A 245,125-nucleotide genomic window follows, 5' to 3' on the forward strand; every position below is an offset into this window, starting at 1 on the left:
TCAAAATTGATTACTGTATTTTTTCTAAACTATAGTAGAAATTAGTGTAATTTACCTTTCTATTTTGTATTCAATATATAAGAATCTACCTTCACAAATGAAGGCTCCAACACATCCTAACCTTATGCAAAAAAGAGGATAGAATTTGAAACATAGAGTGCCTTGTTTGGCATGTAATTTTAGTCAATATGTATGGACATGGCAATCAAGAGAAACAAGCAGAGCAGTTGAGGTTGATACTTTAAATCTAGTTTAGGAACCCAGTATATGGATGCACTGTATTTGTCTTGGGACCTTACAATTAAACATAAAGAAATTGTAGTTCTTGTAAACAAGGTTACATACATGCACATGGTCAAATGCTCTACACAAATGCATGCAATTTCACATGATTGGGCATCAACCGCTAGCTTAATGTTTCATGTTCACAAAACCTATCAAGTTTGTTACATTTTGATTAAATTTTATAATCAAGTGGGCTAGAATAACGAACCAATCTTTCTAAAGTTTACTCCAAATCCAAACAAAGTACTAGACTTTATTATTAGAAATTTAATCTTGATGGGGATTTGTTAATGTGAAAGTTGTTTTCATTATTAGTTTCTTGATTCCATGCATGTGGTCCTGTGATTAGGGAAGAAGAAAAATTATGTGCATTTTTATACAGAATTCAAAACAAGAATGATGTGATAGTGACATTTTTATAATTTTACAGTGACAAAATTAAAATTTATCATATCATTTGTATTAATTTTTTAAAATATTTAAGTTATACAATGACAAAATTACAATTTATCATATCATTTTGTATTAATTTTTTAAAATATTTAATTTTAACTAAAAAAATTTAAAAAGAGATTAAAAAAAAGTAGACAACTAAGAGACAAATGAATGATTAATGAAATTATTACCTTATTACCAAGAAATAGACAAGTAAATAATAGAAGTATTGGACAAAAATAAATTAAAACATGGTAAATTACACTCACACCTCTTAGATTTCTCTAAAATAATATTCTCACCTATCTTATTCAAAAGTAAGAGATGATAGTGATATTTTAAAGGATAAAGAGGTACCCGTATTATTTCAACAGAATAGAGGGGGCGTCGATGTAATGTACCCAAAAAGTTTTTGTATATGAAAGTGTAGGATATGTATTGGGAAATTCTATTTCCACACACCAAATTATCTCTGTATACATTTTTTCTCAATTTACACATTTAGTAATTTGATTTTTACTTTTTTATCTCAGTCCACACACTTTACATTCCAAATATATCTTCACATTCTCTGTGTATAGCCTCTCATTCCATCATTTTTCACTCCAAAAACCTTAACCCTAACTACACCAGCTACCAGCGACGGCGGCAGCAACGACATCAACCATCGGCCCTTCCCAGCCTCTCAGCTATTTTCACACAGCCCCTCACACTGTCGTCCCCTCTATCGCGATCATCGCTGGTCGCCGTCACCTCCATCACGATCATCACCGGTCGACGTCACCTCTACGATCCACTTCCCCACCCTTTCCCCAGTCTTCTTGGCCCCCTTCCCAGTCCTCTCTGCCCCTTCTATCGCGACGTAACCTCTCTCCTGCACCATGATCGATCAATTAACAAAGAAAGAAAAAGAGATAGAGAGAGATTCGATAGTTGATGCCCAAGAAAACCCTATAGATTTGATAGTTGATATCCGTACATACTTAATTAGTTCGGCGATTGATATCCGAACGACGACGATTTGTTCGACATTGGTTGTCCGAACAGTCGCGATTTCTCTGGTGATCTACAGAGAAAGAAAAAAGACAAAATGGGAAAGTTAGGGACTGAAAGAAGTGGGGAAAGTGAAATGAAATGTTGTGTATGGTTGAGGTTTGGGCATGTGAGGCGATGGCCAGCGGTGAAATGGTTGGTGAGATGGTGGTAGGTGAGATGTGTATGGAGAAATTGTGAGATGTGTGGGTGAAATGGTGGTGGGTGAGATGGTAATTTTGTTAAAGGATAAATTGTGATTCTGAAAAAATTCATTAATATTGTGTTTGGTTGGGGGATTTGAGGAGAAATTTAGAATGGGAAATGGAAAAGATAGGTGAAATATGAATAAAATATACCTACATTTCATCTAGTTTCACAGACCTTTTCTCTTTTCCTTTTCAAATTTCTCCCCAAATCCCCTAATCAAAAATAGCGTAAGTGTGTGGAGTAAGAAAACTTGGTGTGTGGAAATAGAATTTCTCATATGTATTGGCTATATTTAGAGCTTCTACAATAGACATCTTATCTACGCTTCACAACTAAATTAGAGAGTCATTCACCAAAAATTCAATTTCAACAGACTCCGTGTGTGGCTACCTATATTAAGGTGTTGTTACAGTTGGTCCCCTGTATGTAAGAAATAATCATCCTTAAATTTATAAAATTCTATTATACTTCAAGAATAAAGAAAAAATATATAAATGCCTACCCAAAACAATGAAAAAAGAATATTTAATTGGAGTTGTGAAATAAAAAAGAGTATTGTTAGTGTACGAGCAAAAAATAAAGTTCTCGTATATCCTGTTGATCAAGTCTGCGCTCCTCCGTATGTCGTCGCTTTACTCCCTGAAAACACAAGCGTGAGCTAGCCGGCGGGTGTGTCCCGGGTACCTCTCTGATGCCTAAGTTAGCAAAATAGACAAACAGACAAAAAGCTCTGTGTATTCGGGAATCAAAGTTGTGTTATCTCTTCCACAGGTTATGTTATGAGCTTTTATAGGTTCCGCGTGGCACAATCCTAGTAGGACTTTTACTCCTCCATGTAGAGTTCTCCTAGGAATCACAGTCCTGAAAGATAATGTTTATCCTTCAACACCCCCCTCACTGCTTAAACCAAGTGAGATGGTTTCACCTCGGTAGTATGAAAAAACGACCGAGCTAACATAGCCATACTAAACTGGCAGAATGACCGAGCTCTAATTAGCTCGGCTCTTCCCTTTACTGTTTATACCTCAGTTTCACCTGTTGAGACCGCGCTAACCATAGCGTGCTTGGACCAAGCTACTCAATAGCAAGGTCCTGAGTAAAGCCCAAAAATACCTCGGCTCAAAAGGATGTGACCGAGCTAATTGTTACCACTCTGACCGTGGTGACCGAGCTAACCACAGGGCTTTTCTTGGACCGGGCTAGATGTTGCTGCTCTAACTGTGGTGACCGAGCTAGCTGCAAGGCTCTTTGGGACCGAGCTAACTCCAAAGCCCTTTTACTCAGCCCTTTCTTACTGTGGCCCACAGAACGGCCCATTACACAGCTCGGCCCAATTTACACATAAATTACCCTCTCAATTGCCCCTTAATTCCATCTGCGCAACATGATAGGGATTACCCGTTACAAGCCGAGCTCAAAACTTTAGCCTTTAAACCGAGCTAAATTTACACCGGGCTACTAATCTGTCCGGTCAAAACATCTCTTCAGTCTCTGTAACTGATTCACTTTCTATTCCATAGACACATGGCAGACTCTTATTGGCCCAGCATAGCTGTCGCGCTGTCTTCGTACTCCGGAAAATTTGAATAGTCCCGCCCTTTTCACACGTCTTTATACAAAAAACCCTACATTTCGAATCAACCTCTCTTACTATTCATCTTCTCTCTCTCCATTCTACTGAGCTTTTACCTTTGCAAATACAGTGCCTGCAAATCTCTTTCTTGTGATCTCGAACTTCATCCTTACCTCTTCAAAATGTAAGTAACTCAATCTCATTTCCTTTTTGTTTCTCTAGTTTCTGTTGTATGTAGCATACTATCCACATGTTTCTCAAAACGCACACACTAGTTTTGCTTCCATTTTTCTGGGAAAAACCATGTAATAGAACCACTGTATTCACGAATAATCTGAAGAACGATGTGTTTGATCCAAAATCACACTTCAGCCGAACTAGGAAGTTGTTTGTATTAAGTGCGACCCCAGCCAATCTAAACAACCGAACTAAAACTTCACGCCATACTTGTAGTCTCAATAGGTCTAAGTACCTTCTGTTTCACTTAGCCGAGCTAACGAGCCGTATTAGATTTGCGCAATACTGTGCTAGAAAGCCTCCAAAACCAACTCCCTGCCTTAGTAGAAACCGAACTAAGAATTTTGTACCATAGGCTTCAACCGGGCTACGAACTTCTCGTTCCCCTTAAAAGAGCTAAAGTCTTCTGCTCCAACTGGGCTAAGAACGGATAGTATCCTACGTAGCCGAGCTAGGACTCCATTTATTTTGCCCTTGTTTCTTTTAGCACGGTCCAACAATCTGTGCTTAACACCCTTTTTTTCACTTTGCAGACTTAGGTTGGCTAGGCACTCCCCTGAACGCACAATCGAGCTACTCTGCGTAATCTCTCGACCGAGCTAAATTATACCTAATTTAAGGCCACATGGGGAAGTATCGATTTTTAGTGAACTCTCTAGAGGCCATAGCTGAATTCCGAAAGGATTATCAAATTCTAGACGATGTCCACCTTTTCCTAGCCGAACTAGATACCATTCCCTGGGGAAAACAAGGCTTCGTCCCCTTCAACGTTATTTCCATCGTAAAAGTCGGTCTGCGATTCCCTGTACAGCCCCTTTTTTGTGAATTTCTCAAACAAACCAACCTCTGCCCTACCCAGCTTTCCACAAATTCATACCGAATAATAAATGGCATCGCCGAGCTAAACCGCCGGCTTGGCCTTAACCTCGGTTTAGCCGAGCTATTTCATCAATACTCTTTAGGTTCAAACGAAGATGGCTGGGTATATTATTTAAGAATAAGACGCCGCCGAGAGAAAATAATAAAAAATACCCCGGATAAAGATGTAAACGATGACGATTTTTTTTGGGTCTCGGGCAACTTTGAAGACTAAGAAGCCTAAATACCAAGAGACCGAATCAATTGGAACAAAGGATTAGTCGGTATAATTACCTCGGCTTAGTTCGTGCTTTCATTTACCTCGGTTTTCTTATCTTCAACCGTACTTACTGTTGTCTTTTTCCTTTATGCAGATTTAAATTTTCTAAAGTCACAGTACAGTTACCCCAACCTTGGTGCACTCCGCGCCGCACTAAGACATCCTGATCGAAGTTGGGCCGAGCTACTCAACTTTGAGCCAACGTATAGATACAACAGTAGGCGAAAAACCAGGGTGATCGACTTCCTGCTGGAGCCTTCGCCAGAACCAGATCCAACCTTGCCTCAAATCAACCTGATTCCTTTAACTGCAGAACAAGAAATGGCAAAGAAGAGAGCGGTAAGGGCCCTCATCACCGAGACAAACCAGCCCAAGGTACCACAAGCCGGTCAAACACAGGAGACCGTGGTAGCCCTACCATCCCATCAGCCTTCATCAACGCGCCCAAGTAAGCGTGCTCGGACTTCCACAACCGAGCCACGCCTCGTTGATGAAGATGAAACCATCATTTCCCAAACTACACCACCGAGCCCACAACTGGAGCGCTTTGACCGAGGTAGCTCCTCCAAGTGGGTGCCTAAGGTTACCTATAAGAACTACGCTATCACTGACTCCGACTCAGTGGTCGCGGAAAAAGACCATTTGCTGGCCTTTAATCTGGCCAAGAGCGTCTGCCTTCCAGCCGATATGGATCACCACGATCATCTTACCGAGCTGAAGGCCATTCGCTCGGCTACAAAATCAATGGTGTTGGTAAATTCTCCCTTTCCTTCACCAAATTTCAACATCTTTTCGCTCGGTTCATATGAAAATTGTTCCTCTGTTTGCAGGTCCTGCAGAAGAACCACGTTGCTCACAAGCGCGTGTTGGAGCTTTGAAAAACCACAAGGGAGGCCATGGCTGAGGCTAGTGCTAAAACGGCCGAGTTAAAAGAATCCCAGCAGAAGATGGCCGAGCTACAGTCCGAAGTAGTCCGGCTAACCGGCATAGTCAATTCAGCCGAAGTAGATAAGCAGAAGGCTGCGGCTGTGGTGAAAGACAAATATCTGCGCGAGCTAGCCAAGCTCGAGAAAAAGAAGAATGATGAAATCGCCCGGTTGTAGAAGAGCGTGGAAGATGCTGAAAACCGGGGTTACAAGGAGGGGGAGGACACCTACATCCAGCAATGCGAGGCCGCCAAAGATATATTCTTCAAATGTGGATGGAAAGCGGTAGTAAGGCAGCTTGGTCTTAGCCAAGAGATCGAAGTCTTCCTCAACCCTCCTCCACATTTTATACCGAGCTACATGGCGGAGTATGCCTATGCCATTCAGCTAAAATTTCTTCAGGATGATGATGAAGAAGAGACCCCAGAGCCCGACGCCAATGATCCCGTCGTTCAGTCAATGATCCTAGTCGTCGCCAATGATCCCGTCGTTCAGTCAGCTCGGGTGGAGCCACTGGTGGAAGACGTGGTTGAAAGTGCGACCGAGCTACCAGCTGAAACCGGGCTTCGAGTTGAACTGGACGCGGATCTTGACGACCTCTTTGCTTGATCTTTGTATTTTTTTTTTCTTTTTTTACTTTTGGAAAGAAACTGTAATCGGGTTGAAGTCCCACACATTTGTAACTCTTTTAGCATTTTGAATGAAATCATCTTTTATTTCAACTATTACTTCGGTTTACTTCCATGCTTGTACTTAATGTAGTATAACATTCTCCGGCCGAGGTACCTATCTTGGTCCTGACCTTGAAATCTATCTGGTCATACCTGTCAACCTCTTCAGCCTAGGTTTTTACCTCGGTAGAAGATCACTAAAAGTTGTTATTCCAATCAACCACTCTTCAGCCGGGATCCTTATCTCGGCTGAAGAGCACTAAGTGTTGGTTTTTCCAGCCAGCCACTCTTCAGCCTAGATTCTTATCTCGGCTGAAGAGCAATACGTGTTGGTTTTTCTAGCCAACCACTCTTCAGCCTAGATCCTTATCTTGGCTGAAGAGTACTAAGTGTTGGTTTTTCCAGCCAAACACTCTTCAACCTGGATCTTTATCTCGGCTAAAGAGTACTAAGTGTTGGTTTTTCCAGCCAACCACTCTTCAGCCTGGATCCTTATCTCGACTGAAGAGTACTAAGTGTTGGTTTTTCTAGCCAACCACTCTTCAACCTGGATCCTTATTTCGGCTAAAGAGCAATAAGTGTTGGTTTTCCCAGCCAACCACTTCAGCCTAGATCCTTATCTTGGCTGAAGAGAACTCAAAGTTGGTTATTCCTGCCAATTTAGAGTGAAGTGTTTGGTTTTTCCAGCCAAACGTCCTGCAGCCTGGATCCTTATCCTCAGCTTAGGAGAAGTGTTGGTTTTTCCAGCCAACCTCTTCAGCTCAGATCCTTATCTTGGCTAAAGAAAACTCAAAACTGGTTATTCCTGCCAACTTAGAGCGAAGTGTTTGGTTTTTCCAGCCAAACGTCCTGCAGCCTAGATCCTTATCCTCGGCTTAGGAGAAGTATGTGTTGGTTTTTCCAGCCAACCTCTTCGACCTAGATCCTAATCTTAGCTGAAGAGAGTGCAAAGTTGGTTATTTCGGCCAACTCTACTTACAATGCCCCTAGTTCACTAAAACAATTTTTACAGCAGAAAACAATTATGCTGAAAAGAAACTACTTGCTTTATTGAAAAAAAAAAAAGAAAAAATTACAAGTACTTTTAAGAAAAAGCTAAAAATAAAATAGTTTGAGATTGGCAGTGTTCCATGGCCTGAGAATGGCCTTACTGTCCCCATCTTCCAAGTGGTATGCCCCTTTCCCTGCTAATCCAACCACTTTGTATGGTCCTTCCCAATTAGGCCCTAACTTGCCATCTCCGGGTACCAAGGTGTTTCCCATCACTTTGCGCAGTACCCAGTCTCCAATCTTGAATTGCCTTGAATGTACTGACTTGTTATACTTTCTGGATAACTCTTGCTGGTATGAGGCAATGTGAACCAGTGCTCTTTCTCTTCTTTCTTCTGCAAGGTCGAGCTCCAATGCTATGGCTTCTCTATTTAAGTCTGGATCAAAATTTTCACTTCTAATTATGGGGAAGTCAACTTCCAGTGGGATTACTGCTTCCATGCCATAGGCCAAGGAAAAAGGTGTTTCTCTAGTAGAGCGCCGAGGTGTGGTACAGTAAGTCCATAAAACATGAGGGATCTCCTCTGCCCACTTGCCTTTTGCCTTCTCTAACCTTTTCTTCAATCCATCCAAGATGACTTTATTTGATGCTTCCGTTTGGCCGTTTCCTTGGGCTTATGCTGGTGTAGAATTGTAGAATTCTATCTTGTACTCTTCATAAAAGCCTCTAAAAATTTTGCCATCGAACTGAGTGCCGTTGTCAGATATTAGAGCTTTTGGTATGCTGAACCGAGTGATGATATTCTTCCAGACGAACTTCTTCACATCTTTCTCCTTTATTGATGCTAGTGCTTTCGCCTCCACCCACTTTGTGAAGTAGTCTGTTGCTGCAAGAAAGAACTTTCTGTTGCCGGGTGCCGTTGGAAGTGGTCTTACTATGTCCAAGCCCCACATTGCGAAGGGCCATGGGCTAGTTAATGGTAGTAGTTCCCTAGCTGGCTGATGTATTTGGTGTGCGAACTTCTGACATTTCTTGCACTTCTTGACATACTTCTCTGAATCTGCTTGCATGTAAGGCCACCAATATCCTTGTGAAATTGCTCTGTAGGCTAAAGATCTTCTTCCTTGGTGGCTGCCGCATACGCCTTCGTGAATCTTGAACAGGAATGCTTCGACCTTGCTGGGATGGACACACTTCAGGTAAGGTCCTGTGAAGGATTTCTTGTACAAGGCCATTGATGGGGAGAACCAAAATCGCTGTGATTTTGCTCTTATTTTGTTGGCCTTCTTCTTCTCTTCGGGTAAAATGTCATCTTTTAGGAACACTATGATGGAATCCATCCATGAAGGGCCTAGTTCGGCGCAACATACCTCTTCTACTTCGGGTTCTTCAATGCTTGGCCTTGGTAGGAAGTTGATCAGTAATGGATGTGGGATGGATGTATCTGCCATCAAAGCAAAGCCTGCTAGTTCGTCTGCTCTGCTGTTTTCTTCTCGCCCAATCTGCTCTATCCGCACTACTTCAAACTTCATGATCTCCTTTCTGACTATTTCTTGGTACTTAGCCATTCTATCATCCTTTGCCTCGTAGTCGCCTGGAATTTGGTTTACAACTAGTTGGGAGTCACTGTAAACCATTAGCTCGGTTGCCTTCATGTAGAGTGTTGATTTTAGGCCTGCCAGAAGCGCTTCATACTCCGCTTCGTTGTTTGATGCCGGGAAGCCAAGGTTGACTACTTGTTCCGCTACTAGGCCATCTGGTGAGATAAGGACTATGCCGAGTCCTGCTCCGTGCTTATTGGATGCTCCATCCACGAAGAGCTTCTACATCTCACCAACGAAAAGCTTCCAGCAAGTGGAGGGATCGGATGATATCTTGGGGTCGTGGGTGTTGCTGATGTCTTCTTCAAATTCCACACTTACTGTTTGCCCCTCATTATCTGATTGTACCAAGTCTTTATTCGTTGATGCGTCTTTGCTTGGTGCAGCATGGTTTGCTTCTTCCTCCATTTGTTCACTCTGGTCTGTCCTGGGATGTGGCTGGGTATCCTGTATTAGGGGTTGCGCTATTCCGGCGCTACTTTTCATCCCTATTTTGGTTGTACCAGTTAAGTCAACTGGGCAGATGTGATGACTTCCTGGTGGAAACTCTGCCACAAAGTCTGCCAAAGCTTAGGCTTTTATTGTAGTTCTAGGCTAAAACTTGATGTCAAACTGTCCCAACTCCACTGCCCACTTCAAGATTCGCCCAGAAAATTTCGCCCTCTCAAACAAAGCTTTTAATGGAAAAACTGTGAGGATGATTATAGTGTGGGCGTGGAAGTAATGCGACAACTTCCTTGATGCTATCATTAAGGCTAAGGCCAGTTTTTCCAATGGTAAGTACCTGGTTTCTGCGCCCAGTAATGTCTTGCTGACATAAAAGATGGGCAGGTGTTGGATTTCTTCTGCTCTGACCAACACCGCGCTGGCTGCGTGCTGTGAAACTGTTAAGTACAAAAAGAGCTCCTCTCCAGGTATTGGGGTCACTAGCAATGGTGGAGAAGACATGTATTCTTTCAAGCTTCCGAGAGCGCGGTCACATTCTTCATCCCACTCAAACTTGGCCTTTAACGCTTGAAAAAATGGTCGACATCTGTCTGACGACCGACTTATGAACCGGTTGAGCACAGCTGCCATACCAGTGAGATGCTGCACTTCTTTTACTGAGTTGGGCCTCTCTAGATCCTGAATTTCTTTGATCTGAGAGGGGTCTACCTTTATACCTCGGTTGGTCACCAGGAAGCCCAGGATTTTGCCAGATCCTACGCCGAACGCACACTTTGATGCATTAAGGCGTAATTTGTTCTTCTTAAGGATCTGAGACATCTCACCTAGGTCCCTGAGATGGTCATTCTTATCCTTGCTTTTGACCACCATATCATCTATGTATGCCTCCATTGTTCTTCTTAACAATGGTTCAAACATCTTGGTGACTATCTGCTGGAATGTTGCCCCTGCGTTTTTTAGGCCAAAGGGCATGCCCTTGTAGCAATACAGTCCTCTTGGCGTTGTAAAGGATGTGACCTCCTGGTTTGGTTCATACATTGCGATCTGATGGTAACCTCTATACGCATCAAGAAAGCTAAGTCGATTGTGTCCTGCCGTTAGGTCTACCAGTTGGTCTATCTTGGGCAAGGGAAAACTATCTTTTTGGCATGCCTTGTTGACTGTTTTGTAGTCCACGCAAACATGCCATTTTTCATTCTTCTTGGGCACCACTACTGTATTGGATATCCACTTGGGATAGTGCACTTCTCTGATAGCCCCTGCCTCTAGAAGGTTTCCTACTTCTTCCGCCACTATCTCGGCGTGGTGGAGCGCTGACCTGCGAGTGCGCTGTATAATTGGTCTGGCAGTTGGATGGACGTTTAGTTGATGACAGATGAAGTTCGGGTCAATGCCAGGCATGTTATACGGCGTCTAGGCAAACACTTCGATGTTAGAGGTCAAGAATTTCATGACCTCTATTCTCTTGGTGCTGGACATAGATGAGTCGAGCAAAAAGAACTTTTCTGGGTTCATTTCATCTATTCTTACCTGTACCAAGTCTTCCACTGTCTTCTGTTCAGTGGCTTTGCCAACATCCGCAAACAATTCATTGCTCTCAGGTTCTTCCACCATTTATTCAAACCCTTTGGCAGCTCGGCTGCCATTTATTGTGACGAAGCACTGTTTGGACATAATTTGGTCTCCCAAGACCTCTTCGACTACTCTTGCTTCGTTGGGGAACCGTAGTACTTGATAGTAGGTTGATGCTACAAATCGCATGGCGTGCAACCATGTCCTCCCTAATATTATATTGTAGGTGGAAGGGACTTTCAATACCCAAAACTCCACTTGTTTTGTCATGCTTCCTGCTTTGGCTGGGAGGATTATCTTGCCCACTGGCCACTTTGGCATTGAGTTGAATCCGATTAGGAGAGATGTTGCAGGTGCCAAGCCTTTGTCCTCTAGCTTCAGTTGTTTGAAGGTTTCGTAATACATTATCTCACATGAGGTCCCTTGGTCAATCAAAATCCGTTTGACGTCGTAATCCTTGACGCGGAGAGTGACGACCAGTGCATCATTGTGAGGGCAATATATCCTTGCCAAGTCTCTGTCTGAAAAAGATATGACGTTCGTGGCCTTTGTTTTCTCCTTTTTGATGGCAGGTTGTGCACTTAGTACCTTCCTTAAGTGCTCTGCCTTCTTGATCATTCCCCTGAGCTCACATACCCGCTCAGGTTCGAACACTCCATGTATTACGTTAATAACGCCTTGGGGTGGGGCGTCGATCGACATTCCATTTGGGTTGTCATGGTTCTGGGGGGCTAGCTATGTCCCTCATTCTATATACTGGTCCAAGTGCCCAGCTGCCACTAACTCCTCCAGATGTTGCCTCAACGGCGTGCAATTTTCAGTGCGGTGCCCATTTTCCTTATGGAAGGTGCACCTGGATCTTTCATCATAGTCCTTTTGTGCTTCTCCCAACTTAGCTGGCCATTGGACGAAAGGTCCATCACGTATCTCACTGAGAATCCGGTAGATCGGTTTTTTGAATACTGTGGTAATGGCAGTGCGGACTCTGAGCCACCTTTTATCTTGGTCTTCTCCATTGTCCCGCCTGCCTCGACCGTTCCTGCTTGGGCGTTCTACCGCATTGACTTTTGCCGTAGTATTTTTATCTGGCATTGCTGTTATGCCAGACTTTGCTTTAGCCCGGGCACCATCCTCTTCCATGCGAATATGTTGGTGAACTCTCTCTATGAAGGCCTCCATTGTGAGGGGTGGCGTCATAGTAATTGAGTCCCTCAACCTATTTCCGACTGGAAGACCTCTTTTGTATTGCGCGATAGCGAGATTTGTAGGGCAATCTCCTATCTGGTTGAAGGTTTCCCAATAACGACCGTTGTAGGATCTCAACGTCTCTTTGTCGCCCATGTCAATGGAGAGTAGCTGATCGATCTCTACTGGTGTTTTGGTGTTCGTTCTAAACCTTGTCACAAACGCCTCTGCCAATTGCGCCCAGGAGGCGATGCTGCCTTCTGGTAGCCTTTCGAACCAGGTTAAACCTAGGTCGCCAGGGCTGGATGGGAATAAGATGCACATTAAAGCTTCGTTCCGCCGGTATACTGCCATAACCTGGTGAAAGTGGCTTAGGTGCATGTAGGGGTCCGTCTTTCCCTCATACGTGGTGAATTTGGGTTGAAGGAAGCTTGAGAATAAGGGCGCATTCTCAATTGCTGGAACGAACGGCGAGGTCTGCAGCCTAGCTAATGCCTTGTCTGTTGGTTCGTAAACAAGCCGCAGTATTGGCATTCCTACCTCGACGCTTCCATGCGTTCGAGGAGCCAACCGCTGAAGGGCTGAAACTCTGCGCGGGTTGCGTGCCCTGGTATCCTCCTTTCATCGTGCCCTTTCTTCAAGCACACTTCGTAAATCGGACGACCTGGGCAACTCCGTCTGCCTAGATGACGTCTAGTGCGTGCGCGAGGGCCGATAGGGGCTTCCCTCCGTATATGACCTCTCTGTTCTCGTTCTCTCAGACCTGGAGTAACGAGTCCTAGAAGTCCTTGATTGAATGTCGCCTGTTCTTAGGCTCCTACTCTCTGCTTGCGATGGTGTGGTATGCCTACCACGATCTTCCGAGTGGCGAAGGGGCGTGTTGCCTTTGCGCTCCTCCCCTGTCGCCACTCCTTTTCCTTTCATCTGGCACGTCATTGACTCCATGTCCGCCGCCATCCTTCATATCAATTCGTCTTGTTCCTTCACGCGATCCTCCTGAACTTGAGGGTCGATCCTCCGCCTTTGTCTTTCAGGACTTTGAGAGCGTGAGCGACGGGGGCTGTTAGCCCGCCTCCCCCTTGCATCCTTCCTGGGGTTCTGTCGCTAGGGCTCTAAATCCGCCATGGGAGGGATAGGAGGCAAACCTTCGCGCCTCCCACCCTCCTTTGGGGTTTGTCCGTCGATAGCGGACTGCGGCAAATCTTCGTTGTGCGCCATTACTCCTAATTAGAGAGGAAAAACTTGATCAAGAGGTTTTGTTCTTTCTGTTATTCCCACAGACGGCGCCAATTGTACGAGCACGAAATAAAGTTCTCGTATATCCTGTTGATCAAGTCTGCGCTCCTCCGTACGTTGTCGCTTTACTTCCTGAAAACACAAACGTGAGCTAGCCGGCGGGTGTGTGCCGGATACCTCTCCGATGCCTAAGTCAGTAAAATAGACAAATAGACAAAAAGCTCTGTGTATTCGGGAATCAAAGTTGTGTTACCTCTTCCATAGGTTATGTTATGAGTTTTTATAGGTTCCACGTGGCACAATCCTAGTAGGACTTTTACTCCTCCATGTAGAGTTCTCCTAGGAAGTACACTCCTGAAAGATAACGCTTATCCTTCAACATCGCTCTCACTGCTTAAACCAAGTGAGATGATTTCATCTCGGTAGTATGACAAAACGACCGAGCTAACATAGCCATACTAAACTGGCAGAATGATCGAGCTCTAACTAGCTCGACTCTTCCCTTTACTATTTATACCTTGGTTTCACCTGTTGAGACTGCGCTAACCATAGCGTGCTTGGACCGAGCTACTCAATAGCAAGGTCCTGAGTAAAGCCCAAAAATACCTCGGCTCAGAAGGATGTGACCGAGCTAATTGTTACCACTTTGACCGTGGTGACCAAGCTAACCACAGGGCTCTTCTTGGACCGGGCTATATGTTGCTGCTCTAACTGTGGTGACCGAGCTAGCTGCAAGGCTCTTTGAGACCGAGCTAACTCCAAAGCCCTTTTACTCAGCCCTTTCTTACTGCGGTCCACAGAACGGCCCATTACACAGCTCGGCCCAATTTACACATAAATTACCTTCTCAATTAGTATAATGTAATTAAAAAAAGTGACGCTTTTTAAATTAGGAATTGAACTTTTTTTAACTAATGAGTAATGTTATACAAACAAACAAACAAATTTTGTTAAAAAAATTTACACAAACAAACAAATTTTATAAAACAATTTTGCCCACAATAGTTGTTCTAAAAGTAATGTTACACTTAAAGTATCAATTTTGCCCACGTTATATGTTATTTTTTTTTAATTTTTTTTTTTGTTTTTTTGGGTTATCACATTTAGCTTTTAATGGGATGTATCATAAATTCACAGTAGTGATAACATGGATAAGTGATGCGACCTATTAAATTAATATAATGATTATATATAATATGATAAATCAAATGTGATAAGTGTATCATTACATATTGTGCCTGTTTGGCAGAAATTATAATCAGCTTATTTCAGCTTTCAGCTTAATTTAAGCTATTTTGATGTGTTTAGTTTAGCTTATAGCTTATAACTTATAGCTTTTTGGAAGTTAGAAATCAGCTTATTCTTTGAGTGGGGCAGGAGATGCTTTAAGAATAAGTCAGAAATCAGCTTATGTTCATAGTTATAAGCTATAAGCTGTTTAAGTATAAGCTATAAGCACTTTCCCACAGCTCTACCAAACAGGGCTATTGTTCCAATTATATTATTTTGATACGTCTTTGTTTTGAATTTTAAAATTTTATTAGGTCATGTTACCTATGTAAATAAAAGATCATAAATTTGTTAGTTTGTATAGTATTTTGCTTAAAAGCAAAAAGAAGGAAATAAAGTAATATTATTAAAAAGTTTTTAGAAATTGCTATACCCAAATTAAAGCAAAAGTAAGACCTTGGGTAAAAAAGAGCTGTGATTGAGGCCTCGAAAATGAGGCTCGAAATTGCCTCGAATGCATTTTTTTTTTTTTTTTTTCTGGGCTAATACATTGCAGAAAAAAATAAATAAAAATAATAATAATAATAACAAGCAAAGCATCAACCCAGCAAAAAAAAAAAAAAAATCAAATTTGAGCCAAAAAATTTGAGGCCTCAATCATTAATCGGTAAAAAATGATGACAAAATTTCTCGATCAGATTGTATTTGATCAAACTTGATTCTAATAAAAAAAAGTTTCGGAGAACATTGGTAAGGTATGGTCAAGTATAAAGGTAGATAACTCAAAATTGTTAAGGTTAGGATAAAATATAAAATTGTATTACTAAAATAGTTGAGTTTAAAATTAAGAATTCGCATGTAAAATTTGAAAATTCCCGACCCGTTGTAATTTCCCAAATAATTATGGAAAAGGGCTTAGGTGTAATTTTGTTTAGGAAGGGAAAATGTAGATGCATAAAAAAATTGAGTTAATTTTAGTACATTACTAATTAAACTTAATTTATTATATAAATGTTGCAAAAGAAATATTTCATGATAAAATTAAGTAAATCTAACAAATAGTTTTTTAATTTTTAAAAGTTTTGAACTAGCATACAATCGGTTAAACCAATATTTTAAGCTATTTTATTAAATGATATAATCTAATAAATAAGAAGTAAAAAATACTCAAGACCCTTAAAACATAACCCTTAGATTTATACCCAATGACGATAAATGTTGCATCTAAAGTTGATTTGCTTAGAAATCAAACAATTAAAACTCAACCCTTGCTATGTCACTGTAAATAAATTTAGATATGAAGTTTTATATTCTTTAGTATTACTCATACAAAAATATACGTACCATTATATTTTTAATATTTTTTTTTAAAAGTGACATGCACGTCGTGTATTAATAAAATCAATTCAATAAAATTGATACTATTATTTAAAATATAAAATAATTAGGGATCATTTTCATTATACATTGTAAAATATTAAAGAAATTAAAAGTTGGTAAAATAATTTTATTAAATTTTAAAAGTCATCTTATTATATATTTTATAAATATTTGTAAATATAAAATTAATAATAAATTGTAAAAAATTAGAGAGGGCTGGGCGGGGACCCTACACAATTCCACCCCTCCTTAGAGCAACTTCAACCACACTCTCTACTTTTCACTAGCCAAAGTATAAAAAAAGTACACTATTTATTTTACCTAATTACTTTAACTATTGTGTTCTCCAACCATGCTCTTTAGTTTAGCTAATCATTTAAACTAACTTATTTTTAAAATAAAAAAATACTAATTGTTGATATTTTAATAATATAAATTTGCAATAATAATAAATTTGCCCATACAAACATACAAAACCTGTAGAATGAGGAGAAAAAAATACAAAATAAGTTATTTCGTAATTCATCAAACAAAATTAAAAGAAAATATAAAATTTCTACATACACACACACACACACACATATATATATATATATATATAATATAAAATCCCAAATCCAAGACATAAATATACAAAAATCTAAAATATATACATATGTAATTGTTTGGAGAGTCTCTGGGGCTCTTCAATTGCAACCACCAAAAAAATAGGATGGTAAAATAGCTAGCCCAATAGTTAGCTTATTGGAACTCAAAATTAGATTTACATTAGCTAAAATACCTAACCAGCCTTGTTTAACTTTCCCCTTGGAGATGCTCTTAGGTGCTAGGGTAAGTGAGCTTTTAAGTTTGATTCTATTAAGAATTATTTAACTTATTTGGTTTTGGTTTTGGTTTTTAGAAAATAATTTTCAGAAATTTTATTTTTTTATTTTTCGTATTTTAATATTTTCAGTGTATTTTTTTAATATTTTAAACAATTATTTTTAATTTTTAGACACACCTAACATAAATAAACTTAAAAAATATAATATTTGTGAAAAAAATATTTACAAAATACACTAAATACAAAAAAGTACGAAATTCAAAACATTTTTCATATTTTTGTGTATTTATTAATTTTTTAAAATATTTTTTCATAAATATTTTACTATTTAGATACATCTAAGTAAGGTACATCTAAAAAAGTAAAAAAATTACTTAAAATTTAAAAAATATTCACTAAAACCAAAAAAATACGAAAAATAAAAAACTCAATTTTTAAAAAATTAAATTCCTAAAACTGAAATCAAACGCACTGATTAGTTTGCGTTATAATCTAACAATTAATATACCAATTGCAATTTTCTATCCAAGACAAAAAACTAAAAAATAAAAAATTAAGTGACAAAACTACCCCTCATAATCAAACAATGATATTGCACGCACTGGACTGTAATTACTTGATCAACGTGCGTGCAGAAGCTTCTGATTTTTCAGAAGAATAATACTACAAATTTAGATTTAATTACCCAAAGATTATTTAAAATCATTATTTTTTAATTTAGATTTATTTTATATATGAATTCTATGTTACACATTTAGTTGTTTGAGATTTACTTGTACATTTTAACATTTTATAAAAAGATATATGATGATACAGTTTGTGATGGTAGAACGGGTCGGACTGATCCACGCTCCTCAAGCCTATATTCGAATGACCAAGCCCACCTGAAGACCTGCACAAGAGTTCAACGGGGAACGGGGAGTCCCCCAGCGAACCCTCCGACGAGCAAGTTAGAAAGAGGAGTGGAGTATAGAATGAGATTAGAGATAGAAAGCTTAACATTCTTTTTGTCTTCAACGTATGCTTATATCCTCTGGTAATCATTTTGTTATCCCTTCCGACCTGTCACCTTGGCCGAAAGTCTATATTGTACCTTACCTTGTTCAGGGTGGTAGCGTGCTGTCCCGACGGAGAGGGGTTATCGCAATAAATGCTGTAAGCGGCCTCATTAATGGCTGTGGTGTAGCAATAACTTTGCAGATCTTTGTCTGCTGATGTGGCTTGCCCTTCTCTTGTCATGTGTCTTGATGCCATTGGTTCTTATTGCCATGTGGGGTTTTAGTGGTGCTGGGCTTCATTAATTGGATTATGTATTGGGCCCTAAGTGGTGGGTTTGGGTTGTTCATAGTGGGCTATAGCCTTTATGGCTCTTACCATGTCAATATATAAAAAAATAAAAAGATAATATGACTCGCACAAGTGCACTATTCCCAAACAACTCTTAATCTCTACAACACAACTATTTGCTTAGAAAAATTTGGGTGGATAAGTCTGGTTCTCATCACTTGTTAGCTTGGGTTTGGGCCAGTATCTTGTTGTGGCGGAGACCTGGAGTAAGGTTGTCGTTATACCTTCATCACTACCTATAAATTTTGATGAGATGAGAAATACTGAGATCTTACAATTAGTATCAAAATAAGGTGTCAAGTTCGATTTTTCTGAAAAGTATGCACTTGCAAGGAAGTGCTGAGGGATTGTTGCCTTAGGTTTGGGCCAACATTTTTTTCCGAAAGAGAGAGAGACGTGTTCATGTGTAAGAAGGGGTGTAAATTTGGCCCGGCCCGGTCCGGCTTATGTCGGGCCTTGGAGGCTTCTACCAAAATTCAGGTCGGGCCGGGACAGCCCACGGGCCAGAAAATTGGGTCCAGGTCCAATGGGTATTCTGGCACTGGGTAGACCGGTGGGCCTGAGCCTGGGCTTGTGCTGGTGCCGGACTTGAACAATTTTTTTTTGTTTTTTTAATTTTTCCAACCAAAATTTTATTATTTTTTCCTAAAAAAGATACCACGCCTAGAGTAAGCCTTAAGTGGGCTGATGGGCCAGGCCACAGGCCAGATCGGGTTTCAAAATGACGGCCCAGACTTAGGTCCAGGGTCTCCGACTGGACTCAGACTCGGGCCCAAACAGACCTAAATAGACCAGATCCATCCTAGACTTTGGACGGATTTTGAACCGCCCACGGACTACAAGCTATTTTTGCACCTCTATGTGTAAGCTAGAGCAGTACAGTGGACATACAAATTAGAAAGCGACACCTAGCCTGACATTTTGTAACGTGTATGCTGGTAGTTTTAGGTACGTAGCTTTTACCATGTTTCACTTTTAATCTACAGTTATAACAAAAAAAAAAAAAAAACCCACACACCTGGGACCCACTTGTTCGCTTTAAGAAAATCGGATCAAAAAAGTTTGTTTTGGTTTGGTATTATTGTCTAAATTCCAGGTAACATGATCGTTTACGTTCAGAGAGCAAAAGTTTTGCGATACGCTTGTTTTATACACAAAAATACGGTGCTTCAAAAAGTGCTTAAAGATATCAAATTTTAATAACTTAACAGCTTTCATAAGAATTCAAATCGAAAGTTTTATGATGAGTTTGGATTTAAATTTTTGATTTTTCTTCACAAATTCCATATTAGTGCAAAACTAATTCTTACTACTAATAATGATACACAAATACTATCAAGCTTTATCATAGAGTGATACATGCAATTTTACAATTGTCAAATTTATTAAATACTACTCAAAAAAAAAAAAAAAAAATGATCTTAAAGTCAAAATAATTAGAATTAACTAGAATACTTGTATGTGGATCATAGTCAAAAAGTCTAGTTTTCTCTTCCCAAATTATGAAAGCGTTTTGAAAAAAAAAAATAATCTAGAAATAATTCCCTTCACTTTTTCTTGTTCACATTATCTTTATCTAATGGATCCTAAAAAGTTCAGTTTCTATAGTGGAAGTCAAGATATCAATTTCCTCTTGAATATTATTAATAGCCCTCGTCATTTTTCTTTAGAGCCCCACCTATCAAAATAGCTCCTCACCTTTTTTACTTTGTTCCCCATTATAATTTTCAAACTATCTCTCCTACTGCAAAAATGTTAGAATTTTTAAAAATTTTATTAAAATATTTATCAAATGTTTTACGTAAGTGTAAAATTTACATGTGATCCAAATGATGCATGTCCCACACTCATGTAAAATATTTAATAAAAATTTTGATAAATTTTTTAAAATGTTTAACATTACTCCTACTGTGCACCACTAAACCCATCAACCCTTTCTCCAACAAATCACCCACCTTCTTGAGCAAACCCCACCCTTCCAGAAGACCCATTTCCCACCCACCCCACCTTCCCCTGCCACCCCCACATCCAAAATCCATTTCTTGGTCTCCCTTGCCCTTCTAGACACCCCCAGCCCCCTTCTCAGTTGCAACCCAACCCTTGCAATGCGTCCCGCAATCATTGCCCACCCCTTCACAACACGTTGCAGGCTTATTAGAGCACTACCGCCTAACTCACTACATGAAATTAAGATTTTAAAGACAAATTTAGGAATAAAATTTTTTAATTGTTAAAAGTGCCATTGTTGTAATGAATTATTATCTTTTTGAGATCAAATTTCATATATATATATATATATATAAAACTTTGTGGCACAAAATAGTTTTGTCTTTGAAAGTGCATTTTCAAAATTGTCGCTATAGGTTTTTTTTTTTTTTTTTTTTGACTATTTGAGATGTCCTCGTAGTGACGACTCTTGCGACGATATAAATTGGTCTTCTAATATATTTTGTAATAAAATTTTTACTTTTAAGGATGAATAAGTTTGGTTATTAAAACTCTAATATGTTGTTGTGAGGTAGAGCCGTTGGAGATTTTCTAAAAGCTTCAAAATTTTAATTATTTATTTATTTATTATTATATTTGTTTATTTATTTTAATAGTCTTATTTATTTGAATTTTAAATATGTGCTTGGTTTCCAAAGCAATAGGTGTGTCTGTTGCTAACAGACACCATAAAGCCTTTTTATACAGGACTCTAACATTGGGAAAAAATATACAATGTTCTCTCTCTCTCTCTCTCCTCTTTACTGTATTTTTATATTCCATATTTCTAGGCAATCGATACATTCTTGGCAAATTCTTCTGGTGCATTGTATCATATCCTATAAAGTTTTGGGTTGTATCTTGGAGTTATTTGTGATTGTTAAAACCTGCACGGAGGGAACGCATCTAAAGTCATTTTTTCTGTAACATATTTAATCTTTTAATTATTTGTGTTTTATAATTGCATTTGTTGGTCTTGAATAAATCTGTTATACACCAAAAAAAAAATTTGAATTTTTGTTTCTCGTCGATTTGGTAAGATCTGAAATTTTGATTTTCTCCATCAATTCGGTAAACGTGAATCCCTTGTTTGATTGCAATACAATATACAAATCTGTTTGTATTGTAGATGTGAGTCCCTGGTTTGATTACATTGATTGCATGTAGTATTAATTCTATTCAATTATTTTCGGAAATTGTGTAACTTTGTTTGGGAACATTGACTTATATATATATATATATTAATTCAGGGAAGTTGTAGAATTTGTTGTTTTTGTGTAGTTTTTTTTTTGTTTATTAATTATTCTTAGGAAAGTTGTTGAGTAAAATCAAAATTTTCACATGATAAATTAGTTTGTTCAGATTCATGATATTTCATTAGCTTTGTTCATATTATAAATTATTGTGTTCAGATTTGATTTGTATAAAAAAAAAAATTGTAAAATTTTATCTATCTCTAAATTGTTGGCAATTAATTTTCAATTACAAATTTAATAACATTTGTGATTGTTTGATTGTTGTCTCTGACAGATTTTATAATTGTTTACTCTCTTGTACCTTAACTAATTTATTTTTATGGCTAATTTAGAAAAATCTGTTAGTATGAAACCTGAAAAATTTAATAGTAACAATTTTGAAAGATGGCAAAAACAAACAAAATATTGGTTGACCGTGTTGGGCCTTATGTCTACCATAGAAGATCAGGATTTTATTGGATCTTGGCTGTCACCTGAACAAATCGAATTTCATTGCTATAATAGAATCCTTAGTGTATTGTTTAACCATTTATATGATGTGTATCAGTCAACCACCTCGACTGCAAAAGAACTATGGAAAACCTTAGAGGCCGAATATGGAACTGTAGATGCTGGTATTGATAGGTTCATTGTCTCTAATTTTAATGGGAATAAAAATAGTTCCAACAATAGGAATAACTTTCGACCTAAAGGTAAAATTTTCAAGAACAACCTTAAGTTTAAATCTAGAAGTCAAAATGGCAAACACCATAATAACAACTACCAAGCCAATGCTAATAATTTTAAGGGACAAGGGAGTGGAAAAAGGTTGTGCTATGTGTATGGAAGAACCAATCATTATGCTAAGGATTGTTTTTTTAAGAAGACTAATGAGTGTAAGCCAAAGTTCAACAATAAGCAAAGAAATCAAGGTCATAATGCTCAAGTGAATATGATTTTGGAGAAAAAAGAAATTGCTGGACCATCTTTTAGGTATAATCTTGAAATTAATTTTACTTTTGAATATCAAGATTGGTAATTAAATTCTGGGGCTAATATACATGCGTGTTTTGATTGTGGTTATTTTTAAACTTTTCAGAAATCAAGTTGAGGAAGTGTTACTTTGGGGAATGGATCAATTGCACCAATACTTGGCATTGGAGATATAGATTTAAAGATAACTTCTGAAAAAATCTTAACTTTGAGAGATGTGCGATATGTTCCTGAAGTTAGAAGAAATCTTATTAGTGGATCATGTTTAGTACAGTTAGGTTACAAAATTGTAATGGAATCGAATAAAATTGTAATAAGTAAGAATGATATTTTTATTGGTAAAGGTTTTGTATGTAATGGTTTATTTAAATTGAATGTATCTTTTGAAGTTAATTATATCTCTCATAATATTTTGAATATTAAAGTTTGTGATTTGTGGCATGGAAGACTTGGACATATGAATTTAAAGAAAATTAGGAAAATGATGGATTTAGAATTAGTACCTAAATCACCTATTGATGTCAAACGCAAATGTGAAATATGTGTGCAAGCAAAACAACCTAAGAAACCTTATAATTCTGTTGAAAGAAATTCACAACTCTTAGACCTTATACATAGTGACGTTTGTGATTCTAATAGAACACTAACTAGAGTAGGAAATAAATATTTTGTAACTTTTATAGATGATTGTTCTAAGTTTTGTTACTTACATTTAATTAAAACCAAAGATGAAGTGTTTAGTAATTTAAAATTTATAAAGCTAAAGTAGAAAATCAATTAGAAAGAAAGATTAAGAAACTTAGATTTGATAGAGGAGGCGAATATAATGTAGGCACCCTGAGTACTTTTTGTGAAGAACATGGAATTATTCATGAAGTAACCCCACTTTATTTTCTAGAATCTAATGGGATAGCTGAAAAGAAAAATAGAACTCTAATGGATATGATAAATGCAATGCTTTTTAGTTCTAGTTTACCGGAGAATTTGTAGGGAGAAGCAATACTCACTGCTTGTGTTATATTAAATAGAGCAATTGTGAATGATAATGATAAAACACCTTATGAAATCTGGAAAAAACGAGTACTTAATCTTAAAATATCGAAAGTGTGGAGGTGTTCAGCAAAAGTAGCAATTTCATAACCTAAACGTAAGGAAATAAAACCTAAAACTGTTGATACCGTTTTCTTAGGATATGCTCAAAATAGAAGTGCTAATACATTTCTAGTAATAAATTCTAAAATTAGTGAAATTACTAATAACACAATAATTGAATCTCGTGAAGCTACATTTTTTGAAGATATTTTTCCATATAAAACTAGGATCTCAAATCAGGTTGTAAATAGAACTTCTACTACTAGTGCTAGTGTTATTCCTTTGAGAGATGATTTTGAACATCTAGACATAGAACCTAGAAAGAGTTAGAGAACTAGAATAGAGAAAACCTTTGGAGATGATTTTTATAGTTTTTAAACTGAAGGAGAACCAATACTTTTATAGAAGCTATGTCGTCTTTAGATGCACCATTTTGGAAGGAAGCTATTAATAGTGAGTTTGAATCTATACTTCAAAATAGTACTTGGGAGTTGACTAATCTACCTCTTGGGAGTAAAACTATCGGTTGCAAATGGGTATTTAGAAAGAAATTAAAACCTAATGAAAGTATAGATAAATATAAGGCAAGATTAGTACCCGAGGGATTTACAAAAAAGAAATGAATATATTATTTCGATAACTATTCACTTGCTTCTAGGATTACAACCATTAGAATCTTAATTGCTCTAGCATCCATTTATGATTTAGAAATTCATCAAATGGACGTTAAAAAACTATTTTTTTGAATGGAGATTTGGATGAAGAAATTTATATGGAGCAATCTGAAGGTTTTTGTAGTTAAAGGACAAGAACATGAAGTTTTCAAGTTGGTTAAATCTTTGTATGGACTTAAGCAAGCTTCTAAACAGTGGCATGAAAAGTTTGATAAGATAATTCTAGAATTTGGTTTTAAGATCAATGAACATGATAAATGTGTGTATTATAAAGAAGATAATAGAGAATGTATTATTTTGTGTTTATATGTGTAATAATCCCGATCCGTAATTAGCTACTAATCCGTAATTAATGATGCTAATAAGAGAATTAAAATAAATTATGGTTTATTATGTAATTTGCACGATAGTTGGCTTTCTATCTGTTACTTGTAGAAATATCTGTTTGGAATTCCACTTTAATATGTAAATTGAAAGCCTCATCGGCATCCGAAACCGGAATTGATTACATTAATATGTTATTTGAAATTTTTAGAATGCTATGGCGAATTTTATTACAAATTGATTCAGTTCAGTGGAAATCACATGTGATTAAATTGAACCTTGATGGAACTATTTTGGATTAATTGAATTTCGGTCTAACCTGAATAAATTAAGGTTACTTATGTGTGATTAAATAATGCAAGATTGGTGCCTAATCTAAACCTATTAGTGATCCAAGATGTGATTAAAGAGTAAGGTGTGCTAGGCCTTGGTGGTGTTGAATGTAGAGGATTAAATCCTTGTGGGTGTGTTGGAGTAGTGCATGTGTATGCACGTGTAGTGTATTCAAAGTGTGAGAGTGTGAGGTGTGTTTGTTCAGTTGAGTGTGAGAATGTTTGAAAAAATCAAGAAAATAGTTTGAAAATCTTTCATGCATGACGAGTTCAAATTTGCTAAATCCATGAGTTTTGAGCTAAATGTTTGAGAGTGATCATGTAATTGTGTTTTAGAAAGGCCTTCAAAGTGTTTCGATCAAGCTTTGCATGAGTATAGCCATTAAAATCACGTTTTGAAGCTCAAACCCTATTTTGAAAAACCCATAATTTTACAGTCCGCTCGAGCGAGGAAACCTACGCTCGAGCGGAGAATGCGAGCTCTCAGTATTTTTTTTTCCAGACATGAGCTCTTCGCTCAAGCGACCACTTGGACGCTCGAGCGAACCCTTTGCATGTTGTCGATACGCTCGAGCGTGGCAGTTGTAGCTCGAGCGTGGATTTCGACCAACCAGTACTTTTTCCAAGTTTGCAGGTCGCTCGAGCGTAGGAAGTCATGCTCGAGCGTCTCCTCTTATTTTGCATGTCCGCTCGAGCGAGGAGGTTTATGCTCGAGCGAGGACCTTATTTTCAAAAAAATTTACCAAGTGTTCCAAGCATGTTTTGGCATCCTCATTGCATCTTAGGCATTTCTAAGCCTTAATTAAGCCATATTAAGGAGGTTATGGATTAGAAACACACTAAGGAATGAATGTACTAAGTTAAGGGAAGGCAAGTAGGTGTGTTTTAAGCAAGGAGCTAAGAATTAACAAAGACCACGTAATGTAAGCTAAGCCATGTTTGCCAAGTACTTGTGTAATGATAAGATCTGTTGGTGTTATGTGCCTTTGTGTTTGTAGGTCAACGTCCGGGGATTGATTGACCGTTTGCAAGAACCACTGTGAGTAACGTTATCGTAAAGATACGTTTATATGAAATTATGTTCCAAATGAAATGTGATAAGCTATGATTTCTGAAATGATATCTGTTTACGTGAATGAACATCCCAAGTTTGAAATCTATTATGGCATCCATAGATAGTCCCAAGTCATGGGGGACAGCATGAAAATGCGGGTCCATGACATACAAGTAAATTACGAGATCTCGTTAGCCACTTCATTATGGTGATATGTATTTAATCGGTATTCGGAACCGATTACTCTAGTCGGAAGACGTTCTGTGATGTGTTCTATGGGATGTACCATTAGTATGTTATGATATGAGGATGATGATTATGCTATGATCTGTTTTCTGCTTATGATATGTTCGGATTTCGTTCACTAACCGCTTTACCTTAATGTTATTCACTAGGCTTTAGCTCACTGCTTGTATATATATATATATATATGTATAGGTGAGCATTCTAGAGTTCGAGCCTGAAGGCTTTTGTTTGGATCTGTGTTCCGTTGTCAGCCAACCATTGTGCCTCACGTAGAGGTTCCCGAAGCGTCCCGTATTTAAGTTCTGTGGGTTCTGTTTTTATAAGACTTGATTTGATGTCGTTGGCTGTACTTAAAATACTGTAATGTGTGTGGGTATAATGTATGAATAATTTTTGATTATGTATATCAAGTTTTAAATATTCTGTTCATATAAGTCAGCACAGCTCATTAGACAACTATATTTATGTATTTGCTTTCGCTAGCCCCCTTAATTTTGTTATTCTGTTCAGAGGCCTTCGGTAATCCAAGGATTACTGGCCGGTTACGATACTAAACCTATAGGGACGGGTTTGGGTCGTGACAGAGTGGTATCAAAGCACGAGTTATACCGCACGCACATGTCCATATGTAGTTGCTAAAGGTGTTACTTTTGCCAACGCTATGATATGTGTTTGCTGATAACAGTTTTTCCCAACTCAGTTTTCCAGACGAGTTGCCGATGAAGCTCTATCTGTCAGCAAAACTCTTTGCCGACGATTTTCTCCTTTTGGCAACAAATTTGCCAAAACTCCATTTTGTTGTAGTGAAATATCTAAGAGGAACTCTAGATTATTCACTTTGCTTTGGTGGTTTTTCTAATATGGTAGAAGGTTATGGCGATGCTAATTGGATAACAGATAACTTAGATGTTAAGTCTACTACTAGGTATATATTTATGTTAGGTGGAGCAGTAATATCTTGGGTTCTAAAAAACAAATCGTTATCTCTAGAAGTACAATAGAATCAAAACTTATAGCCTTAGATACTACGTGTACTGAAACTGAGTGGATTAAAAATTTACTCCTTAATATTTCACTTGTGAAAAATCTTATACTTGCTATTTCCATACATTGTGACAATAGAGCTGTAATAAATTTGTGAGACAAGCACATACTAATAAAAAGATGAGTATGCATATGCAAGTGAGGTATAAATCTATAAAAAGTTTGGTGAATAAAAATGTTGTATCTTTAAATTTTGTGAAATCTGAAAAGAATATTGCTGATTAGTTAACAAAAGATTTATCTAAGAGTGTAGTCTTAGATTTATCGAGCGGGATGGGTCTAAGCCCATAGGGAGTCAACTAAGGAAGTAACTCGACTTCTGTGATTGGAGATCCCTTGAAGGAAGTTCAACGGGTAGGAACAATCCTTATAGTGTGACTCGTATTCTAGCACTTTAAATAAGGAGACTTTATTAAATTTATTATTTATATTCTCCCGCTCATCCTTAAGATATTAGTGCTGATGTAAATGTGATGGTTAATGAAGAGTATTTACTCTAAATGAATCCGAGGCGGGCATACTCTCGCAAGATAGACATCCGTCACTTCTATCTTTGGAGGATTCACCTAAGTGAGAGCGTTGTGAAGCTGCGACTGTGGAAATAGGGCTATTTTCTAAAACTTTCATGAGAATTAAGATTGAGCACATGACTGCTAATAGTGCTAACCCGCGCCACAATTATGTATCATACCATATGTGTGACATATTGAATTCTGGTAAAAGGAATTTAGTTCAAGACCTAGTTCACTTAGATTGTTTCATAATGAACCTGTTAACATTAAGTGAGGTTCAAGTTTGAAAAACACCTACACCCATTGTATGGTTTTAAAGTTGTCCATATTATCTTTATTTTTTATTTATTTATTGACGATTTTACAAAGTTTTGAATCTTGTGGGGGATTGTTGGAGATTTCCTAAAAGTTTCAAAACTTTAATTATTTTTTATTTATTATTATATTTATTTATTTGTGTATTTCTTTTAATAGTCTTATTTATTTGAATTTTAAATACGTGTTTGGTTTCAAAAGCAATAGGTGTGTCTGTTCCTAACAAACATCATAGAGCCTTTTTATACATGACTCTTAACACTGGGAAAAAATATACAATGTTCTCTGTTTTCTCTCTCTCTCTCTCTCTCTCTCTCTCTCTCTCTCTCTTCTTTATTGTATTTTTATATTCCATATTTTTGGGCAATCGATACATTCTTAGCAAATTCTTCTGATGCAACTATGTATTGTGTCAGATCCTGTAAAGTTTTGGGTTATATCTTGGAGTCGTTTGTAATCGTTAAAACCTGCACAGAGTGAGCACATAATGGCTTTAGGACAACATCTTTGACGTGCCTCTCACAATCACACATGCTATTTTCTGAATCCTTTTCTTCATCTTCATCTTATTCTGTTATATACATGTATATATAGTTTTATTGAATTGTCAAAACTTATTTTCAGAATCTGCTTTGCTTTCAATTTTATTCTATAAAATTGATTTAAAATAATTATTGTTCAATTCCCCTAACAAAAGCTAGGTTAGGCTTAGAGTTTTGAGAGATCAGGGATGAGGACAAAAATGAAATTTTATCTTGGGATAAAATTTTAAAAACAAAAAACAAAAAACAAAGGATGAGGGATTCAACAAAGAAAGGTGAAGGCTAAAAGTAGTACTCTTTTCTTTTTTTATTTTCAAACATGTAAGTTAAAAATGTATTTTAATCAAGAATTTAAATGGAGATTTATGAAAAGTAAGATAGTGAAGAATAAAATATAAAATATAATTTTTTTTTTCTTTCTCAAAAGCAATCTAAGAGGTTTTTTTTTTTTTTTTTTGATTTTTGATAAGTTTTTATTCTTTATTGACATCTGTTTCAATTGATATTTGTTCCTCTATTTTTCACCTACTTTTAATGTAAATTTTTACTTTATTTATTTGTCATAAGATAAAATTATAAATTATAAAAAAAAGTTCTTGTTAACAAATGTTTTCCTCTATTTTTCATCTACTTTTAATGTAAATTTTTACTTTATTTATTTGTCATAAGATAAAATTATAAATTATAAAAAAAAGTTCTTGTTAACAAATGTTCACAAATCACAAGTAAAAGACAAAAAAGTGAAGATTTATGAAATATTTTTCATTATTTTCAACACTTTTATGAAATTTATAAAACTTTTACATTTTTTACATCTTTTTTTATTTATTTTTTTATTTTTTATATTTATAATTATTTTATATTATTATATTAATACCAATATTAACAAGAGCTCTAGGTCATTTGTTAGCATTTGCCATTAATAAAATTCAATAAAGATTAAAAGGTGTGTATGTGATTTTAATATCACAAAATGTCGTAATTAAATCACTTTCCATCATAATTAACGGGATCACAATGGATACCACTTAACGTATAATCAAATATTTCTTCGATTATAACTAAAATAATAATGAATCATAACCAAACAATACTTATGGTATAATAAAAAATCTCAGCTGTCAAATAACTAAAATAAGAATAACAATAAGTTATAATGAATACGACAATGAATATAATCAAACAACATAAAATCATTATTGAGAGATATGGTTTGATGGGAAGTGGGTTGACTTTTTTGGCTATTTCTGGGGCTAAAAAGTTTGTTTATGTCGGTTTTTTTATTTTATTTTATTTTAATTTTTGGGAGAAAAAATTGAAATGATTATGGTTTAGATGTGACATTTTCTCTTATTAGCTTTTGTACGGGAAAGAAATACGCCTTCTCGTATAATCCTGTTGACCAAGTCCACGCTCCTCCGTACGACGTCGCTTTATCACCTGAAAACACAAACGTGAGCTAGCCGGCAGGTGTGTGCCGGAAACCTCTCCGATGCCTAAGTCAGTAAACTTGACAAATAGACAAAAGCTCTATGTTTTCAGAAAGCAAAATTGTGTTGTGTTCTGTTACCTCCTCCAAGGTGATGTTTGTGAGCTTTTATAGGTTTCGAGTGGCACAATCCTAGTAGGACTCGTACTCCTCCATGCAGAGTCCTCCTAAGATTCATACTCCTGAAAGATAATGCTTATCCTTCAACACCCCCCTCATTGCTTAAACCAAGTGAGATGGTTTGTACCATGGCCGAACTACAATATGACCGAAATAATATTGGCTATGCCGAGCCACAGAAGAGGCCGTACTATCCTCAATTCGATGCTTGCTTTTACTCTTCCTTATCTCGGTTCTTTCCCATTCAACCCATAACACGGTTGGACCGAACTAACAAATTGCGACCGGCATAACTCCAAAACCGAGCTACCAAGTAGCAGTGTTTTGGCCGGTCTAGCCTCAATACGTCTCAACCGGACTATCACTGGGACCGACCTAACTCCAAGTTGCCCGGACCAAAGTAGCTTTATAATTCTTGGGCCGAAGTAACTTCATCTCCTCTTGGACCGGAGTAGCTTTACGTCTCCTTGTACCGAAGTAATTTTATCTTACCTGGGCCGAAGTAACTTTTACATTTCTATTGGGCCTTTCTATCCTGTCCTTCGTACTTTGGGCCATAAAGTCCATCTCATAGCTCGGCCCAATTTTTACCAAAAATTACCCTCTTAGCTTTTTAGCCTATTTTGTCTTTTTGTGACCAATTTAGCCAATAAGTAAATGAGGGCATAATACACTCACATTTTGGTACGTGTTCTAGAATTTTGAGTAAATTTTATTTTATCCTCTTGTGGTTTGGTCTATGTATGGATTACACCGTCTCATTTAGAAATAATCACATAGCCATCGTGTGTTTTGTGAATTGAAGTACACTATTAGGCCTGCTAATGTTATAGTGAAAAAGATTAAAACACCCTTGTATTTAAGTAGCCTAATTGCGTGAACAACGAATATGTTCACACAGATATTATAGTCATTTGTCTAGGAGACAAAATGCACTTTAGGCCCTTTTACTTTATTTCATGTTCGATTTATCTCTTTAAAATTTAAAAATAAGAATATAACATTTTTATGTCTGACATATATTTTATACTTACTATTAAATTAGACGGAATATTTAACGGTACATATTTTAGTTTATGAATCACAAAAGAATTATATGATTGCTTCTAAATGAAAGAAATCTACACATAACCAAAAGTACAAGAGGATAAAGTAAAATTTACCCTAGAATTTTTCAAGATTAAAAGTTAAAAATAAAAAATATACTAATATTTGATATCTTGAATTTAAATTTGTTCGAATCACCTGAATTTATATACGTGGGTTTATCGACCGTAACTATCACTTTATTGCCAGTCGATCACTCGAACAACCGGCCAAATAATCGAGAAGCTAAAACTCGGTACCATTCCACCAAACTCAAATTACATAGCATTGTGGAAAAAATATATATATAGGGGAGAAAAAAGAGTTAAAAAGTGGATACTAACGGTCCTTCCACAATCCGAGAGGAGAGCCGGGTGCTTTGTACCGACCAAAGGCCCAAAGTTCAAAGATGCTTCCGTCACTGTAAGAATCTCAACGGCTTTTGTTGGCTCCACCCACGTGTCATTCCATTACTGGCTGCCCCCACCCCAATTGTTTGACCAATATACACATATACATATACCCCACACATACACAGAGAAACAACAATTCACTCTTTTAAAGCTAAAACAATCTTCCACGTATAAACGATGATTCCGCCACCACCGGACTTCATGGAGTCCTTACCGGAATCTGACATCACCGCCGTTGATTTCAACGACACCGAGCTCACCTTAAGGTTGCCCGGCGGCGACGCTCCCCCTCCTCCAACATTCATCGGTCGGAGCGGTTATGTGAAACGTGGACACTTTGAGACCGTTGATCTAAACCTTGGGAGATCTGGTAGCTTGCCACGTGGAGAAGTTTTTGCCAACGATGATGATGAATCTGAGTCTCAGTCATCCAGCACCGGAAAATCACCTGCCGCTAATAAGTGAGGTTTATGTGTTTTTTTTAACTAAATTAATCATGTCTTCTTATAAGAGTATAAATTGGGTTAATTTCATTTACCACCCTTGTATATTTTTATCAAAATTTTATATCCACCTTCCACTTTTAAATATAGCACTAAATTTCCTACATGCCCTGTAAGATGAGAAAAGAAAAGAAAATTTATAATTCTGTACGGTTATCTTTGGATGATTAAAAAAGTAAAGCAACATATGTGATAATATGGATGCCAGTGAATTTTTTTTCTACCTTCTTATTTTAATGGCAATTTTGGTATTATAAAATAATACAACCAATCAATATTTTCACTAAATCAACCAACTTTTGATAAAAAATGAAATTTATAAAGTATGAGAGTTCTTTTTTTGATTTCTCATAGTTTCTTACCTCACTTATAAATCAAATATAAGAAATATTATCATTCTCATAAGATCACTCAATCCAAATGTAACATTCTTTATTGAGGTTGCAAGATCAAATAAAAAGTCAAATTGCAATATCATTATTACATTCATCTAACATTAATGAAGTTGATGAAAATTGACTTGAGTGTCACATGTGACATTCTTTTTAAAACACAATTAAAAGAAGATGAATCAAAAGTAAAATTTTCTTTTTATAATAAGATTGTAAGGAATTAAAATGGAATTTTAGTGAGACGGTAAAAATAATAATAAGTAAATCGGTTAAGTGTGGCTCATAAGCAATTTTCTGTCAACCTCGTTGACGTACATAAATGAAAATGTGGCATTGTAATTTGATTTTAAAATATAAACATTAATTATCAGAATAAGAAGCGAAAGGCTAAAATGAAATTTTCATAAAAAATGTAAAACGTAGTAAGTGTAATTACCTGATATAAATCTAAGGTACAATTTTTATAATATGTGTGAGAAATGTTATGTATACTTAAAAAACTATACTCAAAATTTATACACTACTCACATGAATATAGGGTCTAAACCCATATAAATAGTGTGCAAAATTTCAAGTAATTTCGTTAGGGTCCCTAGTATTTATACGTATTTTTGAGGGTTTTGTAGGGTACAAGCAATTGGGTGGCCACTGGTGAGGGGGTTTAGAAAGAAGGCTTTGGAGAGTTGTGCTACTACTACGTATGTGAAGGTGGTTGTAGATGGAGCTCCGTATCTACGGAAGGTAGACCTGGACGCATACGGTGGCTATCAAGACTTACTTGTGGAATTAAAGAAAATGTTCACTTGTTTTGCAAACACTGGTAAGTTTTTTGTTTGTTTGTTTGTTTTTTTTTTATACAATACAAACAAAATTTTATATACAATTCAAAATCATATAATTCATTGAGGTTCACTCATTTTCAATGAAAGTGAAATAATTTAAAATGATGCAATAATGATTATTATTTTATGAGATGTTTTAAGTTGAAATAAAATAATTCTACATCATTATTATAAGTTGAAATTTTGTATAAAAAGAACCATTACTTAGTTTCATTATTACTTAATCTCATAATTTACAAACGTCATCATTGCATTATTTCAAATCAGATTTTTGTACACAAATTTTATTATATTTTATAAGATTAATGCTATACGAACATAAAATTATACATAATTTCAAACTAGACTATTGTGATTAAATGTGGACTTATCATTTCCATTTTTATATAAATAACTCTTCAAAGATGACTTTTTATTATATAATTATGACTGTCTCACACGATTTTCTTTTTTGTATAATACATATGGTATTTGAGTTGGTTGGGTATTTGACATTTATACCCTAGGCCGTATTGAGGGTAATTTAGTCTAACAAAAAGTCTAAAGCAAATTGAGATATAATAATCACGAAGACTATCCAGCCTGAGGGTGGTGTTGTGATAATGTTCTTATACTTTGTATTGGTTATTCATTAATAAAGGTTTCTTTTGTTGATTAAAAAAAAAGTTTAAAATAAATCAAATCAAATCAAATCAAGTCTTAAGACTCATCAAATAGGGACGGCTATATGAATAATTTTTTGAGCAATGCTATAGACCATTAATTTACGATCACTAACCCCACCACTAGTGAGGTGGCAATTGAAAAAATAAAAAATAAAAAAAATCAAGGCACAAATACACTGTGGCAGTGGGTGTGACCCACTGCCACATCATTAGAGCCACCACTAATTAGTGGTCTAAGGCATTTTCCTAATTTTTTTTCATTCAATTTTATCTAAGGCCATATCGTTAGTCAAATTAAGGAGATTCATATATCTATTTACTATACTAGCTTACGTCAATTTAGGTTTACCCCTTTGTTTAACACTTCTATTTACCATCACTGTATCACATCTCTTCACTATTATCTCTGTTGGCCTACAATAACAAAAATTAGTGAATCAGACAAAATATAAATAAATTGATAAAATTTTAAAAAAATGAACTTCCCTAATTAACTTTTTAAAATTTTATCTATTATTGCCTATTTTATGTCTAATTTTTATATTTTTAGCATTTTATTTAACCTGTGAACAGATGGTGGTTCAGGTGGCGAGAGAAAGCTTTTGGATATGATGAGGGGAATTGAATATGTGCCGACGTCCGAAGACAAGGATGGTGATTGGATGTTAGTTGGGGATGTTCCTTTTAAGTAAGTTACCTAAATTAATCATCTTCAATAAATTTTAGATTTAAAAAAATAAATAAATAACAACAACAACAACCTTTTTCTCCTTTATTTTTTATAAATAATTTTTAGTACATCTAAAATTGTCGCACACGCACAATGCACGAGACTTCTTTTTACAATAGAGACGGAGAGATTTCTCTAGGCTGAAAAATAGAAAAATGACAACAAAAAAAAAAACTTGACCAACGAACTTTTGCTCATTCACATAATTTGCATAAAAATTGATATGATTTATTATTAACATGAAATGAGTTAGTTGTTTTCTGCAGAAATTGAAGTAATAGGAGCAGAAAATTCTTGCTTAATCCCATACATATCATAAAAATTTGAAAAAAAACCATTCTCAAACTCCAGATTCTTAACAACTACATGAGCACTACAAAAATCCACAACTTCCTTTTGTTTTAGCTTATCAACGTCTTGAGCTTCCTTAATAACTGTCACTTTTGATTGGAATTGATCAGGTAATGACCTCAGAATTTTTCCAACAACACTAGGTTTATAGATTTTTTCACCAAGAATGAAACAGGAATTCACAATGTCACTGAGTTTTGCATAAGACTCATCAAAAGTTTCATGCTCACGCATAAAAAGAATTTCAAAAGCGGAGATGAGACGTTGAGGTTTTGATCTTTTAACCAAAGTAGTACCCTGGTGAATCGTCTCAAGAATGTCCCAATCCACTTTTGCAACTTCACAAGTGCAAATACACTGGAACTCCTCCTTGGTGATGGAGCAAAAAAAGGAGTTGAGCGCTTTACTATTCTAACTCGCGTTTTTATGATCGTTTAATCATACTCTTGGAAATTGGCTAGCCAATTCTTCGATTGAGGGCCTTTGATACTGGGCAGAATGATACGATGTTGGCACTGGATATAGATTTAATTAAGGAACGTCGAGATAGGGCGCTTGTGAAAATGGCACGATACCAGCAACAACTTGCTAAATCATATAATCAACCAGTGCATCTACGCCGATATACTCCTAGGGAGTTTGTCCTAAAAAAGGTGTTGTTTGCTAGTAAAAACCCCGCCGATGGCAAACTTGACCCCAATTGGGCTAGTCTTTATTAGATAGATTCCATCAAAGGGGCAGGGGCATATCGCCTCTTAGATATGAACGGCAGGAAATTACCCTAGCCTTGGAATTTGACTCATCTTCGTAAATTTTATCATTGATGTACATTATTTTCTTACTTCAATGTATATTACTTTATGTATACCAAGTCAATCAATGATGCAAGAAGTTGTATTCATTCATTGGTGGTGTTTGGGAACCTTTTTGGCAGGCTATTTTAGCCTCAAATTGGAAAAAAACCTTTTAGCCTCAAATGATCCCGCCTAACCCATTGATTTATAAATAATAAAAAAAATAAAAATGGAAAAGCAACGGCTGTCAAGCAGCGGCTGTCCAACAGCACAGACACCTACACTGTCACCAACACAGCGTAGGCTTCAGATAGTTAAATGACGATTTTACCCCTATAGATCAATTTTGGAAAAAATAAGGTTAAGGGTAAATTTGTCATTTCAACCTTAAACATCATTTCAAACATATTTTTCAATACAACAATCAACTTAAAAATTTAACCCAACTTCCCAAATACAAAAACTAAAATAGCCTACTAAAATAGCAAAAAAGCCAAAAAACCTAAAAAAAAGCCACTTCCCAAACACCCACATTGTCTATTTAATATTGGTTATTTCCTTTTGATTGACCGTTAAGCATCAACAAAAACCTCCAAATTTGGAGCAATCTCTATGCTTGGCACAGAGCGCCATTAATAAAAGCTTCCGAATTCAGAGCAATCTTCGTGCTCGGCACAGAGCGCTATCAATAAAAGCCTCTGCATTCAGAGCAATCTTTGTGCTCAGCGTGGAGCGCCATCAATAAAAGCCTCCGAATTCAGAGCAATCTCCGTGCTCGGCACAGAGCGCCATCAATAAAAGCCTCCAAAGTCGGAGCAATCTCCGTGCTCAGCACAGAGTGTAATTCATAAAAATTCAAAGGAATGTTCAATTTAAAGGCACCACATTGTCTAGTTTATGAACATAACACGTATAAATATTCATTCAAAATGTAATTTTTGAATTTTACTAAGGAAACATTATGACAAATACAAATTACATTATGTTATTACAAATGCAAATACCTCTACACTAAGCTAGATTGGTGTTCTAATTCCTATAGCTCTACATCTACCAATTAAACCCAAGAATCAAACTAGAGTTATAACTATCGTTCAACTTTTATCAGGGTTTGTGCCTTTGTCCTCATCATCCATTTTCTCGGCATCGTATGCTTCGAATGTGTAACAATCCCGACCTGTGATTAGCCTTTAACCCTTAATTATGAATGCCTAATAAGTAATTAAGCTGAAATTTTGAGTTAATTGCATATGTTTTTGTGTTAATTGTGTCTTTATTTGTCCATGGTAGGAATATCTGTCTGTATTTTTTATTTCGGTATGCGAATTAAAGGCCTTATCGACATCCGATCACGAAATTGTCTAGGTTAATGTGCTATTTGGAATTTTTAGAATTTTATGATAAGTTTAATTGAAATTCGATTCGGAATCAAATAATTAGAATAAATAATCACGATTGATTATTCTTAACTCAACTTAATTAAGTGTAATTGATAAAGCCTATATAAGGCTAAATTGACTCTAGACCATTACATACACCTCCACTTCATCATCTTTTAAGTCCCAAAACGTAAGAGAGGAGTAGAAGGGAAGCTTGAGGATTGAATTCAACAAGAGTGGAAGGGAGAATTTAGAAGGAAAATTGGGAATTGGCCTCCTAGTTCAAAGAATTGGATATCTAGAGTATAATTGAACACTTAAGGTAAGAATTCAAGCCTTTAGTTTTGTAATAGAGACACTTAACACTTGAATTCAAGAGAATTAAGTTGATTAATACAAGAATTAAGTTTACATAGGAGAATTGGAAGTTAATACATGCATGCATGTACATATCTTGGAGTTTTTAAGTTATTTTAAGCAAATCTTCACACGCATGACCTTACCTTGGCTATGTTTTAAGAATTCAACATGTTTTTGTACCAAACATCTCAATTGATCATGTTTTAGACGATTGAAGCTCATATCATTACATGCATGTTATGTTTTCATAATTTCAAGTTTACTTTTGGAATAATTCACTTGCTTCTGGAGCTTGATTTTGCGAAATGACTTTCAAATCTTAGAGTTCTATGATTTTCTACTTGTTTTCTCAAGTTTTGGGCCCAAAGGATGTGTTTTGAAGCTTTGAATTTGAGATTTGGAGCTGGGAGTGCAATCTTAAAATTCCAGAATTTTCACCATTCGCACGAGCGTAGGAAGTTGCGCTCAAGCGAAGAATGCGAGCTCCCAGTACTTTTGCAGAGTTTGGGGGTTGGCTCGTTTGGGGGTTGGCTCAAGCGGCAGAACCTGCGCTTGAGCGACCACCCTTATTTTTTATCCTTCGCTCAAGCATAGGAAGTTGCGCTCGAACGTAAAATGAGAGTTCTCAAAAGTTTTGCAGAGTTTTGCAGATCGCTCGAGCGACCAAAGTTGTGCCCGAGCAAAGACCCTATTTTCAGCAAATTTGACTAAGTATGTCAAATTACATTTTGGCATCCTCATTGCATCTTAGGCATTCCTAAGCCCTAATTAAGACGTAATAATGAGGATAAGGATTAGAAACAAACCAAGATAGAAAAGTAATGAGTTAGGTGTTTTTCGAGCGTATGTTTCAATGTGTATCCACTATGTGTTTGTGTAGGTCAGGTGCCATAGATTATCTGATCCGACTGTTCTGATTATTCCACTACCGGAGCTATCTATGAGTAACAACTCTGTAAAGCTATGTTTGATTATAAGTTTTTCTGTCTGAAATGATAAGATATGTTTTTTGAAATACTATTTTATGAATTATGAATGAATGTCCATTTTTTCGAAATGTATTTGTGGCATCTTTAGTTTACATGGCCCTCGCCGGGGGGAAACAATACTGTAGTCACTATGTATATGGCCCTTGCCCAGAGGAAACAATACCGTGGCTTATGATCATATGGCCCTTGCCTGGGGGAAACAATACCGTGGTCTATGTTCACATGGCCCTTGCCTGGGGGATATAATACCATGGCTACTTGTTCGCAAGATACGGACCTTTATGGTTGTCGGTATCGAATATGCATGTAGGTCTCAAGACTAATTTGATATGATAGCTAATGGATGTACCACATATAACTGCTTATGACTTCTGGTTAAGTATGTGGATCTGAATTTGAGTCTGTTTCTGATATGAACTTTGATTTCTGAAACTGCTTGGACATCATTCATAAACCATTTATCCTGTTATTATTCGCTGGGCTCCACTTCATTTGTATTATTTATGTATGTAGGGGATCAGGTACGTGACCAGGCTCAGTGATGATTGCTTGAAGGATCTGTTTGGTCAGCCAACCACAACGCCTCCCGAGGAGGTTCCCGAGTCTAAGTGTGGTCATGTTTTGCAAACAAGTTTTAGTCTTGTTTCCTTCTGTTTGTATGAACAGTTTTTGTAACTCTGTATTTAGGGCTAAGTCCTTTTTGACTATCTTTATATTGGTAACGTAAGACCATTGGGTACATGATGACACAAATATGTATATAAGCTTTATATTTCCTGTCCATGTAAGTCTGCACAGCTCTATGGACATTATAATTGATATTTGCTTCTGTTAGCCCCTTAATATTGCTTAATTTGTTTAAAGGCCTTCGGTAATCCCAGTATTACTGGCCGGTTACGGTGCTAAAGCTATAGGGATGGGTTTGGTTCATGACAGAACGGCATTGTGTAGCTCTCATATAGCGACGAAGCAGAATCTATAGCTACCGCTTGAAGGGTTTTTGTCGATCCATGCTTGAAGCAACAATTTTCGCATCAACAAACGTCGTCGGCTAGTTTCTCCCTCGTGGATTGCACCTCTATCTTTCTTCTCTCAATGAAGCCCTTATTGTAAGCTAGGCTGTCAATGGCTTTTTTTAGGAAAAGACTGGTAGTATCTCGATCGGTTATTGCATGGTCCACAAGGCATTGTGTTTCGTTATTTTTTGACGTTGCCAAGTCAACTGCTCCTGCCACTTTGAGCTCCGCCGCTCTAGTTTTCTGAGCCTCATTCTTAGCCCTTATCTCGGCATCATTAAGTTAGTGTTCCAAGTTTTGGATTCGCCCATCTTTGTATTCCAATTCCTTCCGGGTGGCACGAAGGCATATACCGATTTCGTATGAACAATAGAGTCCTCTTATTGCTTCGTGAATTCCTTCCTTGATCATCGATTGATTTACTTTTGGGGAAAGATTTGGTGTGTAAACTCTACCGCCACATTTGAATCATTTACCACCGAATTGGCCTCTGTCATTGGTTTGTTTCCTATAAAAACTATAAAACTCAAAGGACGCGGTGGCCTACTTGACTCACTTCCAGTTTGAGCCCTAGGTGTTTTGTTGCCTTCTTTCTCGTGGGCACTATCTCTAGGAGACCTGCTTCATCATTCTCTTCTGCTGGAACTTTGATGCAATTGTTTTGGAGACCGACGTTCATTTTTGGGAGACCTGTTTCGTCGTTCTCTTCTGCTCTGTTCCACTGGTTCCACCATGCTTCTATAACCGAATTCACGGGGTGCTTGTTGATTCATTTCTATGTTCAAATCCGCCAATCTCTTCCCTTCCCTTATGCTGTTGAAAAAAAACTCTTCCCGCTATAGATTATCTTCATTAGTGCATTTTCGAATCTAAGCAAATAAATGATTGATTAGAAGTTTGGGCCTTGTGAAAATGGTTTTTTAGAGTTCAAATCTAGTCTCAACACAATTAATGGCAGATTGAAGAGGCGTGTTTCACTTTAAACAAGCCTCAGGGGCGCCACTTTCGATGACATGTCTGTTGTTTCATCATTTTCCAGACTACATGCCGTCGACTATTATGTGCTCTCAACCTACGCCTCATTGGGGCATTGACAATTTGGCACTAGCTAGTCGGCCATCTATTTCGCCTACGTTTCCCAATTAGGGTAAGGGTAGATAAATGTATCTATTCGGTATATAGTGTACCCCGTTTATGAAACGACGAGTTACATGTAGGTGCCGAGTTAGCATTAGACAAGTCATTGTCATCGTGATTTTGAATATTTATGATTTCCAATTGCTAAGCTATGCCGAGTTATTTTAGTACAATTACATCATACTGAAGCTAGCATATGAACATTTTTTTGTACGACATAATGTTTTCATTAATAAACTAACTTGTTACAAGTTTTGGTCACTTTACATATGAAAATGACCCTAGCACATTCAAAAAAAAATAATAATATAAATATATAAAAAACAAAAAACAACATTGCAAAAACATAAACAAAAGTAAAAGACCAACACTGGCTTTATATTCTCAACCTCTGATTCATTCCGGATCCAACTCCAAGGGCTTAACATCTTCTTGCTCGAATAAAATCGGCACATCAATTGTAACTTATGTAGTAGCAAGAGCTTTGAGCCAGCCATGTTTAAAGCCCTGATTTTCAAACTTGAGGGCTTCATTGGCATATTTATCTGTTGTCGTTTTTTTTTCCCTCCTCAAAGGCCTTTCACGCTGCCGATTACGCTTCTGTCGTTGCTTGTTGAGCCTCCAACAGATTGGCTTTGAGCTTCTCTAGTTCTTCATTTACCGTTTTTAAGGCCACGCTAAAAAGGTTTGGATTTTCTTTAGCAGCACGGCATAGCAAGTCAGAGTGCTTTGCTTTTTCTTATTCGACAATGGCTTTCTGTTGCTTATCGTTGGCCTTTTTTCGTTTGACCTCTACCTTCTGAGACATAATAGTGAGCTCAGTCGTCGCTGGTTTTGTTTTGCTCTGTTCAGTCGCCACTTCTCCCTTTAGCTGATTGATCAACTCTAATGCATCATGGTGGCTGCGACCGATCTCGGCAATTCGCTCTATAGGTTATGAAAGCATCAAAAATTAGGATAGTTATCAAAATTAAACCAATAGTTACACTTCTTGACCGAACTTACCAAAATTGCTGTTTGGGCGGCCATAGCAATTGACACAACATCCTACTCGGTGCAGGACATTGCCTTGTCCAACGGAAGGGTAATGGCGATATCCATAATGAGGCCAACTCTAGGCTCTTTAACAACCGAAGCACCCATCGAAATGAGCACTCCCTTTATTCTTGGCTGGACTGGGAATGGCACTATTAGGTCAAGTGCAAATGAGGCTCATGGTCTTTTTTAACCGGTTGAATAGACTCGTCAAGACGCTTAGAGCCCCTTTGAGCAACTCTAATTTTTTTAACTGTTGCGGCAGAAACTTGTTATTGTGCCATGTTCGCAGGGACAGTGTGCTCGGTAACCTCTTTCGTCTGGGTCACCACCTACATAGGAGGTTCTCGGCTAGCGCTGATAGCTTTTGTTGGCTTCTTTTTTGCCGACACCCTTTATGTATTTCTTTTCTTGGCAAATTGAGCAAGGGAAAGTGTTTGGCCCGCCATTTCTTCAGTTGATTCTGGTAGATCTTCAAGGTCAAGAAAGATGTCGACTTCCTTCTGTGTATCTTGAAAGTCTACTCAGATTAGGAAAGGCATGAATTCTAGATGTCACGACCCAAACCCACTCCCTATAGGTTTAGCGTCATGACCGGCCAGTAATCTCAAATTACCTACGACCTCTACTAACAAGATCAATCTTAGTATAATTTACGGGGCTTAGCGGAAGCAATTTAAGACATAAAGACAATCCATTGAGCTGTGCATACATGAAAAACCTCATGTTATAGCTGTGCAACCATTCTTTTATATGTACATTTGTAGGGCATGATAAATCTTTAGCACTTAATACATAATTTAAACATTCATAGTTTTAAAATCTAAAACAACCCCCAGTAGCAAAACAAAAGTTTAAAACAAAAAATCATGACAAAAGGGGTTTAGACTTTGCATGGCTCCACTGGAGCCTAAGCTTGCTCTTTCTCAGAAGCTCTTTAAAAGGCTGACATGGGGCTGACTTCGAGGCTTTCTCTCTAACCTTGATGCTCAACTGGCTCACCTATATATATATATATATATAAATAGTGAGTTAGGGCCAAGTGAGTAATAACAGAATAAAGAGGTTATATGAATGAAGTTCGGTAACATTTCAAATATCAATTCCAATTCTATTCGAGTCTCAATATCAATAGCCATTTCAATCAATTTACGTGGTACATCCAATAGAGTAACAATGCATCAATGACAATAGGACCACAAAGGGTCAATCAATGGGAATGCATTGGGTCATTCGATATTCCATATTCAATGTGACCACGTGGGTCTAACATCAGAGATCTCTGTGTTTCAATTATCTAATGGGCCACGGTATTGTTTCCCCCAAGCGAGGGCCAATGAGCCATGGTATTATATCCCCTAGGCAAAGGCCTATTAAACAATGGGCCTTGGTATTGTTTCCCTCAAGCAAGGGCCTCACTAAAGAATGCCATGATTACACTTTCAAAGACAACTTCATTCATTATGAGAAAATAACGTTTCAATAAACCATTCAATCAATCAGATATCAATTTCGAGAACAATAACAATTTCGAAAATAAAGATAATTTGAACATATCTTTATAAAGTTACTACTCACAGCGGGTTATGTCGATGCTAGGCCTCGGACGCCCACCTATACAAAATGCATAACAAAACACGTTAAGGTACCATTTCGATTTAGCTTTTAACCTCTATTCAATTCTCTTCTTGTATGTTTCTATATCAATTCCTCATTATTGTGGTCTTAATCAATGTTTATGAATGCTCTAATAAGCATGAAATATTTTTAAAAGTTGTTGAAAACAGAATGTTCGCTCGAGCTATCTATAAAGACTACAAAAGTACTGGATGCTCAATTTTTATGCTTGACGATCACTCAATAGTCACTCGAGCCAAGTACTGAGTAAACGTGGATTCGCTTGAGCGCACACTTGGTCGCTCAAGCCACTGTGCAATTGTTTGCAAAATTGCCAGGAGCTTGAAATTTATGTTGAGCGACACTTCCATCGCTTGAGTGAACTGCTTAAATTCTGAAATTTCCAGAATTGTGTTTGAAGCTTAAAACATGAATTCAAAATTTCAAAGCTTGCATGTTTGGTACAAAAACATGGAAAAACATTGTAGAACATGAAAACATAGTCAATTTGAAACAATTACCCAAAATCATGAACCAAATTCCTAATTTCAACTCAAATAACTATGTTCAACCCATACATGTGATGAATTAAACTCTATTCTTTTCCAAAACATGACAAATTCTATAAAGAACATGAAACTATGAAAAACTCTTCAAGAATAGTGAATTCAACCCCATGCATGTAAAGGATTTCATGGAATTCAAACCTGTAATCAATGTGTAATGCATGCATGTACATAATTTGTTCATTTCTTTCATAATTCATGGAAACTCTAGCTTATCTTTCTCAATTACATATAGATGAGCCTATAACTTGTTGAATTCATGTACTACATGTTTATTTACAAAGATTGAGAGAGAATCTCATACCTAGAGTGTGAATTTAAGGGTTGACTGGCTTAATTCTCTAAGGCTTTACCAATTTCCTTCAATTTCTCTTTTCTCTCTCTAGAGGTGTTGAGTTCTTCCTCTCCCTCTCTCAAAATCTCAGCTACATTATGTTTATGAGCTCATTTGAGCTTATGTGGCTCTTATATATATAGGTAATTAGCATAAGTTAACTAAACTTACTTAGGACTAATTGATTCCACTTAGTTTTGATTAATTCTAATTATTCAATTAAAGTTTCCATAAAATTCTAAATATTCTAATTAGCCTATTGGCCTAGTCAATTTCAGTTCCTAAAGCCGTTTGGGCTTTCAATTTCTGATTCTATGTCGGTTTTCAAATAGATATTCCATACATTTATAGATATACACACTAATAATCACATAATTAAGCAATTAAACTCACACAAAATAATATATAAAAATAAGAGATGGTTTGGGGTTGTCACACTACATCTCTGTCTGAGCTACTAGTGGCTTTGTTTTCTCCAGTGCTTACTTCAATAGTCAGATTAGGTCTTTTGTTCTGGGCGTCTTGCTTAGCTTGCTTAATTTCCTGCTCAGCTTCTTGTTCGGTGTTTGCTTCGCCGTTGTCACTATCTGATGACTTGTCCACTCTTATGTCCCTCAAATTGACGTAACTTTAAAAAACAAGGACTGTAAGCTACCGTTCACCTTTGGGGATCGACATGTGATCAGCATTAGTAAAGGAGGAGTACGTGGGATCGTAATTGAGTAAGATGTGGGTGACACATCCTTGGCTTTGAAGGTTTTTTCGGTAAGTATAATCAATGACGGTCTTTACTTGGGCAAGAACAACTTTGTCCCTTGAAGTAAGAGTTTTCTTGAGATCATTACCTGCAAGAAGAAAATAGTTAGCAAACGGAAAATAAGAGGCCGAATTGTAGTAAAACTAACAACTACTCGGCCGTCTAGTTCACTCCTCTGCCTAGGAATGAGGTATGAGTGGTCCTTTTCTGTGCCGAATTCCCAGTTACCTCAGACGAGGACTATAACATCATCTACCTTTTTTCCCGAACTAGCGAGCATAGTCACTATTGGTGGTCGACATCTTTGGCCTTAAAGAAGAATCGTCCTTGTCGACCGTAGGATTTGGCAAGGGTGTTGAAATGTCGAATGGCAGGGATTCCTAGGTTAACACCTAGTCAGCGGTTGAGTTCTACGATTTCCATGACGATCTGATAAAAATTAACATTTGGTTGGGAAGGAATCAATGCCCAAAAGTGAATAACGGATTTGAGTAAATGATGGAAGGGGAAACGAACTCCACTCTCAATAATCACCAGCAATAGAAAAATGATAGTGTTCACGTCGAGTTCCAGTTGAACATTGTTAGGGATTGCGAAATGGCGACGGAAGGAAGTAACCTTACTCTCAGAAATGAGGGCATTTGGGTAGTTCACCACGGGTGAGTTAAGAGCAGAATGTGGAATAGAGAGGGGATGGAGTCGAAAATATAAACTATGAAATGAAACAGAAACAAAAGCTTAGAAGACTTACAAGTGTGATTGAAGAATGGTCAAGCTACGAAGATTGTGAAACAACTACAAATGAAATTGTAGAAATAAGGAGCTGTAGAGTGGAGTCTTTTCGGAAGTGGAAGGGTAGAGAAGAGATGATTTTTGAAATCGTAATTAATGAGGAGTGTGAAAGGAGTTTGAAAAGGCGGGAAGCTTTACAAATTGTTCTTCAGGTCCTATCCATCGTGTCAGAAGTGGGATGGCGTATCCATCACGCACACAGATTTCAAGGCACATCAAGTATAAGTTTGTCAAATTAGTCGAGTAGTTGGCCTAGTGAGAGCCAAGCACGCAGGCCACTTAGAATTTTGGTTAGCTAGGTGCTCAGGGGGCAATTGTGGGAGCCGAATAAATGAATTTCCAAGTCGGCAAATAGGGCACATCCAATCTCATCTTTGATGGGCCAAATTCAGCCAAGGACCATTGGGCTCAAACAATTCATTGCCAAATGGATCCAAGTGGGTTGAAATATATGCAGAGTATAAGATGCAGAGCCAATATGTTGGGGCCGAATAAAGAAGATAAGTCGGCTTGCTAAATGGGCTCAAGCTGTTCCTTTCTAGAAGTGTAGTAGGGAGATGAGCTCTAACATGGCAATGATGATAAGCTACAGTAGAATATCTGGAGGAAGAACTCAATAAAAGGAAGGTAATGGCAAGTAAGGAAGGTATGATTTAACAACTAAAAACTCTTTAAAAGTTAAAGACCTCTTCTACTCATTCAAGGACTGACTTGAATGTCAGAGTGCTAATTCCAGCATCTCCAACTAGAGTACTTTCCTTTTTTAGGCACTGGAGCGAGGATCTTTTAAGGGCTTGTTTGAAGTACATGAGTATTGTAAAACCACCCCTCACAAAGACGACCTCAAAAAATAAGGGTCTGACTCTCATACATATTTTAAAAAATCTATATTAATAAATAATAACAATTTTCAATTTTTTTTTATTTTTTATTTGTACCTACACAAAATTTGTTGTATATATAAACACTAAAATTATTATTTTTTTACTCAAGGAAAGCACTTAAAAATATTACAATCCCACCAGTTAGCTCGAAATAGTCGAGGTTCGAGTGGCCTGACTTTGACTTTTCAACTCACTCTTTTGTTGTGCTCAATTCCCACACATTTCCTCTCTCTCTCTCTCTCTCTCTCTCCCTTTCCCTCATTCCTCTATTTCTTCTTCTACTTCTTCTTCTTCTATATTTTCTCTTCTTCAGACTCGCTCTACCACCGCAACATCAACTCCCATCTCAAATCCCATGTTCTACAAATACCTCATCAAAACTTTCTCATTCTCTGTATCCCAACCAAACTCAAACTCAAAATCAAAATCAAAATCAAAACCAAACCCATAGAATCAAAATCAAAACAAAAACAAAAACAAAAACAAAAACAAAATCAAAAACAAAATCAAAATCAAAATTAAAATCAAAATCAAAATCAAACCCACAGAATCAAAATCAAAATCAAAACCAAACCCAAAATCAACCCATAGAATCAAACAAAAACCAAACCCAAAATCAAGATCTAGCTTTGGCCTCTGCACCCATGGCGGTGGGTTGGGTTGTGGTGGTTCGAGTGGTTTGCGATCTCTGTCCATGCGATCTCCATCCATGGCGGTGGGTTGGTTTGTGGTGATCTTCGTCCATGACCCCCTCTCTTTGTTTTCATCTCCTCTCTTCCTCACCTCTCTCGTCTCTTTGTTTCTTTTTCTTTCTCTCAAACTAGTTTTAGTGTGAGGGGGAATGAAGAAGAAAAAGAGGGAAAAAAAAAAAAGGTGGCACTCGGGGCATTCGAGCCTCTCCAATTTCGAGTTACCAAGCAATTTTCAAAATATTAAGTGAGAAATCTAATTTCAAATTAGGAAAATTTACCTATAAATTCCATATAGGGAAATGTTGATCCATTTAGTTCTAGGAATTTTCTTATGAACCAATTAGTTCTTTTTTTCTTTTCTTTTTTTTGAAGGTTGTATTTATTTGATTTGGTGTCATTTCAGTTTAAGTGAATGCCTTTTATGATTCACTTTTCCAATTTTATGATTCGTTTTTTGGATGAGAATGGAAATGTGAGGTGTGGAAGATTCTTTTTAGAGGGATTGGTGGCTGAAGTATTGGTTGTCTAGCGTAGAAATCAACATTTCTATTAGTGTGGTTTTCTGGTGTTACATTGGAGTATTACAATAGAGTGCAATGTTTGGAAAAAAAATACATTAAGGGGTTTTTGTGCGTTACATTTTTTGGAGTGTTACGTTTGGAAAAATACACTATACAGTTTTTTCGAAATGTTACGTTGTTACGTTTGAGAAAAATACACTAAGGAGATTTTTAATGTGTTATATTGAAGTGTTATATTTGAAAAAGTACATTGAGGAGTTTGTACACTAAGGAGTTTTTTTTAGAATGTTACGTTGTTATGTTTAGAAAAGTACACTAAGGAATTTTTTAGTATAGTACATTGATTGAAATGTTACGTTTGGCAAAAGTATACTAGAAAGTTTTTTAGTATGCTACATTGGAGTATTACGTTTTTGAAGTTTTATATTGGAGTATTATGTTTGGAAAAGTACATTAAAGAGTTTTTTTTTTTGTTTTTTTTTAAAGAGTTATGTTTAGTAATTTAAACATTATGAGAAAACACATATTTGTCCTTCAACACATAACACACGCGTGTTTATACTTGGCCCTTTATGAAATTCACACTAGAATGAGATTTTTGGGTCCATAAGAAAAAAGGGAGGACCAAATAGTTCAAAATATCATTATTTGAGATTTATTAGAGCTTCACCTTTTAAATTATTATATTAGTAAGTAAATCAATTATAATTTATTTTTCACAATAATTATAATATTATATTTCTTGAGAAATTGCATATGATTTTTGTAATTGACATAAACAATAGTCATTAATGACGTAAATTATAATTATTGAGATTAATTTTGATCATTTTCAATTGTTAACATTATTAATTTATTCACACTTTTTTTTAATGTAGTAGATTAAATTTTAAAATTTGATAAATTTCAACATTAAAAAAATATTTTTCCAGAAGCAATTGTAACTAGTACAGTCAAATAATATTTTGTAAATAATTCATACATTTGGAAAACAACTATCCAATACTTTTAAATAATTCACTAGTTCAATTTTTTTTTTCCCCAATTTTGTAACCTCCATTTTTAAATTACTTATACAATAATGTAGTATTTGGTTCATTGAAATAAAATTGAATAGAATAGTGTAACAGCTGTTTTTGGGTGACCGCTCGAGCGATCATTTGGTCGCTCGAGCGAAGATTTGTCGCTCCTAGTATCTCGCAGGTTTGCAATCGAGACGACTCGAGCAAAGGAAAGTTTGCTCGAGCGGTCTAGTCGGGGTAGCTGAGTTATATTGCAATCCAAACACTTTCCAAATCATTTTCTTTCACTCTGTTTCTCTCTCTAACGGCCTTCTTTCCAAAACCCTAGTTAAAAAACCCTAGATTTCATCTAGAAAGAGCAAGAATCGATATTGGGGCCTTCATTAAAGTTGTTCTACTCGTCAAGAGCTACGTTTTGAACCGAATAGATCATGGTCTTTCGGAATCTCATCGAGTAGACCTTCATCTTTCGTCATACAATCTTGAGGTAGGAATATCTTTACCCTTATATATTCATATTTTGGTCTAAATAGGTGTGAAACTTAATATGTATGGAACTAGCAAGATGAATGATGTGTATATATATAGGCTTGTGTGATACAGTGTTCCTTTTTGTAAAATCAATGGTGGATTATGAAATCGACTATGAAATAGTGAGTAAACATACTTGAATCAAGGAAAATAAATATTGGTATGGAAAAGCCCCAAAATTTTATATGAACCCCAAGGGATTGTTTATGAATTTGATGAAATGGGAAATTGACAAGTAAAATTGGAGAATCCTTGTGATTGTTGGTATTGTGTGAAAAATGTAAATGTTGTGGAATGTGTTTGAGGTGCCCACTTGTCCGATTCTTGTGAGGACGACGAATGTGGGAATGTGTTTGAGGTGCCCACTTGCCCGGTTCGCGTAAGGGTGACGAATGTGGGATGTTGTGAGGTGTCCACTGGCCGGTTTGTGTGGGAATGACAAAAGTGGAAAGGTTTGAGGCGTCCACAAGCCATCCGTGTGAGGACAGAAAACTGTGGAGGTTGAATGTGAAATGTGTGATGTGTAATAAATATATATATATTTTTTAAATGACTATGAAATTTTGGGCATATATAAAGGGCATGCATATTTAAATCAAATGTTTATATACTTGGTTAAAGTTATTCTCTACTGGGCAATTGCTCATTCATATTTACTAACCTTTCAGGAAATGAAGAACCCTAAAACCGTCAATAAAGAAGAAGAAGAAGAAGAAGAAGAAGAAAAAGGCTTTCTATTTTCTATTTTTTTTTCTAATTTATTAAAAAGTCTAATCTTTTGTGAATTTGAAGTTGTAATGAAACCATGGAACTTTTTTTTATTATTATTTTGTTTTGAGTTTTGTAATCTTGTTTTAAAGGTCTCAATGTAATTATTAAACCAGAGGGACAATGTAATTGTTTTGTAATATTCTCTCGTGCACTAAACGGGGATATGTATTTTGTAATTGTTTTGTAAACAAAATCTACCGTTCAATGAGAAAGAGAAATATTCGAATGGAATTGTGTTGTGTGTATATGAAGAATGTACTTTCAACTGTTCTATATAGATGATATTTGGTGGGGTGTTACAAATTGATATCAGAGCAAACTGGGTTGAATACCTGAAGCTCGTGGGAAGTGACCTTGTCACATTGGGATGTCATGCTAGGAGGGGTTAGTGGTTTTATTCGATTATGTGTTTATGTGATTAGGTGTGTATGGGGTCAATCCTCTAGGATATGACTTATGTTCACTACATTCATCGAAGTCCCTTTGGAAAGGCATTTGATCAGTGCTTTTTCCACTAGGAAAACCTTGAATGTCATGAAATGAGTTGATATCCTGGGAGAGGGATCTGTATGTGTTCTATTTGTTTACGTGCTTTTGTTGAGAATGAGATTAAGACTTGAGGAGAAAGTGATGAACTAGTATATGAATTGTGAGTTAATCTTGTCCACATCTACTCTTATATAGGATGTCTAGACGTGGTAGGGGTCATGGCAGACCTCGTCGAGGTGGTGGGGATATTGCGGCTCAACCGGAGATCCTTCTTAAAAAAGAAAAAGGGGGTCAAAATAATGTGGCCTCTCTATCGGCCCAAGACGCTATGGAAGTGCTGGCTCGGGAGATGGCCAGGGCTTTTAGGGAGTCAATGAATATTCTTAGAGCCGAACAAGCAGCTAGAACAATCGAAGGGGAGATTAGAGTTTCGTTCCTGAAAAATGAGTTTTTCCGTTCCAACCCCGCTGAATTTCTTAGGGGTGCTAAATCGTTAAAGGCGAATAAATGGCTTGAGCAAATTACCAAATCTTTTGAGATTTTGGATATTCGGGATGGTGAACTTCGGGTGGCATTTTCTAGTTACCAATTGAAAGGGGATGTCGGCCAATGGTAGAAATATGCCAAGGGTCGAATCGAACATACTTGGAAGGATTTTTCTCATGTCTTTCACGAGAAGTACCTCATTCCCACTGTGAGGGAACGTTTGAGTTTGAGGAACTCAAACAATTCGACTCCATAGTGGCGGAGTTGAGGCTACCTTTACGAGTTTATCTCGTTTTGCACTAGATCTTGTGGCCACAAAAGAACATAGGTGTCTAGAGTTTGAGAAGAGGCTGAGGTTGGGAATCTTGATGAAGGTGATAGGAAATATGATCCGGGATTATGAACGGTTAGTGGAGTCTGCGAAACATGCTGAGATCATGCTTAAAGGTGAGGAAAAAAGGCGGCGGTGGCTCAAGGGACAAGGGTTTACTGAGTCTTGAGGGGGTCCTATGGCATCCAAGAGGTCAAAGAGTTCTACATCTTCTCATCTACCGCCATTTCCAGCCATGTCATCAAATCCAATGGCGGAAAAGAGTACGGATAGTACGGGACAAAGTGGGATCGTTTGTTATCGGTGTGGTGAGGCCGCAAGTCCATTACATGTCCACAGAAAGGTAATCAACCATGATAGCCTTTTATTCATTCTCAGAACCTGGCTTTAGGCGGAGGTCAATCATGCGTTTGTTATCAATGTAGCCAACCGGGTCATATGAAGAAGTTTTGTCCCCAGCTTACCGGAACAGCTAGTTCTTCAGTGTTTCAGGCTGGACAGAACTGGAGGCAGACTCACCAGCTAGTTTAGTCTAGACAGGCATCTTGAACGGTATATGGAGCTACCTCCGGATAGTCTGTGCAACATGTCTATCATCAGAGGGGTGAGCAGAGTGAACAAAGACCCCAAGGAAGAGTTTATGCTGTCACCGCATTTGAACAGTCAACTGGACCTATAGTGATGCGAGGTACATATCTTATATATGATACTTAGGCCAATATGTTGATTGATACGCTGGCATCTCACTCATTTATAGCATCTACATTTGCAACCATGTTGGGATTAAAGGCTGAACCATTAGAATCTTCTCTTGCAGTAGAATCACCAGTTGGGGGTAAGATGGTTTTAACCCATGGGTGTCGTGGGTATGTGATAGGGGTCACTGATGGTTGACTTCTTTTTAGTTTGGTGTTGTTAGAGATGATGGATTTTGATGTCATTCTCGGTATGGACTGGTTGTCTTCTTATCAAGCTGTAATAGATTGTTATCATGGAAGAGTTACTATATGTATTACTAGGGGATAGGTCTGATAGACTTTTACGGCCGTTATATGACTCTCGTAGTGGAGGTAATTTCCCTTCTCTTCTTGCAACCTTGGTGAATGATGGGAACGGTGAAGCGCGGAGGGTATTTCCTAGGGTAGTTTGTGAGTATTTAGATGTTTTTCCTGAGGACCTCACTGAATTACCACCATATCATAAGGTCAAGTTTTCTATAGACCTAGTGCGGGGTACAACACCCATTTCCATGTCGCCCTATTGATTCGCTCCAGCAGAGTTGCTTGTTTTGAAAGAGCAATTGCAAGAATTGTTAGACAAGGGTTTTATACACCTTAGTACCTCGCCATGGGGAGCATTGACTCCCTTTGCCAAGAAGAATGATGGTTCTTTGTGGCTATGTATCGATTATCGTAAGCTGAATAGGGCCACGGTCAAGAATAAGTACTCGTTACCTAGAATAGATGATCTTTTTGACCAACTCAAGGGTTCTCAATGTTTTTTAAAGATAGATCTAAGATCAAGCTATCATCAGTTATATGTGAAAGAATAGGATATTCTAAAAATGACTTTTCGTACTGGTTATGGTCATTATGAATTCCTTGTGATGTCATTTGGCTTAACCAATGCTCCTACCACCTTTATGGACTTGATGAATCGGGTTTTTCGAGAATATCTTAACGAGTTTGTGGTAGTTTTTGTGGATGATATTCTTATATATTCACCCTCCGAGGAAGAACATGAGGTGTACCTTCGCATTGTGTTGCAATTACTTAGGGAGCGCAGATTATATGCTAATATGAGAAATGTGAGTTCTAGCTCCCTGAGGTGAAATTCTTAGGCCACGTTGTTTCTAACGATAGGGTTGCCATAGATTTTTCGAAGATTGAGGCGGTGCAAAATTGAGAGCGACCTAGGAACGCATTTGAGATCCGCAGTTTCTCGGGTCTTGCAGGTTACTATAGACGATTTGTAAAATACTTCTCCACGCTAGCTTCTCCGTTGACTAGGATAACGAGAAAGGGTGTGAAATTTGTTTGGAATGAATCATGTGAGAAATCTTTCTTAGAGCTGAAAGCTAGATTTACTATTGCACTAGTTTTAGTTATTCCAAAAAGAGGTTTGGGGTGTACTGTGACGCCTTTAGAGAAGGTTTGTGATGTGTTTTGATGCAGGAGGGTAAGGTAGTGGCTTATGATTCACGCCAATTGAAAATCCACGAGAGAAATTATCCGACACATGATTTAGAGCTAGTTGTAGTTATTTTTGCCCTAAAATTGTGGAGACATTATTTGTATAGGGGGAAATTTGAGGTGGTCTTAGATTATAAAAGCCTTAAATACTTATTTTCCCAAAAGGATTTGAATTTACGTTAAAGCATGTAGATGGAATTTTTGGAGGATTACGATTTTGAATTACACTACCATCCTAGAAAAGCCAATGTTGTGGTTGATACCTTGTATAGAAAATCAGTGAGTACTATTGCCAATCTTGCAATTAGGGAATGGGTAATGTTGGATGATTTGGGTGAATTTGATTTGCATCTTAGTGAATCTCCCGAGCATGCCACCTTGTTTTCTGTCCTTGTACAACTGAAACTTGTTACTCGAGTTATAGAAGGACAACGGGATGACTCAGAGGCTGAAACAATCAAGGAGAAGATTGCATAAGGGAATGAGTAAAAGGGTTTGAGGGTCGATTCCAAATCAAATGTTTGGTATCAAGACCGTCTTTTTGTACCTGAGTCATGTAGAGAAGAAGTGCTTCAAGAATATCACCACTCCCGTCTTGCAGTACATCTGGGGGCATACAAAAATGTACCATGATATTAGCCAACAATTTTGGTGGAGGGGTATAAAGCAGGATGTGGCATCATTCGTGTCCAGATGTCTAACTTGTTAGCAAGTCAAGGCAGAACACCAACGGCCATCTAGGTTATTGCAACCCTTGCCCATAGCCGAATGGAAGTGGAAACATATTACTATGGATTTTGTTTCGGGCATTCCTAGAACACATAAGGGGTAATGATGTAGTTTGGGTGGTGGTGGATCGATTAACTAAGTGGGCTCATTTTCTCACTACGTGTATGGGGGACTCAGTTGATTATGTAGAGACCCTAATTTTTGTACTTACCGTTAAATCCCTAACCTTGAGTTATTTCAATAAAGCCCTTGAATTTTCGCTTAATTGCGTTTTAAACCCTAGAATCGGGAAGCATCGCAGATTAATTTGAGTAAACCCTAACCAATCCCGTAGATTAATAATCACCTTTAAAACCCTATTATTAATTATTAGACCCTATAATTATAGATTAATCACTTTAAAATCTTAATTCCCGGTAATGTCGTTTTTGCTCGGTTTCCCGCCTTTGTTTGCGCTTTAATTTAACGGAACCCAAATTTATTATTTTAACTATTTCCTAATGTTAGTATATTGTAAACTAAATATCAAGGTTTCATAAATTTAGACTTGGTCCCCATATACTTCTATTTTATTTCATTCCAAACCTTAATTGTAATATTTTCTTAATTAATTTACTTATGCCTATTATTTTATATTTATAAATATGAATATCTTTTATATATATATATATATATATTTCTTGGAGCCCAAGTAGTTGACCATGTGATGGATGAAAAGGCCTTGATAGCAACTTTGACAAATTACACTTATAAAACTTGGCCCCTAAGAAACCTCCCAATCTTTTCTCTATATATATGCACACTTCTCCCCCTTAATTTAGACATTTTCAGCCTTACACTAGAGGAGTGAGAGAGAGTGATCTTGGAAAAAAAAGAGAGAGGGAGAGAGAGAGAGAGAGAGAAGAGAAGAGAAAAAGAAAAAGAATAATTGTGTTGAGTCTTGTACAACAAATGTAAACCTACATCACCTCTTCTCTCAAGTTCTTTCACCACTTGTTTTTCTACTCCTAATACATGCTCTTTGTATATATATGTTGTAGTCTAGGCCTACACTCTTGTATAAATGTGTATTAATCAAGAAATGGTATGCTTCTCTTTCTTTCTTAAATTTCTAGCACCAAATCTTTTCCCTCTCTTGAATTTATTTTCCTATCAAAACTCCATAAACTCAAAATATGTTTTTTTGGTGTAATATTTGGTATGTCTAGAGTATGTGATAATTTTTGTAGGACCTAAGGATGTATTTTTATAACCTAAACAAATTTTCTAAGTTTGTTACTCACAGAACCAGAAAAACAGTCAACTTTCTCTATTTTTATAACATTCTAGAAAAATAATCTTGAGTCCACCTTTATGTCAAAATCTTAATCTTGGTGTTATATTTTAACTAAAATTTGTTTGAACTCAAGAGAGTGAGGGGATCAAGAGAAAAACCGATTCGCGTAACTGTCAACGAATCTGGACAGATCTTGGTAATTCTGAATTATCTTAAAATCTAAACTACCTATCCTACTTTCGTAAATTGAGGTTGAAACTAGACTTGTTTATCTACAAACTCATATGAGGCCAGGTACTTAGGGCCAATGAAAGTATTTTTTTCATAATTATTTTCAAACAAGTTCAGATCTGGAAATCTGGAAATTTGTGTTAATATGCTCTTATTTGGTTTGCGACTCTTATATTCTATGTTTCTTGAATTTTTTAGTCTTGATATGTAATCTGTGATAAATTGTGAATTTGCTTTACCATGAATAAATTACTTATTGTTTAGTTTGGATTCGTAATTATATTTACCATGCTTTGCTATAACTGAAAACATAATGCACTTAATAAAGGAGAAATCAAATGGGATGGTAATGGGTTGTGATCATTGTATTAAATTTTATGAGATAATGAATGATGGATTCAAGAGTATGATATAGTGGAATGTGTTCCATTTTTGTGAAGTCTTGCGCAAGTGTGTTTTCGAATCCTAACATGGCACGAGAGGTATTCTCGCTGCTTAACGGAAATGAGAGGCATAAGGGTGGTAGTGAGGGTCTCACATAGGTAGAGTATCCCTGGAAGCCCATTTCCTTAGGGCAGACCATGATGTCATCACTCGGGTATGTAACCTAGGTGCATGGGCATCATTGGTAATTGTGCGGTAAGCGACGCACTGGTGGTTATGTGGTAAGCGACGCATTGGTATTGTATTAACCAAGGGGGAGTCAGAATTGCCCGTGGCTAGTGTTAGTGGTGGGGGTAAGAACGACATTCCGCGAGGAGTTGCCTAGGACTAACTAAAATTGACTATTATTTATGAGAATTGAAATTTAATTATAAGCTCTACTAAATTATTACTTTCGTTGTATGTTATGATCGTGTCGTTATGCTACTTGTGTATTTGGAATGGGAAAAGGGTCGGGACGTGTGTGTTTACTGGGCATTCCAAGCTCATGGCATTTTATGCCAGGTGAAGGCGAGTTTTACACCGAGAACGGAATCCCTAAAAGCTTTGAGGAACCATGGCTGCCTTAGAGATTAGATTTTATATTTCCTGTATTTTGGATAATCTTTTTCTATCAAAGAACTGATCTGTATTTAAAAACTTGAAGAATTTATCTGTAACTATTATTAATATTTTCTTTTAGTGTAATTATTTGTATTTTGTGCTTAAAAATGATATGTATCCGCTAGTTAAACCCCGTTGTATCGTTGTATTATATTGTCAAAACTTGGGGCGTCCCAGATTATTTGGTAGAACTTTATGTTAAGGAGACTGTCTGGCCATGGGGTTCCAATGAGTATCGTCTCAGATCGAGACCCTCATTTCACTGTACGATTGTGGCAAAGCCTATAAACCATAGTTAACTTTCAGCCCTGCTTACTACCCACAAACCAATGGACAGTCTGAGTGCACTATCCAAATCTTAGACGACATGTTGAGAGCTTGTGTGCTAGATTTTGAGGGTTCTTGGGAGACGCACCTACCTTTAGTGGAATTCACCTACAATAATAGTTACCAAGCTAGTATTGAGATGGCTCATTTTGAAGCTTTGTATGGGCGACCTTGTACGTCACTGGTGTGTTGGACTGAAGTAGGAGATTCACCTATGCTTGGACCGAAATTAGTTCGTGAGACCACAGAGAAAATAGCTCTCATTTGGAAACGGCTAGTTACGGCTCAGAGTCAACAGAAGAGCTACGCAGACTGAAGAAGAAGACCCCTATCTTTTGATGTGGGTGATTATGTATTTTTGAAAATATCACCTAGAAAAGGTTTGATGAGATTTGGGCGAAGCAAAAAATTGTCACCTAGATTCATTGGCCCCTCTGATATCATAGAACAAATGGGAGAGGTGGCTTATCACCTTGCATTGCCACCCCAATTATCTGGTGTGCACGATGTGTTTCATGTTTCTATGCTTCGCGAATATGAACCTGATCCTTCCCATGTTTTGGATTGGACAAATTTAGAGGTGGATGAAAACGCTTCTTATGAAGAAAGATTGATGAAAATGTTGGACACTCGGGAACAAGTTTTGAGAGGCAAGGTTATTCCCTTAGTCAAGGTATTATGGCACCACCATGTGATAGAAAAAACCACTTGGGAGCGAGAAGCGGAAGTTCGTGAGAAATACCTGGATTTATTTAATGACATGTAAACTTGTTATTTGTAAATTTTGGATCCTTGTAAGAGAGATTGTAAAAGGAGATAAATGAAAGAAATCTAAATTTCCATGTTATTGTTTGAATTAGCTTTGATTTTGTGTTGATTTGAGAAGTGGTGAGGGTTGAGATTATTGTTATGGTGATATCCATCTTTCTTGGGAATTGTTGGAGTTGTTTTGGTAGGAATTGTGCAAATTTTGGGAACAAAATTCCTTAAGGGGGGTAGGCTGTAATAGCTATTTTTGGGTGGTCGCTCGAGCGGAGATTTGCAGCTCCCAGTATCTCGCAGGTTTGACTTCTCAAACGATGGAAAGTTCGCTCAAGCGAAGAATCCGAGCTGCCAGTATTTTCACTGTAGCTTTGTAAAATGTCTGAGACCTTGCATTTACCGCTCGAGCGGTGGAAAGTTCGCTCAAGCGGTCCCCTTGTATTTTAGCACTTGGCTCGAGCGGTCTAGTTAGGGCAACTAAGTTATATTGCAATCCAAACACTTTCCAAATAATTTTCTTTCACTCTTTTTCTCTTTCTAACATCCCTCTTTCCAAAACCCTAGTTAGAAAACCCTAGATTTCATCTAGAAAGAGCAAGAATCGATCTTTGGGCCTTCATTAAAGTTGTTCTACTCGTCAAGAGCTACGTTTTGAACCGAATAGATTGTGGTGTTTTGAAAGCTCATCAAGTAGACCTTCATCTTTCATTGTACAATCTTGAGATAGGAATATTTTTACCCTTGTATATTCATATTCTGGTCTAAATAGGTGTGAAACTTAATATGTATGGAACTAGCAAGATGAATGATATGTATATATATAGCTTTATGTGATAAAGTGTTCTTTTTTGTAAATCAATGGTGGATTATGAAATCAACTATGAAATAGTAAGTAAACATACTTGAATCAAGGAAAATAAATATTGGTATGGAAAAACCCCAAAATTTTATGTGAACCCTAAGGGATTGTTTATGAATTTGATGAAATGGAAAATTAATAAGTAAAATTGGAGAATCCTTGTGATTGTTGGTGTTGTGTGAAAAATGTAAATGTTATGGAATGTGTTTGAGATGCCCACTTGCCTGGTTTGTGTGAGGACGACGAATGTGGGAATGTGTTTGAGGTGCCCACTTGCCCAGTTTGCGTGACGGCGATGAATGTGGGATGTTGTGAGGTGTCCACTGGCCGGTTCGTGTGAGGACGACAAAAGTGGAAAGGTTTGAGATGTCCACAAGCCATCCGTGTGATGACGAAAAAATGTGGAGGTTAAATGCGAAATGTGTGATGTGTAATAAATATTTTTTTTAAAATGACTATGGAATTTTGGGCATATATAAAGGTCATGCATATTTAAATCAAATGTTTATATACTTGATTAAAGTTATTTTCTACTAGACAATTGCTCATTCCTACTCACTCACCTTTCAAGAAATGAGTAGCCCCGAAACCGTCAATGAAGAAGAAGAAAAAAAAGGCTTTCTATTTTCTATTTTTTTATTATTAAAAAGTCTAATCTTTTGTGAATTTGAAGTTGTAATGAAACCATGGAATTTTTTTTATTATTTTGTTTTGAGTTTTGTAATATTGTTTTAAAGGTCTCAATGTGATTATTAAACTAGAGGGACAATGTTATTGTTTTGTAATCTTCTCTAGCTCACTGAGCAGGGAAAAGTATTTTGTAATTGTTTTTTAAACAAAATCTGCCATTCAATGAGAAAAAGAAATATTCTAATGGAATTGTGTTGTGTGTATGTGAAGAATGTACTTTTAACTGTTCTATGTAGATGATATTTGACGGGGTGCTACAAATCAAATGGTCATTTCTTATAGAATAACTATTCCCTCACAATAGTGAATAGTGATTTCGTTTGTAATATTTTTTAGTAAATTTAACGTGAGGATAGACATTATGATGGAATGATTATTCTATTTAACTTCATTTCAATAAAACAAATATACCTTAAGGCTGAAATAATTAACCCCACATTACTTAAGATTGAAATTATTTTAGAACCCTTTTTTTAACAAAATTGTGTGCCCTGTTTGGTTTGTATTTGTGAAACAATTTAAAAAAATAATTTGCTAGAAAGAATTTGCAAAATTCCAAAATTTGTTTAGTTGTATGTTCTGAGAATAATTTTAGAATTTTGAAGTTTTGGATGATTTAACATTTTTTTTTATAGTTGAAGAGATGTTTGTGAAAGAAAAAGTGATTAATTGATGTCTTGGAAGTGAGAGAAAGAGAGGGGAGAGAGAAAAATAATTGATTGATGTGTAGTTGAAAGAAAAGTGATTTTAAATTTTTTTTCAAAATTTTTTAATCGAATAAATTTTTGAAATTTTTTCTCAAAAGTTGCATCTCTAGATACAAACCAAACAAGGCCATGGAGCCTGAGACGACGGCCTTTCTTGCCTTACTTTAGGACCGGCCCTATAATGGTGTTAGGCAAATGAGCTCTATAATAGAACCATTGAAAACCGACCAAATGAGTTGGCATTGGTTTATACGTCGGTCTTACTTTTCCATTTATCTTTTCTCTTTTTATCTTTCCATTTTTTTTTTCTACATAATAAACCAAACGATATATAAATGCATGGAATATCTCTAAAAAAGTTAAGTCCATATCCATTACATTCCAACAATCTTGTCTGCTGTAGCTTAAGTTTCATATCTTATGTGTTGTTGGGGCAATAAAAAATCACAAATACAATTAAGTAATATGACAAACCCATCCTTATCAATTCAGAAATTATCCATAAATTAATCTCCACTACACCCTATATAGATCTCACATGAACTCCACACTACACAAATTAATTTCCATCATGCAATCACCCACCCAAAACATTCTAGGTGAGTAAGTTTGGGTTAGCAGACTTTCCCAATACAATTCAGTAAACAAGTCTAGTCCAATCATATTGTCATCTTTACCACAAAATGAAAATACTCATTAGATAACACTATTCTGTAATATTAGTATTATATTTAATATTTTGCTCATTGAAAGCAACCTAAAAGACCATCATTTTCTTAATGAGTCCTTCCTTTTGAAGTTGCTTCCTCAATTATTTACAGCGTGTTAAATGGGTTGTGTACTTCAATTAATACAATTCTATTCTTAAAAATAATTTCCATGAGCTTGACTTTTCTATCCAATTTGGCGTGTTGAATAGGTTGGGTACTTCAATTAATGCAATTCTCTTCTTAAAAATCATTTTCATGAGCTTGACTTTTCTATTCAATTTGGCGTGTTGAATTGGTTGGGTACTTCAATTAATGCAATTCTCTTCTTAAAAATCATTTCCACGAGCTTAACTTTTCTAATCAATTTGGCCTATAGAGTTCGTCTTCAGTTTTGCGTAAGAAATAAGTAGTGGTTAAGAGTTTTAATCCAAACTAATATTCTTTAAAATGTCCAAGTTGGAAGAGAAAATTATAATTTGCCACACCAGTAAATATATGTGATGTCTCTACTTATACTTTACTAGTTAAAATAGTGACATTTATCACTTTTATGGTTTTTCTTTTTAGGAGATAATATGACACTAGTTATGAAATAAGTGGTACAGAGCTAAATTAAATTGGTTCATAAATTAAAAAAAAAAAAAGTACAATGAAAGTCTCATAACCAAAGTCATTTCAATTCAAAACAAAACAAGACAAAGTCTCATAACCAAATTCGCTTCGATTTATTACTAAACACCGCAAAATCTTATAATCAAACAGTAATTCTAACTGCAATTATTAATTTGTGTGTAAATGGGCCAATGCAATAAAAAAAAATGAGATTTAATCGGTAAATAACCAAATGATTATATTTAATTGTCCCTAATAGTTAGACCTAATTATTAGGTCAAGTTTATATAAAAAAAAAAAAATTCTAAATTTCATATTCAATATAAATTTTCTTTAAAATATCTCAAAAAAGCAATCCAAAAATAATTTGTTTGGTTTCATATTCAAAATGTGTTCAATGAAAAACTAAAAAATTATTTTGGTGAAAAAATAATGAAAAATCCAAATTTTCATAGTGATAGTGGTAGCAGTAGCGGTAGTGGTAGTGGCGTGGTGGTGGTGGTGGTGGTAGCTATGATAATGGTAGTAAATGATGGTGGTGTTTATGTCAATAATGACAATGGTGATGAAGGTGACGATAGTATTGGCGGCTGCAGCAGCGGTAATGGTGGCGGTGGCATGGTGGTGACAGTGGTAGTGATGGTGGTGGTAGTAGTGGCGGTGGCATGATGATGGTGGTGGTTGTAGTAGTGGTGGTAGTGATAGCGGTGGAAGTGGCATGGTGATAGCGGTGTTGGTAGCAGTAGTGATGGTGGTGGTAGTGGTGGTGGTAATAGTGGTGGTGGCATGATGGTGGTGGTTATGGTGTCGGTGATTGCAGTAGCAGCGGTGGTGGTGGTGAATTTATAATAGTGTATATTGATACTTATGTTTAGTATTTATAAATCCAGTCAGAATTAAGTAAGTTTTATATGACTTAAATTTTTTTTAAAATTTAAGCATACCTTTTAAGAGGTATTTAAATTTTTAAGTAATATCAATTATGATTATCAAACAGACTTAATTAATTATCATTTAATCAATTCAATTTTAAATGTTGAATGATATTATCAAACACTCCTATTTCTTTCTCACAAATAAAGATTCAAATCTAATGTCATATATCCTTTTATATGTGAATTTTTTTATAGTCAAATAAATATATGTGAATTTTTTAGCAGTTATTTTTATTTTCTTCACTTGTATCATTTTATCTTTTCTCTTTCATTCTTTCATTCTTACTCTCTTTTTTATTTTTTCTTGGCAAGAAATGAAATGATATTTGAATGGGTGAAACATCAATAAATTTTAAAATGTAATCTTATAAACTGTTTAATCCTCAATTTTTTTTTCTTATGAACCCAAAAGTTCCATTAAAGTAGAAATTATACAAAAGGAACAAATCCTACATTACGAACAAGAATGTCGCACTCTAATAACGTAACACTGTAATATAACACATTAAAAAATTCCTTGGTGTACTTTTTTCAAACGTAATAACGTAGCACTTCCAACTTTTTCCAAACATAACACTCCAATGTAGCACACAAAAAAAAAAAGTGTACTTTTCTCAAATGTAACACTCCAATATAACACACTCTAATGTAAAATACAAAAGAAACTCCTTAATGTATTTTTTTTCCAAACGTAATACTCCAATCAATGTAATTCTAAACGTAACACTCCAATGTAACACACTCTAATGTAACACACAAAAATACTAAAAAACTCCTTAGTCTACTTTTCCGAAATGTAGCACTCACAATTTGAAATTATACATTTATCTAAAAACTTCTAAGGAATTTTTGTACTCCTTTTGGAATGATTTGAAGAATCTCACATTCTTTTTTTTAGAGTGTTATGTTTAAGAAAAGTACACTAAGAAATTTTTTTTGTGTGTTACATTGGAATATTAACTAAGGATTTTTTAAATTTTTTTTTTTTAAGTGTTACTTTTAGAAAAAGTATACTAAAGTAGTTTTTTTGGAGTGTTATGCTTAAATTATACATTTGCCCAAAAGTTACTAAGGAGTTTTTGTACTCTTTTTGAAATGTTTGAAGAATCTCATATTTCAAGTCAATTTTATACTACTTTTGAAATGTTTGAAGAATCTCACTTTTCATGCCATTCCAAATAAAAAGATTCTCATATAAAAATTCGTCCCAAATTTGATTATCATAGATTGTGTATCTCACCTTTCTAGCACAAAAGAAAAATTAAAAAAAAAAAATAAGAAGAAAACATAATAGAAATAAAAGTATAATTTTAAATCCCATTTTTAAATAATATATTAAATATTCATTTCCAAAATCAATGTGACTAATTAGTCTATAAAAAATTCTTGAGATTAAACGGATCATCATTTCTCAATATGAAATTTATAGGTAAATTTTTCTATTTAAATATGTATAGAATACCCAAAATAAATAAATAAATAAATAAAAATGCAAAGTCCATATCTATCAGGTCAAAAAATGGTTCTTGGCTTGTGGTGGATTCTGCAGCAACTTATATTTGTTACAACAAAGCTCACGTCAAGATTCATCAAGCAATGGCAAAAGTGAACCAAATTAGAATATTAGTTCAATGGTTAAGGAGGTTAATATCAAGGGCTATTTGGTTAGTTAAATTAAGAAGGTCTATATTTTTATTTATTATATTATCTCATGTTAATTTAGGTCTACTCCTACTACAAGAAAATACACCTTCAGCTACTAAAAACTTAGTCGCCGAATAGCCACCACAAGTCAATGGCGACTAAATATTTTTGTCGCCTAATTAGTCGGGGATAAATTGTCGACCAAAGTATTTGGTGACTAAAACAGAGTTGGTCGCTGATTCACAACTTTTTGCCTACTAAGATTGACTTAGTCGCTAATTGACTACTTTTGGCGACTAAATTGTAGTCATTGAAAGTTCCCAAATAATAATGAATTCAGTTTTCAGTGACTAACATTTTCAGTTGCCAATAAATTTTTTTGCAAATAATACTACATTTAGTGACCAAGTATTTTAGTCTCCATTTTATATCACCTTTAGCCACAAAATATTTTAGTCGCCTTTGTTGTAAATATTTTGGTAAATTTTTTTTAGTAACTAAAGTGTGTACCTTTGGTGACTAAATTTTTTTTTGTAGTCAGCATTTTTAGTTTCCGAATGTGTATTTTTCTATAGTGCCTAGTATTTCCATCTATCGTGTAACGCCCCAAAAATATAAACACGACAAACCCATCTCATTTGTGGAAATATAATTGAAACAACATAATTTCATTCATCAGAGTTAATATACAAACGATAACACATGAAATATACATTTATAAATATCCTATCATGAATCTACAGTATGTGTTACTAGTAATCAAAAGATGAAAGTTGAACAGATAATTAAATGCCCTAACGGCTTACATCTTTCCAAGTCATTCATTGGTTACAACAAAATAAGTCTACCTCAATACAGTTAAAGCCCTTAGCCATACAAATTAAATACAACAAAAATGAGCCCTTGCTCCAAGTCTCTCCAAGCTATTGTCTTGGCAGAGGCATGTCACTAGCACCTGAAAATGAATTTTCCAATAAGGTGAGCCAAAGCCCAGTAGAAACAATCTAACACAATATATGAATCTTAACGAACGTACAAGCATGAAATGTATGTCTAATGCCCATCGTAAAATCAATCATATCTTACAAGATCATAATATGCCAAATTCTTTTATTCCAATCTGTTTTATCTCAATTCCATTCATGTCAATTCATTTCACCTCAATGTATATTGCATGTGTTATCTTTAGTAATACGAACTCTGATAAATGAAAGCATATTATTTCTATTAACATTCTATTTTAAGGATTGGATGTATTGTAATAATTTGGGTGCGTGACATATCTACTCTCATAACCATTTCCATTTCATTCATTTGAAAACCCCTCTTGAGATTTTAAATCGAAACCCTAGGTTTGTCTAAAATCCTCAAAATCTCAATCTTGTTCATGCAACATTAAATAACTAAGTTAAAAATCATATAAAAGTGTAGAAAATCCCTACCTCAAGCTTAGAAGACCAAAGGAAAAGATGGAGAAACTTCAGAGACACCGAAACCAAGCTTTAATCGGATCAAAATAGAGATCTTGAGACGTACTATCTTTTTAACAAAGGCACACGGGTAGAGAACCCACTAGATCTAGGTGAAAATGTAGTGAGAGAAAGATAGAGTTTTAGAGAGAGAGGCTCTAGATCTAGGTTTTTTTTTTTTTTTTGAAATGTTTGGAGAGAGACTAATATGAAAAAGTGATATAAAAAGTAACTTTCACGAACTGATATACGGGTAGTCTGCTCGAACGTGAAAAGTGACACTCGAGTGTCAGAAACAATGTTCCGCTCGAGCGCAAAAAATGTCACTCGAGCATAGAATACACACATCCAGTACTTTTGTAGATGACAGACCAGTGCTTGAGCGCGAGAAATGGCCGCTTGAGCGCAAAAAGGGTCGCTCGAGCGTAGAATACACTCTCCCAGTATTTTGCATGCCTGCAAAAGTACTAAGAGTTTACAAAGCTTACTTGAGCACAAGAAGTGTCGCTCGAGCAGAAGAGCCAAAATTCTGGACAGCAAGAGTTCAGAAATTAAGCAACCAACCTATCCCAAACGCAACCACAACAACTCCAAGTCCAAATTTAAGGAGGTATAAGGGAAGCAAGATGTAGACAACAATATGAAACCATTAAACCTGAGTCCGGGATGCAAAAAGAGTCGGGTCAAAACCGGAATCGCTATATTGTAATTGTATCGCATCTCCTCACTATTATCTCTGTTGGTCTTTGTTGTATATATCCAAACCATCTCAATCTATTCACTCTTAACTTATCTTCTATTAGTGGTACTTCTACACATTCATGAATATATTCATTCATATCTCTATATTTTTTAGTCTTGTGACACATCACCTTAGCATTCTCATATCAACAACACTCATCTTATCTACATGTTGTTTTTTATTTGTTCAACATTTCATCCTATACAATATCGCTAATGTAATAGCCGTTCTATAGAACTTTCATTTTAGTCTATGGGTATTCGTTTATCGCACAATACTACAGACGCACTCCTCCACTTAATCTAACTTGCCTTAATTCTATGGACTACATCTTCTCCAATCTCCCCATCCATTGTGATAAGTGAGCCTAAATAACGAAAATGTCCACTCTTAGATAGTTCTTGATTCACAATCTTCACTTCTTCTTTATTTTCATTTTGTCGTGTATTTCATCTGAAAAAAATTAAGTCGATCTGATAACTGTAACTTATTCAATTTATTACTTTTTCACTAAAAAAAATAGATGACAATTGTAATTTTAAAATAAATCATACATTTTTTTGGGGTAAAAAATGCAATAAATTGAAAAAATTATAGTTATTTGATCAATCTAATATTTTTTTAGATGAAATATACAAAATAAATAATTCAAATTATTAAAACGGACTCATGATGAGCTTCATATGCCCAAACAGTATTTTCCAGTTCAAATTTTAGACTAGAGAGATCTGCCTCATTTAGCAATGTTTGTATCTCTAAAGTTTCTAGAACTGTGCACGAGTTGGCAAACATACTACTATTATTACTCAAATATATTTTATGTTTTCTGTTCCTAAAAAACAAAAAACAAAATAGCCTCGCCATCTGCACTATTTCAATCATTTATATATTTATTTATTGCACTATTATTACTTAAATATATTTTATGGTAAACTTTTTGATTATTATTCTGCTAGCTGTCTATTTATTTCAAATTTCATTTTGATTTTTATGGTTTCAAATTTAATAATTTAATCTTTGTTCTTTAAATCCTGTTCAATTTAATTATTCCATCTAAATTTTCATTAATTTTTTTTTATGTGTACACTATTGGAGATTGACAAATATTTCAAAATAGTTAATTTTAACCTCCAATTTGAATGGAGCAATCAAACTGAAACTAAATTTAAATTATAGGATCAAACTGTTTAATTTAAAATTATAAGAACTAAAGTGAAATTTATAAAGATTAGAATTGTAATTATCCCTTTATTTATTGATGTCGTTGGAATTCGCATTGTGGATTATGATTGATGTTAGACAAATGAGCTCTAAAATAGAACCAATGAAAACTTATTATATGAGTCATAATTAGTTTATATTTTGATCTTACTTTTTTTATTTATCTTTTCTCTTTCCATTTTTTCATTTTTTTTTATTATTATATAAATGTATGTAGTGAAGTCCATAAATACACCTTGCCTGTTTTGGCTCAAGTTTCTCATCATAAGTGTTGTTAGAAAATCACAAATGATATTAAGTAGACAAGTCTAACCTAACTATATTGTAGTCTCTACGGCAAGTGAAATTTCTCGTTAGATAGTAACATCATCATATAATATATCACCGTTATATTCAATATCTATTTATTAAAAGAAACCTCAAAGACCATCATTTTCTTGATGAGTCCTTCCTATAGAATTGCTTCCTCAATTATTTTATTGATTGTTGACTGGGGTTTTTACTCAGTTAATGCTATTCTTGAAAATCTTTTTCCGTGAGCTAGACTTTTCTATGCAGCTCGAGAAGGACAAGTCTTCTTGGTCATCTCCAATTTAACTTATAGTTTGGTCTTCAATTTTTTTTGAGAAATTTGTATTAGTTGAGAGTTTGCCAAACCAATATCCTTTAAAATGTCCAAGTTGAAAGGGGAAATTATAATTTGTTACACGTACAAATATATGTTGTATCTCTATTTAAATTTTATTAGTTAAAATAGTGATACTCGTCACTTTTTTTTGTCTTCTTTAACGACAGAACATGATACTAATTATGAGATGAGTGATGTAGACCAAAATTAAATTGGTTCACTAAAAAAATACAATAAAAATCTCATAGCCAAGTTACTTCAGTTCAAAACAAAACAAGACAAAATCTTATAACCAAATCCACTTTGATTTATAACCAAACACCACAAAATGTTATAAACAAATAATAAGTCCAAGTAAAATTATTAAGTTGTGTGTAAATAACCAAAAGATTACATCTAATTGTTCCGACTAGTTAGATCTAATTATTATGTCAAATTTCAAAAATTTATTTATTTTCCAATTTTATATTCAATGTAAATCTTTTTTGATAGATCTTAAAAAGGGAAATTAAAAAAATAATCTGTTTGATTTTGTCTTTAAAATGTGTTTAATGAAAAATTAAAGTTAATGAAAAATTCTTTTAGTAAACAAATAATAAAAATTTCAAAAACAGTCATTGTTTTCTTCTTCTTCTTCTTCTTCTTCTTCTTCTTCTTCTTCTTCTTCTTCTTCTTTATTTTATTTTTTTTAAAGCAAAAAGAAGATATCAAATGATATATAAATATCTATAGAATACCCAAAACAACAAAAAATAATGAAGTTAATATCCGTAAGATTCAAACAACTTTTGCCTGCATTGTTTCATTCATTTATATTTATTTATGGGATAATTATACTTTTACCTCTTATATCCGTTTGGCAAGTAAGGTTGGGGCTAAAATAGCCACAAAAGACAAAATAGGCTATTTTAGCCACAACAAACAAAACATCACGTCCAATCCATAATCATTACACTCTTCTCTCACAAAAAAAGTCAAAAAAGCCAAAAAGCTAAAAAACCCTTCCCAAACCAAGCTTTTTAACCCAGGCTAAAATAGCCAAAAAAGCCAAAAAGCCAACCCTCTTATATTTTGATTCAAATTTCATTTTGCTTCTTATAATTTCAAACTAAATAATTTAGTTGATGTAATTTAAAATCAATTTTAATGTGGTCGTTCTATCTAAATTTTTATTAATTTTTTTTACATGTACATCCCAAGAGATTCACAAGTGTTCTAAAATTGTTAACCTTAACTTTCAACTTGACTGAAGTACCAAGCCGAAACTAGATTTGAAATGTAGCGATTAAATTGCTCAATTTAAAACTATAAGAATTAAAGTAAAAGTTTCAATCAAACTATAATACTAAAAAGTGTAATTAACCCTTTATTTATTGACAACTCTTGCTCATCATATATAGGCCGTAGCTAATTGGATTATATAAAATTTCAGCCCCAAACACTAAATTTCCATTAATTAAAACTAAATAAAAATTTGTGGCTTTTTAGCTCAACATTATTAGATGATTTATGTCACATTTTGAAACATAATACACTTTTGTTCAAAAATGATGAATTTAGTGATTCAAAATAATTTTAATTTTTTTTCTATTAATTTATTTCCTGGAAGGTGTCCTTAGGAGGGAAATCATCATACATATATATATATATATATATAATGATTTTCATGTAAAAAATGGGTCCTAAAAATGTATTTTTATATGACCAATGTGCAAAAATAGACTATAAATATTTGAGAGTAATTAAGGTCATGTTTAATTAGCAAGATTAATAGTGAGATGATTAATAATTTATGGAATTAGTGTAGAATTTGTTATCTATATGGATTAGTACACTATATAATTCCTTTTATCCAGGTTTGTTTTGCAATGAATATAAAATATATGTAATCTAAATTATACTTTTATTTTGCAGTATTATAGTTGTACAATTAGAAAACTCACCAATTTTGTTGGAAAGAATATGCATTGAAATCTAATCCGAATAAAAAAAATTACAGCCAAACACTAGAACATGACTATTGTAGATTAAGAATTCTATCCCTATTCTATAATTTGCCCAATCAAACAAGTCCTAAATACTAATAATGGCCTCATTTGGGAAGTTAGCTATTTTAGTTGATTTTTTGACTTTTTGGTTATTTTAGTTTGGCTTAAAATGTTGTGTTCGGGAAGATAGTTTTTTTTTTTAATAGTTGATTTGATAATTGTGAGAAAAAAGTGAAATGATTATTGATTGGATATGATATTTTATTTTATTAACTATTTTAATCTATTTTGTCGTTATTGACTATTTTATCCCAAATAACCCAACTCTATCCTTTCCCAACCATAATTTTAAACATGTGATTTACCACAGAAGTTATTGAGAGTCAAATTTATTAAAGTTAAAGACCTCAGCTTCATAAGTGAGGTTGGCATATTATGGAATCAATTTGGATCCATCTTCTAATCTGAACCGTTCATCTCACATGACAAGTTAAAAAAAAATGTGGATATAAAAAATTAGAATAATCAAATATAAGTATTCACACGATAAAGTCACATATATATTATAACAAATGAATAATCAATTCTTAATACCATGTATGCTACATAAATAAATATGATCTGATTGTATAACAATTTATGTTGGTTGAATTTGATATTTTGCATAGATAATTTTTTCAATTAATTATATAAGATGAATAATTTAAATTATCACAATAAATCGAAAATAGTCCCATAATAATTAAACTTTCATAAGGAAATTGACATCTTCAACTATAACATCGGTACTTGTTACTGTTTCATGTCCTCAACGCAACTTGTATTCCCATAATGTGTACTGCTCTCATATTTCCACAGCCACCCTCTTAGATGTGTATTATATGCCCACTTACCATGTTTGTGTAAGTGATATGATTAATTGATAATTAGAGAAGATATGAGAGAAAATATTACTTTTAATATTTTAATTGATTGCCGCATTATTGAACTTGAAAAGTGAATTTAATTTTTTGTCTTCAATAACAATACTCTTAATACTAACAAAATCTCATAACTAAGGCCTCATTTGGGAACGAACTTTTTTTTGTAACTTTTTGACTAAAAGATAAAGTAAAAAAACTAATCACTGTGTTTGGTTTGAGTTTTCTGGATTAAATTTTTTAAAAACTAAGTTTTTTGATTTTCGTGTTTTTTTGTTTTTAGTGAATATTTTTTAAATTTTAAACATTTTTTTTACTTTTTTAGATGCACCTTACTTAGATGTGTCTAAAAAGTAAAAAAATTGTGAAAAAATATTTTAAAAAATTAAGAAATACATAAAAATACAAAAAAATGTACTAAATTCTTGTATTTTTTTTGTATTTTTGGTATTTAGTGAATTTTTTAAAAAAAAATTTACAATTTTTTTACTTTCTAGGTGTATTTATGTTAGGTGTGTCTAAAAAGTAAAAAGTTTGCATAAAATATTAAAAAAATTCAGTAAAAAGAAAAAAAACACGAAAAATAAGACTGTAGAATTTTCTGAAAACTGTTTTTAAAAAATGAGAACTGAGAGGATAATTTATGTGAAAATTGGGTCGAGCTAGGTAATGGGCCGTTATGAGCCGCAGTACAAAGGGCCAAGTGAAATAGCCATGTAAGTTACTCAGGTCGTGTGGATATTTTGAAGTTAGTCCGGTCGTAAGGCCGTGAGGCTAGTCCGGTCCGACAGAAGATCGAAGTTAGATCGGTCTAATAGTACTTTGGAATTAGACCAGTCTTGGAGTTACACCGGTCATGACATGTTAGTTCGGCCTAACCACGCCATGGGTTGTTCAGGAGAAGCCGATGTAAGAGCAGTAAAAGGAAGAGCTAGTTCGGCTTATTCTACGGCTATGCATAGTCATGTTTACTTCGGTCAAATTGGAGTTCGGCCATGATAAAATCGTCTCACTTGGTTTAAGTAGTGAAGGGGGTGTTGAAGGATAAGTATTATCTTTCAGGAGTATGAATCCTAGAAGGACTCTGCATGGAGAAGTAAAAGTCCTACTAGGATTGTGCCACACGAAACCTATAAAAGCTCACAAACATCACCTTTGGAGAGGTAACACACAACTTTGCCTTCTGAATATACGGAGCTTTTGTCTATTTGTCAAGCTTACTGACTTAGGCATCGGAGAGGTTTCCGGCACACACCCGCCGGCTAGCTCACGTTTGTGTTTTCAGGTGATAAAGCAACGACGTACAGAGGAGCGCAGACTTGATCAACAGGATTATACGAGAAAGATTATTTCTTTCCCGTACAATTGGCGCCGTATGTGGGAATTGAGACAAGAACAAAACCTCTTGATTAAGCTTCTCCTCTTTAGAAACAATGGCGCACAATGAAGATTAACCACAGTCCGCCATCGACGGGCAAACACCAGATGGGGGTGCAAGGCGTGACGGACTACCTACTATCCCTCCCATGGCAGATTTGGAGCCCCAACGACATAACACCAGGAGGGATACTAGGGGGAGGCGGACTGACAGCCCCCGTCACTCTCGTTCGCAAAGTCCTGACAGGCAAAAGCGGAGGATTGATCCTCAAGCTCTGGAAGACCGCGTGAAGGAGCAAGATGAATTAATAAGGAAGATGGCGGCGGACATAGAGGCCTTGAAGCGCCAGATGAAGAGAAAAGAAGTGGCGATAGGAGAGGGGCGCAAAAACAAGACGCCCCCTCGCCACTCAGAAAATCATAGTAGGAATACCATACCCTCGCAAGGAGAGAGCAGAAGCCTCAGGACAGGCGATACTCAATCTAGGTCTTCCAGAACTCATCACTCTAGGTCTGAGAGGACGAGATCTGAAAGATCATACACTGAATGAAGCACGTATTGGCCCTCACATACGCACCAAACCAGATCTAGACAGACGGAGTTACCCAGATCATCCAACTTACGAACCGTGCTCGAAGAAAAGGCACGATGCAAGGAGGATGCCAGGGCACGGGATCCACACAGAGTTTCTGCCTTACAACGGTTGGCTCCTCGGACGCATGGAAGCGTAGAGGTTGGAATGCCAATACCGCGCCTTGCCTACGAACCAACGGACAAAGCATTAGAAAGGCTGCAGACTTCACCGTTTGTTCCGGTGATTGAAAGCGCGCCCCTACCATCAGGCTTCCTTCAGCCCAAATTCACTACATATGAAGGGAAGACGGACCCCTACTCACACTTTCGCCACTTTCGCCAGGTAATGGCTGTATACAGGCGAAACGAGGCCTTAATGTGCATACTCTTCCCATCTAGCCTTGGCGACCTAGGCTTGACTTGGTTCGAGAAACTTCCAGAGGGCAGCATAGCCTCTTGGGCACAATTGGCAGAGGCGTTCGTAACAAGGTTCCGAACAAACACCAAAACCCCAGTGGAGATCGACCAGCTACTCTCCATTGACATGGGCGAAAAAGAGACATTAAGGTCCTACAATAGTCGTTACTGGGAGACATTCAACCAAATTGGGGACTGCCCTACCAATCTCGCTATTGCACAGTACAAAAGAGGCCTTCCAGTTGGGAATCGACTAAGGGACATAATCACCATGACACCACCCCTCACCATGGAAGCCTTGATGGAAAGAGTGCATCAGCACATCAGGGTAGAAGAGGATGGCGCACGTGCCAAAGCAAAATCTGGCGCGACCACAGTACCAGAAAAGAAGACCTCAGCAAAGGTCAACACGGTAGATCGAAGTAACAGAAACGGACGTGGCAGACGAGATAACGGAGAAGACCCGGATAAAAGATGGTTGAGAATCCGCACTGCCATAACCACGGTGTTCAAGAAACCGATATATCGGATTCTGAGCGAAATAAGAGATGAGCCTTTCGTCAAGTGGCCAGCTAAGCTGGGAGAAGCACAGAAAGACTACGACGAAAGGTCGCGGTGCACCTTCCATAAAGAAAAGGGGCACCGCACTGAGAATTGCACACCATTGAGACAGCACCTGGAGGAGTTGGTGGCGGTAGGTCACTTGGATAAATACATTGAAGGAGGGATGCAACCAGCCCCCCAGGACCATAATAACCCCAATGGGATGCCGATTGACGCCCCGCCTCAAGGCATTATCAATGTGATACATGGAGTCTTTGAACCTGAGCGTGTATGCGAGCTTAGAGGATCAATCAAAAAGGCTGAACACTTAAGAGAGGTGCTAAGTGCCCAACCTGCCATCAAGAAGGGGAAGACAGAGGCAACAAACGTCATGTCTTTTTCGGATAAAGACTTAGAACGGATATATTGCCCTCACAATGATGCCCTGGTCGTCACCCTCCGAGTCAAGGATTTTGACGTCAAGCGGATTTTGATTGACCAGGGTAGTTCATGTGAAATCATGTACTACGAAACATTTAAACAATTAAAGTTACAAGACAAAGACTTGGCGCCAGCCGTATCTCCCCTAATTGGGTTCAACTCCATGCCAGAATGGCCCATCGGCAAAATAATTCTTCCAGTCAGAGCAGGAAGCGTGACGAAACAAGTGGAGTTCTGGGTATTGAAGGTCCCCTCCACTTACAACATTATCTTGGGCAGAACATGGCTGCATGCCATGCGATCGGTGGCGTCATCCTACCACCAAGTAATGCGGTTCCCAAACAACACCGGTGTAATTGAAGAGGTCTATGGAGATCAGATTATGTCCAAGCAATGCTTTGTCACGGTAAACGGCAGCCACGCTGCCAAAGGATACGTTCATTCGGTGGAAGAACCTGAGAGTAATGAACTGTTCGCAGATGTAGGCAAAGCAGCTAGTCAGAAAGCGGTAGAAGACTTGGTAGAGATGAGAATAGATGAAGAGAACCCGGATAAGTTCTTTTGCTCGGTTCGTCGTTGTCTAGCACTGAGATTAGAGGTCTTGGAATTCTTAACCTCTAACATCGAAGTGTTCGCCTGGACGCCCTACGACATGCCAGGCATTGATCCAAACTTCATCTGTCACCAACTTAATGTCCACCCATCCGCCAGACCAATCATCCAACGCACACGCAGATCGGCACTCCACCACGCCGAGATAGTGGCGGAAGAAGTAGGTAACCTGCTGGAGGCAGGAGCAATTAGAGAAGTGCACTACCCAAAATGGATTTCCAACACAATCGTGGTGCCAAAAAAGAATGGCAAATGGCGTGTCTGCGTCGACTATAAAACAGCCAACAAGGCGTGCCCAAAAGACAGCTTTCCTCTACCACGGATAGATCAACTGGTAGACCTAACGGCGGGGCACAACCGACTTAGTTTCCTGGATGCATACAGAGGCTACCACCAAATCGCCATGCATGAACCAGACCAGGAGGTCACATCCTTTACAACTCCAAGAGGACTATACCGTTACAAGGTCATGCCCTTTGGCCTAAAGAACGCAGGGGCAACATTCCAACGAATGGTCACCAAGATATTTGAACCATTGTTAGGAAGAACGATGGAGGCTTACATCGACGACATGGTGGTCAAAAGCAAGGATGAGAATGACCATCTCAAGGACCTAGGAGAGATGTTTGAGATCCTAAAGAAGCACAAGTTGCGCCTCAATGCGTCCAAGTGTGCATTCGGAGTAGGGTCTGGCAAATTCCTGGGCTTCCTTGTTACCAACCGGGGTATAGAAGCAGACCCCTCTCAGATCAAAGCAATCCAGGATTTGAAGAGACCAAACTCTGTAAAAGAAGTGCAGCATCTCATCGGCATGGCGGCTGCACTCAACCGATTTATTAGCCGGTCGTCAGACAGACTACGACCATTTTTTCAAGCATTAAAAGTCAAGTTCGAGTGGGACGAAGAATGCGACCGAGCTCTGGAAAGCTTGAAGGAATATATGTCTTCCCCACCACTGCTTGTTACCCCAGTACCTGGTGAAGAACTTTTCTTGTACCTGGCAGTCTCTCAGCACGCAATTAGCGCAGTGCTGGTTCGTGCAGAAGAAATCCAACATCTGCCCATCTTTTATGTCAGTAAGACATTGCTAGGAGCCGAAACAAGGTACTTGCCACTAGAAAAACTAGCATTGGCCTTAATGATGGCCTCCAGGAAATTGGCACACTACTTTCACGCCCACACCATAGTTGTCCTCACAGCTTTTCCACTAAAAGCTTTGTTTGAGAGGGCGAACTTTTCTGGGCGAATCTTGAAGTGGACAGTAGAGTTGGGACAGTTCGACGTCAAGTTCCAACCCAGAACCGCAATAAAGGCCCAATCATTGGCAGACTTCGTCGCAGAATTTACTCCTGGAAGTCATCATATCTGCCCAGTCGACCTAACCGACACAACCGAACTAGGGTTAGAAGTTGACTCCGCAATAGCACAACCCCTAGCAGAAGGCACTCGGTCAGACTCCAAGGCAGACCAGACTAAAAACAGCAATGAAGAAGCAAACCAAGACTCACCAACAAATAAAGACTTGGTACAATCAGATAGCAAGGGACAGACAGTAAGCATGAACCTTGAAGAGGACACTAGCAACATGGAAGACCCCAAGGCATTTTCTGATCCCTCCACTTGCTGGAAGTTGTTTGTTGGAGAGATGTGGAAGCTCTTCATGGATGGAGCATCCAACCGGCATGGAGCAGGGCTTGGCATAGTCCTCATCTCTCCAGACGGCCTAGTAGTGGAGCAGGCAATCAACCTTGGCTTCCCAGCATCAAACAACGAAGCAGAGTATGAAGCGCTTCTTGCAGGCCTCAAATCAGCATTCTATATGAAGGCCACCGAACTAATGGTCTACAGCAACTCACAACTGGTGGTAAACCAAATTTCTGGCGACTATGAAGCAAAGGATGACAGGATGGCCAAGTACCAAGAATTGGTCAGAATAGAGATCAAGAAATTCGAAGTAGTAAGGATAGAACAAATTGGCAGGGAGGAAAACAGCAGAGCAGATGAACTAGCAAGCTTCGCCTCAATGGCAGATACCTCCATCCCTCATCCACTACTGATCGACTACCTACCTAGACCAAGCATTGAAGACCCCAAAGCAGAAGAGATATGTTGCGCAGAACTAGGCCCCTCTTGGATGGATCCCATCATCCTGTTCTTAAAAGACGGCATCTTACCAGAAGAGAAAAAAGAAGCCAACAGAATAAGAGCGAAGTCGCAGCAATTTTGGCTCTCCCCATCTTTGGCATTATACAAAAAGTCATTCTCAGGACCTTACCTAAAGTGTGTTCATCCCAGCAAAGTGGAAGCATTCTTGTTCAAAATACACGAAGGGGTGTGCGGAAGCCATCAAGGTGGAAGATCGCTAGCTTACAGGGCCATTTCGCAGGGATACTGGTGGCCATACATGCAGGCAGACTCGGAGAAATATGTGAAGAAGTGCGAGAAATGCCAGAAATTTGCACACCAAATATATCAACCAGCTAGAGAACTCCTACCATTGACTAGCCCATGGCCTTTCGCAATGTGGGGCTTGGACATAGTAGGACCACTTCCAACAGCACCCGGAAACAGGAAGTTCTTTCTCGCAGCAACAGACTACTTCACAAAATGGGTGGAAGCAGAAGCATTGGCATCAATCAAAGAAAAAGATGTGAAGAAGTTCGTTTGGCAGAATATCATCACTTGGTTTGGCATACCAAAAGCCTTAATCTCAGACAACGGCACTCAGTTCGACGGCAGAATCTTCAGAGGCTTTTGTGAAGAGTACAAGATAGAGTTCTACAATTCTACGCCGGCATATCCCCAAGCAAATGGTCAGGCAGAAGCATCAAACAAGGTAGTATTGGATGGACTGAAGAAACGGTTAGAAAAAGCCAAAGGCAAGTGGGCGGAGGAACTCCCTCATGTTTTATAGGCTTACCGTACTACACCACGACGATCAACTGGAGAAACACTATTCTCCTTAGCTTATGGCATGGAAGCAGTGATCCCACTGGAAGTTGGTCTCCCCACAATTCGAAGCGAAAATTTTGATCCTGACTTGAATGGCAAAGCCATAACTTTGGAACTCGACCTTGCGGAGGAAAGAAGAGAAAGAGCACTGGTTCACATCGCCTCGTATCAACAAGAGTTATCCAGGAAATACAATAAAACAGTTCATCCAAGACAATTCAAGGTTGGAGATTGGGTACTGCGCAAAGTGATGGAAAACACCTTGGTGCCCGGATATGGCAAGTTAGGGCCTAATTGGGAAGGACCTTACAAAGTGGTTGGATTAGCAGGCAAAGGGGCATACCACTTAGAAAACGAGGACGGCAAGACAATTCCCAGGCCGTGGAATACTGCCAATCTCAAATTATTTTATTTTTGGTTTTTTTTACGAGTATGTGTAATTTTCCCCTCTCTCAATAAAACAAAGTCAATTCTTTTTCAGCATAGTTATTTTTTGTCTAAGATTGTATTAGTGAGTTAGGGACATCAAAAATACGGTTGGCTAGAAAAACCAATCTATAGGTTGGTTGGATTAAACCAACACCCCTCCTAAGCCCAGGATAAGGATCCAGGCTGCAGGACGTTTGGTCGGAATAACCAAACATTCTATTCTAAGTTGGCTGGAAAAAACTAACTTAGAGGTTGGCTGGATTAAACCAACACCCCTCCTAAGCCCAGAATAAGGATCCAGGCTGCAGGACGTTTGGTCGAAATAACCAAACATTCTATTCTAAGTTGGCTGGAAAAAACTAAATTAGAGGTTGGCTGAATTAAACCAACACCCCTCCTAAGCCCAGGATAAGGATCCAGGCTGCAGGACGTTTGGTCGGAATAACCAAACATTCTATGCTAAGTTGGCTGAAAAAACCAACTTAGAGGTTGGCTGGATTAAACCAACTCTTGTTACTCTTTAGCCAAAGCAAGTTTAAGGCTGAAGAGTGGTTGGCTGGATTAAACCAACTTTTGTTACTCTTTAGCCAAAGCAAGTTTAAGGCTGAAGAGTGGTTGGCTGGATTAAACCAACTCTTGTTACTCTTCAGCCGAAGTAAGTTTAAGACTGAAGAATGGTTGGCTGGATTAAACCAACTCTTGTTACTCTTTAGCCAAAGCAAGTTTAAGGCTGAAGAGTGGTTGGCTGGATTAAACCAACTCTTGTTACTCTTCAGCCGAAGTAAGTTTAAGGCTGAAGAGTGGTTGGCTGGATTAAACCAACTCTTGTTACTCTTCAGCCGAAGTAAGTTTAAGGCTGAAGAATGGTTGGCTGGATTAAACCAACTCTTGTTACTCTTCAGCCGAAGTAAGTTTAAACTTGAAGAGTGGTTGGCTGGATTAAACCAACTCTTGTTACTCTTCAGCCGAAGTAAGTTTAAGGTTGAAGAATGGTTGGCTGGATTAAACCAACTCTTGTTACTCTTCAGCCGAAGTAAGTTTAAGGCTGAAGAGTGGTTGGCCAGATTAAACCAACTCTTGTTACTCTTCAGCCGAAGTAAGTTTAAGGCTGAAGAGTGGTTGGCTGGATTAAACCAACTCTTGTTACTCTTCAGCCGAAGTAAGTTTAAGGCTGAAGAGTGGTTGGCTGGATTAAACCAACTCTTGTTACTCTTCAGCCGAAGTAAGTTTAAGGCTGAAGAGTGGTTGGCTGGATTAAACCAACTCTTGTTACTCTTCAGCCGAAGTAAGTTTAAGGCTGAAGAGTGGTTGGCTGGATTAAACCAACTCTTGTTACTCTTCAGCCGAAGTAAGTTAAAAGCTGAAGAGTGGTTGGCTGGATTAAACCAACTCTTAGTACTCTTTAGCCGAAATAAGTACATCGGCTAAAGAGTGGTTGGCTAGAATGCTCAGTCAAATTACTCAGCTGAGACCAGATTAAAGTGTCTCAGCCACAATACTATTAGAAAGCAAGCTCTAACAGGAATTTAAACCGAGATAACAGTTGGAAGTAAAAAGATCATGGAAAAGTCATTGCAAGTATAAACATACAGATCAACCGAAATAAGAAAAAGGAATTTTTCATTCATCAAAAGAGCAATTACAAAGGGGGGGCCTTAGCCCGGTTACAAAAGCAAAAAGTAAACAAACGAAAAGAAAGTGCAGAATCAAGTAAAAAGGTCTTCAAGGTCGGCGTCAATATCGACTTGAACACCGGTTGCAGATGGAAGATCAGTCTCAGTAGCAACTGGTAGAACGATGTCAGTCGACGGCTCAACAGTCAGGTCTTCAACCGTTGCCTCCAACCGAGCTGATTGATCGTTGCCTTGCTCGTTGACTACCGGAGTAACAGATGATTCGTTTTCTTCATCATCATCATCTGAACCTTGCAAAAATTGTTGTTGGACAGAAGCAGCATATTCCGCTAGTGAGACCGGAATAAAGTACTGTGGAGCATTGTAGACCTCGGTTTCGGGCCCACAGCCGAGCTGTTCCACAGCACTCTTCCAGCCACACTTAATGAATAAGTCCTTCGCCCTCTCACACTGTGGAATGTAGAGGCCCTCCACCTCTTTGAAACCTTTGGCGTTGGTATCACCGACCTTTTTCTTCAGATCGGCTATTTCGGCGTCTTTTTTCCCTTCAAGCTTGACCAGCTCACGAAGGTACTTGTCTTTCATTATGATCAACGCCTTTTGTTTGTCAGCCTCAGTCGAGGTAACTAGTCCGGTTAGACGAGCTACCTCAGCCTCTAGCTCGGCCGTTTTTTGTTGGAACTTCTTCAGCTCGGTCGTTTTTTCTTCAACTTCTGCCAAGGCCTGCCTCGCCGTTTTCCTGAGCTCCAATACCTTTTGGTGGGCAATTTGGCTATTCTGAAGAGACTGAAATGAATGTAAAGAAATCAATGAGGAAACCGAACTGAAAGTTAGAAGGAAATTTTTTTTTAAAGTTAGAGACAAGGGGCATCATACCAAGATCATGGACTTAGTGGCCGATCGAATGGCCTTCAGCTCGGTCAAATTCTGGTGGTGTTCCATGTCTGCTGGAAGGCACACACTTTTGGCAAGATTGAAGGCCATCAAGTGATCCTTCTCAGCAACCACCGAATCGGTATCTTGAATAAGGCGGTTCTAAAATTTTAACTTCGGTGCCCACCTGGAAGAGCCAGCCCGGTCAGAAGGCTCCAGCTGTGGAATTGATGGAGGGATGGATTCGTCCTCATCCACGAGACACTTTTCGGTCGGGGTAGACCAGGCGCACTTGGATGGGCGTGATGAAGAAGGCTATTGAGAAGGAAGGGCCACAACGGCAGGTTGCGTTTGGCTTGGTGGCGGTACTTCGGGTCTGTTGGTCTCGGTCAAGAGGGCCCTGACTCTATTTCTCTTGGCCATTTCTTCTTCAGCGGACAGTGGGATTAGTCTGATTTCTGGCAAGGTTGGATCCGGTTCGGGGGCCTCCTCTAGCAAAAAGTCGATCACTCTCGCTTTTCGGGGGCCGCTGTATCTATAGGTCAGCTCGAACTTTAGCAGCTTGGCCCAACTACGTTCTGGATACCGTAGTGCGGCGCGCAAGGTTGCTAGATTTGGGTAGCTGTATAGAGAATGGAGGTGGGCAGAATCTGCGAAAGAAGACAACTGTTAGTTCGGCTGAAAGATTGAAAAACCGAAATATTGTAAAGCACACAAGAAAACCGAAGTAAATATACCAGGTGTTCCTTTTTTCCAATTGATGCTTCGGCCAGGAATCTGGGCTTGGTGATCCTCAAAGTTCCCAGACACCTAGAAAAAATCGACGTCATTCAAGTCTTTATCCGGTGTGTTTTTTATTATTTTTTCACGACGATAGCGTATTCTAAGATAGTACACCCAGCCGTCTTCCTTCGAACCAATGGAGTATTGGTGAAAGATTTTGGCCAGACCGAGGTTGAGACCGGATTGGCGATTTAGTTCAGCTATTCCCATTATTATACGGTATGAGTTGGTGGATAGCTGGGTTGGGCATAGTCTGGTTTGCCTAAGAAACTCACAAATTAAGGGTTGGACTGGAAATCGTAGCCCGGTTTCAATTATGGATAAGAGGGTGATGGGGACAAAGCCTTCATTGCCCCAAGGTATGACATCTTTTTCGGCTAAAATCAGGTGGACGTCATCGGGTATATTGTAATCTTTTCGGAATTCGGCTAGACCGCCCGGAGTATTTACTAAAAATCTATACTTTCCCATTTATTGTATAAATTATGAATAAATTAGATCGGTCCAAAAATTGTGCTCAGTAGCTCGGTTGAGCGCGCAGAGGAGTGCCTGGGCAACCTAAGTCTGCAAAGTGAAGAACAAAGGTGTTAAGCACAGATCATTGGGCTGTGCTACAAACTAAAAGCAAGATAAAAAGAAGTCCTACTTCGATTGTGTGGGATGCTACAGGTTCGGTTTCGGTTTCTGCAAGGTGATTGGTAGCTCGGATTGAGCAGGGCTTTTCTTATCTCGACCTTGGCAAGCGTCTCGATATCTCGGTTGTGGAAACAATTCTGTTTGACCGGTTGATCGTCTAGGGGCAGCTTTCTGAGTTCCGTCTAAAAAAAAAAACTAACTAAGAAAGCTGGTTTAGCCCCGAAGGCCTAGATCGGTTGGAGTTCAGGTATCTCAGTATGCTAAGTGCAAACTTAGCTCGGTTGGTTACCTCGGCTGAGGTAACGCAAGAGGTGGTTTGACTTATTGACACTATTGGTGTAAACATGGAAGTGTTAGTCCGGTTGTAAACTAACTGGACTTTTACCTAGCATAAACAGTGTCCTAGTTCGGTTGCATCATGATTTTAGATCGAAAACTAGTTTTCTACAGGATATTACATATATTCATGTGTTCTATTGTTAAGTTTTTTCCAGAAAAGTACAGAGCAAAGCGAAATGGACAAATGTGTTTTGCAAAAACACACCAAACAAAGTACGAAAACAAGGGAAAGCAAGATAGAGGAGCAATACTAACCAGGTGAAAAGGCAAAGAACTGGAGGATGGAAGCAAAAGGCAGCAAAACACGAACTCTTTCAGAAGACGAAGAACAGTGAAGAACTCAGAGAAAAGGAAGAGGATAAATAGTAGAAGTGAAGGGATTTTTTGCCTTAGGGTTTGCTTTTGTTAGAAAGCCCAAAATTTGGGCGGGATTGTTCAAAAAACACGGAGTACGAAGGCGGCGTGACAGTTGCATTAAGCCAATCAGTGCCTACCACGTGTCATTGGAATAAGAAGCGATTCAGTTGCTGTGATTGAAGAGACGTTTCAAACCGGACAGCTAGAGCCCGGTGTGAGTTTAGCTCGGTTGGAAAAGCTAAAGGGTTTTAGCTCGGCTGGATAGGCTAAAAAACTATAGCTCGGCTGGTTGACAGGTAATCCCTATCATGCTAGGCAAATGGAATTAAGGGGCAATTAAGAGGGTAATTTATGTGAAAATTGGGCCGAGCTAGGTAATGGGCCGTTATGAGCCGCAGTACAAAGGGCCAAGTGAAATAGCCATGTAAGTTACTCCGGTCGTGTGGATATTTTGAAGTTAGTCCGGTCCTAAGGCCGTGAGGCTAGTCCGGTCCGACAGAAGATCGAAGTTAGATCGGTCTAACAGTACTTTGGAATTAGACCAGTCTTGGAGTTACACCGGTCATGACATGTTAGTTCGGCCTAACCACGCCATGGGTTGTGCAGGAGAAGCCGATGTAAGAGCAGTAAAAGGAAGAGCTAGTTCGGCTTATTCTACGGCTATGCATAGTCATGTTTACTTCGGTCAAATTGGAGTTCAGCCATGATAAAACCGTCTCACTTGGTTTAAGTAGTGAGGGGGGTGTTGAAGGATAAGCATTATCTTTCAGGAGTATGAATCCTATGAGGACTCTGCATGGAGAAGTAAAAGTCCTACTAGGATTGTGCCACATGAAACCTATAAAAGCTCACAAACATCACCTTTGGAGAGATAACACACAACTTTGCCTTCTGAATACACGGAGCTTTTGTCTATTTGTCAAGCTTACTGACTTAGGCATCGGAGAGGTTTCCGGCACACACCCGCCGGCTAGCTCACGTTTGTGTTTTCAGGTGATAAAGCAACGACGCACAGAGGAGCGCAGACTTGATCAACAGGATTATACGATAAAGTTTATTTCTTTCCCGTACAGGAACCAAGCATGTTTGAAAATAACTTTTTACGAAAAAGATGTGAAACAAAATAATATATAGTAAAAATGAGTAAATTGACATTTTTGCCCTTCAAGAGTGATCTGTTGTTCAATTGGTGAGAGAGTGAATTTACCTGACATGCTGCTACGTGAAGTGATGCAGCATAGGGCTAGCAGCATATAACCTATATGCATGGGAAATAGGGGGTTGTTGCCACATAATATTGGACTTCATATAATGGACTTCTCCCATTTTTATATGTAAAAATATTTTGTAAACAAAAAATGTACAAATTGGACTTCACCAATTTTGTATTTTGAAAAAATACTCATAAAAAAATTTGTTACAATTTGATTGATGAAAATGTTTTGTTGTAATTTGTGGAATGTAATAATTGTATTATTTTTTTTTTAAAAAAAAAATATTATTTTCAAAACTCATTACGAAACTATTTTCACAACTTCTCTCATAATTGTAAATATTTCCAAACTCTTTTCAAATCTTCATTCAAAACTCATGAACACATCAATATCAAATTCATTGTAAAACTCTATTTTTCCCAAAAAATATATAAAAATAAATCAAATATTGGACTTCACCAATTTTGTATTTCGAAAAAGTTCTCATAAATAAAAAAACTATTAATTTATGAAAATGTTATGTTGTAATTTGTGAAATGTAATCAGTTTGTTTGGTTTGGTTTTTCAGGATTCACTTATCAAAAAATTAGAATTTTAAGTTTTTTGTATTTTTTTTTTTTGCACTGAATTATTTTAATATTCTAAGCAATTTATTTAAGTATTAGATACACCTATCATAAATACACTGAAAAATAGAATATTTGTGAAAAGAATCTTTAGAAAATTAAATAGCAAAAATTTAAAAAAAAAATGTTAATCAGTGCAATACATTTTGGGTGTGTTTGATTGGGGGGATAAGGGAGGGGGACTATCCACTATTTGGACTCCATGTCCGGCCTCCCTCCTTATCCGTCGTTTGATTTTTTTTTAGTCCGGCGGACTCCATGTCCGGCCGGACTCCATGTCCCCCATATGGGGGACTATCCTGTCCTGGGGGGGGGGGTGGGATTGTTTTGGGGGGACTAATCACTGTTTGGATTAGATACGAAAATGACAATTTTGACCCTCTACTATTTAATTATGTATTATATTTAATAAAATTTAATAAAATTTAAATGTCTCAATTTAAAATAAAATAATTTTATTTAACTTTTTATTAATGTTTTATTTATTTAATTTTTTAAAATAATTTTTTATAGATATTTTATTGATGTTTTATTTTAAAATTTTGTTTATGTTTTATTTAATTTCATTATTTAAATTTAATAGATGTTTTAATAGATGTTTTATTTAAACAATTAAATGTTTAATTTCAACAATAAATAATTTCATTTATTTAAATTATGTTTTATTTAAACATTTAAACATTTGTACATCAACATGTTTATTAAATTATTTCAACATCTGTACATCAACATGTATATTTATTTAACATCTATTAAATTATGTTTTAATACGTCAACATTTGATTACATCTACATTTGTTAATTGTTAATTACATCAACATTTGTTAATTGTTTAAACATAATCTGTACATCAACATTTATTTAATTGTTAATTGTTAATTGTTTACACACAATCTGTACATCAAAATAATTTCAATGTTAATTGTTTAAATAAAAATTTAAACATTTAACCATTAGCCTCCGTTTGGGAAGTGGGTTGGCTTTTTGGCTTTTTGGCTTTTTTGGCTATTTTAGCCTAGGCTTAAAAGCTTGGTTTGGGAAGGGCTTTTTGACTTTTTGACTTTTTTGAGTTTTTTTGTGAGAGAAGAATGTAATGATTATGGGTTGGATGTGATGTTTTGTTTGTTATGGCTAAAATAGCCTATTTTGTTTTTTGTGGCTAAAATAGCCAAAAAAGCCCAAACCAGTCAAAATTTTTTATCAATATTAGTATGTTTAAATATCTTTAAACAAAATTTAACCATTAGTATGTTTAATGTTTACTAAAAATAATTAAAATATTAAAGATGTGTTTAATATTGCTATTACTTAGTAAACAATTAAAAAATGGTAAAATAGTCTTTTGTTCATTTATCCTATCCAGTCCGTCCAACCAAACGTTGGATTAACTAAAAATAGTCTTATCCAGACATCTAATCCCATGAAAAAATAAACACAGGATACATATCCAATCCGACCAAATAGTCCGAGGGATTCACAGTCCCGATAAATTCTAATCCCTCATTTTCCAGTCCGTCCAATCAAACACACCCTTTCTGTGTTGTTGTGTAATTATTAATTTTGTAATATAAGGGGTTCGGTCAGAAAGGAGGAGCTCGGTCAGAAACTAGAATTAAAAAAAAAAAAACAAAAAAAAACAAAAGCAAAAACAAAAAAGAGGGGTGAAAAGGTCATTTCATCTCTTCTGTGCCACAAATCACGTGATTGCAACATAGCCTTAGGTGTATACAATAAAATGGTAGGCTTTTATTTTTTTATTAACTTTTTAACTTTTAGGGTAAAATTTTCGCCTGTGAAATGAGGCCTAAATACTAACACAATTCATAATTAGTACTAACAAAATCTCATAACTAAAGAGCAACATAATTCATAATTAACACTACAAATACTCATAACAGCATGTAATACACACCTTTAACAAAGTACCTATCATAAAATTTTGGTGGACTTACGTATAGGTCCTATTAGATAGACTTTAATAGGTCCTATAATAATTAATAGTATTTTTTATCAAACACTATTAAATAAAAAATACTATTAAAAACGTCACTAATTGTTAATTTTTAGCGATATTTTAATTTTTTTTTTTAGAAAAACGTTACTAATTATAAGTTTTAACGACAGTTTAAAAAAATCATCACAAAAAAAGTCACTAATTTTTAAATTTTAGTGACAATTTGAAAAATTCATCACAAAAAAGTCACTAATTGTAAGTTTAAGCGACAATTTATAAAAATCGTAATAAAAAAATATTACTAATTGTCAATTTTAACGACGATTTTATTTGAATTAGCTTTCAATAGAATTTAATAAGAATTAAGTCCAACTACTAAAACTTATTAATAATTTATCCTAAAATTTTTCCTATATAAAGGATTGAATGAGACTAATAAATCAGTACCTACTTCCTCTCATCCTTCTCTTCTCTTGATCCTTTGTACTTGTTTCTCCTCCTTTACAACAAAACAAAACCAAAAAAAATAAAATGGAGCGATTGATATGGTTGTTCCAATTCCTTTTGTATTTCATGCAATATCATCATCAGGTTTCTTGTTCATCATCTATCTCTTCTTTTTCTACTTGTACACATCATTTGTGTCCACATGACCAGAGGTTTGCATTGTTGCAATTCAAGCATATGTTTACTATAAACACCTCTACCGATGCTTCTTTGTGGTGTGAGCGTTTGGATTTGGCTTCTCCAAAGATGTTATCTTGGAACGAGAGTTGTACTGATTGTTGTTCGTGGGAAGGAGTCACGTGTGATGGTCTGACGGGTCACGTGATTGGGCTTGACCTCAGTTGTAGCCAGCTCTATGGCAGTATCCATCCTAACAGTAGCCTCTTCCAACTCTCTCACCTCCACCACCTCAATCTCGCCTTCAATCACTTCAATTACTCCCTCATTCCATCAGCATTTGCTCACTTTCCCAATTTGACACATCTCAACCTATCTTATTCCTTTTTTTCAGGCTCAATCCCATCAGAAATTCGCCACCTATCCAAACTAGTTTCACTCGATCTCTCCTATATAGGTATTAGACTTGAACCGCACAATTTCAGACTGATGCTCAAAAACCTAACCCAATTGCAAGAACTTGTCCTTTCTGATGTAAACATATCTTCAGTTGTACCGATGTCTTTGCCGAATATGTCTTCTTTGACATATCTTGATCTTAGTTCCACCGGGTTGCATGGGAAATTACCGGATAGCATTTTTCACCTTCCAAACTTGCAAATTCTCTATTTAGGAGGCAACTATGATCTCACTGGTAATTTACCCAAAGTAAACTGGAGTAGTAGTAGTTCCCTCCAGCAGTTGTATCTCGGGTCTACGAGTTTTTCTGGAGAATTACCTGATTCAATTGGCTATCTCACGTCTTTGACGTCCTTGGATCTCAGTTTTACGAGTTTTTCTAGAGAATTACCAGATTCAATTGGCAATCTCACGTCTTTGACGTCCTTGGATCTCATTTCTACGAGTTTTTCTGGAGAATTACCAGATTCAATTGGCTATCTCACGTCTTTGACGTCCTTGGATCTTAGTTCTACGAGTTTTTCTGGAGAATTACCAGATTCAATTGGCTATCTCAGGTCTCTGACGTCCTTGGATCTCGGCGATTGCAAATTCTCCGGGTCCATTCCTGAATCACTCGGGAACCTTACACAGATCACTGATATATCCTTCTGGGGAAATAGTTTCAACGGTCAGATCCCATTTACTCTCTCAAATCTTAATCAGCTCATTTCCTTGGATCTTTCTGAAAATAATCTCCATGGAAAAATTCCTAATTTTATCGGTAAGCTGATAAAGCTAGAGTATTTAGCACTTGGAGATAACAATTTCAATGGTCCATTGCCATGTGGGGTAGCCAACCTGACAAAACTTGCTATTTTATATATATCAAGTATTGAATTGATGGGTCCCATTCCCTCCATCATTAGTGGGCTACACAACCTACAAGCACTTTACTTGCACAATAACTCACTGAATGGGACACTACCATATTGGTTGTTGAATCTTCCGTCATTGACGGAATTACGCCTGGGTAGTAATCGACTAACTGGCCAAATTCCTGAGTTCCAGCATAAATCAAAATTGATGCTCATTGACTTGAGTCATAATGAACTACGTGGCCCCATTCCACAATCAATTTCAAATCTTGTGAATTTGACACAACTTGATCTTTCGTCAAATAATTTGAGTGTAGAGCTACAAACATTCTCAAATCTAAAAAATCTTGAAAATCTTGATCTTTCATACAATAGTCTGTCAGTGAGCACCATCAACAATATCAACAACATCTTGCCTAATCTTTGGTCATTTCGGATGACTTCTTGCAAGATAAAGGAATTCCCTGATTTCTTTAAAGCCTTAGAGAATGTTCAAGAACTCGACATTTCCAGCAACGAAATCCATGGGAAGATTCCAAAATGGGCTGGCGTCATCGGGAAGGCTTCATTGCGGTACTTAAATCTTTCCCACAACTTTCTAACAGGTATAAACCAATTTCCTTGGAAGAATCTTGGCACTCTTGATCTTCGTTCCAACTTGATTCAAGGACAACTCCTAGTTCCACCACTCTCTGTATCTTACTTCTTCTTCTCACAAAATAAACTCACTGGAGAAATTCCTTCTTCAATTTGCAATGTGAGTTACCTTTCCATCCTTGATTTGTCTCACAACCACTTGAGTGGTCCAATTCCACGATGTTTGGGAAACTTCAGCAACATTCTATCTGTATTAGATCTGCGGTTCAATGCCTTTCAAGGGAACATCCCAATGATATTTGGAAAGGGTAATCAGTTGGAAATTCTTAATTTGAATGGAAATCAGTTCGAAGGACCAGTTCCACGATCCTTAACCAATTGTAGACAGTTACAAGTTCTAGACCTCGGAAACAACAAGATAAATGACACTTTTCCATACTGGTTGAGGATACTTCCAGAGTTACGAGTTCTTGTCTTGCGATCCAACAAATTTCACGGTCCAATAGACACTTCCAAGCCAAAACTCTATTTCCCTAAACTCCGAATTATTGACCTCTCCCACAATAAGTTCACTGGTCATTTGCCAGAGAGATATTTCAAAATTTTCAAAGCTATGAGGAATAAAACTATGCCAAATGAAAAATATTTGAGTGTTCGATCGTATTATCAAGATTCTGTTACGGTGACGATGAAAGGGTTTGATATTTTTTTAACCAGAATTTTGACTGTCTTCACAGCAATTGATTTATCATCTAACAAATTTAGTGGAGATATTCCAAATGTCATCGGAAGTCTTAATTCTCTCATAGTGCTTAATTTATCTCATAATAGCCTTACAGGCCTTATTCCATCATCTTTAGGAGGCTTGACAGAGCTTGAATCACTAGACCTCTCCTCAAACCAGCTTATTGGGAACATTCCTAACCATTTATTGAGTTTGACATTTCTTGAGGTCTTTAACCTTTCATGTAACCGGCTTGATGGACCCATACCTCGAGGCAAACAATTTGATACATTTGGAAATGATTCATATGTTGGGAACTTGGGATTATGTGGGTTTCCATTGTCAAAGGAATGTGAAGATAATCAATCACAAGTTCAGCCGGGGGTGCTATTACAACAGGAAGATGACTCAAATTTTGTAAGTGGATTTACTTGGGAAGCCGTGGTGATGGGGTATGCGTATGGAATGGCATTGGGATTGATTATTGGTTTTCTCATGTTCTTAACTGGAAAACCAAAATTGTTTGTAAGAATTGTTGAAGGGAAAAAGCATCAAAAGGTGAAAATGTTGAGACAGGGTGGCAGAAGAAATTAGCAAACATGGATTATGTTTTCAGGTATGTGATGCTCATTCTTAGTTTTAATGATTTATTTTGTTAGTTATCATGAATCATGATTGTATTATACTCTCTAACTTCATGGTACTTGTTGCTTTTTTCTGGTTCTATATCTTTAAAAGTATACTATCTAATTACAGAATAAGTAAGAGGTTATTATATATATTCTGCTATGGGTCCTGCCTAATGCACATTTAGTTCTTTTTGTGCATGAGTAACACTATGAGCAATTCATTCAAGAACCAGCAGCTATACGTATATAGAATTGTTTCATTGACCACAACCAAAACCAAAATAAACCTTCATAGTTCACCCATAAAAGTTGCCATATAGAATTCAAGGTTATCATATTTTCTCGTCAGACCAGTAATTCACCACATTCCCCACCTTTTATTATTTATTAATGCTCAGATACATGTATTACATGCATAAAATATTTGAATGAAAAGATGCACCAATTTTGGCCCCGAAAGGCAGAATCCTATGAAGGAGGTGTTATCATTTTTTTTTTTTTTTGGTAAATCTATTTTACATAGACTCAAATATGAGTATTGATTATCAGTAGTTGTCCGAGGTTCGAATTCACCTAATTCTCATCCGAAAGGACAGGAGGACGTGGATAAATTTCATAATTACAGGGACGGGATGTAATTTACTTTGTATATTTGTATATTATGTGTAATTTAGTTTTATAATTAACTCATTTACTTAAAAATATTTGTCGACTGCATGTCTAACAAAGCGTGTTGCACTCATATCCCCTGCCTTAACCCAACTGTCAATTGTCAAGCATAGATATTTCCCATATTTAGAATTGTTCATTTAACACAATTTTTAATTTCCCATCATACTTTAACTAAGGTAGCCTTTAATTGATTGGAATGATTTTGGGAAATATAGAATGACTATTTCTTGATCACTCAAAAAAAATTGTCATTTTTCTAAGGATAAAAACAGCTTTAGTCTCTAAAATATTTGTTTCCTATTATTTTAGTCTCTTAAGTTTCAATGTTGGCATTTTGATCCTTAAAGTTGTCAATTGAAGTCAATTTGATCCAATCTCTAATGTCCGTTTACATTGATAACGGGAAACGTATATTTTCCTTGGATAAAAGACAATTTTGGTCTCTAAAATATGCGCGTATTGTCATTTTAGTTCCTTAAATTTTAATTTTATTATTTTGGTCCTTAAAGTTGTCAGTTTGAGCTAGAGGTGGCCATCAACCCGTTGGCCCGCTCAGCTTGACTCTATTTTTTTAGGGTTTGGAAAGGTTGTTTTAGCCCATAGTGTCGAGTTGGGCCAATATTTTTAACCCGATATATTAATGTGATGAGTTTGGAATTTATACTTTCAATCCAGCTTGGCCCATCTCAACCAACTATTGAATTAATTAATTATAATATATTAAAAATATATTTTTTTGCTGGGATGTAAACTTTATCTTTGTTGATTTTATTGAAACTCACATTTGTAGTGATGTTTGATTCAATTTATTTAAGAAATCCTTCCAATTTATACACAAAATTCTTCAATTTAAAATGATGTCAATATATTTACTTAAGAAAATATATTGACTGATTAAATTTAATTATGAAATGTTTTAATTTTTGTTTTTAACATATAGCCCGATGGCTAGACTTGGGATTTGTAATTATTTTTTGGTCGACTTGGACAAATGTAAAGGCCCGATGTTATGGTCGGGTCGGGCTTGGAAAGACATAAAATCCCTTATTATGTAGTGCCGGCCCAGCCCAATGAATGCACACCTCTAGTTTGAGCTATGACCAAATTAACACAAATTGACAACTTTGACAACCAAAATAACAAAATTAAAATTTAAGGGACTAAATTAACAAGGAATGCATACTTTGGGGACTAAAACTGTCTTTTATCTATATTCCTGTATCAATGTAGATGGACGTTAGACCTAGAATTAAATTGACTCAAATTGACAATTTGGAGGACCAAAATAACAAAATTGAAGCTTAAAGGACTAAAATGATAAGGTCGCATACTTTAGGTACTAAAGTTGTCATTTATCCTTTTTCTAAATTGGTGAATAGTGATTTTATTTGCAATACACATTCCTTTCTTTGTTACCAAATCGGTGGAATAATCAATACCATTCCAACATTTATTCCACTTCATCAAATACCAACTTAGAAGCCAAATGGTATGCAAAGCTCCAAGTGCTTGCTAGTTTTACATTTAGGGCATATTTGTTTGGACGAACTTGGCCATAGGATTGGACTAATAACCTAATAAAATGCATAAATACATAGTATCTCTCGTACAAAATAAAAGATTAATGAGAGGTTTGGACTATCAATCTCATCGTATAATCCTGTACCAATCCAAACATAGGATAGGATACATAATCCAAAAGGATTAATAATTCTAAACCGTCCTAATAATGCTAATTCCATAAATCCATTCCACTCAAACAAACATATTACAGAATTTAAGGGAAAAACTATTGGATTCAAGCTATCCTCCAATCTATAATGTGTATTTGTAAGTCATAGTAGCAATCTGCATGCCACAGCTAACTGACTGCATAACAAATAAAATAAAAGTTATTCTAGTCAATTTTGTGACCTGAAGTTAAATACGACGTAGAAATACAAAAGCCGCATTGCATGACCCTATTTGAATATTGGCCAATGATAATTTGTGGGTTGACATGGTGATTATGGTTTGTAACTATGACTCACATTATGTATTTCATTTGTACTGACTAATTTATTAAAGGCTCTCTACTGTCTTATTAACTTTTAAATATTTTTTTAAATTTAAAATTCATATATAACCTCAATTCTTTAAGCATAATAACCCATCCCCACCATCTATGTGATATTGATATTGTTCGCTTTGGGTCTACGGACCATCACGACATGCTTTGGGTCCGTGGACCATCACAATTTTATCTTTATGGCCTCTCACAAAAGACCTCACATAGTTTAGGATGGGTTATTCCATGTATGGTTGGTCAGACTATTAATATCTATCCAATATGGTTGGTCAGACTATTAATTCTAAACCGTCCTAGGCATTCTTTATTTTCTTTGCTTTCATTTTTATTTTTGGGAAAAATCTATTTTACCTTTTTGCAGTATGATTCGATAACACTTTACCCTTTATGTCTTCTTTTATTTTTTGCTCTCTTTGTAAATAAATAAATAAATAAATTTACCCCCATGACTAAGCAAAAAGTTTTAAAAAATAACACAAAACTAATTTAAGAAACTAGAGTTCCCTAAATATTTTTTTTAATAAACTTCATTTTTAATTTTAATTAATTTATGATTTAATTTGTTAAATATATATTTACATGTTTAATTTAAAATTTTATTAAATAATAAATTGAGCTAAAAATTAAAAATTAGATGACATGACTTTTATGATTTAATTTGTTATATATATACATATATATGTATTATGTATATGTTTAATTTAAAATGTTATTAAATAAGGTAATCTAATGGTAATAAATTATGGTGTTTAGTTTAATTTATTATTTAATTATATATATATATATATGTTTATATTTATTTCAAAAAATATATATATATATGTTTATATTTATTTCAAAATGTTATTAAATAAGAAATTTAGATTAAAAAAAATGAAAAAAAAATAAAAAGGTAAAACAAGGCTAGATTCGTTTTCTTACATTGAAATTTAATTTTAATAATTTTTTTTTCCTTCTTCACTTTCAAAATAAGAATGTGAGACACACTCTTTTAGTTTGAACGGAAAATATAACTGCAATACTTTAGTCCAAAATATGTGGTTATTTTTAAAAGACACGGAGGTAAAATGCTATTGGGTCATATCATAAAGAGGTAAAATAGATTTTACCCTTTATTTTTTTGCATACAACTTGAATTTTTTTCCTATTATCCACTCTTGATTATCCATAATTTCTTAAATTTTATGCATTTTATTTGCAATTTCATGTTACCTCATCATTTTCCCAAATTCCTATAAACAAAACACTTGAACTCACATGTTTTTCTCTCTAAATCCTTGTTGCAGGTTAAGACAGAAAACCATTATTGCTACTGTAACATATGATAATGAGGATAATGCAGTGGTGGTTAAGGTAGACGTCGGCAAAGTTTGGGCTAATCTTAGATAATATTGTTGTAAAAGTAGATTGAGTAATTGTCATATACTATTTGTGATGTTGGCTTGATTGTGTATTCTGTTCTACTGTGTTCTATGTTTGTGATTGCTTATTTTTTTTCATTATCTCAATAAGTATATATTTTATTCAATATTTTTTTATCATTATACATAGAGATATAGATAGTGGATTCATTCATATGTTTGACTTGGTACAAAGAAATGCATGCATGAGTATTATCATTTAGTAAATATTCAGGCAAGCCCGTACTCCCTTCTTCCAAGCTCCGCTTCTATCCGATCACCTGCATACACAAAGGCGGTGAGCTACCCGGCAGTGTGTGGCCGAAAAACCCCTCCGACGGTCAAGTTAGAACACACACCAGGGGATAGATAGAGAGAAGGGAGAGAATTGTGTTTAGTGTTTATTTCACCAAAAATGTCCTGTGTCCAGCATGGGGGCGCAGACTTGCTTATATACCTTCTGCGCCCCAAATCTACTCCCAGTGATCTCTCGACACGTGGTTCTACTATCCCATCTGTCAGCACAAATCTTGTTGAGTATCACCTAACCCAATTGCCAGCCCACTCTACTGGGAGCTCGGCAGCCGGGCAACATTATCTCGGCTACCAATGGCCATACTCCACTTCAAGCCCAAGCGCACTTGACGGCGTAATGCTCCTCCAACCGGGCTCATTTCTAGCCGTGCTCAACTGCATTCCAACAAAGCCGAGATGGAGGTTGATCAACTTGGTCGTGCCGGGCTGAGGGCGCGTGTATTACAACCGAGCAACGCGCGAGTTGTGAAACCCTTACTTGACTGAACCTTAACCTGCCCGGTCTCTGTGCCAACGAAATCAAGTAGCTCGGTTCCACAAGGCCTTTGCCATTACCGAGCAAGATCACGGCCCAATCTCGGAGCCAAATACCTCGGCCCAACCTCGTTCGGCCCAATCTGTCCGGCTAATTCCACCTTCCCAAATTCAGATCATTAATCTCCCTCTCAATTAATAATACTAACAACTTATATGATCCACTCCATTGTTTATATAACTCAAATATTTTAGGACAAATTACATTTATGATCCTTGTATTTTGTCTTTTGTGTTATTTTGATATCTACATTTTCAATTAACTCAATTTTGATCATAAATTTATGATTTTGTGTCAATTTGGTGTAATTAATAATGCCGTTAGTATTTTTAATAAAGAATTATCTCTCAATTGGTTGAGGTTAATTTATTGAGTTGAGTAAATTTATAATTTTGCCGTTAAAAATATGACACATGTCACTTATGTACGTGTTTTTTATATAAAAAAAAATATTAAAAATTGTAATCAATTGGACAAAAATTGAGACAAAATTCAAGATTAAAATCAAGATAATTAAAATTACAGGAATAAAAATGGCATAAGAACAAAAAATAAATAAAAACTACCATCATAATTTGTTCAATATTTCATCAAAACTCTCTATTTCCTATGTATCATTATGTGTCATGATAACCCGAATATTATTTTAAGGTTCTTTTGGCATTAGCTAATATAGTCAACTTTTTTATGTTAGGACTTTTTTAGCCTGACTTTTTTAGGCTCGTTTAGTTTTTGTTTTGGGGCTTTTTTGATTTTTGTGAGGGAAAAAAAAAATATAATGATTATGGGTAAAAAATAGTATTTTATCTTATTGACTTTTATTATCAATTTTGTCTTTTTGTAATTATTTAATCCCAAAATGAATACCAAATCAGGACTAAATATGACGGATTATACATACACATATATGAATATAAAGTCTGAGGTGAAGAAAGGGTTAAAGTACATCAATATCATTTCGGCTCCCCATGTTCTCCTTACGCAGAGAGCAGCAGGGCAATACAATGTATTACGTGTAGGGTCATTTTATTTACGCACCATTAATTCTTTTAGTGCATATTATTTAATCATTAAATTTAATGACAATAATATTTTATTTACACACCATTGATGTGTATGTACTCATTTAAATAATTGACATATGAAAAACACAAATGTCTCTATAAATACTAATATTAATATTTTCAATTTGAAAAATAATAGAAAAGAGATTCTTTCTAGGTGATGGTCTGTATAGAGATATTTGGCTTTTTTCGTGCAGAACTTTTTTTTTTTTTTTGTCCTTTTGCAGTTTTCAGTCGTACAACCAGTGCCAAAGTATTTCATTATATTTGGAGATCAACTACCGAATTATTTCATTATATTCGGACATCAACTACTGAAAGTTTTTTTATTATTTTTTTTAGAACAAATTTGTCGAATTAATCACTTTTATTCGGAAGTTAAGTTTCGAATTAAATGTATAATTTTGAAAAACCAGTGCCGAAATTCCCAAACCAAAAAACATAATAATAATAATAATAAATAAATAAAAATAAAAACAAGGGTTTTATGGCAATGGAATGCACATAGATCTGAAAATGGTAAATGTAATAACAAAATGATAAATGTAATAACAAAATGGAAAGATGCATTATCTTCAATAATATTGAAGGTTTTTAATGGAGGTTCAATAGAGTCTTCAATAGAGGACTTTGTCTTCACTTCTCACTGTGGTCTTGAATAGTTTTCACGTGGATCTACAATAGGTCTACAAATCTGGAAGCAGGGTCACTCAGCAAGTGTGTGGAAAGGAGAGTTAAGTGGTGCGTGCACAATAATTATGAGTGAAGTGTATAATTATAACTTTTAGTATATGGATTGAGAAAATTAATTAATAATCAAATTAATAAGTGTGTGTACTAAGAGAAAATGTACACTGATAATTAAGTGTGTGGAAATAGAATTTCCTCTCTCGCTCTCCCCCCTTAGTTTCTTTCTCTACCTTCACTTCGATCCTAAACCCAGAAACCCAATTCAATGCATTAAGGAAGACCCAACAATGGACTCCGACGAGGTAACAATCTACCACCACCACTCTTTTGCCGCCAACCACTGCCGCCAACTTTTTTTGAACTGGAGATCGATTTCATGTAAGTAGAGGGCGATGGGGGTATTTCGCGAGTTGTAGAGATGAGAGGCTGTTGGTGTTGCAGCGACAATGACAAACGGCAAGAATGGGTTGGTGGGTGGCGTTGGGACGTGAGAGAACGACTAGAGTGTGGCGAGAGGGGTTGTGAAGGAGTGGCTAGAGCTAGGTAAAGGTGGCCGAAGTTGAGTGGTTGGCCAGAGTTAGGTTTTTGGACATTTCGATCATTTATTTAATGGGTAAAATGGTATTATAAAAAATTTAAAAATTAATGCGCTCCACCAAATAATTGAGGTGCATTTAGAGGCACCCCTGGCAAGGGCCAACTATGATAGGAAAAGGGTACAACATAATAACTTTTGTTTTCAATTAAAAAAAAAGAAGGAAAAAAAAGATTGTAATTCCATGCAAAAGGTTTGTCTGCTTAAAATCATCAATTTTTCATGTTTTAGCCTTCATATCTATTAAATTCTTAAGTAAATCATAAATACACCTTTTAAAGTTTATTTAAAATATGAATTATTTTTTGTGATTTGAAAAATTATAAACACCGTTTTCTTAGAATTTGTTTTAACGGAATTAACTAAAAAGCTAAAATTCTTAACTGTTCTTATATAAAATAATAAAATTACTTAAATTATTAATTGAAACAAATTTTTGACGTCGTTAAAAACTGTTAAACGACTTGATAATTTATTAGTAAAATAAGTCATTTGTTATGAAATTAAAAATTTTAAGGAGCAAGATATAATTTCTATAACCACATAAGATAATTTGTATTTTAAACAAATCTTAAGGAATATATTTATAATTTACCCTAAATTTTCTTATATTAGCCATCCCAATCTGTTTCCATTATTAATAAGGATAAATCATACATCATTGAGGTTTGTTAAAAATATAAAGTATGTCCTCACATTTTAAAAATTTTCAAATCAAGTTTGAACAACTTATAACTCGACTCATTCGCATCCCTATTAATATGTTGTTACTGTATATACTCATTACGCGTATGTATATCATTGTATTTCTACATCTACTAGCAATTATTACAGGGAGATTGACCGATAAGTCTCATATTTTAGACTTGTAATCTATGTAGTCCCATATTTTTTCTCGTGATCCATTTAGTTTTTTTTTTGTGTAATGACTCATTTACTCACATTGGTATATCACATTTGAAAAAAATATACTAAATTTTTTTTTAATATTACATCATACCCGCTACGTTAGAGTGTCACATTTGAAAAAAATACACTAATTTTTTTTTTAATTTTTTGCAATGTCATATCACACCCGCCACGTTAGAGTGTCATATGTCGCGTTTAGGAAAAGATACACTAATGAATTTTTAATTTTTTTTGAAGTGTCACATCATATCCGCACGTTGTCACATTTGGAAAAAGTACACTAATGAGTTTTTAATTTTTTTAGAGTGTCACATCATACCTGCCACGTTGTCACATTTCAAAAAAATACACTAATGAATTTTTTTTTTTTTTTTTTTTTGAATAAAAGATTTAGAATGACACACCATACCCGCCACGTTATCACATTTGAAAAAAATACATTAAGAAGTTTTTAATTTTTTTGGAGTCACATCATACCTGTCATGTTGAGTGTTACATTAATACCTATCACATTAGAGTGTCACATCATACATGCCACATTAATAAAAGGGTATAGTCGTCTACAAAAATACTACTAAAATCGAAAATAGGACTATACGAAAAGAAACCGATCAATAAAAAAAAACTTGGGACTAATTGGATTATTTGTTTGTGAGATGAGACTTATTGGTAAATATCCTAAGTGGGGCCAATTTTCTGGGTCCTCTTTTACTAGGACTCATCCAATAGGAAACACTTCGACAAGCTAGCGTGTCGTTGTGAAAATGTAGGGTATGCTAACCTCTAGTTTTCAATCATGGATTTTCTGGCAAGAGAATTTAAAAAATAAGGCAATATATTGAACAATCTAAATGATACCATTTGTAATTTCCATCCACTTACTTGAAAAACTGTACTTTCTAACAGAGTTTGGATTATGACAAACAATTGAGATCATCCTACCTAATTATTATGTAAATCTTCTAGGTAGGTACATAATTTGGTCATTATATAAACAATGATCGCTCCATGAGTTACGACCAGTGATCGTTTGTAGCAGAAAGCAACCCCCTATATTTTCTCCATAGGATCCGAAATGGGCAGCATCCAAAATCATGAAACTAAACCGTTATATCACGGAGCAACATAAATTGGCAAACAAGAAGTCAATAATGCAGGGGAAAAAAAAAAGTTATACATGACAAGGATTGGATAGTGCAGGTAGTACCCTTTGCAATAATGGAAGATATACATATTCATAACGAGAACCTGTTCAGGCAATCCGAGCTTTTATGCTTTAAGGTGGTAATACTTGTCAAGGAGCTTTTCAGTATACACACCGAAAGTAAGAGATCCATAAGATGAGATTATGTAAAAATATATGTATTATTGATTATTGATTACAAGATTGTTTAATTACAATTCCTATACAATCTATATATAGAAGAAAATGTGGTAGTAGGTGTAGTGGAGGTGTGGTAATAGGTGTAGTGGAGGTGATAGTGGGTTAGGTGAAGTAGAGTGTGTGGTGAAGTGGAGGTAGGTGAAGTGGAGTGTGTAGTGGAGTAGGTGAAGGTAAAGATGGGAAATTCTAACAGCCCCCCGCAAACTCAAGGAGGAGAGAAACTAACCAACTTGAGTTTGGAGAGAGTAACAAAACAAGAAAAGACATAAAAATAAAAAAGGATAGGAGACACTGTATGGTCGTGTCAGACCGTTGGTGAAGACACTGTATGGGGTGTCATAACGTTGTAGAGGACACTGTATGGTGGTGTCAGACCGATGTAGAAGACAGTTTATGGGGTCATGTCGGACCGTTGTAGAAGACAGTTTATGGGGTCATGTCGGACCGTTGTAGAAGACAGTTTATGGGGTCATGTCGGACCGTTTGTAGAAGACAGTTTATGGGGTCATGTCGGACCGTTGTAGAAGACAGTTTATGGGGTCATGTCGGACCGTTGTAGAAGACAATGTTGTGACAGTTTACGGAGTCTTGCTGGACCCTTGTAGAAACTAACCGGAATCAATGTCGGGACAGTTTACAGAGTCTTGTCGGACCCTTAAAAAGTTGCACCCTCAAAAGGTGTGCCCAATTTTGTCAAAAAGGCGTGCCATCAAAAGGCGTGCCCAATTCATCAAAAGGCGTGCCATCAAAAGGCGTGCCATCAAAAGGCGTGTCCACTTTGTCAAAAGATGTGCCATGAAAAGGCGTGCCAGTTTGTCGGGCGGCAAGAGGCGCGCGATACGCGTGGCTGCCTCGGCTATTTAACCAAGACGAAGGCTGAGGCTGAGGCATACCATTCTGAAACCTCTGAAACCAACCCTTCGCTGAAAAAACTCGGCCTCTGCGGAGAGAGAAACTGTGGAACACTTTGTTGCCATTCTGTCACCAACCCTTCCGAACATTACCAGTCTGAAATTGCTATTTCGCTGAAACACTGAGCAACCCAAAAACATGGCCTCTTCTTCCCGTCCAGCTACCCAGAACCTGCTCACGCTCTTTCCAGAACTGAACGAGCCCACAAGAGAAATAACTGGTGCGGTGGCCAGTGAACCTCAACCAAACACCTCTGGGTTTGCTCCATTGAACTTTCCGATGCGGTCGGTGGAGCAAAAAATGGCGGTGCAAACTGATATTGAGGCTAATCAGTATACTTTGAAGGCATGTGTGGAAAGCATGACGGCGGTCACAAATTTGTCGAACCGGCTGCAGAGTAGGACAAATGAGGTGCAGCATTTAAACTCCCAGCTGGCTCTGCTCCAACGCATGTATAAGGATGCGCGAGCAGAGATAAGCGTGCTAAGGGCAGAAAACAAGGAGCTGAAGCGGAAGGCCACCGTGATGTTCCGATTTGGAGGTCCTCCATATGCTGCAGTGGAGGAGTATGGGGGAGTGAACGTGCTCAGTGGACAAGGAAATACGGAGACCGGACTGGCACGGGACACCCAAGATAAAAGTAAGAAGAAGAGACCTGCAGTAGAATAGAGAAGGGAAAAGAAAAATTCCACTGTGGGTGTGGATGTTTTGTTTGTATCTTTTTTTTTTTTTTTTTTTTTTTTTTTTTTTTTTTTTTGTAAAATGATGATCGGGGTGAGGCCCGATATGAATAAAATGAGTTTGCAGTTCGTCTTCTTCTTCTGTTTGTTTGTTTTTGTTTTTGTTTTTGTTTTTGTTTTTTTTTTTTTTTTTTTTTTTTAAGAAATAAAGAAAAATAAATAAAAATAATAAATTGGGAATCAAAAACGGAGGAGAGAGGGGACAAGGCACATGGATATCTTGGTGTAAAGGAAATAAAAGAACAAATAAAGAAAGTGAGTGGTGTGGGTCTTTAGAGAGAGATAAACCGTGAGTGGTCTGGAAAGTTGACAAAAGAGTGGGTGTCGTGTGCAAGATTGGTTTAAAAAATAAAAAGGAGGATGGGTGTGTGGGCAAAAGGGAATGGATGATATGGCTGCCCAAAAAGTGTTTTTATTGTGGTGCATCCAGACTTTGAAAGGTGAAAAATTATAAAATAAAGAAAAGTGTTTTTTATTGTGTGTCCACCTCAACAAACTCCACTCATTCAAACAAGTGGTCTTAGTATATGTTAGTGCTGCCCAAAAGTGTTTTTATTGTGGTGCATCCAGACTTTGAACACACCTCTGTCGACCCCAACGTCGCTGCAGAACTCGTTGATCAACTCTTCGTCCCTCTTCTGCATCTTCCACCCAACTCTCTCTGCCAATTCGTGCATCCTCTCCTTCTGATCCTGCGTGAATTTTGTTCTGAACCGCTTCCCCCCACTGGAATTCGCAGCTGTCGTGCCGGCCGTGGGAGCCATTGATGGGTTGTTTTCTGGCGGTCACTTGATGAGAAAGAGAAGGAGAAGAGGGTGTGGCGAGGATCTTGCCGCCGAAGCTGCACATGAAGCAGACACGTGGCTGGGTGATGGTGGCGTTGTTGATCTTGCCACCGAAACGGGTGTGTGGACGGGTCCAGAAAGGAGAGACGTGAGCTGTTAGAACCGTCCCAACCACAGTTATCCCTGATGGCTGTGAGCTCGAAGGGTGAGGTGTCGGTGGCGAGCCACTGCTCGACCGTGAAGAGTTGCTGGGAGCAGGGCTTGTGGGGCCCAGTGAGTGGAGGTATGGAATCCCACGGGCAGCTCCAAGGGCAATGGAATTCAGATCTGCCTTGATCAATTTAGAAAGCGCCTCAGCCTCACTGTCGCTTCTGTTGTTGGTGGTGGTAGTTGGTTCGTTGATTTGGGTCGTATTGCTGGAGGAGGAAGTGTGGTTGGTGTCTCCTACCGGAACGATTTCATTGCAAGTGCCAGAGGAAGGAGGGTTATAAGGCGGTGATGAAGCCATATTGGTCGACCTGCCAGTTTGCGGAGCAACCGAGTGAGCAGTAGCTGAACCGGATGACGAAGAATAAGGAACCAAAACTTGAACCGGCAAAGCCTTCAGTTTGAAAACAGAGTGAGCAGCGGATGGAAGGTATGTGGGTGAATAGTATGGAGGAAGGAGAGAGAGAATTAGAAAATTTGGGTTTGTCCGGCGGAATCACTAAATTCTTTAACCTTGCTCTGATACCATGTAAAAATATATGTATTATTGATTATTGATTACAAGATTGTTTAATTACAATTCCTATACAATCTATATATAGAAGAAAATGTGGTAGTAGGTGTAGTGGAGGTGTGGTAATAGGTGTAGTGGAGGTGATAGTGGGTTAGGTGAAGTAGAGTGTGTGGTGAAGTGGAGGTAGGTGAAGTGGAGTGTGTAGTGGAGTAGGTGAAGGTAAAGATGGGAAATTCTAACAGATTAACTGGGAAACAACAAAAGAACAAATACCAATTGATTATGATCATGATACTCACAATTTTTACCCAGAGTGAAACGGGAAAATAAACTGAAAACTAGTTATGCCCTTATATAATAACTTTGTCACAAAAATTATGTGCAACACTTGCAACTGTGCACGTTTTGCTCTTGCACTGAGAATGTGTCACGACAATAGGGTAGGGGATGTGGATTAAAATGGGGGAGGGGTTGGGGGGTTGGGGTGACTGATGGCTAGGTTTTGAGGGGCAAGGGTTGTTCAGTGGGGAGGGGAGGGGCTGGGAGTGGTGGGGTAACGACTGGGAGTGGTAGGGAATGGTGGGGGAGGGGCTGGGGTTGGCGGGAGAGGGACTAGGGAAAGGGTGTGTAGGGAAGGGTGGGGGCTGGGGATTGCGGGAGAGGGTTTTGTAGTGGTGGTCAACGGTCAAGAGTTGCAAAGGAAAGAGGAAAAGAAAGAAGAGGGGAAGGGAAAAGGGAGTGGTACTTTGGTCAGTTTAAGGAAGATTCTAACCATTTGAAACTACCTACGTTTGGCATGAGCTATTTTGGCTAAATTAGCCAATAAAAACAAAATACACTAATTTAACCAATAAGACAAAACGTCACATTCAAACCATAATCATTTTACTTTTTTTTTCACAACTATCAAATTAACTACAAAAAAAAAAAAAAAAAGAAGAGAAAATTTATCCAAAACATAACTATTTTAGTCATGCTAAAATAGCCAAAGTCAAAAAGTCAAGCTAATTAGCTCATCCCAAACGAGGGCTCAATGCTTCTAATAGCCCCCACCCTTTTTATTTAGAACCCCCACCTGCCAAAATTGCTACCCACCTTGTTTCTTTGAACTCCCACCACAATCCCCAATAATACCCCTTTCTTTATACACCTGCCCTTGTCAGCATCCAAGCCCTCACCTCCGCCTTTGACGATCCCCCTTCCCACACCAGCGACCCCCTTCCTACTACAACCCTCTTCCCAACTCTCCCATTGCACAACCTCTCCTCTTCCTCTCCCAACAAGCTCTCCTTTCCCCACCAGATGTCGCGAGAGAGAGAATGAGAGAGAGAGAGGGACAGTTGCGAGGAGGGGCTGTGGGGGAAGAAGAAGAAGAAGAAAGAGGTTGTAGTGGTGGTCACGGGTGTGGGACTGGAATGGGGTGGTGATTGAGACAGCCAGGGGGCCGTAGAGGGTGGTGGGAAAGGGCTGAAGGAAGTGGCTAGAAATGATGGGGGGTGGTGGCAGAGGGGGTTTAGGCTAGAGGAGGTGGTGGGGAGGGACAGGGGAGGGTGGCTGGAGCAGCTAGTGGTGGGTAACCTTAGGGTTTGGGAGGTTGGAGATGGAGGATAAAATTGGAATTTTGTGTTAGGGTAAAATTGTAATAGGAAAAAAAAAATGAAAGGGCCAAGGGTCCAAAGATAAAAGGTGAGTGCTATTAGCAACACTCTTTGAAATTATGTTTCTCTCATATCCCACTTCTATTGCGCACGCACATAACAAAAAAAAAAACTTCCTCACTAAATAGTAATTATTTTCCCCACCTCCCACTGATATGTAATTCCTTCCCCCACCCACCCCCCCCAAATCCAAGATCCAAACACCCCTGCAAGACAGTTGTAGAGCTATCTGAAAAACTCAAAACCATTTGATATGAGTGTCTTACACTTGCAAAAGAGGCACAACTAATTTGAGTTGCATCAGTATGAACTGTTTACAATGTCAACTAAGTTCAATAGGCCAAGTTATCAAGGCAACCCATTAAACATTTATGTTGTCCTAAGCATATATGTTTAACCCTTTTATTTTTCATTTTGGCAACTATAGCGATGTATTAGTGTCAATTAAAATATAATTTTGGTAGCTCCTTAAGTTCTTTTGGATTGTCAAATGGTCTTCGATCATTTTTTATTCACATGATGGAATTCCTTGATATACCAAGTGAATCACAGGGTTTTAGGGTTTAAAAAACATACCTCCTGATGGATATGGACCACCTCAGGAAAATTAATCTTTTTATCCCTGAAATTTGAATAAGAAAATGAAATCAGAACTAGGCATTTCATTTTGTAACATGTTCAAAATTAATACTCCATTTGTTTCGGTGAAAAATGTTTTTTGCATTTTCTAATATTTAGTACAACAAAAAATGAAAGTTAACGAAAACATTTTCTGTGGCCAATGAAAAAAAGCTTATTTGGGTGAAAACATTTTATGGATTGAAGTCTTTACCAATGCCACTATACTACCACCACCTCCACCATCCCACCATACTACCACCACCTCCACCATCCCACCACTACCTTCACCACCACCATCACTAATACAACCACTAGCATATTGGTTTCAAGGTAGCAACTAAACATAAGAAAACATTTTCTATGTTTCTGCCAGAACAAACGGAGTGTAAATTTAGAACTTGAGTGACATTCAGATGCTACTGAACTGATCGACAAAGAGACTTAAAAGCTTCACATATGTCCAGTTAGTCCCATAGATAGTGAAATGTCATTAAGAAGACTACAGGGATTTAATCAGAAGATGGAGCTAAACAGCACATAAGCCATTTCAGTGGTCTCACTAAGGTGTCTAGCTCTATTTGTTAAAGAAAAGTCAGTTCCATATGTGATGATTCTTAAGAAAACACAATTTATTGGATCATAAGCAATATTTTCCATTTTGGTCAAGCAAATAGTCACTGGGGAGCAAAATAGAGAACATCAACCAAAATCAATTAGCACCAGTAAGAAGATTGAACAAGATAGCCTGAGACGCTTTGACAAAGTGGAGTCGTCAGTTATTATGACCTTTAGAAACGAACATAAGTTTCTTTCCAACTTCATTTTCTTTAGGCTGTGGATTTGAGTAGGAATTTGTGAAGGAAAAGGGAAAAAGGAGGGAAAAAAGTTAACGATGAGTTAAATTTTTTTTTCCACTTTTTCCCTTCCCATCGACAAATCCCCTTCTAAATCATTGATACAAACACAGCCTCAGGAGACAATAAAACCAAAAAGTCCATGTAAATAAATTCCTGAAGAGTTATGAAGATTTGGACGCCTGGATAATTACTTTAAGATTCAGTATAAAACATGTTTCATTGTAACCTACATGATTCAACTCATTCATACTGCTAATAAAGCAAAGTGCATGAAGACCATGGCTACCAGAAACTTCTTCAATGGTGGAAAGCACACCCCAGTGCAAGCATGGTTTAGACAGATTCAATGCCTTTGAAGAAGTACAATTCACAAACCACAACTACTCAGAGTTCTTATTTTTCTTTCTGCATCTTTTCCCCAATTTCATAAGCATTCTATGCTCAGTTGATAACCATGGATTTGTAAGGTTTCTAAAGAGTCATCCTTCACCAGAAAAAATAAATAAAAAATATATATATATATATATATTACTTGTTAAGATAACAAATGGCTGTGACTGATAATGAACTAATATCAACTACTGTAATTAAGTTTTAGTATTTATATTCTACAATGTTACATTACTTTAACATGACAATTTATTGGTCATGCTTCTTTTCTTTTTCTTTTTTGTTTTGTTTTTGTTTTTTTTTTTTTTTTTTGGTTGATTTATGCACCACCAAGTTAATACTTCTTTACACATTATTATTGTAAGCTCTGGAGTCTTAACATGTTGAAATGCTTTTACCTCTGTAATAGGTCGGAGTTACTTCTTAATTCCCTGTCTACGGAATCCTGATTCTCACTTTCACTTCCCACCTGCTAGACATGCTCTGATAACTATGGGTATGATTTCTAGATTTCAAGGAACTTTAAATCTGACATTTCATACTTGCACAGAAAGATAATTAATTCAAATGGATGGATATTCATGAATCAAGACTTGCTAAAATTTTAGTTGTCAATTGACATTGATTCTAATGCAGAACCTAGCACTCCCAATAGCAGTCTAACTGTGGTTTAGCAAATTTCAATTGCATTTAGAGTGACAACATAAAGCAATGGTACATTGAATTAGAAACAAATGTGTTAAAACCTACCACTACACCTACTCCACCCACTTCACCTACTCCACCTACTACTCCACCTACTACATACCTACCTCCTCTAATCTTCTATATATAGGACTCATTGTAAACATAACATATCAATCAATAATACAATTCTCTTTATACATTGAATTTCAACATGGTATCAGAGCTATAGGTTAAAAATCTTGGTGTTCTTCGCCTTCCGGCGGGCGGCAACCTTGCCTTGACCGCCCGCCGGATCTCAACCAATTCAAACCTCCCTTCTGTCTCCTCCCCTGTTTTTGCTCTGCTTTCCTCTGTTTCCATCCCTTTCAAGTTGACTGAACCATGGATGCCCTTGAAGCCAAAACTAAGCCAAACCCAACTCTCAACGCATCCACATCTTCATTGAAAGCCCAAATTTGCTTGAAATTTTTGGCAATTGTGTCTTCATTATCTGCTTTATGTATCATCTTCACTAGCAAGCAAACTATCATGCTTTATGGCTTGCAGATTGATGCTAAATACAGTGACGACTCTAGTTTCAAGTTTTTGGCTGCTGCAAATGTGATTGTATGTGTCTTCTCTGTGGTATCTCTGGTTGTCGCTGTTGTACTTGCTCGTGAATGCTCGGACTCAAACAACTACTTCTACATGTTCTTGCATGATCTGGTAGTGATGTTGGTGATGATATATGGATGTGCGGCAGCGTCAGCAATAGGAAAAGTGAGTCAGTACGGGAATACTCACACTGGCTGGCTGCCCATTTGCGACCACTCACCCAATCATCATCATCCTACCGACCCACTCATCATATAATAATCTTCCACCACCCACTCATCATCTCTCTTCTCTCTCCTCTCTCTCCCGAGTGTGCTCTTGGTGCTTTGAATGTTGTGCAGTGTGAAATGGCCTGTCTGCTCTTTACAGGCTGTGCATGATGTGGGTTGGAAAAGGTAAAAGCTATATAACCTTTATATATAGTTACATATATATTTTGGTTTGATTTCTGCTTTGCCAAATTGCCAGCCTAGTTTGGGACTTGACTATGACCCCAGACTCATTATTATGCTCTCTACTCTCACCTTCTCTCTCTCTCCACTTTATCACATGGGTTTGTCCCTCTCTCTCTTCCGTTTGATTTCAAAATCATTTATTTTTATTTATTTTTTCCAAAGCACTTTTAATCTTTTTTTTAAATACCCACTCTCCAATAATATATCTTTTGCAGGGCACTACCCCCAACTTTATTTTGAAACATCCATGTTCCCTTCGTCATCCACCTCACACCGATCTTTCTCAAATAACCCATCCAAAAAATATTTAAATATTTTTTTATCTATTTTTTATTTTATTTTATTTTTATTATTAAACAAAACACCAACACTACATAACACCAAAAAAAAAAAAAAAAAAAAAAAAAAAAAAAATCCCCAAACTTGTCATTTCTTCCTGCCGGGGATCAACCCCGATCAGCATTTTACACCAAAAAAAAAAAAAAAAAACAAAAAAAAAACACAAAACACAAAACACAAAACAAAACAACCACATCCACAGGCGGGATTTTTCTTCTCTACTTTGCCGCCGGTCTCTTCTTCTTGCCTCCGTCCTGGACGGCCCTAGCCGATGTTGCCTCCGTGTTTCCCACGCCACCGAGCACATTCACTCCCACCTGCTCCTCCACTACAGCATATGGCGGACCTCCAAATCGGAACATAACGGTGGCCTTCCGCTTCAGCTCCTTATTTTCCGCCTTTAGCGCACTTATCTCTGCTCGTGCATCCTTATACATGCGCTGGAGCAGAGCCAGTTGGGCGTTTAACTGCTGCACCTCATTTGTTCTACTCTGCAGCCGGTGTGACAAGTTTGTGACTGCAGTCATGGTCTCCACACATGACTTCAATGTATACTGATTGGCCTCAACATCCGATTGCACTGCCATTTTTTGCTCCACAGACCGCATCGGAAAGTTCAACGGAGCAAACCCAGAGGCGCTTGGTTGAGGTTCAAGGGCAACCGCACCGGTTATCTCTCTTGTGGACTCGTTGAGGTCGGGAAAGAGAGTAAGCAGAGGGCAGGACGAAGAGGCCATTTTCTGGGCAACAGACTGTTACAGAGTGTTACAGAATATCTCTCTCAGAAAAGGAAGAGTTTTTCAGAGGATTTTAGCAGGTTTTTTTGCCTCTGCCTCTGCCTCTGCCTCCGCCTCCGCTTTGGTTTATAAAGACCATGACGAAGAGGCCGACACACGCTCTGTCGATCACGTGCATCGCCGCGTGTCTGGCGCGCCTTTTGATGGCTCGTCTTTTGATGCAGTGGGCGCGCCTTTTGAGGACGCGACTTTTGAGGGCTCGTTATATATATCCATGTATATATATTTGGGCCGCCTATCTACACCCTCATACAGTGTATTCTCCAACGGTCCGACATGACCCCATAAACTGTCCCGACATTTGATTCCGGTTAGCTTTTCCAACGGTCCGACATGACCCCATAAACTGTCCCGACATTTGATTCCGGTTAGCTTCTCCATCGGTCCGGTGTGACCTCGTCAACTGTCCAGACTTTATCTGCTACAACGGTCTGCCACAACCATACAGTGTCCTCTACAACGTTATGACACAACCATCCAGTGTCTTCACCGACGGTCTGACACGACCATACAGTGTCTCCTATCCTCTTTTATTTTATGTATTAGTCTCTTTTCTTGTTTTGTTACTCTCTCCAAACTCAAGTTGGTTAGTTCCTATCCCCCTTGAGTTTGCGGGGGGCTGTTAAAACCTACCAAAACCTACCACTACACCTACTCCACCCACTAAATGGAGTATGCTAAATTCTCACAGGAGCACTTTATTTTGGCTAAAATTTTTTGACTGAAAACAAAAATGCTAATAATAATAATTATGTTTCCTCTGTTCAGAAAATATAATAATCTTAATATTAGACATGATGCACATAAAGGCAACCAAAACTTTTCAGATACGACATACTGCAAGAACTAAAACTTCCTTTCTCATGCAATTAGAAAAGAGGGATGTGGTAAAAGCAGGGACTTTGACGCTTTATTGACGTCATAAACAAAACCACATGCATGGTCCAGATGTGTGTGCATGTGTGTGTGTAATCCATATCAAGGCTTTTTTGGGATAAGTAATCAAAATCAAGGCTTGCAAGATTATTTTGGAATTAGTTGGTGGATCTACACCTCAATTTGCGTCTCATAATTTGTTCATTCTTTCCAGGTTACTACATCATATTTCACAACTGAAATTCTTACTAAACTCGCAATATTAGAGAAGTTGCTGCTGACAGTAAACAAGATCATTCCATCTAAGAGTACCATGTAACCGTAAAACAAGTAAAGATTTGTTTTCACTAATAAGCTTACCAGTCAGGCTGCATGAATAATGCAAATGTTGAACGTTCAATGCCAGAAGCCTCCTCCCCTTAGGTGCCTAACATGTAACCACTAATCAGGATAAAATTCATGGATGATAAAGCAATAACAAGTGTACAAAGAAAGAGTAGGTTATCAGAGAAATAACAAGTGTATAGAATGAAGAAATGAAAGAGTAATTTATATGATTAGCTTAGAGATACAGAGAAGCCCTACTCATAATTAAAAATGCATGACTTTTGAGTATTCTACATGTTTCAAACATAAAACCCAAATGGTTTATAACTTTTAAGTATATTACAAATATCATGCCAAGAATGTGTGCCCACAACAAATGTTATAATACTCTATGTGCGTGCGCATATATATAGAGAGATATGTGGCTGCAAGGGTGATGGGGTTTGAACTCTTAAGGTGTATGCTTGGAAAGGATGGGGAAAATGGGACATTCATTTTGATCCCGCAACTGGTGTCACATGTAAATTTTCATTACGACAGACTAGAGCTTTCAGTGTCAGGGGCATTCTTGTACCTTGACAGAACTAGGGACATTTCAATTATTTTACCTTTGTTTTGTAATGGGTTCTATTAAGTCCTAGTTAGTTTAACTTTAATTGGTTTAGGAGTTAGGTGTTAAGTGTTAAGTCATCAATTGTCCCAAAAGCTTAAACTATTAGGAAATGGACCCAACAATGTATATCAAGCTATTCAACATTCTCTCTCACATGCAACCCGTCTTGCACGTCGAGAGACAATGATAGAACCAAACAAAAGAAGTAAACAACCAAATAGATAAGAAGAAACTAATGGGGACAGAATACCAAATGCCAACGGAGAGCTCTGACACAATGTTAAGTCACCAATTATCCTAAAAGCTTAAACTATTAGGAAATCGACCCAACAATGTATATCAAGCTATTCAACATTAGGAAATCCTTTTCGTTGTCTCTAAGCAATAGGTAAGGCTTGGTAGGTGGCTGCATTATGTGTTTTGCGGTATGGAGGGAGGGAGGGAGGGAGCATATTATATCTTTTGATAATGTTGAGCTCCCAATCAGTAGTTTGAAAGGACCTTTGATCCTTTCTCTGTTTTTTCAGTTGAGAAAAGCATCCTTTTCTTCTATTGAAACTTTTGTGCAGCTTATAGGTGACCCTGGATGTATGGCATACAGCATTTTGTCCCTTTCATTGTACATGGTTTACCCCCTTCAAGGCACTCCTTTTTGCTAATGAAGTTTGTTAGAATTCAATGTATAAAGAGAATTGTATTATTTGTTAAAATTGATGTATTATTGATTGATGTATTGATATATTTATTACAAATGGTGAGGGGTTCCTTATATAGATGTAGGTGTAGTGGAGTAGGTGGTGGTAGGTGAGGAGTAGGTGAGTGTGTGGTAGGTGGTAGTGGTAGGTGTGTAGTAGGTAGATTTTAACAGCCCCCCGCAAACTCAAGGGGGATAGGAACTAACCAACTTGAGTTTGGAGAGAGTAACAAAACAAGAAAATACATAAAAAATAAAAGAGGATAGGAGACACTGTATGGTCATGTCAGACCGTTGGTGAAGACACTGGATGGTCGTGTCATAACGGTGTAGAGGACACTGGATGGTGGTGTCATAACGTTGTAGAGGACACGGGATGGTGGTGTCATAACGTTGTAGAGGACACTGGAAAAGCTAACCGGAATCAATGTCGGGACAGTTTATGGGGTCATGTCGGACCCATGAAGGAGCTAACCGGAATCAATGTCGGGACAGTTTACAGAGTCTTGTCGGACCCATGAAGGAGCTAACCGGAATCAATGTCGGGACAGTTTACAGAGTCTTGTCGGACCCTTAAAAAGTCGCACCCTCAAAAGGTGTGCCCAATCTGTCAAAAGGCGTGCCATCAAAAGGCGTGCCCAATCCATAAAAAGGCGTGCCATCAAAAGATGTGCCATCAAAAGGCGGGCCAAGTTGTCGGCGAGCGCCGAGCGGCGCATGATGCGCGTGTCTGCCTCTTCGTCATGGTCTTTATAAACCGAAGCGGAGGCTGAGGCTGAGGCAGAAAACCCGCTAAAAAACTCTGAAAAAAACTCTTCGTTGTTTGAGAGAGAAACTCTGTAATACTCTGTAACACTCTGTTGCCCAGAAAATGGCCTCGTCTTCCCGTGGGCTGCTCACTCTCTTTTCCGACCTCAACGAGTCAACAAGAGAGATAACTGGTGCGGTGGCACTGGAACCTCAACCAAGCACTCCGGAGTTTGCTCCGTTGAACTTCCCTATGCGGTCTGTGGAGCAAAGAATGGCAGTGCAGTCGGATGTGGAGGCCAATCAGTATACTTTGAAGTCATGTGTGGAAACCATGACGGCGGTCACAAACTTGTCGCACCGGCTGCAGAGTAGGACAAATGAGGTACAGCAGTTAAACGCCCAACTGGCTCTGCTCCAACGCATGTATAAGGATGCGCGAGCAGAGATAAGTGTGCTGAAGGCGGAAAATAAGGAGCTGAAGCGGAAGGCTACCGTTATGTTCCGATTTGGAGGTCCGCCATATGCTGCAGTGGAGGAGCAGGGAGGAGGCAACTTGCTGGGTGGTCTAGGAAGCACGGAGGCAACACCGGCAAGGGCCGCCCAGGACGGAGGCAAGAAGAAAAGACCGGCGGCAGAGTAGAGAAGAAAATCCTGCCTGTGGATGTGGTTGTTTTGTGGTTGTTGTTGTTTTTTTTTTTTTTTTTTTTTTTTTTTTTTTTTTTGGTGTAAAATTGTGATCGGGGTTGAGCCCCTGATATGAATAAAATGAGTTTGGTGTGCAGTTCGTCTTCTTCTTCTGCGTTTTTTTTTTTTTTTTTTTTTTTTTTGTAAGAATAATAATAATAATAATAAGAAGAAGAATAAGATATTAAGGGAGAAAGCATATGCGGTGGAGAGAAAAAAAGATATAGCTTTATAAAAGATATAAAGAGAAGTGTGATAAAGAAAAGGGACGAGAGAGAGAGGAAAGTGCAGTGGTGAGCACGTGGGTAATTTTTTTTTTTTTTTTTTTTGAATTGGTTTCGCAAAACCCGAAAGAGTAGCTGGTAGATATATTATATATCTAATATATATATATCTATTATATATCTAGTATATATATCTAATACTATATTATATATCTAGTGTATATATATTATATATCGAAATGTCTGAGGCAACAGCACATGGAGAGGAATAAAGTGTGTTTTCAAAAAAGGATGAGAGAGAGAGAGTGGGTGGAGGAAAAATATTAAAAATGTTTTGCCTCATACGAAAAAGAAGTGAGTGGGTGATATGATATGAAGAAGTTGGGTCTGGTGGAGAGAAAAGCTGGTGTGGTGTAATGCGCTCTCTCGAAAAAAAATATAATAATAATAATAATAATAATAATAATAAAAAAAGAGATCGGCGATTCTTGAGAGAGACAGATGTATAGAGAGAGAAAGATGTTGCTGAGTTCCTGATGTGATCCTTCCTGAGTTCTTGACCACGAAGCTCTGGTTGCAGAGGGTTTCCGAGGAGATCGGCGATTCGGGTCCTTCCTCGGTTGTTTATTTGTCAGATGGGTACGAGGTTGTTCTTAAGCACGACCCGTTTGAGATCTATGTAAGAGAGGATGGGTCGACGAAGATGGCGACGGAGTGGCTGCCGACGAAGATGGCGGGACGAGATGGTGAGATCGGTCTTGGAGTTGAAGCCGAATCCGCAGATGACGATTGTGAGAAAGCTGGTAATGTAGCAAGGAAGCTCCCAGTCCTCCCACTTCCTCCGCTTCCCCGACGGCAGAGGAGTCCGTTTAAAGAGAAAGCCGTTGGGCCGCTCCTGGTCCGCTGTTGCCCACCGGCTCGTGCCCGCGGTGGTGCGGCCGCCTACATGGGTGCGGAGGGCGGAGCTCAGGCAGTTCCGGAGCATAGATGCGGCGGTGGCCAAGAGTTCCGGCGACGACATTGTTGGTTGTTCAGACCGAGAGAGAGAGAGATTTGCGGCGTGTATGAAAGCACAAAGAGGCTGTAATATAGTGAGAGGTCCGGCGGGCGGCCAAGGCGAGGCTACCGTCCGCCGGTGAAGCGAAAATATTAAGTTCTTAACCTTGCTTTGATACCATGTTAAAATTGATGTATTATTGATTGATGTATTGATATATTTATTACAAATGGTGAGGGGTTCCTTATATAGATGTAGGTGTAGTGGAGTAGGTGGTGGTAGGTGAGGAGTAGGTGAGTGTGTGGTAGGTGGTAGTGGTAGGTGTGTAGTAGGTAGATTTTAACATTATTGATAGATATGTTATGTTTACAATGAGTCCTATATATAGAAGATTAGAGGAGGTAGGTATGTAGTAGGTGGAGTAGGTGAAGTGGGTGGAGTAGGTGTAGTGGTAGGTTTTGGTAGGTTTTAACAGCCCTCCGCAAACTCAAGGGGGATAGGAACTAACCAACTTGAGTTTGGAGAGAGTAACCAAACAGGAAAATAGACGAATACATAAAAGAAAAGAAGATAGGAGACACTGTATGGGCGTGTCAGACCGGTGGTGAAGACACTGTATGGTTGTGTCATAACGTTGTAGAGGACACTGTATGGTTGTGTCATAACGTTGTAGAGGACACTGGATGGTTGTGTCATAACGTTGTAGAGGATACTGGATGGTTGTGTCATAACGTTGTAGAGGACACTGGATGGTTGTGGCAGACCGTTGTAGCAGATAAAGTCTGGACAGTTGACGAGGTCACACCGGACCAATGTAGAAGCTAACCGGAATCAAATGTCGGGACAGTTTATCGGGTCATGTCGGGCCGTTGGAAAAGTCGCACCCTCAAAAGGTGTGCCCAATCTTTCAAAAGGCGTGCCATCAAAAGGCGTGCCCAATCCATAAAAAGGCGTGCCATCAAAAGGTGCGCCCATGTTGTCGTTGAGCGTCAAGTGGCGCGCGATGCGCGTGGCTGCCTCGGCTATTTAACCAAGACGGAGGCTGAGGCCGAGGCAGAGGCTGAGACAAAAAAACTGCGAAAATCCTTTGAAAAACTCGTCCGTTTCTGAGAGAGAAACTCTGTAACACTCTGTTGCCCAGAAAATGGCCTCATCTTCCCGTGGTCTGCTCACTCTCTTTCCCGACCTCAACGAGTCCACAAGAGAGATAACCGGTGCGGTGGCCCTTGAACCTCAACCAAGCGCCTTTGGGTTTGCTCCGTTGAACTTTCCTATGCGGTCTGTGGAGCAAAAAATGGCGGTGCAAACTGATATTGAGGCCAATCAGTATACTTTGAAGTCATGTGTGGAGACCATGACGGCGGTCACAAACTTGTCGCACCGGCTGCAGAGTAGGACAAATGAGGTGCAGCAGTTAAATGCCCAACTGGCTCTGCTCCAGCGCATGTATAAGGATGCGCGAGCAGAGATAAGTGTGCTAAAGGCGAAAAATAAGGAGCTGAAGTGGAAGGCCACCGTTATGTTTCGATTTGGAGGTCCGCCATATGCTGTAGTGGAGGAGTATGGGGGAGTGAACGTGCTCGGTGGAGGAGGAAACACAGAGGCAGCACCGTCAAGGGCCACTCAGGACGGAGGCAAAAAGAAGAGACCGGCAGCAGAGTAGAGAAGAAAAATCCCGCTGTGGGTGTGGTTGTATTTTTTTTTTTTTTTTTTTTTGTGTAAAAGTGTGATCAGGGTTGATCCCTGAGATGAATAAAATATGGTGTGGTGTGCAAAGCTATATGGTATGAATGGAATTTGAAAAAGATTAAAAGATAATGTGAAAGAAAAGAAAAGAAAGAAATAATAAGAAGATATTTGAAATCAAAATGAAAGGTGGGGGAAATAAGGAAAGTGGTTCACGTGGTTTCTTGTCCCACTGTTTTGTGAAAATCGGCAATGGTGGTCGGTATTTATTTTATTTATTTATTTTTTTTTTATTTTTTATTTTTTTATTTTTTATTTTTTATTTTTTATTTTTTATTTTTTTTGTTATGGTGGGTTTAATAATAATAATAATAATAATAATAATAATAATAATATATTAAGGAGGAAAGTGAAAAAATGAGAAAGAGAGAGAGTGGGTACATGATGATGATGATAAAATGAATAAAAAAAATTGGTTGTGTGTAAGGCGGTGGCTTTAGTAAAAAAGTGAAAACTTTCCAAGAAAGCCAAAGAAAATCTCACCAATAAACAGAGAGAGAAGACAAAGGCCCTCAAGGGTCTCTGTTTTGTGTTCTGTAATGGCGAAATCGAAGAAACAAGCTTACAAATCAGTCCCATCTCAGATAATCAGCACTCTCTCATCTTCTTCTTTACAATCTCTTCTTCTTTCTCCAAAGAAATCATCAAAGAACAAGACCATGTTATGGAAGAACCAAAGGTTCTGGTTTCTTTCTCTCTTTCTCTGCGCTTTTCTTGGAATGTTGAAGATGTGGTTCAATCTCGACCCATTAGTCCCATTCTCTCCCAACCCATGTTCGATTCTTCATTAAGAACCATCACTTAGAGATGTGTTTTCGATTTCACAGCTTCATAACAATGGTGGAGATACGGAAGCGAAGCCGCCGAAGGGGCGGGCGATGAGGTTGGCCATGCCGAAGGTGGCTGTGATGGTGCCGGCAGTGTGTGTGTCCAGCCGTTGAGCAGAGTGAAGGGACTGCAGCGACGGGTTAAGGTCAACAGTGGTGGTAGATGAAGACGACCGAGACGGTGGTGTATGTTATATATTACAAATGGTGAGGGGCTCCTTATATAGGAGATGTAGTAGGTGGAGTAGGTGAAGTGGGTGGAGTAGGTGTAGTGGTAGGTTTTGGTAGGTTTTAACATATGGGAGGACAACAGTGAGAGGAGGGGCAGTGGTGGTGGACTCGAAGAAATTTCAAGGTATGTATAGAAAATTTTAGCAGATTAGGTTGAGGTCCGGCGGGCGGCCAAGGCGAGGTTGCCGCCCGCCGGTGAAGCGAAAAATACTAAGTGCTTAACCTTGCTCTGATACCATGTTAGAATTCAATGTATAAAGAGAATTGTATTATTGATAGATATGTTATGTTTACAATAAGTCCTATATATAGAAGATTAGAGGAGGTAGGTATGTAGTAGGTGGAGTAGGTGAAGTGGGTGGAGTAGGTGTAGTGGTAGGTTTTGGTAGGTTTTAACAAAGTTTTACTTATCCAATAAATAAATAAAAGAGAGAGAAAGAAAGAAAACACTCTGCAGATTTTGCTCTTTTTTCAGGTGAGACTCAACCCAATTGATTTCTTCTAAGTGAGACTCTTAGAGGGGCCCTAATGTGATCTAAGGTTCTCTCTCTTTCATCCTCCTCTTCTTTTTTTGAATGATTCCTAGAGGATTTTAGCCCTAATTTCATGCTAAATTAATTCCAAAACCTTAACCCTTTGATGCTAACCCTAATCTCTAATTACCTTCCATGACAACCTCAAAATTCCTGATAATACCTCTTTCTCTAGAATTTCCGGCAAGAAATATCATTTCACATCAAAACAACCTAATACCCAAACCACTTTAATCTGAAAAGCTATTTTTTAGCCTAATCTTATCTACATGACATAAATCAAAAGATCCTGATAAAAAGTTAGTGGTTTATGGTGTGAGAAAAGGCATGCTGGTAAGAAAATATGCCAAATAAAAAACAGTTTTGAAAAATACATGTACTCACCACAATTCAAGGGAACTGAAACAAATATAGTAAAAGAAACACATATTAGTAAAATAATATAGATATGTGAGAGAAAAACACTAGGAAGAGCAACGTTGATCATCAATGGAAAAGGAATGTGATACTATCTCTTATTTCTAATTTGATCAAGTATTAAAGTAGTGAAAGTTTCCTATTTGAATTCCTTGTTTACATTAAGACCTTATATTTCTTAAAACTCAAATGATTTTCTCTAATTGCTGTACTCTACTTGCAGAGTTAAAGTCTAGAGCAGAGACCCCCCAGTACACAAAGGCACCAGCAACCAAGCTTTCTACCCATAAAAAATACAAGGATGATTTCTTTTGACACAATCGATATGAGCTCCATTATCTTTGATGTAGGCAAAAAAACACCATCAAACATTAAAAATAATCGTATCCTCAATGCTAAAAATTTTTGTTAGGAATTTTTGTTGTATTTTGTGTTGGCAATTCCGTTTGACAAAACTGTTGTGATGTATTAGCATTTGTTCTTTTACTTTTGTGAGTTGAGAGTGTTATTATATGTGAATCCGTCCCAGTCTGACTCAAGCAATCATCAGTCAGCAATTTCCATCTTGCAGTATCAAAGACCTGCTGTAGAAGAACCTACAGGGTAACATAGACTGCTCGAGCAGTAAAACTTGTGCTCGAGCTGTCCATTCAGTCTCATAGCATCTCAGGTCTTCAGTCAGAAATCATGCAGAGTCATATAGTTTGCTCAAGCGGTCTAAGGCGGTCATTCAGTTATAACCGCGCATTTTGGATCAGATCTGGATTGAGATTCCAATTCTTCTTCCTAAAGTGCAAACAACACAGAGAGAGAGAGAGAGAGAGAGGGAGAGAGACAGAGCACATATACCTTGATAAATTGAGACTGATATAGTGATCAAAGCTATAGGGATTGAAAATCACCAAGGGTTTCTACATCAATTACACTTTCCAAGAGAGTTCTTCGGTGGATTCCGGGGATTTGAGCTTGGAAGCTTTGGTAGATTCCAAAGTGGCACATCATCGTGGATTCAATGTTGGAGAAGCAATTTCGTGGTGAAGGCAATGTTGGAAGAGGTACAAGGGGTTGAGGCAATTTGTGCATGGATTCGCTAGGTGATTGTGTGAGAATTCCTTGTGTAATTTCCTATTCCTCACAGCGGATTGCTGATTGTGTGAGAATTCCTTGTGTAATTTCCTATTCTTCATAGTGGATTGGTTTGGTGGCCATGGGCCCATGGTTTTTTTTTTTCTAATTTTTTTTATATATCACAATTGGAGTCCAATTGTGATTTTTTCCATGTTAAATCTCTCTTGTCCTTAATTGTTTAGATCTAATTTGATTTGCATTGAATTAGATTAGGTCATATTGTGATTGTGTTAATTGTTCAATTGGTTGAGAGATCGGTTGCATTGAATCCAAATTACAAATTGCTGGAAATTTGTGTTAATGTATATAATAAGATAGTGGCATGTATAGAATATGATAGTGGTGTTGGTGGTAGATAGTGGCATGTGTAGAATATGATAGTGGTGTTGGTGGTAGATAGTGGCATGTATAGAATATGATAGTGGTGTTGGTGGTAGATAGTGGCATGTATATAATATGATAGTGGTAGATAGTGGTAATATATAATATGTAAGTGGCATATAATGGGTTATAATGATGTTTGTAATATCTCCTATATAAGGAGTGTCATTTGGTCTTGTAAGATAAGAAGTTTTGAATATAACAGAAATATATTCCTTCTTCCTCATATTTTTCGGAGTTCTTCTTCCTCATATTTTCTAAGTTGGTATCAGAGCAACCAAAAACACAGCAGCCCTAAAACCGTCATAGCCATGTCGGAAGTCACGTCCGAAACCACTTCAACCCCTGCCGCTGCCATTCCGGTGAAAACGTCCAACTCTCACTCTGTCCAAATCACCACCATCCGCCTAAATGGTGATAATTTTCTCCGCTGGTCACAATCTGTCCGGATGTATATCCGTGGGCAAGGAAAGATCGGTTACATCACTGGTGACAAGAAGGCTCCTGCTGTTAATGATCCGCTGTTCGACACTTGGGACACTGAAAACTCCATGGTTATGACATGGTTGGTCAATTCCATGGAGGAGGATATAAGCTCTAATTACATGTGCTATACTACTGCACAAGAATTGTGGGATAATGTTAGTCAGATGTATTCTGACCTAGGAAATCAATCTCAAGTTTTCGAATTAACTTTGAAGTTGGGAGAGATTCGTCAAGGAGATGATTCCGTCACCAAATATTTCAATTTGTTGAAAAGGTTGTGGCAGGATCTTGACATCTTCAACACATACGAATGGAAATCGGTTGACGACTGCAACCACCACAAGAAAACTGTGGAAGACAGCCGTATTTACAAGTTTCTTGCCGGCCTCAACATTGAGTTCGATGAAGTGCGAGGAAGAATTATTGGCAGACCTCCTCTCCCATCCATTGGCGAAGTATTTGCCGAAGTCAGAAGGGAAGAGAGCCGAAGGAGCGTCATGCTTAAGAAAAAAGGTACTGGTGAATCAATTGAAATTTCTGTTTTAATTAGCGATACTGCTGCCAACAAGGCTGCAAATTACCAGCGCAGGTTTGATGATAAGCCACGGGTCTGGTGTGATTTTTGTAACAAGCCTCGCCATACACGCGAAACGTGTTGGAAGATCCATGGCAAACCTGTCAACTGGAAAAGCAGCAAACAAGGAGAGAAGAATCGTGGCTTTCCTACCGCTAATGAAGCCGATTCAGGTCCCTTCAACAAAGAGCAGATTGATCAACTCTTAAAGCTGATAAAATCCAACTCCTCATCCGGTACTCCTAGTGTTTTGTTGGCACAAACAGGTAGAAATCCTAAAGCCTTCTCTTGCCTAAACTTCTCTCCGTGGATCATAGATTCCGGTGCCTCCGATCACATGACTAGTTTTTCCCATTTATTTAGTACCTATTTCCCTTGTTCTGGTCATGACAAAATCAGAATAGCCGATGGTAGTTTTTCACCTATTGCAGGAAAAGGATTTATTAAACTAACTGAGAAAATTAATCTCAATGCTGTTCTTCACGTCCCCAACTTAGCCTGTAACATTTTGTCTGTCAGTAAACTATCTAAGGATTCTAATTGTCGTGTTACATTTTTTGAATCCCATTGTGAATTTCAGGACCAGAACTCGGGGATGATGATTGGGCGTGCTAGGATGCTTGAAGGTCTTTACTACTTTGATGAAGTACCTGTTAGTAATAAAAAAGCTCAGAGCTTTAATAGTACTAGTTCAATCTCTGTTCAAGAAAAAATAATGCTATGGCACTATAGGCTAGGACATCCTAGTTTTCTTTATCTGAAACATTTATTTCCAGAATTATTTAAAGGGATTGATTGTTCTTCTTTTCATTGTGAAAGTTGCATTTTTGCAAAATTTCATCGCTCTACTTATTTGCCAAAACCTTACCAAGCTTCCAAACCTTTTTATTTGATTCATAGTGATGTTTGGGGCCCTTCTAAAATCACTACTCTTTCTGGTAAAAGATGGTTTGTTACATTTATTGATGACCATACCCGCTTATGTTGGATTTATTTGATGAATAAAAAATCTGACGTGAAAAATTTATTCACAAATTTTTACAATATGATTGAAAACCAATTTCAAACCAAAATTGGTATTTTACATTCTGATAATGGAACAGAATATTTCAATGAGCAGTTGGGTGAGTTTTTGAAAAAAAATGGGATTTTTCATCAATCTACATGTCGGGATACCCCTCAACAAAATGGCATTGCAGAACGAAAAAATAAACATCTACTTGAAGTAGCACGTGCTATAATGTTTTACATGCATGTTCCTAAATATTTATGGGGTGAAGCAATTTTAACAGCCTCTTATTTGATAAACAGGATGCCTACAAAGGTGTTAACATACAAAACACCTTTCGATTGTCTCAAAACTTTTTTTCCTGACACGAGGTTGTTTTCTAATTTACCCGCCAAAGTTTTTGGATGTACTGCCTATGTTCATGTTCCTAGTCAATTTCGTTCAAAACTTGACCCCCGTGCTATAAAATGTGTTTTTTTGGGTTATTCCTCAAACAAAAAGGGGTATAAGTGTTTCGATCCTCAAACCAAGAAATTTCATGTGAGTATGGATGTGTCATTTGTGGAAACAAAATCCTATTTCCCCAACACTTCTCTTCAGGGGGAGACAAGTGGAGTAGAAGACCGTTTTTGGGATATTTCTATCCCGCTCCCCAATGTCATTTATCCTACACAAAAACCACATCTGTCTGATAATGATCACTTAGGAGAACCAAGTTCTATGGTGCCTAGTCAAGAAGATTCTTGTTTAGGGGGAGAAGTACTACAAAATGATCTAAATCCTGAGCTTCAGGTTTATACTAGGAAGCGATTTCATCTGAGGAATAATGACCCGAATGTCCATCCTAATGACCCGAATGTCCACCCGAGTTCTGGCGTCGAAATTTTAGGTAATCCTATTCCTTCTATTTCCGACCTTGATGTTCCTATAGCAATTAGGAAAGGTGTCCGAAATTGCATTAAACATCCTATTGCAAATTACCTCTCCTATCAAAGATTGTCTAAAAACCATAGAGCTTTCACATCTAGGATTTCACACTTGTTTGTTCCAAGGAATATACAGGAAGCATTGGATGATCCAAATTGAAAATTAGCAGTCATGGAGGAGATGAATGCTTTAAGGAGAAGTGGTACTTGGGAGATAGTTGATCTACCCAAAGACAAGAAAACAGTTGGGTGTAAATGGGTGTTTACGATAAAATGTAACGCAGATGGAAGCGTTGAGAGATACAAGGCGAAACTGGTGGCTAAAGGCTTCACTCAAACTTATGGAATCGACTATCAGGAGACGTTTGCTCCTGTTGCTAAAATAAATTCCATCAGAGTACTGTTATCTCTTGCAGTAAATTCAGATTGGCCTCTACATCAACTTGACATTAAAAATGCATTTCTCAATGGTGATCTTGAAGAGGAGGTGTTCATGAGCCTACCGCCGGGATTTGAGCAGAGACTTGGAAGCGACAGAGTATGCAGATTGAACAAGTCATTATACGGACTCAAACAATCACCAAGAGCGTGGTTTGAACGCTTTGGGAAGGCAGTTATCAGTTGTGGCTTCTCGCAGAGTCAAGCAGATCACACAATATTTTATAAATATTCAAAAAACAGTAAAATTGCAATTTTGATTGTTTATGTTGATGACATCATTTTAACTGGTAATGATAAAGCAGAGTTAGCAGCCCTCAAAGAGAAACTCGCAAAAGAATTTCACATTAAGGATCTGGGAGCCCTCAAGTATTTCCTCGGAATGGAATTTGCAAGATCCAAGGAAGGTATATTCGTTAATCAGAGAAAATATGTTCTTGATCTCCTTGGAGAAACAGGTATGCTTGGTTGTAAGATGGTGGAGACTCCGATCGAGCCTAACTTGAAGTTACAAGCTGCTAAGGCTGAAGAAGTCAAAGAGAGGGAACAATATCAGCGACTTGTCGGGAAATTGATTTACTTGTCTCATACGCGGCCTGATATTGCCTTTGCAGTCAGCATGGTAAGTCAGTTCATGCACTCACCAGGGGCAGAGCACTTTGAGGCCGTTTATAAGATCTTAAGATATTTGAAAGGAACTCCAGGGAGAGGCTTACTGTTCAAGAAACATGGACATCTTCAAGTTGAAGTATACACAGATGCAGACTGGGCAGGAAGTGTTACAGACAGGAAATCAACATCCGGATACTGCTCCTTTGTAGGTGGGAACCTAGTTACATGGCGGAGTAAAAAACAGAATGTGGTAGCTAGAAGTAGTGCAGAAGCAGAGTTCAGAGCTGTTGCCCATGGAATCTGTGAAGTAATGTGGATTAAAAGAATTCTTGAAGAATTAAAGCTTTCTCACCCGACACCTATGAAGGTCTATTGTGACAACAAAGCAGCTATATCTATAGCTCATAATCCAGTTCTACATGATCGCACAAAACATATAGAAGTGGATAAACATTTCATCAAGGAGAAAATCAATGCTGGCATAATCTGTATGACCTACCTTCCAACAGGTGAACAATTAGCTGATGTGCTAACGAAGGGACTACACAAAAAGCAATTTGATAAGCTGACTAGCAAGCTGGCTATGGAAGATATCTTCAAACCAGCTTGAGGGGGAGTGCTGGAAATGTGTGTTAATGCATATAATAAGATAGTGGCATGTATATAATATGATAGTGGTGTTGGTGGTAGATAGTGGCATGTATAGAATATGATAGTGGTGTTGGTGGTAGATAGTGGCATGTATAGAATATGATAGTGGTGTTGGTGGTAGATAGTGGCATGTATATAATATGATAGTGGTAGATAGTGGTAATATATAATATGTAAGTGGCATATAATGGGTTATAATGATGTTTGTAATATCTCCTATATAAGGAGTGTCATTTGGTCTTGTAAAATAAGAAGTTTTGAATATAATAGAAATATATTCCTTCTTCCTCATATTTTCGGAGTTCTTCTTCCTCATATTTTCTAAGTATAGCCGAGGCAGCCACGCGCATCGCGCGCCACTTGCCGCTAGACGACAACCTGGGCGCGCCATTTGATGGCACGCCTTTTGATGGCACACCTTTTTATGGATTGGGCACGCCTTTTGATGGCACGCCTTTTGACAGATTGGGCATACCTTTTGAGGGTGCGACTTTTTAGGGGTCCGACAAGACTCTGTAAACTGTCCCGACATTGATTCCGATTAGCTCCTTCATGGGTCCGACAAGACTCTGTAAACTGTCCCGACATTGATTCCGGTTAGCTCCTTCATGGGTCCGACAAGACTCTGTAAACTGTCCCGACATTGATTCCGGTTAGTTTCTACATCGGTCCGATGTGACATCGTCAACTGTCCAGACTTTATCTGCTACAACGGTCTGCCACAACCATACAGTGTCCTCTACAACGTTATGACACAACCATACAGTGTCCTCTACAACGTTATGACACCACCATACAGTGTCCTCTACAATGTTATGACACCACCATACAGTGTCCTCTACAATGTTATGACACCACCATACAGTGTCCTCTACAACGTTATGACCCAACCATACAGTGTCTTCACCAACGGTCTGACACGACCATACAGTGTCTCCTATCCTCTTTTATTTTTATGTATTTTTCTTGTTTTGTTACTCTCTCCAAACTCAAGTTGGTTAGTTCCTATCCCCCTTGAGTTTGCGGGGGGCTGTTAAAACCTACCACTACCACTACCACCTACTAAACCTACTCCACCCACTTCACCTAAACCTACCACTACCACTACCACCTACTACACCTACTCCACCCACTTCACCTACTCCACCTACTACATACCTACCTCCTCTAATCTTCTATATATAGGACTCATTGTAAACATAATAGACATCAATCAATAATACAATTCTCTATACCCTAAGGATTAATTTGTTTCAATTTGAAGGCAGTAAGAACGAAGAATAACCACATTCAGGGTTATGTTAGAAAAAATATGATAGCTATGAATTAACAACAGATTTCGTAAGTATGGGCAATTGGAAAAAAGGAAAAAATAAATCTATAAAACAACTTAGTAGTCGGAATGGGTTTGTTGAGTCAAGTTTTGTTGTTACTTGTGTAAGAAATAAACAACATCAGCAATAATTATCAAATTATAAGAATATGTTGCAAAGGATAATGAAATCTCCACTTGTGACATTTCTTTACTGTCTTGGATTCATTTCTCCTATAATTTCTATCCTGCCCATAGAACCTGTCAGTAAGGCATGCTTATGAAGTTCTCAGAGAATAACACATTGAGAATAAATCATAAAGTTATCCTTCTCTTAGTTAAAACCGCCCTGGGACAGACACTCCAATGGATATTGAAAATTCTATGACTTTTGACCAATCTTCTTTTTATTATGATTTTCTTAGAAGTATCCATCTTGCCTAACCTGTGATGCTATCAACAACTTATTCAAATGCGGGATAGATGTTCAGTATTCAGTACACCCCCAATTATGCGTTGTGTACTTAAAACCTACCCTCTATTTTGGGCCAAACACAAAATATGCTATTAGGGAAGCAAAAGAAGCCCATCAATCTTTGTCTCAGCAATTAGGATTTTATATTTTTTCGCCTACACAAATTGTCATATCATATGAATTTTGTTCTGGTTGTGTAGTTTCTTTATTAAGACAGTCCCTCATGAACATGCATCTAAAAAATTTCAGTATCATTTTGGTTACTTTAAAATAGGTATGAAATCCTATGAATTGTCAGTAAGGACAACAAAAAAAAGAACCACCTTGAATTTCATTTCCCTTTTGTATGATGTGCCCAACCATTATAGCTTATACATGTGATTAATTGCTTACATGTTCTATGCAATTCTTTTTATTTTATTTTATCTGACATCAAAGTTCAAGTCTACCACAAACATCAACAACATCTATAAACAATTTTCCACATTATTCCCAATAGTTGGTTCACATGCTATATCCTCAACGACTCGTAAAGGTTTACAAACAAGTAATACTCCTATGCCAAGAATCTCTTCACACCAAGGCTTCCCTTGAAAGGATGACTCGGAAACCGGAAAGGACAAGAAGTAGGACTGGGACTCAAAGAATGTGACATTCATGGACACAAACCACTTAGGTAAGGAGGATGATAACATTTATACCCTTTTTGAGTGGGTGAATACCCAAGAAAGACACATTTAAGAGAATGAGGATCCAGTTTACCACGAGTAGAGGAATGATTGTGAACAAAGCAGACGCCCAAAAACTTTGAGGGGAATAGAAGACACGGGCTGAGAGCCGAAGAATACCTAAAGAGGGGTTTGGGAAGGCGATTAATAAGATAAGCAGCGGTGAGGACAGCTTCACCCCAGTAAGACCGAGGCATATGCATACAAAAAGTCATGCAACAAGCTATATCAAGAAAATGACGATTCTTGCATTCCACAACCCCATTTTGCTGAGGGGTGTTGGTGCAAGAAGTCTGATGAATAATGCCATAAGTGCTGAAGCATTTCTGTAACCCCGAATCAATATAATCACCCTCATCATCTAAACGCATAATTTTTACAATAGCCCCAAATTGAGCGTAAATCATTTGATGAAATGTTTGAAACACAGAGAGAACCTCACTCTTTCCTTTTAGTAAATACACCCAAGTAGTGTGAGAAAAATCATTAATGAAGGTGACAAACTATCTATGGCCTTTTAATGAAACAACACGAGAATGACCCCAAACATCAAAACGAATCAATGAAAAATGAACGAAGCTTTTATTAATACTTACAGCAAAAGAAGCTCGGTGTTGTTTGCCAAGTTAACACGACTCACAATTAAACTCAGAAACATTATTGTTCTTAAAAAAAGAAGGAAACAAATGCTTAAGTACTAAAAAAAATGGATGTCCCAGACACCGGTGCCAAAGCCAAATGTCATCCTTGGTGGTTGGAGACTAGATGGTATGATGAGCTATGTGATATGCCTGATCCAAGATGCAGATACCATTCTCTGCTCTACCACTGCCAATCGTCTTCGTGATAAGGTCCTAAAAAAGACAATGATTGGGAAAAAGGGTTACACTTTAATTCAAATCCTGAGTAAGACGACTCAATGATAGAAGATTAACAAAGAAACTGGAAACATATAAAACTGATGACAAAGATAAAGATGTGGCATAGATTAAACCTTTCCCAGAAACAGAAGAAATTGTACCATCAGCAATCCTAACTTTGTCCTAACTTGAAAAGGGCATATATTCCGAAAAAAGATCAGAAGATCCAGTCATATAATCCAAGACACCAGAATCAATAATCCAAGGCAAAGTTTTATGAGATAGGAAAGCATTTGTAGAAAAGGCTAAGTTACCTGCACCGGTAGGAGTTGTGGAAGTCCGGCGGTCTAGCAAGTAACGTAGAGCATCCTCAAACTCAGAAGATTACATACCAAACACAATATCAGTAGACGAGACAACTGGAGCAGAGTCATGTGTATCATTTGCACTAGAATGATGGACATGTGGATTAGACCCATGTCCTCTAGACTGTCTGGATCGACCCCCTCAACTACCAGAGCGATCACCACGACCCCCAGATGGAGTACCATGAAGCTTCCAACATGTCCTATGAGTGTGTTTAGGCCGTCAACAGTAGTCACAGAACAAAGTATCCTTCTCAGAAGGATTGCGTGTACCATGGGACAGACGATCTCCATCTCTATGAGGAGCAAAGACTAAGGCTGAGCGCTCTATAGAGGCAAGAGGAAGCATAGCTGAGCGGCGACTCTCCTCATTCTGAACATAAGCAAACGTTTCCTGAAAGGAAGGGAGAACATCCATACCAAGGACACGACTTCGAACAGGATCAAACTCCACATTGAGACCCTCCAAAAATTTGAAGACCCTCTCTTACTCAATAAGTTTGCGGTACCCTACAGAATCGGTTTAGCCTACTGATTTGTAGTCCTGAAGATGATCCAGACGTTTTTAGTTATTACTGAGGAAGGTAAAGTACTGAAGGATGGTCATCTTGCCCTGTATTGAGCGCTTAATTGAGTGGCGCAACTCAAAGGTCTGTGAAAAATTCCCCTTTCGGGAATAGGTAATAGCCACGACATCCCAAATATCCTGAGTTGTATCCATATATAAGTAGCCCTCACCAATATCAAGAACCATTGAGTGGATGAGCCACCCTATAATCAGAGAATTTGTAATCTCCCATTGGTCATAACTAGGATCAGTGGTACTAGGAGCTTGGATTCTCCCATCAACATAACCCATTTTTCCTCGGCTTTTCAAGAAAAGTGTCAGACATTGCGACCATGCAAGATAGTTCTGTCCATTAAACAAAGAGGTGGTGATTTTTAGGCTAGGGTTAAGGTTTCCTTATGCAGTAGTCATAATGGGACTCTCCCCTTTAGGTGGCTAAGAACTAGTGGTGGATTCACTCATAAGTTCAGCCATCTTAGTATGCTACTATCTAAACAACCTGCAACAATCACTACTAGTGGAAGAAGGAAAAATAACTGGAATCACGGCACATATAATCAACCATAAACGATGGAGAGATATAATCAGTCAAGGCTGAGGATTAGGGTCATATATTGACCCAAAACATTAAACAAAAAATAGGGAGAAGGTACCATCAATCAAAACAGGGACTGAAATACTCTCAGTAATAAAGTGAAGACTTGTAGCAAGGGAGAAACAAAGAACCAAATGGGTCAATCAAAACATAGACTGGGGCAAAGAGAGGCTGCCGAAACCCTAATCAAGCATCAAGGGAGGTGTTGAAATTGTCGTATCCAAGTCGTGAGCCCTAGGTGAGGCTGTAGAAGAGCCGAAATAGGCTCTAGTTGTGTCGCATGGGCATGGGTGGCTGTCGACTGGGCGTTGGGTGGCTGTCAGGTGGTCCTAGTGGTGTGTGGTGGTTTAGCGGTGTAGCGTGGTGGTACTATGGTCGTTAGGTAAAGGTGAATGATGAACATGGCTCTGATACCATGTTTATTTTAGGAGAAATCAAACTTAGGGAATGATGAGACCATCACTCCCTTATAGATTAATAATATGAAACGTACAATAGAAGCCTCAAGGCACAAAAGGAAACTATAACTAATGACAGCTAAGCAAAATCACAATCACAAAGATATTATTCTAAGAACAAATGGACACATGCAAGTAATCCACAGCTCTAGTGATTAAAAAGTTAGATGAAAACATACCCACTTCAAGTTCTGGAAGAGCCCTATCAGGCCATATATTTGATCCACAATATGATGGGTACCTAGAAGACATAACATGAAAGCAGAAGTTGTGAAATCACATCACCATATGTGGTGCACAATAGTGCCTTGTACAACAGACAACATGTAGAAGCACCAAAAAATATAAAAGGTTTTTCTTAGACTTACCGTTGAACAAGAGATTCATCAGTTGTAGGTGTATCGAATATTGGATTTGCATAGAAAGAGCCTTTCAAGATGTCTGCACAATAAAAAGCACAAAAATCTCTACCAGGTATACAAAGTATAAGAAAAGCATGAACTAAACCTGACACACACACGACCTCACATCTATATATAGATATTTGTGCTACGCATACATATATATACAAACAATAATCAATTTGCATCTACACTTTACTACTGTAAATATGCCAAAAGATAGGCTGATTAGATTACATGCTATAACACATCAAGTTCTCGTCAAATTTCATGTTTAAAAGTTCCTTCTTTAGCAACATAATCTTCTTTCACCACTCACTCTTGGCAAAATTGAGGTCTCACGATAAACAAATTGGAGATTCAACCTTGAAACCAGCTTGACTAACCATGGGCTGGATATGAATAATTCTTAAATTAATTTCCCTACATAGGCCACTGAGGTAAATAAAGCTGGAATCAGAGATATGTTGTTGTCATCATAACTCTTATTTCACTAAAAGATTTAGTGTAACTGAAGTAAATTAAAAATCCTATATTTCACAATATGACTAAAACCAAAAAGATAAACACCCCACAACAAAATCCTATATTTCACAATATGACTAAAACCAAAAAGATAAACACCCCACAACAATAACCTTAAGCTGGCATATCAAAAGTTATCACCCAGATAGGAATTCACCGGCTAGAAGTGTGAATAAATGAACTTCTATTGTTTGAGAATGCTGAGTTTCTTTAGAAAAACTTGTGATATCATTTTCCACTCTTAAGGTTAGCAAAATAGTAAATGAGTACCCACTAAACTAAAAAGAAAGTTCTATAGAACGGCCATTAGACTAGTGATATTGTATGGAACGGAATGTTGGGTAACTAAGAAATGACATGTAGATAAGATGAGTATCACTGAGATGAGGATACTAAGGTAGATGAGTGGCAAGACTAGAAAAAACAGAGTTAGGAATGAGTATATTCGTAAATTGGTATGAGTAGTACCAATAGAAGATAAGTTGAGAGAGAATAGATTGAGATGGTTTGGTCATATACAACGGAGACCAACAAAGGCAGTAGTGAAAAAATGCGATACAGTGACTGTAAATGGAATTGTTAGGGGAAGGAGCAGACCTAGATTGACATGGGCTAGTGTAGTAAATAGAGATATGAATCTTCTTAATTTGACTAACCAAGTGGCCATAGAGTCAAGTGGAGAAGATGAATTCATATAGCCGACCCCATTTGATAGGATTTAAGATTTGGTTTGGCAAGGTCAACAAAATATTAAATTTTATGTCCAAAGATACTTCTAGATATTTTGAAAGCTGTTAGTTAGCCCATTATTTTGATTTTGTGGATGTGTAAATACACACAAGCACACACACACAAAAGAAGAGAGAGAGAGAGAGAGAGGGGAGAAAAAGAAGAAGAAAAAAAAAAAACAAGCATAAAATATAATAACAGTATCCACTGCCTTCAATTTTATCTATTACAACCCTTTGATTTCAGAGTACACTAGATTTGATGAAGAGTCAAACCAATGGAAAGAAAGGTACCACACCCCCACTCAAAAATCAACAATTGGAGCCCTTTTTTCATCCTCAACAAAGGATAATACAGATTCTGGCACATCAAGCCAGGTCTCTGAGGAACTCCAAAAACATTATTGGTTATGTTATGTCTACTTGAACATCACACGACTCTTTTTTCAGTTGGTCCCTTAACAACAGAGGCTCTAGTGGCAAGCTTCTTCCCATGCTCTTCTGAACAATCACTAAATTTAACACTAGAAAGATCCAGGCCTTACACAACGGTCATGCATTTTCACTTGTTATGCACCACCTTTGGCTACAAATCCTTGTTTCTCTTTCATTTTTTTTTCTATCTTCCCGCAGGAAGGCATTTTATTTTTTCTTCCTTCGAAATTGAAGAACCACCAGAAGGGGCGATTCCATTGGAATTTAGAGTGGACAGGAAGCAATTGGAGACTTCATCAGTTTCCTTTGCACTTGCCTCCTCAAGAAGATCACGGTAGAGGTCAGGAGCATTTTGGATCAACCAGGGCTTGCATTTATGAAAATCAGGCTTGAACTCACAGTACATTGTCACTTATGCGACCGTGCACTTGAGCCTAGAGGTTTGCTACCGCAGATAAACCATAAATAGAATCAGTGAGAACCATTCTGGCTTCAATCCAAGGAGGTTTGCTACCACAGAAAACTACTTTTTAGGCAGTATACATGGTTTACTAGAGAAGAAAATATTAGAACACGATTTTTTGAAATTAGGAAAAGCATATGATAGAATTCCTAGAGTTAAATTTGTATGTTTCAGCAAGAAGCTTTCCAATAGATATACAAAACAGCATGAGAGCAATTTTTGAAGCAGTAACTATTGAAGAGATCATTTAGTGTTGTGGAAAGGATGCAAAATACAAAAAGCATACTCGGCTTCTTACCTAATCCTAAACAATTTAATGGTCAATCAAGAACAACTTAGTGGTCCATAGAGGTTTCCTCATGTTTAAGATTAGATTTGGGTAGTTAACATAGTGCTGCATTGTTTATAAGCTCATATAATTGGCTAACATAATTGACTCGGGACAAGTCTACCTGGTTTTCCAGATTCTAGTTTCTCTTTCCCATGACTCCATCCAAAATTGTACCTAGGCATTCATCCAGAAGTTATAAAAAAATTGAAATGATAAAAGTGGATGAAAACAAACATATTGTTTTAAAAAAAAAAAAACTGAAACTTGATAAAACTTGTATTGTCAAAGTAACCAATTTTAAGCAAAGAGAGGGACACAATATTTGTTTATACCTAGCAGTGAGTGACAACTAACCATTAAAGAAGTGGAAGATTAGAAAGCAATTCTTGTATTACCTACTGTTAGGATCTTCCAGTTCTTTCTTCACATCTTCAGAAAGACAGGCTAATCTGATAAAAGAAAAAGATCAATCCTATAGGTATTACGATTTTTAAAAAATAATAATAACAATCCTTGTATTTAATATCTGCAGATTCATCAAAAATAAATACAGAAAATCCATTCAACAGCTTATACCTAGGTGAAAGACGCAGAAGATTTTGACGCAATGAAGAATACTCAGGAACCTAAAGCAATCACGAATTGTATATAAAGTGATTAGTTCCAATAAATGAAAGCAGCTATCAAGCTCTATAAGTTAATGAGTAATGCTATACAAACAAAAAATCCATACAAAATTTTCATACATAATGATGTGGCTCATTATGGACCATTCACTTCAAAAAAATACCAATGAAGATGCATTTATTTACAATAATGGCATTGCCACATCATTCTTGTAAAGTTTTTTATATGAACTTTATGTATGAACAGAATTTTCCAAAGTTGATATATATAGACAGCATGGTTTCTTACACACTGTTTGATGCAAGTATCAAGCTTTTGATGCACAATCATCCCGGGGCTAACAAAGATTATTATTTATAATATAAAAAGTTCTCATGGATTTTTCCAAACAGGACCATGAACAAGAATTACATATGGTGGGGTTCCTGTTATTAGATTGTAAAGAATGACATTTTTTTCAAACTAAAACAATTCATCTATACAGTGGGGTTAGTTCTGCAAACTTCAAGCATACTGACTAAATAAGAGCAACAATTGTCTATATGTATCCAAAATTGAAATCAAGAGATGACAAATAGACTTGCATTATTCAAGCAAAGATGTGAAAAAATTCATTTCATACATCTGATATCGACAAAATTCCCAACCCATTGGGTCCAAAACCTTCTTCAATCTTCGCCGACAAATCAACGTTCTTATCCTGCATCCATCAATTCCAAAAAAAAATAATAATAATAATTGAAAGGTTAATATCAAAGGCTCACACACACACGCAACACACTTAGACAGAGCATTGTAACATTCCAAAAGGAATGTAACTAGAAATATGGTAATATCAAAGGGTTTGATCACTTGGGTGGTCAAGCATTCACCTTTTGAGCACATTTGTGGGTGATCTTGCACCTGACAACCACCTAATGTTTCATTTCTTCCTTACAATGCCATACAATATCTACACTTTATACAGAGTAATTAAGCACATCAAAATACACTCAAAATGCAATATAACTATCAGCATTTAAGCCTAATTAAACCTATTTGAAAATAGCTTTGTCCTCAGAGTTGATAAATATATTTGAATTTTCCAAGATTCAATTCTCATACATCATAGACTTTACAATTTAATTTCAAAAACATTTTTTCCATCACCAGCACAGTCCTGTTTGACTGACTAAGCTGTGAAAGCTTGATAACCTCTTTAAAGAAAATTGATGGTGCTATAGTAAAATTATCCTTGACCTTGTACAACTCCACATATTGTAGCTGCACAACTGAAAGCATCAAGCTTGAAGGACCTTCACTTGAGACCATTAAATTTCTTTCAAATTGATAAACATGAGCTCCATTAACCGTATTATCAATGCCTAGGGAAATTCTATTGATCTCTCATGATGCTTCAGTAACTTTATGCTCAACTCAAACTCATAGAACTACTTGTATTGTGGCTTCACAACTGAAAGAACCAAGCTTGAAGGACCTTCATTTGAGACCATCAAACTTCTTTCAGATGGCTAAACATAGATTCCACTAACAGAATTATCAATGCCTAGGGAAATACTATTGATCTTGTGAGCTTCCTCTAAACAAAACAAAACAAAATTTCTGGTTGTTCTTCAAGACGATTCTACTCAATTTGGTGGCCATGTTTTTTAGATTGAGCTAATTGCTCTTTATCTTGATGAAGACACTCAATAATAAGATTTGAATTTTCATTGGTAGAAAGCAATGACATGAGATTTGAATATGTGGTTGCAGGTCGATGGTTTTTGTGACAAGATGCCTGATTGGGGGAGAGGCTACCAAGTTAGGGGTAATCATAGCCTTGTTCTAGAAAAGAAGTTGAAGTTTTTAAAAGCATATCTAAAAAGATGGAATATGGGGAGTTTGGCAAGTTAGAGGTACCTAAGGCAAAGATGCCAGAAGATATTCAAAGTCTTGACGAGGAAGAAGCTAGTAATGGCCTTTCGGAGGATGATGGCAGGTTAGAGGAGAAGGCAGTGGAGTATGGGAGAATACCAAAGATAGAATAAATTAGTCGGAAACCAAAAGGCTAGGTCCCTGTGACCTAAGGACGGACTAAGGAAGGAGTTAAGAACATTGGTTTTTTCACATAATAGCTAATATTCGACGGAGGAATAATCTCATGAGGGTGTGAATTGATAGAAGGGTTCTTAGGGAAGTTAAAGATTAGGAGTGAATTGCAAGCTTTTGTGGGTTTGTTTGAGGAGAATATGTTAGCATATTATATTAGCCGAAAGTGTTAGCATATTATATTAGTCGAAAGTTACACTAGGGTCTGTAATCATTTTATGCCCTCAGGGATCATCTTGTAATTGTCTTTCTTGTAAACCCTAATCTTCATTTATAAATAGGGGGTGATATTCTATCATACCCTAAGTTGGTTACCCAAGCTTCATGGTATCAGAGCTACACCTCTAGGGTTAGGGTTTAAAACGTACCTAGTTGGATCATTTGCTGGGTCGATCTTCAGTCACCATCGTCACTCTGCTTCGTCTTCATCAGCCGTTGGATCATCTGCTTCGTCTTCGTCTTCGTCTTCGTCTTCGTCTTCGTCTTCGTCTTCGTCTCAGCTCCTCAGCTCGTCAATCTCCTCCAGCCGTTCGTCGCTCGTCTTCATCGCTCTCGTCGTCCTCAGCTCGTCGCTCGTCTTCGTCACTCGTCGTCCTCAGCTCCTCTGTCGCCTTCATCAATCTCACTCTCGTCCACTGTTTGGTATGATATAGCCTCTCCTTTGTATCACACCCTAGTATATATAAATATATATATATATATATATCCTGATATAGCCTGGTATATGTAAATATATATATCACACCGTACCAATACATGTATACATAAATAAATCAATATATATATATATATATATATAAAAACACAAAAAAAAAAAACAAAACAAAACAAAAAAAACAAAAAAATAGTTTCTTAATTTTGTTATGTCTTTATAGTGGTCATTGTGCCTGTTATCTCACTATCACCTTCCGGGTTTGTGATTGCCACTAGTTTTGTTGCGGGTTCGGTAGTATTGTATCCATGACAGATTCCACCAGTGTGTCCCCTTCTTCTCAAACACCAAAGAGTGAGAGTCCCATTCTACCTACTACCATGACTGAGAATCCCAACCCTAGTCTGAAAATCACCACCTCTCTATTTAATGGTCAGAACTACCTAGCATGGTCTCAAAGTTTGACTCTGTTTTTGAAGAGCAGAAGGAAGATGGGGTATGTTGATGGCAGGATACAGGCACCTAGTACCACTAACTCAGGTTATGACCAATGGGAGATTACCGACTCTTTGATCATGAGTTGGCTTATCCATTCGATGGTTCCAGAACTTGGTGAGGGCTACTTGTCTATGGAGATTGCCCAGGACGTTTGGGAGGCTGTGGTTGTTACCTATTCCCGCAAAGGGAATTTTTCACAGGCATTTGAGTTGCACCCTCTATTGAGAGCTCACTTCAGGGGGAGCAGACTGTTCTTCAGTACTTCACTTTCCTCACCAACGGCTGGAAACGCCTTGACCACCTGGAAGACTATAAGCCCGTTTGCCCTACTGATTCTATCGGGTACAAGAAGTTCATCGCACGGGAACGGATCTTTAAATTTTTGGCCGGCCTAAATGTGGAGTATGATCCAGTTAGGGGTCGAGTTCTGAGTATGGACACTCTTCCTTCACTTCAGGAGACATTTGCCTATGTACAGAATGAGGAGAGTCGCCGGTCTGCTATGATGTCCCCTGTCTCTACTGACCGTTCTGCATTACTGTCTACTCCTCGAGATGGCCTCAGCCTGCCTCCTCCGTCTGCTGCTAAGGAGTCTGTATTCTGTGATTATTGCAAGAAGCCGCGGCATACTCGTGAGACGTGTTGGAAGCTTCATGGGATTCCATCCGGGGGTCGAGGTGATCGGTCTGGTTCTCGAGGAGGTCGGTCAGGCCACTCTAGAGGACGTGGTTCCTATTCCCGGGCTCATCAGTCTAGTGCCGTTGATACCCTTGATTCTAATTCTACTTCTGTTACCCAAGCTTCTGATACTGAGCTGGAGGATGCTTTGCGCCAATTGTTGGACCGCCGATCTTCTACTGCTCTCAGTACCGCTTCCTCGTCCTTTGCCCGCTCAGGTAACTTAGCATCTTCTCCTTGTGCTTTCCTGTGTCATAAATCTTTGCCTTGGATTATTGATTCTGGTGCCTCAGATCATATGTCTGGCTCCTCTGATCTTTTCTCTGTCTATAAGCCCTCTTCAAGTCAGGACAAAGTTAGGATTGCCGATGGTACTGTTTCTTCCATTTCTGGAAAAGGTTTAGTCCAAGTCACTCCTACCATACATCTATCTTCTGTTTTCCATGTTCCCAAGTTTTCTGTTAATCTGTTATCCTTAAGTCGTCTTACCCAGGATTTGAATTGTAGTGTGACGTTTTTTCCTGATCATTGTCTTTTTCAGGACCTTGTCACGGGGAGGACGATTGGCAATGATAGTGCAGAAAATGGTCTCTACTTCGTAGATCAACCGGACAAACTTGCTTATTCTTCCACCACGTCTTCTACTACCCCCGCTGATTTATGGCTGTGGCATCGGCGTCTTGGGCATCCCTCATTTCATTTACTTAAGCATTTATTTCCTTCTAGTTTCACAAATCATCATGTGTCTGACTTTCTTTGTGAGTCTTGTCAACTTGGAAAACAACATAGAGCTTCTTTTGCTCCCAGTTTGAATAAAAGCTTCGTTCCTTTTTCATTAATACATTCTGATGTTTGGAGTCCCTCTCGTGTTCTGTCTGTGAAAGGTCATCGCTGGTTTGTTACATTTATTGATGATTTTTCTCATGCTACTTGGGTGTATCTCATGAAAGACAAGAGTGAGGTTTTCTCTGTGTTTCGCACTTTTCATAAGATGATTTGTACTCAATTTGGGGCCACTATCAAAATATTTCGTTCTGATAATGGCGGGGAATACATAGATTCTGGGTTAGGACAATATTTCTCTACTCATGGCATTATCCATCAGACCTCTTGCACCAATACCCCTCAACAAAATGGGGTGGCCGAACGCAAGAATCGGCATCTTCTTGACATGGCTCGGTGCATGTGTTTTTTTATGAATGTGCCTCGGCCCTATTGGGGCGACGCTGTTCTCACCGCTGCCCATCTTATTAATCGTCTCCCTACCCAGGTCTTGGACAAACAGGCTCTGCTTCGCGTCCTCCTCGGTTCTCCGCCCTTGTTTTCTATTCCTCCAAAAATATTTGGTTGTCTGTTTTGTCCATAATCACTCTCCCTCTCGTGGTAAGTTGGACCCTCGCTCCCTCAAGTGTGTTTTCCTTGGTTACTCTCCTACTCAAAAGGGGTATAAATGTTACCACCCTTCTTCTCGTAAGTGGTTTGTGTCCATGGATGTCACTTTCTTTGAGTCCCGGTCCTATTTCTTGTCCTCTCCGGTGTCACCGTCCTCATTTCCGAGGGAGCCTTGGTGTGAAGTGAGTCCTATGTCTCCTATGGTGGAACCAGTTGTTCTTGCACCACCCTCTACTACTGTGCTTCCTATGGTGGAACCAGTTGTTCTTGCACCCCCCTCTTCTACTGGGACTATAGAACCCACTGTCACCAAGAATAAGGACGGGCATGTTTATGTCCGGGACATAGACAGAAAACAAGTTAACTGGATACACGGGACCGTTTCTGCTACTCCACTGCCATCTCCTGCTTCTGATGAGAGTCTAGATAACTTTGAATCTCTTGAGTCCATTGATCTTGATGTTCCTATTGCCAAGAGGAAGGGTGTGAGATCTTGTACTCAACATCCTATCTCACAGTTTGACTTAGAAAATATGAGGAAGAAGAACTCCGAAAATATGAGGAAGAAGGAATATATTTCTGTTATATTCAAAACTTCTTATCTTACAAGACCAAATGACACTCCTTATATAGGAGATATTACAAACATCATTATAACCCATTATATGCCACTTACCTATTATATATTACCACTATCTACCACTATCATATTATATACATGCCACTATCTTCCACCAACACCACTATCATATTCTATACATGCCACTATATGCCACCAACACCACTATCATATTATATACATGCCACTATCTTCCACCAACACCACTATCATATTCTATACATGCCACTATATGCCACCAACACCACTATCATATGCCACTATCTTATTAACACAAATTTCCAGCACTCCCCCTCAAGCTGGTTTGAAGATATCTTCCATAGCCAGCTTGCTAGTCAGCTTATCAAATTGCTTCTTGTGTAGTCCCTTCGTTAGCACATCAGCTAATTGTTCACCTGTTGGAAGGTAGGTCATACAGATTATGCCAGCATTGATTTTCTCCTTGATGAAATGTTTATCCACTTCTATATGTTTTGTGCGATCATGTAGAACTGGATTATGAGCTATAGATATAGCTGCTTTGTTGTCACAATAGACCTTCATAGGTGTCGGGTGAGAAAGCTTTAATTCTTCAAGAATTCTTTTAATCCACATTACTTCACAGATTCCATGGGCAACAGCTCTGAACTCTGCTTCTGCACTACTTCTAGCTACCACATTCTGTTTTTTACTCCGCCATGTAACTAGGTTCCCATCTACAAAGGAGCAGTATCCGGATGTTGATCTCCTGTCTGTAACACTTCCTGCCCAGTCTGCATCTGTGTATACTTCAACTTGAAGATGTCCATGTTTCTTGAACAATAAGCCTCTCCCTGGAGTTCCTTTCAAATATCTTAAGATCTTATAAACGGCCTCAAAGTGCTCTGCCTCTGGTGAGTGCATGAACTGACTTACCATGCTGACTGCAAAGGCAATATCAGGCCGCGTATGAGACAAGTAAATCAATTTCCCTACAAGTCGCTGATATTGTTCCCTCTCTTTGACTTCTTCAGCCTTAGCAGCTTATAACTTCAAGTTAGGCTCGATCGGAGTCTCCACCATCTTACAACCAAGCATACCTGTTTCTCCAAGGAGATCAAGAACATATTTTCTCTGATTAACGAATATACTTTCTTTAGATCTTGCAAATTCCATTCTGAGGAAATACTTGAGGGCTCCCAGATCCTTAATGTGAAATTCTTTTGCGAGTTTCTTTTTGAGGGCTGCTAACTCTGCTTCATCATTACCAGTTAAAATGATGTCATCAACATAAACAATCAAAATTGCAATTTTACTGTTTTTTTAATGTTTATAAAATATTGTGTGATCTGCTTGACCCTGCGAGAAGCCACAACTGATAACTGCCTTCCCAAAGCGTTCAAACCACGCTCTTGGTGATTGTTTGAGTCCGTATAATGACTTGTTCAATCTGCATACTCTGTCGCTTCCAAGTCTCTGCTCAAATCCCGGCGGTAGGCTCATGAACACCTCCTCTTCAAGATCACCATTGAGAAATGCATTTTTAATGTCAAATTGATGTAGAGGCCAATCTGAATTTACTGCAAGAGATAACAATACTCTGATGGAATTTATTTTAGCAACAGGAGCAAACGTCTCCTAATAGTCGATCCCATAAGTTTGAGTGAAGCCTTTAGCCACCAGTCTCGCCTTGTATCTCTCAACGCTTCCATCTGTGTTACATTTTATCGTAAACACCCATTTACACCCAACTGTTTTCTTGTCTTTGGGTAGATCAACTATCTCCCAAGTACCACTTCTCCTTAAAGCATTCATCTCCTCCATGACTGCTAATTTCTAATTCGGATCATCCAATGCTTCCTGTATATTCCTTGGAACAAACAAGTGTGAAATCCTAGATGTGAAAGCTCTATGGTTTTTAGATAGTCTTTGATAGGAGAGGTAATTTGCAATAGGATGTTTAATGCAATTTCGGACACCTTTCCTAATTGCTATAGGAACATCAAGGTCGGAAATAGAAGGAATAGGATTATCTAAAATTTCGATGCCAGAACTCGGGTGGACATTCGGGTCATTAGGATGGACATTCGGGTCATTATTCCTCAGATGAAATCGCTTCCTAGTATAAACCTGAAGCTCAGGATTTAGATCATTTTGTAGTACTTCTCCCTCTAAACAAGAATCTTCTTGACTAGGCACCATAGAACTTGGTTCTCCTAAGTGATCATTATCAGACAGATGTGGTTTTTGTGTAGGATAAATGACATTGGAGAGCGGGATAGAAATATCCCAAAAACGGTCTTCTACTCCACTTGTCTCCCCCTGAAGAGAAGTGTTGGGGAAATAGGATTTTGTTTCCACAAATGACACATCCATACTCACATAAAATTTCTTGGTTTGAGGATCGAAACACTTATACCCCTTTTTGTTTGAGGAATAACCCAAAAAAACACATTTTATAGCACGGGAGTCAAGTTTTGAACGAAATTGACTGGGAACATGAACATAGGCAATACATCCAAAAACTTTGGCAGGTAAATCAGAAAACAACCTCGTGTCAGGAAAAAAAGTTTTGAGACAATCAAAAGGTGTTTTGTATGTTAACACCTTTGTAGGCATCCTGTTTATCAAATAAGAGGCTGTTAAAATTGCTTCACCCCATAAATATTTAGGAACATGCATGTAAAACATTATAGCACGTGCTACTTCAAGTAGATGTTTATTTTTTCGTTCTGCAATGCCATTTTGGTGAGGGGTATCCCGACATGTAGATTGATGAAAAATCCCCTTTTTTTCCAAAAACTCACCCAACTGCTCATTGAAATATTCTGTTCCATTATCAGAATGTAAAATACCAATTTTGGTTTGAAATTGATTTTCAATCATATTGTAAAAATTTGTGAATAAATTTTTCACGTCAGATTTTTTATTCATCAAATAAATCCAACATAAGCGGGTATGGTCATCAATAAATGTAACAAACCATTTTTTACCAGAAAGAGTAGTGATTTTAGAAGGGCCCCAAACATCACTATGAATCAAATAAAAAGGTTTGGAAGCCTGATAAGGTTTTAGCAAATAAGTAGAGCGATGAAATTTTGCAAAAATGCAACTTTCACAATGAAAAGAAGAACAATCAATCCCTTTAAATAATGCTGGAAATAAATGTTTCAGATTAAGAAAACTAGGATGTCCTAGCCTATAGTGTCATAGCATTATTTTTTCTCGAACAGAGATTGAACTAGTACTATTAAAGCTCTGAGCTTTTTTATTACTAACAGGTACTTCATCAAAGTAGTAAAGACCTTCAAGCATCCTAGCACGCCCAATCATCATCCCCGAGTTCTGGTCCTGAAATTCACAATGGGATTCAAAAAATGTAACACGACAATTAGAATCCTTAGATAGTTTACTGACAGACAAAAGGTTACAGGCTAAGTTGGGGACGTGAAGAACAGCATTGAGATTAATTTTCTCAGTTAGTTTAATAAATCCTTTTCCTGCAATAGGTGAAAAACTACCATCGGCTATTCTGATTTTGTCATGACTAGAACAAGGGAAATAGGTACTAAATAAATGGGAAAAACTAGTCATGTGATCGGAGGCACCGGAATCTATGATCCACGGAGAGAAGTTTAGGCAAGAGAAGGCTTTAAGATTTCTACCTGTTTGTGCCAACAAAACACTAGGAGTACCGGATGAGGAGTTGGATTTTATCAGCTTTAAGAGTTGATCAATCTGCTCTTTGTTGAAGGGACCTGAATCGGCTTCATTAGCGGTAGGAAAGCCACGATTCTTCTCTCCTTGTTTGCTGCTTTTCCAGTTGACAGGTTTGCCATGGATCTTCCAACACGTTTCGCGTGTATGGCGAGGCTTGTTGCAAAAATCACACCAGACCCGTGGCTTATCATCAAACCTGCGCTGGTAATTTGCAGCCTTGTTGGCCGCAGCATCGCTAATTAAAGCAGAAATTTCAATTGATTCACCAGTACCTTTTTTCTTAAGCATGACGCTCCTTCGGCTCTCTTCCCTTCTGACTTCGGCAAATACTTCGCCAATGGATGGGAGAGGAGGTCTGCCAATAATTCTTCCTCGCACTTCATCGAACTCAATGTTGAGGCCGGCAAGAAACTTGTAAATACGGCTGTCTTCCACAGTTTTCTTGTGGTGGTTGCAGTCGTCAACCGATTTCCATTCGTATGTGTTGAAGATGTCAAGATCCTGCCACAACCTTTTCAACAAATTGAAATATTTGGTGACGGAATCATCTCCTTGACGAATCTCTCCCAACTTCAAAGTTAATTCGAAAACTTGAGATTGATTTCCTAGGTCAGAATACATCTGACTAACATTATCCCACAATTCTTGTGCAGTAGTATAGCACATGTAATTAGAGCTTATATCCTCCTCCATGGAATTGACCAACCATGTCATAACCATGGAGTTTTCAGCGTCCCAACTGTCGAACAGCGGATCATTAACAGCAGGAGCCTTCTTGTCACCAGTGATGTAACCGATCTTTACTTGCCCACGGATATACATCCGGACAGATTGTGACCAGCGGAGAAAATTATCACCATTTAGGCGGATGGTGGTGATTTGGACAGAGTGAGAGTTGGACGTTTTCACCGGAATGACTTCCGACATGGCTATGACGGTTTTAGGGCTGCTGTGTTTTTTGTTGCTCTGATACCAACTTAGAAAATATGAGGAAGAAGAACTCCGAAAATATGAGGAAGAAGGAATATATTTCTGTTATATTCAAAACTTCTTATCTTACAAGACCAAATGACACTCCTTATATAGGAGATATTACAAACATCATTATAACCCATTATATGCCACTTACCTATTATATATTACCACTATCTACCACTATCATATTATATACATGCCACTATCTTCCACCAACACCACTATCATATTCTATACATGCCACTATATGCCACCAACACCACTATCATATGCCACTATCTTATTAACACAAATTTCCAGCAGTTTGTATCATACTCTCATTTGTCATCCTCATATAGAGCGTTTGTGTCCAATATTTCCTCTGTTAGCATTCCTAACCATTTTCAGGATGCTCTTGCTACCTCTGGGTGGAAACTAGCCATCATTGAGGAAATGAAAGCACTTAGGAAGAATGGCACTTAGGAATTGACTGAGTTACCTACGGGCAAACGACCTGTGGGACGTAAATGGGTATATACTGTGAAACACAAAGCAGATGGGTCTATTGAGCGTTACAAGGCAAGACTTGTGGCAAAAGGGTTTACTCAGACATATGGCATTGATTATCAGGAGACCTTCGCACCCGTGGCTAAAATGAATTCAGTCAGAGTACTTCTCTCTCTAGCAGCTAATCTAGATTGGCCGCTTTATCAGTTTGATGTCAAGAATGTTTTTCTCCACGGTGACCTCGAAGAAGAAGTATATATGGACATTCCTCCGGGTTTTGAGGATCATCAAACAGAAGGCAAAGTATGCAAACTTCGGAAGTCATTATATGGTCTCAAACAGTCTCCAAGGGCTTGGTTTGAAAGATTCACTCAGGCTATGTTTAAATATGGCTTCAAACAAAGTCAGGCAGATCACACATTGTTTGTGAAACATTCCTCACACGGTAAGACTACAGCACTTATTGTTTATGCAGATGACATAGTTCTTACAGGCAATGATAGTGGGGAAATACCTCTGTTGAAGAAATATTTAGCTAAAGAGTTTGAAATCAAAGACTTGGGAAGCTTGAAGTATTTTCTGGGAATTGAAGTTGCTCGCTCTAAGGATGGGATATTTATCTCACAGAAAAAATATGTGCTTGACCTGTTGAAGGAAACTGGGATGCTTGGCTGCAAGGCATGTGCCACCCCACTGGAACCCAATCAGAAATTGGGGGATGATGAAGGAGGAGAAGTTGTGGATAGGGGGAGCTATCAATGATTAGTGGGTAAGCTCATTTACCTATCTCACTCCCGTCCTGATATTGCTGTTGCTGTCAGTGTAATTAGTCAGTTTATGCATGCTCCTCATCAGATTCACTTTGAGGCTGTCATGAGAATCTTGAGGTATTTGAAGTCTGCTCCTGGTAAGGGTCTGTATTTTTCAAAGTATGATCATCTTCGTGTAGAAGCCTATACAGATGCTGACTGGGCTGGGTCAGTAACTGATAGGAGATCAACTTCAGGGTATTGCACATTTGTTGGCGGCAACCTAGTTACTTAGAGGAGTAAGAAACAGAATGTGGTTGCCAAGTCAAGTGCAGAAGCTGAGTTTAGAGCTATGGCACAAGGTGTGTGTGAACTTTTATGGATCAAGTTATTGTTGAGTGATCTAGGTATTGATCAGACGGACTCCATGCGGTTATACTGTGATAATAAGGCCGCCATCAACATCGCTCACAATCCAGTTCAACATGACAGAACAAAACATGTTGAGATTGATCACCACTTCATTAAGGAAAAACTCACTAGTGGTACCATTTGTACTCCTTTTGTCCAGTCTGGTGAACAACTTGCTGACATTCTCACCAAGGGGGTTGGGAATAAACCATTTCATGACATATTAGGCAAGCTGGGCATGAGAGATATCTTCGCACCAGCTTGAGGGGGAGTGTTAGCATATTATATTAGCCGAAAGTGTTAGCATATTATATTAGCCGAAAGTTACACTAGGGTCTGTAATCATTTTATGCCCTCAGGGATCATCTTGTAATTGTCTTTCTTGTAAACCCTAATCTTCATTTATAAATAGGGGGTGATATTCTATCATACCCTAAGCTGGTTACCCAAGCTTCAGAATAGGGGGTGGATTCTATGAATGGATGGTATCGATTTTGGCAGCATATCAATTGAGGGGGTGGAGCAGTTGGATAGACCTTTCTTGGAAGATGAGATTCTTAGAGCCCTACAGGACCTTAGTGGGGACAAAACTCCAAGATCTGATGGTATAACTATGACCAGTTTTCTAAATTATTGGAATGTGGTGAGAGAGGAGATGATGGATATGATGAATTATTTTCACGAGCGCATGTTTGAAAAAACTTTGAAACTTTGAATGCTTCCTTTGTAGCCTTAATCCCTAATAAAGGGTATGTGGAGCACATTGAAGAGACTTTCGATCGACTTGTTATTTTGCTTGGTAGGGAATATGAATTGCCGGCATAAGTGTTGGCCATCTATCTGAAGGATGTGTTACAATTGGTGTTTTCTGACTCTCAAAATGCTTTTATGCAAGGTCATCAGATTTTGGATGTCATACTCAGTGTTTTAAAAGGCTCTAGGTGCACTGAGGCGATAAGGTCTCCTATAGCCTAAGTCAGAGGGACAAGGCAAGGCGTGCGCCTCACCAAAGCGAAGCGCAAGTGGTAGAAGAAAAGAAAAATTATAAAATAGACAAACTTTTCAACATAACAAATATATATAGAATTTCAAAAATCATAACCATTTCCGATAATCTTTAAACATAACATTCAATCTTCTAAAAACTAGAAATATAATATCCAACAAAAGATATAAAGCATAACAATCAATCTTTTATCACTTTCTGCTCCATTTTGACCACGTTTGGTCATTTTATATAGAAGAGCTTTGAATCCCTGTGGGTATGCCCACAAAAAAAACACTTAATCAATAGTTTGAGCAAAAAAATAAGTAAAGCCCACGCCTCGAAAAAAAGCCCTCGCCTCAGTGCCTAAACTGCACCTTGCATATTGCGCCTCACTTTGACCTGTTCGAAGCGCAAGGCTACGCCTCGCGCTTAGGCGCGTACTCCTTTTAAAACACTAGTCATACTTGTGCCTAATGAGTGTGTTGATTCCATAATACATACTAGTGAGGCAAGGGTCATTTGTAAGCTAGATATTGAAAATTCATATGATCATGTGATTGGGATTTTCTATTATACTTGGGATGGATGGGTTTTGGATGTATATGGAGGCAATGGATTCATTATTGTATGTCTTCAATTCAGTTTTCGGTTTTGGTGAATGGATCACCAATTGGTTTCTTTCACACATCAAGGGGTTCGAAGTAAGTGAATCTGTCATCACTTTTTTTTTTTTTCATTCTAGTTATGGAGGCTTTGTGTAGAATTACTAGTAGGACGATTAAGGGGGTTAACAGAAGGTTTTAAGGTTTGTTAGAAGGTCTTTATTTAATGCTAAGGCGGTTTGGGATTGGACAGTGGAGCTATTCCAAAAAAGATTGGTAGGGTTGAAGAGGAAGTTTCTATCCAACACATTAAGAGTACTTTTCAAGCCTTCCAACCTATTTTATATCACTACCCACAATTGTAGTCTCGGTGGCAAGGAGGCTTAAAATGCTATAACTAGACTTTCTATGGGGTGGTGTAGGGAAGGAGTCCAAATACCATCTTGTGGATTGGGATACTGTGTGGCAGTCTGGTGAAGGAAGATGGTTTAGGGATTAGTCGGTGGATATCTTCAATACAACCCTCTTGGAAAAGTGGTTATGGAGATTTGCATGTGAGAGGTACATACTGGAGAAGGGTGGTGACTACAACATATGACAACTCTTGGGGTGATTGGACTTCTTTGGAACTGATGATGTATATCATAGGAGAGGGTTGCGGAAGGGTACTTGTCTAGTTTGGGAGGATTTCTAGAGAAGTACTAGCTTTAAGGTGGTGGGAAGGGAAGATTGAGTAAAGTTTTGGTGGCGTATGTAGTGCACAGATGAGGTGTTGGAGAGATCTTTTCTTTCCATTTTTCTTCTTGTAACTGAAAAAATTCAAACAAAAAAAAAAAGGAAAAACCTCGGCAGATTATGCTCGAGGCATAGATGTTTTTAGGATGTTGCACTACTGAGGGTGACTTTGTAAGAATTGGGAACTGGATCAGTTATCTAATCTTCTTAATTTGCATTTATAGTTATATAAGCATTTGAGAAGGGGTGGAGTCTTTGTGGTGGCTAGTATTCAATAAAGGGAGGTTTCATGTAAAGTTTGTTTATATGGTTCTTTTAGATATTAAAAGGCTGAATTTTTTGAGAAAAGGCATTTGGATGGAGCGTTAGGGCTCCATCCAAGGTTGTATTTGTTGCATGGAATGTGGCTTATGAGAAGATTTTGACAGTCAACAATCTCATCAAGACACGACAATAGTTGTAAATTGGTATTGCCTTCATAATATGATGAGGAATTAGTTTCTCATTTGTTTATTCACTGTAAGTGGCTAGGAGTTGTGGAGGTTGGCTTTAACAGTGTTTGGGATGGAGCAGGTTTTTCAAATAGATGCGGCGGGGTTATGTTTAGCTGGTAAGGAAATAGGGTGGGAAAGCAAAGATGCAAAGCCTGACTATCTGCTCCTTTGTGCTTCATGTGGATTTTGTAAAGCAAACGGAATAGGATGACGTTTCAAGGAGTTCGGGAGCAACCATTTAGACAGTTTTTCTTCTGTTTTTTTTTTTTTTTTTTTTTTTGCCGCGTTACCTAGTTTAGGTCATTGGAAAGGTTTTACTTAAGAATATTCATCATTGGAAAGGTTATACTCAATAATATTCATCAATTTGTAGATTCTCTTCATTTGTAAGAATCTGTTGGCATTTTTATGTTTGTCTTTTGAGAATACAAGTCTCTTTTGTTTCAAGAGCTATTAGATTATATTGGTTTAACCTTTTGTACATGCCTACATGGAAGCATCCCCTTTAGATACTCATCTATATAATACACTTTTGACTTTACTGATCAAAATTACAATATTGTTGGCCATTTTCCACCCAACAACCAACAAATGGTTAATTTCTTCCTCAGGATGACATCCAAGCTCTATACTTTATAAATATAATCAAAAGTCAATAGCAGTAAACATTTAAGCCAAATTATACCTATTTGAATTTGAATTCAAACTTACTGACCTATGAATTTTCATCTATCACTCAATAATAATAGCATAGGATCCTATCAGAGAGAGAGGGGGACAATTCTACACATTCATTCAACTAATATATAAAATATAACATGAACGCGAAATAACAGAGACAGAGAAAAAAACACAAGTCCAGCACAACATATGAAGGTTTTAGGAACCAAACTTCTTCGTCTTCAAAAGTGAATTTTGTTACAAAAAACATTAGAAGGTCAATTCCTTCCTGTCATCATGTGAGTTGTCACTAAGTCTGTGAATGGATCATAGATTTGAGTAAGAATTTGGAAAGAAAAATAGAAAAAAATTGTGACATACAACAATATTTTATTCACATTTTCCTTTTTATGTTTCCAAATCTCCATCCAAATCCATAATCTAAACACAGTATAAATGACCATCTTGAAAAGTTATTTTAAAAAGAAGACCTTTAGTGACAAAATTTTGAAAATGTTGCATGGACAACAATTTTGTACCAAAAAAATGAGTGTAAAATTTTGATCGGATAGTTCATCACTAAATGTCCAAATTCATTACTAAAAATATTTCGTGTAAAAAGTGATTCCGTCCCTAAAATTTGTCAACAAAGCCTTAATTTGTTGGACATGAAATAGCAATGGAGTACAACAAAGAAACATGAGTGTACTCAATTTGGCAGCAGAGAAACCGAGGAAAAATACAAGAGACAAAACCACGCTACACACACTCCAACCTCAACCAAATTCCACGTTTTTCACTTCTCTCTGCCGACAATTTTTTCGGCAACCAAACAGGTCGAGAGAAACAAAGAGAAAAGCTTACTTTGAGGAGGTCCGATTACAATCAAAAGGCAACAGCTATCACCATTTAAGTCAAATTAAACCTATTTGAATATGAATTCAAACATATTGACAAGCAAATTTTCATCGATCACTCAATAATAATAGCTTAGGATACGTCAAATACAACACGAACACACAAGAAGGAAATTGAGGCTTGTGCCAATTTGGCTGTGGAGAAACCGAGGGAAAAACATAAACAGCAAACTAAACACAGGCGGTTCAATTCTTTCCTCCGAGAATTTTCTCGGCAACCAAACAGGTCGAGAGAGAGAGAGAGAGAGAGAAAGAAGCTTACTTTGAGATGTGAGTAGGAAATGGTGACTGTACGAAGCGTAGGAGGTGGACTTTCGGAGGAGCAAGAAGACATTTTCCGAGTCGAAAACGGGCGTGAAACAGACTGATCGTACGGTGGCGATGAGAACCATCGCGCGGGAATATATAATAGTGAATCGCTAAAACAGTGGTTTTTGTGTACGGTTGATTTGGATGATGATGGCGTTAGAATCATTTTTGTGTTTGTTTGCTTTCACCTGTTAGAGAATAATAAATTATTCGAAAAATTCGCAAATTCGACGGGTGGAGGTGAATGGTTTGATTTTTTAGAAGTTGTTTAGAACATGTTAAATAAGTTATATTTTTTATTTTTTATAAAAAAATGTTTATAAAAATAAAAAGTTGATATGATCTAAGGTCTCGTTTATTAATTATATATTTTAATTAAAAATTCAAAAATTCATTATAAGTTTCCACATCACTCTCTCTATTTTTTTATATATCATTTTGTAAAAATTAAAAAATTACTAAAATAATATATTTCTAAACGTGGCTTTAAAAGATTAAAAAGTTTAAAAAAAGTGTGATATTTTAGTTTTTGCCAAGCAACCTCTTAATTCGGCGTTTGATCATGGTTTGAAAAATTAGATAATCGATTTTTGCGGATTAGTTCTAGATTTAGATTTATGGCTCTAGATTTGAATTAAATTGAATTGTATAACTTAAACTATATATGTTTATTTGTTAGATATTATGTTTGTTTAAGTTAATAGTTAAATAATGTGTATGTTTATGTTTTGAAAGTTTATATTTAGAAAAATCATAACAGCTTAATGTTGAACAATAATTACTTAATGTTATATTTTTGCTTAATTGATGAATATTATGAGAGTAGTTTGTTTGATGGGTATATTATTACTTTTAAAATTTATGATAGGCTTTTTCTTTTTCCTTTTTTTTTTTAAATGTTATATAATTTTTGAATTTTTTAAAAATATTTTTGCTTAATTTTTTGAATTTTTTTGAATTTATGATAGATTATGTGATTTGAGATTTCAAACTGAATCCAGCTGTCTTCAAATATTTAAGTTCGGATCGATTTTGTGATTTTAAAGGTTTGTTTTTATTTTAATTTTTATTGAACCATAAACAATGGATAGGTTCTAATTTCTTCCCAAACCAATTCAAATCGGACCATGCTCACCCCTATTAAGGAATCCAATTTTTGCAATTTTTAGTTATGAAAAAAATTAAATTAATTGGATTTTAACAATTAAATGATCAGATCACATTTCTAACCTTTTTAATTAATAACATGGATGACTAAATATAATTTAGAAAATAATAAATTACAAATACATCCTCTTAAATTTGCTTAAAATACGGATTGTTCCCTATAATTTAAAAAATTACAAATAACTCGTTGTCAATTTTTTTTGTTTAACATAATTAATTGAAAAAATAAAATTTCTAACCACTCTTATATACAATAAATAAAATTAATAATAAAAATAGATTTTTGACATTATTAAAAACTATTAACTATCTTAATGATTTGTTAATAAAATGAGTCATTTGTTATGAAATTTGAAATTTCAAGGCAACGAGATGTAATTTTCAAAATTACAGGAGACAATTTGTATTTTAAGCAAATCTCAGGAGATATATTTATAATTTTTTCTTTAAAAAGGGGTTATTAACATAAAAACCCACTAAATTATTGAGAAGTATCACTTTGACCCTTAGATTATAAAAAAATACAAATAGACCCTCCAAATTATTGAAAAATATCATTTTGACCCCTTAAACTATAAAAGAATACAAATGGATCCTCTAAACTATTGGTGACCCCCTTCGGTCACTACACCATGAGTTAAACCAAAATTTTAAATATTTTTTTGACAAAAATACCCTCAAGTACTCTATATATTTACAATTTCATTAGTATTATTTTTTTAATTTTTTTTTTCAATATAAGTATTCATTTATTTTTATTTTTTTAACTATTCTTTGAAAATATATTTTTGCTAAAGAATGTTTTTTAAAAATAATAAAATAGAAAAATGAGAAAAATTGAGAAGAAGTGTTGTTAGATGTGTTATATAGAGTGTTGAAGGGTATTTTCGTTTTAAAAATGTCAATACAGTAATGAAATGGGTAAAAGTGAAACACGTCAATAGTTTAGGAGATCTATTTATATACTTTTATAATATAAGGGATTAAAGTGATACTTCTCAATAGTTTAAAGGGTCTCCATGTAAATAACCCTTTAAAAAAATTGACCATTCATTATTTATTTATTTATTTTGACAAATACTAAAGATCCATATTTTAAACCCCTAATATTCTCCCACAATAATGGGGCAAAGAAGAAAGGCATGTATAATTGGGTGTATGACAAATTAAAAGTTAACATTTACTACATTGCATAATTGCCGATCAAGTTGTAATAGGTTTCCTGACAATCTCAAATATTTTTCTTCCAATACAATTATAAATCGATCATATAACTATTGACTCAATTTTTTTTTATATGAATAATTTACGCAACGAATCTTATAATTTAAACTATTCAAATCAGTCCAAAATTAGAGAAATTGACCCTTCAATCCAAAAGCGGGATTGAAGTCAAGCTACTTCCATTATTCAATACTACAAATTTTGAAAATTACAAGCAAAGAAAAAAAAGAAAAAAGAAGCCAATTGTTTACCATTAATTTGAATATGACATTTTATTAAGTTTAAATCTATATTATACATTTATTTTTTGAATTTGGTTAACGAGTGTGTTAAGGATATTGGTTAATAATCTTTAACAAAAATATTAGAGATTCAAAAATTCTATCAAATAGTTCACATGAATGGAATTCACATAGTGTGAGTTATGTGATATATTTAATAGAAATTTTAGTAGAACTTTTGAATTTCTAACATTACTCAATGTTTAAATTAATTATACATAACATGATACATGTACTCCCATACACTATGTACAAACATATTAAATTTCTTATCAAATACTTTAAGAATACTCATTAATAAAACTCTTAATTTTGAAGTAAAGATTAGAAATATTTTTTTTTTTATTCCGTAACGATTTTGTAAATTAGTTGCGTTTGCTTCGAAAAAGTCGGTCCCTGTGTCCAACTCTTCGGTAGCATGTGTACGGCATGTGCAGTTTTCCTCATTTTTGTGATACTAGTGAAAGGGCCACGTGCAAGGCACGCTAACTAATGGCCAGTTAGTGCCCATTACATTTGTGTATTTAAATGAGTTTTGAGCTATTGCATAAACACACAAAATTAGCAACTGAATCATGAATATAAAATCGACTCAACAATACAAAGTTTTTAACAAAAACTATTACTTATACAAAAATAAAAAATAAAAAAACCTATTACAAGATCTATTTTCCCAACAAAATTGTCATTACTAAAAATATGATGTAATAAAAATAAAGCAATTGTTTTCTCTATTTGACAAATGAACAAGTACTCAATCATCCTTAATGGCAAGACTTGAAATCCCTCATCAATTGTGAACCCACTTTTACTTGGTATATTCTGAGTAAGATGAGCCAAACCATGCTTGTATGTAATGCTGTGAGACATACCACATCATCTCCTCCATGAACTGAATTTTCTATTAAATCCTCAGCCAGAGTTGCTCTGCATTATATTTGTTAGAAAGAAATATCTAGTTTTCATAATTTAGCATTTCAAATCAAATACCACCTTTTAGATCCCATCAACTCCTTCAATCTAAATGTATACCAAATGGATCAGGATCATGTGAATAATCAAACATGATTTGTTTGCAAAACTTTTATTCTACTTGCTTAAAGCAAAAAAAAAAAAATTAAAAACAATAATAGAAAGGTTATCAGCCCTTCTTATTTAATAGTTTAATGGGGACAAAAAAAAAAAAAACAATACAAAGATAGACCATAATAACTATTATCAAACATCCTTATTTGCATGGATTGGTGATAAGATAAGTAGCTAATCATCTACTTGAAAAGAAGGAAATAGAGAACTACAAGCAAATTCTTACGAGGGTTAGATTCAAATCATTGTGTTTTATGCAGTTCAAACGTAGTGCGTGCATGCAAATTAAATCATTCAAAATTCAAAGAGAAAATTAATCAATAAGATGGTGCAAATTACATAGCGAGGGAATTTCACATCTAAAAGCTAGACCAAACCCACAAGCTTAGTTTTTTAAGCCTTTCATATTTGATAATTAGCTTTTGATAATAGGGTCTAGTTTGCTATTAGATGTTTTTAGCAACTTGCATTCACTAAATTAGATCACAGATGGTCATTCCACAACATCAGTTCTAGATTAACAAGAAGCAGAAGCAATGTTGGATTCTATCATAGTAGTGTTTTCTTTAATATTTGAAACAGATTTTGAGTGCATGAATGCAAGTGATGTTTTAGGTTAGGTTTAATGATCACACTGGACTACAAAGTACAGGTACAATAATTCCAATGATCTAATTAATCGGTTAGAACCTTTGCCTAAAAATAGATCTTTTACAACATGTGAAAGGAGTTTTTTCTATCCAATTGAAATTTTCTGACAAGTTCCAACTCTTCAGGGAAAATTTGAGTCTAAAGTTGGGGGATGGCAAGAATATTAATTTCTAGAAGGACAAATGGCTTGATGAGAGACCCTAGTTGCATAAACTTTCAGATAATAAGGATGGAAATGTGGCTAATCTTCTCCGCCCAGGTGATCATAATGGTTCTTCGCAACTTAATTTTAGAAGAGCTTTTTTTGTATATGAAGAAGACGACTTTTCAAACCTGTTACCTTAATGTTGTGTTTGGAGCATGAATTTGGGTAAGGATTTGAAAAGGAAAAGGGAAAGGGAAAATGAAAAGAGAAAGGTGAGTGAAATGTAACTATATTTCATTCACATTTTATCTACATTTTCGTTTTCCTTTCCAAATCTCTACCTAAATTCATGATCAACACAGCCTAAGTGATAGGTGTTCGGTCTTGAAACAAGATTATGGGTGTGCTCTGTTATGCTATGGGAAGCATTGTAGAAATCTTTTAAACATTGGAGTTTTTTTGGTTGAGTGCAGCAAGGATTTGGGAATTTTTTCCGCATTAATTGCTGCTGGTGTTTTGTTTGCAATATTTGCTACCTGCGTTATTCGGCTTTGTTTTGGTTCTTGTTTGCTGTTGCTCCCAATTTTGATTGGGATTTGTTTCCTTTTTTGTTGCTCTAGCCTTGGCCTTTTGTCTTGACTGACGTATTCATTTGTACACCTTTTACCTTTGTTTGACATCAATATATTTTATTTTTACCGATTAAAAAAAAAATCTAGAAGCTGCATAAGCTTCTTTTGCACTTCTAGTATCAGGAGGAAGGACAAGAAATAAATCTCACATTACTAATTTACTTTTATTAAAAACAAAGAAAAAGAATTATGAAATAAAAATGAAATAAAACAATAAAAGTGAAAATGGTTGTTAGCAACAACACTTCCATTCAAACTGACAAAAGCCACCATATAATGCAAAGAATGTACATTTCAATAAGAGGTCTTTAATCTCATTAAATAAACAACCATGCAAAGTATGCAATGTCAAATGAATTGAATATCAAATGTTGAATCATTTATCACAGAGAAGGTTCCTGCCCATTTTTGGCTCTTGTACATGAGAATAAATTTGCAAAAGAATTGAGATTAATATTGGATATTAAAGATGATAATTTGAAGAATTCTTTTCAAAATGAATTTTTTTAGTGTACTGGAAAAAAAAAATCTCAGACTTGTTCATAATAATAATTATGAATGAAGAATAGTGTATCCCTCTGTTATATGAACACCTAACATGCAAATGGAAGTAATATTAATCCTCAAGTTCAACTAAACAAACAACAAGGGAAATTGAAGGACTATATTATATATATTGTTAGGAGACTTCACAATTGTTAACAAAAAATACACATTATCTACATACACAAATGAAAAAAAAAAAATGAAGCAAGTAACAAAATCTACTAAAGTTAATAGAGGAAATTATAAAACTTATTACAAACTCACATCACAAAGAATTATGAAACCACTAAATATGAAGCAAACCATTGGCCAAGACTCCAACGGCTATGTGTAGTTTTCCTCACATTTCTATTTAACCCTCCATAGTGGCCCAAGGCACTGAGCCCCAATCAAATTAAAACATGATTCATACTAATGTGTTACAATTCTCTTTTATGAATGAAACTCAAACAAAAGTCATTTCCAAACCTAGGGGAACAAAAGAAAAAAAAGCAATGAAGAGAAAAGATTGGACCTTTAACCATTCAAATTGACGTTTAAAAGTGATCTTAAGAAATTGTTGAGGTTTATTGAATTTTTCACACGGATGATATATTTTTCAATTTAATCAAAGGAATAAAATTAGTAATAAATTTTTTAAAAAAAGTATGGCAACTTTTTGCAAACCCATTTCACAAAAGACACCTAATGAGGCAAAGAAAACCATTGGCCAAAAAATCTTCTCTACTTTCACTGGTATTCATTTCACCCATCAATTGATCACTATGATCCACAGTCTCTATTTTACATTCTGATCTTCTCTCTCTACTCTATCTTTCTCTACAGACCATCACATACCTATATATTTTTCTTCTTTCTCTACTCTTTTTTCTTTCCACACTCTTTACCGGCCATCACTCACCTCTCTATTTTTCTTCTTCTCTTTTCTCTTCCACATCTCTTGAAGAACCTATTACTCACCATGAGGGATCTTCACATCATCAAAAGTCATAACATAATCGCAGAATTTCCTCAATCACCCAATTCAATTTTCCATGTAAAGCCTTGCAATGGACACACTACCAAGCAATAGTCACAAAACTTCGACACACTATGTTCTACAAAACAAATTGCAAAAGCTAAGCACTTCCACACATCACTGGAACAACTACACATCAATGGAACTACTGTAGCTAGTTCTAGTGATATTCAACAAATACACACACAAAACCAAAAAGAAGGAAAATGATAATGATGATGTGAGAAAGGAAGAGACACATATGAGAGAGGAGAGAGAAAATCTATGACAAAATTAGGAACAAATGAAGAGTTGTGTCAGTTGGGTTACCAAAAGTGTATTTTTGTACATTGAGATTGTAGTTATATACATGCATTTCGAAAAATCCAAACTGCATTTGGAGCGATTCATTTGAAATCAAGAAAAAATCAAACCCCATTTGAAATCAAGAACATTAAGCCCTCTGTTTGAGGGTTTTTAAAGGTGAAAAAGTTTGACCCCATTGAATTTTGCAATCTTTTCACAGCAAAATAGATAAATGAATAAAAAAGCTTGCTGGTATGTATGTGCATAGAAAATACTAAAAAGAGAAGACCACATAAACAACAACTCAAGGAAAATTTATATGATGGTCTCCAAAATCACAATTTCATACTAATAAAAATCAGGGTTTTAGGGATTTCAAGCCATACCTCTTCAATGAGAACTCTTTCGAACCAATAAGCTACTACAGAAGACAGAGCTCTCGAAGAACCCTTCAAAATCAAGAGACGAAAGTGAGAGATGATAAAGAGCAAAAGAACGGACAGAGAAATCAGAGAGAGAGAAACCATAGATTCGGAGCAAATTGGAGAAAATTTTAGGTTTTAAGAACCATACCTGGTCTCTTCAATCCTTGCGACTTCGATCTCCACGAATGGAAACAGGGAAGAGACGACCCGAGAAGAGAGAGGGGTTTTTCGTGAGGGAGAGAAGCAAACAAACGAGGGAGAGAGCGGCGTATACTATGGATCTTTGATAAACAGCTGTAAGGAATTTGAAGTTAGTTTTCCATGAATAGCCTTGCATCCAAAGAAGAAAACCTAAAGCATAAGGCCGACTTTTCAACTATTCAAAAAATACTGTTCATATTTGGCTGAAATTACTGTTTACTTTGCATCCGTGGTTTATATATATTGTATAGATATATGGACTAGCCTATCATTCGTGCTATGCACGGGATAATTATAGAGATTTATATTTGTTTTAATTTTTTTAATATATAAATTATGTTTTTTAAGATTTTTTATAAAAATAATTTAACAATTTTATCACTAATCATAGTGTACAGGAGAAATTAAAAAAACTATTTTAGTAACTATGCACGGACTGTATCTATAATTATTTGTATGAGAGGATTTTAAATGTTAATCAGTGATTTTGACCAAATCAATAAATGCAAGCATGTGCATTGAAAAAAGTTAATAAATGCTAATCATGAGATTTTGACCAAATTAATAAATGCTGAGGTTTTTTTTTTTAAATCAAAAATTTTAAAAATTAAGATTGAGAGATTGGAGCTCCCACAAGGCTTGAGGTTTAGAAACCACATTTTCCTTAATATATTTACAATTATCTATATATGTGAATTGCGATTTTTAAATATCTTTTTTTTTTTTTTTTTTAAATGTCATCTTTTTTCCTTTTTTTATATTATTTTAAAGTTTAATATTTTGATAATAATCATATGTGTTGGACTTTTCAAAGAATTAAATGTCTTTTTTTTTATTATATTATATTAAAGTTTAATATTTTGATAATAATCATATGTGTTGGACTTTTAAAGATTTTTTTTTTTGCTCGTTCTTAATACATTAAAGTGTTATTATGAGGGATAATAATCATATGTGTTGAGACTTTTTAAGGAATTCATATGTGTTGTATTTTAAAGAATTTTTTTTTTATGTTTGTTCTTAATGCATTAAAGTGTTATTATGAGGGTAAGACTTTGGGGTTGGGAGAAGTTAATAAATGCTGAGGTTTTTTTTTTTTAAATCAAAAAATCAAGAAATTTAGATTGAGAGATTGGAGCTCCCACAAGGCTTGGGGATAAAAACTCCCTTTTGCTTAATATATAACTAGCCTATCACCCGTGCTATGCACGGGATAATTTTATATATTTATATTTGTTTTAGATTTTTTTTAATATATAAATTATATTTTTTAAGATTTTTTATAAAAATAATTTAACAATCTTATCACTAACCATAGTGTATAGGGAAAGTTGAAAATGATACTGTAGTAACTATACACAGATTGTATTTATAATTATTTGTTTGAGGGGATTTTAAATGCTGATAAGGGAATTTTGACCAAATCAATAAATGCAGACATATAGAAAGACATGTGGATTAAAAGAAGTTAATAAATGTTAATGAGGAGATTTTAACCAAATCAATAAATGCTGAGCTTTTTTTCAAAAATAAAAATAAAAAAATTAGAAAATTCAGATTGAGATATTGGAGTTCCCATAGGCCTTGGGGTTAAAAATCCCATTTTGCTTAATATATAGTATAAATATAGATAGATTATTTACAGCCATTGAACAAACTACAATCACATTTTTCTTTTTGTGAGTTAACTTCAATCATATTAAAAAAATAAATTATAAATAAAAGGAGATAACTTCAATCATACAAATTACAATTTTTTTAATGCTATCTAACTATAATGACATTTTTCTCATAATAAGAAAAATAATTGAAAAAAAGAATCATTAAAATAGTAAATAAAAAAGATTATTTAGAACCATTGAATAAGCTACAATCACATTTTCCTTTTTGTGAGTGTTTATGTTTATCTAACTTCAATCATATTAAAAAATAAAACTATAAACAAAATGAGATAATTTCAATCATACAAATCACAATTTCTTTAATGCTATCTAATCATCATCAATAATTAAAAAAATCAATCACAAATTAAGTCAATTGATAATTAAAAAACACAATAATTTATTTTTCAAAAAACATGGTGAGTTAAAAAGATCAATTACAATTTTTTTTTGGTCAAAATTCAATCTAATCATCATCAATAATTGAAACATTATGTGACCCTAATGAGTACAATCCATTTTGTTTTTCAAAAAACACAGTGAGTTAAAAATCAAATCACAAATTAAGTGAATTGATAGTTAAAAAAACGCAATAAATTTTTTTTCAAAAAACACAGTTAGTTAAAAAAATCAATTACAATTTTTTTTTTCAAAATACAATCTAATCATTATCAATAATTGGTACTTTAAAAATCAAATCAGAAAAAAATCAAATCAATTCACAAATATTTTTATATTATCTAACTACAATCATATTTTTTTCATAAATAATTGTAAAGAAAAACCATTAAAACAGTAAATAAAAGATTAAATCAAATTAAAAAAAAACCATTGAACAAACTACAATCACATCACATTTTTCCCATAATAAAATAAACAAATAAATAAATGAAAAAAAGAACCATTGACTAAGTACAATCAAATTAAAAAAAAAGAACCATTGAACTAACAACAATCATATTTTTTTCTTTGTGAGTGTTTATATTTATCTAACTTCAATCATATTAAAAATAAAAATAAAATAGCAAATAAAAAGATTAAATAACATTAAAAATAAAACCATTAAACTAACTACAATAATCATATTAAAAAAAAAAAAACCATTGAACAAATTACAATCACATCACATTACAATCACATTTTTTTTTTTTTTTTGTGAGTGTTTATGCTTAGGGTTTAGGGTTTAGTGTGTATTGGAGAAGTTAAAAAAACTTGGAAGAATTTAATAAGTGCTAAGTTTATTTTTTTTAAAAAAACAAAAAAATCAAGAAATTAAGGTTAAGATATTGGAACTCTCACAAAACTTGTGGGTTAGACATAGATATAAATAAATAGATAGATATAGATATAGATATTTATATTTGTTTTAAATTTTTTTAATATACAAATTATTTGTTTTGGAAAAGGTACTGCAGTAATTATGAGATAAGTCAAAAAGTTTTATGGGTTGAGAGAAATTAATAAATGCTGAAGTTAAATTTTTTTTTTTTTAAACAAAAAATTAGAAAAATTGGGATTGACATATTAGAGCTTCTACATGCCTTGGGGGTAGGGGTGGGCAACGGTTTATCCGAACCGCTCAAACCGCCCAATCCGCCCAACCCGCATATAAATGGGCGGTTTCGCAAACATAATGCGGGCGGATGCGGTTTGAAATATGACAAATTTGCGGGTTGCGGGCGGGTCGCGGTTTAAACCCGCAACCCGCAAAAACCGTCCGCACTTTAATTATTATTATTATTATTATTTTTTATATACCAACTTTGTAACTTTTACAGGAGCACCATTATATTCTCTATGACACTAGGATCCTTATTTTTAAGTATTTCTCAACTTTCTTAATGCCGTAGAATTATCAAGTCCTAAACTTGGTTTCTTATATGATTTTCATTGGTGATTCATCCACTTTTTCCTAATAAAATTTTCCTTCTAATGGTCGATAGAACTAATAGTTTGATTATTGATTACTGAACTGGCAATTCTAATTGAGTACAACCTTTAATGCATTGATATACATTTTTTTCATGGCAAAAATGCTAGTGTAGGGTCTCTTTGTTTTGGGTACTTTCATTTAATGCATTGATATTCAATTTTTATTTGTAAACTCATCAAAAAATTGTTATCACAAATATATAAAATGAATCTGATGCCTAAATTCGCTGGGAAAAAAAAAACTCGAAAATTAATTTTTAAAGAAAAAAGTATAAACCGCAAACCGCCCGCAACCGCCCGCACATTTGCAAACCCTATCCGCACAAACTGCAAACCGCACTGCGGGCAGTTGCGGGTTGACTTTTTCCCAAACCACATAGATGCGGGCGGGTCAAAACCGAGCCGCAAACCGCACAAAACCGATCCGCGAACACCCCTACTTGGGGGTTAGAAACCCCCTTTTACTTAATATATAGTATAGATATAGATTTGTGATAGATATGTTATGGATCACAATTTTAGAATATAAAAATGAGTGAGAGTTTTAAAAAGATAATTTTAGAGGAGTTTTAAATGGATGGAATTCACTTGTAATATGATGTGTGTGCATGTGTATTTGTTTGTTTATTTGTTTATTTTTTTTCATCACATGTGTAAAGCTCTCTTTAGAGCTCAAATATTAGAGTTATGTATCATTACTCTTTAGATTAATATATTTATTTATAATAATGTGATAAGAAAGCTGCTATTATTGTGGCTTAAATTTAAAAAAAAAATTTAAGATTTTTAAATATTTTAATTTTGTGATGAAAATTGCATAATTTTCTAAAAGAGATCGTGATTAAAAAATAAAGTTACTTGTATATATATTTTTTTTTGTAATATTACACATTTTGTTACTTAAAAATAATTTGATAAAAATTATGCAACACTGCTAAACAAAAAAAAAACATTATATTATCAACAAAAATGCATAACTTTATTTTGAGTTATTGGTTGTCGTAATTCTAGGAGAAAATTATGAAATATTTATAACAAAATTATACAATATATATATATATATATATGAGATATTTAATTTAACAACTCTTTTTAACTTTTAATAATGAAAGATATTTATAATATTATTATTTTATTTTTATTTTTTTTAACTTAAAGTCCCTGAGGCACAATCGTACCCATATATCACGCACGCTCATTCTCTCTCTTCTCTCTCTTTCTCCATCACCGTGACTGCCATAGCCTCCTCCTCCGCCACGATGATTGTCATGATTGCCATCACCACCGTAGCAACTGGCAACGGCAACAATAGTAGCAGACCCATTTCTCAGAAACCTCACAAAGCAATCCATTTATCAGAAAACAAAGTTTGAGATTCTCTCTCTCTACTCTCTATGAAATTGAGTAATCCATTTCTCGATTACTACTACTATTTATTTATTATATAAATTCATAGCATTCTCACCGCTTCACGCTCTGTCATCTCTCTCTGGTTCGATTCGTCAATAGAGGTATGATTCTATTATATTATATTATATATTATATCAATCGAATGTATGCATATACACAAATATGTGTGTATATTATATTTGTTCATATAAGTTTTTTATTATACTCAATTTGACTATTTTAAGTGGACAAACTCAGATTTAATTCTCTCTCTTTTTATGTATATGTTTGTTCAACGTTGTCTGAAATTACTCTCAAAATTTATCTTGTGTGAAATTTCTTTTTGGGGAGTTAAAGGTATCGTTTGGTAGAATTTTTTAAATATAATTTAAGAATGCGAGTTGTATTTTAAGTTTACGAGTTTTGGAATTATGATTTGAGTATAGAAAATTTATTTGATAAATGAGTTTTAAAAAACATTTTGAAAAGAGTTTTTGAATTGAGTGATGTGACATAATTTTTTATACGAAAATGGAAAATGTCTCGTAGCTCAAATTTTGTGGCTCAAAAGTAGCTCAAATGGCCAAAACGACGTCGTTTTGACCATTTTTATGTTGTTCTGTACTCAAAACGACGTCTTTTTGACCATTTTTATGTTGTTCTGTACTTAAAACGACGTCGTTTTGGCCATTTGAGCCACTTTTGAGCCACAAAATTTGAGCTACGTAGCATTGTCGTACAAAAATTTACAACTCATAACCAAACACACAAGGAAATTCTATTCAAAGTGCATAAAAAAATTTTAAAAAAAAAAATTTAAAATATTTTTTATTTAAAATATAAAAATAACAGGTGCAAAAAAAAAAAATCACGAATACTGTAGCGGTCAACCGGCCGGGGATGACCGGGTACATGAATTTTCAAACGTGGGTGTGGAAATGTTTTTTGAAAACTGTAAACAAATGCCGCACTCAAACTAAAAGATAGAATCATGATTCAAAAACTGTACCAAACACAGCCTAAATTTCTCTATGAAAAGACACAATTTTCTCTAATTGGTTATAACACAAAGAAAATTATGAGCAAATTACAGAAAAATTGGTCAAAATACAGAGAAAATTGTGAGCAAATTATAGAGAATTTTGTGAGCAAATCAAAAAAATTCAACCTAGAGAAATTCAAAACTCAGAGAAAATTTCAAAATACAGGAAAAATTAGAAAAATTGAGAAAATCAGAGAAATTTCAAACTAAATTTCTTTGTGTTTCAAAATTTCATTGGATCAAAACTTCTCTTATTCGAAATTTCTCTAAAAAAAATGTTAAAGAACCACAACCACTATAAAAAATATTACATGTCCTTTGTCCTGTAAAATCTTAATATTAGAGATCTTAAAAAAAATTCTCCTAAAAAAATTACATTATATATATATATATATATAATACATAACAAAGTGTTTAAAGTGTGTAAGGAAGAAATTTCCATTATTCAATGAGAGTGACTTTTTATGAGGTGTTTCAAACACGTACGACTACGGCCCATTTTGCCAATAAAAAAAAATATTACTTACTTTTTTAATTTTATTTTTTTTTTAGTGTTTTTTTTTTAAAAATAATGTCAAAATTTTTTTACCTTTTCAGACGATTTTGTTTTGATGAATCTAAAAAGTATATTTTTATGAAAAATTTCAGGAAAAAAAAAAAATCACTAAAGAAAAATATCATTAAAAAAATACTTATTTTTGTCTTTTCTAAATTTTTTTTTGGGATTTTTTTTAAAAAAATTATAATTTTCTAATTTGTTTTGTGAGTTGAACCTAGAAGCCTAAATTTTTTTGAAAAAAATTAAAAAAAAAATCAATAAAGGTAAAAAAAAAAAAAAAAAAAAAAGAAGAAGCAAAAAAAATACACTTCGTAAAACACTCCTACGTAATATGCTGAATTTTCTACTTATAGCATAGATAGTTGGTGTGAATGAACTACAAAACCCAACCACAAATTTCCATGATGCTTCCAAAGATGGTGTGAAACTACAAAACTCTATCAACGAAGTAGTTTACGAAATGATTTTCCAAAGATGGTGTGAAACTACAAAACTCAATCCGGAATATAGTTTTCAAAAGAGTTATGCTAGAGATTTTAAATAATTTACCAAATTTTCTACCAAACCTCTCACATGGTGTGAGACCCACCCACATCCATGTGAGAGGTTTGATAAAAAATTTGGTAAATTATTTGGAATCCATAGCATTTTCCTTTCCAAAATTATTCCATCACACACTTTGGTATACTTGGCTTGTTTTTTTAATCTTATTTTATGATTTTTTTTATAGATTATTTACATGAAGATCCCTAAATTATTGAGAAATATTACTTTAACCTCTTAAACTTAAAAGCGTACAAAAAATTTATCTAAACTGTTGAGAATTATCACCTTTTCCCCATAAATTATAAAAGTAAATAAATGAACCTTTTAAATTATTAGCATGTTTCACCTTGATCATTTCTGTTTGGGGGTCCAATTTGTACATTTTGATAATTTAAGAGGTCTATTTGTACGTTTTTATAGTTTAAGGGAATGAAATGATACTTTTCAATAATTTAGGGGGTTTATTTATATGCTTTTATAATTTAAAAGGTTAATGTTATACTTTTCAATAATTTAGAGAGTCTCTATGTAAATAATCCAATTGTTTATCTACAAAAGTCTGCTTCCAACTGTATTCTCATAACAGGACCACAATCTAATTTTCAACTAGGTTTTATTTGGTTGTATGCTCCCCCACTTATCTCACTTCAATTTCGTAATAGGGTATATTGTAATGGCCTAATTTCTATAAATCCAATTAATATTAATTAAATCCATCATCCTCCTTTAATTAGAAATCCATTCAACTTATAAATGCGGAAGCGATTGAAATATTCATAATCAAAGATATTTTTAATCAAAAGAAATCTCGCATTCTCATATTTCATTCTAATAAAGTTGAGATTTTACAAAACAAAGATCACATGCACTACACATTCACAACTCTCTAGCTTGAATCCATAGCATATGAGGAACCATTGCAACAATGTAAATAAACAAGAAAAATGCTCTATAGGCTTACATATTCCAATGTTGAAACTGTAAGAGGGGCTAATTTGAGCCCACTAAATTATTTAGGCCCAATAGCCCAAGATTAGTGGGCCCGAATTTATCGCAAGTCCGAGAATCAGTGGGCCCAGATTTATCGCCATCAAACGGATTGAATTGCTCTAAGCCTCGAAAGGGTTCGGATCCATGAACCTAGAGACTTACTCGGGCCCGGACTCGAAAGGGTATTAAGCAAGCCTAGAGATCCGAGGCACTCGGACTCGAAAGGATTCGGATCCACGAATCTAGAGATCCGAAGTACTTGGCTTCGAACGGATTCAGACGCAATCTAGAAGTCGCTCCGTTAATGAGTCCCAGAACACTTGCGGGCTCGGAGCTTTCCGGGATCTACGCACCAGAACCATGGGCGTAATGGAATTCGAACAAAGGACCCGATCCCGAGGACGGTGAGTGGAGACAAATTCACTCTTCGGTTAAACTAGCCTATACCCGGGTCGAGGTGGCACGATCCCGGGGGGTCCATGAGACTCGGCAATATTTTGCGGCAGGATGTCCTCTGGGACTACCCCTGACCCTTTGGGATGATTGGGGATCATTGGTTAGGTGTGGCTAAGAAGAAGGATTCGCCGAGGGATTGGTCTCCTCTTCGGGGTTTTCTCATCCTCGGAGAAGTCACCTCCTCGGAGAAGTCACCTCCTCGGAGAGGTCACCTCCTCGGACAAGGTGGTTAGAGAGAATATCTCCCATGTGCCTTGCACATGGGCTCCATCCTACATCATGAGGTGTCTATAAATAGCACCCACCCATAGCTTTACAAGGGATGGATTTTTTGGAGATTTTTTAACTCTTGGGAAAGAACTAATTTCCCTTCTCCATTATCAACCTTGAGAGTGAAAGTGGGAGATCAATGGGAGAGCCTTGCCATTATTCTATTCTCTAGCCATTTTGCCTTCTTCTTCACCCAATCTCTTATCTCCATCATCTCCTTTGTTGTTGTGTTCCTAAGTTGAGATTATTGAAGAATCTAAGCCTCTCATCATATTCTAGAGAATTCGAAGTTGTTCTTCAAGGATCTTTGAAGATCTTCGAATTTTCCAACTCCTTTCTTGAACCCTCTCCTACATTTTTGGCGACTCTGCTGGGGAGGCGGATTGGTTAATGGTCTCAACGAGATCTGGAATCCACACAACTCCAACAAGGATGGCGGGAGAAGATGAAGTTCACCAACAAGGATCCTCTAATGGTGGTGATGACAGAACCATGACTCCAGATCAACCACTTTTGCTTGAAGCCATTCAAGGACTTCAGAATACTCAGCAAGAGATTCTTACCACTCTTCAGAATCTCACTCACACCATGTTGGTAATGAGTTCTAACTTTGCACCGGCGCCAAACGGGAATCAAACTGGTGGTGGAGTTATTCTCGCCGGAGCGCAAAATCAAATCCAAGGAGAAGTAGGCCCCAATCAGCCTATGGCTCATGGCAACACGGCCACAGTAACACATGCTCAAACCACAGTAGGCGGCGGCAGTTTGCCCATACCCGGGCTCCATGGCGTGCCAAGCCAAGATCCAATGGTGACTAGGGGAGTTTCTAGTGTAATGAATGGTGCTCCGGCGACTGTTGGTGTCCAGGAAAACATATGGAGTGTGATGGCGCAAAAGGGAGCTCTGCCCGTACCTAATCTTGTCACGCCACCAGTAAATGTTACCCAAGCACCAAGCGGGCCTCCTTTGGTGCCGACAACAAATCTGCAAGCACAACCCGGTATAGCGGCGCCGTACGGTGGACTTTACGGGCCTCAATTCAATATCCCATCACCAACTGGCTTGTCTATAGGCGCTGATGGCCAGTATCGTCAAATGTCCTCACCAATGATGAATTCGCAGCACCAGAACGGCCAAGACGCCCCTAGCTCAGTCTTCGGGTACATAAGCCAAGTCCCGGGAATACCACCATCAAACTCTCTCCCTCAACAGTTTCTCACTCTCGCCGATGTGCAGGCCATGTTCGATCTCGAACGGGGCAAGAGGACCTTACCCTCTTTGCCTGATCTAGACGTCAAGCCGCCTTACCCCATTGAGATGCTGAGTTATCCATACCCTGAGGGGTATACAGTGCCGAAGTTCATCAAGTTCGCCGGCAAACAAGGAAATGCCCGAGAACATGTTGTGCGATTCATCGAGACTCTAGGTATTCATGGGTCAAACCACGTCCTCCGACTGAGAGAATTCTCTAAGTCCCTCACCGACCGAGCATATAGTTAGTATGTTAATTTGGCCCCAAACTCTGTCCGAAGTTGGGAGGAAATGGTTAACAAATTCCACTCCAAGTTCTTTCAAGTGGCGGAGAAGGTGACCACACTTACATTGTGTAAAGAGAAGCAACAAGAAAGTGAAGACATCCTTGACTACGTCAAAAGGTTTCAGGACAAGGCCGTGGATTGTCATGAAGCAGTTGAGGAGAGTTATCTGGTTCAAATTTGTCTAGAAGGGGCATTGAGCAGGTACAAAATGTTTCTAGTTAACCACAAGCTACCCACCTTCTCGGCATTAATAGAAGCAGCTCGGAACATTAGCATTCCTCAGGCTCAAGAGTCCGGATTTAAAGCTAGTTACAAGACTAGTTTCAAGTCATCTCGTGGACCTATCGTTGCTGCTGCCTCTGCCCCGGATACCCGAAATTCACAAGGAGGAGGTCATAGAGGCCAGAAAAGAAAGCAATATAATGGTGAAAAGTGGAATGTTTCTTATCCATGTGGAATCGAGGAAGTGAAAGCTCTAGTTAAGGAATGGGTGGCTGACGGAGAGCTAAAATTGCCTTATGTTGAAGAAATGCCATCAAAAAAGGACCGTGAGAGCCCTGAATTTTGTGTCTACCATCGTACATTGAAACATCCGACAGAGAAGTGTTGGACTCTCAGGAAAATCTTCAGAGATAAAGTCGAGGCAGACGAATTGAGGTTCAAAAAGCGAGGGACTCAAGACATCCGAGAACAACCATATCCTCAACACTGAGACAAGGGCAAGAATGTTGCTATAATAGCTTATGAAGGCCCAATGATCGAGGCTATCGCTAATCTCGATGACGATGACTGTTATCTGGACGATATCCTCGAGCCAGAGGGTGAGCAAGTTTACTATAGAAGAGGAGGACACCATGTTTATGTGGCATCTTATTTTGAGGAGACCGAGGAGATGGTTAACTACGAGCCTCCAAGAGTGGAAAAAGATCCGGATCACTATGCCAAAACCCTGCAAGACTGTGTAAAGTTCAAGCAGTTCTTTGACCAGCTTGGACTTTCCAGGGAGGCAAGAACGGAAATCACCAAGTCTATCATTAATATAGCCGAGGCACACCATGAGGAATGCATGTCAACTGAGGGGTCTATCCCGAGGAAGGCAAAAGAGCAATCTAGTGCCATTACTTTCTCCGAGGCTGATCGAAAGTATCCTTTTTCTCACAATCGCCCGCTTTATGTTACTGTTTTTATTAACGGGTTTGAGTTCAAAAGGGCCTTTCTAGATAGTGGTGCCTCTATCAACATTATGACTCGCGCTACTCTAGAAAAAGCCGGAATCTCTGAAGAACGCATTGTGAAACAGCCGATAGTCATCACTGGCTTCGGTGGAGAAAGGAGAATTACTATCGGATGCGTAACAGTTGATTTAGCCGTTGGAGAAATTCACTCGGCCACCAAGTTCCATATTATCGATTCTGAGGCAAATTATCACATCATTCTAGGGAGGACCTGGATGCATAGATATGGGGCTGTACCATCAAGTTATCATCAGTGTGTTAAGGCTAAATGGGGAAAGAAGACGGTGACAATTCAGGCTACAGAAAGGCCGTTCGAGATCCATGAAGCTCATTATTCTGATGCCATCTACTTCACCGAACTGGCTGTCGAAGAAGTTCCCACCACCTCTAAGCCTCGAGGGGTCAAAATTCCTCGTTGGGAGGATATCAAAGATGACAAGGAGCCGATGACAGAATCAAGTAAGCGGGCGATGTCTAGACCAGAAAGTCCGCCTATTCCTCGGAAGGTGATGAAAGTTCGAGAAGGAGGCAAGATGGTGTATTATTTATGAAGGTGCGGGGAGTCGGTTTCTTCAGTCACCGACTCTGAGTCAAAAGAAGAGCCTCCTGACAATGATATAGTAATAAAGCCTGAAGTGGCTCCAGAATGTATGCAAGATGGGCCGAAGCCTCAGCCTGAACAACTTATCGAAATAGATCTGAGTGATGGACAAGATGCACCGAGGCCGGTATTCGTAAGTTCGAGCCTTAGCCCAGAAAAGCGGGAACAGTTGTTAAAGTTGATAAGCCGATACTCAGATGTGTTTGCTTGGTCATATAAGGAAATGCCCGGACTAGATCCTGACCTAGTCTCTCACTATCTTGATGTGTTCCCAAACTCCAAGCCAATTAAGCAAGCTGCTCGAAAATATCATCCAGATCTCGAAGAGAAGATTAAGGAGGAGATTGAAAAACTTCAACAGGCTGGTTTCATCCGGCCAATACAGTACCCCACGTGGTTAGCAAACATCGTGCCAGTAAAGAAGAAGAATGGCCAAATCAGAGTATGTGTAGACTTTCGAGATTTGAACAAATCTTGCCCGAAGGATGAATTCCCTCTTCTTCACATCGACACCCTCGTGGATACTACCTCGGGACACCAGATGTTCTCATTCATGGATGGATTCAGTGGATACAATCAGATTAAGATGGCTGAAGAGGACGCAGAAAAGACTGCTTTTAGAACACCTCTCGGAAACTTCTTCTATACAGTCATGCCTTTCGGACTCAAGAATGCCGGTGCAACTTACCAAAGGGCTATGACTGCAATCTTTCATGACATGATCCATCATGAGATGGAAGATTATGTTGATGATCTAGTGGTGAAATCCAAGAAAGAAGAAGACCATCTCCGAGACCTTGAGAAGGTATTCAAGAGGTGCCAGAAATTCAAAATGAGGATGAATCCTCTCAAATGTGCTTTCGGGGTGACGGCCGGGAAGTTCCTCGGGTTTCTTGTACATAGGCATGGTATCGAGGCAGATGAAGACAAGGTCAAATCTATCAGAGCAATGCCTCCCCCGCATTCTCAGAAGGAGTTAAAGAAGTTCCTCGGGAAGGTGTCTTATATTCAGAGGTTTATCCCAACACTGGCAGAGATCTCTGCGCCTTTCGGCTCTTTGTTAAAAGGAGATGCCAAGTTCGAGTGGAACCAAGAGCACCAAAAGGCCTTTGGGAGAATCAAGGCGGCCTTGACCTCGCCTCAGACCATGATAGCCCCGCAGCCCGGGGTGCCTCTAATGTTGTACCTAACTTCAACCCCCAAATCCATAGGGGCATTATTGGTCCAAGATGTAGATGGAGTAGAACGCCCGGTGTATTACATCAGTCGGAAGATTCGAGGAGCAGAAGTCCGATATACTCCAGTAGAGAGACATTGTTTAGCTTTGGTATTCACTGCCCAAAAGCTCAGACATTACTTCCTAGCACATCAGATTCAGATTGTTACTAAAAGTGATCCAATCCGATACCTCCTCAGCAAGCCTGCTCTAACCGGGAAGGTGGCAAGATGGTTGTTAGCATTGGGTGAATTCGAGATCACATGTGTAGCCCCCAAGGCGATCAAAAGCCAAGCCTTAGCTGATCTCCTTGCCCAATTTCCAAGTGGTGACTATGAACCAGTGAATGAAGAATTAAGAGGAGAGGTGCACGCAGCTATGGCTTCCGAGGAAAGCTTCTGGACATTGAGCTTTGACGGAGTAGCAGCCGGAGGGAAGGGAGGAACCGGGATAATCCTTACAAGCAAAAGTGGGGAAAAGTTATATTTGTCTTATAAACTGGATTTCCATCGTTCGAATAACGAAGCCGAGTATGAGGCTCTTATTTTAGGCTTGATAGCAGCTGAGAAGCACAGTATCAAGAAGATTCGGATCCGGGGGGACTCAAAGCTGATAGTGAAGCAAGTTTCAGGACAGTTCGTCTTAAAGGAGCCTGCCTTGGCCACATATCGAACAACAGTCCAAAGGCTTCTTGACAAATTTCAGAAGGTCGAAATAGAGCATGTGCCTCGCTCCGACAACAAGTTTTCAGATGCCCTCGCAACATTAGGGGTAAGAGTTGACATTCCAGAGGAAGAGGCAACAATTGTTATCAAGAAGAGAACAGAACCTTCAATAATACCCGAAGACAAAGGCCTTCCGGAGGACTGGAGAGGAGAAGTCCTCGAGCAACTCAGAAGCAAAGTTGGAAAACTGACTATGGCCAAGCTTGCCCAATTCACAATTATTCAAGGTGAACTTTACTTCCGAGGAGGTACCGGATTCCTGGCCCGGTGTATTGGCCAACAAGAAGCAAGCTTCCGACTATAACAGATCCATGAAAAGTCTTACGGGGATGGGGATATCAGTCTGTATAGAAGAATCCAAAGACAAGGTTATTATTGGCCCGAGATGGAGAAGGACTCAAATCAATTACAGAGGGAATGCCCCAAGTGTCAGTCATACATCCGGGAGGATGAGAGTTGCTTTGAAATTGATACCCCTGACTGGAGGCAAGTCTACATTGACTATCTCAAAGAGGGAACACTACCTGAGAGCCCGAGGGACATTGCACACCTCAAGAGGAGAGCGAGGCGGTACTTTCTTGATCAGGACAAGCTGTATAGAAGAAGTATTGAGGGCACTCCCCTGAGATGTCTCTCCAAGGAGGAGTCAGATCTAGTCCTCGGAAGAGCCCACGAGATTGAACATCAAGGAGGGGCTCGGCTGTTCGAGCAACTTATACACCTTGGGTATTACTGGCCGACCATGGAGTCAGATGCATCCCATCACGTGAAGAGGTGCCAGACTTGTCAGAAACACGGAAATTTGATCCATGCTCCAGCTGTAGACCTGCATAGTATCCGAACGCCATGGCCGTTCCATACCTGGGCTTTTGATCTGATAGGGCCCATCTCCACATCTTCTAAGGGGTACAAGTGGATTCTCGCAGCCACAGAATTGAGTACAAAGTGGGTCGAAGCAATTCCTCTGAAGAACGCTACGGGGCCTGCAGTTGCGAACTTCATCAAGGAGAATATCATTTGCCGATTTGGAGTACCAAACACCATCCTCTCGGATAACGGCACTCCCTTCATAAACAAATATGTGAAGAGCCTCCTAGAGACTTACCAAGTGAAGCATCACAAATCCACACCCTACTATCCAAAAGGGAACGGGCAAGCGGAAGCCACAAACAAGACACTGATAAGGATTCTGAGCAAGATGATGGATGAGTTTGGGGGGACTTGGTCCGAACAGTTGATAGTAGCCCTGTGGGCGTATCGCACTTCGAAGAGAAAGCCAACTCAAGCAGCTCCTTACTCCCTTGTGTATGGGTCCGAGGCAGTGTTACTTATAGAGTTGGAAACGCCATCTGCTCGAATGGCTCTCGCCTCGGGGATGGTATTGGAGCCTCGAACCACCAGATTGGAAGCATTAGAGGAAAAGCATGACAGAGCTGCAAAAGTCATGGAAAGGTATCATGAGTCCATCGCCCGAGCCTATAACCAGACTGTGATACCAAGGAAGTTTGAAGAAGGTGATCTAGTATGGAAGATTGTAGACCCAATCATGCGAGGACAGCCTTTGCCCAAGTTTTCTCCAAAATGGGAAGGGCCCTACAAGGTGGTTCGGGCGAGCTCAAGCGGGTACTACAAACTTGTAAGGGTTGAAGATGGCTTCCGAACTGGCCCGCTCAATGCAAAGTTTATCAAGCATTACTACCCATAGTTGGACTCATCTATGTTGAAATTCATTTTCACTTTCTTACTTTGTCTAAAGGTTGTATTTCCCTTGCGTTATGAAGAAGCTGGTTTTCTCTATGGTGTATGTTTTATCCCATCACTTACAGTGAATCTATTATGCTTTTGTCAAGAAAGTTGAAGAACTAATGAGAATATTTCAGCTTTTATAAACATGTGCATATGATTGTTCTATCATTCGAAATAAATATTTTATCAAGTAGAATGAGAAAACAATGCGAAAATATCCAAACAACAAAAATTTTGTCATTTCATTACATTGTCCTAGATAAAACATTTTTATCGAAAGGGGCAAGAAAGTAATGATATAAAAAAAAAAAAAAAAAAAAAACTCAATCTTTCCTAAAGACACCCTCGAAGAAGCTGCCCGTCACATCTACATCTGGAGGACAAACAGTAGAGTGTGCCTCTAAAGTCTCCAAGGCCCGAGCATAACCCGACTCAAGTTCACGAAGAGTTGCCTTTGTCTCATCTATAGAGGTGCGATAAGAGGCAAGCACAGACATAAGTTCCAGCCGATGACTGGCGTTCGAAGCTATATCCAGGCGCTTCCGAAGCCATGATAAGTCCACTTGGTGACGCTCCATGTCAGAGATCCCCTGATACGCCGTCTCGACTACTTTTCCATTAAGGTCACACAACCGTTGCGTGTCCAAGCTATATAAGATAGTGGCAAAAGACTCGAGAAGAGCAGTCTGAATGAGTGGACACTGGCAAGCAAATGAAGCAAAGGTCTCCGGGTAACTTGAATGCACAAGCTGTAGAACTGAAGCAAACTCAGGAGCTACCCAATAATGGAGAAATGATACTTTGCCAGAAGTCGAAGGAGGAATTGGGGCCGGAAAACTGCTAGTCTCAGGAATCTCCCCAATGTCTATCGGGTTAGATGAACCACCCGGAGGGGTAACTCCCGGCAGAGGTCCCGAGCCTGAGAATGCCGAACGATAAGGGGAAAGACCAAAAGCATCACTATCAATGTGGAAATCACTGAGATTCAAATCCAAAATATTCGAAGGCACTGGCGATGAAGAACCTCTGGCAGTCGTCTCAAAGGCAGGTGTTCCCCCTTGAGAAGGAGAACCGTGAGGAGTTACAAAGAGAGTCGGAGTAGAGTCCGGGGCAGGTGAAGACGGGACCCCGGTAACAGCTAACACTGGAGCAGAGTCCGAGGCAGGTGAAGGCAGGACCCCGGTAGCAGCTAACACTGGAGCAGAGTCTGAGGTAGGTGAAGGCAAGACCCCGTTAGCAGCTAACACTGAAGAAAAGATAAGAAGGCCTTATTAGAGGTAGGGAACAGGAAAGTCATTTAAGTAAAGATTTCTCACAGATATAAGTAAATGACAAACTTCAGAAAGAAAGATTACCAGAGGGAGAATCAATATGCAAAGCAGGGGCAACTGAAGGACTCCTAGCATCAACAAAGTCACTTGGTCGTGTAGAGACCACCTGATCGATCTCAATGTCTGATGAAGCCTGAACAGTAGCAGTCATCCCTGAAGAAGGAAGGAGGGCCGGAGGATGAGAATCACCATAAGTGCCAGAGCGAGTCTCAGAGATCTCTAGCACATCCACCTCCACACCATTCCCAGAGGCGCACCTCATCTCTACATCGCTTCTAGAAGCATGGCCCGCGACATCAATTTCTGTGGCATCAGTCCCTCCAGCAATCTCAACATCAGAACGGTGAGCCCCAATAAACTCGTCACCAAGGTAGTGCTCCTCCTCAGCTACGGTAGGGCGATGACGACGCGTGCGTGGAATAAGGTCACAAAAATGATCGGAGGACTCAGCCTCATCATCATCGTCATCTATAACTGCTATACGAGGGGTGCACATCTTCACAAGTCTTGCAGACAAAGGGAGGGTGTCGTCCAAGTCTGAGTCCGGCCTGGGGGAGGCAGCATGGCCAGGAGCCACGGTACCGAGAACGTCAACAACCGCAGGATCCTACACAACATGGGCAAATAAAAGTTTTCATTTTAGAAGGTATAGTCGCAAGAAGGAAAGTAGCTTCAAATCAAGAATTTCGGGTACCTCATGAAGCCTTTTGGAAAGGCTAGGAGCGGAAGGACTGGCATCAGAAGTCCTCTTGTGAGCCATCTTCTTAAGGCGGGTCGTCCGAGGACCAGAGGCCTTATTCAAAGGGACTGGCTCTGGAGAAGTAATTGCCAAGCTAGAAGCAGATGCCCGAGCAGAAGGGTCAGTTGGAGCAGATGAAGTGAAGAAACCCTCGTACATGTGGTCAGATTTTCGGCTCTCGGGTAGCCGAAGAGAAGAATCCTTCTTATAAATCGGCGGAGGCAAACATACGGTCGGTCTGCTCTGGACAAATGCAATAAACGCATCGATATTCTTCTGCCAATACCGCCTGAAAGAGGGGGTGAAACCCCCTACTCGGCTCAAGTCTGGCATCGTCAAAGAGCCGGATATGGGAAGCACGGTGTGTACAAGCCGGCGACTGAAGCGCCCGTAGCTCTCTGAAAATGATAATAAATGAGGTGCTGGCCCCGGGGCACATTGATCAAACCCGAATTGACATGCTACACGGTTAGGCCTATAAACGGCACTATCAACGCCTTCCTCATGCCACACCGGTAATGAACTCGGACGGATCATAATCAGCATATCAACAAAGGGTGCAGGGATGTTCTTCGGCAAAGGAAAGGACACCGAGCGGGAGGAACCATGATAGATAAGCGGTGTGGCCACACCTATAGGTGGGCATACATACGGCCGTGCCACAAAGCGTCGGGGATCATCCACCAGAGTATTCAAGGATAAGGTGGAAATGGTACGTGACCAACGTGTAATCAACGGCTGGCAAGACTTCGCTTTCTCAAATGTCCGAGACCCATCAGTATCGAGCACGGGGATGCCATCTTTATCCATTATCTCCCGAAGAACCTCCGCCTCGAATACAGTCGGAGCAGGGGCAAATTTTGGGAACCTCTCGAAGAAGAAACAAAGTAGGAACTGGCTGTGAATGAAGGAGACAGGCTCATATCGACCCACGGAGCGAACCATATCTCGATGTAGTAGATCCAGCCGATAATAGAGATTCCCAAGAAATAGGGGAGCCAAAGGGATCCGATCTCCTCTAAAGAGCCTGACTGCCAAGGGGAAGACGAAAGGATTGAGGGAATCCGGAGGTGTGCTCGGAAGAATGAAGAATGAAAGGAAGCAAGCTAGAAATCCCAAGAAATAGAGCCTGGAGCCATACATCGGACCGGCTTCATACTCCCGAGAGTCAGGATCAGCATCTCTGGCCAAGGGCTGAAGATCCTTGAAGAAGTGACGGATCCATGCAGTATAGGAGGCACGGTCCGTCCTTACTCGACTAGTCCTCCTCGCTGAACCATCAAAAACAGAACTCCACCGACCACAAGTTTGAAGATTTAGCTTCAGAGATTGGATCAAAGAATCATCTTCGGGGGGTGTCTGCTCAGGGTCGAAGGCATCAGGGCCGGTCACTTCCAGACGCAGCAACATGAACACATCCTCAAGGGTGGGCCCCATCTCGTGCTGGCCAAGTATAAAGGTGTGTGTCTCGGTGCTCCACCGAAGAGCCATGGCTTCCAGGCTAGCATTGTTGCGACGGATGGATAGGGATCGAGATATTTTCACTGGGATCAATAGTCGGGCCTCTTGAAGCCGCTGACAGAAGCTCTTGTCCAAGAGGACATCATCGACCCACTCCCGCCAACCAAAAGGAGGGTTTGAGAAGGCCTTGAACTGAGGATAACAGTATGGAAAGTCCCCCCGCTCAATCCAAAAGCGTAGCACTGAGGAAGGAGAAATGAGGGCCTCATGTCCAGAGTCAGTGTCCTCAGTGAGACATAATGGAGCCGCCTTCGGAGATAGAAGAGAAGTGGTGGAGGTAGCCGCCCGCCAGAAGGGATCCTTCTGACCAAAATAAGGAGATTTCCTCCACTCAGATGCCGGAGGTACATCCCTCTCTTTCATGAGAGCCGGTTCCGATGACCCCGAGACAACGGGTTTCTTTCGAGAAGACATATGGCTGAAATAACAGGTATAAATAGCAAGGAGTTGACCATATTAAAATTCAGAATATTGGAATTAAAGCAACACATTCGAATGAAATTTCGGCATCAACTATTCATTTCTCAGAGAGTCCATGAATTCAACAAATTCTACGAGGAATTTTTTTTTTCTTTTTTTTACACCAAGAGTTACATGATGGGTTCATCAACAGGTTCAACCCCGGAAGTCATCAACAGGTTCAACCCCGGAAGTCATCAACAATTCTTTTTCTCGGGTATTCTTCAAGCTCAACAAATTTTAATACCAATGGGTGCATCATCAACATACAGATTTTCGGTTTCTATCATCAATAAAAGGTGCAATGTCAATCGGGTCAATTTCTCAAAAAAAAAAAAAAAAAAAAAAAAAAAAAAAAATCACTACGTTCCATATTAAAGGTCCAATTTATACGAGACTCAAAATTTGGACAAAGTAAAGTTCAATAGCAAATTTCAGGCCCAAGATCCGAAGTATTTTACATTTCTCATCAGTAGCAAGATTCAATGGATTGTCATGTGAATTACAAGAGTGTTCCTCCCAAGTCAATATTATTTACTCAATTCAAGTGGCAAATATTCTATTACGAGGGCAAAATTCAGCAGCAATGGTTCAAGTTATGCAATAGTCCAGAATTTCTTTGGCAAATTTCAAGTCAGAAAAATCGTTTAAATAAATCCCATAGCCTATTTCAAAAATTGCAAAATCCAAACAAATTCAGGCCTCACATTGGAATTTCAAATCACCAATATTAAGGCTTAGTGTATCAAAGTCTTTGAGCTAAAAAAATGGGAATTAGAAATTCTGAAAAGCTTACTCTACAAAAAAGTTTACACCAAGATTAAAATATATATTTATATATATATATATACTTACCCACAGATTTGACGGAGTAGATTTAAGCCAACAATGACAAAGAAGAAGCTGAGAAATAGTGCCAACCGAGAAATGGTGCAAACCGGAGCCGGAGCAAGCCGCAGCTAGAGGCAGTGGCAAGGCCGCAAGTGTGAGACGCACAAGCACGGGTCGTAGATATGAAACAAGCACACTCAAGGCCGACGACGAGCTGTGCAGTGCTAGGCAAGACCATACACGTCGCGTTGAGTGGGCGGACGTGTGTGGTCAATGTCGGACAATCCGAAGCCGGAGGCAGCAGTGTTGTCGCAGAGGAGTTGACAACCACACGGGTTCATCCCATCACTTGTAAAAGATTCTAAACTGGGTTCATCCCATCACTTGTAAACTTTAATGCATCTATTCAATTTCGTGTTTCTTTACTTCGTCAAATTCACATTTTGATACATGTGCGAGTTTTAGTTTGAAAACCACTGTGTCATAATATTTATATAGAACAACACAATCATGTATGACAACCAAAATAAATATGATAGAGTGTCTTAGGACTCATCACAAAGTTTTGTAGGAATTCACACACTTCTTCTTTCAGCACTATATGGTTAGACAAAAAAAAATATGAAACCCATACCAAACGAAGTTCACCCATTATAATATTTTAACTGGTGCTAGTTCATCGAGTTAGGAAAATATTTTGAGAGAATACCAGGGCTAAAAACGATTTTAAAATGGAGAAATAATTTTTGGAAGAAAACTGGTTTTTTGGGACAGTGAGTTACATTAACCTCCAGCACAGGTGTTCTATGTTCAAAATATAAAAAGGGACCTCAAACGGTGTCGAAAAGAGGCATGGTCAGAATAGTTTGCTAAATTTTTGAGTTTAGAACATATTTCCAGAAGAGTGTGAAGAATGAAAACCAGTCGAAGATGGTCAAATAATTTTTATAAGAAAACTGGACAGATTCTGTTACATTTTGGAAAAATTGGCATTTCTCTCTCAATACTTAATAAAAAATTATGAAACCAGCGGAATTTGAAAGGTAACTTAAAAATCTAACTTTTCCGATTTGAATCACTTGAAAATTCATTCTGTGAAATAAACGGTGACCTGGTAAAGTCAGCATTGCTGTTGCCTCCAAACAGCAATGAAGTTAAAAATATATTCAGGCCATGAAACGTTGTCAAATAATTTTCTTCAATATTCTAGCACCATTAAAACATGTTAAACTAACTCCAGTAGTTTCAGATTTTATGAAAGTGTTCTCAAGAGTTTGTTTAGGGTTTATTCAAAACGGACTAAAAATATGTTTTGCTGGAAGTTCATTAGTTTGCGAAAAACACACTTTGTATCCACCATAAATCACATGCAAGACTAAAAAAAATATTTCCTACTATTATTCCCATGTGAAACTCTAATCCTTCATATTTATTTTCATTAGTGATAATAGAAAATAATATTTATGAAGAGTAAACACAAATTCATAAGCATGCAAAATTGATTCACCAATGGAGAATACTTGATCACATAAAAGGCAAAATCATTAGCTAAACCACCTAATCCATACTTGTAAGAAGGACATAAAATCACATAATCATAAGATTATCATTCTATCCAAATGTAACATGCATTGAGCATTTGTGTATTATCAATACACACTCTTGCATATTTTTAATGTATAGATTTAGTTAAGAAAAACATCTAAGGGAAGATAGAGGTTGAGTATTCTTACTTCAATGAAGTAAGAAAAATCTCAAGTGTTGAGCCTTTCTTCTCCTCTCTTCTCTCCTTTCCCTCTTGCTTTCTCTCCACTCTTTCTTTTCTTTCACAGCCGTGTGTATGTATTATGGCTGATGGTGAGGTCCCTTATGTAGGGAATATGGGAGCAACTTTTTGTTTTATTTTATTTTATTATTTCCTTTCTTTAGCAAAAAAATTTCTATTTGCTTGGAATTGCCATCCTATGCCATGCTTACTTCTCTAGGGATGTTGAGTGTGAAATTGGGAAAACAAGCATGCCTTGCATACAACAGAGCAGCCTAGGGAAAAAGAAGTGGCAATTAGCCACTTTTCTTGCAATTTGACCCCCCCCTTTTTTTTTTGAATTGAATTGAAATTGATGCCAATACAATATTAGTATATATATATATATAACCCTTATTATTATTATTATTTTATTTATTTTTTGTACAAAAATAAAAATCAATTGAATATATATATATAACCTAGTCACTCAGATATTTTGCTCCCTACTATTCTCTTACTAACTTAGTTATTATTTGTTTAACTCATTTAGTTTCCACAACTATATTTAGATACAATTTTTTTTTTTTATCACAGAAAGATAAATAATTTTTATTTAAAGGAATCTAATATTGGCATTAACCATGATGATATTAACATTATAATTTGATAATTTAATAATCACTGTTAACTGACTTAATATAATTATTAGTCAAACTAATTAGTTGTCTAAAAATTCAGGTCCTTACACATTCATGCTCAAAGGTTTTCACGGTTCACGAATGCAACAATGTAAAAACTTTTCAATAAATTCCAAGTCTTTTCAATTCCAAGTAAACCAATTATTAAATAGTAAATAATACACGAGAAATTCCTAAGCATGTGTCTGCAAGTAATCTATTCAGAACTATTAAAAATTCACATTCTCTGCCTATTAATTAGAAGGACACCTGACTCCACGCGAGTTTCCAAATTTTCACCAAGGACCTCAAGCCAACTTAATTCAATTTTCAAACCATTCTACACATTCCGGATTTAACCACATTATTTACCTTTAACAATTCAACAAGATTTCAAAGGGTATTAAAAAGCTCTCAACATCATTTTTCTCTAAACGTTCCATGATATACATAAATAAAAGAATGAGTATGAGTATGACTATGCAATGCATGATTTCAATTTTTCCTAATTCCAATTCATTTCTATAACATAACAATTCAATCCTCCATCGATTGCCAAAATAGTTATTTATATCAAAGTATTCCACAAAAAAGGTAATACGAGAGCATAACTAAATTAATATTTCCAAATATCCTCAAAACTTCCATAATATCCAATATTCCCAAAATAGTTCATAATTTTCATCACATATCATCAATTTCTCCAAATCATATCTTTCTTCAATTCTCAATATTTTAGGATTTGAGCAAGAAAATCAGGGTTTTGCCAAATTAATAACCAAACTATGAAATTCAAGCATCCATTATCTATTAAAGAGGAAAACTTTGAGATTTAGACAAACAGAAGGGCAAGCCCTAGTTTTGTATTATCTACATCTATATATACTGTATAAGGAAAATTGACTTTTTAGTGAGAAGCCTTCTAGGAGCTCCAAATTCTTATTCTAATTTTCTTAATTTTAAACAATTAAGAAAATCTCCATTAGCTAACTTTCGTTTGATAATCCCACATCGGGAAAATAAGGAAAAAAATGAGTTGTTTTTACTTATATAAAGTTAATCTTATACTTCCATCCCATTTAGTCAGGAGTATTGTAAGAGTTTCAATATCACATATTAATTTTCTTGATTTTCTTAATTTTAAACAATTAAGAAAATCTTCATTGACTTAAAAGTGAGTTGTTTTACTCGTATTAAGTGAATCTTATACTTCCATCCCATTTAATATTGTAGTGCTGTGTATGTTTCAATTCAACATAGTTTAAATTTTAAAAATTTTAATTAATTAATTATGACCTAGCCGATTAGGCTAAATCATTTTTGATTTGATTGATTCGTTAGTTTAACCGCGATTTTAGCGATTTTATACTTTTAGTTGATAATCCCACATCAGGAAAAGAAGTAAAAAAAAAAAAAAGAGTTATTTTACTCATATAAAGTAAATCTTATACTCTCATCCCATTGAGTGAGGAGTCTTGTGAGAGTTTCAAAATCTCATATTAATTTTCTTAATTTTCTTAATTTTAAACAATTAAGAAAATCACCATTGGCTATCTTTTATTTGATAATCATACATTGGAAAAATAAGGAAACAAATGAGTTATTTTACTCAAATAAAGTGAATCTTATACTCCCATCCTATTTAATATTATAGTATTGTGCATGCTTCAATTCAATATAGGTTAAATTTTAAAAGTTTTAATTAATTAATTATGAGATAATTATAATTAATTAATTAATAAAAATGATAATTTTAAAATAATTAATTGCTAAAGTTTTAATTAATTTTTTCGCCTCATATTGTAATTAAAAAGTCAAAAAATTATTAAAAAATTAATTCTCAAACAACTTCTTCAAAGTCTAAACAAATTTATCAAATATTTTACACAATAATTATATGAATAGAACTGATACTATATGAGACTCACACGCAATATGACTATTGTGTAGAAATTTTGATTTTTTTTTTTTTTTTTTAGTATTTAACATCTACCTATCTATATATTATATTATAGTAAAGGAACATTTAAAACAAAAACCTTTAAATTTATATATCAAATTTTATTTAAGAGAAACAAAATATAAAAAAATTAAATATAATTATCTTATTTTTAATAAATAATATATTATTTTATCCCATGTATAGCACGGGGTGATATGCTAACATATATATATATATATATTGAAATCCCCAAATTTCTTTAAAAATCATATCTAACAAAATACCACATAAACATGATAAAGCAAATATATTAGGATAAGAAAATTCATACATCAAATAGAGAAGAGGAGAAGAAAGTCCCCAAATCAAACATGATGAAAAGATGATCCGCCAGAATAAACAGGTCGCTAAACTTCATTCCCTCAAATTTCTTTCTTTAGCTCAAAATCTAGGCCATTTTGTGCCAATCTGATTGCCTCTATCTCAAGCACATAAACATGGCATCTATTTCTAGCCTTATAAACTTATCAATGTGTCATGACCCCAACTCGTCCCTAGAGGTTAGAGCGGTGACCGGCCAATAATCCTAGATCACCTACGACCTCTTAACCAAATCAGAAAATATTTAAATAATATCGAGGCTCAAAGCGGAAGTAAAACAAAAATAACGTTGTCCATTGAGTAGTGCATATATGGAATAAACAAAAATAATTAAAATAGTTCATAACACACTTATAATACATATAGACATTTATCTTATACATCCCAAGATCACATATATGACTTAACAAAACTTGACATAACTAAAGCTTGAACAAAAGTAAAAGTTAATGCCTCAATACAGAGGCACATCTTCGGATGGTCTTCACGAAAAGGGTGACTCCAAGTAGAATCTAATGTCGATCCTCCTGATGCTCACCTACATAGATAGGGGAAGGGGGTGAGCTTGAAGCCCAGTGAGTAGCATTAATGTAAAGGATTAATGAATGAGTTCCATATTAATAAAAAATTTAAATAAAAAAAAAACATTCTTATCATGGACAAAAACATTTTCAGAAATATGTAATACATAAAATTCATCAAAATTTTCATAATTACATACATTACGTTATTCGAAGCATATTATTCAGAAAACTTATCAAACCTTTCAAAGATTATCAGATGATGTGATCATTCTCAATAGCATTAAACATATTTAAACTTGACAGAATGACCTCTGGTTCATTACTAAGAAGAACAACCTCTGGTCCAATACATAGCAGAACGACCTCTGGTCCAATACATGGCAGGACAACCTCTGGTCCAATATACAACAGCTGTACAAAATGACCTATGGTCCAACATATAGCAGAATGACCTCGGGTCCAATATATATATATAACGGCTGTATAGAATGACCTCTAGCCCAACTTATAACAAATAAGACAGAATGACCTCATGTTCGACATATCATTCATAGAGAATTCATTTAAGGATGTCACAATAAATTATCAAATGAGGAATTCATTTATTCATAGCAAAACATGATTTCAGAAAACATAACATTTCATAACGTTTCAAAATAGATACTTAAGAACATAATTTCGAAAAAATTATCATATTGGAACATCTCAAATGCAATATACAAATTTCGTAAAACATCCCATGCCATAGCATTTTCAAAATCATTTATACAAAAATATCTTTACAAAGATATTACTCACCTTGACTAGTTCAATGTTCTACCTTGATGTTCCAATCTACACATTGCACGTAACCATACATATTGCAACATTATATTATTCTTCTGATCGAATCTTATTTCTCTTGTTCTTTTTTCTCAAATAAACTGAATTCTTAGGCCTCATTTGGGAACATGCTAATTTAGTAACTTTTTGGCTATTTGGCTAAAATATGAGCTAAAAAAAACTAGTATGTTTGGGATGACTTTTTGACTTTTTACGAAAAGATGTGCAAAAAGTAGAGAGAAAAGAGAATTTTTGAATTTTTGGTATGGGTTGTTGGCTTTTTGGCTAATTTAGTAATTTTTTGACTTTTTGACTAAAAGAGAGGGTTCCCAAACGAGGCCTTACTTTGCTTCTTTAACTAGTTATCTTATGTTGGTTATTAACTTATTAATCCTAAATGAGCCATAATCATGCCTAGGAATGCTCAAAAAGAGATGAGGATGAAAATACGAACAAGATGTAATTTCCCAAAACATGCTGAAATAAGCCTGACTGCTTGAGCAGAACTTTGGTCACTCTTACAAACTGTGCTGTTTGCAAAAATACTGGATGCTTACTACGTGTGCTCGAGCAGTGACTATACCGCTTGTGAGGTTTGTAAAATTCTAGGCTCCGAAATGCAGCAAAAATGGCATCAAACACATTTTCAAAACTTGGGGCCACGCATGGCTTACTCAAAACATGAAAATACTTTGGAAAACACAAATACATAACCATTTCGAAATTATTTACTCAACAAAACTTAAATCAAATCTTCATGCATGCAAAGATTTTCCAATTCTTTTCTCTTGATTTTCAAAACATGAAATTAAATGCATAAATCCATGAAATTAAGAGTATGAACTTATTGAAATTTTATGTAAATAAACAAAAGATAAGCTCTCATGCATGCAATTCCAAAACTCAAATTAAAATGATGAACATAATGTAATCTTCCTTATCTTTTCATTATAGCTTAATTTCTTCATCAACTATCTAATTTCCTTCTAATTTCATGAATATAATCCCAAACCCTTCTCAATCTCAAGTATAATATGAAGATTCTACACAAATCAAGCATAATTTCCATTCCTTAAGCTTAAATTTCAGCAAGTTTAATTGATTTCTTCCTTCTTTTTTTTTTTTTTGATCAGTAGAAATCCATTAATGGATGCCAAAAATGGAAATTACAAGGGCCATCAAACAACCAAGCTTACACCAAAACAAAATAAAGAAAATTACAAGAAGCACTCTGGAGAAAAAATATGCAAAATATTCAGACGCACATCATGTTGTGCTCGGACTCATACTGCAAAAGCAGAGTCGATCAAAATCGACAATAGAGCCTGTCTGAATAAATCATATATTTCAACCACAAAGTTTGGAAAGTCACAATCCAAGCACAGATGACCACAAAACCATAAGCAAAAACCAAAAAAGACAAACAGAAAAGGAAGGACCTCCATCCCAAAATCCATGACAAAAACTGGTGGTGGAGATGTGGTAGTAGGAGCAGATCTGATGCCCAACACACAAAGGAGACGGACGATCCGACAGATTTGGTAGGGTGGAGGTAACGCCGACGGAGGACGGAGGATGAGATCAGCAGATCCGATGAGGCCCTGATTGGGGAAATCTGAGAAGAGTGAGGATAAAGAGTAGAGTTCCCACCAAGAAGAGGAAAAGGACCTCACATGGAGGTAGAAATGGAAAGACTAAGCTTCCAAATTATTATTGAGCCAAAGGACAAGACAAACGAAAGAGATGAGGGGCAGAAATGAGGGGAGAGGCTGCCGGAGGCCGGAGCCCCCCTCCCCCGCCCCGAGCTGCGCCTTCGGAAAAACCCTAAGAGAGGTAGAAGGAGAAGGTAAAGAGGTAATTGATTTCTTCCTTAGCTTTCTATTTCTCCATCAATTTCCAGCACAAAATAGATTTCTCTCTCTAAGATGAGCTCTCCAACTCTCACACTCTCTCTTTAACTTGAACTCTCCTTTTTCTCTACACTCTCCAACACACATAGCAAATGAATCCCCCTCTCTTGACTTTGAGAAGTCATCAGCCAAGTAATACACACACACACACACACTCAGCACAATGCACATGTGCACACACTTTGGGGCTTCAACACATCCATTTACATACACACACAAGGCTATAATCCTCCACACACCACTTCATAATTAATCACATGAATAGGTTTAGCTTAATCAAATCATATTTAGTCTTAATTAATCATAATTTCTAGATAACTCAATTGGTCTAATTAACCCCCAATTAAGGTGCAATTAATCGTAGTTAAGTTTATCAATCTGAATCAGATTTTTAATCAAACTCCCAAAAGGCTTCAAATATTACACTAAACTTATTAACCTCATCAATTTTGATTTCTCAAATCGTTAAAGTCTTCAATTCCTGATCAAAATCAAAATTCCTCTCAATAAATTACATATACAAATTAGACACCTCACAAGCAATTCCAATTCAGAATAATTACAATTCACAATCCTCATAACTTAATTACTTAATTAATTCCAATTAGAACTCAATTTAATCAAATCTTAATTTTACTAAACTGAATCAAATATTTAATTAAACTTCCATATGGTTCAATACATGAAATTAAACTGATTCCACTCATCAATTTACCTTCTTAAGCCACCTAGGCCTTCAATTTCTAATTCCGAAATAAATCCTTAACAAAATCATATACGAATTAGACTCAATAATGCTTATGAATTCCAAAATAGAATAGCATGCAACTAAAATTCAAATCTCCATAATCAATTAATTAAATACAGAATACTATGCGCGGTAGGGTTGTCACACAATGTATTGTTCTGTAGATTCCTCTTGTTTTTGTTTAAATTTGGACAAGTCTACCATGGTTACTTCAGGTTCAGTTCTTTAGAATTGAGCATGAAATTGGCCTTCCATTTTTTGCCAATTATTAATTGAATTATCTAGCAAATTAATGAATCATGTAATGGTTACTTTTGACAGTGAACGTGGAAAAAATCTGTGTTTTAAGTTGACATTATTCCTAATATCCCCACATTCCAAGGTAAATCTACCTATATACTCAATGATGGATTGTTTTTCTTTCCCCAATAAATAAAGAAAACTCAGGGACTTTGTAGTTCCTACTGAATGGAAGTGCATCTACCCATGGGGGATGTGGTTTTCTAAACATTCGCCTATTAGGCCTCCTTAGGCCTGGGCCAAATATCTCTTGAATGACCTTCATTATCTGGTTCCTATTAATCTGAACGGGCTCATGTTCCAACTGTGCATTCTGTGTACCATGGTCTACTTCATTATACAAATGTTGTTGAGGAGGTGGCTTTAATAACCCCGATTATGATTAGGCAATAAACCATGATTAAGAATGCCTAATGAGTAATTAAGAAGAAATTCTGAGTTTATTGCATGTGTTTTGTGTTAATTGTGCTTATATCTGTCTGACGTAGGAATATCTGTCTGAATTTTTGTTTCAATATGCGAATTGAAGGCCTTAACGACATTCGAACATGAAATTGACTAAGTGTAGCTCGATTTTTTTGTGCCCCCTTTTGGAAGTCGAATAAGCCCTACTGTATCGGACTCCCGCGATTCTGAATCTGATTCCACAAGTGCAATGTGAAATAGATAAACACCAAAGAGTCCCAATCCGGCAAATCTTTTAGAAAATCAATTTTGAATCAAATTGCCAAAAATGGACTGCTTTGCCAGATACAGAGTCGCCACCTAAATGTTTTTGAAAAATTTAGAAAACCCATGACTCGTGCCAAAGGCCACGTGTCCGTCATCACCAAGATTATCTCGGCTCAAGAACTCAGGTACGAGAGGGGAAGGTCATGAATTGAGCACCCCCGCTCGCCCGATCAAAGATTGGCCTTTACTAATCATGATATGAATCTTATTTACATTATATGCTCTTGTTTCAGTTTATTAAGCTAGCATTACTATGTGATGCGCATACACACAAGTATAGACTAATTTGCAAGAATTGGAACACTTGGCTTATGTTCATTTTGAAATTTGTTTCGAAACATGTACCACTTGAAAAGTGATCGCATATGAACATTACTCAAATTATTCCAATTCAAGCAATTAGCCTTCATTTACAAGCATTCAAACAATTATCAACTAAGCACTTAGCCTCATGGCAAGCATGCTAAACATGGCAACATCAACATACGACATGCTAAAACAAGTAAAGGCTCACCTAATACTCCAAGCCAATAAGAGAAACAAGTTAGAAAAATGCATGATTCCTAACTATGCAATATGACTAATGCAACACGCGCGATATGTAATTACTAGGCTCGGCTATTAATATGACATATGAATCAATTTGATAGCACGCGGTCTGAGGACGTATTCAAAGAAGTATTAAACTAACAATGCAAGTTAGAATGATGAACCGAGCATCGACACATGCAATACAAGTGGATGCAAAACATGAAGTATACTAAACAAAACATGATGCCTTAAACTAACCATCATAAGGTAGTAAATAAAAGGGAGAAAGACGTGGGGTTAAAGACATGCACGTTATTACAACATTGCGCTCTCACGAAGGAGAGTCCGAATGAACTAACTAGCTAACTAATTAAAGCGCTAAGCTAATTAATTAACTATTACAAACCAAATGAATAATTTAGCTAAGCTACTTTAACTAATTATTACAACAACAAATGAACTAATTAATTAACTAATCTAGCTAATTAAAAATAATTACAACACGAGACGAATTAGCTATTCTAACCAATTAATTACGAAGCCACTATTTTAATCACAATGTTAATATATTTATAACACGGATCCCGAGGATTGACGGAGGGCTCATGCATGAATGCGGGTTTCACCCGAAAAAGTCACTGTTTCTGCTGCTGAATGCCTCTGTTACATAGTAGAACATTTGCACTGAATTCCACCTCCAGACCAACTCTGTTCTGCTTCAAAAGGACACTGCTTAATTTTGCACTGGTGGCCAGCAGAGGGCTTGCCATCCACTGATGATGGCCTGCCAGCCATAGCTGACTGGGTTGTCCTGCTGTAATAGAGAGTAAACAGAGCAAAGACAGTGTTTTCTCAAGGATTTGTTTGCACAATGTACCCCTCATTTTCATTTGAACAGCTCAAATGAGTAGTAAATTTGATTTACAAACCACCAATGGATGCAATTTCATTGCATGATGGCTTATGAATCAAGTGTGCAAATTCAATGAATGCAACAAAACAAGACTCTCAAAACCACCTCTCTATCATGAAAGATCAAGGTAAGTAGTTGACAATGAATCTTGAATCGTTTTCATCACTAATAAGTATGAAATGACTCAAGACTCAAGGGTTCAATTAACATCTGATTGAACCCAAACAAGTTATTATCTTACACCTTTTTAGCCTCAATTTTATTACTTCATTTTAGATTACCATCCATTCTTTAGTCAATTGAGTCCAAAGGTGAATTTAAGTCCTCTAATGGAAAGATGGCTCAAACCAAGAGTTACTATGAGTATGAAAGAGACATCATACCGTTGGTAATGAATCCCTAAAGCGATTAAACCATTAAGCATGACATATCAATCTCATGCTTAAACAAATAAGTAGTTTGAAACTACTTTCAAAGCAAAACAAAAGCCAAGAAAGGAAGGAGGTTGCAGAGGTGATTAAGAGTGATCACAAGTATGGAAAGCCATAAATAAACACTATCAACTCAAAGAAGATGGTGTCTAATGCCTAAAACACCAACCTTATGAGAACAATTACACTACAAGCATGGAAAGCAAAGCTCAAACGTAACAAACACTTAAAAATAGTCCTAAAACAGTCTTAAATAAGTCCTAAAACATGCTGAAATTAAGGCAAAAATAGTTAAAATAATAAGCTAAAACATGAATCATGCTAGGCTAGTAAGCAAAACATAAGGAGGGGAGGCTAACCCCTCTAATTTTGGACTTCAAAACATAATTTTAGCCATGCAAATAACTCTCAAAATCAGTGTTTAAAAGCTCAAAAAAAGATAGTGTAAAGGTGGGAAACACAATGGTAAAGACCTTGGAAGTAAAGTGTAAAGTATGGTGAACCACCCCTCAACCTTTATTGGCCTTAAAACCCAAGTTTCAGTCCAAAAGTACAGAGTTTTTACAGTCCAAAAATAGTTGGAAAATAGTAAGAAAAAGAGTAAATACAACAAGTAAAGAGACAAAGCTTTATACCTCTTGAAGAGGAGATCACTTTCAAGCAATACAACAAGGCAAACACACCATCAAGAACTCAAATGTGGAGAGGTTTGGTTAAGAGTGTATAGGCAAAGGTGAAGAAATTTGCAAGAGAGAGAGAGAATTGTAGAGAGAGAGAGGAAAAATTTTGCTCCAAAATTTTTCTAACCCTATGGCAAGAGAAGAGGCCCTCTATATGTAGAGAAACATGAAACTCCCTCAGAAACATCTAACTATACATGTGGGAGCAAATGCAAGCATTTGTGCAAACAGCTGGCACAAAATATCTAGAAAAGGCATGACCACTAATGGTGGCCGGCAGGCCATCACTTGTGGCCGGCAACCATGAGCAATGGCCGACAGCCCATTGTAGGCTTTAAAATCCAAGGTTTTGGTCTAAAAACAAGGCAACAGGGGTGTGGGTTTGAAAGGCTCAAAGCTGTGGCATTTTGCTAAGGACTTTGAGCACTTAACAAGCATATAGATTCATCATTGGGTGTGGAAGCGACGATATCCAAGTTGTAAAGGCCGTCAAAAACGAGAAGTCTACAGTTGCCCCTCTTTGACAGAATTCGAAGTCATGAAATGACATGAGTAAATGTCAAAGCCCGAAGACGACCCATTTTGACAAGGCCGTAAGACTTTGACAAACAATAAAGATAGAAATAAATGGTTGCGCCTGCAGGCTGCCTATGTATCCCCTTGCAAGGAATCAAACTAGCGTAGTTCTGGGACAAGATGCAAATAATATGCACAAAAAACTTTGAAAGCTGGACTCACATGCTTTGCGAAGCTGGCTATTTTGAGTACTCATGATCATGCGAGATAATGCAATAAGCGATAACAAATGCAACAAGCAAGATAACATATAAATGAGTAGCTTTAAGCTTAAAACCAACACAGGTTGCCTACAAAAAGATCCAAAACACACTTCATGCATCCTGAGAAACTGAGAAATGAAAATTGCTCGGGGTTTTGTTTCACGCGTCCTGAGATGAAAACCGCTCAAGGTCACGCTTCACGCATCCTGAGATAAGAGAAAATCGCTCGGGCTCATGCTTCATGCATCTAGAGAAACAAGAAAAATCATTTGGGCTCGCGCTTCATGCGTCACAAGATAAAACACGCCCAAGGTCGCGCTATACGCGTCCTAAGAAATAAAAAACCGCCTGGGCTCGCACTTCATGCGTTCCGAGATAAAATACGCCCAGAGCTGCTTCACGCGTCCTGCGAAACAGAGGAATGAAAACCACTCGAGGTCACATTTCATGTGTCCCGAGATAAAAACCGCTTAAGGTCGTGCTTCACACATTCTGAGATACAAGAAAAATCGCTTGGGCTTGCACCTCACGCGTCCCGAGATAAAACACGCCCAAGGCCACATTTCACGCATCGTAAGATACAAGAGAAACTGCTCGGGCTCACGCTTCACGCCTCCAGAGATAAAATACGCCTAAAGCCAAGCTTCACGTATCCTGAGATACAAGAGAAACCGCTTGGGCTTGCGCTTCAGGCATCCCAAGATAAAACATGCCCAGGGCCACGCTTCACGCGTCCTGAGATACAAGAAAACCGCTCAGGCTTGCGCTTCATGCGTCCCGAGATAAAACACACCCAAAGCCGCGCTTCATGCGTCCTGAGATACAAGAGAAATCGCTCGGGCTCGCACTTTACACACCCCGAGATAAAACATGCCCAGGGCCACGCTTCACTCGTCCTGAGATACAAGAAAACTGCTCAGGCTCATGCTTCACGTGTCCCAAGATAAAACATGCCCAGGGTTGCACTTCACGCGTCTTGAGAAATAAGAAAAACTGCTCGGGCTTGCACTTCACGCGTCCCGAGATAAAACACGCCTAGGGTTACACTTCACGCATTCTGAGAAACAAGAAAAATCACTTGAGGTTGCGCTTCATGCGTCCCGAGATAAAATAGAGAGGTGTGCGATAGATGCACAAAGTGAACGTGTGCGATAGATGCGTGAAGCATATTCCATGCAAGATGGACAACCAACGTATGATGTTAACTTGAAGGCTTATTCTACGCAAGAAACAAAAGCATATTCTATGCAAAATTGACAGCTTGTTCTACGTACAAATCATAAATGATGCAAGACACGTATGCAGCATACATATATGTGAAATGCATATTCTATGTAACAGAAGAGAACAAAAGCGTAATTTAACAAAAATGAATAAAATGATATTCGATGACAACCTTCGATTTACCTCTCAGAGGAATTACAACATGTTCAAAAGGATACACCTCGTTCATTGTAACAAGTGGGACACGTTCACACACCGGATTGCAGCTGCAAGCTTTTGAAGTATAATCTTCTATACATTACTTAGGAAGTAAAAGCACAAAACAGCACCAGGACCTACTTGAGAGCCACCGGCCACCTGCTGGCCACCAGAAGAAGCTGATGGCCACTTTTCGGCCAGCAAAAACCCTTTCTGGCCTGGCGTGCCAGCCACCAATGGTGGCCTGCTGGCTATCGATGGCAAATTAGGTGCAAAATTGACTTTTTACCTCGAGTCTTTAAGTATACCATCTCAAACTTCATTTCCTCACTTCTCTAAGCTCGAAAACCCTCTCCTTCTCTCTAGGTACTTTCTCTCTCTAGATCCGTGCTTTATACGCGTTTTTTACTGCCCCACGCAAACTTTTTTCGTAAAACCCTCTTAGTCCTCTATATTTTGAACCGATTAGATTTTGATTTCGTCACTTTTTCTCAGATTTTCACCACTTTAGGCTTGTTCCCCTTGAGTTTTTCTTGGGTTTTGTGAACTTTCTCGGGCTCTAACTTTTTCTCCCATTTTCTCTCTCCTAGGGTTGACTTTTTCCAAGTTTACCATTTTTTCTCCAATTTTCTTCAATTGTCACCTACTTTTCACCCATTTTCTAGATAGCGGATGAGATTCCACACAACGGAGCTCCTCTAGATGTTACACATGCATTTCCACCCGTTGTCGAGGTAGAGGAGTCGGTAGTTGCTGAGGCTGACGAAGTGGCTAAGGGCATTGAGGCTGACCTTGAGGCGGAGTTTGTGTTCGAGTTTGAGCCAGAGCCGTTACCATTGAGAGTGCGGCCCTTCGATCTGGCGAGATATCATCCCCGCACACATATATTACCACCTGGAGGTATTAGGCATTTCAATGACTTTGCTCGCGGTGTACCAAAGGACCTCCTGCTGAGGGAGCCGGCCTTCCACCTTTCATCCAGCGCCACTGAGGTATGAACTATGTTTTCATGCATTCCTGCCTTTCTTTTAACTGCATTTCTTGCACTGCCTTTCATCTAACTATATTTTTTCACTGCTTTTCATCTGATTCACCTGTTCTTTATCACAGGGAGACTCTCATGCCTACAGAGGGTACGGAGCGACGACAACGAGGGATTGGTACGACGAGCTCCCTGCCGGGGTCCGTGGCATTGTCGATAAGACCGACTTCGGCCTTTTTTGCTCTGGTCTGACACATGTCATAGCAAGCCGCCCCCTTCTAGGAGCGCTAGTGTAGAGGTGGTGGGACACTACCAACTCCTTCCACCTCTCTACTGCTGAAGAGATAACGATGACTCCCTACGACTTTGCCATGATCACAGGCTTAGGAATAAGAGACGATCCGATCCCCTTTGACACAAACATGGGGGAGTGGGAGGCTGCTTGAATCAACCTGTTGGGAGCGCACCCATCTCTGTGTCGGCCAGCCATAGTGTGATACAGTTGGTTTGCCGAGCAGTTCCGAGGGAGCGAGCCCGAGATGCTGGAGGAGATGAAATAGTATGCCCAGGGCTTCCTGATGTTTGTCCTGGGTACCACCTTATTTTCGAACAGGTGGAACACCATGGGTTTGTATTTGTTGAGTGCCCTGGTGACCCTTTTCCGAGTATGCTTCTACAACTGGGGCGGAGTTGACCTCGCCACCCTATATGGCTATACGAGCTCTACCTCCCGCAGGAGGGGAGAGCAGATCGGTGGTTATTGGCGAGCCTGGAAGGTATGCATTTCAGTTTCTTCTTTGCACTTTACACTTTCCATTTCACATTTTTTGCTTTATATCTGTTCAACACCTTTGCTTTCTGCTTTGCACTTTCTATATCTGTTCAGGCTGTGCTTTCTACTTTACACTTTCTGTATCTATTTATGCTCTGTGTTTTCTACTTTGCACTTTTTGTATCTATTCATGCTCTGCGTTTTCTGCTTTGCACTTTCTATATCTGTTCATGTCGTTAATAACATATCACTGCACTTTTCTTGCAGCTTTGGGTTTATGTGTATTTTTCAGCCCTTGCTCCAAAGCCTATGGAAGAGCTATCCCTGGTGGTTTCCTATTCGAGACAGTACAATGGTCGGTGTCAGCACTGGAGTCGTGAGACCTTTGCCTTCTTCCGCCATTACTTTGACACTGTGGTCGCCACCGAGGTAACTCGAAACTCACAATTATTTTTTCTTTATAACTGCTCTAATTCACACTTTGGCAACTGACGATAACTAACAACCTGTACATTCTCTATGTACAGATCGCATGGCAGCCTTGGGCCATGATGCCGGCCGGGATGCGGAACCAGTACGTAAGAGCCTAGGGCACATCGCGCTTTTAGATTCTGCTAGAGGGCCCAGTCTGCCAGGATTGGTTCTTGAGCGAGAGATTTGTTCACCAAATTGTGAGCTTGCCTAATCTAATCATTCCGATGCCACCCCCAAAGTCTATGAAGACAGCGGACAGCCTATCTATTGACGCAGTCATTCAATTCATGGTAGGCTTAGACGCTGACTTCTTCAGAGAAGAAGACGATTACATGACCTTTATTCAGACGTACCTTATGCCACTTCTGACAGGCGCTTACGCAGGCGAAGGGGCAGGGGCTCCTGCAGCAGGCGAGGCGGTTCGAGCGATTAGGGCCCATGCTAGAGGGGTTCTCCCTATTGGGCAGATTATTTGTTGGTCGGAGCTTCCCACTGTGCTCACATGCTGGCGGCCTACTGGGATTGCTTACCAGATCCCGATCGAGTCAGCAGAGGCTGGACATGAGCTTGTCGGAGTTCGAGGCTCGTCGCAGGCATGGACTACACTTTATCATTTGCACCCACACATTTCTACTTCAGATATTTTTATTCTAGACATTGATCATCTAGATGCACTTGCAGGCATCTATAGAGTATACGGGGAGCCTCTTTGAGCTGGTGGCTTCCTTGATGAGTACGGTGCAGAAGAGCACGGTATCCAGGTAATTTCTTTCAGTTTGTGCTTCATGTTATCATATTTCCACTTATACACTAGCATTTCAATCGTAGTCTTTCCCAAACTGCACTGATACACTGCACTCATACACTGTACTCATACTACATCTGATTTCTACATACTATACCTATATCTGATACATACACTGTAGCTGATATGTTAACAACTATTTTTTTCAAATTCCATCTGCACCGATGGCACCAACGGCATCAGCAGCACCAACACCGGTAGCACCTCCTCTAGCAGCATGGAGGAGAGAGAGACAAGCCCCAGCTCATGGCCTAGATGTGAGCCACAGTCGAGGCAAAGATAGGGGCACCCGAGGCCAGAGCAGTCCTTCAGAGCCCATCTTGAGCGATGACGATGCTGAGACTAGTGACTCCGAAGAGGCAGCGAGTCAACATTTTGAGTCAACCTAGAGTAGAGACAATGATATTGGCTCGGGGTTCGAGAGCTGAGGCGACGTCGAGGAGGACTCTAAGACAGAGAGAAGAGATGATACCGGTTCTGGTTCAGAGTCTAATTCTGACAGCGGTGCTGCTGGAGATAGTGCTCTCAAGTCCTCCCCTCCGAGGAAGAGGACGAAGAGGGCATTTCAGGCCTGAGGCGACTGGCGCTGATTTTTTTGTACTTTTTTGCTTAGTTTCTTTTTGTTGGGTAGCATTAGCAGATGTATAGCTTCATATAGGTTTTATTTTTCTTTGAAACTTGTACTTCTCTTTTGTAAAAACCATGATCATAATAAAACCTCATAGTTTTTATGAAAAGTGTTGTCATTTTTGCATCATGAGCATCATATTTGCATTGAAATGGACATGGAATTGAATTTGAAAATGAACACTGAACACTTGTATTGGCACGATGTTCTTAATCGGGTAATGAGCCAACCAATAACCAAAATATGAAATACAAAATACAAATCAATAAACAAAGCAACAACAACTCAAATACAAATATAAACACACCTTCTAAAATAAAAAAGACTCAAAACAAGACCTCAAAACACAAAGATCGAGACAAAACACATGTTGCCAACACTGCCCAGTACACAGGTGAACGGCCGGCCAGAAAGAGGGATTGTCAGCCACCAAGAAAAGTTGTCGGCCAGAGGAGGTGGCCTACTGGCCACCAAAGTAGCCTGCCGGCCACCATTAGTGGCCGGCGGCCACCAATGTAAGTAACCTCCAGATTGTTGACAGTTGTCTTCCACTCACAACCTTATCTTCTACAAAAGGTTCAGCTTTGTGATTTCTTCTCCAGGGCCTCATTTCAACTGCAATTTCTTCCACAAATGGAGCCATCCTTTGCCAAAAAGCTCACGGATTGGATAGCCATTTTAGACGGCATAAAAAAGGTAAATTTCGGGATTTCGGCATAAATGCACTTTTTTCGTTGAACCGTACGCCACATTGTTTTTTGTTCCTCCATGTCGTGGCGTGATTCTAGGACCCGATTACACATGTCTTTCGCTTCGGGGGACAAGAAATATGCCCGACCCTTGAAGAATTTCAAGCATTAATGAAATCCTAGTGCGATGAGGAAATCATGCCTCAGCCCCGTTTTGGCCATGCCCAAGCTTTGGGACGGATGTGTGGGCTTACTCTGCATAAGGCTCAGTCTTTGGCCACAATGGAGAGCTAGACATACCCAGCGTGATTCATCAATTCTCCGATATCGATGACAGAGGCGACCTTCTCTAGCGAGGTTTTCGATAACATGCCCTCTGCTTATGTATGCTTGCACATTTCGTTCTTGCCCCAAGTTTCAGTAGATCCAACATTCGGTTGATCGAAGTGGCCCAACGTTTGAAAGAAGGTAAGAGTTACATTGGTTTGGCGCTGGCCGAGACCTTGATGGGCTTAGATGCCTTTCATCGGGGAGAGACTACCAGATTCGTGAGGAGTCCGCTACTTCTTCAGGTATTGTTTCCCACCCTTTCTCACATGTGTCTCTCAAATCACTCGGCACTCATGCTCTATTTTTCTCTCAAAGCCCTTTTCTTACTTTTCTCTTAACATACATCTCTCTATTTTTTAATCTCTCTTTTCTTTCATCTCTTCCCAGGTGTGGCTTATGGATAAGCTGAAGGTAGTGGACTTTTGCCCTGAGTACTCTGCTCGAGGTTATTTCTTCCGCCACCGACTAGTGGATTTCTCGAATGAGGGATGGTGGTGCAACTGGATGTGCAATAGGTGTGCTGTTGACATAGCTTCGCATTGCCCTTGGCTTAATCTGACCGAGATGAGTTACAGAATGGCTTGGCAACCTGGCATACAGTTGATCGGCCTCATACACTGCGTGTTCTACTTTCTTTTCCAGTTCAGACGTCAATTTGCGGATGATCAGACCCACCCAGAGGAGGGAGTAGAGTACCCAGTTTCATTCCCCATCCGTGGTTCACACTTGGCTAGGTACCTCACTGCTTGGAGGACGAGAGAGCTTTTGGCCCCTACCCCTAGTTTTAGTTATGCCCTTTCTGGCAAGTGTTTGGCTTGGCTCGAGGATGAGGCACAAACCGGGCCCACTTTGGCTTCAGAAGCTTCCACAAGCATGAACAGAGGACATAGGAGCACCTAACTCACCTATGGCCCTAGTTTATTGCTTTGACCTTTCTTTTCAAGTTATTTTTTTTGGTAATAAAAGCAACTTTGATTTGTATCAGAGAGTTGGAGAGCTTTATGTTGAAATCAATGAAATTAAAGTTGTGAGCACTGAAAAATTTTCTTTTGGTCCAAAAATGGTCTAAGTTGTAAAAGGTAAAATTTTGAACAAAATCAACTTTTATTAAAACTTTCCAAAACCATTTTCGAAAAGGATCACCACTTGACATGCACAGAATCAATCCTCAAGATGTACAACCCCAAATCAAAAGATTAGAAATGCCCCTTGATTGCATACCACTTCTCTGCATTGTAACCAGCTCTTCTCTCAGAGTAGAGATCACAACCGAACTCTCAGGTAAAGAATAAATAGGGATGACCTGATCAGACACATGGCCCTAGGACAGTTGAGTTGGAGGTGATTATGGCCGAACTTCAGGATGAAGTTGCCTACGTATCTCGAAGATAGGAATCAAGCCTTATGTAGTTCAGTTCAGGTTCACTCGAGTGTTAACTCTCTCCTTTTACGGTCTAACTTTTGGCAAAGTCGCCCTTTAGGGTTTTCAACTTTGCGAACTCAGTTTTTCTCTATTTCTAATTTTTCATGCTCTAACTTTTGCCTAGGTCGCCCTTCCGGGTTTTCGGCCTAGCGAGCCTCTTACGGATAGTATTTCTTTAACTTGTCCATGTTGATCGGTTGTGAAAATTCTAGGCCATCTAAGTCCATGAAAATAACAGCTCCACCTGACCAAATAGCTTTGATGATGTAAGGACTAGTCCAATTAGGTCTGAACTTGAACCTAAGGTCATGAATGGGAGCTCGGTTGTCTTTCAGCACTATATCCCCCTCTTTGAGATTCTGGGACTTAACTTTCTTGTTAAAAGCCCTAGTAATTTTGCGTTGGTAGCCCTGAACGTGATACAATGCTTTTAGCCTTCTCTCATCAAACAGCATCAACTCCTCAAATTTGCTTTGTTGCCAGTCCGCCTCTACTATCTGACACTCAGCCATAATTCGCAGCGACGGGACTTCTATTTCAATTGGCAAAACGACTTTCATCCCGTAGATGAGAGAATAAGGAGTTGCCCCTATAGATGTTCGGATTGAAATACTATAACCCCAGAGTGTGAATGACAGTTTATCTGGCCAGTCCTTGTAGGTCTCAACCATCTTCTGCAAGATATTCTTGATGTTCTTGTTGGCGGCTTCGACAGCTCCATTGGTTTGCGGCTTGTATGTAGATGACTTATGGAAAGCCACATTGTATTTCTCCAACAAGTCTATCACCTCTTTCTTGAAGTGGGAGCCATTATCTGATATGATCTCGTTTGGGACTCCATATCGGTAAATGATGTTGTTTCTGATGAACTTGGCCACATGCGATACTTTCAACACTGCATAAAACTGAGCTTCCACCCACTTTGTAAAATAATCAATTGCCACCAAGATATATCCATGCCCATTCGACTCTTTTGGTGTGACTACCTTGATAACGTCGATTCTCCAGACTGAGAAAGACCATGGCGAAGTCATGTTATACAATTTTGACAACGGGATATTCATGCGATTTGCATGAATTTGGCATTTATGGTATCACTGAACAAATCCAATACAATCCTCCTCCATAGTGGACTAGTAGTAACGTTGCCTGAGAATCTTCTGGGCTAACATCACATCGTTCATGTGCGCTCCGCACTCTCCTCCATGGATGGCCTCCATCAGGCGTTTTGATTCTTCTTTTTCGACACACAACTTGTGCATTCCCAGATGACCTTTTTTATACAGCTTACCTCTGCAGATGATAAATTGCACGGCCATTCACCGTATTCCTTGTTTGTCCTTGGCATTTGCCCTTGGTAGATAAATCTCATTTTCCAAGAAGTTCCAAATATCGTGGTACCAAGGGTTTTTGTCTTGCATTTCATCCATTACGGCGATAGTTTCATAAGCCAGCGTGTATTTCTACTCAACGATAATCGAACACATCCGGACTCCAAGTGGGATGTCTACCATAGAAGATAGGGTTGCTAAAGCATCAGCGAACCTGTTGTTCTCTCTCAGTAGATGCGTAAAAGTCAGCTTTTCAAACCTAGGAATCAGAGCATCCAGAGTCTGGTGATAAACCTTCATCTTGTCTTCTTTGACTTTCCAGTCTCCATTTGCTTGAAAAACAACAAACTTCGAGTTCCCGATAACATCCAATCTTTTTGCCCCTAGGTCCAGGGTGGCTTCTAAACCAACGATACACGCTTCATACTCTGCTTCATTATTGGACACCTTGAACCAGAGTTTGAAGACTAAAGGTATATGGGAGTCGTTAGGTGCTATTAGCAACACACCTATCCCATAACTGTACTGATTGGCTATTCCATCAAAGTATATCGTCCAAGTCTCCTCCTCAACTTGCAGAATGGCTTCATCTGGGAACAAGTATTCCACTGCCTCGTCCCCTTCTACTGGGTGATCTGCCAGGAACTCCGCTACAGCTTTTCCCTTGATCGACTTGCGGGTGACATATTTGAGATCAAATTCGGAGAAGAGAAGCAACCAATAGGCTAGCCTACCCGTAAGTGCTCGTTTCTCAAAGAGATATTTGATGGGATCTAATCTCGAAACTAAGATTACAGAGTGAGCTAACAAGTAGTGCCTCAACTTCCTGGTAGCCCATACCAAGGCTAGGCAAGCTTTCTCCAACGGAGTATAGCGGGTCTCGTATTTCAACAGTTTCTTGCTCAAATAGTAGATGGCTTTCTCCACCTTATCTTCAGATTCTTGAGCAAGCATGCATCCCATAGTCGTGTCTGTCACTAATAGATATAGAATCAAAGGCTTCCCTAGCTCTGGCGGCGATAACACAGGCGGATTCTGGAGGTACTACTTAACCTGCTCAAAGACAAATTGACATCAATCATCCCATTAGAATTTCTTCCCTTTTTTTAGGAGACCAAATAGTGGTTTACAAGTCAAGGTTAATTTGAAAATAAACCGTCTTTTGAATTGCACTTTACCCAGAAAGCCTCGCACCTCCTTTTCAGTCCTTGGTGGTTGTATTTCTAAGATGACCTTAATTTTGGAAGGATCTACTTCAATGCCCCTCTATGTGATCAGAAAGCCCAGCATTTTTCCTGCCGGTATGTTGAAGGTGTATTTCTGCGGTTTTAACCTTAATCTGTATTCCTTGATTCGTTGAAAAAACTTCTTCAAGGTGATGTAGTGGCCCTCTCATTCTTTGGACTTGATAATCATGTCGTCCACATATATCTCGACCTCTTTGTGGATCATGTCATGCAGAATGATGGTTACAGCCCTCTGATAGATAACTCCAGCATTTTTCAACCCAAACGCATAACCCGGTAGCAATAGGTACCCCACGGCGTAGTGAATGCGATTTTCTCTCTGTCCTTGGGCGCCATCAGAATCTGGTCCATAAAGGATAGCAATGCATGGCCCGTAGTATCCCTCGTACAAAGCTCCAAGTGCTTGCTAGTTTTACATTTAGGGCATATTTGTTTGGACGAACTTGGCCATAGGATTGGACTAATAACCAAATAAAATGCATAAATACATAGTATCCCTCGTACAAAATAAAAGATTAATGAGAGGCTTGGACTATCAACCTCATCGTATAATTCCATACCAATCCAAATATAAGATATGATACATAATCCAAAAGAATTAATACTCCCAAACCATCCTAATAATGTTAATTCCATAAATCCAATCCACTCAAACAAACATATTACTGATTTTAAGGGAAAAACCATTGGATTCAAGTTATCCACCAATCTATAATGTGTATTTGTAAGTCATAGTAGCAATCTGCATGCCACGTCTAACTAACTGCATGACAAATAAAATAAAAGTTATTGTAGTGAATTTTGCGACCTGCAGTTAAATACAAAGTAGAAATACAAAAACCTCATTTCATGACCCTATTTGAATATTGGCCAATGATAATTTGTGGATTGACATGGTGATTATGGTTTATAACTATGACTCTCATTATGTATTTCGTTTGTACTGACTAATTTATTAAAGGCTCTCTACTGTCTTATTAACTTTTAAATATTTTTCAAATTTAAAATTTAAATACAACCTCAATTCTTTAAGCATAATAACCCACCCCGACCATCTATGTGATATTGATATTGTTTGCTTTGGGTCTGTGGACCATCACGATATGCTTTAGATCCGTGGACCATCACAATTTTATCTTTATGTCCTCTCACAAAAGACCTCACATAGTTCAGGAGGGGTTATTCCATGTATGGTCGGTTAGACTATTAATATCTATCCAATATGGGATTGAGGTGTCACACATGTTGAAGTTGAATACATATTGCCTATGCATTCTTTATTTTCTTTGTTTTTATTTTTATTTTTATTTTTATTTTTATTTTTGGGAAAAATCTATTTTATCTCCTTGTAGTATAACTCTATAACACTTTACCCTTTATGTATTCTTCTTTTATTTTTTGCTCTTTGTAAATAAATAAATAAATTTGCACCCATGACTAAGCAAAAAGTTTTAAAAAAATGACACAAAACTAATTTAAGAAACTAGAGTTCCCTAAAAAAAATTTAAAATAAACTTCATTTTTAATTTTAATTAATTTATGATTTCATTTGTTAAATATATATGTACATGTTTAATTTAAAATTTTATTAAATAATAAATTGAGCTAAAAATTAAAAATTAGATTACATGACTTTTATGATTTAATTTGTTATATATATGTATTATGCATATGTTTAATTTTAAATGTTATTAAATAAGGTAATTTTATGGTAATAAATTATGGTATTTAGTTTAATTTATGACTTAATTTGTTATATCTATATGTTTATATTTATTTTAAAATGTTATTAAATAAAAAAATGGTTAAAGATTAAAAATTAGGTTTTGACAATGTGACGATTAATTTTTATAATAATAAATTAAGGTGTTTAGGTTAATTTAATTATATATATAATATGTATGTTTAATTTAAAATATATTTTTTTTTTAGATAGTCATTTTTAATAACATTTAAATTGTTATTAAATAAGAAATTTAGATTTAAAAAAAGAACAAAATGGTAAAACAAGGCTAGATTCGTTTTCTTCCATTGAAATTTAATTTTAATAAAAAAAAAATTCCTTCTCCACTTTCAAAATAAGAATGTGAGACACACTCTCTTTTAGTTTGGATGGAAAATAACCGTAATACTTTAGTTTAACATATGTGGTTATTTTTAAAAGACATGGAGGTACAATGCTATTGGGTCATATCATAAAGAGGTAAATAGATTTTACCCTTTATTTTTTACATAAAACTTGAATTTTTTGCCTATTATCCACTCTTCATTATCAATAATTTCTTAAATTTCATGCATTTTATTTGCAATTTCATGTTACCTCATCATTTTCCCAAATTCTTATAAACTAAGCACTTCAACTTACATGTTTTTCTCTCTAAATCCTTGCTGCAGGTTAAGACAGAAAACCATTATTGCTATTGTAACATATGATAATGTTGGAATAATGAAGTTGGTGGTTGAGGTAGACATGGACAAAGTTTGGGCTAATATTTGATAATATTGTTGTAAAAGTAGATTGAGTGATTGTCATATGGTACTGTGTGATGTTGGCTTGATTGTGTATTCTGTTCTACTATGTTCTATGTTTGTGATTGCTTCTTTTTTTTTTTCATTTTCTCAGTGAGTATATATTTTATTCAATTTTTTTTATTATTAGACATGGAGATAGTGGATTCATTCATATGTTTGACTTGGTACAAAGAAAAGCATGCATGAGTATTATCATTTAAAATTAAAGATTAATTACTTAAAAGTCCTAATGCCGGTAGGTGTAGTAGCTCAAGTCCTGTGTAATAGTGTTTAGACGCACAAGTCCCATTTTGGAATGCAATTGATGTTTCTGCCCTTTTGAATCTAACGTTTTAGAGATGCAACTTCAGAGAAATAAAAGGACTTGGAACGTCCCAAAGAAATTCTATGACTAGAAAGAGCAAAGTCTGCATTTTCATCAATCTTTTTAAACACTGGATGATGATGACTGTTTGGATTATTTGAGGATTTTTAAGTTGGAGGTTTGTGATGCCTCAACCTTTTATGCTTCCGGTTCGATCTGTTCTCTTCCTTCATCACTTCGATTCACAACGACTCTCTATTTATGTGTAAATGCTTGATTGCTCAATTTCAAGGTTCAAAACAGAGCATATTAAATAGACTAAAGAGATGGGCCTGGAGATCTAGCTTGTAGGTAAGAACTGAGATATTCTCAGTTCCAAAACTGAGAATGTTCTTAATTTAAAATTGAGAATGATTTCAGTTTGCAAAAATATCCAGTAACACGATAAATTGAATAGATTGTGATTATCAGATCAACTTAATTTTTTTGTGAATGAAACATACGAAGTACTCGATCAAATGAACTGTTTGAATCATCAAAACGGGTCAGTAATGAGATTCAGGAGCCCAAACAATACTCTTCAGTCTAGATTATGGACAGAAAGGAATCCTCCATAAATAAAATATCCTATCATTCAATATTGAAGTCATCAGCTATAATTATATATAGAACAAATCATATAATATAAATAGGGTTTTCTCCTAAGAAACTTTAGAACTGTATCACGTGTCACTTTTACCCTCTTAGAATTTTGCCAAGTCTCCTTTCTATAATTAAAGGAATATATTTATGTCTTTTAAGGCCTCGCTTGGGAACATACTATTTTAGTAACTTTTTAATTTTTTTACTAAAATATGAGGTAAAAATTAATATATTTGGCTTATTGGCTTTTTTGTATAGCTTATTGGTCTTTTTAATTTTTTTAGTGATTTTTTGACTTTTAAACTAAAATTCAATGTTGCCAAGCAAGGCCTAACTTTTAAGAATTTCATTTTCCTCTTGCATTTTTTCTCTCATCTCTATCTTTTCTCTTTTATACCTCTACGACTTTCTTATTTTTTCTACAAATGCATTATTTTGTATTTATATTTTTTAGAGGTACTTATGTATAGGTCCTAATAAGTAGATTTATTGTCTAGTAGGTCCTATGATAATTAATGACATTTTTCATCAAACACTATTAAAAAATGCCACAATTTGTTTAATTTTCAACAATAGTTTGAAAAGTGTCACAAAAAATGTTACTAATTATAAGTTTTAGCGATAATTTAAAAAAATCATCACAAAAAAGCGTTACTAATTTTTTAACTTTCAGTGACAGTTTGAAAAATTCGTTACTGAAAAACGTCACTAGTTGTAAGTTTTAGCGATAATTTATACAAAATGTGTCAAAAAAAAGTCACTAACTGTCAATTTTTAGTGACATGCAAAAAAATCGTCACAAAAAATTATTTTTAGTGACAATTTTACTATGACTTATTTTCAATATGATTTGATGGAAATTAAGTCCAACTATTAAGACCTATCGATATTTTACCATATATTTTAATTTATACTCTATATATTTATGTTTATTAATTTTAATAGAATGTAGAAGAAAATTATGATTTTGAAATACTAGTATGGTAAAGCAAATGTAATGGTTATTATAATAATTTTTTTTAAAAAAAAGAGAAAGAAAAAGAAAAAGAAAGAGGGGGAATTTGATGGTCTACCTATAGAAATTAGGAGTACATGAATACGCATAGGAAATCCCTATGGCCATACAATGATCTGGGCTTTGCAGCAGTGAAAGCTGAGGGGTTCTCGGAAGGTATTATTTGCATCTGGGACAATCATTATTCTCAGTTTGTGAGTGCATTCAGAGTCCAAATTTCATCCTTCTAAAAGGTACGATTTCCCTAGATTTTGATTGCATTTTGATTAATGTTTATGCCCCAAATGAAGCCAATAGAAGGAAAATTCTGTGGGATGAATTACTGAGTCTCAGAAATAGGTATGATTTACCATGCTGCATTGGAGTTGACTTTAATGAAATTATTAGAATTGGGGAAAGAAAAGGTTGCCTATCCCTCTCGGCTAGTATGAAACAATTCAGTGAGATGGTGTGCAATCTGGAGCTAAGAAATTTACCTCTACATGGAAGATCTTTCACTTGGTCAAACAACCAAGAGGCTGATAGATGGAGCAGAATTGACAGGTTTCTTCTTCATTCACAATGGCTGGACAGGTTTGGCTTCAAGCAGTGGGGTCTTCACAGAATATTATCTGACCACTGTCCAATTCTTCTCATGGTAGACAATAGAGATTGGGGGCCAAAGCCGTTCAGATTTCTCAATGCTTGGCTCTCTCATCCAAAATTCCTAAATGTAGTGAAAGATGCCTAGAGTTTGAGCGTGGTTCTTGGATGGGCTGGCCACAGAATCTTCATGAAACTCAAGGGCGTAAAATTAGCTCTCAAGCAATGGAATCAAGTTGAATTTGGTAATCTGAATGAAAAATTAATTTCCATAGAAAACCAACTGCACACTTTGGATCTCCTTCAAGAGAACCGTTCTTTATCTAAGGAGGAGTCTGCCAACAAGAGGAATTTGAAATTTGACTTCTGGAAAATCTCAAGACTGATTGAGAGCATTTGGCTACAAAAATCAAGGCAGCTTTGGTTCAAGGATGGGGATAAAAACACTAAATACTTCCATATGGTGGTAAGCACTAGGCAGAGGAAAAATTCACTAGGAAACCTAATCATCAATGGAGAAAATGTAGAGGATCTGGAGCAGATAAAAAGTAGAGTCAAGTCTCATTTTCAGAATTTTTTCTCAGAAAAATGGCCTCCAAGACCCACATTCTCAGGACCTTTTGAGTGCTCTCTTTCAAATATGGATGCAATCTTGTTTCAGAAACCGAGATTTGGGATGCCATAAACCACTGTGAAGGGAGCAAGGCTCCAGGTCCAGACGACTTCAACATGAAATTCATCAAAAAATGTTGGGCTTTCATCAAAGCTGATATTTGTCTCTTTCTCAATGAGTTTCATCAAAACAGTAGGATCAAAAAAGGTCTGAATTCTACCTTCTTAACCTTGATTCCAAAAATACTGAATCCATCTTCTTTATCTGACTACAGGCCCATCAGTTTGATAGGTTGTATTTATAAAATTCTAGCAAAAATTTTATCAAGAAGATTGAAATTTGTCTTGCCCAAATTGATAGATGAAACTCAATGTAAAAGGAAGGCAAATCTTAGATGGCATCCTCATAGCTAATGAAGTCGTTGATTTGTGGAAACATAATTCTTTAGGAGGGCTCCTTCTCAAATTGGATTTTCAGAAGGCTTTCGACAGTATCAATTGGAATTTTCTCCTCCATTTGCTTCATAAATTTGGTTTTGGTGATAAATGGATATCATGGATTAAAGAATGCATATCTTCTCCTCATATATCAGTATTGGTCAATGGCTACCCTTCTCAAGAATTTTCTCCACAGAGAGGATTAAGGCAAGGTGACCCCCTTTCCTCATTTCTCTTTAATCTTGTGGTTGAAGGGCTAAATATTCTCATCCAAAGGACTAAATGCCTCAATCTTATCAAGGGTGTGGATATAGGTGGCTCAGGGCTAAACCTATCTCATCTGCAATTTGCAGATGATACACTCATGTTTTGCAATCCAGACTGGAATGAGCTATCAAACCTAAAAAGAATTCTTAGTTGCTTTGAGTTAATCTCCGGGCTAAAGATTAACTACCAGAAGTCTGTAATTTGCGGCGTCGGGATAAACAGGGAATTCACATCACAAGTAACAGAATTTTTCAACTGCAAGATGAAAATCCTACCAATCAATTACCTAGGAATGCCTCTTGGGGCCAACCCAAAAAGAGTATCTACTTGGGAGCCTATTATAGAAAAAGTGAAGAAAAGATTAGCATCGTGGAAAAGGAGGTAAAATTACTTTGATCAAATCTGTACTATCTTCTCTCGCACTTTACTATATGTCCATTTTCAAAATCCCTTCCAAAGTGGCAAACTTAATTGATAAATATCAAAGATCTTTTTTATGGGGAGATAGTGATGACAAAAGGAAATTACATCCTCTCAACTAGGAGGCATGCTCTATTAGCAAACAGTTTGGTGGTTTGGGCTTCAGAAAAATTAAGGAAGCCAATGATACTCTTTTATGCAAATGGTGGTGGAGATTTGCCACTGAAAAAAGTTCACTGTGGAGGAAAGTTATATGTGCCAAAAATAACATAAATAGAGATTGTTGGTTCCCAAATGGCTCAAGCTTTAGGCACTCATCCACAATGTGGAAAGGTATTTCATCTATGGAAAGGTATGGCTCTAAAGCAATTGCATTATTCTTGGAAAATACCCAGTTCAAGCTAGGTGATGGTAATAGAATCAAATTTTGGTTTGATGGATGGGCCTCTTGTACTCCCTTGTCCAATATCTATCCTAGACTCTTCTCTTTAGCCTCTAATAAAGATTCTTGTGTTCACCAATATTTGCACTCGATTGTGGATAATCAAACTCATTGGCATATCAATTACAGGAGGAGTCTGAGAGTCTGGGAAAATGAATTGCACCTTGAGCTGATCAGCAGATTGCCGCAACCAATCAACTTGAGTAATAATTACGAGAACTCTTTGTTATGGGCTCCTATACCATCTGGTTCATTCACAGTTAAGTCTCTTTATGAGATCTTTGAAAATTCTTGGATTAACTCCCTTTCCAATTATGAAAATGTGGAAATCATTAGCTCCTCCCAAAATCAAAGCTTTCAGTTGGCTTGTTTGGTGGAATCGGATTGCCTCTTCGGATCTTCTTGCCCGATGGTCCATTATTCCAGTGGTTAATCATTGTGCATTCTGTGGTTTGGATAATGAAAATGCATCTCACTTGCTCCTGCTTTGCAATCATGCTTGGAAGGCTTGGTCTGAAATTATATATTGGTGGGGCTCTCAGTGGGTCTCTCCTTGCTCTTTACAAGACTTGCTTCTATGGTGGTATGGTCAAAAACCTAAAAATCTGGGTGCTCTCATATGGGAAGCAATTCCAGCTGTGCTTTGGAGCTTATGGATTGCAAGAAATGACAAGATATTTAACTCTAAAGCTCCTGTCTAGGAAAATATTGTGGAAAGCATCAAAATCAAAGTGGCCTCTTGGGTGAAGTTTTCCAGTCATTTGCCTGAATTTGCTATCCGTGATTTTCTATTCTATCTGGATGGGTTGAAGGGTCATAAATTGAAGACTCTGGCTGGTTGATGGGTCTTGTAGTTTATTATTTCTCTTTTCTTCAGTTTGGCTGTACTCTCTTCAACCTCTTGTATTGGCCTTGGCTTCCATATAATTGGGCTCATTTATAGGTGCCAACATAGTTGGGATGTATTCTTGAGCTATGATGCATTTCAGTCAAGTCCCTTCTTTCTTTCTCATCATTAATAAATCTTTTTCTTTGCTGATCAAAAAAAAAAATAATGTGAATGTAACATGTAGATTTAATTTATAAAAAATAAAATAAAATAAGTCTCTTTTTCACGAAATCCTTTCAGTAAGGGGGGGAAAATGTTGATTTATAAAAAAAATGTAGATTTATAAAAAATGTTGATGGTCAATGACTTTTATCATTGGTTTTGTTAATTCTATTAATTTCATAATATGACATTAAAAATAAGAAAATATTATTGAATTGATGTTATGTAGGCATTATAAGAATTAGAATCCTTTTATTTGTTGTAAACTATTTTCATCAAAAAAAAAATTTGTATTGTGTGATATTTGACCACATAAAATGTTAATAATATAATTGTTAACAAATCATTTTACATTGGATAAAATCATTTACAAAATTGTATTTGGTAAGTCATTTAATGCAAGACACTATATCGTTTTTTACTTACTTCCAAGTATTTTTTAACAAATATTCTCATTTTAGACTATTTTCATCATATTCTCATTTTAAAATTATAGTTGGCCTCGTTTGTGAACAGATTATTTTAATAATTTTTTAGTTTTTTATGAAGAAATGTGTAAAAAAGTAAAGATAGTGATGTGACAACGTATAATAGCTTTTTGACTTAAATGTTTAGTTCTCACAATCCTATTGAATCAACATTACTGATGTGTATCTTACTTTAGAGGACCTTTTTGTTTTATTTTAATTGATGAACTTTTATTAATTGAATTGTAGTCAAAATAAATTATTATATTTATAATATCCATCTTTAAAATCAGTATGAGTTAGAACAAAATATCGAAATGCACTTATAAAATATAATATTATGATTATTTACGAAGAAAAAAGTTGAATCATCTGCTAATAAAATATTTGTAAACTCGATTTAATTAAATTTCCCGTAAATATAAAAATAGTTTTTAAAAATCGTGCATATTAAGAGATTGAAAACTAGTATCGACTCTAAATTCATATTAAGGTCATCTCGTCAAATCACTACAGGAAAAAGTGGATTTGGTGGCGTTTTTTTAACGACGGTTTTGTGAACGTCACTGTTTTTATTATTTAACGGCGTTTTATAAAACGCCACGGATTGTATTACACAAAACGACACCGTTTTATAATGGGAGGCGTTTAAAAACGCCTCCAAATGCGGTAGCCACACGCGCCTCTTTTTTTCTTTTCTTTTCTTTTTTTGTTGAACAATAACACGGGCCTCTCAACCCTTATTTTTGAATCAGAGCCTTTCTCTCTCTCTCTCAACCCTTATTTTGAATCAGAGCCTCTCTCTCGCTCTCTCTCAACCCTCTCTGAGCTCCATCAAAGATTCAGAGCGAAGATTCAGAGCGAAGCTCCATCGAAGCGATTTCGAAGCTCCATCGAAGATTCGGATCGAAGCTCCATCGACGCGATTTCGAAGCTCCATGCCTGCGATTTCGAAGATTCAGATCTGAACTCTGTCGTCCCCTCGATTACTCGCACTTCAACCTCCATTGAATAGTCTACTTTGTTTCTGAACTGCAATCGATACTCTCTCTCTCTCTGTCTCGCTCTATTTGTGATCTTTGGGAAAAATGAAGAATTACTGTATTGGCATCAGGCACTAGTTATTTGTGATCTTTGTTTCTATTGTGATGATATAATACTACCAAATATATGAATAGCAATGTTAAATAATACCAGTAGTAATGACAATTTTGTAATAAGCAGAGTCGGGGAAATGATGATATAAAACTTCTGGAAAGGGATAATCAATCAGAATTTATAAGAAAATTTATAATAAGAAATCTCAGAGTATTCATTATAAGCGATAATCAATCAGAATTTTCATTTTCTGATAGCAGCAAGTCTGAATCCATCAGCATGCAACAAAAAATCAGTACATTGGAATATTGGAGGCAGGAGCTACTGCTGCCTGCACGGATGTTTACATTTTGGCAGTGAAAAATTGAGCTACCATTAGCTAGAGAACTATTAATTACTTATTTTCAATCTCTGAGATATGGGATCTGAAATAGAGCCTTCCACATACATACTAGTTAAAGGTTTTTCATCTACACATGGGATAGTATAGACAGCATGATACAATACTCCGAATGAACGGACAATTTCCTAATACCAAACAACAGTAATATATATATATATATATTATTGAAGAGATCACTTACATGATATAGGGGCGAACCGCTAAGACTATAAAGCACAATAGTCATCTCTGGCGCTGAAACTGTACAAGTCCATATGATGGCTTTGGATTCGGTTGACCGCAGCCTTTCAGGGTTAGAATTTCCATCTTGAAGCACCATTTTCTTCTTTTTTGAGGACTACAGGTGCATCCATGGCTTTAGTCTGCTCATTATGATGTTGCACTGAGTACCCCCAAGCTTAACTTCAATTTCAGATCTGATAGGCGAGGTAGGCTGGAAAGTAAAGCATCCTAAATAAGTTTTAAAAAAAAAAAGTGATGCAGAAAATAATATATCCAAAGGTTGTTCAAAAGTTAACAACCATATAGCTAATATGTGCATGTATACTGATAATAGTCCAAATAGATAAAAAAAAATCACATTGGAGTCTAACAACTAAATTATTTGATAGCTGCACTGAGCTGTGACTATAATAGATTTTTAATGTTCCTTTTTAAACACACATCAATAGCATAAAAACCAGGCAATTGTATATACATCTATGCAATATTCATGTTTCATTTTATGTGACTCAATTCAAAGTTTAATTAAATGAACTACGTAGAAGAATTACACCTCATTGTCAATTTAGGGAACTTTTTCCTTTTAACCTTATATGTTTTTAGTAGACAAGCAAACAAAGAAGGTGATGCAAGCTCGAGTGCAAGTCCCCATAAGGTGCAGCTCCATTATTTCTTACTAAAGTTACATTCCATATATTTAGTTTTATTTCTACTAATTATAAACCCTTTTGACTCGAGTGTTTTTTGCCAAATTTTTAATTTAGTGTTAATTCCTTTCTTAATGTCATCCGCTAGAACAATATCATATGCTAACAACATAAGCCATGCTAACAACATTTCATCGACTAGAACAATATCATATTATCAGACAACTTATATCCACGTGAAAAGCTGGCAGCTTCCTAGTAACATAAATGAACTTTTAATTGTTGTTTCAGAGTCTATAAAACCTCCACTCATCTAGTAGCGTTGCTTCGGTTGAAAGTGGTTTAAAACCCTGCAAACACGTGCAATGGGTCGAGGAATTCTCATTGAAGATACCAAACGCCCCACAATAAGCATAAACCTCAGATAATTTACTTGGTTGAGTCAGTAATATTTGCCAATCTCGAACACCGTCTAGCCATGCCAGCTGGCTAACCTGTCCTGATTGTTCCATCACAAATCTTGATAGCATAGCACTGTTCTTAAGAGAGTAGGTAAAATAGCTCACATGAGTGTACCTGGCTGACTTTAAAAGTTAGGAACAGATAAATTAATCAGAGAGCTAGACAATCTTCTCACATGTGTCTTATATTTTTGTGATTCTAGTTATTAACGTGGATAACTATGATTGTGATTGTGATTGTGATTGTGATTGTGATTGTGATTCCTCAACTGATATGATTATGATTGTGAATGTGATTCCTCATATGGTGGCAGCTCTTTGGTGTTTTTTGAATCATCATCATCATCATCATCATCAGAAGTATTCGAGCTTTGGTACACTTATTGGTTTGGGTAGTGGGTTTGAACTTCCCACATCCATGAGTTCCTGCCAAAACTATTCTATCATTGATGGATTTGAGAGAGCAATGTATTTCTTGAATCTATCATAATCTATCAAGAGCATTGTAGAAACTTTTGGTTTCTTCATTAATATGCTTCATACTAGATATGCTTCTAGTATGCTTGATAGTACTAATTTAGATTGCACCACCGGGATGCAATCATTAATGGTGCATGCATGCATAAATAGCCTTAGACCCGTCCAAGAATCTTCATTAGAGATACCTAGTCATCTTTGATGAAGCTCTTCTTGGATTGTCCAGTTTGGACAGTTCAGGAGCACAAGTCTGTATTGTAATTAGTAGTTCTACTGCTTATAGTCCATCTCGTAGAGATTTCGTGTAGCAACTCCTCGTGTTCTCCGAGTGCATACTAGACAAGGTGTAGCAGTATACCTAGTCTATGTCGTGTATTTGGAGAACCATGGGGAAATGCTGCCGAAGTTTCGTTAGAGATGAACAGAGCGGTATGAACTGCTTTTTACAATATAGACCGTGCATTCCTGAATGGGAAAGTAAGATGAACCAACATATTAGAGACCAGTTAGAGGTGAATAATGTCATGTCGCATGCATTATAAGGTACTGAATTGAGGTTAAGATTAATTAAAATGGAACGGTAATTTTGAACTTTGTTGATTTGGCAGTGACATTTGTAGTGTAAGACAGAGTCAGATGGATAAAAGTTGGATAAATCAGCATAGGTTGCACCCGGAATATATACAAGGGGTTAAGGAATTTATTAAATTTGCATGCGAAAATAAGCCGTTATTGAATGAAGTCACATGCCCATGTAAACGGTGTCGTAATGTCAAATTGGTGGAGAAAGGCTAGTTAGGGGAACATTTAATGATCAATGGGTTTCTTCCAAGTTATATCAGTTGGATTTTTCATGGGGAGAATTTGTCGTCGCCTGTGCCACACAATGTGAATGTCGGGCAAACTGATTTGAACGATGGTGATGAAACTTATGAAATGCTATATGAAGGATTTGGACTTCCTCCACCAAGCTTTATTCATGAGGCAGCAAGTTCTGGTATTAAACAAGGTCCAGATGAGAAAATCGAAAAATTCTTCAATTTATTGAAAGAGGCCGAAAGAGAGTTGTATCCTGAGTGTCAGAAGTTTTCAACGCTCTCATTTATTGTTCGGTTATTGCACATCAAGTGCCTTAGTGGATGGAGTGACAAGTCTTTCACGATGTTGCTTGAGCTTTTGAAGGATTCGTTCCCGAAGGGTGAAACTTTGCCAAAGTCATTTTATGCAACTAGGAAACTCCTTAGGGACTTGGGCCTCGATTATCATAAGGTACATGCATGCCCAAGGGATTGTTCACTATATTGGAAGGAAACAGCTAGTATGGATGATTGCATAGTGTGTCATATGCCTAGATACAAACAGTTTGAGGGGGAGGAGAATGATGTTAAGAAGAAGCAACAAAGAATTCCACAGAAGATTGTTAGATACTTTCCATTGATTCCAAGGCTTCAAAGATTGTTTATGTCATCCAAAACATCTTCTTTAATGAGATGGCATGCAGAGGGCCGAATTGATGACGGCAAAATGAGACATCCCGCTGACTCTCCAGTCTGGAAAAATTTTGATAATTTGTATCCCAAGTTTGCGAGTGAGCCTCGCAATGTCAGACTGGGTTTAGCAGCGGATGGATTCAATCCATTCAAGGCAATGAATGTCTCTCATAGCAGTTGGCCAGTTATTATGATGCCATACAATTTGCCACCATGGTTGTGCATGAAGCAGCCTCATATGATGATGACATTGCTCATCGATGGTCCTTCTTCACCTGGAAATAACATTGACGTCTACTTACGCCTTGTAGTGGATGAATTGAAAGAATTGTGGGAAAACGGTGTTGACACGTATGATGCGGAAACTAATCAGATGTTCCGAATGCATGCTGTGTTATTGTGGACTATAAATGATTTTCCTGCCTATGCAATTTTGTCTGGATGGAGCACGAAAGGCGCTTTAGCTTGTCCTTGTTGTAATACACATACTCGTTCTCGATATTTGAAGAACGGAAGGAAATTATGTTACATGGGGCATCGTCGCTGGTTGAATGAGGGTCACAAATTTCGGAAAGCTAGTGCGTCTTTTGATGGCACTCGTGAATTCGAACCACGTCCAACTCGGTTATCAGGGGCTAATGTGCTACAACAACTAGGCCCTAAGTTCAAATTGAATTCTAAGCGTCAACAATCTAGCAAACGGAATCGAAAGGGGAAAGAAAAGGAGGAAAATGAGGACTCAGGTCATAATTGGAAGAAGAAGAGTATTTTCTTCGAGCTGTCATATTGGAAGCATAATTTGATTCGCCACAATCTTGATGTGATGCACATTGAAAAGAACGTGTGTGATAATGTATTGTGGACGATATTAAATGTTGATGGGAAAGGGAAGGACAATTTAAATACTCGCCGAGATTTGCAAGATATGGGAATTCGGAAGGCACTACATCCTCAGAAAAGGGTTGGGAACAAGTATTATTTGCCTCCTGCATGTTTTGCCATGAACAATAGAGAGAAAAGTCTATTCTGCACACTTCTAAAGAATATCAAAGTTCCAGATGGTTACGCATCTAATATCTCTCGTCGGGTTAACCTCAAACAGCGTAGCATATCTGGACTGAAAAGTCATGATAATCATATACTCATGCAACAAATACTTCCAATAGCAGTGAGAAATTTGTTACCGAAGAAAGTGGTTGAACCATTAATTGAGTTAAGCAATTTCTTCAGGCAGTTGTGTTTCAAAACCCTAAAGGTGGATGGTCTAAATCGTCTTCAATCCCAAATTGCTGTTACACTTTGCCATCTTGAGAGAATTTTTCCTCCATCATTTTTCGATATAATGGAGCACTTACCCATTCACCTAGCTGAGGAAGCAAAGATTGCCGGTCCGGTGCAATATCGATGGATGTACTTTGTAGAAAGGTGTGTAATTCTACTCTAATGTCCATTTTGTATATATTTGTTTGTTAATACTTGGAAGTCATGTATGCATCTTTTTGATTATAGGTACCTTATGACGCTTAAATCATACATGCGTAATCGAAGTCATCCTGAAGGTTCAATTGCACAGGGATACTTAGTCGAAGAATGTATGATATTTTGCTCAAGGTACTTGCATGATGTTGAGTCGAAATTGCATCGACCGTTAAGGAATTGTGATGTTAGCGACAATCCTGAGATATTAATGGGGCGGGCTTTAGGAAAAGGAAAAGGGTTTGTGCTTGATAACACAACATGGGTACAGGCTCATCGGTATGTGTTATTTAACATTGCTGCGATTGTCCCATATCGAGAGTAAGATAGACACAACCTTTGTCTCATCGTGAATGTATTTATACCAACTATAATTATCTTGCATTTTACAAGTAGTTTAATTGTGTAGGGAACATCGTGAATTTATTATATTTTTTAATTTATGTTTGCGTGGCTATCATATACATACAGTTCAGTCATATTGAGTTCATTGAGACTGTGCTTTCTTCTTTTTATTTTTTGTCAAGTGATTATTTTATGCTTCATTTATTATTTCAATGGGAGTTATTGTATTTGAATGGAAGTTGGATATTAATTGAATAAGAAACTGAATTAATGTTTCATTTTTTGTTATTTGAAACAGGTATTTTTTTAATTCAATCAAATAAAAATTAGTACAATTTTCAAAAAAAAAAAAAGAGGGGATATGACGGCGTTTCTACAAACGCCTTCTAAACTGTCAATATTTTTTGAAAACAGATACCACGGCGTTTCAACAACGTCGCTAAATATTGTTGGTGACGTCAGCAAGTGTATAGTGGGACATTTGGCGGCGTTTATTAAAACGCCTCCTATAATAATATCACGGCGTTTTTAAAACGTCGCAAAGATACAGCGACGGCCGCAGCTTCGACGTTTGGTACAAAACGCCACTAAAGGAATTAGCGGCGTTTTTGATAGATATAGCGGCGTTTTTTAAACGCCACTAAAAGTCCAATTTCCAGCAGTGAATTAAACTACAAGTAGCAAATTTTATCAAATGAATACATACAAATAACTAAATAAGAATGAAGAATAACAAATTATAATTCCACTACTCCAATCACAAGTTATTTATTACAAAAACATCAACAATTCACATTAGCAAAAGCAAAATTAATTATGAAATGATGGTCAACTCTTTCTTTTTCTTTTTTTTTTTTTTTTGACGGGATGGATACAGAATGTTAGTTTTTTGAAGCATAAATGTAGAATATGTTAGCATGTACCATTTCAAACGTTATGATAGAACTATTATATACAATTGAATTTTTTGAGGTACCATAAGAAGACATCAACACAATTCAAACCATACATGTTGCATGAATTTCTTCCAAAATGGGGATGCCATGGCACCCCTTGGTGCAAACATATAATTCTGCCCCGAGTATAGCTAAATTTTTGCAATCTTTTTGTCTCTACTTCTTTTATGGTGGGACTCACATATAATACTTCAATTTAGCATTGGTCAAATTACACCTTTTTTATCCTTATAATTTTAATTTACTCGATTTTATCCCTAAACTTTTGACTTTGTCTCAATTTGATTCAATATTAAAATTGTTAGCATTTTTTTTTTTTTAATGAAAAATGCACACATAAATATGTTTTTAAGGGCAAATTTATAAGCATGATCAACTCAAGGAGTTATCCTCAACCAACTCAATAAAAAAAAATTTGTTAAAAATCCTAACAATATTATCAATTGGACTAAAGTGACACAAAATTTAAAATCAAAAATCAAAACTGAATCAATTGAAAGTGTAGAGACTAAAATGACACGAGTTAAAGTATAAGGATAATTGATATAATTTGCTCTTTAGTATTTTATGGGGGAAAAAATTAGTATTGACATAACATTATACAAATGCAACATTTTATCATTATTTATTGCTAAAACATAACTATAGCTAATCATCAAACTATTGAAAATGCTATTTATGACACCACGTTGGACAAGTAATTATTAGAGGTGGCAAATCGGCAAGTTTGAATGGGAAATGAGCCAAAAGAGTGTTAGCCCAAAACTACCAATTTAGATAGCGGGTTGTATGCGGTCGGGTTGGATATGGGTCATAGTAGACCGACCCAACCCCCCTTTCTTTTCTTTTTTTTGTTTTTGTTTTGTTTTGTTTTTTCAAGCCATGCCTTTCACTAGTTTTGTTTATGAATCACAACTATCTATTGTAAGTAAATGATTAATATTTTTTAGCATAACTTTCAATGGTTTTGCTCCAAAACACGTTAACCATCTACTGTAATATATATACCTTAATATGTTTTTCATTGATTTTTTTAAAGATATTAAAAACAAGAAAATAAATAATACGATCTAAAGAAATAGATAATATGACCATAGAATTCAATGTGCAAATACGGGCGGGTTAAAATGGGTTAAGTAATAAAATGACTTAATCTAAACCCGCCCACTTAATAAACAGGTTAGATAAAATTGAGTATGGGTTAGACAAATCAATTCAACTAACCTGTTTATTTTAATGAACTTCTTTTCTAGTAGATTCAAATTGAAAATAAAAAAGAAATGGTACCAAACAAAAAATGTCAAAAATATTTTTTAGAAATTACTAATGTTGCATAAAATGCAAAAAAAAAGTTTTAAATTAAAATATTAAGATGTATAACATATATATAATTAATTTAAATTTTTGTAAGATTTATATTAAAATATATATGTAAATAGAACTAGAAGGAGTTGAAAAGAGGAATTCAAGAATCCAAGTTAGAGAGAGAGAGATTTAAAAGGTGTAATATATTTAATTGTTTGGTTTCAATTTTAGAATTTACTTTTAAATTTTTTTTAGCAAATAAAAATTAATTTGGAAAAATTGAACACCAAAAAAATATATGAAAATTGAGAGGGTGATTTGTGAACAAATTGGACCGAGCTAGGACGAGTGTTCTTTAGAAGTTGGACCGCACAATGGGCCAAGGAGGTATTTTGTATTTCAGCTTTGGGCCGAGGTAGGTACTGGGACGGTTGGATGTGTTGCTGGAATTGGAACCTAACTACCTTCTGACCGAGATTAGTAGCAGGGCGATGGGCCGAGCTGGGTATAGCTCGGCATGATGCCGACCTATGACAGGGTTATCACGGCTTGCCCATGTTGAGCACGGAGTCGAAGTAACTTGGTTGACCGCAGTGTTAGCCGAAGTAAAAGGTTCAGCCATCTCACTTGGTTTGTAGTGATAAGGGTGTTATCCTTCGGAATGTGATTCCTAAGAGGACTCTTATAAGGAGAGTTGGAGTCCTACTAAGATTATACTAGGTGAAGTTTATAAAAGCTCATAACAAGACCTATGTACAGGTATCACAATTTTTACTTTCAAATACACAAAGCTTTGGTGTCTATTGTCTATTTGTTGACTTAGGCATCGGAGAGGTTTCCGGCACACACCCGCCGGCTAGCTCACGTTTGTGTTTTCAGGTGATAAAGCGACGACATTTGAAAAAGTGCAAACTTGATCAACAGGATTATACGAGAAGATTATTTCGTGCTCATACAATTGGCACCGTCTGTGGGAAAACACAAAGAACAAGACCTTTTGATTAAGTTTTCCTCTTTAGTTGAAATCAATGGCGCACAATGAAGATTTATCGCAATCTGCTATTAATGGGCAAACCCCGAAAGGGGGTGGGAGACACTAAGGTTTACCTTTTATCCCATCCATGGCAGAGTTAGACCCCCAGCGACGAAACTCACGGAGGGACACACAGGAGAGACGAGGCTCCAGTCCTCGTCGTTCTCAAAGTCCTGAAAGGCAGAGGCGGAGGTTAGATCCTTAGGTTCTGGAGGATCGCGTGAGGGAGCAAGACGAATTAATAAGGAGGATGGTGGCAAACTTGGAGAATATGAAGCGCTAGATAAAGGGCAAAAAGGTGGCGACGGAAGAAGGGCGCAAATTCAACACGCTTTCTTACCACTCGGAAGATCGTGATCGACAAGTCACACCATCACAAGCTGAAAGTAGAAGCCTCAGAACAGGTGACACTCAATCAAGGACTTCTAGGACTCGTTACTCCAGGTCTGAGAGAACGAGGACTAAAAGATCCTACACGGAAAGAAGCAGTTACAGGCTCTCGCACTTGCACCAAATGATGTCTAGACACATGGAGTTGCCAAGATCGGCAGACTTGCGGATAGTGCTTGAAGAAAAGGCTCAAAGGAGAGAAGACACTCGGGCACGCGACCCCTGCAGAGTCTCTACACTACAACAATTGGCACCTAGGATGCATGGGAGTGTCGAGGTTGGAAAGCCAGAGCCACACCTTGCCTATGAACCAGTTGACAAGACGCTAGCAAGGTTGTAGAGTTCACCATTCATTCCGGTGATAGAGAACGCACCATTACCCTCAGGCTTCCACCAGTCCAAATTCACTATTTATGAGGGAAAATCGAATCCCTACATGCACTTGAGCCACTTCCACCAGGTTATGGCTGTATATCGACGAAACAAGGCTCTAATGTGTATCTTGCTTCCTTCCAACCTTGGTGACCTGGGTCTAACATGGTTTGAAAGGCTGCCAGAAGGTAGCATAGCCTCATGGGCGTAGTTGGCAAAGGCATTTGTGACTAGATTCAGAACGAATACCAAGACACCAATGGAGATTGACCAGCTACTCTCCATTGACATGGGCGAGAAGGAAACATTGAGGTCTTACAACAGTCGATATTGGGAGACTTTCAATCAGATTGGGGATTGCCCTACAAACCTCGCCATCGCACAGTACAAACGGTGTTTACCGGTCGATAACAAGTTAAGGGATTCAATGACGATGATGCCACCCCTCACGATGGAGGCCCTAATGGAGAGAGTGCATCAACATATCTGGGTAGAGGAAGATAGCGCCCGCATTAAAGCAAAATCTGGCACAACAGCGGTGTTGGATAAAAAGACTACAGTGAAAGTCAACACGGTAGAACAACCAAGCAAGAATGGGCAAGGTAGACGAGCCAACAGAGAGGACCCCCAAACAAGAAAGTTAAGAGTCCGCACTGCCATTACCACAGTATTCAACAAACCTATCTACCAAATTCTTAGTGAGATACGTGATAAACCCTTTGTCCGGCGGCCAGCCAAGTTGGAAGAAGCACAAAAAGGTTACGATGAGAGGTACCGTTGCACCTTTCACGATGAAAAGGGGCACTGAACTAAAAATTGTACACCATTGAGGCAACATCTAGAGGAGTTAGTAGCCACTGGTCACCTGGACCAGTATATAAAAGAGGGAACAGAGCCAGCCCCTTAGGACCACAGCAGGCCAAGTGGGATGCCGGTCGACGGTCCACCCCAAGGCATAATCAACGTGATACATGGGATCGTTGAACCTGAACGGGTATGTGAGCTTAGAAGGATAATCAAAAAGGCTGAGCACTTGAGGGAGGTGCTAAGTGCACAACCTACCGTCAAAAGGGGGAAAACGGAGGCAACGAACGTCATCTCCTTCTCTGACAGGGATCTGACAAGGCTACATTGCCCTCACAATGAAGCGCTGGTCGTCACTTTGCACGTAAAGAATTTCGACATCAAGCGGATTTTGATTGACCAAGGAAGCTCGTGCGAGATAATGTACTACGAGATTTTCAAGCAACTAAAATTGGAGGATAAAGACTTGGCGTCTGCAACATCTCCCCTCGTCGGTTTCAACTCAATGCTAGAATGGCCAGTTGGCAAGATAATTCTGTCAGTCAAGGCAGGAACAATGACGAAACAGGTGGAATTTTGAGTATTGAAAGTTCCTTCCACCTACAACATAATCCTGGAAAGAGCATGGTTGCACGCCATACGTTCGGTGGCATCAACCTACCATCAGACATTACGGTTCCCCAACAAAACCGGAGTGATTGAAGAAGTCTTAGGAGACCAAACCATGTCGAAATAGTGCTTCGTCACGGTAAACGGCAATCGGGCTGCAAAAGGGTTTGTTCAGATGGTGGAAAAGCTAGAAAGCAATGAACTATTTGCAAATGTCGGCAAAGCAGCCGAGCAGAAGACAGTAGAAGACTTGGTAGAGGTAAGGATAGATGAAAAGAACCCAGAAAAGTTCTTTTTGCTCGGCTCGTCTCTGTCCAGTACTGAGAGAATAGAGGTCATGGAATTTTTAACCTCTAACATCAAAGTGTTTGCTTGGACACTGTACGACATGCTTGGCATTGACCCTAATTTCATCTGCCATCAACTTAATGTCCATCCAACTGCCAGACCAATTATACAATGAACTCGCTGATCAGCACTCCACAACGCATAGATAGTGGCAGAGGAAGTAGGAAACTTGCTGGAGGTAGGAGCAATCCGAGAAGTACACTATCCCAGGTGGATCTCCAACACTGTAGTCATGCCAAAAAAGAACGGCAAATGGCGCGTGTGCATGGACTACAAAATAGTTAACAAAGCAAGCCCAAAGGACAGTTTTCCCCTACGACGGATAAACCAACTGGTGGACCCGACAGCAGGGCATAACCAACTTAGCTTCCTTGATGCGTATCGTGGTTACCATCAGATCGCTATGTATGAACCGGACCAGGAAGTCACGTCATTTACAACACCCAGAAGACTATACTGTTACAAGGTCATACCCTTTGGCCTAAAGAACGCTGGGGCTACATTCCAATGGATGATCCCCAAAATGTTTGAACCATTGTTAGGCAGAACAATAGAGGCTTACATAGATGACATGGTGGTCAAAAGCAGAGATGAAAAAGACCATCTCAGGGACCTAGATGAAATGTCTCAAATTTTGAAGTCCCACAAGTTGCGTCTAAACGCATCTAAGTACGCATTCGGCGTAGGGTCAGGCAAATTCCTGGGCTTTCTAGTAACTAACCGGGGTATAGAAGCTGATCCCTCTTAGATCAAAGTCATCCAAGATCTAGAGAGGCCCAACACGGTCAAAGAGGTACAACATCTCACTGGCCTAGCAGCCGCACTCAACCGATTCATAAGTCGATCGTCAGACAGGTGTCAACCATTCTTCCAGGCACTGAAGGCCAAGTTTGAATGGGATAATAAATGCGACCGCGGCTTAGAAAGCTTGAAAGACTACACGACTTCTCCTCCATTGTTAGTAACCCCAGTGCCAGGAGAAGAGCTCTTCTTGTACTTAGCAGTTTCACAGCATGCAGTTAGCGCAGTGTTGGTCAGAGCGGAGGGAATACAACACCTGCCTATCTTTTATGTTAGCAAGACATTGCTAGGCGCTGAAACAAGGTACCTGCGGTTGGAAAAGTTGGCCTTAGCTTTGATGATGGCTTCAAAAAAGCCGTCACACTATTTCCATGCCCACACCGTGATTATCTTGACAACTTTCCTGTTAAAAGCCTTGTTTGAGAGTGTAGATTTTTCTGGACAGACCTTGAAATGGGCAGTGGAGTTGGGGCAGTTCGATATTAATTTTCAACCAAGAACCGTAATAAAAGCCCAAGCTTTAGTAGACTTTGTGGCCAAGTTCACACCAGGAAGTCATCATGTCTGCCCGATCAATTTGACCGAGGCAATCGAAAGAAGGGGGGAAAGTGCCGCAGGAATTATGCAGCCCCCAAAGTAGGACGCCCAGCTACATAGCAAGCATATAGGCTTGAGGAGAAGAAAGAAGGAACAGACCTTGGTATTCTCAACAAGGACTCACAAAAAAGTAAAGACCTGAGACAGTCTGACAGTGAAGATCAAAACCCAACGGCAGACATTGACCTGGAAGAAAACATCAGCGACACCCCTGATCCCAAGACATCATCCGATCCCTCCACTTACTGGAAGCTATTTGTCAGAGAGATGTGGAAACTCTTCATGGATGGAGCATCCAACAGGCACGGTGCAGGACTTGGCATAGTCCTCATCTCACAAGATGGCCTAGCAATTGAACAAGCAGTCAACCTTGGCTTCCTAGCATCCAACAACGAGGCGGAGTATGAAGCACTGTTAGCAAGTTTAAAATCAACAATTCACATGAAGGCCACTGAGCTGATGGTATACAGTGACTCCCAGCTAGTAGTCAACCAGATTTCAGGCGAACGAGGCAAATGATGATAGGATGGCTAAGTACCAGGAGTTGGTCAAAAAGGAAATAATGAAGTTCAAAGTAGTCCGGATAGAGCAAATCGACCGAGAAGAAAACAGTAGAACGAATGAGCTGGCCGATTTTGCGTCAATGGCTGATACATCTATTCCACACTCGTTGCTGATTGACTTCCTACCCAGACCAAGTATTGAAGAACCTGAAGCAGCCGAAGCATGTTGTGCAAAGCTAGGCCCTTCTTGGATGGACCCCATCATAATATTCTTAAAAGATGGCATCTTCCCTAAAGATAAGAAAGAAGCTAACAAAATTTGAGCGAAGTCACAGCGATTTTGGTTCTTCCTATCACTATCATTGTACAAAAGGTCTTTCACAGAATCTTACTTGAAGTGTGTCCATCCTAGCAAGGTTGAGGCATTTTTTTTTTTAGATATACGAAAGTGTTTGTGGAAGCCACCAAGGAGAAAGGTCGTTTGGCTTACCGAGCAATTTCACAAGGGTATTGGTGGCCATACATGCAAGCAGATTCAGAGAATTATGTCAAGAAGTGCGAGAAATGTCAGAAGTTCGCACACCAAATACATCAACCAGTCAAAGAGCTTCTACCATTGACCAGTTCGTGGCCCTTTGCAATGTGGGGCCTGGACATAGTGGGACCACTTCCAACTGCGCCCGGCAACAAAAAGTTCTTTCTCACAGCAACAGACTATTTCACAAAGTGGGTGGAAGTAGAAACACTTGCATCTATAAAAGAGAAAGATGTTAAGAAGTTCGTCTGGCAAAACATCGTAACTCGATTCAGTATACCCAAGGCTTTAATATTTGACAACGGCGCTCAGTTAGATGGCAAAATCTTCAGGGGCTTTTGCGAAAAATACTAGATAGAATTCTACAACTCTACACCGACGTACCCTCAAGCGAATGGCCAGGCTGAGGCTTCCAACAAAGTTGTCTTAGACGGTCTGAAGAAGTGGTTGGAAAGAGCAAAAGCCAAGTGGGCTGAGGAGCTTCCTCATGTTTTATAGGCTTACCGTATAACACATCAGCGGTCAACTGGAGAAACGCCTTTTTCCTTGGCCTATGGCATGGAGGCGGTAATCCCGCTGGAAGTAGGCCTCTTCACTATTAGAAACGAAAATTTTGACCCAAACTTGAATAGTGAGGCCATAACCTTATAACTCAACCTTGCAAAAGAAAGGAGATAAAGGGTATTAGTTCACATTGCCTCATACCAGCAAGAGTTATCCAGAAAATATAACAAAGCAGTACACCCAAGGCAATTCAAGGTTGGAGATTGGGTACTGCGCAAAGTAATGGGAAACACTTTGGTACCTAGAGATGGCAAGCAAGGACCTAACTAAGAAGGACCTAACTAGGAAAGACCATACAAAGTGATTGGTTTAGCAGGAAAATGGGCATACCACTTGGAAGATATGGACATCAAAGCTGTTCCCAGGCCATGGAACACGGCCAACCTCAAACTGTTTTATTTTTAGTTTTTCTTTAAAACACTTGTAATTTTTCTTTTTTCAAATAAAACAAGTAGTTTTTTCCAATACAATTCTTTTTACTGTAAAACTTGTTCATAGTTACTGCCAACTAGGGGCAATCAACAAGGTTGGCAAGTTTAACCAATCATTTAGTTCTCTTCTTCAGCCGAGATAAGGATCTAGGTTGAAGAAAGTTTGGCAGGTTTAACCAAACATGTTTTGTTCTTCAGCCAAGATAAGGATATAGGCTGAAGAAAGGTTGGCAGGTTTAACCAACATTTAGTTCTCTTCTTCAGACGAGATAAGGATCTAGGCTGAAGGAAGTTTAGCAGGTTTGACCAAACATGTTTTGTTCCTCAGCCGAGATAAAGATCTAGGCTGAAGGAAGGTTGGCAGGTTTAACCAACATTTAGTTCTTTTCTTCAGCCGAGATAAGGATCTAGGCCGAAGGAAGTTTGGCAGGTTTCACCAAACATGTTTTGTTTCTCAACCGAGATAAGGATCTAAGCTGAAGAAGGTTGGTAGGTTTGACCAACATTTAGTTCTCTTCTTCAGCCGAGATAAGGATCTAGGCTGAAGGAAGTTTGGCAGGTTTGACCAAACATGTTTTGTTCTTCAGCCGAAATAAGGATCTAGGCTAAAGAAGGTTGGCAGGTTTGACCAACACTTTTTCTCTCTTCAGCTGAGATAAGGATCTAGGCTGAAAGAAGTTTGGCATTGCCCAAACATCTTCTCTTCTTCAGCTGAGATAAAGATCTAGGTTGAAGGAAGTTTGGCAGGTTTGACCAAACATGTTTTGTTCTTCAGCCGAGATAAGGATCTAGGCTGAAGGAAGGTTGGCAGGTTTAACCAACATTTAGTTCTCTTCTTCAACCGAGATAAGGATCTAGGCTGAAGGAAGTTTGGCAGGTTTAACCAAACATGTTTTGTTCCACAGCCGAGAAAAGGATCTAGGCTGAAGGAAGGTTGGCAGGTTTAACCAACATTTAGTTCCCTTCTTCAGCCGAGATAAGGATCTAGGCTGAAAGAAGTTTGGTAGGTTTGACCAAACATGTTTTGTTCCTCAACCGAGATAAGGATCTAGGCTGAAGAAGGTTGGTAGGTTTGACCAACATTTAGTTCTCTTCTTTAACCGAGATAAGGATCTAGGCTGAAGGAAGTTTGGTAGGTTTGACCAAACATGTTTTGTTCTTCAGCAGAAATAAGGATCTAGGCTAAAGAAGGTTGGCAGGTTTGACCAAAAACATCTTTTGTTCTTCAACCGAGATGAGGATCTAGGCTAAAGAAAATTGGCAGGATTGACCAGCATTTACCTAAAAACCTAAAGTTGTTGTTCGGCCAAGATGCTTATCTCGGCCAAATAAGGTGGGCAGGATAAGGGAAAGCCAAGCTAAATTAAACCGGCTAGGTTTGTACATTTAAAGAAAAAGTATATTAACCGAACAAAAAGTTGGGCAAAATAAGAAATTTCATTCATTTTTCATTCATTCAGTACAAGAGAAGGGGCTCATAGCTTGGTTACATTTTCGATTAAAAGCATAAATCAGAAGAAAATCTAGCAAAAAGATCGTCCAAATTAGCATCCAAATCAACCCGAGCTTCCCCACTCGGTAGGCCAGTTTCAGCGGGTTCTTCCTAGGGTAGGTCGGTCACAAGCGCCACTCGACTGTACTTGGCACCGGTCCGCTGAGTGGCTCCACCCAAGCTGTCTAAAGGCTCTGGAGACCGTGATCACTGTTTGCAGGCGGCGCATTGTTTGGATCAGGGGATTCTTCCTCCTCTTCCCCTTCTTGAAGAAGCTTCTGTTGAATGGCGTTCGCGTAGTCCGCCATAAAAATTGGAATGAAGTGAGTGGGAGGGTTCTGGCAGATCTCAATGTCTTGCCCTTAACCGAGCTTGATAACAGCCACCTTCCACCTCCATTTGAAGAAGATGTCTTTAGTAGCTTCACACTGCAAGACATAGGTGGTCTCCTCTTCTTTGTAGTTTTGGTCCTCAGCATCTTCCATTTTCTTTTTCAACTCAGTGGCCTTAGCATCTTTCTTCTTTTCTAGCTTGGCTAGTTCGCGCAGGTAGCGGTCTTTTCTTTCTGCCAACGTCTTTTGCTTGTCAACTTCTGCTGCGTTAACCAGCTCGGTGAGCCGCGCATTTTCGAATTCTAGCTTGCCATTCTTTGCTTGGCCTCATTTAGCTCGGCCGACTTAGCGCTGGCATCTGCTACGGCCGACCGTGCTGTCTTGCGAAGTTCCAGCACGCGCTTGCGGACAACATGGTTCTTCTGCAAAGCCTACAGACAGGAGAGGTAGAGATTATGTTAAACCGAGCAAACAAACGGATAAAAGTGGAAACAAATAGAGGGAAGAAAACTTACAAGCACCATAGACTTGGTTACCGAGCGAATGGCCTTCAGCTCGGTTAGGTTGTCATGGTGCTCTATGTCTGGTGGCAGACCACTTTTGGAGAGGTTGAAGGCAAGCATGTGGTCCTTGTCAGCAACCATCGAATCTGTGGTGGTTACAGCACGGTTCTTGTAAGTTATTGATGGTGCCCATTCTGAAGGGCTTGCTCGGTCAGAGCACGCGGGCTCTGGGCTCGGCAGCGTAGCTTCAGGAAACACGGTGTCCTCCTCATCGACCAGGCGTTGCGGTTTGGTCGATGAGGTACTTCTACGCTTGCTCAGCCGAGATGTGGAGGCCCTGGCAGTTGGAAGAGCGACTATAGTTTCACGTTGTTGACCAGATGACTCTAGCCCGGTTGGCACTTCACCAGAGGTCTGCTCGGTGATGAGTGCTCGCACGGCCCTCATTTTGGCCATTTCTTGTTCTTTTGTGAGTGGAATTAGGTTGATTTGGGGAATTGTGGGATCTGGCTCGGGGAAAGGTTCTAGGAGGAAATCGGTGACTCTGGTTTTCCTCCTTCCGCTGCACCGGTAGGTCGATTCGAAGTTTAATAGCTCGGCTTAATCTCGGTGGCGGTATCGAAGTGCGGCTCGAAGGGCATCCTGATTGGCGTAAGTATAGTGTGATTTAAGCTAGTTTAAATCTGCAAGAAAGAAGGATAATAAACGGGTTAGCACAGTGGGTTAGTTTGAACAACAAAGAAAAATTGAACCAGAGTGTTCTTACCAGCAGTTCTTTTATTCCAGTTTATATTGTAGCCCGGTATCTGGACTTCCTAGTCTTCAAAATTACCAGAAATCCAAAGGAAGTTGTCATCATTCAAGTCTTTGTCCGGTGTGTTTTTTATAATTTTTTCTCAGCCTTTTCTTACTCTAAGGTAGTACACCTAACCGTCGTCATTTTGGCCGAGCGAATATTAGTGAAATAGCTCGGCCAATCCGAGGTTGAGGCCGAACCGGCGATTGTAACGCCCCGAAAAAATTGGGCAGGGTATATCTATTTATACAACAAACCTACCCGATAGACAAACACATATATCTTGCTAACTATTCCATACATCCATTTCCGTTTAATCCCAAATTCCAAACAGATAATAAATGTCCTACAGGCTTACAAATTTATCCAAGAACATTCTTGGTTACACAAAATGGAGTTTCAACTCAACGTAATACAGCCTTGGGCTTACATTCAACAAATAACCATAAAACAAAAATGAAGCCTCAGCTCTGAGTCCTCCCAAGTCAGTGTCTTGGCGAAGGCATAGCACCTGTACTTGAAATAGTTTCTCTTATAGGGTCAGCCACAGCCTAGTAGAGATATACTACACAACATATGGACTATGACAAGACTAAAGAGGAGTATGCTCATGCCATGCTCATGATAAAACAGTTTATTTCTCTTTTTATAAAGCATGCAATGCTGAGATGCAACAACAGATATAAAATCATTTCCATTTTAGGGGTCTTTTGGGAAGTAGGTTATAATCCACTTCCCATATTATAACCCACTTCCCTCTCTCACAAAAAATTGATTATAATTAGCTTTTAATCAGCTTTTAACTAAAAATTTGATTATAACCATCTTCCCAAAATAGCTTTTAAACTATATATGTTATATGAATACAGTTTCTGTGAATCTCTAGGTGAGTGTTTGCAAGTAGGCCCTAATGCACTACCACTATCATTTTTACCAGTAAACTGGAAGGCTCGACACCTAACCGCGCGGTTCAACACCCCTTACCCAGATTCACCAAGTATTCATCTCTTCGCAAACAGATACATTTTCAAAATATTTCTTAAAATTAGATACATTTCCAATGAAATGAACGTAATGTAATGTCCAATGCAACAAATGAGAAATGCGGTTCGATTTACCTAAGTCTCATGCACTCCTACAACAATCATGGCTATCCTCCACCAATAACCCACAACAGATATTTCTAAACAGATATTTAAACAATTAAATTTCAAAAAATTCCAATAAATCTATTCCACATCTCATCAAATAGGAACAACTACACTAGTTTTCATATCACAATCACATCCCGTAACCTCTCAAGGTCCATTTCTAATCGTGTCGGTTTTATTCCAACAGATACATTAAGCAAAATAATACTGTTAAGCCCAAGAAAACATCATTTTCTTTCCAAACTCATTCTCCAAGAATTATTCAACTATGACATCCTGTTTTGATCAAAAGCCCCAAAAGTTAAATGTAATTCCTTTGTTTTCTTTAAAAATGCTCTTTTGGTCGCAAAACGGTAAAAATTTCAAAACCGATCGAATTGAAGTCCGTTTTTGTTCAAATTTAAAACATAACTCTTTCATAACCTTACAAACATATTCCAAGTTTACACTTTCTCAATTTGGGCATCAACTCTTTATTTTTCTCAAAATTTCTCTTTTAAGCAAATAAATCACAAATTTTCCAAAAATTTTAATTAAATTATATACAACTCTAAGCTCCATATAATCAAGTAAAAGTACATAAAGAAGTGCAGGAAAAATCCCTACCTCAAAAGCTAGAAGAGGAAACAAGTAAAAACCCCAATTTTCGGTTGTGTTGGATTTCGATCTCCACCAGTCAAAACGTTGCTCTCGCCAAGCTCTTCACTTTGATCTTAAGAACTATGGTCTAAAACCTAATAGATTTTGGTAGATCAAAGACTTTATATGATAGAAGTAACAAAAAAAAATTCAGAGAGAGAGAGAGAGAGAGAGCCGAGTGCCGAGAGAGAGAGAGAGAGAGAGAGAGAGAGAGAAAGTGAGTTGTGCAATTGTAAAGAAGAATGAAAGAAGTGAAAGTGAAGTTAATTGGGATTTGGAGGCAGCCCCTCAAAAAATAAGCAATACAATGATATAATTATTTTCTCACCACAAAAAATATTTCGTTTAATGGTGCACACTATAAATATTTGCAACTCTCACAATAACAATAACAACAATAATACATGGTTATAAACGAGTCATGATTCAATCAATTAGGTCCAAAATGAATGGAGTTTAATAATTAAAATAAATCTCCAACTGAGATTAAAATATAAATAAATTTTAAAAACTTAAGATAGTCCCCACCATTCACATAATTAAATATGAACCAAAAAATTAAGTATGAGCTAATCAAATAAAACCCAAAAATTGAATTTATATCTCATTTATTACTCAGGACCCAAGAATCACTATAACTAAAACTAAAAAAATAATTTTGCCAAGCGGGCCTTACGAAGTCGAAATCAAGAAGTAATTCAATTTATTTTCACCAATTTAAATAGAATAGTTCACGACACCACAACAATAATAATAAAGGAAAAATTCAATTTGATTCAACTCGTTACAATGGTTTAGCTCGGCGATGCCGTTTATTATTCTGTAAGTATTTATGGAGAGTTGGGTTGGACACAATCCTGTCTGGCGAAGGAATTCACACACAAGGGGCTGTACGGGGAACCAAAGCCTGGCTTCTACGATTGATATTACCGTGAAAGGGATGAAGCCCGGTTTGCCCCAAGGTGTGGTACCTAGCTCGGCTAAAGAGAGGTGGACATCATCAGGAATATGGTAGTCTCTGCGAAATTCGACCATGGCTCAAGGTGAGTCCACTAGGAACTGGTATTTACCCATTAAAGTTAAAAGAATGGTTTTTGCTAAAAATTATGCGATAGCCTAGCTTGGCACTGGTGTGACTTTTGGTAGCGCGGTTGAGCAAAAACACCCGGGGGCAAAGTGCAAAGGTGTGCCTGGCCAACCTAGTCAAGTATGCAAAGTGGAAAGAAAGAGTGTTATGCCCAGATAACTGGACCGAGCTAAGTAAATAGGCAAAGTAAAATAAGCCTAGCTCGGCTACATCTGGGCTACGGTCAGTTTTCGGTTCGGCCGTGAAACGGGACCGACTCAAGGTTTATAGCTCGGTCAGGAACAAGCCTAAAAGTCGCTAATAAGTACCTAGTTCGGTTACATCCCGACTTTGGATCAAATATCATGTTTTTCAAATCCAGTTGGTGAGCCTTTAAGTTTGAGTATGAGGTTTTTGGTTTATGGTATTTGTTCAACACTCTAATGCATATAAACACACATATATGGAGATGAAATACTGAAGGTATAGAAATAAATACAAAGGAACATTAGAAAAAGGTATTAAACAACTACGGGTTTAAGCGTGAAAGCAAAATCCAACCAGCAAGAGAGCAAGTGAAGCGGATGGGACTGGAGCACAGGAGGCACAGAAGCAGGTCTCAGAAGTACAAAAAGGAAGAAAATGAACAGTAAGGGTTTGATTCAAGAAATGGGTTTTGAATAGGCACGAAAACGGCGGGACTTTTCAAACATTTTTTGATAAATGCAGGACGACTGTCACAATATGAGAAAGCAATAGACGTGTGCCATGTGTCACAGACAGGACATGGTATCAGGAACGTGAAATGACGGGCTGTGACAGGCACAATACTGAAGGCCGAGCTAACCCAGCTCGATGGGGTTGAATATTTTAATCTCGATGGTGTTACTTATTTTAGTTCGGTTGGTTTGAATATTTTAGCACGGCTTGAAGATAATAATCTCAATCATGCTACGCATATGGAATTAAGGGGCAATTTAGAGGGTAATTTGTGAACAAATTGGGCCGAGCTAGGACGAGTGTTCTTTGGAAGTTGGACCGTACAATGGACCAATGAGGTATTTTGTATTTCGGCTTTGGGCCGAGGTAGGTACTAAGACGGTTGGATGTGTTGCTGGAATTGGGACCTATCTACCTTCTGACCGAGATTAGTAGCAGGGCGATGGGCTGAGCTAGGTATAGCTCGGCATGATGCCGACCTGTGACAGGGTTATCACGGCTCGCCCATGTTGAGCACGGAGCCGAAGTACCTTGGTTGACCGCAGTGTCAGCCGAGGTAAAGGGTTCAGCCATCTCACTTGGTTTGCAATGATGAGGGTCTTATCCTTCGGAATGTGATTCCTAAGAGAACTCTTATAAGGAGAGTTGGAGTACTACTAAGATTGTACCAGGTGAAATTTATAAAAGCTCATGACAGGACCTATGTACAGGTGTCACAATTTTTACTTTCAAATATATAGAGCTTTGGTGTCTATTGTCTATTTGCTGACTTAGACATCAGAGAGGTTTCCAACACACACCCGTCGGCTAGCTCATGTTTGTATTTTCAGGTGGTAAAGCGACGACATTTGGAAGAGTGCAAACTTGATCAACAGGATTATATAAGAAGATTATTTCGTACTTGTACAAAAATAATAAGTGGCTTTAATTATTTTTTCACTAAATTAGTACTTTTTTTCAAAAAAAAAAAAAAAACCAAAAAAACAAACAAATGAACAAACAAATTTTAAAAACTATACCAATCAAATATGTTAGAGTTCATTATAAATATTCAATATATTAAAATATTAGTGTTAATTTCTTAATAGGGTAAATTACACTTACCTCGCTTGAGATTTTTAACAATTACAGGACCTTCCCTGAGGTTTTGAAAATTACACCGACTTCTCTTACTTTAGCTAACAATATAAAAATGAGTTAATTACTTAAAAGTTCTATTTACAAATGTTATGGTAGTTAAGATCTTATCTAATTTTTTTTTAACCAATAAGTCTTATTTAGTAAACTGATAATATTATCAGTTTTTTTTCAATTTTTAAAACTAAGAACATTCTTAATTTTGCATAGTAATGTTCCAGATAATTGTTTCACTAATTGATGAAAAAAAAACAGAGTATGAGATTAAATGTTTTTGCCCTTCTACTTATTGGTTTGATTCAACTATTTAATAAACTAGAAAACATTATTAGTTTTTTCCAATTTTAAAATGAGAACGTTATTAGTTTTTTCAGTTTTAAGGTTTTTTTTTTCAGTTTTAATATTCCATCATCATACTCCTTTATATACACAAATTTTTTAATTTTGTACAAAAAAATAATTCAAATTTTTCAAAATGCACATAATTTTTTTTTTTTAGTTTTTTGTTTTAATTTGAAAGTTGATATTTTAAAGTTTTAAAAATCAAAATAAATGTCAAATCATCATGTTCCTTTATAGATAATCATAAATGATGAACAATCATTGTTTGAATGACAATTTCGACTATTAAAAATTTAATGAGATTTGAAAGTTCAAAAAATCTTAATTAGGACTTATAAATTCATAAATTAAAACTTGTGTGTAAATGCCCCTATGTAAATACATCCCTTCTATTAACTTTTCCTTAGACACCATTAATTTTTGCAATGAAATGGCCAAAATACCCTCTTTTTGCTCTTTTTCTTATCTCTTTTCCTTCATCAACCATTAATTATTCCTCCTCCCAATTTGCAACTACCCTACCCATTGCATCCTACTTGTAGCTCAATTTCTAAGTTGAAATTAATGTATTAAATTTTTTTAATGTATTTTTATGATAATGTGTGGCTTTTTTTTTTATCGAAATGTTACTCAATAATTTGGAATATGATATAATCTATTATGATTGAATAACATTTTCATAAATAAAAAATAATAATAATAATACTACCATAAAAGTACATAACTGCATCACAATTGTTATAACAAACAATATCTAATAGTAAATTATCGTCACACTATCAAAAAATTAGTTAATATTTGGTACAAAAAAATTTAATATTTATAAAAAAAAAATACATAATAAAATGGGCGATGCATGCTTATGCAAATTATGATACTTATGGTGCTGATTATTACAAATGTTATAACTAAAAAGAATAATAAGTTATAATGAAACACAACAAAAGGTATAATCAAAGACTTTTTCTATCATAACCAAAATAATAATCACAATAGGTAATCAACACTATAACAAGTCATAATCAAATCATCACTAACACCAAAATAGGTCATAACTAAAAACTACAAATGCCATAACTTGGCATATGGTAGACACTCCAAAATGGTGTGCGTATTATAGAATTTCCCTAATAAAATACATACAATATACACACTTTTCTTATTTTTTTATTGTATTCATTTTTTTTTTTTTTTGGGACAAAATTCTAACATTTACAGAAGATGAGCATACAACTTCTTTCACCCAAAATCACCCAACTCACAATAAAAATTTGATCAATTCAATTCCTATCTTTTGATTTTTCATTCATTTAATTGAGGTTCATCATTTCAAATTTTTTATTTGTTTATTTCAATCAAACATTCATGCTCTATCAAGAACACTAAACCCGAATGGTTTGATTTCAAAATCACTATTGACCTACCACGCAATTAAATCATGTTAATTTTTCTTTTTTTTTTGTATCAGTTATTTTGGGGATAGAAATTGATTGATACAATTACTACCACCACCACCACCACACCATTTTATTAAGTATTTTTTTTGATAAATATTACAAATTTTTGTAGCAAATATTATCTACTTTTCCAATAGTGTGATGATAATTTATTATTAGGTGTTGTTTGTTATAACAATTGTGACACTGTTATGTACTTTTATGGTAGTATTATTTTTTATTTATCAAAATGTTACTCAATCATAATAGATTATATTATATTCCAAATTAATGAGTAATACTTCGATAAAAAAGTATAAAATTATCATAAAAATACATAATTGTATCATCAATTTTTTTAAAATACAATAATTTAACTTTAGAAATTGAGCTACAGGTAGGGAGTAGTGGCCAGGATAACTACAAAGTGAGAGGGGAAATAGGTATGGTTGGTGAAGGAAAAGAGATAAGAAAAAAAAGTAAATAGAGAGTATTTTTGACATTTCATTGCAAAAGTTAACGATGTCTAGAGAAAAGTTAACAGAATGGAAGTTTTTGTATATTGTCAGTTAAAATAAGGGAGGTCAGTGTAATTTTCAAAATCTCAGGAAAGACTCTTGTAATTATCAGAAACCTAAAAAATGTAAGTATAATTTACCCTTCATAATATTTTAAATTTGTGCATTGATGTTTTTTTATTTATTATAACACGACTATTATAAATAAATAATACATAGGTATACCTCAAACATGTGGTGGCAAGTTCGCTAGGGTAGACTTGTCCAATAAAGCGGGCACAGTTCAAGACTTTGGGGAAATTCTATTTTCACACACTTACCTACCTCTATGCACACACTTAATGATTTATTTTTTTATTACAATTTTGTCCTAAAATAAAATTATCAAAGTGTCTTTATCTTCTTCACCAAAATCCTAATTTCTTCATCTCCTCAGTGCCTACACTTTGATCGTTGTTGAATGGATTCACCATTATTGACATTGGTCTTTCTTGGTTTGGGAATTTTCCTGGCTATTTTCTCTCCAATCGTGCAGTCTCAAGAAAATCTGAATCTTGGATAAAATCTTCACCAACTCCTCAGTCACTGCCGACATCTCCTCCTCCACCGTCGTTCCTTCCTCTGCAGCCACCTAGATCTTCCCTTCCTCCTTCTCCGTCCCCTAGATCATCGCCTCCACCACCGCTGACTCCGTTGCTACCACTTCCACCTTCTCCCAATCGCTGGCCACCGTCGAGGGCACCCCATCGACCTTCTCCTAATCGCCAGCTACCGTCGAGGACACCTTCTCGCGCGACTGCGAAGTCGCTACCTCAAGATAACGATAAGAAGAAAGAATCACAAAGTGAAAGCGGCCATGGAAAAGCAAGCCTAGCTTCCAAAGAAAACCTCAATTTGGGGAAGAAAATTGGCTTGATGTTTGTGGGTATTGTGGGGTATAATACAAGTTGGTGTGGTGGCATTGTTACTGATTAAGAGACGACAACTGTTGAAGAACAATGGTAGATACTAAAAAACATGGCAATTGATTTGATTTATAACAATCTACCATTTGCTCATTGATTCACGAAACTTGTTATTATATAGTGAGAGATGAGGTAGGGTTTTATTGAATTGCGATTCTGCAGCGAGTGGCTATCATATATAGATTATGAATTCAATGTGGCTTTGATAGAGTATACATGGATTACACAAATTAAGGATTGATCAGAGCATTGTCTCGATTGGGGTTATCAATCACTGTTGTAAATGGGTAATTCTTGATTTGCATTCTTTTTCAGACCAAAGCAAAGGAGAAGAAATAACCCTTACAAATGGATGTTGGTTCAAGGTTTCAATGTCAAAGAGAGGGATATTTTTGGCAAAAAAAAGTTGTGCAATAAGTAAAATCACAAAATTCAAAATTAGTTGGTATATGTATTGAGATAGGAAGTGAAATGAGATGTTTTAGTGTGTGGAAATAGAATTAGCCAAGATTTTGCTTATGACTGGGGTGGTTCGTTGATATTTTTGGCATTTACCCATTTATACCCGCCACTACCCATTTGTACCCGCAAGATTAACGGGGTTTAACCCTTATAAATTGTGGGCAGGTTAACAGGTACGGGTTGAACTTAGGGTTCGTTGATATTTTTGGCATTTACCCACTTATACCCACCAGATTAACGGGGTTTAACCCTTATAAATTGCGGGCAGGTTAACAGGTACGGGTTCAACTTGCCAGTTCTAAATTTGTGTGTTTGGTTTGAATTTTTTGGATTAAATTTTTTGAAAATTGAATTTTTTATTTTTCGTGTTTTTTTGTTTTTAGTAAATATTTTTAAAATTTTAAGTAATTTTTTTTATTTTTTAAATGCACCTTACTTAAATGTATTTAAAAAATAAAAAAAAAATTATTAAAAAATATACTGAATTCCCATATTTTTTTATTTTATATGTTTGGTATTTATTGAATTTTTAAAATATTTTTTTTCACAAAAAGTATACTTTTTATGTATATTTATGTTAGGTGTGTCTAAAAATTAAAAAAATTGGTTAAAATATTAAAAAAATTCAGTAAAAACAAAAAAATAAGGAAAACAAGAAAGTATAATTTCTGAAAAGTGTTTTTAAAAAACCAAAAACAAGTAAGTTAGACTGGATAATTGTGTGTGTTTATGGGGTCATGGAAGCCTCCCTAGTCGCAATAAACCTGGGGTGCTGCTATGACTTAGTTACAGCAGTAATCTGCTGTGCTCCTGTGGAAGATTTTTTCAAGTCTTTTTTGATGATTTGAACTGTCATATTGTAGGGTTTGTTAAATGGATCATCCATGCAAAAAATCAAATTGATTGGAAATCTATAACTTTATAACAATAGTACATTTGTTTTTAAAAAATAAATGGTTAATATTATCTCGATAATTTTTATAAAACAATTTGAATCTGATCATAGGTTTACGGATTTCTGATTAACTTGATTTTTTGTATGTAAGATATACTCGATGAACCCTACATTATAAACGGTTCGAATCATCGAAAAAGGCTCAGAAAAAGCCCTCATGGGCTCACAACAAATCGCTGTAGGTCCAGTCGCAATTGCTTTCTTGTGAGTCCATCTTTATTTACATCATGTTTAAAAAAAAGAATTACAATAATTTACACCTTTGACGATTAAATTTCGCTACTAAAAGGAATTTAGTCATCAAAAGCGATATTTTTGGCGACTATAAAATGTATTAGTTGGCGTTGGTTTAGGATATAACTACTAGATTTTTTTAGTCGAGATATATTACTTATTGGTGACTAAAAAAGTTTTAGTCTCTAAGGGCCTGTTTGGTAACGTTTACATTTTCAGTTTATATTTACAAAAATTTTATAAACTGGTTTTTGTTTATTTTTAGAAAAACATAAACTACAAACGCGTTTGGTTTAGACAAAATGTTTAAAAAAAATTAAAAATATAAAAAAGAGTGAGAAATGACAAGTGGTGATGGGTGATGGTGGTGGTGGTGGCGGTGGTGGGTGATGGTAATGGTGGTGGTGGGTGGTTGTAACAACCCTCGTCACTGTTTACCGATAAACTATTGATTACCGTTAAACTGAACTAATTATGACTGATAATTGAACTAAATAAAGTACTGAACTGACTGACTGAAATTTGAAACTGAAATGACTGAGTATATCTGTTTAATTGTAATTCTATCTATTTGGTTATTTGATTATCTGTTCGTGTTTTTATGTTTAAACTGCAAATTGAAGGCCTTATCGGCGGCCAAACCGGAAATTGATTGATGTTTTGAGATCATTGGAATTTATGTGATTTTATAGCATATTTATCTGGAAACTGATTAGGTGACTAACTTAGATTAAATGGTACCAAATTCCATGAATTGGACTTATTTACAATTAGTGACACCTAGTGGCCATTACCTTGCACATGGTGAGACTTGTATACAGTTAGATCAAACATTTTCCTCAGCCTTGTTCGAGCACACCACCGACCCTAGAGAGAGTGAGGGTGAGAACATTGAGTTCACTTGTAGATTTGCTTGGAAATGGAAGGGATTGAAGTATAAAATTGCATAATTGAGCTCCCTTGCCTATAATTCACGACTTAGGTAAGAGAATTTAACCTTCTATTAATGTATTTGAACTTGTTCATGCTTAGTTCTTGAGCCTCTAGTGATTTGAGCCTTGAATTGATCCATGTATGTTGAATTGAAGCTTAATTGTTGCATGCATGGCACACTCTTGCATTTATGAGCTTGTTCTTCATGAAATTGTACATGCATGCCCATATTTTACAAGAGACCATGAACTCATCATGTTTTTGAAAGATTTGGCTCACTAGAGCATGAAATTGAAGCTTTGAATTGGTTTGAATTCATGCATGTTGCATGTTCATCTTGTTTTATGAAAATTGGTTTGGATTGAGTTGTTTGAAACACCCTTGGGCTTTGATTTTACAATTAAGCTTTGAATCATGTTAAGATATGAGTTTTGATGTGTTTTCTAGAGAATTGGCCCAAGAGGATCGAAATTTATGTTTTAAAACTTGGTTTTGAGCTTGAGGTTCAAATCTGGAATTTCCAGAATTTGGACTCACGCTCGAGCGGGGTGACTGGCGCTCGAGCGTGGAAATCGTGCTCCCAGCATTTTGTTCTGTTTTGCTGTCCGCTCGAGTAGAATAGTTGACGCTCGAGCGGGACATTGTGTCTCATGCTCGAGCGGGTGTCGAGCGCCCAATCGAGCATGATTTTCGCCTATCTAGCACTTTTGACTGTTTTGCAGAACGCTTGAGCGGGTAAGTCTACGCTCGAGCGGAAACCTTTGTCTGCATGTACGCTCGAGCGGATTAACCTACGCTCGAGCGTGACCCCTGTTTTCTTAAAAGTCTGTAAATGCTTTTTCAAGTGCATCTTTGCATCCTCATCTCATTCTAGGCATTCTTAGGCCTAGTTTAAGACATCTTACTGAGGTTCTAGATGTAGAAACACACCGAGGCAATTAGGGATTAAGTCATTATCTCTTCCAATTGTGTAGCTTAGTGTGTGTTCAATCTGTAACTGTGTAGGGTTGGCGATTGGGGACGCGCTCTAGCTTTACTGTAGCTCAGAACTCTGTAAGTAACAACTGTGTAAAGATATGTTCAAAATGATTATCTTCTGAACAATTGAACTGTACTGCTTTCTGAACTGATTACTGTTAACTGAATGAATGTATATCCTATATTCTGAAATGTATTGTGGCATCCTTAGCACCTACTGTTTACTGATACTGCTACAGAGATCTCTGTCGGTTCCCTTGTTGGAACCACTACTGTTACTGACTGATGGCCATCATTTACTATTCGATCTTTTCGATCTTTAAGACCTACTGTTTACTGTACTGTTATGCTAATGGATGTACCACATATGACTGTACTGACTGAATGACTGCAATACTGATTAAATGAACCATTTTCATTACTGTAAGGACATTCATTCTTAACCCCTTTACGCATTGTGTTATTCACTGGGCTTTAGCTCACTGCTCATATATATATGTAGGTGTACAGGCACCAGACCGCAGCTAGAAGCGTCGGGGTAAACTCCAGTTTTGTCAAGCCAACCTATGTGCCTCAATGCGAGATTCCGAGCCTGTCAAGCTACGGCTTAGGGGTGTTTTAATTTCCTCGTTGGTCTCTGTATCTGTTTTGTGTGACTGTATTGACCGTTACTGTACTGTTTGACAAGGATTAGATCCCTGAACTGAATGATTGTATATTTGTACATCCTGTTTTGTCTGACTGTATATATTTGAATGAAAGTTTTTTTGGCATACAGACTGTCACAGCTCATTGGATATTGTTTATTTACTGTATTGGCTTCCGCCAGCCCCTGTACTCTGTATTACTGTATTACTGTTAAGCAGGCCTTCGGTAATCTCGGATTACTGGCCGATTACGGTGCTAAACCCATAGGGGCGGGTTTGGGTTGTGACAGTGGTGGTGGTGGTGGCGGGTGATGGGTGGTGGTGGCAGGTAGGTGGTGGTGGCGGGTAGGTGGTGGGTGATGGTGGTGGTGGTGGTGGTAGTGGGTGGGTGACGGGTGGTGGTGGCCGGTAGGTGGCGAGTGGGTGGTGGGCGATGGTGGTGGTGGTAGTGGCGGGTGGGGGGTGGTGGTGGTGACGGTGGGTGGGTGGGGGGTGGTGGTGGCGGGCGGGTGGGAGGTGGGCGATGTGGGTGGTGGGTAGAGATGGCAATATGAACCCGGCCTGACGGGGACCCAAACTGCCCCGTCCCGATAAATAGGGTTTTCCCCGAAAATTATTTACCATAGGGTCGGGGCCGGTATTGAAAAATACATCCCCGATGATTTTCGGGTTGGGGACGGGGATAGGCTCCTAAGCCCCGGCCCCGTCCCGAAATTTTCCCACTAACACCTGTGTTGGTGTTTAGTTGTATTATAATAAAGAAATAAATATCTAGTGTAATAGTGTATCATTATATCTATCTGACTCACTAGTTGTATTATAATAAATATCTAGTGTAATAGTGTATCATTTATATTTGTCTGACTCACTCACTCTCTAACTCTGTCGTGCTTCTCTCTCACTCTTTCTCTTTCTCACTCTCAACTCTATCACTCTCTCGTTCTTCTCACTCACTCTCTTATTCTTCTCTCTCAACTCTCTCACTCTCACAGTCGCCATGTCCCACCACCACCGCTGGCCCCGACCCCCCTCTCTCTCTTTTCCTCACCTCGGTTTTCGTCTTTCTTTATTCCTCATGGCCACCGCCATCACCACTGCCGCAGAAGGTTCGTCTCTCTCTCACCACCACCGAACCCACTGCCTTAGCCACCGTCGATCTCGCCACAGCCACGGTCTCTCAGATCTGTTAGATCTATACTTAGATCTGTTATCTCTCTCTCTTTCTCGCTTTGATCTGATTGTTGGTACATCTGTTTTTTTTTCAGATTTTTTTTTAATTTAAATCTGTTGATGATGATGAAAACATATATATATTTTTTTCATATTGTTTTTTTTAAAAATTTAAATCTGTTGATGATGATGAAAACATATATATTTTTTTCAGATTAATTTTTTTTAATTTAAATTTATTGATGATGATTGTTGGTACTCAGATCTGCTATGTTGATTTGTTGTTCTTAAACAAAATAAATTTTTTTAAAAAAAATCTCAGGGTTTTTTTGGGGTCGGGGAAACCCGATCCCGTTGGGGACGGGGACGAGGGGTGATGAGTTTCCCCATCGGGGATCAGGGACGGGGACGGGGATATTTTAACCTTCGGGGATCGTGGGATGGGGAGTGTGGTCCCCAGCCCTGCCCCGGCCCGTTGCCATTCCAAGTGGTGGGGGGGGTGGTGGTGGTAGTAGCAGGTGGTGGGTGGTGGTGGCGGTGGCGGTGGCGGTGGTGGTGGCGGTAGTAGCGGCGGATGGGTGGCAGGTGGGTGGTAGGTGGCGGTAGGGGTGGTGGTGATGATAGGTGGTGGGTGGCGGGTGGGTGGCAGGTGGGTGGTGGTGGTGGTGTGGATGGGTGGTGGTGGCAGGTGGGTGGTGAGTGGTGGTGGTGGGGGGTGGATGGTGGTGGCGGAAGACGGTGGTGGAAAATGGTGGCGGGTGGTGGCTAGTGTTCGGTGGTAAAAAAAAAAAAACTTAAAACTCAAAACGGAAACACATTTTTTTAGTTTACATTTTTTTTGCAAAATTTATAACTGAGACCACTGATTTATAAATAAAAAATTTACCAAACAAGTTTTTATTTGAGTTTTTAAAATTTTTGTAAATATAAACTGAAAATTGAAAACGTAAGTGTTACCAAACGACACCTAAATATTCCATAATAGGCGACTAAAAAAATAGTAGTCGCTGTTAATGTAGATTTTAGGCTACTAAATATATTTTTAGCCGTCATATAATATTTTTTGGCCACAAAAGGAAATTTAGTTGCCAAATTACAATCATATTTTATGGTTACTCTT

The 245,125-nt window shown here is 37.4% G+C and overlaps 5 protein-coding genes, 1 long non-coding RNA gene and 1 pseudogene across 9 annotated transcripts; 3 read left to right on the plus strand and 4 right to left on the minus strand.

The window, feature by feature from the left end:
* The first annotated feature begins 31,894 nt into the window (after positions 1 to 31,894).
* On the plus strand, positions 31,895 to 39,565 carry LOC145806378 (auxin-responsive protein IAA15-like). Its single transcript, XM_082903187.1, has 4 exons — positions 31,895 to 32,240; positions 33,301 to 33,494; positions 34,755 to 34,869; positions 39,298 to 39,565. The coding sequence occupies exons 1-4, from the start codon at positions 31,957 to 31,959 to the stop codon at positions 39,311 to 39,313; spliced, it is 609 nt and encodes a 202-aa protein (XP_082759313.1). The 5' UTR covers positions 31,895 to 31,956; the 3' UTR covers positions 39,314 to 39,565.
* Positions 39,566 to 58,018: 18,453 nt separating this feature from the next.
* LOC145805631 (uncharacterized) lies at positions 58,019 to 58,333 on the plus strand. Its single transcript, XM_082900795.1, has one exon. The coding sequence runs from the start codon at positions 58,019 to 58,021 to the stop codon at positions 58,331 to 58,333; it is 315 nt and encodes a 104-aa protein (XP_082756921.1).
* A 29,348-nt stretch (positions 58,334 to 87,681) lies between these two features.
* Positions 87,682 to 205,723, plus strand: LOC145806379 (receptor-like protein 6). Of its 2 annotated transcripts, none has more exons than XM_082903189.1 (2): positions 87,682 to 91,092; positions 205,285 to 205,723. In XM_082903189.1, exon 1 carries the CDS (start codon positions 87,747 to 87,749, stop codon positions 91,068 to 91,070), a length of 3,324 nt encoding a protein of 1,107 aa, XP_082759315.1. In that variant the 5' UTR covers positions 87,682 to 87,746; the 3' UTR covers positions 91,071 to 91,092; positions 205,285 to 205,723. The 2 variants fall into 2 exon arrangements, with proteins under 2 accessions (XP_082759315.1, XP_082759314.1); XM_082903188.1 differs by lacking the exon at positions 205,285 to 205,723 and adding an exon at positions 95,132 to 95,417.
* LOC145789110 (uncharacterized) lies at positions 128,545 to 151,462 on the minus strand. Of its 2 annotated transcripts, XM_082903195.1 has the most exons (8): positions 151,176 to 151,462; positions 134,911 to 134,988; positions 134,238 to 134,287; positions 134,057 to 134,110; positions 133,783 to 133,835; positions 131,147 to 131,219; positions 130,958 to 131,019; positions 128,545 to 128,786 (listed from the first exon to the last, which is right to left on the minus strand). In XM_082903195.1, the coding sequence occupies exons 1-8, from the start codon at positions 151,386 to 151,388 to the stop codon at positions 128,755 to 128,757; spliced, it is 615 nt and encodes a 204-aa protein (XP_082759321.1). In that variant the 5' UTR covers positions 151,389 to 151,462; the 3' UTR covers positions 128,545 to 128,754. The 2 variants fall into 2 exon arrangements, with proteins under 2 accessions (XP_082759321.1, XP_082759322.1); XM_082903196.1 differs by lacking the exon at positions 134,911 to 134,988.
* LOC145806267 (translation machinery-associated protein 22-like) lies at positions 132,738 to 133,306 on the minus strand (annotated as a pseudogene).
* LOC145806375 (uncharacterized) lies at positions 154,456 to 159,027 on the minus strand. 2 transcript variants are annotated; one of them, XR_014349403.1, is made up of 3 exons: positions 158,831 to 159,009; positions 158,644 to 158,706; positions 154,456 to 154,821 (listed from the first exon to the last, which is right to left on the minus strand). It is a non-coding gene; the product is annotated as an uncharacterized LOC145806375 (long non-coding RNA). The 2 variants fall into 2 exon arrangements; XR_014349402.1 differs by lacking the exon at positions 154,456 to 154,821 and having other exon boundaries at positions 158,292 to 158,706; positions 158,831 to 159,027.
* LOC145806377 (uncharacterized) lies at positions 174,876 to 176,777 on the minus strand. Its single transcript, XM_082903184.1, has 2 exons — positions 176,145 to 176,777; positions 174,876 to 176,035 (listed from the first exon to the last, which is right to left on the minus strand). The coding sequence occupies exons 1-2, from the start codon at positions 176,614 to 176,616 to the stop codon at positions 175,113 to 175,115; spliced, it is 1,395 nt and encodes a 464-aa protein (XP_082759310.1). The 5' UTR covers positions 176,617 to 176,777; the 3' UTR covers positions 174,876 to 175,112.
* Positions 205,724 to 245,125: the final 39,402 nt, after the last annotated feature.

Source organism: Camellia sinensis, chromosome 13 (genome assembly GCF_055761805.1).
Source record: "Camellia sinensis isolate YWXY chromosome 13, ASM5576180v1, whole genome shotgun sequence".
NCBI classification, from domain to species: Eukaryota; Viridiplantae; Streptophyta; class Magnoliopsida; order Ericales; family Theaceae; genus Camellia; species Camellia sinensis.

Coding starts and splice junctions, on each gene's coding strand:
- LOC145806378 (XM_082903187.1), top strand. CDS start 31,957: ATGATTCCGCCACCACCGGACTTCATGGAGTCCTTACCGGAATCTGAC. Junction 32,241..33,300: donor AAATCACCTGCCGCTAATAA/GTGAGGTTTATG, acceptor AGGGTTTTGTAG/GGTACAAGCAATTGGGTGGC. Junction 33,495..34,754: donor CACTTGTTTTGCAAACACTG/GTAAGTTTTTTG, acceptor ACCTGTGAACAG/ATGGTGGTTCAGGTGGCGAG.
- LOC145805631 (XM_082900795.1), top strand. CDS start 58,019: ATGGGAGAGGTGGCTTATCACCTTGCATTGCCACCCCAATTATCTGGT.
- LOC145806379 (XM_082903189.1), top strand. CDS start 87,747: ATGGAGCGATTGATATGGTTGTTCCAATTCCTTTTGTATTTCATGCAA.
- LOC145789110 (XM_082903195.1), bottom strand. CDS start 151,388: ATGATTCTAACGCCATCATCATCCAAATCAACCGTACACAAAAACCAC. Junction 134,288..134,910: donor GAATTTTGTCGATATCAGAT/GTATGAAATGAA, acceptor TGATTGCTTTAG/GTTCCTGAGTATTCTTCATT. Junction 131,020..131,146: donor GATGAATCTCTTGTTCAACG/GTAAGTCTAAGA, acceptor TATGTCTTCTAG/GTACCCATCATATTGTGGAT.
- LOC145806377 (XM_082903184.1), bottom strand. CDS start 176,616: ATGTGCACCCCTCGTATAGCAGTTATAGATGACGATGATGATGAGGCT. Junction 176,036..176,144: donor GCATATTGATTCTCCCTCTG/GTAATCTTTCTT, acceptor TCTTTTCTTCAG/TGTTAGCTGCTAACGGGGTC.